The 288,358-nt window shown below is 33.1% G+C and overlaps 11 protein-coding genes across 15 annotated transcripts; 9 read left to right on the top strand and 2 right to left on the bottom strand.

Annotated features, from left to right (window-relative positions):
- The first annotated feature begins 3,178 nt into the window (after positions 1-3,178).
- Positions 3,179-7,308, top strand: LOC146529357 (ubiquinone biosynthesis O-methyltransferase, mitochondrial-like). Its single transcript, XM_085202089.1, has 6 exons — positions 3,179-3,928; positions 4,277-4,432; positions 5,116-5,230; positions 5,664-5,798; positions 6,066-6,336; positions 6,628-7,308. The coding sequence occupies exons 1-6, from the start codon at positions 3,876-3,878 to the stop codon at positions 6,741-6,743; spliced, it is 846 nt and encodes a 281-aa protein (XP_085058215.1). The 5' UTR covers positions 3,179-3,875; the 3' UTR covers positions 6,744-7,308.
- Positions 7,309-11,305: 3,997 nt separating this feature from the next.
- Positions 11,306-15,527, top strand: LOC146529356 (ubiquinone biosynthesis O-methyltransferase, mitochondrial-like). The gene is made up of 6 exons (XM_085202088.1): positions 11,306-12,022; positions 12,454-12,612; positions 13,700-13,814; positions 14,392-14,526; positions 14,803-15,073; positions 15,297-15,527. Exons 1-6 carry the CDS (start codon positions 11,970-11,972, stop codon positions 15,410-15,412), a joined length of 849 nt encoding a protein of 282 aa, XP_085058214.1. The 5' UTR covers positions 11,306-11,969; the 3' UTR covers positions 15,413-15,527.
- Positions 15,528-19,694: 4,167 nt separating this feature from the next.
- Positions 19,695-23,757, top strand: LOC146529355 (ubiquinone biosynthesis O-methyltransferase, mitochondrial-like). The gene is made up of 6 exons (XM_085201606.1): positions 19,695-20,197; positions 20,749-20,907; positions 22,015-22,129; positions 22,345-22,479; positions 22,839-23,109; positions 23,511-23,757. Exons 1-6 carry the CDS (start codon positions 20,145-20,147, stop codon positions 23,624-23,626), a joined length of 849 nt encoding a protein of 282 aa, XP_085057732.1. The 5' UTR covers positions 19,695-20,144; the 3' UTR covers positions 23,627-23,757.
- Positions 23,758-24,706: 949 nt separating this feature from the next.
- On the top strand, positions 24,707-27,981 carry LOC146529354 (ubiquinone biosynthesis O-methyltransferase, mitochondrial-like). Its single transcript, XM_085201605.1, has 6 exons — positions 24,707-25,017; positions 25,097-25,276; positions 25,792-25,906; positions 26,584-26,718; positions 27,171-27,441; positions 27,807-27,981. Exons 1-6 carry the CDS (start codon positions 24,968-24,970, stop codon positions 27,932-27,934), a joined length of 879 nt encoding a protein of 292 aa, XP_085057731.1. The 5' UTR covers positions 24,707-24,967; the 3' UTR covers positions 27,935-27,981.
- A 132-nt stretch (positions 27,982-28,113) lies between these two features.
- On the top strand, positions 28,114-30,617 carry LOC146529353 (uncharacterized). The gene is made up of 4 exons (XM_085201607.1): positions 28,114-28,708; positions 28,885-29,106; positions 29,515-29,655; positions 30,024-30,617. The coding sequence occupies exons 1-4, from the start codon at positions 28,618-28,620 to the stop codon at positions 30,269-30,271; spliced, it is 702 nt and encodes a 233-aa protein (XP_085057733.1). The 5' UTR covers positions 28,114-28,617; the 3' UTR covers positions 30,272-30,617.
- Adck1 (aarF domain containing kinase 1) lies at positions 30,299-34,953 on the bottom strand. Its single transcript, XM_085201604.1, has 6 exons — positions 34,355-34,953; positions 33,814-34,224; positions 33,182-33,355; positions 32,722-32,922; positions 32,187-32,393; positions 30,299-31,032 (listed from the first exon to the last, which is right to left on the bottom strand). Exons 1-6 carry the CDS (start codon positions 34,790-34,792, stop codon positions 30,913-30,915), a joined length of 1,551 nt encoding a protein of 516 aa, XP_085057730.1. The 5' UTR covers positions 34,793-34,953; the 3' UTR covers positions 30,299-30,912.
- A 1,041-nt stretch (positions 34,954-35,994) lies between these two features.
- RpL18A (ribosomal protein L18A) lies at positions 35,995-42,323 on the top strand. The gene is made up of 4 exons (XM_085202436.1): positions 35,995-36,151; positions 36,611-36,787; positions 41,672-41,851; positions 42,136-42,323. The coding sequence occupies exons 1-4, from the start codon at positions 36,134-36,136 to the stop codon at positions 42,292-42,294; spliced, it is 534 nt and encodes a 177-aa protein (XP_085058562.1). The 5' UTR covers positions 35,995-36,133; the 3' UTR covers positions 42,295-42,323.
- Positions 42,324-43,379: 1,056 nt separating this feature from the next.
- On the bottom strand, positions 43,380-101,022 carry Dcr-2 (Endoribonuclease Dcr-2). 4 transcript variants are annotated; one of them, XM_085202429.1, is made up of 35 exons: positions 100,852-101,021; positions 98,549-98,685; positions 97,115-97,264; positions 96,083-96,210; positions 94,229-94,342; positions 92,938-93,115; positions 91,977-92,100; positions 91,153-91,348; positions 90,252-90,430; positions 82,402-82,538; positions 81,481-81,721; positions 80,168-80,286; positions 79,655-79,767; positions 78,550-78,655; positions 77,973-78,154; positions 76,672-76,787; positions 75,797-75,923; positions 73,243-73,529; positions 72,656-72,833; positions 71,227-71,312; positions 70,338-70,476; positions 69,311-69,525; positions 68,772-68,854; positions 67,803-67,899; positions 67,590-67,701; positions 62,679-62,851; positions 62,036-62,269; positions 61,527-61,662; positions 50,397-50,588; positions 49,575-49,679; positions 49,178-49,333; positions 47,376-47,587; positions 46,794-46,947; positions 45,394-45,578; positions 43,380-44,747 (listed from the first exon to the last, which is right to left on the bottom strand). In XM_085202429.1, the coding sequence occupies exons 3-35, from the start codon at positions 97,206-97,208 to the stop codon at positions 44,591-44,593; spliced, it is 5,055 nt and encodes a 1,684-aa protein (XP_085058555.1). In that variant the 5' UTR covers positions 97,209-97,264; positions 98,549-98,685; positions 100,852-101,021; the 3' UTR covers positions 43,380-44,590. The 4 variants fall into 4 exon arrangements, with proteins under 4 accessions (XP_085058555.1, XP_085058554.1, XP_085058557.1 ...); XM_085202428.1 differs by lacking the exon at positions 98,549-98,685; XM_085202431.1 differs by lacking the exon at positions 98,549-98,685 and having other exon boundaries at positions 82,405-82,538.
- On the top strand, positions 53,141-60,975 carry LOC146529350 (juvenile hormone epoxide hydrolase-like). Its single transcript, XM_085202433.1, has 7 exons — positions 53,141-53,313; positions 54,680-54,862; positions 55,335-55,724; positions 56,664-56,821; positions 58,087-58,277; positions 59,099-59,327; positions 60,085-60,975. Exons 2-7 carry the CDS (start codon positions 54,680-54,682, stop codon positions 60,305-60,307), a joined length of 1,374 nt encoding a protein of 457 aa, XP_085058559.1. The 5' UTR covers positions 53,141-53,313; the 3' UTR covers positions 60,308-60,975.
- Positions 101,023-103,534: 2,512 nt separating the features above from the next.
- LOC146529348 (PRADC1-like protein) lies at positions 103,535-108,128 on the top strand. 2 transcript variants are annotated; one of them, XM_085202435.1, is made up of 6 exons: positions 103,535-103,730; positions 103,809-103,945; positions 104,148-104,263; positions 104,568-104,693; positions 105,025-105,192; positions 105,904-108,128. In XM_085202435.1, coding segments are annotated over exons 1-6 (639 nt in total). In that variant the 5' UTR covers positions 103,535-103,639; the 3' UTR covers positions 105,905-108,128. The 2 variants fall into 2 exon arrangements, with proteins under 2 accessions (XP_085058561.1, XP_085058560.1); XM_085202434.1 differs by having other exon boundaries at positions 105,025-108,128.
- Positions 108,129-140,574: 32,446 nt separating this feature from the next.
- On the top strand, positions 140,575-262,967 carry cpo (RNA-binding protein). The gene is made up of 9 exons (XM_085202437.1): positions 140,575-140,708; positions 254,055-254,132; positions 254,675-254,728; positions 254,899-254,961; positions 255,884-256,028; positions 256,642-256,769; positions 257,009-257,202; positions 258,070-258,274; positions 258,848-262,967. Exons 1-9 carry the CDS (start codon positions 140,649-140,651, stop codon positions 258,881-258,883), a joined length of 963 nt encoding a protein of 320 aa, XP_085058563.1. The 5' UTR covers positions 140,575-140,648; the 3' UTR covers positions 258,884-262,967.
- The last annotated feature ends 25,391 nt before the right edge of the window (positions 262,968-288,358 follow it).

Here is a 288,358-nt window from a genome sequence, read left to right as displayed (position 1 = left end):
ACAGAAATTCTTAATTTCTTAAATTTGGATCTTCATCTTCATCATCAGCCTGTCCTCGTCTACTGCTGGACATAGGCCTCTCCAATGGCACGCCACTGAGCTCGATCTTTAGCCGGGTTTAAGATAACGATTGTGAACTATAATAGTTTATACATAAATACCGATCTAATTAACATTAACATTTAACCTTGTACGCACTTGATAGTAGTTATTTATAAAACAATATGAGCATACTAACATAAACTCATGTCTTCGGTTCTATGTTATTTGAGGAAAATAAGTTATTATGTTTCTTTGCCTCGACGCCAAAGCGATTAAAATTATATACATTGCACTTTCTCGAGTGGTTCCTTTTTTAGTTTCTAGTTTTTCCTTAAATAGCACTTACTGGAAGAATTATCACATGATAGACTTTGAAATATTTAAATGCTACTTAAATTTATCCGAATTGCCATTAATTATGTATATTATGCTGTCGATGTTAACATTAACACTATTTTTGTTTTTGTGTATTTTTATTTAATCAAAGATACATTTTTTGACTATAGGCAAAAAAAATGTTTAGGTACATATTTTTTATTTTAATATTTTTTATTCCCAGTCGAATAGAGATGCAAAGTAATTTGATTTGTTTTAAAAAAAAATTACCGTCAAACATTGAGCCACTCTTCCATTTATGTATTTAATAAACATGTTTATAAAATAAATGCTTTACACGTGTCTGCGATGAATAAACTATTATTTGTGTTATATTATAGTTCTACTGTAAATGAAGCAGTTATCTATATATATAAAAGGACTTGTCCTCACTGACTGAGGTAAGACGCGCGCACAGCCGTAACCGCTGATGATAGAAACGTGAAATTTGGTCAGATGTTTACTTTCGTAATCTGGACATCCACTAAGAAGGGATTTTGAAAAATTTTAACCCTAAAGGGGAGAAATAGGGGTTGAAAGTTTGTATGGAAAAAAAATTAAATCAGCACCGATTTTTATAAAATTTGAAATTTAGATTTTTAAATGCATTTAATTGAATACGTGTTTCATCGTTTTCTAGAATTCTCTCCCTAAGGGTGCAAATAAGGGGTTGAAAGTTTGTATAGGTTTTTTTAAATCGTCACCAATTTTTATAAAATTTGAAATTCAGACTCTTAAACGTATATAATTAAACACATGTTTCATGGTTTTCTAAAATTCACCCCCTAAGGGTGCAAATAAGGGGTTGAAAGTTTGTATGCGAAAATTCTTAAATCGCCACCGATTTTTATAAAATTTGTAATTTAGACTCTTAAAAATATTTCATTGAACACATATTTCATGGGTTATTAGAATTCACCCTTAAATACGCAAGCGAAGCTGCGCGCGTCCGCTAGTCTATATATATAAAAGGACTTGTCCTCACTGACTGAGGTAAGACGCACGCACAGCCGTAACCGCTGATGGCAGAAACGTGGAATTTGGACAGATGTTTACTTTCGTAATCTGGACATCCACTAAGAAGGGATTTTGAAAAATTTTAACCCTAAAGGGGTGAAATAGGGGTTGATAGTTTGTATGGAAAAAAAATTAAATCTGCACCGATTTTTATAAAATTGTAAATTCAGACTCTTAAAAATATTTAATTGAATACGTGTTTCACGGTTTTTCAGAATTTACCCCCTAAGGGTGCCAATAAGGGGTTGAAAATTTGTATGGAAAAATGTTTAAATCGCCACCGATTTTTATAAAATTTGAAATTTAGACTCTTAAAAATATTTAATTGAACATGTGTTTCATGGTTTTCTAGAATTCACCCCCTAAGGTTGCAAATAAGGGGTTGAAAGTTTGTTTGGAAAAATCTTTAAAACGCCAGATTTTTATAAAATTTGAAATTTAGACTCTTAAAAATATTTCATTGAACACATGTTTCATAGTTTATTAGAATTCACCCCTAAATACGCAAGCGAAGCTGCGCGCGTCCGCTAGTTATCTATATATATAAAATCGAAAGGTCACTCACTCATCACGAAATCTCAGAAACTACAAGTGCGAGGAATCTCAAATTTTGCATAGGAGTTACTTATAGGACGTAGGTGCTCGCTAAGACGGAAATTTGCAATATTCGACTTCTAAGTGGTTGTTTTTGGGGTCGAAAGTTTGTATGAAACTTCGTTACTACAAATGCTAGGAGTCCCAAATTTTGCATAGGCGTCACTAGGACGTAGTCATGGAGACAGAAATTAATAATAACATAGTTCACGCGGGTGAAACCGCGAGCGGGCCCCTAGTTAGTAAATAAATACAAATGATAGTTATATTTTATGTTTGTTTTGTTTTCTTCATTATCATATCGTTTATTTAGTTATTCTATCTTGAAGTTGAGTGTGACAAATGTAGATTGCAAGGGTCCTTCAGTGGGGCGGAAGTAAAACAAACGTTGATAACTATGTTTATATTTCCAGGTTAACAAGTTTGCGAACGCCGTACGATCGATTTTATGCTATTTTGTAAATTGAATTACCCTTTTTACAATTTATATTTAACCACGTTCATTAATCGATCTTATACAATTATATTTCAAAATAAAAAGAATAGTGTAATCATATTATATTAAATATTTATTATTTATTTTATTATTGTGTGTGTGAAATATTAAATTATGTTTTACATAATCGCTGTTCGATTCAACGCATGTGAGCTCCATTTCAAGCTTTTGAATTTAAAAGCGAAAATAACAAATACATATCAATATAATATTTTTTTAGTTGAATCCACTTCAAAAGAGGTACATAAGTAACGAGTAATGATTAAAATTTTCGCTTTGTGTACACGGTACTAGGTGACCCGACCCGACCCGTGAAACAAAGAATGAAAAAAATCTATAACCAAATAACTAAATCACATAACCCCTGAAGAGTTCTACTTTTCAGTTCCTAGCGAAGTTTTCAGACCAACTTGATGATATCATATCATTATCATTAGTTACCACCTATGTTATGGGTAAATATGCAGAAATGTATATTTTTTTACAAATGTGAAAAATTTTGTATTTTAGATTTAATTACCTAAATTTATTACATAGTTACACCCTGTCTTGATAAAAACGTATTGACATTTGTACAATTTATCATTAATCTGTGATAAGAACATAAATAATATTATACCTAACTTTCCGATAAGAAGAATTTTCGTCCACTGTAGTGAAGTGTTGTCACGTTTCATTTGTCCCTTTCGCTTGCTTTTGTTCTTGCAATGTGCAGGATACATCCGCACAATTGGCATAGGGAGCGTGAGAATCAAGTGTTAAGCTACGTTCGTCGATCATTTCCGCCGATTTTTGGAGCGTTCCGTGTTGAGTGCCGAAACTCAACGCTGTCCTTTGCCAGAGCAAATGAAAACATTAAATATTTCATTCGACTGAGAGAGACAAAATTTCATATACCGTGAATAGTGCGTGAGTGCGGAGTACACCATGGACCTAATAAAACCGGTTAATTGCATTACGGAAGATTTCCGTATTAATTTCGGGATGGTAGGTTAACGGGATGTATACTGTATAACTTTTAAAAATTGATTTGCTGAAAACATTTGAACATCACATTTTTTTTTATATTTTATATTTTTAAACAGACAAACAGATTGTATGTGTATTTTTAATGTACTTCTCAAGTTTTTGATCATCTGTCTATTGCTATAGTTTTGTTGATAAAGTAGATTTTTTTATATCTAACCAAATATTTTGATATACATATGTGCGCACGTCACGTACCTACGCTACGTCGATATTAAGAGAAGGGGATATAGACCCTATTTATACGAAATCAAGCTTATGAATCAGTTTCTTAGGAATCTAATATTAGTGTAAGTGGACGTTTTGTAAAATAATCAAAATAATAATGGCCAGTAAATTATTAAGAAAATCGCACAATATCTTCGCTTATAAAAATGTGTAAGTAATTTTTTTTTTACATTAAAAACAATAATTTGTTGATAAAAAAAAATCATTTAATTTAAAGCATTATATTTCAACGCAGTCGCAGTTCTTAAAAATATATTATTTTACTATATTATTTTTCAATATTTATAAATTAATATTTTACAGTGTCACTCTGTATCCTTTGGTGCGTTAAGTGTGAGTAGTAAATTAAGACAATCGTTTGGCGACTTTCCGCCGAATTTTCAAAATAAAAATATTAATAAATAATAATTCATTGCTCAGAGTGGAAATGGAACCCACAGCCGTCACAACAACTGATCAACGTTTTCCTTGTGGTATTTACATCTCCTTATTTTACAGAATAAATAAAACCCAAATTGTGTCGTTTTCTATAACATGTAAGAAATACGCCAACTCTACTGTAGATGTCGAAGATGTGAAAAGATTTTCTGTCATGGATGGGTGGTGGGCGTTGGATGGCCCCGTCAAAGCTTTACATGCTTTAAATACTTTAAGGTAATAATTAAACTGATTTGAATATTCCCAAAAAGTTTAGTTACATTTCTTACAAATTTATATTTCATTTATGAAACTAAAAGAGGCAATGAAAGACAAAGAGACTATCTTTCTTTTAAATTGTAAATTCTATATTAAAATTAAATGTAGCAATATTTGTTTTCTATGTAGCGTTGTCTATTATTACTTTTCTTACCGGTTGCCGATAATCGGTAACGAGCGTTTGATAAAAACAAAGTTGAATGTCAACAATTTTTTCAAGGTTATATTGTTATAATTTTATATCAATTTATATCTTACCTATAAAAAATTCAAACGCTTAATGCGTATAGGTATATTATATAAATATAAATTTTTATATAACTTGTAATTCAATAACTTTCATTAATGTACCTAATATTGATAATATTTTATTGCACATAAAATAATATAAAGTTTACATAAAAAATAATAAATATAAATACGAGTATATCATGAAGGTACTTAAATTAAAATAATATAAAAATCCGGTTATATACCTACATACTTTATTTTTTAAGTTTTTTTTATTCAACCCTACCTTATTCTTTTAAGGTAGATAAATATAGAATATTAAAGCTTAAACTTTAAAATCATACGGGTCCAAATAAGCAGGCGAAGCTACCTGCGTCCGCTAGTATATTATATTTCTGAAACGATTACAGAATCCCGTTTATTGTAGACGGTTTAGTTAACAAGTCTTCACAAGGAAATATTTCTAAAGTTCTAAAAGGAAAAAAAATTCTAGACGTCGGTTGTGGAGGTGGAATACTATCTGAGGTATGTATACAAACTATAACAAAATAAACAAAAAAATAAATAACAAATATTATTTATTTTTCAGCGTTGCGCTGTATCCTGCACAGCAGGGTAGGCAGAGGAGACCTAGTGTTAAGTAGTGATGTTACGTTCCGGCAAAACTAAGGAACATCAGCTGTCCCATTCCGGCTTTGAAACATGTTCCAATTTTCATTCCGGTTTCGGCTATTTTTAAAGTTACCTCAAAAGGTACAAACGGAACCCTTATAGGATAACATTGATGACCATCTGTCAAGATGTACGGAGCTATTTTATTTTGGGGGCCATTTTATAATAATAATAACTGTTACGTACAATAAATGTCTTTTTTGTAATAATATCTATGGCAAGAGAGCTGTTCAGAAACAAAATACACTAACTCTTTGAATATTCATTAAGTTAATGCAATTTTTAGGCCTTGGCTAAACTAGGAGCTGAAGTAACAGGAGTCGATGCAAGCGAAGAGCTAATTAGTATTGCAAAATATCATTCTTCTAAAAACAAAGACTTACAAGAAAACATACCTGTTTATTACTCTACAACGATAGAGGTGAGTTAGCTCCTATATTAAGCCATTTATTTTGTGGCAATGCTATAAGGATTCGAAAGAAAGGTTTTTCTACAATTTCATTCATAAATACTTAAAGCGGGTTAGACAGAAATAACGTAATACACTTGTGTTTAAGCTAATGAAATATTTTGGTGGGGTTTTCATCTACAACCCGTGCGCTTAGTTGAAATAACCAGACAATAGAATTAAAGTAGATGTACATACAGATTATTTTATTAAAATTAGAAAATATTTATATAATTGCAGGAGCATGCTATTAGCAACAGCGAAAAATACGATGCTGTTGTTGCTTCGGAAATAATAGAGCATGTCAATGAACAAGAATTATTTGTCCAATCCTGTGTTCGTACTGTTAAACCAAATGGGAAATTATATTTCACAACACCAAGCAGAACAAGATTTGCGCAATTTAATATTATATTCTTATGTGAAGATATTTTTCGGGTGATACCAAAAGATACTCATCAATATGAGAAATTTGTATCACAAAAGGAACTCCAAAATATGCTACAACGTAGTAAGTAGACATTTGTCACTATAATTACTTATTACGTGAGTCCTAACATTTTGTTAATCCAGCTTCTATATTATATATCTTCAATAACCAAAAATATATTTATTCATCATTATTTCATCACGTCAGAACAATACATTATTTTATTAAATAATTAATAACTATGCTTGCTTATGTTTAAAACTTCTCCAAAATCCTCGTTACGTAATATTTGAATGTCCGTACATAAACTAAACGTTTTAATTGATAAAAAAATAAGTCAAGTTTATACAATTTTATTACGTATTTTTACAGGTGACTGTGCGGTGGAATTAATACGAGGTTTCAACTACCGTCCCTTAGCAAATAAATGGTACTGGACTAACCACAAACTATTCATGTACGCCACGCAAGCCGTTAAACTTAAGTAGATCACAGCTATATTGAATGTTAAATCATTGAAATAAAATATAAAATGTTGAACAGTATATTCAACACGTACTAATATAAGATATAAATGTATATACAGGATGGAAGCGTCAGCGCTCCTTTTACGGGAACACCATGTAGATGTTTCATTTATTAAGATGTTTATCCATACCTGTATTTCGTGTGACGCAGTAACGCATAGATAACAATAACGTAAACACATATAACTACAAAAATATTACTAAAGGTTAAATAACTTTGAACTTTGCCGCCAATACCTACGACTCGATTTCGGAATGAGGCGTGTGCGACGGTGTCCCTTTAATAGCTTTATATCTGCGCGTGTCGTGTCTTTAGCAAATGGCGTTTTATTTTTCAACCATAATTTTATCATTTATTTTGTTTGAAAAAAAATATTTTTCATTTTTGTGAAAAAATTTTTTTTTTTAATTGTATTAGGCTTTTATAGAATAGTTAAGACTGTGGTTTTATTTAAAATGGTGCTGACAAAAACACTCTGTATATCAAGTATGTATGTCATTGTGAATAAATATTTAATTGTTAATATTATTTTTTTTACTTGACCTATACAATGAAATTTTTTTCAATTTATAAATTTTTTTTTAATTAGTAAAATTATATAAAATCTTGAATATTGGGATATAATAAATAAATAATAATAAATATAATAAATAATATTCAAATTCAAATAATTTTATTCAAAATAAGAAGTTACATGCTTAATTTTTTGAACGTCAAATAATTCCACTTTCTAAAGTTAATAACCCAAGATCTCAGGGCCGCCAGACCTATGTCATTTTAGCAAAGCTGAAACTCACGTCGTCTTGTTACAATTTTTTAAAATCATGATATAGAAAATTCTCTGACGTTTTCTGGGATCCTATTGCAAAAGCGTACACACTGTCCCATAAAAGAAGTATTTCTGCATAGTAAATGCTGCCATTTATAAAATATATACATAGTAAATTTTGCTATTTTTCAATGCCAATGAGGAATGGTAATAGATCTGAAATAATGCTTCAAAGTTCGTTACAGTAAAGTTTTTACATATACAAATACACTAGTTTTTGTTTCATTAAAAATAACCAAGTAGTTTTATGATTTTACAGGCATTTGAAGTTTGCAAAAATTTCAAATGCCGCTAACAGTCCCGCGGCCGGCGGTGACGTCACAGGTCTGGCAGAACTCAATAGTCGCCAACGGTGATAGGAGACTCTCGCGCAGTACTTTGTTTGTTTGTTACTCGCTTGTGTTTAGTGTTAATACAATTAATTAAAATGGATGAAGGATTCGAAAAAGGTCAATCGGATAACCTACCTGTAATAGATGGATTTATGGTTGCCGATTATTTATCGGAAAATAGTGATTTCGTCGCCGCAGAAATGCGAGGAGTAAAAATGCGAAGGTAAGTTTTGTTGTATACCTAGTAATATTACGTCAATTTGGGGTATAGATAATAACTATCTTACGTTATTCTATTTGAAATTATTTATTTAAAACTGTAATGTAACCCAACCTAACTAGTTTCATATTGTAGGTAACGCTATTTGCGTTAAAAGTACCAAACTTTTTATTCAAATTCAAAGTAGTAAGATTGTTTTATAAGTGAAAATAATATAATAATAATATAACTAAATTCATGCAATAAGTTGAGCATGCACAATTTTTTTTAATGTAGATTTTTAATACATGTATTTTTATATATGTATATCTGAATAATATTTTTATTGTGATTATTGAAGATCGGCAAGAGAGAGTTATGGTCATGATGCGTACTATTGCGTACGTATAAGTTAAAAGAGTAGGTTATGTATGTATTGCCAAATTTAGATTACAGCAGAACACCGTGCACGTATTAAACAATATTATTGCAGCTTAGAATGCAATGAAAAGAAGCAATAATACGTAATCTGCAAAGATTGTGCCGCCAGCAGAGGTGATTGTAAACATACCATGCCATTTATAATGGGCTACATCGTCGAAACGACGAGCCTTCAACAACTGCAACCTAATCTTCTTTTTCTTGGCATTAATCCCGGCGTATGTTGCCAGGGTCTGCCTTCCTGCTTAACCTACTCCACTTTACACGATCTGTAACGTCCTGAGTGGTTCGACCATTGGCATGCATGTCCCGCATCACGACATCCAAACACCGCATTCTTGGGCGTACGGAGGTCTAGCTCCAGGGACAGGACAGACATAGCAAGGAACTTGCATCCGATATAGTTCGCCGGCGCGCAACGTTGCCATACCATGTTAGGCCACGCTCTTGGGAGCTTATCCGCTACGTCATGGATCCCAAGACTACCTCGAATGCGTCAGACCGCAGCATCTTCATTTCCGTAACGTGAAGCTCCTCAGCGTGCCGAGATAGTGCTGGCCAACATTCGCTGCCGTATAATAGAACCAGTCAGATGATGCTCTTATATATAAGCCCGTTGAGCTTGGGTGGTATTCTGCGGTCGCAGACCACACCAATAACCTCCCACCATTTGGCCCAGGCAACGCTTATCCAGCCATGGACATCGTGATCGATGCCTCCAGACTCATGCATAACGGATCCAAGGTACTTGAAACTTTTCCAACTTAACGGCTGGCTCAGGACCTATAAGGACAGTGCTCGAGTCAGAGCTCCCTCAGGCTATGTATTCGGTCTTCGACAAATTTTGTTTAAGACCGCCGTTCTCAAGCGCACCCTTCTAGAGGTTCACTTTACGCTCCAGCAGAGAAGCAACTAAGCTTCTCTTCAATGAGTGCAATGTCATCGGCATACATCATCAGCCATGGAGGCTGATCCTGGATGTGAGCCGTGACAGTCACTACAATAAATAAGAACGAACTAAAAGCCAAGCCTTGGTGAACCCCCTACTGTGAACCAGGTGGTGAACCCACCCTTGGTGAACCCAGTCCTAACCATCGCGAATCGCAATGCGGGATCGTGGTACATATCTCTGATAATGGATTTATTTGGATCGCAATGCCCTCCAAATCTGAGTAGTCTCTCCATTAAAGTACTGATTAAGTTTGTGGTAACGCCCAAGCCAAGCCAAGTGTTGTTGGAAAAAATTCACGCTTTCTAGTATCGATACTACAATAAAAATAATCAAAGCTTTAGTACAACACGCCATGAAACCGAGCAGAATAGAACTGTTTTTTTGACAAAGTACTATCAAAACTTCAATATCTTAAAATACAATGCTCGTTATACATTATGTATGTGAAAAAAAAAGATTTTAAAAATATACCTATATATTACTTATTAAACGAAACTAAATTTGTGGTGGAACGCCAGCTAAAGAAGAGCGCAAACTGCACGTGAACAAAGACGAACTGAGCGAGCGAGTTTTGCAAGACCTGTGACGTCACGCGGGTCGGTTACGGCCCGACGGAATCTCGCGTCGCGCGCTTTCTTTAAAGGACAATATCTCAAAAACTAATAGACGTATCAAAATAATTCTTTCACAAGTATTTTTTGTTTTTAAAAGACAATACGATGAGCTAGAATTTAAAATAAGTGATTATTCTCCATTATAATAACAGCCATCTCAAGGCAATTAAAATCAGAAGCTACTAACAAAAAATATAATAGAAACAAAACAATAGAGTAAAGAAAAAAATCAAATTATTAAAGAAAAACTCGTTTCGATTTTTTTACACAATATGATTTTTTACAAGGATTGTATTTTAATTGAAGCAAGTTACAAAAAAAAGCCTCTAACTGACTTATAATTATTTAATATCATTTGAAGAGGACAAAGTTGTTAAAATAAAAAAAATCGTTTCCTGCTAAATAAAAAAAAATGACTATCAATGTATTGCTATATATTTGCAGGCAAAGTCATGCCTTGTGTTCATTCAAATGCCGATATTTTTTTTAATAAACCGATTTTGATGTAACAAACTTTAGATGTTAAGTTGAGTTAAAACAAAGCAATTAGTGAAAGTTTCAACTAATTCGGTTCAGTACTTCCGAAGATAAGCGTGACCATACATACAGACTGACAAGATTGTTTCTATTGGTCTTATTAAGTATCCCTCTATCCATTTCAGTCAAAAATACGAAATGTACAGACAACATATTTTTACTGTTTTATCTATACTAATATAATAAAGCGGAAGAGTTTGTTTGTTTGTTTGTTTGTTTGTTTGAACGCTAAGATCTCTGGATCTACTGGTCCGATTTACATTGTTTTTGTTTTGTATGAAAGCTGCATTCTTCAGAAGTGCTATAGGCTATATAATATTACATTACACATATGTACTAATAAATTAAAATATTTTCTAATTTGACATGCAATTTATTCTGCCATGTTAATAACAACCGTCGTTGCTAAGTACCGGTTTGCAAAGTTTCTTTGTTGTTTTAAGAAAACGTCACCCAAAATGAACTTATATTTTGATATTCATCCTTATAAAAATAAATATATTATATAATATTTAATAAATATTCTTATAGTTCAAGCAGGCGTAGCCGCGTCCGGGTCTACTAGTTATATATATAGATAGAGATTATTAGGATTTTAAACTTTGTTATCCTATAAAAATAAACTGCTAAAAGTGATGTAGCTTTATATTACATAATTAAATGGTTAATATTGGATATTACATATCCACATACACTTACAGATAACACTCAGGTCATATCGGTATTTAATATAAATAATGGTGTGAAGCAGGGTGACCCGCTATCTTCGAAATTGTTCACCAGTGTCCTAGAAGAAGTATTCTGGAATCTAGCGGCCGGCTGGGAGGATAAGGGTATTGTTGTTTGTCAAAAAAGGCCAACAAACGATTCGATTCGCTGATGACATCGTCTTATTCTCGTCATCCGTGGTTTCTGGAGAGCTTCAGAAAAGGTTCCTTGAAGTTAACCGTGGGTGCGATCGCTTGATGCGAGTAAGGGTGCTGATTCTTGTATGTCTATACAACTCACCTAAGCTATGTACAAGTATAAATGCCAAGTTTCATGAAGATGCATATATGTATATTTTTCTTTATCTGTCTATTGCTAGTTATGTTGACAAGGTAGGTTTTTTTATATCTAACCAAATATTTTGATATATGTGCGCACGTCACGTACCTAAGCTACGTCAGGATTGCGTGTAAGGGATATAGACCCTATATATACGATATCAAGCTTATGAATCAGTTTCTTGGGAATCTAACATTAGTGCAAGTGGACGTTTTGTAAAATAATAAAAATAATAATGGCCAGTAAATTGTTAAAAAAATCGCACAAAATCTTCGCTTATAAAAATGTGTACGTGTGTTTTTACGTTTATGCAATAAAAAAAAAATAAACAATATATATCACAAATATATCACAAAATATTTATTTTACGTTATTAACAATATATTTTTGATAAAATAAAATAAGGTTTATATTTAAAGAATTATATTTTAACGGCGCAATATAATTTAAAAATATATTGTTTTACTAAATTTCAATATATATAAATTAATATTTTACAGTTTCACGCTGTATCTCACATATAGCAGGGCGGGCAGAGGGAACCTAACAACCTGTTAAGACATTCCATTCCCCACTTTCCGCCAAATTTTTGAAATTAGCGGACATATTCTTGTTATTGCAAACAAATAAAAATAATGATAATGATTCATTCCCGTGAGTGGAAATCAAACCCACAACAGCCGCGTTTTCCGCGTGATAATCTCCTTTATTTTTTACAGAATAAATAAAGCACAAATTGTATCGTTTTCTATAACATGTAAGAAATATGCCAGCTCTACTGTAGATGTCGAAGATGTGAAAAGGTTTTCTGCGGCCATGGACGGATGGTGGGCGGAGGATGGCCCCTTCAAAGCCTTATATCCTTTAAACGCCTTAAGGTAATTATTAGTTATTTATTAGTTAATTATTATAAGTAATTTGAATATTCAAAAGAATTTTACTAGTCGTAGTTAAACATTTTGTACAAATTTATATATTTCATTTATGAAACTAAACTAAAAGATTCAATGAAAGGCAAACAACAAAACTTTTCATTTTAGTTGTAGAATATCAATCACATATAAGAATTATAATAATAATGAAATTGGATATTAAAATTAAATGTAGTAATTTTTATAATAAAAATTATAATTTATTATCTTTACATATGTCGTAGTCTATTTTTACTTTTCTCATACCCAAGGTGTTGAAAATTTGTATAAAAAAAACTTTAAATTGGCGCCAATTCTTATAAAATTTAAATTCTTATGAAATTCTCTCTTAAAAATGTGTTATTGAACACGTGTTTCACGGTTTATTAGAATTCACCCCTAAGGGTAATAAGCGGGCGAAGCTGCGCGCGTCCACTAGTATTAAATATAATAACTGTATTCTATTAAATCATATATATAAATATTAAATGCTTGTTACCGATTATCGACAACAACTTTAAGCCGTATAAACAGGTGAGAAAAGTAAAAATAGACTACGACATGTGTAAAGAGAACAAATTATAGTTTTAATTATAAAAAATTTGGTTTTTATAATTTAATACTTTTTAAAATTTGTAATTCAATAACTTTTAAAAGATAAAAAAAAAATCTTATTAAAAACTTTTAAAAATAAGTACACTCATAGATACATAATAAATTATAGGTTACATACAATAAGGCATTTTGTGGCAAAAAATAATAGAAAATTGTAAGGTGTTTCATCGATTTTTATATCACATTTAAAACTTACGATCGAGACTTATTTCATTATCAAGGAAATTTTATGAAGATAATCTTCGGCTTTTATAGCATATAATTTGGACGTATATTTTTCGAGAAAATGTAAAATTAAAATAATTCAACACTGTTTACGGCGGCATGCCTAAGCTCGAGTCCCCCTTAACCGCCACTTAGTGTTCATGTCTGTATAGGTAGGATGCGGGCGAAGCCGCGAGTGGGCCGCCCGTATATTATATTTCTAAAACGATTACAGAATCCCGTTTATTGTAGACGGTTTGGTTAACAAGTCTTCACAAGAAAATATTTCTACAGTTCTAAAAGGAAAAAAAATCCTAGACGTCGGTTGCGGAGGTGGAATACTATCTGAGGTATTTATATAAACTATAACAAAATAAATATATAAATAAAACTAAATAATAAATATTATTAATTTTCTTTAGCGTTACGCTGTATACTGCACACAGCAGGGTCTGGGAACAATGGGGCCTTAGGTCTAGGTTCCCTTTGAATGAGGTAGTGCCTGGTAGAAGAACACTCCATTCTCCATTTTCCACCGAATTCTGAAGGCATTGGGTATTGAATGTCGGGACTCAACGCCGCGCTTGCCTGACACCAGAGCGAAGTAATGAATTGGAATCCAACCCACAACGCACCTGTGCCACGTCTGGCCTCAATGACAATAATTTTATCCATTTAATGATGTTAGGGAACGCGATTTAACGCGTACAATATACAAATATACGAGTAGATAAATATACCACTTTATACAAAAGAGTATATGGTCAAATATATGGCAGTGTATGTAACAATATTCTGCATATAGTTAAGAAAAATTTAGATTTTTGCTTTTTTAGAGCGTTTAAATAAAAGCTTTATCTAAAAAAGATTTTTTGCTTTTAGTTAATTGTTTTAAACTATCACACTCAAGGTAATGCTATGTTTTAGGCCTTAGCTAAACTAGGAGCTGAGGTAACCGGAGTCGATGCTAGCGAAGAGCTAATTAGTGTTGCAAAATATCATTCTTCTCAAAACAAAGACTTAAAAGAAAATGTACCCGCTTATTTCTCTACAACCATAGAGGTGAGTTAGTTCTTATATTACGCCGTTGATTTTGTGGCATTGCTGTAAGCATTTGAAAGAAAGGTGCATTTCTTTATAATAAAACTTATAATCATAAATACTTTAAGCGGGCAAGGCAGAAATGACGAAAGGTTAGGACCCTTGTTTTTAAGCCAACAAAATATTTTGGTGGGATTTTCATCTACAACCCGTGTGCTTAGTCGAAATTCCCAGACAATAGAATTAATATTATTCTATTAAAATTATGTAAATTAGAAAATATTTATATAATTGCAGGAGCACGCTATTAGCAACAGCGAAAAATACGATGCTGTTGTTGCTTCGGAAATAATAGAGCATGTCAATGAACAAGAATTATTTGTCCAATCATGTGTTCATGCTTTAAAACCAGATGGGAAATTGTTTATCACTACACCAAGTAAAACAAGATTTGCACAATTTAGTATTATATTCTTATGTGAAGATATTTTTCGGGTGATACCAAAAGATACTCATCAATATGAAAAATTTATATCACAAAAGGAACTCCAAAATATGCTACAACGTAGTAAGTAGATAACTATAGATATAAATAATATTGTGCTTTAATCAAACTTCGACAAAGTAACATCAACACTGAGAAGATCATATTAATTTTATTTATCATTATTTCGTCACGTAGGAACATCCACTACAAATGGGTTCTAATTTAAATGTACTGCTTATGTTTAAAATTTCTCAAAAATTCTCGTTACGTCATGCTTATTCAATTTTATTACGTATTTTTACAGATAACTGTGCTGTGGAATTAATACGAGGCTTCAACTACCGTCCATTAGCAAATAAATGGTACTGGACTAACCACAAACTATTCATGTACGCCACGCAAGCCGTTAAACTTAAGTAGATCACAGCTATATTGAATATTTAATCATTAAATTAAAACAATACAAATACATAAAATACAAGATACAAAATTATGTAGATTTCAACTATGTGTGTCACTGTGAATAAATCTTTAATTGTGTGAATTTATTAAAAGCTTTTATTTAAATCTAATATGACGGATCATCCCAGATGGCTTTTTAATGTAAAATAGTTATTTTTAATGTACTTCTACAATATGGGTATCAAATGAAAGGGCTTGCCGGGAATAATTAAGAAAAATAATGTGACATCACTCTAAATCCTATTATAGCACTATTGAAAATTTTGTGTTATTTTGTAAAGTAGGCAATATGCATTTTGCTCGTCCTCAGGCGCGGTCCAGTTAATATCTGGCCTAAAAGGCTTGCCTTTGCTATCATTACATTTCATTGATAACTAACTTTTACAACGTAAGAATTGAGTGAGACTAATAGGGGTCGTTGTGCATGTTATTAATACTATAAAATTTAAATTCGTCGGTCCAAAGTATGCTTTTCAGCAACGCGCCCATACAACCACCTATTTGTGTTGTTATCTAGCAAAAACTGACAGAATGTCACTCTTCTAAAGAGATCACTTTCTTCTAGTCCTTGAATGGTAGCGTGGTGGTAATGCTGCTGTCGGTCATTTCTAAATGCGCTGAAATACGTTCCAGTAGACGAATTTCATCTATTCCAGCTTAATATTTCATATATACGGCGCGTTCTTGACTATAGAGTGATTTATGATCATATAAATCAATTTTAATAAAAACTTGAATATTGGGAAATTGTCGCTTCGGAAAAAGCTTTTCGTATATTCACAATTCTAAACACAGAAAAATATAATAGAAAACATAATAGAAATAAAACAACCGTGTAAGTAAAAAGAATCGCAATTTATGTAAAAAAATTTTTCTCGTTTAAATTTTTTACAGACATATTTAAATTGAAGGCATTAAAAAATAATAATTAACTCGATGCCGTCGTGGTACAACAGCACAAGGGTGTGACTGTAACACGACGGTTGTGGGTTCCATCCCCACTCGAGGAAGTATTTATTTACGTTTATATTTCCATGTCTTCGCTCTGGGGTGGGGGAAAGCGCGGCGTTGTGTTCTGCCACTCAACACGCAAAGACGTGTTTTAACACTAGGTTCCCTACTCCTCAATCACACATCACATCTACAATTCTTCGATCAGTAAAATCTTTACCAGGGACCCGCATAATTTAAAGAGGTCCCAACTGTTAATCCTAATAAACTGTTGGTCTTGTTTATTTTCTTTTTAGATTTGTGCAGTCGGGGTATTTATTTTCTTAAATATTTTTTTTATTTACCTGACTTTACAAAAAAAATTAAAAAAATATACATATTAATTTATTGTCCTATTCTATATAATATACATGGGCGCAGGATGAAGGGTCAATACACCTTTGCCAAACTTCTACTGTTAAAATATTTATTAATAAAAACAACAAACGTAACAACGGAATCACGAAAATTCAATGAAAATAACTGAGAATCTGACGGATGACAAAATATTTTAATATAAAATGCTATTTCTATAATAAGAAAATATAATTTACTGTGTTATATCTTTCATTCATTTAGTATATTACTTCCATAAATACATAGATCAATATTTTTTAAAATTAATATAATATCTCCATCAACCCTATCATGTAAAAGAACCTTTTTTTGACATGTTTACCTTTTATCTCTTGCTTTCGTGAATCGAGTATAATGAATTATTTTTTATACTGGATAATAATTTTAAAATCAATCCATTAAAGACTCTTCACCATTGCTTAACGAAATGATAACAATGGATGAAGCTACAAAAATAAAAGAAAGAAGTAGGTATAGCCTCAACTGACAAGTTGACGTTTGAAGAAAAAAAATGCCGTGCATACAATGAGAACTATTGCACATAAAATAATATAAAATTTATATTAAAAAAGAACATATATCTATTATATCTCAATAACGTGCAACGTTGTATGTCTTCGACGGACTCTTAAACTACTGAACCGATTTTAATCAAATTTGCACACTGTGTGCAGTTTAATCCAACTAGAGCAGGGTTTCTTAAACTATGGGTCGCGACCCCTTTTGGGGTAGCAAATTTCTGGGGTCGCGAGAGATTTTAATGTCAAATATTTATATATATCTATACTAATATAATAAAGCGGAAGAGTTTGTTTGTTTGTTTGAACGCTAAGATCTCTGGATCTACTGGTCCGATTTACTTTGTTTTTGTTTTGTATGAAAGCTGCATTCTTCAGAAGTGCTATAGGCTATATAACATTACATTACACATATAAACTAATATATTTTAAAGTACTTTCTTATTTGACATGCAATTTATTCTGCCATGTTAATAACAACCGTCGCGTCGCTACGCAACCGTTACCGCGACATTTTGGTATTCATCCTTATGAAAATAAATATTAAAGTCACTTTTAGCATTTTATCTACATTGAAATTATAGTTTACTGTATAACATTTTAATAAATAATTAAGGAGATGTCAATGACGTAACCTTCGGTCGGCATAGTATGAGTATGACCGACGCGACAATATTCTTATAGTTCAAGCAGGCGTAGCCGCGTCCAGGTCCACTAGTCATTTTATAACATCACTAGTTAAATGTACTTCTGCCATTCAGCACCACATATTTATGTGAAGTTAGTTTCTCAGCTTTAACACATATTAAATCCCAATATCGTTCAGTGCTAAAAAATGTTGAAGAGGTCTTACGTCCAGCAGTTTCAAACATTCCACCAAGATTTAATTTGTTATGCAATAAAAAACAGGCGCATCCATCTCATTAAATTTCTTACTTATATTTTAATTTAATACTTATCACTCAACTACTTGAATATATTCGAGCGAATTAAGACGGTCAGAATCCACTTTTATTTTTGAAACTATAATAAATAAAATTTTATAATTTTTTGTACAATTTTTAATTTTAGATTTTTGTTTGTTTCAAAACGAATTCTAAAACTATATATTTTCATATGTATATGTATATTGTTACCTAATAAATAAATCATCAAAAATTATTGATTTATTTTTCTTTTATATTTGTATGGGGGGTCGTTAAGAAACTCGCAATCATAAATGGGGTCGTGAATGACAAAAGTTTAAGAAGCCCTGAACTATTGCTTATATTTCAATTTATAATTACAATATTATTATTTTCTTACAAATTATTTGTTTATTATTGACAGTTGACTGTCTCTCTATTAGCCAGTACATATCCCCAAGTTTACGATTTTCCTGTTCTCTTTAGCCATGATATGGTATTTCCATGTGAGCTTCCTTTCCAGATGCATTCCCAGATATTTTACTGTTTTTTGCTGAAGTAAAATCATATCTTTCAGTTTCACTGGTAGGCAGTCTCCTCTTTTGAGTGTTAATGTTACATGTATTTTTTTTGCTTTTTGCACCAAGTTGCAATTTTATCTAAATGTTCTTGAAGTTTTTCAGACGCTATGTTTGGATCTTTGTGACTTGAGAGTAGTGCCGTATCATCAGCGTAAGTCAGTCAGGTCACCAGTCTAGACTGCGTATAATACCGAACCCAGCACAAATCCCTGCGGGGCTCCAGCTTCTATGCGGAAGATAAATGATAGATTTTCCTCGACCCTGACTTGAAACAAACGGCCCTGAAGGTTGGATTTTAGAATCATGTACATATCCAAGTATAGATCTTTTCACTTCCGTAAGTGTTATTCGCTTTACGGATAGCGATACTTGTATAGCGGTTAATATGTGATACCGCTATTTAATATTATCTAATATTTATTTTACACTAAATGAGTAAAATTAAAGATCCAAATTTTGTGGAGAAATTGTCCAAATTTATTTACTGCACAGATACGTGAAGAGAAAATAATTGAACACTCACAGAAGGAAATAAAGAAATTTAGATAAATACCAAAAAGAAACACAAGCACATACAAGCTAAACTAGCACGTAATAGCAAGAAGTTAAGGTTGAAAATTGAATGCAAGCTAAGAGAGCAATGGATACACAAGTGAATGTCGCAAGCAATTCTAGCCGACTCTTTAAACGTGGCGATGCTGGCTAGCAGCCTACGACACGCATAGCAAAAAAACTCGGAACAGGTTTGAATTGTTCCAATGCGCTGCGTGCGGATGATTCTAGCAAATATAATAATTTTACATTGTAATATTAATTTTGAATAAGTAATGTTCCCTACACTTGTTTATCAGTGGGCATGATATCATCAATTTCTCTTTCTGCGTCTATGAGATCAGGATCATTAGGTGTGAACATCTTTTTAGAAAATTAGCAAATAACTCTGCCTTTTCGAAAGGCTGTCTTGACCAATCATCGTTTGGTTTTCTTAGTGCAAGAATGTGATCTTTAGGTCTTTTCAGAGATTTTGTCATCTTCCACAAAGTTATTTTAAAAAACGCACACCCTTGTCGTAATATACTGACGGTAAAGCTAACCTCAAAAACAATCGTCAAAACTACGGGCAGAGTTCAAGAACTAAAACACTAGTAACTTTCCTGTTTTCTGAGTGCGCCACTGCAACGGTCTCCCCGCCACCCCGCCGCAGCTGAGATGCAAGACAAGACATTCAGACGCGGTGTTAAAATTAAACAGCGATATTTCTATGCATTACATGCTTGACGAATCGACTGAAGTTAAGTAAATGCAAGTGAATGTGTTATAAAATACAAAAATTTAAACAATGGCCTTTAAATTGTTAGAAAAGTCGTACAAAATCATCGGCTACAAAAATCTGTAAGTAATTAATATTTTACTTATTTATTTATACAATATCAAAATAAATTCTAGCCGTTTTTAATACGCTTTTATTATGAGCTTCGGAGGTATACCTAAATGTTTGTAAAGGAAACTTTGAACGCGACTTTAACCTATTTTGAAACGTCGGATTAATTTTATTTTGCATATTTATCAAGGAATGATGACAGCGCAATAATATGAAAGAAAAAATTGTAGGTACTTAAAAAAAGTAAAAAGACAAAAGAGGGTCTTTTTACTTTTCAAAAATTAACTAACAAGTAAAAAATATTTTTTTTATAATTGAATTACGAATAATGAAAGAAAGCGGGGGTTGTTTTATAAGTGGTTTTCTCATTTTGTTGTTTTTTTTTTATTTATTTATTTATTTTACTAGAAATAATTTGTTGTTAAAATAGAATCATTTAATTCATAGATATTATGTATATATATTTACTTCAGAGTTCTTAAGAAACAAGTATTTAACTAAATTACTTATTTTTGAACAAATTCTTTTCGCGTGTAAATTTTATTTACCTTCTTTTTTACAGAATAAATAAAACACATATTGTGTCGTTTTCTATAACATGTAAGAAATATGCGAGCTCTACTGTAGATGTCGAAGATGTGAAAAGGTTTTCTGCAGTCAGGGATGGATGGTGGGCGGAGGATGGCCCCTTCAAACCCTTACATACTTTAAATTCCATACGGTAATTAAAGATTTAGAATTTATTTGGATATTCCAAAGTAGTTACTTTTCTCATTTATTTGTATTTACAAATCTATAGCTTAACTTCACACTTTATTCCTAGCGGGTTAGACAGAGAAAACGGAGCGCCAAACGCTACAGTCTCTACTTACTTATCTCTTTCGCCTCGTCCACTAAATATATAGGAATATTAAAACATTAGTAGTAAGTAGTAGTAAGTAGTTTTGCTCCAATTTCTATAATTTTGAGGCGAATTACATTATCTATACTAATATAATAAAGCGGAAGAGTTTGTTTGTTTGTTTGAACGCTAAGATCTCTGGATCTACTGGTCCGATTTACTTTGTTTTTGTTTTGTATGAAAGCTGCATTCTTCAGAAGTGCTATAGGCTATATAACATTACATTACACATATATACTAATAAATTTTAAAGTACTTTCTAATTTGACATGCAATTTATTCTGCCATGTTAATAACAACCGTCGTCGTCGCTACGCGACCGCGTTCGTTACCGCGTCATTTTGATATTCATCCTTATGAAAATAAATATAATAGTCACTTTTAGCATTTCATCTAGATTGAAATTATGTTACTATAGAAATTATATTCTTATATTTCAAGCAGGCGTAGCCGCGTCTGGGTCCGCTAGTAATATCATAAAAATGAACAGCCTAATGTTATTACATTAATGACATTAACTCGAAAGAAAAAATACAAAGTCAGAATGTTTTTAAAATTATATGACCAAAAATTTGCAGACCTATAAATTTTGACCTATAAATTGAGTTAGGCCTCTCCAATTATATAATATTAGTTAATAACCTATGTAAATCGATAGGCAGGTAAGGGCCAAATTCCAAGTTAGCTTCATGCTGTATACCGCACATGGCAGGATAGACAGAGGAAAACTGGGAATTAGGCTTAGGTTCGATTCCCACTCGACAAAATAAAATATTTAATATTTGCATTTCCTCGCTCTGGTAACAAAGCCCGACGTTGATTTCCGCCACCCAACACGCAACGACTCCAGAATCCGACGAAATGTGGGAACGGAGGTGTTTTAATGGTCATGGAGTCTCATAACTTTAGATTACTATTACATTACAGAATCCCGTTTATTGTAAACGGTTTAGTTACAAAATCTTTAGAAGAAAACAATTCTACTGTTCTAAAAGGAAAAAAGATTCTAGACGTCGGATGCGGAGGTGGAATACTTACTGAGGTAATCATAAATTTTAAAAAATACCACATTGATAATAAAACTAAATAAATAATTATTATTTAACACCTATTCTATTATTAAATATGTTTATAATTTCATGAATTTCTAGAACCATTTCGACCAAAATTGTATTAGCTATAACGTATAGCATTTTCAAATATAAAACACACTAACGCAATAGGTATTTAATATCTAAAGTAATGCTGTATTTTTAGGCGTTAGCAAAACTAGGAGCTGAGGTAACTGGAGTTGATGCAAGCGAGGAGCTAATTAGCGTTGCTGAATGTCATTCTTCTAGAAACAAAGAGTTAGAAAATAACCTACCCTCTTATTACTGTACAACGATAGAGGTGAGTTAGATATTAAGCCGTGGATGCAAAAATGTTTGAAAGAAATTTTTTCTACAATGTGCTATACTTACACACATCTCGTTAGGCATAAGGAACATTGTGTTAAGACGCCTGTTTACAGTTTTACGTACACTGTAAAAGTACTTTAGACCCAATGACGATAACCGAAGTCACGATTTATCTAAGCAAACCCAGAAAATATTTCCAGTATAAAATTTCCCTAACCGATCGGCTCGGTTTTGTCCAAAACTGGTTATCTAGGATTTCAAGACACAACCTGTGAGTTTAATAGGTATAGCCAAACACTGTAAAATTCAAGTTCTTATATTATTAATATTATTTTGTTTATATTATTGCAGGAGCATGCTATTACCAACAATGAAAAATATGATGCTCTTGTTGCTTCGGAAATAATAGAGCATGTTAGTGATCAAGAACTATTTGTCCAATCCTGTGTTCGTACTGTTAAACTAAATGGGAAATTGTTTTTCACAACACCAAGTAAAACAAGGATTGCACAATTTACTATTATATTCTTATACGAAAATATTTTTCGAGTGTTACCAAAAGATACTCATCAATATGATAAGTTTATATCACTAAAGGAACTCCGGAATATGCTAGAACTTAGTAAGTATACCTACGTTTATTAACAAACTTCGATTCCTAATGCAAACTAATTATTCTAACCTCTATATATCCTTTCATTATTGAAAATAGTATTCGGAAACTACGACAGAGTGATATCAATTAGTAAGTTTTTTAAGAACATCAGTTTCTTATCCACTCTGCTGTGAATCGACGTTTCTGTATCATTTAATTTGGGTATTCCCGCTCGGATTAGACGCATGTGATTAAAACTGCAATATATCTAGAAATAAAAGTGTTTTAATGGAAATGAATCGTCTTAACACTAGATTCCCATTAAAATTATAATTATTTTTATTGCTTTCACAACATAATGTTTTATTTTGATTGATTGATCAAAAAGTAAGACGAGCTTATAAAGTTTTTATTATATTTTTTTACAGATAACTGTGCTATGGAATTAGAACGAGGTTTCAAATACCGTCCCTTAGCAAACAAATATCATTGGACTAACCATAAACTATTCATGTCCGCCATGCAAGCCGTAAAACTTACCTAAGTAGATGATAATATTCTATAAAATATTTTTTAATTAAATGTTGAACACCATATTAAACATGTAGGGACATACTTAGGTTATAAAAATTGATACTTCAACTATATGTAGGTGCGAATAAATCTTGAATTGTATTATTTTTTTACCTAACCTTTACAATTAAAATTACCAATTTACATAATTTTATTTATTGTTCTATTCTATATGTTACAACATTCATACATACCTACTACATTCACATTATTTTACTATTTTAACTATGCGCATATCAGTGGCGTAGCTAGGGTATATGCTGCCCGGTGCGGCTTAGGAGATTTGATGCCCTTTAAAATGGTCTAAGGTCTAAAAAAAAACAAAGTGATCGTCGACTTTGATGAGTTCTAAAAAAAACGTGATCGTCGACGTTGATGCCCCTTCCCTTTTGATGCCCGGTGCGGCTTAGGGATCTTGATGGCCCTTAAAATGGTCTAAAGTCTAAAAAAAACAAAGAAAAACAAAGTAATCGTCGACTTTGATGCCCCTTTTCCTTTTGATGCCCGGTGCGACCGCACCGCTCGCACCCCCCTAGATACGCCACTGGCGCATATTGTTATGATGTTATAAAATTGAAATAAAATCAGCTTCACGCTGTATCCTGCACATAGCAGGGCAGACGGAACCTAGTGTTAAGACACTCCGTTCCCCACTTTCTGCCGAATTCTGGAGGCATTGCGTGTTGAGTGGCAGAACTCAACAGCGCGCTTTTCCTCGACTCGAATCGAATCGAGAGCGATTGAATTGAATAAACGTAAATAAATATTTCACTTTCTCGAGTAGGGATTGAACTCACAACCGTCGCGTTACCGCCGGACCAAGCTGGACCGGCTTGGTTTAACTTTTAATCCTGTACTGATTGAATTTTTTGATGCTTATATTATGTAAAGTAAAGCATCCGTTCACAACGATCTTATCGTACAATATAATATTTAAAATTTTACCATCACACCATTAGATGCATTATTTATATTTTATATGGCAATTTCTTGCTTTAGCATGGCAGCATCATAAGCTAAAGCGATTTCCTATTAGCAAAATCAATGTCAGGTGTCACATTAAATTGATCATGAAGTTGACACTTGACATTTCAGGACTTCAGGAGACGAAAAAGAATTCTATGGCGTTTGCGGCTAATTCTAAATAATAAAATAATTACAATAAATATCTGTATTTTAAATGGTCTATATGAAAATGCATGTCTTCTTAAAATTGTATAATTTTACATTTATTTAACTAGCAAGCAGAACAGTTCTATGTTACTATAACAAAATACAGTTGTAAATAATTATTGTTTGGACCGAACTCAACATGAATCCATCATTGTTTAGGAGTATGAGTGTAACTTATCCTGCTATGGTGTAAGTCTTAAGCATCTACTAATTATTTGTTTTTCTAAACTATATAGTGCACTTTACTATAAAACCCTATTTATTATAGCAAACCATATATAAATAAAATATTATGCAAACAAATAACATCTTCAACCATAGTAAACAACAAAACAGCTCCAAGAACAACTGTAGATACAACTCATGTGGAAAAACATTCACAATTAGTAAAACAATGGTGGGATCCAAATGGCCCCATGATAGCTCTGCACAGCTATAATTTAGTAAGGTAAAACATATATAAATATGACTTTTAAACTTTAGCTTCATATTATCAAGACATTGTGCATAGCAGAACTGTGTGCGTGCAATATTTTATCTCGTTACCAAAATATAAAATTTAAAAAATTCATTTCCCCGAACATAAATCAAAACCTCAACCATGATGTTTACAATCTGTTGCTATGCTGCTGAGCCACAACGGCCTTACTATCCTGCATACACCAGGGTGGGCAGAGAGAACCTAGTGTTAAGACTGTTCCCCATTTGCTGCCAATTAACAGAGGCATTGTGTATTGAGTGGGGAACAATGCCATGCTTTTCCTCGACAATAGAATGAAAAATTAAACAATGAAATATTTCATTTCCTCAAGTAGAGTTTGAACCTACAACCACACACATGTTTACAATCACACACTTGTGCCCCTGTGCCACAACTGGCCTCTACTAAGTTCTTACTACTAAATTGTACTTAAAAATAAATAATTTATTTTATTAATAACACTTTGTTTTACATGCTGTCAGGGTGCCTTTTATAAGAGATGGAATAGTTCCTCCTTCATTAGAAAGAAGAAGCATTTTACCTTTATCAAATAAAACAATTTTAGATGTTGGATGTGGAGGTGGAATTCTATCAGAGGTATTGTATATAATAATATCTTATATATTATAAAGAAAATAATGTTAAGGCATCAAATACAATAAACATATTCCCCAGTTACTGGTCCTTTTCATGGTAATAAAAATATTACATATTTTTCTCTTGAGTGAACATAGAACCCACAAAACATTTACTACATACTTGTGCCACTGAACTATGATAGCCTCAATGTATCTCTATCATGTTATTATCTTTAGCTATATACTGTATCCTGTATTGAGCAGATTGGGTAAATAGAAACTAGAGTTAACAGATTTTTCCACTACATTTTTTGAGTGTTGTGTGTTGAGTAGCATAACCTAATTCTGAATTTTGTCCACCACAACATAACAATGAAAACAAATTAAATATAATCTTTCTCCAAGGGGGAATCAAACCCACAACCATCATGTTTACATTCATATGTCTGCTCACTGTACCAAGACAGCTCCAAAATATAACACTAACTTTTAATATTTTGTACATTTTTAAAATGTTATTCTACACTTAGGAAATAAAAATACTTATTTAGATAACATATAAAACATTTATGTAGCGGGAACTCTCCAAGAGTTTCAAATCCCACTATGTTAATTTTTTTATGTTTTCTAAATAAATATTTTAATATCTCTGAAACATTTAAACTATAAATATGCTTTCTACTTAAATCATTTAAGGCCTTAGCAAGAGTGGGCGCGAATGTGACAGGAATAGATGCAAGTAAAGAACTAGTGGAATTGGCAACTGATCACAGTCAAATAGATCCAAAAATAAGCAATAATAAACCTGTATACAATTGTGAAACTATTGAGGTAGGTCAGCTTTAATTACCACCATTGAAAAAAAATTAAATTATCTTATATACTTAGTATTGGTTATTTTATTATTTCGATTGTTTGATTATTATTTATTTTTTAATTGTTAGTATTAATTGTTTAGCATAGTATTTTTTATCCTACCAGGTAAAAGCATTCTCAAAATCTTTCCAAAAGCAAAAAACATTATATTAAAATCTTAGGTTAATAAATATGAAATTCAATTATGTACCTGATTTTACCAAAGAAATATAAATATACTATATTAATTATTTTCATTATTTTGATAACATCAAATATGTAACTATATAATTAACTCAACGCCGCGCCTAATCGAACCCATAACCTGTTGCGTTTATAGTCACTCGTTTGTTGCCCTACACCGCGGATGGCCTCCGGGACTTGAGATTTTTTATATTAATATTTGGGACCTTTTCTGTAAATTCCAGGACCACGCAAAGCAATATACAAATCACTATGATGCAGTTGTTGCTTCGGAAATATTAGAACACGTGGCGGATAAAGAACTATTTATTAAATCTTGTGTACAAACTCTGAAACCTGGTGGCAAAATATTTATAACTACCCCCAATAAATCGAGACTCACACAGTTCTTGGGTATATGTGTCGCTGAATATGTATTAAAGTCTATTCCGAAAGGCACACACGAGTATGAGAAGTTCTCTACGCCTAATGAAGTCACATTTCTTTTGGAACGGAGTAAGATTTTTAGTTTTTTTTTTTATTATTATAGGATTTAAGTTCGTATTTGTATAATATGTAATGACTTCTTTATTATTATTTATGATGTTTTCTCTTTAAGTTCTTTACCAGAGGGTCCCTAATGTTAGGACACTCGGTTCTCCCCTTTTCCGCCGAAATCTCGAGGCATTACGTGTTGAGACTTGAGAAGCGGAACTCGACGACGTGATTGTCCTTGCTACTAGAGCGAAACGTGAAAATATTAAATAAATAATTCTTTTCTCCGAGCGGGAACCGAACCCACAACCATCGCATTTACTGTCACACGCTTGTGAACCTATACCTATTCTAGTACCATTCTATAACTACAATATTTTTTACAGATAACTGTCACGTACAAATTATTTACGGTTTGATGTATTATCCAATCATTAATAAGTGGGCATGGATCAGTTCCCCCATGTTGGCATTTGCTATACAAGCCGTCAAACTTGAAAATGAACAATTATAATTGTTATTAATATTACTAGTTAGTTGAAAAATATATGTTTGTCCTTATGTGTTTTATTTTATTTATTATTTTTAAATTGTACAGTACAGTCGACAAGTTGTGGCCTTCTTGAAGTTAGCTGTAGATAATTGTGGCGGTTTAAATTAAAGATTGCTCTTATTTTGAACGCATTTTCGAGTGAACAGTATGTATAAAAGTTCAGAAAGGCTACCTCCAGGTCACTATTCGTCAATTGTACTGTATATACTGGCTAAATGTTGACCAACTGAGTTTCCATGGGAACATAAAGACCGCATATATTAAAATAGGGCCTGATTGTGTATGTCACAATAATTGACTAGTCTTAAAAAAAGAAATTTGAAAATCACTAGTGAAAATAAAATATTATTCAATCATTCATAGAAAAGTAGGTTTCAAATTATATTTTTATCTTTAAGCATCTCCAGCATTTAATACAATTATGAATATTTAGATTTCAGAGATATAGATATAACTACGATAAACGTTATGCAAATTATTATGTAAAAAAACAGACAAAAGAAATTTAAAAAAAAAAAACATTAGATGACTAATTTTAAGCTTCTGGGGTGACAAATCTTGCCATCTGTCAGATTTACAAAATTAACTGTAAATGGCGTAATTGTTAATTAAAATTACAACACAAATAATCATATAAAAGTCCAATGTCTTTAATAAAGCTTTTAAAAATCCCCAGTATGTTGTTCAAAAAAGATGTTATAACGTTTCTGAAAATACGCCGCTATGATTTTGGCGGTAAGTTTTATGTTATACTAAAACTATGAATAAATTATGTGTATTCCAAAGATGTCACGGTGAAATTCATGAGTATTTTTGCAAATTACTATTGCTTAATTTATTTATATGCCTGAATATGAGATATTATTTTGTTATTATTGAGGTAAGTATATGAATAATCCTACAATTTTTAGTTTTTGATGATAAGCTTCACTACATAGCAATAAAACCAACTGCCACAATATCAAAACTTAGACAGAAAGTGTGGCACTTGCTTGATCTTCCTGATTATTGCGAAGAAATTATAATATTGAAAACTGAGGACGGTAAAGAATTGCCTTTAACTTTCTTGCGCAAGGGCAATGATCCACAGCATCCATATTACTTAGAAGTGTATCTTCCTGGGAAAGAAATGTGTTAGTTTGTTCATTTTTCATAAGGTAGATTCACTATTAAAATTAACTATGACAGTAGTAAAATAACTGCACCACGGTGGCCTTTTAATCATTAGCTAGTAAGAGAATAGATCCAATATTAGCGAAATTTTTGATGACGTTTTCTTTTCTGCTCCTAATGTAAGAGCAACAATGCACATATACCCCTTGAACTCCGTTTTCCCAAACCGGCATAATCCTTGTAACTACGATATCGTGAAACCAGTTTCACGATTTTTAACTGCTGAGTTTCAGTTTCACGATTTTTAGCCTCGGTTGTTAAAGAATGGTTAAGTAGTGTAAAAACGACGCATTAGGTATCTATGTAGATACACTCCAATATAGAGGTTAAATAACTAATGTCTTTTTTTATACTGCAATCCATTAAAGCCTCTTCGCCACTACTTAATAATATGATTACAATGGATGGAAATAAAAAAATTAAAGAAGAAAATTTAGCTTCAATCAACAATGCGTTTGAAGAAAAAATTAACCGTGAATACAATGGGAAAAACATAGATAGTGAACATTGTAAGTATAATCTATACTCTATACATTGTAAGTATAATCTATACTCAAAAGTGTAGAAGGGGTAAAAACATATAACAAATTAATAATTACAACAGTATTGTTGTAATTTCTTTATAGAAATAGGAATCAGGGAGGCATAGGGAAACTAGTGTTGAGACGCTCCGATCTTCACTATCCGCAAAATTTTTAAGACATTGTCAGATCGAAGAATCAAGGACTGAAAAGAATTAATTCCTCGAGTGGGAACCGAACCCACCCTATTAGCGTTCGTAGTAACGACATTGTACCGCTACAGCACGACGACCTCAGTTTTGACTATTTTAAAAATACTAATAAAATAATATTACTTACTATTTTTTTTGTAACAGCAACATATACTATAATGACAAATAACAAAATGATCCGCAATACTTTACCTTCGAAGCTAAATGAAAATTTGAACACTGATTATCGAAAATCCGAAATGTCGAGCAAAACATCGACCACATCCATTTTCTTCAAGATCCACGGAAGAAAAAGCAGAGATAATTTTGCAAACATTCTCCTTAAAATACAAAGTGACTTAGTGACACTAAGTAATAAATTATCAGACTTGGAAAATAGGATTCATGTTTGATAGAAATTAAAAAAATAAAACAATTACTTAGCAAAAAATTTATGTTTTATTCCCAATTTACAATAAATACTGTCCTGTACATTTATAATCGATAAAAGCACTTATTATAAAAAACTCTATATACAATGTACAAAATTAACTACCTATGTTATTATAATTTATATTTATACATTGCTTAGAATAGAATTGAAACTATTTTGAGGTAAAATTAGAAACGAGGTGACTAGTAAACCTGTTTTGCATCGTTTTGTTTAAGGTTGCCATATGCCAGTATATCAATATTAGTATAATTTTATTTTTATTTCCCATAAAATATTAATTTAAATATCTTTGTTTCAAAAATATACATAGAATATTCAATAATATTGTTGTAATAATTTTCGATTTATTTTATAACAATGATCAGCTACTAAAAATAAAAATTGTAATAATTGGACGAAGTACAACATGATATTATTTCATAATAAAATTAAGACTTAATATGTGCGTTTACGAAAAACTAAATATTTAATAAGAGTGAATATGGCAGCCCCATTTGTTTTATATAATATTATTTAATATAGACTTCAATATCTAAAGCATCATAAGCTCAATAAATATTTTTGGTTTCTACATAAAAAGATTAATTAGATATAGGAACTCTAGCTATATAGATTTAACTGGTTCCTTAGTGATAGATATATACCATAAAAATACAGCACAAATAAAGACCATATATACTTCGTGTTTAACAATTGCCTTCTAATCGACGACTGTGCTTTCTGAAACATGAAATTTATAATTTTTATTATGATGTTTTTATATGTTTTATACACCTCCACGCCTGCATCCTGCATTTAGCAGGGTAGGCAGAGGGAGCCTAGTGCTAGAGCTAGGGGAGACACTGCTCCCCCACTTTCCGCCGAACTTTGGAGGCTTTTGCGTGTTGAGTGGCGGAACTCAACAGCGCGCTTTGCCTGGACGTGTCCAGAGCGAAAAAACGAAAATATTTAATTTCTTCGAGTGGAAATCGAACTCATAAGCCGTCGCGTTTACAGTCACACGCTCGTGCCCCTGCGCCACGACTGGCCTTGGTTTTTAAGGAAATGCTTATAACTTTAATTACATTATTAAGAAAAACAATGTTTATATTATAATTTGAAGGTTAAAGCAAATATTATAATACTCTCCAGTATACCTCAATGTTTTTAACGGCAATACGATACGATACCTTTTTATTACAAATAAAAATAGTATAAACGCGGCATCACGACGAAACCGCACCCGGAAACTTATCAAGAAAGACGTGATTGAAATATATAATACGTATTGATAGTAATATCATATGCACAACATGTGTATACTACGAAATATGTTTTTAAATTGAGGCCATCGTGGCCCAGCGGCACAAAGGTGTGACTGTAACGCGATGGTTGTGGGTTCGAACCCACTCTCGAAGAAATTAAATATTTATTTAAATTTATATTTCCATTAACCTAGTGTTAAGACGCTCTGTTCTCCACTTCCCGCCGAATTTTGGAGGCTTTTGCGTGTTGAGTGGCGGAACTCAACGGCGCACTTTGCCTCGAACCTAGAGCGAAGAAATAAAAGATATAAATTTAAATAAATATTTAATTTCCTCGAAGTGTGGATCTAACCCATAACCAGTTGCTTTTATACTACTATGCTCTGATTATAAGGGATACAGAGTGAAGCTAAATTAATTTATACTACTATATATAAGTAGACTTTTTCTTCATTGACCTTTTACTGATAAATAATCGTCGCCTGCACCTTGTTTGCGTGGGTTTTAAGACAGAAAATGGAAAATTCCATTCTTAGAGAATTATGTGGTAAAACTTTTAAAAAAATGTGTTGTCAAAAATTGTTTTACAATTTTTTTTAATAGATGATTCAAAAAATATATAGGTATTACCTTGACTTCCAATTGGTATATGCTCTTAGTACAGCATTTCGTCATGACCATGAACCCGCACATCCTCTCTTGCATTCCCAAGGCATATTCTATGCTTCTTATTAAGTCATTAGTTTTTAATACTAATAAAGCTTGTCTGTCCACGTGTTCTAAGCATTGCGTGACGTGGTGTAAGAAATTTGGTAACTCATTTTGGAATGTCGATTTCTGTAAAATAAATATTAAAATTTGGAAATATATTTAAGTGAAGAGGCCAGTCGTGACGCAGTGGCACAAGCGTCAAGCGTGTGAATGAAAACGCGACAGTCATGGTTACGATTCCCACTCGGAGAATTAAGTATTTAATATTTTTATTGCCCTTGCCCTGTTAACAATGCAAAGCGCAGCGTTGAGTTTGGCCACTGAAATAACCACCACGCCACTAAATTTTCAGTTTATAATTAAGTTATATTTTGTTTATTTCTATATAAAATAGAAAAGTATACAATTATTTTCTCATATTTATTCATATATTCAAATTTATAAATAAACTAACCTCAGTTGAGGACGGTTTTGTTTTATCAATGCCTTTCAATATAACATCCCATGGACGTCCAGTTACCATACAAGCGAACAGTCCATACAACTCCTTTTGAATGCCCAAGGCTTCCGCATGTTCTCGAATTTGATCTCTATTCCTCGATATTATAGACAACCATAACTTTGAATAATGATACCTGAATTTGTCTGTAAGTTGCTATGGAAAAAAAAAAAACATACATTTTTAATATTATGATGAGTTATATCATTATTGTTTTTTAGCTTAGCCCCATATCCTGCTACATAAGAGGGTAGATAGAGGAACCTACTGTTAAGTAAAGCCCTTTGGGCTAAAAAAAATATTAAAATTTTTAAAAATTAAATTTTATATCTCAAAAATTTGAGGAATAAACTATGAGCAACAGAGTATCTTAACACTAGATCCCCGCTATCTATCCTGTTAAAAAAAAACTTACTGCATATAGACCATGGTCCAACAAAAATACAGTGACATCTTTATCTTCCGGATCTTTCTTCACTAATATATTCCCCGGATGCGGATCACTATGAACAAATCCTGTCACAAAAATCATGTGGGAGTACAGATCACCTAACTTTGTACATAAGTCAGGTCTGCTTATTTTATGTTCCTAAAAATAAGTAATATTTTTAGTTGAAGGATTAAATTGCATTTTTTAATGTTAACACAAAAATAAATTATTTCATATTGAAATACAAGACATATGAATACACATCATTAAGTCTGTTGTTGTTGATGCCATTGTGGAGCAGTGGGATAGTGTCTCACAGTAAGTGTAATAGTTGTGGGTTCAAAGTATTTTTAAATATTGTTTAATTATTTTCCTCTAATCTCGACTTGAAGGAAAAATAATTAAATCATATTTAAAAATACTCTTTTCCTAGAAACTGGAAAGACCAAATGCAGGATTCAGTTTCCTCACCAAAACCACAATGCTTAAGTCATTGTGGCTTTAGTTATAAAATCAAGGCAGAAAGTGCAGAATAGACTCTTGACATATCAATTCTTTTTTCCAATCTTACTAAACATATTTTAATAATAAAATATTTTACAAGCAATATTACTTACATCCAAATATTTGACATCATTGACTTGACCTCCACTAACATACTCCATTGTTAAAACCCTTTCTGAGCTGTAATCCCAAAATATTTTTGGGACTTTAAGCCATTTATAATTTTGAAACATCTCCGATACTTTCTCTGCATTTCTACCTTCTTGTAGAAAATCTAATTCTTTTGTAATATTTTTCTTAGTTTCATCAACTAGCCATTGCATTTCAAAATCAGGAAAAACCTTTGACATTGTCTTTATAATGAATTCCATCCATTTTAAATCAATATTTATATTTTTTCTCACAAAATGGTGTTGAACTTTAACAGCTACTTCAGAGCCATTTTTTAATTTAGCTCTATGAACTTGTGCCAATGATGCTGTCCCTAGTGGCTCTGAATCAAATTCATCAAATAGTTCATCTGGCTGTAACAGATAAGAAACAAAATCATATTTCTATCAAATATAACATGATGTAATAATTATGCAATAGAGATAAATAATCACAATAATAATAAATTCATTTTATTTTTTTTACTATATAAAGCATACTTACATCCTTTTTTAGATCTTGCCTGATCACATCATACAATTCTTCTATAGTATTTCTTGGTGCATCTTTATGCAAAATGCGCATTGTTTGAACATATTCATTTGGTAATAAATAGTCAAGTGCACCTACATGTTGTCCAACTTTTATATACACACCTTTGTTAGCTTTACATAATTTAAGTAATTTCTCTGCCCCAATTTGATGAGCTTGACTTTTGATCTGCATATATTCATCAGAACTTTTGTCCCATTCTTTGCTGTATAACATGGATTGATAAGTCCTACCGATATCTACAGCCGTATATGCGGTCCTCGTAAGTCTTACTATAGCAAACGAATTATAATCAGCATCGGAATACTTAAGAGCAACTACTCCGCTTCCAATCGTGACACCACCGAACAACGAATATTTTACAACCTTCCTTAAGTTTCTTGACAACATTTTCTATATTGTGACTTTGATTTTTATTATAAATATAACATATTATTTCATAAATTATTTTTTTATTACGGAAAACTTAACATTGTACCTAACTACCTTTACGTCAAGGAACTTGTCAACAATTAATAACTCTAACTACTCTAAGTGACAATTCGTGACTTCACTTACAAATCAACTTTGACTCATATGACACTTTCCCTTCAGTAAATCATTTTACGCAACATGCAGCCTACATCTACTCCAGCCAGCTACGATTTAAATCCATGAAAGTTAACTATCAAAACTATCGTGCTGCGTGTGGGATACAGCGTAAAGATACAGGAATAAATAAATAAATAATCTTTAAAATATAAATACTATCTAACAAATTTATTAGATAACTAGCCAACCTGGGCAGTTTCGTCCGCTTGAACTATACGAATATTTATGAAATTATTTTAATTATTTATTACTGGTTTCTTAAAAGAATCTTTTTAAAAAAAAGATGTTTATTTCTCGAAGGACTTTTAAATTCTACCGATATTACGCATTTTAGGCTTCTCGTAAGAAAAAATCCGGTCTGGATGACGGAACACTAAATCCTCAGGAATATCGTATAGTTTCACGTGACCACTATGAGAGTCTACCACCACAAAGCATTTTTCTATTAAGATCAGTAGTTGATTCTAAGCAAATAAAGCTTTTGTGTAGATTTTTTAGATAATTCTTTCTTTTACAAACTCTATTGATCACTTGTTGGTTGTTATGTTTCTCCACGCTCTTAGCTCAAATATAATGACAGATTGACTGATCAAAATAATTTCTAACAAATTATTTTGATCTGAGTTTTGTCTGAAGTTGTACTGAATTAGGGAGCGCCATTTTAAAGGTACTGAGTTATAAAGTTACACCACAAACACTTATGTTGCATTCCTAAGTTCATTGCGTGTAGTTTGTATTTATCGTTCTCGTCTCGCTAACTTAAAGATTTTGTTGATTATTATCTGAAAATTGTTCTAAATGCACCAAAAAGATATTAAATATTTAATAATAATAATAAATATTTTCGATATCACCTAAATGTACATAATATATAGCTTATCTTCGGAACATTAATGAAAATATTAAAGATTTCATTTCCTCAGGTGGAAATCAAACCTACAATCTATCGCGATTATAGTCACACGTTTGTGCCCCTGTGCCACGAGTGACTTCAAGTTCGTTTTAATATTATTTTATAAATTAGTTTTATTGTTATTTTATGTATTACCTATATTTAACATGGCAATACTAATGACGCCATATTTCTTTCTTTAGTGATCCGTTTCCGTTGACAGATCTTTTTAACTAAAATCTCTCAAAATGAAGGCTAAAGGAGAGGTAAGTTTTAAAAAAATAAAAATATTGCTGTGAAAATGCTGTATTTGAAAGTCAAAAAATTACTAAAATCATCAATAGTGGATAATGCTTGTTAAAGTGCTTAAAATTTGTGTTTATGAATGTGCTATTGTTGGATTGTGTTCGGTACACGTTGCCGCGGACTCCTACTTGTGATAAGTTTTTGTTTGAATTAAAGTTTGCTTAAACACTCCTATCAAAAGAACCATTTTAACTGCTAATGTATAATTTTAATAGAATTTATTATTTTATTACTATAAATTGTTAGATTATTGTTAACTATATTTTATAGGTTATGTCATGTTGGTGCTCAACATGTTCTAATATCGTTCACGTGAATGTCTATAATTTGAAGTCAATACTATTTGATTTTATATATAAAAGTCGTTTGCTAGTTCTTAATGTAGTACACAAATATTTACATATTTTTTTATATTTTAGTTGAAGGAATATGAAGTCATCGGCCGCAAGCTGCCGTCGGACAGTGAGCCGAAACCTCCTCTATATAAAATGAGGATCTTCTCTCCAGACCCAATTGTTGCTAAATCACGTTTCTGGTACTTCTTAAGGCAACTGAAGAAGTTCAAGAAGACTACTGGCGAAATTGTCTCAATTAAGGTAAGCAACGAAACGCGTTTTGCATTTATGTTTTTTTATCCAGGTAATTAATTTTATTAAAAATAAAATTACATTTATTTTAATTAATAAATTCAGCTTATTATTTGTTAGACGAGCCATTGCCTAGTTGACATTGCTTTTTGAAATATGATAAATAATAGGAATCTGTTACTAATCTTTTTGTCATTATTAATTAAATATATATTTGAATATCATATATTTATTATAGAAATTACTTAAGAAAATTTAGAAATTTGCCCTTAGTAGCAAATTTCTATGTGTTTAGTAGTAGTATATGTGAAACAGTCAAATATATTTTACACTGGCATTGGATTACTAATGGTCAATTGCTCAATTATAAGCAAAATGTTTTTATAATATTGTTTCTATTGAAGGTTTTAAAGTTATTGTACTGTTATTTCAAAAGGTGTATCTGATTAAGTATGGACATCATCCTCATTTTCGTGCATGTGTAAACTTATAAATGACTATGCAATGCAGAAACAATCTGTAGATATGTGTGAATTTAATTTCCAATTTCAGTTCATAAATGACTTCATCTGATCAAATATTAATAATTCTCTTGTAAATAACTAAACTTTTCATTGTTTTACAACACACTGTTTTTACTTTTTTGTTTCAAATATTTTTTTCAAATAATAAATAGGAATAATGAAACCATTAGTTATTGTTTTTATAATTTTTTTGTTGAATGTAGTGAAAGACTTGTATTGTCAGGTATCACTGCTAATGATTGTGGTGACAATAAAATTAATTATAACAAATGCATGTAAATCTTGCGTGGATAGGTTTTCATAGTTGAGTATTTATCTCCCAAAATTTGTTTAAATTTGATTTATTTGTAGTAACAAAAACAAAAGTTATTTGAGCTATTAATTTGAGGAAATTCCTTATATAATTTTATTAGATACGCTACACTATTTAAATTTAATTTATAAATATTTGAATGTAGGTGGACTCAAACCTGCACCAATGGGGAACAATTCAAAACAATTTCACCTTAGTGCTGTACAATTATCAAGGGTTCGAATCCTGCATTAAATTTTTATACAATTTTGAAAAATATATTTTGTATAATTTTATTTTTTATTCCACTCTTCTCCTATTCTAGTAGAAATAAATTGAATAGACAAATTAAATGAATTAACACTTATTTGGTGTCAATATGAAAGAGGACAATGAAGCAAGCAAGAATTAAGTCTCAAAAAAAACCTAAATTAAAGGTACAAAATATATGTTGAAAAAAAAAAACTTGTTGTTCATAAAAAACTATATGAAATTACCAAAAATTGTATATACTGAACATCATAAATTAGAAAAAATATGAAATACCTTTTTCTGTAAGCTTCTCTGTCATGGTCTTCCTGAGGTCCTGATTCCTCATCAGGATAATCCTTCATTAAAATTCAGTAGTAGTCTTAGATATCATAGTTTCTAATATGTAAAAAATTTGAAACATTTTAGTAACTAAATCTGAATAGTCTGGTTGGTACTTTATTATTCCCAAAAAACCTTTGATTACTAAAACAATTACTTTAGTTTCAATTTGTTTCATAAGGTTTGCTATTTGCAAAGTGTCTTTTATAAGAATATGGATTCATAGAACATTAAAGAGGACTGATTGCATTTAATTTTTCAATATTCATGACTGGAAACCACAAGTCTTCGTAACAGCATCCCTGCCAGGGTCGTCTCTCGCTCCCTTAATCAGGCTGAAGGAATTCTTGAATATCTCTTTTTAGAAGTAGAACTACACCATAAAAAATTCTTTTAGGCGTTTTATATTCCCCTAATGATAAAGTGAATTATTTTAGTGCTTTGGAAGATATTATGGAGAGTCTTTTTCATCATTATGACCATATAATTTGCATGGGCGACCTAAATACCTGTATGTTAAAAAATGATACTAGAAGCAACCAGCTCAAGGCACTGAATGAGTCATATAACTTGCATATTCTACCCATGTCTTCCCCCACCCATTTTTTTCCCAACTGTCGTCCTTCTCTGATTGATATTATCTCCGTCTCTAACCCTAATTTTATTATTTCTCATGGTCAAATGACTGCACCTTTCTCTTTTCACGATTTAATTTTTCTTTCTTATAAATTACGCCCTCCCAAGGTTAGAGGCAAAATTTTTCTTCAGCGCGATTTTAAGCATATTGATCTGGAACGCTTCAGGGATGATTTGAGGAACATCGACTGGTCAACCACATTGTCACTAACTAATATTGACATAGTGATATGGTACACTCGCTAACTTCTGAACTGATTAACATTTTTAATGTTCATGCCCCCGTAAGACCAGTTCGTATCAAGCATGCGCCTGCACCATGGTTAACGCCAATTATTAAACGATTTATGACTAAGCGCGATCGAGCGAAAACTAAAAACAAAAGATTTCCTTGTGAAGAAAATCTCACAGCATACAAGAAACTGCGGAACATTTGCAACAGGATGTGTAGGGATGCTAAGCGTCGCTACGTTCACAATACCATTCAGAACCTCTCTCAAGCGCAAGTTTGGAGATTCTTAGAGTCGCTTGGTATAGGTAAAGCCACTGCTGATTATCAGATCTCAGTGGATCTTAATGTCTTAAATTCTCATTTTACAAACCCAAATATAAAAATAAATGCCCACATAAAAACACATACACTTGCTTCTTTATCTCAAAATATCCTACCAGACTCAACTCCCTTTTCATTTAAAACTGTATCTGAAGAGGAAGTCAAGAAGTGTGTCCGCTCCATCTCCACTAAAGCCATTGGAAGTGACAATCTCAGTCTTGAGATGATTCTTCCCGTGTTGGATGTCATTGCACCAGTGGTCACCCACATTATCAATTTCTCGCTGACATGTAATGTCTTTCCATCACAGTGGAAGAATGCTTATGTCATTCCGTTACCCAAAACCTCGAACCCTTCCGCTATCACTGACTATCGTCCTATATCCATTTTACCTATCCTATCGAAAGTCCTTGAAACCATCGTTCATAATCAACTGTACTCTTTTCTCTCCTCAAACAATCTTCTATGTCCTTACCAATCCGGGTTCCGTCCCTTTCACAGCACAGTTAGCGCACTGCTGAATATCTCGGAGGACATTCGGTGTGCCTTGGATAACACCAAGATCACTGCAATGGTATTACTGGATTTCAGCAATGCTTTTAGCTCTGTTGACCTTGACATACTTCTTGCTACTCTTCGTGCAATTAACATTCCTTCCACAGTTTTAAACTGGTTTCACTCTTATCTCTTCGGTCGCCGACAATGTGTGAAAGCCAATGACAATACATCGTCTTGGCTTGACCTCACTGCTGGTGTTCCTCAAGGCGGCGTTCTTTCTCCTCTTCTATTTTCGGTTTTTATTAACAATATTTCAAAAGTAATTTCTTCTCCTTACCACCTGTATGCCGATGATTTGCAGTTGTATCGACATGGCTACTTACATGAATTGCCTGAGACCATCGCGCTCTTAAATGAAGATCTTGCTGCGATTCAAGACTGGGCTGAATCTTTTGGCCTATCAGTTAACCCCAAAAAATCGCAAGCAATTATAATAAGCAGTAGCAGACTTGGTAGTAAAATCAATTGGACCTCAGTGCCTAAGATACTCTACTCTGGATTTCCAATTCCATATTACGACAAAGTGAGAAATCTGGGTCTAACCTTCGACAGCAACTTGACTTGGGCATCACATATTAATGATCTTAGTAAACGTATGCACTTCTCTTATCATTCTCTGAAGCGTCTCCAATATTTCCTCCCTCATAAAACAAAAATTATGCTTGCGCAATCTCTTCTATTGCCAATTCTTGACTACGCTGACGTCTGCTATTTGGATGTGACTGAGGAGCTACTCAATAAGCTAGAGCGCCTTCAAAATCTCGCCATACGCTTCATTTACGGTCTTCGTAAGTATGATCACGTTTCCCAATTTCGAGCTCAGCTTAATTGGCTCCCAATTCGCCTTCGCCGAGATATGCACATCCTTTCACTCCTTTTTAAAATCCTTAATTATTCAAAATTCCCCTCTTATCTTCGCTCCCGGTTTCATTTACTTCCCACTCCCACACGCTCTAGGCGTTCTTGTGTCATACCGACACTTGACATACCAAAGAGTAACTCTAAATTCTTCCAAAAATCCTTTTCTGTTTATGCCGCATCCCTATGGAACCAACTTCCTAAATCTATTCAGAGAAGTCCATCTATAATGTCCTTTAAATCCCAACTTAAAAAATATCTGCTCGCATCCTTAAACTCGTAAACTTCATATTGTAATTACTTCCACATTTTCATCTCATATATCTATGTATTTCTTTTTTATTTTTTTATATATTTATTATATAACTATATGTATATATATGTGTATGTATGAAACAACTATATATTTTATATAGTATGTATATGTATATCGACATATATATTTGTTTTAATTATGTATTTATATATTGTAATATAATATGTGTATTTTGTTTTGTTTGTGCTAAATTAACTAAATGTTTAAAGTAATAACTTAATTGTACTATGATCTCACCCGCTACTTGTAACTCATCCACTTCCACTGGTTGGCTGGAAGAGATCTCTTATAGAGATAAGTCCACCTTTGCGAACTAAATGTATTTTATTGTTTTCTTATGTATATTTTGTGCAATAAAGAATATTAAGTCTTCTAAGGTCTCATGCAATATAGTGAGAAATAGTTGTCAGTGAGTGACATAGTCTATATATTAAACAGTTTTAGTATTTCTTTTTCTGCTTTAAACCTTGTTTCAGTTGGTCACCTTGTTTCAGTATGATGTGTAATTTCCCTGCCTTAATCATAATCCTCTATAAAATGTAATTTTTATATTTGTCAATTACAGGAAATTCCAGAAAAGAGTCCAGTCAAGATCAAGAACTTTGGCATCTGGCTGCGTTATGAGTCTAGGTCAGGTGTTCACAACATGTACCGCGAGTACCGTGACCTGAGCGTGGGCGGTGCTGTAACACAGTGCTACCGTGACATGGGAGCCCGTCATAGAGCTAGAGCTCATTCCATTCAGGTAAATATTTTTTTTTATTTTCATAGGGTAGACAGAGGGAACCTGGAAACCTAGTGTTAAGAGCCATTATGACGCTTTTGTTCCTCACTTTTCGTCAAATTCTCGAGGCATTGCCTGTTGAGGTGTAATACGAGTGGAAAATTAGGAATAGAGATGCAATATTACAAGCAAAATTCGACATGCTAAAAATAAATTAAATTCATAACTTTCCTGATTCCTTTTCACAACAAATTAGTTATACTAAATACTTGTTCTCTTTTGCTAAAAACATAATATTTCAACAGATCATCAAAGTAGAAGTAATCAAGGCGGCCGCCTGCCGCCGGCCACAAGTGAAGCAGTTCCACAACAGTTCCATCCGCTTCCCACTGCCCAAGCGCGTCCACCATTATAAGCGACTCAATACATTCGCTTACAAGAGACCCAGCACTTACTTCTTGTAATTTAATGATATAAACGTATAAGAATCGCCTGTGTTGTGTTTTATGTTTCTTTTTGTTAAATGTTGTTTGTTTGTTAGGTAGACAATTTTATATTTTTAATGTTCAGCTTCATGCTATATCTGGGTAGCAGCACACAGCAGAGTAGGCAGAGGGAACCTAGTGTTAGACACTCTACGTTTCCCCGATTTGTGGAGGCATTGCGTGTTGCCTGTGTGGCGAAACTCAACCAAATTTTAATATCTGGTAAATTTTTCAATTGATATTTCACCAACCATGTTGAATGTCAAGTGAATATGTAACAAATATTTAAGATATCAACAGATTCGAGAAGACATGGCCCCAGAGCCACATCAAACTCGTTAACTTATAAAACCTGAAAATTTCTGTGCACATACACCCATCACTGATTAATATTATTAGGGATGTGTAGTTTAGATGGTGGTTACTTTGGCAATTAAATAGGAAAATAAGGGTCACAAATTAGTACCTAACTTTACTTCATAAATTACAAAGTATATTAAGAACTATATTAGAAATTACGTTATACTGACATTTAGCTTGGTTTTAAACGCCTGCCAGACCCCTAAATTCTTATAAAACTACAAACTACACGCCTACAAACATTATGGAGCAAATAATATTTTTACATATTAGCTAATTATTAAGAAGATAATAGCGATACATCTGTTTAACCTTTAATAGTACTTTTGTAGTAGACATAACGTAAACACTTAGTTTACGTTATTGGTATCTATGTAACTGCGTCACACGAAATACAGGTATGGATAAACAAACGTGAAATAAAAAAAATCCTACGTCTAAACTGTTGAGGTATCTTGATTAATTTCTTTAGATATGGGTTTGAAATATTTTACCTATATGCTGTTCCCGTAAAAGGAGCACTGACGCATCCATTCTGTATATGAACACTCGCACATGCAAAGCTCAACTTTAACCTCACGGACTGTGTGTATCTATTGAATCCAAGTGAAGTACTATTGACATCTCAAGTACAGTTCTCAAATAGTAAAATCCATCAATATTATCTATCATTTATTTTAATACATTAAATAAAACACTAAAAATAATCGAAGATTTCGATTATAATTTTTAAGTAAAAAATATACATTTATTTATAACAACGTATATTAAGCCCGATACAAAGTACATTAAAATTAATTAATAAATCCTTATATATAACTAGCGGACGAGCGCAGCTTCGCCTGCTTATTTGCAGCCTTAGGGGTGAATTTTAATAAACCATGAAACACGTGTTCAATTAAATATTTTTAAGAGTCTGAATTTACAATTTTATAAAAATCAGTGCTGATTTAATTTTTTTCCATACAAACTTTCAACCCCTGTTTCACCCCTTTAGGGTTAAAATTTTTCAAAATCCCTTAGTGGATGTCCAGATTACGAAAGTAAACATCTGTCCAAATTTCATGTTTCTACCATCAGCATTACGGCTGTGCATGCGTCTTACCTCAGTCAGTGAGGACAAGTCCTTTTATATATATAGTTATTACATAAATTAATTGAAATCCCATAAAAAACTTGAAAACGTAGTAGATATTTTTTACTGTACGAGTTCAAATTATACTATTGTTGAACGATTCATTTCATTGTTTCTGTTTTAGTATCATGTAAATAACTATTCATAGTAAAACACAACAACAAACAAACAAACAATAGAAAATTAATATAAATGCACTTAATTAGTACATTAAGTATAGAGCACCTAGGGTTAAAACATTACATTCCACCCTTTACACACACATATCAATACATATCTGTTTGAATTTTTAAAATCCAAAAAAGAATTTATTTTTTTAACATTTAAAACTTATATTTTTTTACAGCCTTACGCTGCATCCCGCAAATAGCAGTGTAGGCAAAGGGAATGTGGGAACCTAATGTTAAGACACACCGTTTTCGATTAATACACTATCATTTGAATTTGGAGGCATTTAGAGCTCAGTGGAAGAACTCAACGCCGCGCTTTGCCTCGTCACCAAAGCGAGGACACACGTTAAAGATTTCATTCATTTCCTCGCATGGGAATCGAACGCACATTTGTGCCACTGCGCGAAGACTGGCAACAAAATATAGCTTTAACTTATAAAATTTAAAACTAACAATTAATATATATTTTTTAAATTTACAATATAGTTTTGACTTATAAAATTTAAAACTAACAATTAATATATATTTTTTAAATTTACAATATAGTTTTAACTTATAAAATATAAAACTAACAATTAATATATTTTTTTTAAAATTTAAAACTAAAAGTTTAAGCTGCTAATATTTTCAAGGCTAGTTTCGCCGCTGCCCGTTTCGCTTGTGACTTATTAGAGCCTACTCCGTACGCAGTGTGCTGCATACTATCCTTTGTGAAAGTGACTGGCACCATTATTTTGGGTACAGCCGAGTTGGTTGTTATGGCGTTACTGGAAATAAGAAGAAATTTTGAAATTCAAAACCGCTCTACAAATGGCGGATAGATCCCAACCGACGAATATAGAAAGAACCTCTTTTTTTAAAGACACAAATGAATTGAAAAAAATATTTATTATTATTTATTTAATTTTTAGGGAAAACAAACAGTGAATTTGTAAGTCATAAAACAAAAAATGTTACATAGAAGATGTGTTAATTAGAAAGTTTAAACAAGATTGTTTCATTTGTTTTTTAATACATTTTTTTACATATAAGATAGTATGAACTTTATGTCCCTAAATATGTATGTACATTAAATTTCCCGTTAAGAAATATTTATTCACACTAAACAAAAAAAAACTAATATCACCTTCCTTTATTTTAGATTCACATTGTATCCTGCACATAGCAGGTTAGACAGGAGGAACCTGGGAACCTAGTGCTAAGACACTCCATTCCCTATTTTCCGCCGAATTCTTCAGACAGTGCATGCTGAGTAGCGGCACTCAACATCACGCTTTACCTTGTTACCAGAGTGAGGAAACTGATATTTCATTCCGCCGAGCGGGTATTGCACCTACAACCGTCGTATCTACAGCCGCACACTTGCGCCCTGACGGCTTTAGAGTTATCAGTTTATATATAAAAAAAACTTACCCAAAACTAGGACAATGGTGTATCATCTCCATCAATACACGAACTGGTTGTTTCGGTATGCACATTGAGAATTTATCGATCTCCTTGTACATAATTTTATAGATGACCGTCCATACTCGCTGCAAGTCCCCGCCAGTGTCCAGGAAAATGGCTCCGATTAGAGCCTCGAATATGTCACTTAGACACTGAAAATACAAATTTATTATTTTGTATATATAGACCTGTTCAGTTGACCCGCGCGGTTTGAGGCGGATGGACGTACGGAGCTACAGGATGCTAAAATGGAGGATGAGACATCTATTGATTTACTAATTGACGAAATTGTACCTTAATGTTACTATCAGTTTTTCTTTTAGTGAAATGCAATATATTACGCAAGCATAAAAAAGTCAAAGTGTTGTCTTAGTGTGGAATATAAAGTCACAAGCAGGCTTAAGAAAGTCTGACTCAAAATAAGGTGAACCCAGTCTTTGCTTTCGATGACGACGTCCTAGTTAGCGGTATACAACTCATAAGCAAATAGCCTCCTCCATGTTCATTCTCGATGAATGTATACACTAGAATGCCGCGCGCAAGCCGTCGTCACGAGAACAGGTGACCCGCGCAGCAGGTGTACAGTCGCTGTTCACTGCGCCACGATGGGGTATATCATGATATCATACAACATGACGTAATGATTTAGCAATGATAATCATATTATTAAATGATTACTAAATGAAATGATATGAATGCAAGTATTTTGCAATCATTGAGTTTTTTGTTTGTTTTTGAAGGTGGCAAGGTGACCTGATGATAGATTTACACAGATACACTGATATGAAAAAGATAAAGTAAAAAACCGTCATGCAATTCTTAATACCTAAATGCTATTCATATTCATCGTATTCTAAATGTATTCTTAATACATAACTTATAAAAGCTAATAGCTATAGCTTTTATAGTATACGTATAATACAAATAAAGTGACTACTCCAATTATTCAAATTCATTTTAAATTAAAAGATTCATTGTAAATTGTTCGGTCAATATATAAATAGATACAAATAAAAGAAAGCGTCATTTAGTGTACGAATGAATCAATCATAAATAAACTTTAAAATAGAAATACCAATAATAAGTGATAGAAACGAAGCCGTCGTGGCGCAGCGTCTGACTATAAAGGCGATGGTTATGAGCTCAAATCCTATTGAAGGAAATAAATTAGATTCATTTTCTCTCTCGAAACAGACAAAGTTTAGCGTTGAGTTCAGCCACCTACAACGCAACTGTGCGCTGCATGGGGAACACGTGCGTGCGTCTTAAAAATTGTGAGGTGCGTGGGGAACAAAGTATCTTAACACCATGTTCCCACCGCCTATCCTGCTGTATGAAGAATACATTGTTAAACAGGAAAAACTAACCTTAGGAACATCTATATATTGGGCAATATGGCAATCCTCTTCATCTATAAGATAAAGTACATCTTCTACGATCTCATGTTCCCTTTCTTCTTGATGTTCAACGAAAGTCTTTATAGCGTTTTCTAGATTTGCATTTATTTGGGAACATAAGAATCTGAAATGATTACGTAAAAAATATATATGAAAGGTCGTGACGCCATGTACAGCATCTAACTGTATACTCAACTCGTGGGTTCAATCCCAACTGGATAATTGATTATATTTAAATTATTTTCGGGCACTTAAATCAAGTGCCAAGTGGAGCGATAATATATTAAGACATCTGCAATATCGTCGGTTAAGCAATTTTAGGAAGAGGCAAAACACCTTTTTAAAAACGTATGAGTTTTAGTATGAGGTTTTTACAATTTCGAATATTCTTATTATTCTTCTTTTTTGTTATCACACTATATATAATTTGAAAGAAGATTCATATTTTTTACCCCATAGAAGATTAGTTAGAAGAACTTAAAATCAAGACGGAGTGTTTTGACAATGTTCTCCATTTTTAATTAAATTATTAATAAAGGTCATCGGACTTACTTGTGTAACCCGAGTTTGACGACGTAAGAGGCGATCGTGACATTATTGACCAGAGCTGATCTCAAGTCGGTCAAGTCGCCTGGAGTCAATCTACGTCCATTTTCAAATATGTGTGATGTTATCAGGAAGTCCAAAACTGCGTCACCGAGAAACTCGAGACGCTCGTAGGAATTTGTGAAACGGTTTCGAATATACGATGAATGGGAAAATGCCTAAAAGATATTTACTTATGTAAATTTTAAAAATTATTTAATCAATTAGCAAAAAAAATGTATCATAAACAATAAACTTCACTTCACGCTATCTTATCCTGGTAGGGACAGGGTAGGGTACCTCGGAAAGCTGTGTTAAATTTCGGAGATCAACTTAAATTCCGGAAATATTAGGAAATAATTAAATTACTCAAAGAGCGACTTTGAGTATTTAATTATTTTCTGAGTGAAGATTAATCTACGGCCTTTGTGTATACACTCAGACATTAGAACACCATTGCAAAAAAAAAGATGTTAGGTATATGAAATATGTCATTGTGTTGTTTTTTGCTATACGAAGGTATAAATAAACATGTAAATGCAAATAAAATATGGATCATGAGTCATCCATCATGAAGTAAATGCTAATTATCTACGCTAATACTTTAATTTATTATTTTTTTTTGCTTTACGCTGTATCCCGCGCACAGCAGAGTACTCATTTTCCGCCTCACTCTGGTGGCATTGCGTGTAGAATGGCAGAACTCAACGCCGCGCTTTGCCTCAACAGGACGAAAATATTATTAAACAATATTTCATTTCCTCGACTGGGAATCGAACTCACAACCGGTCGCGTTCACAGTCACACGTGACTGGCCTCAAGTTTCAAGCCTTTAAAAAAATCTATCAAGTTTAAATTTATATTAAGTCCGTTTAAGTAAATAAAAAACAATTTGATAAACATACGCAAGGAACAATCTTGTTCGTTTATTAAAGTATGATGTGTAAGAAATGCCAGACACTCTTTAAATTGTTACTCATTGACTTCATTGAAATAAACTTGGCTATGACTTAAGAGTGAAAGCATGTAGGTATATTATGTTTCTTACATTATTATTGGTTATTAATTGGTCCTTAGTAGTAATTTTTCATTTTCAAATTCTCATTTTTTTTGTTCTACTAATAGGTATTATGAATGTGAAAGTTTGTGAGGATAGAGTTTGTTTCATTTTCACTATAATCTACTGAACAGATTTAGATAAACCTTTACAGTAATATTAGTAGGATTAGCCTATTTCACATAAGTTCCAGCATTAAAAGAAATTAAAGAATTTTAATATACTATCTTATAACTTTATCGAATTGAGTTAAAAAAGTGAATGAGTATTAGATAGAATGCAAATTTTCTTGATGAGTCTAAATTTTAAGTTTCAAGTTAACGTTCAATTTTATTTTCTTACAAAAATATTGCCATTCGTGGCACAAGCGTGCGACTTTAAACGCGACAAGTTGCGAGTCCCATTCCCACTAAGGGAATGAAATATTTAATATTTTCATTTCTTCGCTCTGGTAACAAGAGTATGCGCGGCGTTGAGTTCTGCTACTCAACACGCAATGCCTCAATCAGCGGCGAGCATGGGAAACGGCACGAGTCTTAGGCTCCCACTATCTACCCTGCTAAATGAGGAATACAGCAGTGTAAACTTAAAAAAAACCATATCCAAAGCTACATAATGTATGTAGCTTTGGATATTTTTTTTTAATCTATATAATTTTTTTATCTATATAATAATAATAATCTATTTTTTTCAGTTTATATTAATAACATACCTCTAACAAAAGTGACGGGTCCTTAAACTTGTAGTTAATGATCTTCTCAATATCGCTGCGACAGCTGTTTAGGAGCCAATCAATATCACTTTCAGTAGCTTTCTTTAAAGTTAAAACAGTATCAACTTTCTTACAAAGAAACTCTTTGAAATTGTCCTTAAAAAAACATAATTTTGTACAGTTTAAGCCAGAATTAACGTAAAAACAAAGTAAAAGAGTAAGTATGTACCACTAATTTTAGAAATGTGTTTTAGTTATGAAAAATTGTAACTAATTGCTTATGTTAATAATATTTAATAGAAATATAACTATTTAATAATTATTACTCAATGCCGCTTAATAGCAGATGAATAATATAATAATTAATAATAATAAAATTAATATAAAACAAAATTACCTTAGGCTGAATTATTTCCATATACTCTAAAATTCCAATGGCAGAAGTGATGCCACCACTCATCAGATAGGTTCCTAAGAGAGCTTCCACACAATCAGCTACTGACTGTAAAAATAATCTCAATATTAATAAATTACTACACGTAAAATCTATTTTAAAGTAATATTATCTATATATATAAAAGGACATGTTCCCACTGACTGAGGTAAGACGCACGGCACAGCCGTAACCGCTATGCGTAGAAACGTGAAATTTGGAAAGATATTTATTTTCGTAATCTGGATATCCACTAAGAAGGGGTTTTGAAAAATTTTAGCCCTAACGGGATGAAATAGGGGTGGATATTTTGTATGTCTAATTATTTTTCTATATTTACAGATAACAAATATTTTGAATGTTAAAAATTATATTATATCAAGAGAAATATTAACACCTATGTATCTTATTTTATCTATACGTCTTTTCCACGTTCCGAGGTGGACAACGTCACACTTTGCTTACTTAAACTAAAGAAAATAAATTTGAAATTTGTCGGACTGATATTCAATATCACAACCATAGCCCTTCGTTAGCCTCAGTATAAATCTACAATGAATACAAAACAACTGCCTCAGTGGTCGGGGAGCGCCACAGCCCCTGAATGTGAACGCTATAATTGTGGATTATCGCTCCAATTTGAGAGAATTAATTGTTTTCATTTCCTCGTTCTAGTAAGATAACAAAGCTCGAAAATTGGACAGAAAGTGGGGATCAGAGTGTCTGAACACTATGTTTCCTCTGTCTGCCTATGCTAAATGCAGGAAGCAGCTCAAAGACGATTACCTTATCTGAGACCGCCTGAGATCGCACATAGCACTGCATTGCGTTTTGCGCCTTGCCTTCCGGCTCCATTTCCGCTGTGCTGTCGATTTCTGCGCATTTTTCTTGTATTATAGTTTCGCTTTCAATAGATAAAGTGCCGCTCAACACGTCATGTAATGGGAACTGCATGCCGATCAAGAAAGTTGGCCGGATCTTCGGAAGAGGAAAGAATAATTAATATATATATAGTAAATGTTACTTAAATTTTTTAAAAACGTTTTGTATGTGTAAATGTATGTGTAAATGTTGCAGAACAACCTAAAAAATATAAAAACATTTTTAAAAAATTTTACATGTATAATATATAGATAATAGGTGTAATGTGTATGTATTAATGTCATATATTGTACTCTGATGAGTTGATTTAACATTTCATTATATTTTTTTCAATATATGTATTTCTAGTAAATATTAGGTTCAATTGTACATAATTTCGAAATATGATTATTTTTATATTGTAACAATAGATGCCGAGTATGTTCTCACATAAGCGAAATTTGATCGCTCTTAATAAAATGTAAAATATTTAATGTTTTTTTTAAATAAACAATTTTTTTACACGACACGTTTGGCTTCAGCATGTTTATTATTCATATTATCTATATATACAAAAAAAGACTTGTCCTCACTGACTGAGAGACGCACGCACAGCCGTAATCGCTAATGGTACAAACGTGAAATTTGAACAGATGTTTACTTTCGTAATCTGGACATCCACTGAGAAGGGATTTTGTAAAATTTTAACCCTAAAGGGGTGAAATAGGGGTTGAAAGTTTGTATGGAAAAAAATTTAAATCGGCACCGATTTTTATAAAATTTGAAATTTAGATTTTTGAAAGTGTTTAATTGAACACGTGTTTCATCGTTTTCTAGAATTCACCCCCTAAGAGTGCAAATAAGGGGTTGAAAGTTTGTATGGAAAAATCTTTAAATGGCCACCGATTTTTATAAAATTTGAAATTTATACTCTTAAAAATATTTCATTGAACACATGTTTCATGGTTTATTAGAATTCCCCCTAAAATAAGCAAGCGAAGCTGCGCGCGTCCGCTAGTGTTTAAATAAAATATTAGAAAACTATTAAAATAATTTATAAAACATTATAAGGTATTATTTTATGTTCACCTTCATTAAGAAATCAAATAGTTTAGTCGGTCAAAAACAAATGGGAACAATCAATCAGATGTGTCTCAATATATGATTTTAAGAACAATTTAAGACAACAGCACAATTGAAGTTCAATTCTGCTCTTTAATTATGATGTTTCGAATTTGCCAGTTGAGCACAAAATCTCGACGCCAATATCATGTTGTACAGAGATCACACGAAAGAGTTTGTACAGTAAAAAGAAAGATAAAGTTACAAGAAAGGAAAATACATGTTTAAGAGATCCACCAATGAATTGATTAGGGTAATAAAATCTTTTACTGGAAATTATCAGACACTATTCCTCTCCCTGCAAAGAAATAAACCCGGCACGCACACTGTCAATCCATGGAATGCTAAGAAGTTTCTTCTCATATAAGAACCGAATAAGCGCTTAGTAAATTATTACATCTGATAAAAAAATATATGTATGAACGTGTTACAATAATATAATAAAGATATTATTCAAGTAAGTATAAAGTGTTTGAATTGTTAAGTATATTCTACGTTTACTTTGTTCGCGAGTAACCATATATTTGAAGTTGTATATCTCGTTTGTAATACCGGCTTAAATAAATGCTAGGTAATTGTTTTCATGTTAAAGAACGACGAACGAACGACTACTGGTGTTTATTTAATTGTCTTTGTTTTGCCAATTGCCTATAAGTTTATTTTTTTGCCTCCCGCTGTATACCGCACATAACAGGGTTGGCAGAGGGCAACTAGTGTAAGGACACTCCGTTCTCATCAAGACACTTCCGTTGCCCACTTTCCGCCAAATTCTGAAGGCATTGTGTGTTGAGCGGGGGAACTCAACGCCACGTTTTGCCTCATTACCAGAGCGAGGAAATGAAAATACTAAATATTTCATATGCTGGAGTGAGAATGGAACCCACAACCTGTCGCGTCAATCATCAGTAATCCAGAACCACAACAATCAGTAATCAATTTGAAACTAAGGGTCGACCAGGTCAACCATTTGTCATACTAAAGCAAACATTCACCCCGAGCTGTAATAGAACCTCTGACCTCAGACAGATTACGCAATACAACTCACTATATCCATTTATAGTAATCTTTTAAAATTACGTGTATATTAATTCCACGTGTCCAAACCGCGAGCGATAGCCAGTATCTCTTGTGAGTTCAATACCAAATAAAAATTAGGATGACTTTAAAATTTACAATGCTCAGAAATGGCAATCATATTTTTTACAACTGCATTTTTATTACACTAGATCAGACCATTTCATAGTTTATAAACAGACTAACACGTGTGGATAAGTTATTATATTTTTTTATTCATCACAAAGACTAAAAACGATAATTAATTGCATAAGTGTCGTAATTAAAATGTAACAACACATATTGCATGTTAAAAATAAAATATAACAAATAAGTGCGATAAGTTACTTGAATTTGAAACATTATTCATCCATGGAGACTGTTATTTTAATTCAATAATTAATGTGGACACTCTAGCATTTCTGTTTTCTATGTCCAACACGAGCAAGGTCGAGGCCGAATTATAATGTTTGCGGATAGGCCGTAGACGTTACTCCTAGTACTCACGCCAATATACTCTTGAATCCGCAATTTCGGTTTGGAACGCCGGCGCTCGCGCACGTGTCTGTTATCGAGTGCGTTTTGTGTGAAAGAATGTCATAATTTTTATTCGAAAGTGAGAAAGTGATAATTATTTTTTACCGGCTCTCTTGTCTCAAATACTAAGGTATATAAAGTATATATTTTTTTATTTTACCCAAAAAACTCGTGTCTTTTTAATATGCAATGTTCATGTTATTGTACTTATTCAGCATATTGTACCTACAGATGAGTCTTAAGTGAAAGTTTAAGCGACATTTCGTTTTGACCTAATTCAAAATATTACGGTTCTTTTATTCTTTTATTGTAAGAAATCCGCTGCATACAAGTGTTTGAAAAAGTGCAAAATTTTCGAAGTACCTTCTTTTATAATTACCTGCACACCGGCACCGGCACGCTGTCTCAGGCACACAACAGGATAGGCAGAGGGAACCTAGTGTTAAGATACAACGTACTCCATTTTCCGCTGAATTCCGGAGGCAGAACTCAACGCCGCGCTTTCTCTCGACACCAGAGCAAAGAGATGAGAACATATGAATTTGAAGAAATATTTCATTCTCCTGAGTGGGGATCGAACCCACAACGTAGCTATGAAACAGTTTTTTTGACATACACAAAAGGTACAAATATGTAAATAAGGCACGGTTACCGACTCCTTGTTTAATAGACATTAGATTCAAGATAAATATTATTCGCGCCGTTTATGTGCGAAAGCCGGTGTAACTAGTCACTCAAGACGACCGTGTTAACTCACGCGTCGCATTCATATATTTTTGTACATTTCACTATTATAATTTAGTTATGAGAAAATAATTACTATATTTCATCAAAATATTTTGTCGTATATGTAATTTTACGACACCTTCTCTTATAGGTATAATGATGAAGACCGTAAGTTACATATTATTTCTTTTGTAAGGTATTATGATAATAATTGATTATTTAAAAAAAAGCAGACTACAATTATGAAAATAAAAAAAAATCTATAATTTCAATATTATGGCAGTAAACAATAAACTCGTAGACAGAAAAAGGTATTAGCATATTAAATTATCGTTTTAGTATAGTAGTGGAAGTATAAAAAGACTATAATCATTTGTTATGAATGATAAATAAATATAAGGTTATAATGATTTAAATTTATCAATATTCGTTACACGTGTATACTTATTAGATCCTATCATAAGTAGTGTACCTTCTTGTTGTAGCATTTTTGCAGAATAGGCAGGTAGGCAGAGGGAACTTGATACTTGAGACATTAGGTTTGTCACGCGTTAGACGGACTGTCCTCTAATAATAAATAAATACAAATCCATATGTAGGTACTTCCACAATGCAACAGAATAAACATTTTTGTATTATAATCTAAAATGATAATTCCACATCATGATAAATAAGTGTATTAATGATTTTTATTAGGACTTCTAATTTTTAAAATAAAGTTACATTATCCGTATTCGGTACACAAATGGCACAGTTGTCAAATGTTTTAGATGTTAAAACCACTCGCTTCGATCGTCGCAGTAGCGGCCATAGGAATTGGGTTTGGAAATTTCTACCTCAAAAGAGTACCCGATATGCCTCAGCTAGATTTGGAACGATGGTGGGCGGATAGCGTAAAGCCGGACCATGAAGACGAATCAATAAGGCCATTTAAAATAGAATTCAACGACACGGTAATTTTTACCACGTATTTTTAATTTATAACAATATTTTATTTAAGAAGTAAGCAGGTAGGTGTAATGTAACAGAAAAATTGTTCTTTTTACTTCATTGACAAAAATGATTTATGTTTAAAAAAATATATTGACTAAAATAATTAATAATAATCTATTGATATTGGAATTGAATTGAATTCTTATTGCATTTTTCAATATATCTCATATGATAAATATTGAAAAATGCAATAAGAACCTTATGCATGATTGAATTACATAACTATAGTGCTTATTGTACAAATTAGTGGAAGATTTAAAATTAAATTATCACCATTGCACTGTCGCAATGAACAATGACTTTCGTAGCAACTTCTAGTAACTATACAAAAAATTCTATTTCTATATGTCATTAACGTTATTATTACTTACATAAATTATAAATTTATCTTTTCTTTATATTATACTAAGCGGCCGAAACAACTGCTTACAGATGATCGAAGATCTGAAAATCCGATTAAGCAACAGGCGCCCTTACACCCCGCCTTTAGACGGCATGCAATCTAAATATGGAATGAATACAATATATCTGGAAAAGTTACTCAAGTACTGGTTGGAAAAGTATAATTTTAAAGAGAGATCTGACAGATTAAATCAGTTTCCCCACTTTAAAACGAAAGTTCAAGGTTTGGACATTCAATTTATAAGAGTAAAGCCTGATGTGAAAGATAAGAAAATACTCCCCCTACTCATGATGCACGGGTGGCCGAGTTCCTCCAAGGAATTTGACAAAGTAATACCTACGCTGACGACGCCGAGGGACGGATACGATTTCGTATTCGAAGTTGTCGCGGTTGATTTGCCGGGTTTTGGATTTTCAGAGGTAATAAAATGTTTACTACTGATACTTACCCTATTAATAGTTGGGGCGTATGGGAATGCAAATATTTTAATGCTTAAAATAGCCCTTACGAATGACTAAAGTGTAAAATATTTTGTTGTTTTAATTATTGCTTACAAATAAGAATTTAACAAGTGAAAATCTATTTTGTAATATTTTAAAACGATAAAACCGATTACGACTGACGTAAAATAATGCAATTATCTTTAATGATAAAGAGTTTTCGTAATTTACATTCATATAAGTATGTAATATGTATATTTATATGAAAATGATAGTGTAACTTAGCAAAATAAGCAACAGTACAAGACTTAAAGACGAAAGGACACAAGCTTTGAAATTAGGCTTCATATTGCTATCGCAATAATATGGAATACATATTATTAAGCAGCAACATAATGACGGAAAGCAATCAATAGTATTATCAAGTTATTCATTGTTAGACAAAATTATATAATTTGACAAGAAAGTGACTGTAACGCGACAGTTGTGGGTTCGATCCCTCTCGGGGGAATTAATTATTATTTATTAATATTTTTATTTCTTCGCTCTGGCACCAAGGCTGGAAACACGCAATGCTTAATAAATTCCTCGGAAGTGGGGCGTCGTATCTTAACACTACACTTCCTCTGCTTTCCCTGCTATATGCGGGATCAAGCGTGAAGGTATATATAACTAATTGTATGATGTTAGCATTTTCATAAAAAATATATCGTAATTTATTAATAATAAGTGCTGGTAAAGCTTCAGTTCTTGCTCTAATAAACAAGTGATAACTTGGAGAAATGACTTCGATATTGCAAACATTACTTATAATTTTATAACTTATAAATATCACAAAAAGTAATAAATATATTATTTATCATATTATATTATTTATAGCACGTTATATTATTCATTTAACATCATTTTGCATTACAGGGTACCAACAAACCTGGCTTGAATCCTGTACAGATCGGCATAATTATGAGAAATTTGATGAGAAGACTGGGCTTTAAGAAATTTTATATACAAGCAGGTGACTGGGGATCCCAAGTAGGGACTCATATGGCGACATTATTTCCAGACGAGATATCAGGGTAAGGTAAAATCATGTCGTATAAATATATAATAGTTTTAAGGTTAAAGCAATCGCTTACTAATCACATTGTGTGATAATAAAAACTAAGAAAAAGCAAAAAGTATGAACAATTAACTTTGCTTATTCTCTTTATTTAACTTTTCCGTATTTATTGAACAGTATAAATGACCTTTTATTTAATCAATCTGTGTCCGAAATCTTAGAAACGCGTCTTACTTTCACATGTGACGTCAGACTATGCCAAAGACTACAACAATATTAATATTGCGTTACCGGTTATCTAAATTGATTAGTATGAGAAATATTTTGAGAAAGAAGCAAAACTACCAACTAGTAGGTAGTTAAGAAACACGGTTAATGACTTTCTGCCCTATTTAGAAATATTGTGTGTTGGTTAGCAAAATTTAACGCATACTTATGTCTTATCAAACTAAACAGATGAAAAAAAAGAATCCCCCAATAAAGAACAAAACCATAATACCTAGAAGATCGCGTACAATCAGACATCTCTTAACTGCACCATTATATTAGTGTTTTACTCTATTAAGTATATCGAAAGACAATGTTATTTATCTATATATTTTATATATATAGATAAATAACATTGTCTTCGAAGGTCGAAAGGTCACTCACTCATCACGAAATCTCAGAAACTACATGTGCTAGGAATCTCAAATTTTGCATAGGAGTTATTTATAGGACGTAGGTGCTCGCTAAGACGGGAATTTGCAATATTCGACTTCTAAGGGGTTGTTTTTGGGGTCGAAAGTTTGTATGAAACTTCGTTACTACAAATGCTAGGAGTCTCAAATTTTGCATAGACGTCACTAGGACGTAGTCATGGAGACAGAAATTAATAATAACATAGTTCACGCGGGTGAAACCGCGAGCGGGCCCCTAGTTAGTTATATACATTATTATAGGACCATGAATTTTAAATTAAATTACACAATACATAGGTAAATGTCATTCAACATAAGAGATAGAATAAATAAAAAAGAAATTTAATTGTATGCAAATTCGGTAATTTGAAATAGTCATCTTAGTAGATATTTGTTATGTTAACGTGGTTTTTATAGAGAATGTGATGATAGTGGATTTCAATTTTCAATTCAACTTTTGGGAAAAATCATGTTTAGTACAAAAAAAATATACAAATTATGTAGTTTTGCGACTGGGCACGCAATATCTCGCAATATCTCTAGTAAGAGAAGAGCGAAGTAATTTATCTAATAAAATCGATTAATAGAAAAATAATTTCAGATTCCACACAAACATGCCAGTATCTTCGAGGCCAATAAGCATGGTTAAGTACTTCGTTGGATCACTGTTCCCCAGTCTTATAGTGGATAGCAAATTTAAACAAAGATTGTATCCAATAAAAGATTATCTTATGTATTTCGTGAGAGAGGGCGGCTACTTCCATCTACATGCTACAAAACCTGATACGATTGGTATGTGTTTATTTTTATAGCTTTCATTCCCTTTTCGCCGGAATTTAGGACAATGGGTTATTGAACTCAATGCCGCACTTCATCTACCTGAGCGGAGAAATAAAAAAATAATATGCACCTTCTTGAGTGGGGATCGAACCCGCAACCATCACGATTACTCAGACGCTAGATAAATTACAGAAATGTATAATTTATAAGATATATAGTATAATATATAAATTTGTATACTTATATCGACAACGGAACACTGTATATGAGCATGTTTTTAAGTTTCTATTTATAAATATTATTTTATATATTTATCAAAAGGATATTCTTAACCGATTGCCGATTAGCCTTGAATCGCGTTATCATCTAAATAAATGTAACTACAACTATTGTTATCTTATCTAGGTGCCTTGCTTAGACGCTGTAATGCAAAAGTACTTTGACCTACTATAGTTCCCTAATTAGCAACAAATGTTTTTCGTTAATCTTGTATTAAACTCATCGTCGAACTGTGATAAATGATTAGATACTTTCTTCCCTTTTTACGTTGCAATTCAGCATCCGATTGTAAAAGCAATGATTGTGGGTTTGATTTCCATTCTGAGAAATAAAGTATTATCATTTCTTCGTTCTGGTAAGAAGCAAAGCGGGTAACGGCAAAATTTTGCCATGCCTCAAAAATTGGGCGGAAAGCGGGGAATGAAGTATCTTTACTTTAAAGCGTGAAGTTAAAAAAATAAATATTATAGATTTATACGAGTACATTTATAGGTAACAAAGTTGAATTGATAAAATCGTTAAAAACACACAAAAAACACGTTAATATTTTTCAGGTGCCGCACTTACAGACACTCCCGCTGGTATCGCAGCGTATGCGCTCGAGAAGATTGGCGTTTGCTGCCATAGAAACCAATTAGACACTTTACATGGAGGTTTAGACAATTTGGATATTGACGATCTGTTGGATACTATGACGATACTGTGGGCGAATGAGAAAATAACTTATTCCATTAGAATATACGCTGAAGCGTTCGCGTGGCCTGAAGTGTTTGTTCTACACAAGTGAGACACTATCTTCATAATGTTGTATTACAAAATCTATTATCTATACTAATATAATAAAGCGGAAGAGTTTGTTTGTTTGTTTGTTTGTTTGTTTGTTTGAACGCTAAGATCTCTGGATCTACTGGATCGATTTACTTTGTTTTTGTTTTGTATGAAAGCTGCATTCTTTAGAAGTGCTATAGGCTATATAATATTACATTACACATATATAGTAATAAATTAAAATACTTTCTAATTTGACATGCAATTTATTCTGCCATGTTAATAACAACTGTCGTCGCTACGCGACCGCGTTCATTACCGCGTCATTTTGATATTCATCCCTATGAAAATAAATATAATAGTCACTTAGCATTTCATCTAGATTGAAATTATATTTCTATATAAATTATATTCTTATATTTCAAGCAGGCGTAGCCGCGTCCGGGTCCGCTAGTTCTCTAATAATTGCACATGAACTCCTAATCAATAAGAAGATTGTGTGTACCAATTAATTGTGCATTTAAAAAAAAATAATAATAATTTAAGTTTTCTCTATAACTTACGGTCGTAATGGTGGAGTTGGACATCGTCGGACTGTAAATGTTATGTCTATGGGTTCGATCCCCATTTAGATCAAGGAGAGTTTAATTTTTTCGATCTGATGAACACAGTACAGCGTTGAGTTCCACCACTCAATGTGCACCATCTTGTAGTAATTGTAAGGTATATTACTATAGTAACTAGAAACGCGTAAACTATTTTTTTTTTTCAGCATACCAACAAAAGTACCAACGGCTGCAATCAACTTTGCACACGAAGTGATATATCAACCTGATTGGATACTTAGAGACAAATTTACAAATTTAGTCCATTCGACTACTTTAGACTTCGGCGGACACTTCGCCGCTTTGCACACGCCCAAAGCGCTAGTTGACGACGTCTTTGAATCCGTCGCCGAATTCAACAAGTTCAATGCAAAGTACAAACGTACTTAATATTATTATAGTTAAATTTTCCATTTTCGACTGATATCTATAAGTTGAACTTAAATTTGGGTGATTTGTATGTTTTTTTTCTCAGCCATTCATCATTATTATTTTTACAGGCAGATACCGATATATATCGTTTATACGTCATATAATCAGGACTTATTTACTTTATTACTTGTACGCGATATATTACTTAAAAACTGTATAAATCGATATCGACCACGTTATAAACTATTATATAAAATGACATTTTGTTGTTTAATTTGTGATCTGATATAATTGATGGTTTTTCTGACCAATTTAAGTCCAAAGTATAGATTATAAGTCCATGTCACTCAATATTCGTGTGGTTGTGTGTTTAGATTTAATTATTCATTAATTATTATCAATTAATATTGAATTTATAAGGATCATTTTACTAAATCAGTATTGTTAAATATCTTGAACGTGTTTTTAAGATTTTAATGTGGCTCTCACAAATAATTTGGACTGATTTTATATAAGTATCCTTATTTTGCCTATTTTTTATTTGTATTTGACATTTTTGTGTACTTTAGGTTAAGTGCGTTATTGTAAGAGATTCAAGAAACGATGAACGAGAAGGAACAAGACTTTCAATTTAAGATTAATTTTTGTGGTAAACGGTTAGATAATAAATATCTTGTGTAGTGTGATTGTATTCTTTCCAATTTCCCCTAATAGTGTAATATAACAAAACACATTCTACAAAACAAATATAAAAAAGGATGTTTTTTAACAAGGGCACAATTTTTCAACTTTTAGAAATCTCTAACATTAAACTGCATCTTCAATCTCAAGTTTGAAATGAAATTTGAAATTGCAATCACTTTTAAAAAAAAACACTTTTGTGCTAGAAATACTGCGTTTCTTTATACATTGGATTATCCGGATTTTTTATTATCCGAATGATTTACGACAAAAATTAGTCCGGTTAATCGAGTTTCTACTATGCTACTAAACTGAAAAATATTTAAATACACGAATGTGACGGTTCCCATTAATTTCCTTCCCGGAAAATTAATTATTATCGTTTCCTCCCTCTCGTAACAAGACAAAGCGTTGCGTTGAGTTCCGTTATTCAACACACAATTTCTTAGAAATATGGTGATGGGTGGGGAACAGAGTCCTAACACTAGGTTCCCTCTACTTACCCTGCATTATACCTACTGTTTATACAGCGTTAAGATAAAAAAAAGTCACTTACTTGATGTATTTCAATGAAAGAGATCAATTCGTTCGGTGCAAAGAAACCTGGTACTAGAAAGTCTCGTCGTGGACTAAATTGTTCTACTTTCATCCTTCCGCCCAAATTTATACGTTCTCCTGCGTAGTATAAGTTTCTGTCAACAAAGAACATCTTATAGTTTTTTGCAAAATATTCCTGCGCGGGGTTGTTCCGCCCCACTGTTTTAGAAATTGGGGGGAAAGTGGAGAATGAACACTAGGTTCAAAATGTAACTTTACCTAGTAATAGTTTAAGTGGTACTGACTCACTGATTAACTGACATTCTTATATCTTGTTGTCGTAAATTATTTTTAAATTAATATATTTAATAGTATGTGTCATGAACTTTGAGAAAAGAGACGAATGAATGCGTAAATGAACTTCTAAAGCAGAAAATTTACATTAACAATTTTAATATTAGCTTGAAAATATACAGACAACAAATAAATTTTAAGTTTAAGGAGTTAACACTCTGCATATAAACTAACCTGTTTCCAATAAGTTTTCCTTTTATATTTGTAAGTTGACCTTCATCCAGTTTAGGAAATTTGTGGAACAGGTATAAACTCGCTGCAAACTTCAAAAACGCGTCTCCTAACGTCTCCACTCTCTCCAAATTAAATGTATCGTGAGAATTTATAGTAGTAAGAGCTGCTAAAACATCACGTAGCTCCGGGCCTTTTGAAGATTTCTTTGTTAAAATATCAATTTTATCTATGTACCTGCGCGCAAGGGAAATAAATAATTTTACGATTTTTCATGAAATTTTAGGCTTCTATTGTGATATTTATGCTGGAGCTAGAAAATTATGTTTGAATTCATTTTGATTGGAAATTGTATTGTCATCGTCAGCGTTGTGGCGCAAGGGCAAAGCGACTTGCTATAAAAGACGTAGTTGTAGGTTTGATTTTGACCCGGAGGAGTAACCAAACACGGCATTGAATTCTAACTGCTTCCTATCCATATGGGGTATTGTACTTTAATATAGGTGGAACACAGTGTGAAGTTAAAAATAAAACAATAAAAGGATCTCTTGGCTTTCGTTGTATTACATATGATCTAATTATTTAAACTTTGAAAACAAAAAAAGATTCTTTCATTATTTGTATTAATAAACAAAACAACACTAACTTTAACGGCGGCGGTAATAACGCAGTGGATATGTTAACCGTGTGTGGCGGTGTTCCAAGGGTCTCTTGCTCTATTGAGAACAATGGGGACTTCACGAATGTATCGTAACACTCTATGTCCATCAATGTTACTGTTGACAGATTGCGTTCAATGTCGATGGGCTCTTGGCTTTCCTAATGGAAAATAACAATTCATTAATTACAATTGTTTGTTATATTATACTATAAACGAAGGGAGGTCCAAAAGTTCGTGGAATGAAAGGATTCTAAATTAAATGAAACAATAAATCTCTTTTTCCTTTTCAATATAATCACTCTTAAGCTGAATACATTCATTGGATCTATGGATTAATTTTTCTAATCCGTCGAAATAATATTTTTTTCTTTCGCCTCAAAATGGGCCAAAACTGCCTCCTTCACCTCACTGTCGTCGGAAAATTTCCTTCCCTTTAAGTATTTTTTTTAAATTGGGGAACAAATGAAAATCACTAGGGGCCAGGTCTGCACTGTAAGGTGGGTGGACTAATGAATCGAAACCGTGCGTGTGCATTGTAACTCTGCTCTTGTAAACTGGTGCGTTGTCTTCCAAGAGCAACACACCCTTAGCCAACTTTCCTCGACGTTTTTCTTTGATGGTCTCCTTTAATTGTTTTAGTGTCAATGCGTAGTATTGTCCGGTTATATTTCTTCCCTTTTCTTTGTAATCAATCAGTATTATCCCCTCACAATCCCAAAAAACATTAGCCGTCAACTTTCCAGCCGTCCAATCCGTTCCAAAATCTGTGCCGGTTCATCTCCACACAACTCAAAATATTGCTTTGAAGCATCGACGAACTCCTGTTTCTAAAGCGGTGTGAGCATTCTTGGTACCCATCTTGCACTGACTTTTGTCATGCCCAGATGGTCATGTAGGATCGGCAGAATTATGGTATCTCAGATAGACTGGGATCCGGCCGTTGAATCCTGCATATACCAGTTTTCTTAATTAAACCTATATTAATGAATAATACATGATTAGTAGAACAGATTACACCTGGGTTGCCTGGAAGAATCCTGCCGCAATCACCTTTAATTACATTTTTTCGTAACTCGTTTTTGGAGAAAATTGCACCAATACGTTTTTTATATGAATCGCACATCATTTGAAAGATAATCCCATAAGGAATTGGAAAATTAAGGGTTGCCAGCTCTCAGTCTGCCGCAAGTCTAGGGTTGCCTGGTTTAAACATGTCACTAAATGTTAATAATTTGCACTCATGTGTTTTTTTAATGAATTATATATCAAATTAAAGCTTATTTTTTTCTGAACACTATAAAACAGGGTTGCCTGGAAAATTCCTGCCGCAAACAGGGGTTGCCAGCGTTTGAAATATTTTATTCCGGTTCCGTTTGACTATGAGAATAGACGATGAAATGCGCAGTCTGCCTTATGTTTTAAAGTAAAATATTATATAATAGATGGTCAATCTTAAAATCAATGTTTATTCTAATTGTTCAACTGTTAAATTATGATTTTAATCATATTAAGTACACGCAGAAAACTATTTAAAGATGAAATCATTCTTATTTTTCAAGTAAAATAATAATCCATAATATTGAGTCTTCGCAAAATTTATTTTATAAATAATAATATTTAGTTAAATAAAAGGGTTATTTAAAACAACTAAATTATCTAATTAAGTAAATGTTTACAAATATCGATCTACTATAAGGTATTAATTACAACATGTTTCCTTAATATAATGAGAGGTGACAATTATCGGGGATATTTTTTTTATTAATTAAGAAAATGTGGAAAATTACATTTCAATAAACAATCTCTCTCTCTCTCTTCGCCCTCTGCTTGTTTGATTTGACAACGCCGTCCGTATCCGTAGAAAGAACCATTGGGCCCATCTTTTTGGTACGAATATTTACGTTTTTGCAAAGTAAATGAAAACTATTCAACTAATAAAAACTATTAAAAAATATAGATAAAAAAATGTCGCTAGCAAGAACTTCTCCGTCTATGCTGATAGTTTTTAAGGCATTTATTTAGGTCTGAAAGAATTGTCCTTATAATTATAATAAAGTGTAATCACTCACTAATGTCCCTAACTTAGTATAATCAAAACTGAGGCAACTCCCACGGCCACAATTGTCTACATTTTATTAAACTATATAATATTAAATATTAAAGTATACTTACGTTTTGCATTAGAAAATAATTAAAAAATACTTCTTTATATTTTTGTTTTAAAACAATGAACTTTTTGTAATACTGTATATGATAACTGTGCATTGTGTCACTATTTAAAAAAATGTCACTGTATTTAAAATTCATTTTTTGGCGAAACAATAACATAATTTTACACTTTTGGAGAGATTCCTTGTTAAATTCTATCACATTTTCACTCCTGCCGCACAAAAAACACATCTTCATTTTTGTCAAGTAAAAACGTCTTTACTCCAAAACGAAAGGTAAGTAACTAAGTAATATGCTCAAAAACAACTCATTTGGCCATCTGCACTTTCATTGCATTTAGAAACAATACATCTTCGAAAATAATTTTATTGCATTTGGTTTGCTTTGTATGGCGCCGCAAAATGTTTATCTATAGTAAAAAATAGCCAACTAATTGATATTTGCCGACTCTTGGTCATAAACCGTAAATAGCGTTTATTAGTCGGCATTACTGTCAGATTTTCTTCGAATTTATTTTGCTAACTTAGTTTTGTTTATTATAATTCTATTATATATATTTCTTTCCTATGCAAATTATTAAAAACTGCGTGAGAAAAAAAAAATTGCGGCAAGCCTTGTCAAATCAAACAAGTAGAGGACGAAGAGAGACAGTTCATTGAAATGTATTTTTCAATATAATTAATAAAAAAAATATCCGCAATAATGGTCACCCTTCATTATATTAAGGGAACATGATGTATATGTATATATATTAATAGTTTATAGTAGATCAATATTTGTAAACATTTATTTAACTAGATAATTTAATTGTTTCAAAATGGTAATTTAAATTAATAAATAAATATTAGTATTTAGAAAATAGATTTTGCAAAGACTCAATATTATAGATTCATTATTTTACTTTAAAAATAAGGATGATTTCTTCTGCCCCATGATCTTTAAATAGTTTTCTGCGTGTACTTAATATGATTAAAATCATCATTTAACAGGTGAACAATTAGAATAAACATTGATTTTAAGATTGACCATCTATTATATAATATTTTACTTTAAAACATAAGGCAGACTGCGCATTTCATCGTCTATTCTCATAGTCAAACGGAACCGGAATAAAATATTTCAAATGCTGGCAACCCCTGTTTGCGGCAGGAATTTTCCAGGCAACCCTGTTTTATAGTGTTCAGAAAAAAATAAGCTTTAATTTGATATATAATTCATTAAAAAAACACATGAGTGCAAATTATTAACATTTAGTGACATGTTTAAACCAGGCAACCCTAGACTTGCGGCAGACTGAGAGCTGGCAACCCTTAATTTTCCAATTCCTTATGGGATTATCTTTCAAATGATGTGCGATTCATATAAAAAACGTATTGGTGCAATTTTCTCCAAAAACGAGTTACGAAAAAATGTAATTAAAGGTGATTGCGGCAGGATTCTTCCAGGCAACCCAGGTGTAATCTGTTCTACTAATCATGTATTATTCATTAATATAGGTTTAATTAAGAAAACTGGTATATGCAGGATTCAACGGCCGGATCCCAGGGTAAGACTCCAACTAATGCAGATAACTATTTATTCTTCAAACGAGCGTCCTCCAGTACAAGTTATTCAACTTTTTCGATGATGTCTGATGTGGTGGCCTCAACTGGCCGTCCAGAGCAGGGGTCGTCTTCAATCGACTCTCGACCATGTTTAAAAAGACCATGCCACTTATAAATCATGGATTAACCAGGGCAATCCTCCCAATAAAAGGCTTGCATTTCATTTAAAATGGTTTGGCCATTATTTCCTTGCTTGATAAGGAATTTTATCACGGCACGGCACATGTTCAATTTTCGCCACAGTTTCAGTTTTCTTCCGTATTGATTTGTTTAGCAGGCTAGTGTTGGTAAACGAATGACGCAACAGGGCTGAAACTCTATTTATATACTAAGTTTATTTGAATAAAGAATATTTTGAATTTGAATTTGAATGATGAGCCCCAAGTAGTATGACATTAAGCGAGCCCCCCTATCCCCACTCTATCCCCTCCATTCCACGAACTTTTGGACATCCCCTCGTGGCTAGTAAAAATTGCTATTATTTTTATATAACGTATTAACTAGTTATTTATTTATAACGAGTGTAATTTATTAATGCGCTATTTTACTCCTTTTTTATGCGAGGATCGTAATTGTTTAATATATTTCTTATACTAAAAACATTGAATGGGAATTTAAATAAGTTAATACTAATTTTCATAAGTTATACTAATAATTTAACGATCGAAGATTTTTCGATCTTCAATGAATGAGTATTAATAGTTTGATCTTGAATGACGTATTAATTTGAAAGACGCTTTGTTGCATTAATATTGAATGTTTTCTATATCTGTGTGTGTTGAATTGAGAAACTGTAAATAAACGTTACTTTTAGTTTAGAGTTAATAAGTTAAGATTAGATTTCTGTAAAAAGTTACTAATGTATTTTTATAAAAATGCCACTAGAAGAAGAGGTTTAATATAGAACTATTTCTCTTTAGGGTCCGTATTTTTTAAGGAAAAAAGGAACCCTTATGAGTTCCCTTTGCTTACCCTGTCTTATGCGGGAAATAGAGTGAAGTTAAGAAGTATCGTTTTATTTCAACATAAGTGTATGTTTTACTACATTAAAAGTTTTTGTCTATAAAGTATAAAGTTGAGATTTAGGCAAATATAATTTATAACATATATAATTTATACTTACATGCCAGGGGTACTCTTTGTTTATTTTCTTTTTCTGAAGCTGATACACACTTTCTTTAACGGACATAACATTTGGAGGTTTTTGTACGCTATCGTCGATTGGATTGTTGATTCTGTAAGTTGTAAGAAAGATAATATTATGTATTGTATGTAAAGTAAATATTTTATTTTCTAATAAAATATAAAGAAAAGAAAGACATAATAATGTATTTACCTGTCAATACTTGTCACAGGCACTGGTTCTTCAACATTGGAAAGCAAAGATTTTTGGGCAATTGATAAATCTACTTCAATTGGTAGCCATTCCTCTCCTGAAAACAATAAGTGAATTAAGATAATAATATTAATAATTATTTTAGCTTCGCACTTTTAAAGAGCCTTATTACAAACGCAATTTGGGTGGAGTCTTGTAAAATATTACGTTCTTGAGCTTGCTCACAGCGGTGAGAGATGGGTCTAAAAACGTATTTACATTACATTATTTTGTTTAAATATATGTAGTTAATAAATATTTTTCAAGTTGCTACCACTATCCTTATCTTCTTCCCTGTATTGTACGTCATTTCTCTTACCATGGAAATGAAAATCACTCATTCACCCGTGGTGTGGTTTGGAGCCATCACATTTACAGTCGTTTGTCCCAACTTATTACAACTTTTATGAAACATTTATTTTCAATATATTTAATTGATTGATTGATTACCATTATAATTTTTTTTAGGCGCCGTGACAATATCTTAAGTTTTGTCGCAAAATCGGAGAATTGTAAAGATTTTGTTTGGGAAAATATTACCGTTATTTCAAGATGCTCTAAGACTAGGACTAAGACATCTATACATTAATACATGAAGCAAAAAATTCTGTACACTTTTTTTCATAAAAATTGTGTGGAGAACTATATTTAGCATAGTTATAGGTTATATAGAGAAGTGTAGAATGCTAATATTTCTTTAAAATAATGCATTTAAATACATTCAATTAAAAATAATTATCATAACACAGGTTCCGTTTCCGTTTTACAACACACACAAACTTTCGTAATACACGTTGCTATGGCAACGCATATTACATAAGCAAATTAACGCTAGTAATATTTTTGTTGAAATTTTGTAAGTAAATAAGATATCCAATACAAAGGAAGTGTTATTTTTATTTTATTATTGCCAAGATTTGTTTAGCTTACCTTTTAATAATACTTTTTGTCTAGTCTTTATACTTTTTGCAATTTCCGACCGCAGTTCATCAGCGATGAGCAGCATGTTTATTCTAGAACAAGATATAATTACGAAATGTGTTAAACTATATACGAAATAAACAGTAGTAACATTTCTTTAAATGTTAACGTATTCACTTATGTTTTAATTCAGCTCAGAAATATACATGCAAATTTATGCTTTTTGTCACTAAGGTAAATAAAGAGAAGTTCTAAGCATCAACTTTGTGGTATAGTAGTTTCATGTTTTCTGTTGTCTTATATTTCCATTTCTTCGCTCTGGTATCGAGACAAAGCGCTTCGTTGAGTTCTGCCACTCAATACGCAATACTTTCACAATTCGGCAGAAAGTGGGAAATAGAGTGTTTTAACACTAGGTTCCCTCTGCCTAACCTGCTGTGTGCGGGATTCGACGTGAAACTGATTTATTTTTTTAAAACAAATTGACTGTAAAGTATTAAGTGTTTTCTTTATTGATTTTCATATGAAAAATTGAAATTCTTACTAACCTGTGCATAATACTAGGTAGCAAAACCGCTTTATACCACAACACGCCAGGATACTCATATTTAATGCAGAATTCTGGTATGAATACTTCGGAGAAACCTCTCGGTTTATCATCGCCTTGAGTCATAGATACTAATTTCCTTTGTTTATCGGTAAACGCCTTGATGGTGGCCGCGCGAGGAAGTAAGCAATTCATACGTGTGCTTATATTGCGAACCTGTGTGCAATATTTACTTATTTTATAAATGACTCTGTCTGCTAGACTCTAGCGGCTTCGCCCGCTTGAACTATACGAATATATATTAAATATATTTATGAAAATATTTTTGGTTTAGGGGTTGAATTCTAATAAAGCATGAATTACGTGTTCAATGAAATATTTTTAAGAGTCTAAATTTCAAATCGTATATAATCGGTTTTCCTACTTCATCCCTACAGGGTTATAATTTTTCAAAATCCCTTAGTGGGTGTTCACATTATGAAAGTAAACATCTGTCCAAATTTCACGTTTCTACCATCAGCGGTTACGGCTGTGCGTGCATCTATACCTCAGTCAGTGGAGACATCTCTTTTTATGTACATTTATAGATTTTTTAACTTCTCCCACAGCTGTTAGAGGAGGTTAACAGGCCGTCGTGGCGCACCCGCACAAGGGTGTGACTGTAAAGCGACGGTTGTGGGTTCGATCCCCATTCGAGGAAATGAAATATTTATTTACATTTATATTTACATTTCTTCGCTCTGGTGTAGAGGCAAAAAGCGGCGATTATTTCCGCCACGCAACACGCAATGCCTCCAGAATTCGCCAGAAAGTGGGGAACGGAGTGTCGTAACACTAGGTTCCCTTACTTTACTTTACTTCCCTCTGCCTACCCGGCTGTGTGCGGCATACAGCGTAAAGCTTCCAAGCTTAGCTTTCAAAGATATTGTGTGTTACTTGGAACACAATGACGCGCGTTGTCTCGTTGAAATTGTTGTTTGAAATTGGGCGGTGAAAACAAATTTTCATAAAATAAATATTATAAATACCTCAAGTAACGGTTGGTCTTTTTTACCAACAATCTGAAGGTTATATTTACTGGAATAGTAGTCCTCGTATGTCTCAAAATAATCCGCATCGAATATCGACTGTGGTGTCATATATTCAAGTACGTCAGATACTATATACCTGTAAATAAATATAAATAATTAGGGGGGATATACAAAAGGGGCCGTCGTGGCGCAGAAGCGGACGACTGTAATGGCGAGGGAAAATGAAATATTTAGTATTTACATTTCCTCCCTCTGGTAACGACCGTTGGCGTTGCGTTCCGCTACGTAACATGCAATGCCTGATGAATTCGTCGGAAATTGTTTACCTCCCGTATAGTAGTAATTTTTTTTTTCAGCTTCACGTGCGGGATACAGCACACAGCAGGGTAGGCAGAGGGAACCTAGTGTGTAGACACTCCGTTTCCCCCTTTTTGCCGAATTCTGGAGGCATTGCGTGTTGAGGGACAGAACTCAATGCCGCGCTTTTTGCGTCAACACCAGAGCGAAGAAATGGAAATATAAAAGTAAATAAATATTTCACTTCCTCGAGTGGGAATCGAACCCACAACCGTCGCATTACAGTCACACCCTTGTTCCCCTGCGCCACGACGGCTTCAATAGTAATAATTTCATAAATATATTCTGCATAGATCTCGAGAAAATAAACATTTACTTTCAGAGTTGTAGCTCTCGTAGCTCCTTTACTGTACAGTAAGGGTTAGAGCAAAATAATTTGGTGTGTCACTATGCATAAAAATCTGGTTGCCTGGTTATCCTGCTGCACCTTTTAGTATGCCTAAATATTCACTTTAAAGATTGTTTGTCTACTTTAAAAAATAGTTGTAAAGACAAGATTTAAGAAGAAACATCCAAAAATAATACGTACCTGTCAGGTAATATATTTCCTCTATACCAAGGTGTAACAACTGAGTCTTTGTAGGATTCTCTAGTGATATTAAGATTCGTTCTTTCCTGGAAAACAACATATAAAATATAAGTATTAAGGAAAATATTGATGTGACTCCACACGCACCCACATGTGATCAGAGATCGATATCGATCGAACAGATCCACACAAGTAATTACTTTATTATTTACATCCACACATATAACGTACACCTTCACTTCTCTCTTCTTCATATGGGTAATTTTTTTATATCATTAGATAATAATAATTAAATAACATTTTTATTTTATTTTAAAAAATATATATATAGTTCTCGGCATTGGTATACTATAGCTAAACAGGTCAGTATTGGTATACTATAGCTAAACAGGTATTTAGTTTGATTCTTGTGAGGGTGACTATGCCGAGAATCAATCCAAATACTGCCCGATGACGTTGGTGTGATACACCCGACAAAGATAGCGACGAAAAATGTCCTGTTTTTAATAGAAATATACTGTAATGACTTACAAACTGATTTATTTCTAGAATATTTTCATTGCCAAAGCCACATTTATTTTTAAAAAAATTTGATAACTCAAGATTTTATATTACTGTGTCCATCTCCGATTGACTGATATTTGATGAAAATTTATTTTATTTTAATCCAAGAGTGGTTCTCAAATAGATCGACCGATTTCAACAGGGTTTCAGTATCAGCTCTTTCCCAAAATAATATTTTATTCCATAAGATTGATCTATTGCGGTACCAGAACGAGAAAGGGATATCTGTCGTTCCATTTTATGCAAATACCTTTTTTCTATAATAAACCTAACCTAACGTTCAACTTCCCCGTCAATATTTATGACTCGATTTCATGAATGAAACGTGTGCGACGTTGTCGCTTTGATAGGTAAGTGTCTGTGTGCGTCATTCTTTACCAATGGCGTTTTATTTTACAATGATAAAATAATCAAACATTATTTTGTTTAAAAAATCACTTTCTATTTTTGACAAAATCTATTTCGTTTTAATTGTATTAGGCTTTTATAGAGTAGTTAAAACTGTGCTTTCATTTAAAGTAATGATGACAAAAATACTCTGTATAAAGTAATAATATTAGTTGTTTAGCACCAAGAGTTAATAAATACAATTATTGGTCGTATTTCAATAACATTTCATTTTTCTTCAAGAGTATTGACTCTTGTAGTGGTCGTTGTGGTGGCGCACAGCACGGCGGCATATTATTATTATTTTATTGGGAATATGGGAATATATGGGAAAAAAATATTTTTGTTTCTTCGTTCGGAATAAGACAAGGCGCGCCGTTCAATTCCACTACCATGCAACGGGATGTCTTAACTCAAGGTACCTTACCCTTGGTGTGTGTTATGTTATGAGAGATAAAGCGTGAAATATAGAAAATACCATTGAAGAAGGCTCGGCCACTGGACGGATCTCTTTATATGTTTGCATAACGTTCCAGTCTATATCGTAGCCATTATTGTCATTGACCGGAACTATATATAAACAGTTGACTTGTCCATCGAAAGTGATAAATTTCTTTGCTATTTCCAGCACTTGGTCAAATATGAAGAAATGATATCTGCAAAAAATCAATTTCAAATTGTAAATTTTACAAAAGTACTAAAAGAATCCTTATTAGGTTGTTAGATATTTTACATTAAGAAGACATCCATCGAGTCTACAATACAACCCTTTTATTGCGACCCAGTCTTTAATGAATTTACAATAGCTAACCCATATCACAATCACAAAATATTAACTAGGTTGTCGTTTGACAGTGTACACCGTCTGATTTTAAACGAGACTGTTGTGGATTCGATGCACACTCGAGGGAAATAAATAATTTTCACCGTCCGGTAACCTCGTTCTGGTAACAAGACAAAGCGCGGCGTTCAGATGCGAAAATCCGGTTGCTCTTAGGGAACACGGTGTCTTAGAACTAGGTCCCTCCATCTACACTGCGGGTTATAGCATGAAAAAGTACTCACTCTTTAACAAGTTCAAATAAAGCCAAATCTAATTGCACACTCGCATAATTCACTTCTAAAGAGGTTTCAACTTCGCCCACTGACAAAAACATGGGAAATTTGCAAAGGCGAGGCAAAGGGTGCAAAGTTAGAAAACCGTAACCCTCCTTTCTTTTAAGCAGATTAAATAACGCCTTTTCCCTTGAGTCTTTGGGTTCTTCAAATGCTGCATTTAATTTTATCACATGTAAATAAAAAACTTGATGTTCATAATTCCAATTTTTTGGTCCATCCAAGCATTTCGGGTACTGTAAATATGGAATAGAAATATTATGATAATATAGAATATAGTTTATTGCTCATAATTAAAAAAAATATATAAATAATATTAATAATATCTATATATTAATACGTGAAGCAAAAATGTTGGTATAATTTATATAGTAGAGTGCAGAATGCCAATATTTTTTTGAAAAAAGCTTAAGAGAAATATTAAAGTAATAAAATCAACATAATACACACTAAACCTATGTTGGTGTGAAATATACACTTTTGCATAAGTGACATACACGTTGCTATGGCAACGCGTATTATTGTACGCCTCAAATAGTTATCTAGTAAATAACCGTGTATGCAAAGGCAGTCTTAAAGATTCAAGCAATCTTACAAAATACAAACACCATTTATTATGAAAGTTAAAGGGCTTGCAGTAAAAAAATGAAAATGTAAATAATGCTACAGTGTACTTAAAATATAAATAATCATATTATCTTTTATCTCCCGTCCGGTGACGCTGTCAAGATAAACCCAGGTCAACAGCAATCGAAAAAAAATATCTTTTATTTGTCCAGTCGTGGCGCAGGGGCACAAGCTTGCGGCTGGAAATGAGACAGGTTGTGGGTTCGATTCCCACTCGAGGAAATGAAATATTTAATATTTTCATTTCCTTGTTAAGTTCGCCACTCAACACTCCTCAAACAATGCCTTCAAAATATGTTTTTTTTTATGGAAAAAGGACAAGGCAAACGAGGTTCGGGTCACCTGATGGTGATCACCGCCGCCCACGACCCCGTGCAACACCAGAGAAGGTGCCAGGTGCGTTGCCGGCCTTTGAGGTGGAGATAGACGCGCTTTTTGAAGGTACCCATATCGTACCAACCTGGAAACACTGCCGCGGGTAAGCCATTCCACAGTTCAGTGGCGCGTGGAAGGAAATTTCTACGAAACCGCACAGTAGTGGAGTGCCACATATCTAGGTGGTGTGGATGATATTTAAGTTTATGACGTGCTGTGCGGTTAGAAAATTCGGCGGCAGGTAACAGGTCAAACAGTTCTTCAGGACACTCACCATGATAAAGGCGATAGAGAACGCACTGCTAGAAGACGTCTCTACGCAGAGCCAAAGTGTCAAGCCTTTCACAGCTTATTGGGTCCTTAATGATTCGAGCAGCTGTACGTTGGATACGATCAAATGGGTCAAGCTGATACTGGGGTGCACCAGCCCAGAGATGAGAACAGTACTACATATATGCCCGAACCTGGGCCCTTTATAGGGCCAATCGGTGTTTTGGCGTGAAATGCCGTCTCACTCTATTGATGACCCCCAGTTTCTTCGAGGCCAACTAGGCTTTGCTTTCCAGATGATCGCGTTACTGGCAGTCACTCGAAACATTAAGACCCAATATACTGATACTGGGCGCGGCTGTAAGGGGAGTGTTCTGAAAGACTGGCGATATGATAAATGGTTTTTTATGTGGCAACGCTCAAATTTGTGTCTTCAGGGGGTTAAATTGAACCAAGTTCTTTTCACCCCATAAGGAGACATTCTCGAGGGATGCCTCAACAGAAGACACAAGTTTATTTCGGCACTGTTCAGCATTATCCCGAAAAAGACTTACGCGGCCTGAGTCAACAGCGTCCACCATGCTATCATCTGCATAGCAATGAATGCTAGAATTCTCCAGCATGTCATTGATATGCAGAAGAAACAGCGTGGGGGACAGCATGCAGCCTTGGGGAACGCCTGCGTTCACGGGCATATGCTTGGAGCAAAAACTGTCGACAGCGACCTTGATGCTGCGCCCAGTGAGAAAGCTGGCGATCCACCTACACAAATTCTCGGGAAGCCCATAGGATGGAAGTTTAGCAAGGAGTGCCACATGCCAGACTCGACCAAAGGCCTTCGCCATGTCCAAAGTAACTGCCAGGCCCTCTCCCTGGTTGAAATATGGAGACGAAAGTGTCTTAATAGGAATGGAGTGTCTTAACGCTAGGTCCTCGGGCTCCCTCTGCCTACTTAACCTGCTATGTGCGGGATACATCGTGAAGCTAAAAATAAAATATGTTCTGAACATTTTAGTTCATTTTATTTTTCTTAGTTATGTTTGTAAATAATAATTTAGATAGTAGAAAAATTGTGAAGTTTATTAGTAACTATACTTTTAAATGATATTTGTAGTATTTTTTTTTTGAAATAAATATCACATCGTTAATTTAATTTTCTTTTTTTCAAATAAAAAAAATATTCTACAAATGCAAAGCATAGCCTCGCGAATTGTTCTTATAGTAAGCTTACCTCTTTTGGATGTTTCCTAACTCTTTTTTTTGTTCCAGGCCTTGGATTATCATTTTCTTCGTCAAACTCTTCTTCGCGCCAGTTAGGAAACAATACTTTTATTTCTTTAGCATCAAAATCTACTTTTCTGTAATAAGTTAAGGAATGAACGTATGCATTGGTTTTACTTTGTGAAGACACAGCTATCCTAATATGATACTACACAAACACATGACACGATGTTTAGATTTCATATTTCATAATTCTAGGGCAACGGGATGACCCTGTTTTGATTAAACGGCGAATCATATCAGAGTTTCATACAATAAGGATTAAAGGTCGTATCTTTTGATTATTGCTTGATCTATTGATTGCGTTGACTTAAGAAGTTAAGAAGTTTTTATGTGCTCCAAAGGGCTATGTAGAAATGGATATTTGTTATTAATATCAGCTTGTATTAATATCCACTTGCACAATATCTTTAAAAAAAGGTTACTTACAAACGGACTTACATATAGACCAACATCAGACAGAGCGTATAGGGATTATTTTTTTTTTTTAAGGTATGGAACGTTAATAATATGTTTAGTGAAAATAACACTTTTTTTCAGCTTTATGCTGTATCTCGTATATTTAGGTAGACAGAGCATTGTTATACTCTCTCACTCCGTTCCCAACTTTCCGCCGAATTCTCGAGGCATTGCGTGATGAGTGCCGGAACTCAACGCTGGCTTCGCCTTGTGACCGGGCCTGGAAATGAAAATATTATATATTTCATTTCCTCGAGTGGAAATCGAACCAACAGCCTGTCGCGTTGACAATCACACACTTGTGGCTTTGCGCTACGACGGCCTCAAACATTTATTATCCAAATTTTTTGTATAATATATACATACGCATATTGTCGTGGCAGTAATGTTTCTTCTTCCAGTTCACCGACCTCGTGCAATCTAATGCAGACATTTAATGCAGCTGAACGTTTCGCCGATTTCAAATTCAAAAGCGGTAGTCCCTTAGTAGAAAATAAATTAATTTATATTAATATCTTTGATTTTCGCGACTTCATCACATTTTAAATTATGTACATTTAGCATTATTTTTAGAATCGCTTCGACTACTTGCAGTAGTAGTCCATGGTCACGGTAGTATTCAGTAGATACGGTTCGTACGGTTCAGTAGATTTAAACAAATATATTTTTTAATTTATATTGGGAGATCACTGCATGTGACTGTAAAAGCGACATTGTGGGTTCAATTGCCTCTTGGAGGCATGTCTTTTTTTTAATTTTCGCGCTTTGGTAAGAAGACAAATAGCTATGTTGACTTTCGCTACACAGAACGGTGCATAAAGCACGCAGTATCTTAATACTAGGTTCCCTCTGTCTACCCTGCTATATGAGGGATACAGTGTAAAGTTCACTTTAGTTTCGCTTAAGGGCTCATTTTCATTAATCGTTATAGAATGGAATCAAAGTATGAGAAACTTTCGTTCACGCATGCTGTAATCATTTTCCGGGTCCGCGTGCGGGCTACGGGAGATGTCCATCCGATAAATGCGGTCGCGTGCCGGGAACACCGGCATACCGTATATACTCGTAGATAGCATACTTTCAGTAGCAGTAGTCGGGAATGCTGTATATCGACTGAGTTAACTACCAATGAAAATGAGCCGTTAAGCATTTTATGGAAATAGAAGGTAGGCGGACGACTTGGTGTTAAAAATGACTGATCTCATATTTATGCCCTGATTAACTGATCACTATCTGAACATGGAAGATACTCGTATATAAGAAAATGTATCCTCCAATAATAGATACACATATTATATGAACGTAATAGAACCTAAAATAATGTTTTTTATTTTTTTTTTTGTTTGTCTGTGCGTTTGTCCACACTGATCTTAGAAACAGATATACTGATTAAAATGCAATTTTCATTATTGTATTTTGGCAAACTTACTCTAAACATTTGTAAGTGTTTGTATTATTTAAAGCGGCTGATAAATAAAAGTTATATCAATATAAAGTATTTTATTAAATTGGCTGAAACTTTATATGCTTATGGTCTTTAAAATAATAATGTCATTAGAACACGAAAGTAATTCAGATTAGTATATAAATAATTATGTAGTTCAAGCGGGCGAAGCTGCGAGCGGGTCGCTATTTGATAAAAAAACTATATTGAACAAAAAACTTACTACGATAGCGTCTTTTACTGGACACGAGATGGGCATTACAACAGTTATGAGCCTTAGCGTTCCATTTATTGTATTAATTTTCTCCTGTATCCACATCGGCATTATTTTTGTAAAAGCATCATGGGGTAATGTGTTACAGTATCTACTTAATAAACTTATTGCTGAAGTTGCTGGCAGGCGACCTTAAAACATAAAAATAAAATTAAATCAATCAACTGAAGCTACTATGAGGTCAGTCGAGGGCGCACAGGCACAAAGTGCGACTATAAACGCGACTGGTTGTGGGTTCGATCCCCACTCAAGGAAGCGAAATATTTATTTAAATTTATATTTTTATTACTTCGCGTCGTAATACCACGTACCTCCAGGGGGTGGCGACCTAAAATGCGGCATTGAGTTCGGCCATTCAACAAGTAATCCCTCAAGAATTCGGCGGAAAGTGGGAAACGGAAGTGCCAACTAGGTGCCTAGGTTCTCTCTGTCTATCCTACTATGTGCAGGATGCAGGGTGTTATATATTATTAAAAGTGAGTTTTACTACACAGCGTGAAGCTAAAAGAAAATAAATAATACATACACCCACTATCAGTGCAATATGGTGGAACTTCGTCGGTATCGTACAAATTTTCTTGAATTTCTTCTTCAGTTGGGGCATCTCTTTCTAGAACGTTTCCGTGTAAAAGCTGAAATTAATATTTCTGTTTCATTCTACTGTTAAATTCATATATACATACATATAAAAATCTTTCCAATTAAAATTTAAATGTTGAATTTACCATTTGGGACCATTTCACTTTTATAAAGAGACAAGCATGTGTGATGCTAAAAAAAATCCCAATTTGCTGTTCGTGTAAACCGGCATCTCTTTACGATTGACATTGTGGGTTCTATACCCGCTCGAAGAGATTAACATTAAATCAGCTTCACGCTGTATCCTGGTGCCGAGGAAAAGCGCGGCGTTGAGTTCTGCCACTCAACACGCAAAGCCTCCAGGATTTGGCGGAAAGTGGGGAACGGAGTGTCTTAACACTAGGTTCCCTCTACCTACCCTGCTGTGTGCGGGATACAGCGTGAAGCTGATTTTATTTTTATCTGCGGCATTGGTCACTTTGGAAATCTTAAATGGTTGGAATTTATCTTTTAAAAGCAAATGAAATAATGAAATTGAAAATAGTTTGAAGAAATTGAAAGTAGTTTTTGATATTTTTTACATGATTTTTATAAAAAAAAATCGCGGCTCTATGTTTTCCTCACCACAGCAATCGAAATCGAATAAAAACTAATGAAAATATAATTTCAATAACAAAACTAAAGTCTTAAATTATTTGGTCCGTCTTAAATAAGTCAGCACAGCTGCACGTTAAAGAGTAGGAGAATCCGCAGAGTGCAATGATGAACACAGAATGGCAGGTACTAGCGAGAATGTCACGGTGAGACTGAAGAAGAAAGTGCTTGTTTGGGCACGTCGAACAAAAGAATGGCAAAAACGATTTACGATGGAAAAGTGAGTCATAAGAGAGATAGAGGAAGACCTCGGTTGACCTTCGTAAACACAGTAACAAAGATTGATGACATTGAACGAGGTATAAAGCGTGAAGTTAAGTTATTTTTAGAGTTGAAGTTAAAATTGCCACAAATTGTTATATATAATATATTATACTAAATTATTGTTTTCGACTTACACTATGAACATATTGTTCAATCTTCTGAAATTCTAGGTTTTTTGCTTGAAAATTAGATTTTTTCTCTACATCTACTAAAGTAACAAAACTTGCATCCTTAGACCGCGCACGTCCTGAAAATTTTTAAAAGAGCATGAGCAAGAGCAAGACAAAACAGAATAGAGAAAACTGTAATAAATATAAATCGGTTAAATCGTTTCCGAGATTAGCGTAAAGAAATGCACAGACAAACAAGCAATATTTATAGAAGGCATTGCTTTTAGTTCTATTACGCTATTAAATGCCACCAACAACTTTTTTTTATATATCTTCCATGTACAGACACCATTCTGTTACGACAGTGTCAAGCGCACGCCTTTAAAGCAATTCGATCGCGTTTATTATTATTGTTATAGTACTCATGAAGAACGTGGCTTTCATACAAAAATAAGCAAATCGAACCAGCAGATCCAGACATTTTAGCGTTTAAACAAACAAACTCTTTATTATGTTAGTATAGATATGTATATTTACCTTTGCTTTGTATATACGATCTGTATTCTGAAGGTTCGTCATAACGCAATACGAGCGTACATTGAGGCACATCAATGCCTTCTTCCAATACACTAGTTGATATGACACAATTCACATCCCTGCAATAAGTAATTAAATAAGTATATACTAGTATAATATAATAGCAACTATAGTGTAATTATGTAAAAACTAGCATAGTCCACCACCAATAATACTTTTGTATGATAAGTATTAATTGTGTATATCAATAATTATTAGTAAAATAAAATAATATTAATTATAAAAAAATGAAATGATAATAAGATAAAAAATGTACAGACGAATTGTAAATATGTATTATTAAAGTATTAAAACGAAAAAAAACGCTGTGAAGTATCATTAGAGCGAACCGTAAATAAAGGCACACGGTAAGAGTATAATATGAAATAGTATGTAAACACGAAATTTCTAATACATAAACATAATAAATTTTCGAACTGCGACTTTAATTAAATAATTTATATGTGTAAACTTGCAAAATATTTGATGCTACACTAGGTAGGGGGACCGCCCATATTCAGATATGGTGTGCTCACAAATGTGACAAATAATTATGAAATTCATGTCTTAATTTATGTATGGCTTATTTCCATTAGCCAAATACTTTTAATGCATAAATTGTAAACCTAATTACTATATTTGTAAATATATTTTTGAATAATTTGTTTAAACTTTGGAGGCGAGAGAAATATTTCAAACAGAATATTAAAAATTCGTGAGAAAAGTTGACAAAATATTTAATTATAATTTGTTAATATCATTTTATCAATCTGTATTAAGACAAAGATAAAACATAACAAAAAGTAAGAAAAAATAAAACAATATTATAATGAAAAATAAAAAATATTTAAAAAAACAATAATCGAGACTGAATAAAATTAAAAAAACAAGCCGATTAGTTTATTAGGATTAACAGTCAGGACCTCTTTAAAATATTCCTGGTAAAGATTTAATTGATTGAAAAATTATGGGTCCCGACTGATAAAATAAAAATAGCATTTTTTTACTATAGTCCTGTAAGAATTTATTTAGTCCAATGGCCAGTCCAGTCCCACAGCCGCCATGATTAACGTTATAACGTCCTCTGTCTAAGAACACTTGGCCTGCTAAGACGAATCTAAGGATACCTTAATTATTAAACACCTTCAGCAGTTCTGGAGATATGAGGTAATAAAGATTATTACAGACATACAAGATACGCGCGAAAAATAATAAGACTTCCTTAGCAGTCGGGAAAAACAAAGTAATTTGTTGGTTGTACTTTGAATACATACCCGTTTTTAAATTTTAGCAACACCTGCATGCTTAATTTTTTTGTGTAAAATTCTTCTCTTATATGTTTAAAAGGATTTACGTTGAACCCAACGATGTAATCGTGTTTTAGAAAACCAAATTCAATAGGGTTAGCAGCTTTTACATCCTTCAAAACATTGTACAAAATTTTACATGTAACCCTCTTCTGGGTGAAAATAAGGCATGATAGGGCGGTTCGTTTATGATTAACTTTGAGTAAAGCTGCAAACAAGAAATAAGAATAGTTAATGTTTTGACACCTTCCCCAATGCTTTCGCAGCTGGTCTTTTTTGTCAAATACCTAGTGTGACATGACATATGTATTTCAAAATTTTATTACAACAATTTTTTTCAAAATTATTTGTTCATTATATTTCGCCAAATTTAGGATACTTCCCTCCCGATCCTCTATACCCCTAATTTGTGACGTAAATTCAAATTCAAATTTCAAAAGCCTTTAAATCTTTTGAAATTTTAAAATAGATTCAATTTTACTTATAGTCAATTAGTAACTGTATTCGGTAGATATGGTGATTAAGCTGTCGTATTTTAAACAAGTTTAGGGTACATCCAATTAAAATGAAAATTTTGTTAAAATTATATTCTATATAAAACAATGTAGGTACATTAGTATCAATGTTAGAATTTTTATTGAGCTTCGAACTGTATACAGCATGTTATAGCACAATAGGCGGCAAACAGAACCTAGTGTTAAGACACTCCATGCCCCATGCAAATGCCGATTTTCGCGACTCTATTAACTGGCGGAATTAAAAGGCGCGCTGTATCTTGCAATGAAGAAGACAGAAAAAATAAAAATAATTAATTCCCCTAATGGGAATTGAACCCACAACTGAAAAATACCAAAATTTGTTTACTTTAAATAACATTGTTATTATTACCACCATTTTCAGCGCAGTATGCTGGATTGTATTCTTTCAGTGTAAATAAAAGTTGATGTATTTTTTGTGATGAATGTTTCAAAATCTTGTTGTATCCTTTATCCTGTGCCATGGCCTGAAGCAGAACCATTCTCGCCCTGTATTAAAAAGATATTATAATAAAAATTTGTAAGATGTATAGAAAGCAATGCCTTTTCAGATTAATATTTTGAAACTAAATAAAACATGTTTAATTCCTCCAAACTCCCAAACGTCGTGTTTATAGTCACAAGCTTGTACATCGCCTCGCCCAAGAGGCGCCACGACGAACCATGGTGAAGAAATTCATTAACAAAAAACGCACAGCTCAAGTTTCGAAATATTCAAGACGTATTGAGTGGCGAAACATAACGTCGTCTTAACTTAGTCTTTGTCTTGTCACTAGTGTGAAGAAAAGGAAAATATATGTATCCTAAAATGAAAATATATAAAAAGGACATGCTTTTGTCATCACCACAGTTTTAACTACTTTATAAAAGCCTAATACAATAAAAACAAAAGAAATTTTGCTAAAAATGAAAAAGTTATTTTTATGTGAAAAAATGAAAAAGTGAGTAATAAAATTATCATTGTAAAATTTACGCCATTTGTTAAGAATGACGCCCACAGATACAAACTTATCAAAGCGACACCGCCACACACGCCTCATTCAAGAAATTGAGTCGTAGGTATTGGCGGTAAGGTTGTTTAGGTTTATTATAGAAAATAGGTAATTGCGTAAAATAGAACGAGAGACATCCCTTTTCGGTATGTCTTTCTGGTATGTTTATAGAGAATGAAAAGTGGTAGATCGACAATGCTTAGCAGTATTTTTGTAGTAGTAGGTGTTTACGTTTTTGGTATCTGTTCGTAACTGCGTTACACATAATACAGTATGGATACAATCGTAAAATAATAAAAAAATACTCCTGAACTATTGACATATCTTGATTATTTTTTTAGGGTTTCGTACTTTTTAAGGAAAAAAGGAACCCTTATAAGATCACTCTGTTGTCCCTGTCTGTCTGTCCGTCCTTTATCTCAGGAACGCTTGGAGTTATCGGGTTGAAATTCAAACCATATACTCATATCTACGACCCCATGATTTCCTAATATAAACATATTTCCATATTTACTTTAAAAAGATATGGCATAATAGTTATAAAATGCGTATTTCGACACGATAAAGAGAATCAAAATTCATAGGGTACTACCAGTTGGCCTAGAATTATGATTTTTGGCATCTAGACATCAGCATCAGATCATCTTACTCCTAAAAAATAATAGCCTTAAATAGCAAAAAAGGCGTATTTCGACACTACAAAGGTAATCAAAATTAATAGTACAAGTTTTACATAACAATAAAACTTGTATTATTGTGGAGAGACGATGCACAGCATCTGTGAGAGGGCGCTGTATACTTCCCTTTGATTATCGAATGATTTACACTTCCGGTTGCTGTTTTCGACCAATCAGCGATTCACCGGAAGTCACGTGGTCCCAGGTGGTAGGGCGCCGAGACGTTGTAAAGGCGACACTACGCTTCTTACCTCATAGCAGATTCTCACCAGGAGCCTTAAAATGATGCTGTGCATCGTCTCTCCACAATAATACAAGTTTTATTGTTATGTAAAACTTGTACTATTATTTGGGATGTGACGATGCACAGCATCTGTGAGAGACGTGTTTATAACTCCTGGTGACCACGCACGACGCTATGTGATCTAAATCAGAATGATTGTATAAATTGATTCTGATACATTCAGATAAATTGATCTGTAAAAACACAAAAAACACGAGTAACATTGTTTTATTTATAAGCAATTTGAGAAACAAAGAATTGTAAATTGCTTAATTTTTTTTTTTTTAATTCAATTAATAATCGCTCTGCCAGAAGCGGAGCCAAAATAATTAACTTCAATTATTAGACTTACTTATAATCTGCATACAAACAAATTTTGAAAGACATTTCGCAACTCGCTGATAAGCACGAGTAGGAAAGGAAGCTTCCATAACTGTCTAAATAATAAGCTAGATGTTCTCACTTTTGATATTGATATAATAACCTATTTATATAAGTATCGATTATTATTCATGAAGCCCTTGCTTAGCCTCACCTCTAAATAAGACAACAAAATTGTTACCTTTTGTAGCCCGTTTCCGGTGGTCTAGCTAGTTTCTTAATGTAGAACCTAGAAAAACATTTTTCTTAGGATGACACCACCGTCTCTAGAGCGTAATTTTCAATAGGTCTCACCTGTTTCACCGAAATATTTCTAATCGAAATATGATGTTAGAAGAACGAGCAAGATCAAAATGCCAATGAAAATGTCGTCCGGTCTATTGGAAACTATCTCCGGCTCAGACAGCAGGTCATAGATAGAACCGGCAACCGACTCCACGCTTCCTAACATCTATAATAAATTTATAGTAAGCAGAGACGCGTTCTAGAGTGGAGACCACGCCTCGCCAAGCGTAATAATGTAGGACGTCCTTCCGCCAGGTGGGGCGACGATATTCGTAAAGTGGCGGGCAACGACTGGATGCGAAGAGTTGAAGATCGAGCTCAGTGGCGTGCCATTGGACAGGCCCACGTCCAGCAGCGGACGAGGACCGGCTGATGATGATGATGAAGTAGTTACCAGAGTTAACTTTACCTTGTAATTGAAGATATTAGTACCATATATTAATAACACAAGAGCATTTAATAGAATGCTCTACAAAATACTATGTACTTAGCCCAATAATATGTTCCAATTCAGAATTAAACTGGTCAAACCTTTGAACGCCTTTGTAAAATTTAAGACTTGATACCATCATCACACACTTTGAGTATTAACTTCATAAAAGCATCAATGAATGCTCACAAAATTACAAATAAACAATGTACAAAAGGCGGGCTTAACGCTAAAAGCATTCTCTCCTAGCCAACCTTGTCATGTGGGATCATAAGTATGCAGGTACTTAGGTACAGTTTTGAAGAAAACTGGACTTGACATACGACGTGTTAGAAAATGTGAGTATATAAGCTCATTAGTTTTTCAACCAAAATTTAGGCCGACTAATGATTATATCATTCTTCAAAGTTTAATAAAGTTATAAGTAATTGATACTACTATACATTTACATATCAAATTATCAATTTTATAATATTTCAATTATCGCTTCTTAGCTGTATTTTAGAACTACAATAGTCCACTCTCTGAAATTCGCTTTTAGAAGCAACTTTACAGTTTCAAAATTTATACCATTTAAATACAGATGTACTCAATTTAAACGTCCGATTTTCCCCGGACTTAATGATGTCGTAGACATCCAACATGCTCTCCGCCATATTGGAGTTGCGACTACGTGTACACCTCGCTAGCCAGGTTCAGTTTAGGCAAAACTCATGGCAATATGCGGCGGAATACCTACGTTACGCACGTAGCAATCGCCAAAGTATATATGTAGACATTATATAACAAGACTGTTGACAGTAATAATTAGCACAATTACCTTACACAGCCCTCATGTTCCATAAAGACGATTATTTTCATTAGCTTTCCCCAGCTTTGGAACCAAAGTTACAAAAACGAATTACACTTCTTGATAGTCTTTTTGCAATATTATTGTGTATCATACTTTATGGTATCCAACAACTTAGTAATGTCTGTAATTCTCGCATTTCATATTTTATCCTATCTGACAACTTCAGTAATAAAAGGTCGTAATACAATACAATTCACTGCTTGATAGGCCCAACTGGCGACCTTAATTTGGTCTTGATTTGCCTTCTGAATTATTTAACTGCCTTCTTTTCCTCTTTCTCCTGCTTCTTATTAACGTTTCCTTCTATTTAAATGCAAATTTTACTACTTTTTCCAAATATGAAACTTTTATAATACTTATGTGGACTTGAACCGACTGTTTTAGTCAGTTTCTAATTTAGTTTTAGACGCATTGCTTCTTTTTATCCATTACTTAACAATTCATATATCAAACTTTTTTTTTTTTGATAAACCTTTCATTATCTATTAGAAAATTTCCTATTGGTTTGCTTTGTCGAACGCGAGTCGAACTGTTTTCTATCCTTGCTTTCTCGAACCGCTTGAAAATTCTTATTGGATAAAGCCAGAGATGATATGGAGAATGCTCATTATTAAATCGAAAAGAGTTTTCAGAGCCCCCAAACCATCTACACCCGTCTCCGATATACCCAGAGGCAGGCTCCGTATTTCTCAACACAATGTATACAGAAAGATACGGTTACATTTAAATAAAGTTATTAACAGTCATGCAATACCCTTGTACTAAGTTCTGGACTTGTGTTACCAGTCGGCGGATTCTCACTCCATACTACCGATATCCGGTATGCACCGATACTTGACAATTGCTAATGTATAATTAAATGTGTTAGAGTTTTATACTCAACTCATGCTTCTCAATTTCTTTGATGCATGTACGGTTGACGAAGGTCTAACTGCTTCAAATAATCTTGGAAAAGGATTATTGGTGGTATGGAGGTAAATGGCTAGATGCATTCCCGCGATTAAACCGGGAAGGGCCTACGGAGCCCAAACCATCAGCCACTGCCTCCGATACGCTCAGAGGCAGCCTCCTTATAACTACCCCCCTCCCGTACAATTGAGAGCATTTCTAATTAAAATAGTACCGAGCTTTTTTAAATTCTAATGGACAGATAAATGCACTTTAAATAATTGGACATACCTTATGTAATAGCCCGAGTCCACCTTAAGGCAACTAAGATAAGGTGACTGGCTAGATCTTTGCCGAAGATGCCATACAGAAGATCCCGTGATTGCTAAATACTATGACGCCCATTGCTAAATGTTATGACGTTCATAGCGATGGCAGTAACCACGAAAAAGCAGCAAATCCACAATTGCTTTATCCTCACTCCTCCAGGGTTGAGAAAATAAACCTCCGATATTCCGTGTTTGAAACACTTTTCCTGCCAGGCTTTGAAATTGTCTTCGAATCCTTGTGTCTAATTCTTTCGAGTATTCGCTTGCAATTGTCAAAAGAAGCCAAAAGAAACTCCCACGCAGATTTATCCATTGTTGTTCGTTAACTCGCTTAGGATACGCTCCCAGCGAATATAACATTTCAACAAAGTTAGTAATTAACTTATTACAAATAAATAAAAAAGATTATCTAAAAATAGACAGACTTTTTATATATGTCGGAGAATGAGGTGGTTGGGACCGGAGCTTGTTCCGATCCCACTTCTGATTGTCATCGATCGGTGTCACGTCAGAGTGACAGGCAACGCCATCTGGTTTTAACAACTGGCAACTATTAAATAATCCGCTTCCCTGATATATATGATGAGAAAAGATTTTTTTTTTTTTTTTCTTTATATATTTGATAACTCGCTCAGGATACGCTCCTAACGAATTTATCGCATTTAAACGAAGGTAGTATATTAATAGATAGTATACAACTAAGTAAACTCGGTGAAAATCGATTTATTTAGTAAACTCCGTTTACATCGCATGATACTATGCCGAGAACGTCTCCAAGAGCGTTAAACAAGCGATGAGTCCTCTTGCTTTGTGCAATGCCCGTTAGCTGAATAAAATTGGGCCACAACTGCTAAAAATCTGAGACATATACCTAACTTTATTGTAGGTGATAACACAGCCGTGTTCGGTAAAGCTCAGAATCCACTACTGTATTGGTATATATAATACCAAGCAATAGAACAGTATTACATGCATGTAGATACTTGTTAAACAAGAGGTTCAAATGACTCACCCGTTGTCCATTTTTGTACCTTTGAATTTCACAAAAGAAAATTCTCTGACGAGGATGTACATCTTTGCTGGAGGCCTTCCATGAGTAGGCCCGATATAGAAATCCGGGTCACGACGTGAAGAAATTCCACCTCCAACACTACACTTACCACAGCACTTTCACTTTTAAACGATGTTACTCTATTGGGAAATAACGACGCTATGAGGTAAGAAGCGTAGTGTCGCCTTTACAACGTCTCGGCGCCCTACCACCTGGGACCACGTGACTTCCGGTGAATCGCTGATTGGTCGAAAACAGCAACCGGAAGTGTAAATCATTCGATAATCAAAGGGAAGTATACAGCGCCCTCTCACAGATGCTGTGCATCGTCACATCCCAAATAATAGGGTGTTTTTTGTCTACCTAAAATTATGAAATATGAATTTTGAGCGAGCCCAACTCTCACGTTTTCGGTTTTATTTAGGTATAGATTCGAAAGTGAAATATTTTACCCTATATGCTGCTCCACTCTATGTATCCTAGCCCTCCAAAACTGCGTTACGTAATACTTGAACGAAATATAATATTTTCATTTCCTTCACTCTGGTGACAAGACAAAGCTTGTAGTTGAGTTTCGCCACTCAACTGGATAAATACAGGGTGAGTCATATTGAACTTTCCGATTTCAATAAGGTGTGTATTAAAAACAAAGCGACATGCAGTAAAAATTATTTTATTGTTTGAAAGCACATAACATGCAGTTTTAATTTAGTTGGTTTTAAAAATGATATCCTGTAAATGTCTACCTCCATTGACCACACACTGCTGAAGCCTTTCCCGGAAGTTGTCCATTACTCGTCGAGTCATATTCAGCGGAATAGCATTGATTTCTTCCGTGATTGCAGCCTTCAGTTCATCGATGGTTCGGGGACGATGCGTGTACACCTTTTCCTTCAGGTAACCCCAGAGAAAGAAATCGCAGGGGGTTAAATCAGGTGATCTCGGCGGCCACCCAACGTCACCTCGCAAAGAAATGAGATGACCGGGAAACATTTGTCGCAGGATTTCCATTGAACGCCTGGATGTATGGGCTGTAGCACCATCTTGTTGGAACCAGATGTTATCGTTGTCATGATTCTGCGTTAATTCCTCCAATTTCGGTTTCAGAAAAGTTTCAAGCATGTCGCAATACCGAGCAGAGGTAACTGTGACGACTTGACCATCTTCTTCAAAAAAATAGGGACCCCACACACCAAACTCTGCAATAGCGCACCACACTGTCACTCGAGGGCTGTGAAGTGGTCGTTCGTGTAGGTTTCGTGGGTTATTCTCAGCCCAGTATCGAAAATTCTGTTTGTTGAGAGTTCCGGCGAGGTGAAAATGTGCCTCATCACTGAAGATCAAAACAGCAGTGCGGGGGATCTGCTGAATGTCGCGGCATAAATTTGTTCGTGTGTCTAAGTCTCTAACTGTTAATTCTTGCACTACCTGAATCTTGTATGGGTGAAATTTAAGGTCTCTATGCAGTATTCTGCGGACACTACTGAAAGATAATCCTAGTGAAGCGGCATGTTTCCGAACAGAACGCCGAGGGGATTGTTGAATTGAAGCCCGCACTCTATCCACGTTTTCCGCTGACGTTGACGTCCTAATTCGGCCTTGTGGTCTTGTTTTTAATGCTGATGATGTTGCTCTAAAATTTGATACCCAATTTCTGATTGTTGGTCCAGTGGGAATGGGATCACGTCGACCAATAGCAAAATGTAAACGGAACGCACGCTGTGTTGTGATCACGGAGCCGCCATTTTTAATAAACTCTTCAACTACGAACGCACGATGTTGTCCCGACCAAGCCATTGCTCACACTAAAACTGCATGTCATGGCGCGTCTAATGACACCATCCCCACCCTTCTACTCCTTCCCTTCTTCGTGCAACGTCCTTCCAAAACCGGAAAGTTCAATATGACTCACCCTGTATCTTGAAAATTAGGCGGTGCGTAGGTCTTAGCACTACGGATCTACCCTGCTATATACGGGATACTATAACAAATTGAATTAAAAGTGAAGCTATAACAAATAAATCACTACTTACTCAGTAGTATGTGTAATTGCTACAACATATAACAATTCCTCCTCTTCTGAAGTCACTCTACGTTTGTTTCTTTCACACAAAACTACAAACGCTACCATTCCCAAAGCGCCTGCATATATTCCCATTTCGTTTATTATGATAATTGTAGAGTCTATAGCATTTTTTAATTCTTTTTTTATCTGGAAAATATGGTATTCAATAATTATATGTAAAATATATTCTATATTGCACTAAATAAACATAGACATAAATGCTGTGCATCCCAGATTCATTTGGTGCCCACCCCATGATTTTATCTAACAAAAACTAAGTAAAACTAAGACCATTACTTAAAAAGACCCCTATTCAAGGCTAAGGTCTAGGCCCATCCTAGAAAATATCTGTAGATACACCCATGTAAATACATATACAAAAGAAGAAACGTTCAAATATATTATGTAGAACAGTGTTAAGTCAACAATTCGCGCTTTATTAAGGTACATTTCTAAAAACTTAAAAACTGACAATACAAATGGGTTTTTCTTAGTGATTATTAACGAGGCATATGTCTACGGGGGTTTTTATTGAATCAGGTTTCTTTGATTCCATAAGGAAATATTCCCGAAGGATGCCTCAAGAGATAGCACAAATTTATTTCAGCACTGTCCGTTCACTGCGCTATCCTCTGCGTAGCAATGTATTTGCTTTCGATAGCCGCAGCCCAGCGGCATAGAGTACTAGATGGACCTTTTCTGGCTTCAGTGATGGCTGGGTGGGATGTCAGCCACTCAATACGAAAAACCTCCAGAATTCGGCGAAAAGTGAGGAACAGTTCCCTCTGTCTACGCTGCTGCGGAATACAACTGATGCTGAATGCTGAAGCTGATTTAATTTCCTTTAATTTTAACAAAATAAAATATACCCTTTTAGGATCCGTAGTAATATCTGTCTGCCACGGTTTTAAATTAACGTTTTGATTGACTGTAGGTTGTGGTAAATCAAATGACATTATAATTCCTTGTAGCTCTGTAAGTAGATTGATGGCTTCTTGCGCGGGATCACATAGTATATGTTCAACTCTATAGTATTGAGCTAACTCGAGCGGATTTGTTGAATGCCTATTATATAAAAAAAAAATGTATTATTATTAGATAAGGGCAAGAAAATGTGCACAATATTTTCTAGAGCATATTATTTTGATATTCATTAAGACACAAAATTGATCTCCCCATAGGGCCATGAAGAGGTTAAGAATAAGATGTTATGAGAATGATAAGTGTATGAATGTAGTAGCACAGCACGCGACAGTTGCGTGTTCGATTCTTACTCTGGGGAATAAAATATTTCCATTTTCTTGCTTTGGAAAGAAGTCAAAGCCCGGTGTTGTGTTCAGCCGCTCTGTCTGTGTGTTCTGTCTTGAAAATTTTCTTTGTCTACCCTATTATTTACAGGATAAAACGTGAAATTAAAAACAAACTAAAAATTACACACAATACATTTTTTTTTACTTTATAAATATAGTAATGTTAACGGATCCGAAACATTAAGATCAAAATAGGGAAATAATGCGATTAAAGATAAATAAATAGATTGACATATACATGACGGTAGGACAGCTTACTCCAGCTTAGTCCAGTATGTATATATGTCATATTTGGTAAGAAAGTACAGTTGACCGTCAAGCCTATATATAGGTTATAAATAAATTATCAATATAATTCCTAAAAAGAAAGTTAAAAAACTCACAGAGACACTTCGCCCATATCATTTGCTGTAGCAATGGTAGCGTGGAATGTTGTTTCCAAATTACGCAAAATCTCTTGCACTTTGTTTAATTTCACGTTACTATTTAAAAGTGTTGCTGTTAAGCCTAAAAAAAGATTAAGTAAATCAGCTTCACGCTTTTTCCTTTATAGCAGAATAGGTAGAGGAAACCTAGTAATGAGTTTCGTTTCATATTTATATTGAAAACTTACGATCGATAGTTATTTCATCCCCAAGGAAATTCAATGAAGATAATCATTCGAGGATATAATCTATCTATTTTCGAGTAAATGTAAAATTAAAATAATTCAACGCTCTATTTACGGCTGCAAGCCTAGACTCGAGTCTCGCAGGAGGCGCGCTTGCCGCCTATGATGGCCTATAATACAGCCACGTAGTGTTCATGATTGTATAGGTAGGATGCGGGCGAAACGGACGCGGTTAACAAAATAAAAATATATTTTTATCTTCACTTCACTTTTCTGGAGATATTGAGCGGCGTTGAGTTCCACGACGCAAAAAATATCACGTTGTAAATAATTACATACGTCACTAAAGCTGAAATTTTAAAATAATATTTGTAAAATGTAGGCTTGCTAGTATAACGTAGTTTGCTTCAATTTTAAATAACGTTTAGGATGTCTAGCGGGAGTAAAGGCCCACGTAAATGGTCTGGTAATAATAAATACATATTTTTTACATTATTCTTAAAAACATATTTAAATAAGCGTTTTAACTTTAACATAGATGAGCTTGGATTTAATGTACCCTTAGTTGGCTCTGAAAGAGCGAGGGCACAGGACGAGTACGTATACCGTCTTAAATACATATTAGACTAATAATCCTAAAAATTTTAGCTTTGCTAAAATGACGTAAGTCTAGGGGCCCTGGGATCTCTGTATATTAGTGTTTTTTAAGCTTGTTTAAATAAAATGCTTCTTACCAAGAATCCGTGGTTGTTTTTCGAATGGGCACTGTTCAAATTGTTTCATCACCAATCTCATTGGATGATCATCAACTGCATGATGGCATTCATCAAATATTATAAGACTTATATCTTCCACTCTTATGTAGCTGTGTGTTATCATATCGTTCAAAATTTGACTTGTCATCACGATTACCTGTAATTATAGAAAAATATTTTAGAAAATATAACAAAAAAATGAACGTACCAAAAAATAAAGTAAGTAAAAAATTTATGAACTCAAGCCTGCATCTCATGGACGGTACACCGATAAAATGGGTTTTAAAAAAAATAGTATAAAGCTTTTATAGAACGTTTTCAAGACAATTTAAAATTAAATATGTGCAGTATTCATATATGCCATTACATATAAGACTTGATAAGCGTCAGTGCGCTAGTTTTCTTTTTCATTCGAAAAAAAGTTTCCTTGCACTGCATTATAGCTATGTTTGGTGAAAATCAGTCTAGCAGTTTAAACAGTACGCGCTTTTTTCAAGATGATGTAAGGTTTTTTTTGTCATTAGATAGAATTACTGAGCTGTTTGTGTCAGGGAGGTTTTTATTTTTTTATTTATAGTTATAAATAGGTCGGACAAAAGTATTTTCGTATTGTTCATACAAAGGAAAATATTTTTTTAGGTATAATTATTTATTTAAATCAACAAGGTAAGGTGTAAATGCCGTTTGATTAATGAAATCAAAATGGCACTTACACCGTTTTGATCAATGACTAGTTTACATTTTATGGGCAGTACCATGATCCTATTCCTGTAGAAATTTTGGAGTTTTCGATTTTATGTGGCTTTCAATTCACTGAGAAAAACACCTATCAGATATTTTTCGAAAAAAAAAAATGCCTATGTATACAACTAATGTATATCTTAAAAAGCTTGAAATAAATTGCAGGCATGTTTTAATAAGTGTTTTAACTATTATTATAGCAAAAATCGAAAATATCGGAAATCCCGGATATTGTAAAAATCGAAACCGGGATTTTAAAGACCTATTTTTCCCGGTTTGCGACCCCTAATTAAAACCAGCCAGTTACATTCAGTACAGCCAAAGAGGTTTGATTACTAATAATACGAGTACATTCAAAATACGAAATACTTTTGCCCAGACCTATTATTTGTGTAAGTTCCAACGACGTCTCATCTCAGGCCTTATGCCGCTATAAATTGTCGATTGCGCATAGCAAATCACGTATTGCCTGTAGTTACTTCTTTCGTGGCGCGTAAGTATCACATCATATTTTAGTTTTTCAAAGTACCTGATTTTTTGATAGTTCACTATCCCACTGACATTTATCCCAGTAATCCACTTTATCTTCACTACTGTAACCACCTACTCCATTCACTGGACACAACTGTTGTATTACTTTTTTCTGTAAAATTATTATTATTAGTATTTTACTAAAAACTACTCAGTGAAAATGGCATAAACGAATCAACAAATGAAATCATTTTAACGTAGCGGGATTTCAACCCGTGCCTCTGGAAGCCGTCCAAGCACTCTGACCACTGAGCCAAACCTTCTCCTCAAGCTACGTCGAAATTCTTATTCGTTTGTTACAACTTACAGTAGAAACTCGATTAACCAGACTAATTGTTGTATTTAGTCATTCGGATAATCGAATGTAAAAAGAAAAGCTGATTTTGTGCATATTATAGCAAAAGCAAAACAAAATTGTTACCTATATGTCTAGTAAAAGCAACAAGTACATATAAACTAAAATGAACGTTTATTAAGAAATTATTAACATTTTTCAACATACGACTTACAAACACAGAAATCACGCACGCAGTTACATACATTCATACATATAAATTTTCTTAGGTTTCATTGTAGTCCGGATAATCGCGAATCCGTATAATTGAGGGCCGGATAATCGAGTTTCTACTGTAATTATGTTGTTCGCATCTTTCAAATCTCGCTACGTTCAAATTCTAATCCTTCTACGTTCTAATTTTTGTATGTTTTATAAATAAGTGTTTTTCTTTCCTAGTGTGGAATGAAATCTTTTTTTGTCATCTTCACGCTGTATCCCCCCTGAAATAATTTTATATAAAATCATTTTTTATAAAAAATATTTATAAATAACATTAAAAATATTATTATTCTATTTGTTTACTTTTAGTCCCATATCACAAAGTGATTGGTATTTTGTAAAGCAAATTGGTCACCACTCTGAAAGAAGGGTGTGAAAATAATGGTCTAAGCCTGAATGCGAGTGAGACGAAGGTTCTGATATTTTAAAGAAATGAAGAGAGGACAGAATGCAATATCAGTGTGAATGGTAAGATATTAGAACAAATGAATGAAGTATGTTCAGTAGAGATGGAAGATACGAGATGGATGTGGAAAGGCGCATTGCTGCCGGTAACACGGTTAACGGAGCCTTAGCTCCATTGACGAGACGGCGAAACATTAGCACAGCTGCGCGTTTGGCTGTACAGTGTTGGTACAGACGTTCTTGTACAGCATGGACTAGCGAGAATGTCACGGTGAGAATGAAGAAGAAAAAGATTTGTGATGTGAAAAGTGAGTGGTAAAGAAGTAGGGGGAGGAGACCTCGGTTGAAAACACAGTATCAAAGATACTGGAGGAAGGTCACGTAAAAAGCATCAGGACCGGATCAGGCATGTATGAAGAGGTTGAAAGAGGTATGTAAAGACCGTAGCGTTACGTAGTTACGTTAAGTTAAATTTACACTGGGATAGCTTCTGACTGCAAGAACAAAAGTTATGAGTTTGTTCCCCACTAGGGGCAATTATTTTAAATTTTTAACTTTACACTAAATTCTCTTACATGTTGCTAAGCCTGCGATTTTTTAATACAAAAAGAGCGGCTTCAAAAGTCTGCCCAATTATGTACACCAAAAGAGTGCCAGCTCTGTGACCGTGACAAAAACGTTTCTGTTGATAAGCTAAATCGAATCAATTTTTTTTAAGGTAACCAAGGAACTGGATGTTTATCACACGCTCGCACCTTAAACAGATGATGATTGATGTGGTAAAAATGTAAAGTTATAGAAAAAGACATATACTATATTTTAATATGAATGCAAAAAATACTGTGATTTTAATAGAATTATATATATTTTGTAAAGCAAATTATAACTTACTTGTTGATTCACTAATGGAACATTGTTGACAAGAAAAAAACACCGCTTCCCACCTTCTCCCCATGGTTTTTGAAATGTCCCTCTCAGCCTTTTGATAAGTTGAATCGCAATATATGTTTTGCCAGAACCTATAATGAAACAATTGAAAACAATATTTATTACATTTTTATTTTTGAATATGACGAGTGATCAAACACAAAAAGAAATTGAGACCAGAATCAGTAACTCTTGGAAAAGATATTGGGCACTAAAAGAAGTCATACAGCTTCACGCCATCCGTACATGGTAGAAATTCCTACCGCACGAACGAAACGCTTTGAGGCTACATTCTTCTCATTCACTCATTGCCGGCATCTGTATTTTCTAAGTCATACAATATGAGGGTCTTCAAAACCAAAGTGAATAGGTATCTGCTAAGCAAGCGTGCACCACCTTAGATCGCATCAACGCTCGCCAGACTTGATGCGGTCAAACGCAAGCCTACTCAATATAAAAAAAAAAGTCATGGAAAACCCCCAGATACCATTAAAGGACAAAAAAAGGTCTTTGACACTTGTGTTATTCCATGCATGACATATGGTTGTATGGCGAAACTTAACGACGCGCTTTTGCCTTTGCGCATGATAGAAAATGGGGAAATATATAATACACAATTTATTTATTTTAATTTAAGTTAGTGTTCTCCCTCTTCTGTAGTGATAAACACAAACAACTCAAAATGTTATTATGTATTGTGTCATTATGGTGCAATTTTAAAAACCATTATAAATTTCTAGATCACTGTGATGCAAAACTTCAGCAGCTCTCTCCATACTCAAAGGATGAGTTAGTTTCCTTTCCTTATTCTAGTAAATGAGAAAGTGTGCCATTGCAGTCTGCCACATAACATGCAATGTCTTGAAATTAGGTGCATGGAATGTCTTAACTCTATGTTCACTCTGTCTACCCTGCTAATAGCAGGATACAATAATACACTATAAGGTAAAACATATATAGTACAGGCTAAAAAACGCAAAATCTATAATATCAAACCTGTGGGTAGGTGTACTATTGTATTTCTTGCAATTGCAATGTCTTCAAGCTGTGTTTGATAAACTCTTGGTAGAAGCTCCGGAAAAGTAGCCATTTTAATTATTTACTTTCTTGTTTCTAATCTGGATTTATCGTTTATCTTTTGTTGTCCTAAAATTTTTATAACAAAAATCTGCTTATTTATTGCACAATACAAAAGAAACAATAATATATATTTATTTATATACTAGTGGGCCCGGACGCGGCTACGCCCGCGAAAATATAAGCCTAAATCATTAAAATAAGTTAAAAAATAATAATAAGTGGAGATTTATTATTAGAAAAAATATCTGAGTAACCGTAATGAACAAACCAAAGAAGTAAAAGTAACTAAAGGAAATTCTTAATATTAGAAAAAAAACCTAGAGTTTGCTGTGCGCGCGTACTAAACATTTTTCTATATTAAATAATTATTAATTTTTGCGAACAATATTAAATAAAATCTCAAATGATTAAAATTACGATATTTTAAGTGTATAACATCGGTATAAATAACCAAACTGAGATAAATTAATTATAAGCAGCAAATAATTACATAAAAAATAATAGTAATTCGAAAATCTATAAAAAATTACAAAATCATCAAAGTCATCCGCCCGTTCGCGTCGGTCATACTCATGTTATGCCGCCCGAAGGCTAGGTCATTTGGAATCAGTCACATCTTAATTATTTATTAAAATGTTATACAGTAAACTATAATTTCCATCTAGATGAAATGCTAAAAGTGACTATTATATTTATTTTCATAAGGATGAATATCAAATTATAGAAATCATCTAATTTTTGTTAATGATTTGTATAAAGAGATTTGTATAAATCTATATCGGCGCGCACCATGTATGCATTAAGCAAACTCACTGTGGGTGACGTTTTCTTAAAACAGCAAACTTTGCAAGCCGTTGCTTAGCAACGCGTAGCGACGATTGTTATTAACATGGCGGAATAAATTCCTTGTCAAATTAATTATTTTAATATATTGGTATATAACGAAAATATTACAAATATGAGAAAAAAAAAGTATCCTATGTTCATCCCGGGACCCTCAAGTATCTCTATATGAGTATTTTATCACAATTAAATTAGCGGTTTGGCCCTGATTGCGGAAAAGACAGACAGACAGACAGACAGACAGACAGACAGACAGAGTTACTTTCGAATTTATAATATAGGTATGGATTAAAAAATATAAATAAGATAATAAATAGTGAACTAGTTTAAATAATTCGCCTGACCGTTCCTCACAGTAGACGTGGTTTTCGTTGTCTCCTCAAATAGTGAAGAAACTGTTTGCAATTCTATTCTTTGAGTGAAATATACTTAGTATCATAATTGCGTAAAAATATAAACAGTATTAAATAACACCGAAGTGCATCTATAGTGAGAGGAGCCCCCTACCTCATGCCCGCAGAAGCGGAACGGTTGCTATTTTTTGACTCACTGACACACTGACCCTGCGTTTGGCACGTACGCTCAATGCAAGTCCTCCTCATTTGTCAATGCATTTGCAACTTGTTGCGACTCTCGGGTTGAGACTACTTAAACAAAATAATAAGCGTAAGAGGATCGCCCGCTACCGCCACTGGTGGTGGATCACAGCCTGATCTATCAAAGTACATGTTGACGATCAAAGCTCGCAGATAACATTGCGTAGCGCTAGAGGAGGTGGAGTGTCGGCTTGCGTACATAATAATCTATAATATAATCTAATTGAGTCGACCTACCGGGGTGGTAACAACTAGATAGTTGTTATGTTTACGCATTTACGCAATGCGCGGTGGATGTTGGTTTGGTCTACAAGACTGGTGATACAAACTTTGGACAATTTATTAGTGACTACGACATTCAACAACGAAAAAGATCGGTAGTATTTGGTGATTTTAATAAAAACCTATTAGAGAATAGAAAGCGTTTAACCAAATATAAGCAAATATTACAAGAACCAGGGTATAGATTGCTAAACAAAATCAATAAAACATTCTGCACAAGAGATTCAACTACGAAAAAATCGATTATAGATCACGTAAGCACAAATTTGAAAACAAATAATTTTAAGGTTGCTATTATTAATTCATCATTATCAGACCACAAAAACAAGTATATGCAAATGAATAAATTTAAAACTCCAAGAAAGCTACAATCTACTTATGAAGCAATAAATTACGCTAAGCTATAAAAATCCTTAGAAACATCACAACAATAAACTATACAGAACTAGAAAACATAATAAATTAACATATTATTAACTGCAAGGAAACAAAAACCAAAATTTTGAACAATTTATGAGACAACTGGATTAACAAGGATATTATCGATATATTAAGTAAAAGGAACTTTCTATGGTCACAATACAAAAATAATCCAAACAATAAAGATATAAAAAATAAATTCTATTCAAAGAAAACTGAAACACCTAAGTTCATACAAAATATGAAGAATATATACTATTACAAGCTATGTACAATTTAATATTTATAATTTCTGATACAAAAGTTATTTGTAATGTTTTTAGCAAATATTTCGCAACAATTGGTTCCCTCCTTGCAAAAAAATTCCAACACAATATCACAACATTCCACATTCAATTCATACAAACTTTGAACACACCAATCATGGACTTCTATCATTCACAGTGTAGTTCCGGAGAGGTAGAGGGAATCTAGATTCAAATGTAAGTAATGGTATAGACAAAATTACCACAAAAACATTAAAATGTTTGAGCAATATAATATCAAAAGGTCTGACACAGAGTTTTAACAATCTTGTGTCCCAAGGGATTTTCCCAGACGCACTAAAATTGCAAAAATAACACCTATACATAAATCGGGTTCTTTAGACCTTAAGAGAAGTAACACTACTACTGCAATTACAGGAATAAAAAACTTTCTTTTTTAATTGGTTCACTAATCAACATTTCAAAATGCATCCCTAAAGAAATCAAATATAATATTTAAATTCTCTAGTAAAATCACATTTATTGTACTTAATTGAAATTTGGGATAATACTGGTAAATTAAATTTACAAGCACTACAAAGTAAACAAAATAAAATAATTAAACCAACAACTAAACTTTACAAAGAAACAAACATAATGAGTCTGCAACAACTTTATGTATATAATTCTTGTATTTTTATAAAGAAAAATGTAAATAAATTGATATGTTCTAATTTGACATTTATAAAACATAACAGTAAACGTAGCAGCCGCAGACCAAGCTTACTAGTTCTTCCAAAGATTAGAACCAAACTAGCTAAGAAAAATATTAATTTTGATGGAGCACAACTTTATAACAAATTACCTACATCTATGAAAAATGTAGACTCAGTTAATGAATTTAAATCTCAACTCTCAAAATATATTTTAGAAAATACCAATTTTTACAGCGGTTAAATATTTTACATATATATATATATATAAAATATTTTATATATATATAAAATATTTAACTATATATAAAACTTATACTATTTATAAAATTTACACTATATATAAAACTATGTTAAATATTTTATTTTGTTAACAGGGTAAGTACTTTGAAAGGCCATAATGATTACATTTATTGTGTTGATCACATAAGAACAACACAATAAATTGTGTGTGAAATTGTATTTCTTTTTGAGAATAAATTATTTGAACATAGTTTAATACTACTTTAGTTAAAATATTATAAGTAACAATGTATTTCAAATATTATACTCACACAACTAATACAGAATACTGGAGATAAGACTCGAGAAGAAGAAAAGAAAATCAATTTTAAATTATAAACTTATTACTAATATACAATTTTTATTAACACTAAAAATCTAACCGGCCTGTATATTATTCGCCAAACAAAATACTCCCGGTACCTACTGAATGTAAATTGCAATTACTTCTTTGCTTTAGGGATGCCCAATGATCATCGATTTTCGATTGTTAAATATCGATGTTGCATTAAATACAACATCGTAACATCGATGTCAGTAGGAACACATCGAAATTTGGTCGCGTACACGTACAACGAGTGTTCACGTGTTTATTTTAATTTAAAAAGAATTATCGTAAGCCAAAAAAAACATTACTACTTTTAGTCTTATAAATTGTCGTTTTAATAACTTTCACTTCACATTAACGTTCACTTCTTAGTTTCTAAATCGTACTTCATTATTCGTTCTCGAGTTTGGACTCGCTAGTTCATAGTTGCTATTTGCTAATTCTTTATGAGTGAAATGTGTGTCGGTTCATCTTTTATCCAATGAAAATTGTGACACTTGAAATCCTTCAATTGACATATAAAAATTCTATAATTATTTGACGACATTGGCTACCAAATTATCGTATTCTATAGTTTGTATTGTCAAATAGTACAGAAAGATAAAAATATGACTTGGCTAAGCCCCCTTGTTTTACTTAAAAATATCTTATGATATTATAATTGTTTTATTTATTGATAACTATGAATGAAGGCTAGCCCTAGCGCAGGGGCACAAAAATGTGTTGCACAATTAAAAATTTATTTAAATATATAGCTGAAGCGGAATGGATACAGCGTGAAGTTGTGGGGAAAAAAAAAGAAAAAAAAAAACATTGATGTTAGCTAAAATCGATGTTGTTCTTTCGAATTTTACCGAGCGTCCATGTTGACATCGAACTTCATTGTTGTAGATGATTCATCTAATCTTGTATAGAACAGGGGAACCCCGCTCAAAATGAAAATATTTACATAAGCCAAAAATTTAAATAACTTGATTACTGATGTTGTAAAAATTATTCAGTTATATTTTTTCTCAGTTACAAATTTTATAGTATTTTTTTTTATATAAACTAACTATAAAACACAAAAACTTTTATTCCTTTAAAAATATAGAGCTTAAATTATGTGAAGTGATCAATAATATATGTCGTCTCTCATGGGATTATTTGTATTTTTGTTCACTTAGCCTGGTCGTACAATAATATTGTCAATAAAGTACGTATTGTCAATAATATTGTGTGTGTTTGGCCGTTTTGTCAATATTATTGTAGATTTGTAGAAATTCTGTTTTTGCCACGACAATATTGGGGAGAGGCAGTGTGCGGGCGCGCTACAATATTTTAATTAAAAAAAAGACTTCAAAGGAGACAGAAGCTGAAGCTCTTTTTTCATGATAGACGACCAAAACAGTGTAAATTGTGAAAATAATATTGATATTAGTAGTAATATGGAATGGAATAGATATATTCCATAGTTATTGATAAGTTCCCATGTTTTTATAAACCCTATAAAATATTGTTTTTCTGTGGAAGTATTAATATCAACACTATTTTCACTATTTTCTTCGTCCAGCCTTAACGATAAAAATAAGCGTCCACCTCCCTTGAATTCTTTTATTCAATTAAAATATTGTAGCGCGCCCGCACACTGCCTCTCCCCAATATTGTCGTGCCAAAATCAGAATTTCTAGAAATCTACAATAATATTGACAAACCGGCCGAACACACACAATATTATTAACAATACGTACTTTATTGACAATATTATTGTACGTGTGCGGCCAGGTTTAAGGTAATTCAATGGAAGATATGTTTTATGGAATGAGCATTTTTATTTAAGGATTCTTAGAAGAATGGCATTCACCATGTTGGCAACCAAGAAGATGACAAGAAGGATATCAAATATTCAGCTAAGCTTAAAACATTTTTTGCCCAAATAATTATATACGTATACGTAAATATATCTTAAGACGCCGATAACTAAGGAAAGTTTTTGTAAATTGCAATACTAAGTACTATATTAACGATAAAGCCCCTAAAGTAATTTCAGACTGTAGGACACGTGGACAAGTCTAAAAAGAACACGTAAGTAGTGGCGCTGGTAACCACAGAGCAATGTTATCAACCTCAGGAAAGCAAAACACAAACAGCTTATGCCGTTTGTGTTTCTTTAACAACTTCGCCGTAAATTAATTATTTCAATAAAAATTATAATATTTTGATTAGATATTTGCATTTTAACTTTGTAAATCTAAAAGTACTTGTATTAATTTTAATGAATTGCTATATTTTACTGCTTTCTACTGTTTTTTAGTTCCATATTATTATATTCTTTATTTATGGCATTCCGGGCGTGCCGGTCCATTATTGTGGATTCCATTATTATTCCATTATTATGTGCATTATTAGTGTTGACCGGCACGCCCGGAATGCCATAAATAAAGAACAACAATTCTTGACATTATTATCTGCCATAAATGAAGAACTGTTGAAGAATTAAGAACTGTTATCTCTTATCTGTATTCAATATAGAATCAGTAATTCAGTCGTACTAGTATAATGTTCCTGGTATAGAATTCAGTCCATTCAATGGACCTTTGGTTATATGTGTTCTGTGGTCTATCTATAAGATAAGTCTATAAGTATAACTATCCTTTTTCAAGTTTTTTATGTTATAAAACTTATAAACTTCAAAGTATATTTCAATGATAATTTACTTATAGATTTAGAACCTTATTTTTTTATTTAAAACCATGCTTCAATCGTTTGGTTGTCTTGTGAATTATTTACTTTTAAATACATGTCTTTTATTTTTTCTCCTAACCAAAACAGTTTCACCTGGAGGTAGCTTAAAGCAATTTAATATGATATTATTGTACATTAAATGTGATACAGTTTTTATAAAACAAGACATTTTTACAGCGAATGATTTACACTTCTATGATGGATCTTCTACGGCGGATATCATCGCTGGCGATGTGTTTTTTGAAATTTTAGACCCCCCAGAGCTACGTTATTCTTATAGGATTAGACCAGCAAAGGACTTCGGTACTCCTTTCGTAAGAATGTTTTTCATATAATTCTTTACAAAACTAATAACTAATATGTTACGATCTTAATTCAGGGTTTGTTTGCAGTTGCATACTTAACACAATTGGATTTTGTTTTCACGTAAAAATTGGCTGTAATTGATGATCTATCCATCATTATCAGATTAAAAGATATACCGATTTATCAATATATAATAAAACTTTTTTCCAGAATGGTAGTATTCACTTTGAGAAGATTCGTTTAGTCCCAACACTTCCATTGCATAGTTGTTCAGATATAATAAACGCAGATGACGTATTTGGCAATATTGCTTTATCTGAGAGAGGGTAAGATCATATTTTAACTATAGTAACAAACAACAAAATGACATATTTGCATGGTGGTTATTATATTTGTGTGGAGTTTCATATTACTATTAACCTGTTCATACCAGCGTGATGCACCGGTAGTTATACTCTGTTTCTCACGCATAGATAACTTGCATACATATGTAAAGTATGGTTGTCATGATGGATTGTAGAAGCAAAATTCAAATTAAACTATATAAAATTAATATTGTTACTACATAATATATATAGTTAAAAGCTACTTTTAATTCTATTAATGTGTATATAATTTGACCACTTTTAGGGAATGTTCTTTTGTATTCAAAACTCTTAAAGCACAAGAAGTAGGTGCTCAAGCTGTTATTATAACTGAATCTATGGATAAATGGGATGATGCATTGGATCATCTTATTGAGATGGTTGATGACAGGTGAGAATATTTCAATTTAGATAAATGAGGCCATTGTGGCGTAGCAACCCAGCAACTGTCCGCAATCACAATGGTGGGTTTGAGTTCCATTTGGTGGAAAAAAATATTTTCATTTTCTCCCACTGGTAAAAAGCAAAAGCACATGATTTAGTTTTGCCACCCAACACTCAGTGTAGGGCCATATGGGGAGCAGCGTCTTAATACTAGGTTCTTTCCGTCTTCCTTACTATGTGGCAACATATAGTAAGTTTGACTGAAAGAACCTAGTGCCAGGATGCAGCTAGATTTTTTTTTTATTTTTGTATGTCAATTCTATTTCACATAATTTCAGGATGGAGCTAGATGTTAATATTCCAGCTGGATTTTTGCTTGGTAGAAGTGGTGCAACAATAATAAGGACATTAAGAAGGTTACAACAGGATTATGCTGTTATAAATATGCCAATAAACATGACACATGTGCCAATTAGTAAAATTAATCAACCACCATGGATATCATGGTAAAATTCATGTGACAAATAATATGTAATCTATACTCTGGGTTTACTCTCCATATTGATAAGATCTAATTAAACACGACAAAATTTATATAATAATTACATGAAAATTAAATTAATTATTATATGTTGTATTATTGTATTTTGCATACTAATAATTGATGAAGGTACACATAGACGAAGGAAAAAACTGTTTCATAATTTCCATTTAGGGAACATTAAGTTCAAATTAAAAATATGTTTTCAGAAGGACTTTGAAATGTTAATTTACAACAATAATTACTGTTGTTATATTGTCAGACAAATAAAACTTACAAAAACATTTTCGGTAATTTATCATAAAAAACATAAATATATATTATTTTTGGAATGAAACTCAAATCAAAGATTAATTCAAAGATTTAATATAAAACTTTTTAAATTACCAAATAAAAAAGAATTTAAAAGTGGATTTTTTATAATTATTTATGAAATATATATTATATTATAGTATGATATAAATAATTATTGAGTGGCTGAACTCGACGCTGCGCTTTGCCTCGAAATCAGAGCAAAGAAATTAAATTATAAATGTAAATAAATATTTCATCTCCTCTAGTGGGGATCAAACTCACAACCAGCTGATTTTACAGTCACACTGGTCAGGAACAGCGTCACGACTGGCCTATTATGGCCTATTATGTAAATGAATTGTTCTTTTTAAATTTTTCCCAGAATCTCATTTGGACCCAGCACCCAGTACACTTCGGTACACACAAATAAAAACAACCAAATTAGAAAATATATTTTATAAAACATAAGGATTAAAAATATATTTAGCGGGACTGAAATTTGTACTTCTGACACACATCATACAACTTCAATAAATTGTAACATGCATATAATAATTTTGAGGTGTGGGTTAGTTAGCCCTACTCGTAAGTTCAACTTTTTATAGGTTTTCAAAAAATATTTCTCCATCCTTATTGTGGAATGATTATAAAAATGTTTAAATAAAAATATATTCTGTAGAAATTTTGTTAACTTAATGTTAATAAGCGTAGACATAAAAGAATTGTGAGATTTTATCCATACATACATATATTAATGCTATATACAAAATTGAAAAATGAAATGGATATTGTATTTATAAGCAACTTAAAAATCGTGTTATTGTTTACCAAATTTATGCTAATTTCCAAACTATGATTTTTTATCATTTGGTCTATACATTTATGTATCAATGGTTAATTATTATTTATTATGATTTCTTACTTATAAACAAAACTATATGATCAAAATATATGCTCTATATTTATTAAATAATGAATAAGTATACACTTTTGAATTAGAAATGCAATATTACATATAATTTATTTTATTTGTGCTTGTTCGTTGACAAAAAAATATTTTATGAAGATGGAGAAAATAGCGTTTGTGATAATAAAAAACTATTGATTGTGTTAAAATATGAAAATTATTTTAACTGACTAACTTCATTAAGGCTTATTTAGTATTGGAAGAATTATAAGACTTTTTTGTATTTATTGTAGTGTATAAATGTTTGTTAATTTTGTGTAAAGAGAGTACAAAAATAATGATTATAATATGTTTCATAATATAACATAAACATGCTGTACCATGTACCAAAATTGGACATTTAGCAAGATTTTATTTTCTTGCCCAATGTGTTTTGCAAGAAAGCAATATCTTTGTACAAAAACTTCCAGATTTATAAAAATATACATGCAACTTAAGTTCATATTATTTGTAATGTACGTAGATCACCTGCATTTTTTTTTATTTTTAAATATTAAAAATAAACTCAAACAAATGTTTTCAAAAATTAAAACTAAGACTATTAATAATATTTATATCATTGAAAAAATGTCGACCATTTCCATTTTTGTTTGGATGTTCCTGGAATTCGGCAAAAGAGATTTTAAAATGTCGCATTTTTTATAATAAGGACAATATTCCGCACCGCTGTATCCCGCAAACAGCAGGATAGGCGGAGGGAATCTAGTGTTAAGACACTCCATTCCCCACTTTCCGAAGAATTCTGGAGGCATTGCGTGTTGAGTGGCGGAAATCAACGCCGCTCTTTGCCTCGACATCGGAGCGAAGAAATCACTTCGCCAATGTCACGTTGTAAAAATCCCCTTTCTTCAAAATCCCTTCTCCAGATTACAAAAATAAAAATCTGTCCAAATTTCACGTTTCTATCATCAGCGGTTACGGCTGTGCATCTTACTTCAGTCAGTGGGAACATGTCCTTTTATATATATAGATATATAGATTATGTTTTCTTCGATAGTACCTACTTACCTAGATATTATTCTTAACATTTACGTTGTTACTAACTCAAATAGCATTCCTCTCATTTATATCCACAGTTAGCGTATGAATGAATGTTATAAATACAACTTTGAATACTATAAAGAAATTTGCTTACTAGTCAGTCAGTTATACAACGTAGATTATGTTAGAAATAATGTTAGCACTAACAAGGAAATCGTCCATAGTCGAGTTATGATCCTAACTTTTAACGCAAGTAGCCACTTGTACTGCTCAATATTTCATATTTTTAAATAAATAATAAAATTTAAAGTGATGCTAAAATTATATAGGTATATAAAACATCGCTATCGACTATAGTTTGGTATTTTAAAAAGCTTTAGCTTACTTATGGTAGCTTAGCTTTGATGCAATTGATGAGTATATACCGACCTAATATTATGATCTCCCGTTTATTATAATATGTTATATAGGTATTGTATTGTGTTCATGAGAGTATTTTGTAATGCAAAGTATTTTGTTCAAATGAAAAATTTCAATATGTGTTCAAAATGACACGAAAAGGCAGCGTGTAAGCGATTATATTATAATAATTATAACTGTTATTTATTGTACTTAGTTAAATGGATTTTTTGCCAATAAATAATTTTCAATAAAAAAAATGTTTTATTTTTAGAACTTTTGGCGTCCTTTTAATTATAATTAGGTACGGTACGGTCAACGAGTCGTTGCCACCCCGAAGTTAGCCGTAAACGGCTGTGCAGCAATCGGCAAAAGATCGGTAAACCTAGCTTCAGAGCACCCACGACTCTTTGACCGTACTGTACATTACCTACCACTTATATTGTACAGGTTTTATTCTAAGATATACTACAATAGCAGATATTTAATGACAAGTATCTAAATCTCCGATCCCTCCGAGAGGCCGTCGTAGCGCAGGGGCACAACAACGTGTGACTAACGTGACGATTTGATTCTCACTTCGGGGAAAGAATTATTATAACAAGCGTTTATTCACATTTTATTAATATTTTTATTTCTTAGCTCTGATACCAAGGTATAAGTGCGGCGTAGAGTTCCGTCACTCAACATGCAATACCTCGAAAATTTAGCGGAAAATGGAGAACGGAATGTCTTAACACTAGGCTCCCTCTGCCTACCCCAGGGGCGTAGAAAGCTTAACTCGCGCCCGGGGTAAAATAAATCCCTTATCGGAAAATAAAAATAATAATCCTAGAGGAAAACAATCTCATGTAAAAAAAAATTGCGTGGAAAAAAGTGCAGCAGGTGCAGGTGCAGCGGGTACCTACGTAAGAAGGTAACAATTTATAGGTATACTAGTGGGCCCGGACGCGGCTACGCCCGCGAAAATATAAGCCTAAATAATTAAAATAAGTTAAAAAAAAATAATAAGTGGAGATTTATTATTGAAAAAATATCTGAGTAACCGAAATGAACAAACAAAAGAAGTAAAAGTAACTAAAGGAAATTCTTAATATTAGAAAAAGTACCTAAAGTTTGCCGTGCGCGCGTAGTAAACATTTTTCTATATTAAATAATTATTCATTTTTGCGAACAATATTAAATAAAATCTCAAATGATTAAAATTACGATATTTTAAGTGTATAACATCGGTATGGATAACCGAACTGAGATAAATTAATTATAAGCAGCAAATAATTACATAAAAAATAATAGTAATTCGAAAATATATAAAAATTTACAAAATCATCAAAGTCTGCCCGTTCGCGTCGGTCATACTATACCACTCGTAGGCTAGGTCATTTGGAATCAGTGACATCTTAATTATTTATTAGAATGTTATACAGTAAACTATAATTTCCATCAAGATGAAATGTTAAAAGTGACTATTATATTTATTTTCATAAGGATGAATATCAAATTATAGAAATCATCTAATTTTTGTTAATGTATACAAATCTATATCGGCGCGCGTCATATATGCATTAAGCAAACTCACTTTGGGTGACGTTTTCTTAAAATAGCAAACTTTGCAAGCCGTTGCTTAGCAACGCGTAGCGACGATTGTTATTAACATGGCGGAATAAATTGCTTGTCAAATTAATTATTTTAATATTTTGGTATATATCGAAAATATTACAAATATGAGAAAAAAAAAGTATCCTATGTTCATCCCGGGACCCTCAAGTATCTCTATATGAGTATTTTATCACAATTAAATTAGCGGTTTGGCCCTGATTGCGTAAAGGACAGACAGACAGACAGACAGACAGACAGAGTTACTTTCGAATTTATAATATAGGTATGGATATACAATGTTTCGACCGTACTGAATATTATTGTCTTCTGTATTAAATGATGTGAAGAAAACTGCAGTTCGTATAATGTATTTTAACTTTCAACAATTATAAAATATACTAATACTGTTGACGTTGAGCTTCAACTTGCGACCACATGAGTAGGCTTCAGGGGCCCCTTTATAGTTAACTAATACTAACCTTCACTGGTCCAGCCCAATGAAGCAAATTACTTCAAATCTAAAAATACCGCCATTTATAGACTAATTTACAATCATGGCTGCCTATCAGGGAACAATGTTGCTATAGCACATTTGATATGGCTTATTACAGATAAGTAAAATACAGCACATTATCATCGGTAAGTATAGCAAGTTAACAATACTATACCCGTAAATTTAAGTTATAAATAAGTACCTAAGAAAAGTTGTTTTAAACCTGAAAAATAAAAAGTTTTGTTCAGTTGTTTGTTACATGTAGAGAAACTAACGCAGGACCTATTTAGAAAGTGGGGCAAAGTAATAAAATATTGAAGTTGACCGTATCGCAACCATGGGAATTGTAACACATGACATATGTTTGTACCTACAGTACTTTTAATCTATTATAAAGAAAAATATATACTCTCGCTGCATATTAAAGTTAGCATATGGCGTTTAGCTCATACTTAAGAAATATAAAATGTTACGTATGTTAATTATTTAAAAAAAACAGGTAAATACTATATTTATTTTTCTTCTTATCATTGGATAGACAAAGGATAAAAATAAATAGGATTTATCATTATTGATTATTTCCTGTTAATGTGTTGGTACTTACCTATTTATACTAATAATAAGTTTGGTACGATGGTATGAAGATGATTTATTAATTTATTATTAGAAATCAAAAAAAAAAACCAACATAAAAAATATATCAATTCTTCTAGACTGGATGTACTGGGACTGACTCGTCTGAATTTTCTTTTAGTTTCAGTTAATAATGAACTTTTCCGTTATATCATCAAGAACAGCGTCGAGGGGTTCCTGGTAAAAAGTGTCTTAACACTAGGTGCCCTCTGCTTACCCTGCTAAGGGCAGCGTGAAGCTAAAAAAAACTTTGTTCAAATGACTAGTCATAATATTTTCTTACGTGTATTACATTTCTTATAATATAATATCTAACTATAACAACCACAACCACAAATATTAACGGCTTCCTTCGTAGAAGTTTACAAAATGTGGGTTCATTGCGTATGCGCATAGATATGTATAAATTTAATAGATACGCATGAACAAGCTCGAACAAGGGATATTTAAAAATTGTAATGAACTGGAAACAACGAACGAGTTTACAGTTGCAGATAACAGTTAGTGCTTAAATGAAACTACAATAATATCTAGTTAGGCAAAGTCTGGTAAATGAGTCATGGCCCCATGGGTGAAACATATTCTATGAAAATGAGACGATTTTTAATGTTGCTCTATTTAATGTTTGTTTCATCGTAGAATTCCTTTAATTTAAATAGATCTTTATAGTTCAAAAAATGATGTCTCCGTTTGATACAATATTTTTTTAACTGATAAAACTTAATATTTTCTTTTTTCAAATAAGTGTTATATAGCCTGAAGTCATCTCTGAGACACATTTTCTACGAGAAAGACATTTTCAATGCAACTGACTTGAAGATAATTATTAGAGATACTTATATTAAGTTCCTTATTTTTAATATTTTGTGTGAATTATATAAATAATATATTACTTAATATACAGAGATAAGTAAATAAAATATAAAATAAATTATAATTTTTAACAAAAAGAAAACCGACGTCAACCGGATCTCATAATCAGAACCCAACCAAACTTTCATCAAACCTTTGAAATATAGGTATCCTTTCCAAAAAAAGAATCATCGAAATCGGTTAGCGTGATAATTGAGTTATTCGTCCATTTGTCGCGGACATACTTATAGCAAATTTAAGATTTATGTGATTCTCAAATGGATAACATTGTCAGAAATAGATCAAATTAAAATTAGACTACACGGGAAGCACCAGTTTTCAAATAAAAAAAAAGTCATGAAAATCGGATCACCAAGTCAAAAGTTCTGAGGTAGGTAACAATCACAAAAAAATACAGTCGAATTTATAACCTTCTCTTATGGAAGTCCGTAAAAAAGAAGAGCGATATCATAAGTGGTGTTGTCGCTTCTTCATGATATGTAAAATATTCGATACAGTTTAGAACATTATGAACAAATGAGAAATTATGAGTTATATTTTAATAAATTATTTCAGTTTTTCTCTCTGTCTCTCCTTTCATATTTCAGTTCATCTTAGAGACAAGATGTATTAAACCGCGGAATCCAACGCCATATAATAAAACTAATAAAACCAACAACGACACGATTTCGAATGATAATTCTTTGTGTTACCAAAATTATGAAAAAATATTTAGGTGTGTAGTTATATATAGGTATATAAGTGTAATTTGAACCTTAATACAAACCAAGGATCTTGTGTGGTTAATATCATAATATCTATACAAATATTTAGGAACGGTGTCATTTTAAATAATATAATATTAAAGTTAGTGAAAACAGAGAGTTTTTAGAGTTTATTTTGTATAATTTACTGTAACTTCTAAATTATTTGACTGTATCACGCTCTAATATCCCCGGTTTAAAAGCGTACAACAATAGCCACAGTTACGCCCGTCGATTTCTCTACTGCGAACAATGTTTATGTAGAAAAAAACGGTTTTCGCTTGAGCGATCAAGCGCGACGGACACGGCGTGTGCGCTGTGCTCTATGCACGCCATCTTGGATGCGCGGATTGAGTTGCGCACGCGCACCGAGATCACATTTTATTTACTTTTATTTACTGGTTATGTAGGCAATGTTTTATTGTAAATATGTAAATACTATTGTTGAATTCGTACCCCTATTTAATCATGTATTAGATAATTTTTATAGGATTATTCTAGGACAAAACCTTACAAAACTATATTCCAAAATTTTATCAAAAAATCTGCTTCACGCTATATCCCGCACACAGCTGAGTAGGCAGAAGGAAGCTAGTGTTAAGACATTTCTTTTCCCTCATTACGCCGAAATCTAGAGGCATTACCTGTTAAGTGGCGGCACTCAACGCCACATTTTGAAAGAATAATTGAAATATTAGCCCACCCATAATATTAAGTAGGTATTTAATTTTTTTTTCTGACACGTTTTCCCTTATTACATTTTCGTTCCTTTGCACTCACCTATGACCCTCCAACGAATTTATAATTTACATAGAGAGATCCGCTGGCCTTTTTTATTCCTTATTTTTTCAGTGTTAATTCATTTCTATCTTTGACGATGGGCGTATTTGTTTATTGTGAATTGCAAATATTTCATTATTTATTATTTATGAATATGGTCGACGAGCCGGAGGTTTTCATGTAGCTTGACGATTCAAAAGGTCTTGTGATGGCCTAGTAGAATAAAGAGTACCTATTTAGATTTTGATTTGGTTTATGACTATATATATTATTATAATAATGAATAAATAATAAAATATTCAACTAAAATCATAAAAAAAATGTTACTGTAGTAATCACTGTTTGAAATCTCAATCTCTTTTTCCTAGGTACGAAGGTAGTAAATAGGTACTAGCAGAGTTTTGGTTAATACATGAATGTTAATCTGAGTTAGTATGTCCTGGCCTCATTGTCTAGATCTTGAAGCACTAATTGTTTTCGGTATCACATTCGTACCTATGTATGTGCATACGTAACCGCATTTGAGAAGGATTTGTAATTGTTTTATTTAACACCTGTATACTCAAGGACTTGGGTCAGTTTACGTAATACTAAATACCTAATAAATATTAGAAAATTTATTTGAATTCATCATTTTTTAAATCTACATAAAACTAAAACTATAAATGGGAAATCAATAATACCTACTTCGCACAAATTCCTTCGGCCGACTTGGATAGCTAATTTTGAAGAGCCTCTTTTTATGTATAAGTATAACATACATATAGGTATGACCTATTGTACAATAATTATATTCAGCCAAATCATAAGTATATGACTAGCAGATTTGGGCCATCCATAATATTCACTAAAATCTCACCATGTCACGCCACTGGACGGGTTCTTGGAAGCCAAGGGATTAGTCCGTGAACCCAAGAGGCGGAAGCCAACTAGGCATGTCACTGAGTCAAGTTATTTTCTACTGATTGGCTTGCTTAGAATATCTCACTGGAGTGTCCTACGTGGGCTTACGCAAGCCAGGAGAATAAATGATCAGAATCTTTCAAGATCAGATCTAAAATAAACTTTGATATATTAGTTCTCTTTAAATGCATAAGGAACGAAGAAGCGAAGAAGAACCAAAAAATTGCTTAGAATATGCTAAAAAAGGTATTCGATGCCAAAGGACAACATGTTTTGATATTTTATCGTCAACAATTCCTAAGTAATATAAAAAAAATAGATAGGACAAAACTGTAGATTATTATATAATCTAAAAAAATGTGTGAATGTGAATATATATTTTTTAATAATCCGTCGTCCGTCCGTTTTTAAAACGATTCTAAAAATTAAAAGAGTCACATCACTAGTAGCTCTACATGATATAGAAGACAAAATCGCTTCCCATAGTTGTTGTTGTTAGCGTCGTTCGTTACAATGTGTTTGCATTCTCACAAACTACGCAACGGATTTCAATGATATTTTTGATATTAGACAGAATGATTCGAGGACTATAAGACTTTTCATTCTCAAAAAACATACCCGAAGGATAGGAAATAAAAGGATATCTCGAGAGATATCCCTTTATTTATAGAATTTTGTCGCTTTGATACGAGTAGGTCTGTGTGCGCCATTCTTAAATGGCGTTTTATTTTACAACAATAATTCTATTATTTATTTTGTTTACAGTTTTTTATTTTTGTGGCAAAATCTCTTTTGCTTTGATTGTATTAAGGCTTTTATAGAGTAGTTAAAACTGTATATGTAGGTTTTATCAATAATTCGTGATAGAAACACTTCGTTTGTTAATATTGTTTTTGACGTGAGCTGTAGTGATTACTTTGAGACCTAGTTCGGGAGCTCGAGTTATTACGAATGTTGCAACAAAGGCGGTCGTTCCGCGTCACTGGTGGATTACAAAGAACAATAAACTACTAAGTACTTTGAAGACAGTTTATTACGTGCATCAAAACAATGCGTAACTATATGCTTTAGATGGAAATCATAACACAACTTATATACATACCTATCTAAATAAATCATTATTGTTATATATAATTCTAATTGAGCCCAGGCGTGGCGCAGTGAGTGATTGTGGGTTCGATTTCCAATCAAGGAGTTGAAATATTATATGATATAATATTTTCATTTCTTCGCTATGGTGTCATAGTAAACGCGGTGTTGAGTTCCGCCACTGGACACGCAATGCACCCACAATGCTGACCACCCAGCTACGTAACAGGATACAGCTCAAATATAATAATATAATTCTAAAAAATGTTTACGTAGAAAAGTTTAAAATATTGTTTACTAGATATGTATTAACGTTGTACTGCAAGGTTTATTAACATTATTCAACGTGACCAAAACTACGATTTCAATGAAAAAGAAAAGTGTAATTACTTATGTAAAACATTGCAGTTATACGATGTAGGGTTACTGTTTTATCGACCTTTCATTTTCGCAACGTGTCAAAACAGACGCAGTGCGCATGCGCGCGAAATTTGACATCTCTGACACTAAAACATGGATTTATACTGTCTAAACCTACATTGAAATTATAAAGCAATCATTTTCTTTGAGCGCAACAAAACCTTTACTTACTGCACGCGGTATTCATTTAGAAAGCATTCTATTTACACAACCAAAGAGAATTTGAATTTGATATCTGGTTAACATCTAAAGCCGCCATAATTTAGAAAGAATACTCGTGACTTTAAGTGATTTCGCTATTAAATGGACCTATTTTGTGAATTATGAAGCAATGAAAAGACTGAATTGTAATGTAGTCTGAGGACTAAGTACTTTAAACTGTGTTATGACTCCGTGTGAAAGTGTCTCATATGAACTGACCTAAAATGTAGAACGTTAAGACATTTGCAACATGAACTAGCCTTTAATTAGTATTAACAAAATACATATCATTATTGTGCCTGTAGATATTAATCCTTTTACATTAAATTTACTTAAAAATTTAGAAATATTCTATGGTCGTTTTATAAATATTTTCATAAAAACAATCGTGGACTTTATACACTTATACAATTATAAACACAACTGGGAAAATAAAAATTTGGTAAGTACATAATTATAATTTTAATTTAGCTTAAATTGTTTGTGCTATAGTTAGACTCCGCATATTATTATGAGTTGTAAATATCAAACACTCATTTACATATATTTCCATTTATTAAATATTCTAAAAAGGTATATGTATTTAATAAGCGGAAGGTATCGTACTTATGTGTATTTATTTTACAAATGTGTCAAAGGTATAATTTTTTTCACAATTTTGCGGGGCTATATTTTAGCTTAGAATTAAATAGTATACATAGTAAATAATGACTATTTTTTATTTATGAGTTCTGGTGGTAACCTGATTTTTTAAAGTTCTAAGCTCTACATAGAACCTAAAGTTTGTCAAGATACGTAGAGATCATAGTTTAAGTGAAATTTTCGACAGATGGCGCTCTAAAATAAACTTTCAAGCTACCAGATGCATCCTTATTAATTTAAAGTAAATAAATATAATTATATAGGTACTTATTTTGAATCGAGTTAATGTCCTACGAAAATATTTTTTAATGATACGCAGAATCGCGAAATCAACGTTGCCCTGTAATATATTGTGTAGCTGATAGGACGTGATTAAGTACGGAAAGGTCGTAAAAAGAAAGATACATTACTCTTCCCCTTTGTAAAGGTAAAATAACATTTTTGTGAATAGAAAACCAATAAGAAACACATTAACATATATTTGCTTACACATTTCCTTAACAAAGTGATAACTTGAACGAACTGACAGGAAGTCAAATAAAGGCGTGCTAGGTCAACAGAATATAACTTTTTTCTTTACTTTATATATTTTTTATACAACAATAAAAGGAATAGCGTTTTGCAGATGATTATAGGTTCAATCCCGATGTTGATTGTAACGCAATAACTATAAAAATTGGTTAAATGTGGAGAATGATGTCTTTTAACACTAGTCCTTTCTCTGCCTAACATACTAAAAAAGAAAGAATCATGAATTGAGCAATTTTATACATTGTTATATTGTTTTGTACGTCAATAATTTATTTCAATGTAATATTTTAATTGCAAAAAGTGCATTAGTTGTAAATCAATAAATTCGCTGAACACGCGCGTTTACCGTATTTCAATTGTACAAGAGTAATAAGTATTAAAATCTTTAAGAAAGTAAATAAAAACATTAATAAAAAATAAGGCTTTACAACAACTAAATTTTTTTTTTTTATATTTATTAAAAAAAAATCAGAAAGTAAATTAAAAGTTTCAATTATTAACTACCATTTGTAAATTTGTAAAGACATATTATGTCTTATGATACATATTATTACAAAAAAATATTTAAAGACTCGATCAATTACTTAAGCGCTGTTTAAAATCACTACTGGATATATATTTTGTCAATACAGATGCTCGTTCCGGTCTAGTTAAGACAAGCGTGTTTTTGGGGGCCCCTCACAACGGTATTATAAGTTATGTACTCGAAAATAGGTTTACTAGAATAATTAAAGAGTTGAATTACAACGAAATTGTTATCGTATATTAATATTATCTTGCAATACGTCATCACACTTTCCGTTAGACTACAACTGTATTTTTTTTCATTTATATGAGCCATGTTAACTTAACTATTTCTAACTTAAATATAATATTGAAATATTTGCCAGAAGAGACCTTCTGGTTTCATTAACTCATTTCAAAACTTTAATATAGAGATAATATATAGTCAAAATAAAATAGAGTCACAATCTTATCTTTTAATATATCAAAACTTTAGTAATAGATAAGGTTGACTCTATTTTTAAAAGATAGAAGTCTATTTTTAAACGTAGAGGCCGACGTAGCGCAGAAGCACAAGGATGTCACTGTAACACGGCTGTTGTGGGTTCGATACCCACTTGGGAATTAATTATTATTTATTAATATTTTTATTTTTTCGCTCTAGTACAAAGGCAAAAGCCCTACTTTGAGTTTCAACATCATTACGCAATGTCTCGTTCTCGGAAAGTGAGGAACGAAGTGTTTTAATTTAGGTTCCTTCTGCCTATCCTGCTACATGCGGGACACAGCGTGAAGCTGATTTAGAAGTAATATAAAAAATGTCGTCGTTAATAAATAAAATATGAAATAGTGAGATTATCTTGGCGCAGTGGAACTACGTCTGATTGTACACGCGAAGGTCGTGATTTCGATTTTTGAGGCAATTAATTAAGTTTCATTTCTGCTTTCGTAAGGCAAAGTGTGGTGTGCACTCAACACGCAGGATCTCGAATTTTGCTGGATGGCGAAGAACTGAGGCACATGACATTAAATTTTCTTTGCTCAACGCTACTATACGCAGGATACCGGCTAAAGCTAAAAAAAAAATATATCTTTAATAATATTAATATTATTTAAGATAAAAATTTACATTCTATTAATGTTATGACTTCATATACTTACTTATCACTTAATTTATATTTAATATACATAAATGATTTCGTCTATTGTAGCCTACATCTCAGAGACGTATCACTTATGCTACTTCCTATATAAATCAACGTTTTCGCTATCTAGATTCTAGAATTCATATTGCTTGCCAGAAATGTACTCGCATCTCTTTCATAAAATTCGACATTGCGAATATCATTTCTTGTACCAAAGAATTTTCAAGATTTTATGCTAAGCGATATTATGCATAATATATTTATTAGGCATGTACATATATATATATATATATATATATATATATATATATATATATATATATATATATATATATAGCTATATATTTAGTCTTGCCATAAATATCGTTACAAAATTTTTTTTTATTGTAAGTAACATTTATTATACTACTATTACGTCATGTTAGTTTCATACGTGCTCTTTATTTGTCTGGAAAATTCTTCGTAATCGTATGGATTTTTTCAGAAACTCTAAATTATTATGGCTTTTAGAGCAAGCCTTACTCTCTAAAACTGACCATAAATCATAATCCAATGGATTAAGATCAGGACAGGATGATGATCAGTCAGTCTTCAGCTCTGATGAAGACTGGAACGTCTTCGTCTTTATGACCCGGCACCGGGTCGTGTTTAAAGGACCATTCTTGGTTGTTGAACATGGTGTTGTTAACGGGTTTAACTACCTTCTCAATAATTATATTTTAATACACTTATGGCGATATTTCGATACCTTTCCTACAAAAATATATTGCTTCATAGCTAACACCCCATCAAACCATTACTGAAGTCGGATGATGCCCACGTTGCTCTGTGTTGACTAACTGGGAAGCTACTTTAGAGCTCTCAGCATAAATACAGTAATTTTGTTTGTTAAAATATTGCTCAATTGTAAAAATTTTCTCATCCGTAAATATATTTTTTCTGTTATCTCCCTTTGCGTACCGCTTAACTAGGTGTTTTGATTTTACCAACGTATACTTTTTTAAATTATCAGTTATTAAATTACAAAAAGAATTTCTTATAGGCTGTAAATTTGAAATGTCATCTTTAAAAATACAAGATATGGTTCTAGATGGTCCTAGATGCTGTGCCAGAGGCTGGCCTTTGGACCAGGACGACTGGTCGTGCTCTATAAATCTTATAACGTACACATATATGACTTTTTATAAAGAATGTTAATTGAGAGAGTACTTTGCTTTATGTTTATTGGTATTGTTTTCACCCATAATAAAGCAGGCGAAATATGTGTTAAGAGCGGACGCGCGGGTGCGGGCGGCCGACCGGAACGTACAGTGCCCTGGCCCAATGTGCCAGTTACGATTTGCAATTTTGCTAAATACAATATCGTAATTATCTATTATTGGCTAAGCGGATTTCTGTTACACCTGAATTGTATAAAATAATACAAATTTTATACTGTTGAAACAGTTTACTCCGGCCAATTACTGCAGTTTCTAATGTAATAGATGGAAATTTATATTTTACTATATTTAGATATATTATTTTTTACTAGCTATAGATATGGCTATATATATGTTGTATATCAAAATGGTATGAACATGGAATTTTTCAATAAATTACCACTGCCGGGACACAATGAAATGACTATAGGAACTAAATCTATTACATAACTAGCTGGATATTATCTATTTTTATTTATATTAATATACGAAGTAAATGGCGACAATAGAGCGGGACCGTAGCAAATTACAAATAAGCACTAAGCTTTGTATCTCGGATGCTCACAAAGCATTGTGGATTGTGTAAAATTATTTTCACCGTAAAATTTACTTGTCTTTTGACCAAAATTATGTAAGCGGTACTTAAAATTTCAACTTGCTGTTACATAAAATTATGAACAAGTTGAAAATTTATTGAGAGTGGAATACTTGAATATTTTATAGCTTTTTTAATATTAAAAGTTAAAATAATTGAATACAATACATAAATACAGTAAAATAGTTGCACTACCCACTAAAACATTTCGTCGATCAACATAATTTGACGCGTCCGCGCATCGCACAATAGATGAATGTGTGTCGGACGCGATTTCATTTCCTGCGGGCGCGCGTGTTGCTCCGTGCACCAATTCCCGTTGAAAATACTTTAATCATATTGATTATTGGAGATATAAAAAACGTTTGGTTACTTTGATTTATTTATATTTATTCATAAGCTTTATTTTGATTGTGATCTTTTTCCTAAATTAAATTATATAAATAATTTAGTATCTTGCCTTGCCTTGCCTAGCAAATACAACCCTGCACATGTTATATGTACATACTGTACGTCAAACGCTGCAATCATTCAAGTGACTACGCCATGTTCTGGAATGACAATATAGGTTAAGTAGGTTGCTATTGACATGTAACTAAATACATGGGAAGTAACGTCTGCGACTCTGCGTGTTATCAAGCTTTCTATCAATGCTAATTATTTTTTTTTAAGCCATGCGGTTGTCGCTAATGGTTTTCAATATTTTCGCAGAGTCTAGTGCCAGTTTATTTTATTATCGACATCCACATTTATTTTGTTTAAGTAGATTATATTGCAAAAAAAAAGGGCGTAAGTTAGCGCACATATACTACTGTGTAATTATAGTAAAGAAAAACTCACGATTTTAGGTGAAAAACTAGAACTTATTTACATATTACAAGTCATATTGTAATTTATAATCTTATCCGATTAACACCCTCGCCTCGCAATGTTAAATTTCAAGGCGTGAGCCATTTTTTATTTGTTTCTATATTTAATAGTAATAATTTTATAAACAGCAAGTAAATAACAAACTTAATACAGTCACGTAAAGCTTATAAATATAAATATATTGTACATGTTTCTTTTGAAAAGGAAAATCTTCATAAATAAGTCCGTTATTATTTGTGTAGCGTGGGCGATGTGACTGGCTGAAACGTTTTAATGCTAGAACATTCGTGTTGCACGCAGATACACTCATTTCATGTTTAAAATGATGACGGAAAAATCGCACTCCGATATATTAGTAGGTATATTTGACAAAGTTTTCACTCGTAACGTCACGTCATTATCCAAAGTGCGTCTAGGTACGAGTGCGAGTATATGTACTCTTACATCGTTTAATCACTGTGATTTGTTTCGATTGCACCGCAGTTGCGTTTTATACTCTAGAATTCATAAAAATGTTGAAAGTTTTGCAGGTTAGGATTTTTGTAAAAGTTGCGATAAAATAGATGACATTTAATAGCTAAGAATATATGTTGTATGTCATGAACGTATACCAGACATAATATAAACTCTACAAATATTTACTGTTTCAGTTTCTGATTTTATAATTTATTCAGATTTACCATGGCCATGGTAAATTTGAATTATGAAATTGTACTGAAGAATGATTTTTAATATCTTTATTTCCATAAGTATTCCAATATTGAACATTTTATATCTTAAAGTTATGACACTTTCAACTTGTGTATCTTATCATGAAAAGTCACTTGAAGAAATGAAAATATTAAAAATTTAGTTTTCCTGAATCGAACTCACAACCAGTCGCAGTTATAGTCACACACTTGTGCTCCAGCGCCACGACCGGCCTCAATGACAATAATGATTTTTAAAATTAAAATAGTATGATATCACTTACGCTTCTCAGATACACAGCTATACCGTCATATCACCGCACATAATGCAGCATCAGAACTTTTATGTGTGGAGTTGGTAAGCATTACTTGAAACGGGACCATTAATTATATCGCGATACAAAACTAACAGTGCCGCAAGAACGCGTGTAGCGGGTTTGTTCAGATGAACCTCTCAGATTAGCACATTATGTGTCTTGAACACTGTCCTTATTAAATAAAACATTGTTTTAATCTCGTTATAAAATATATGAATTATTTAAGAAAATAAAAAGAAATGTTTTTAAAAATATATATTCTTGCTTCGATGCCCTAACTTATGGTGAACGATGTCGTTTTATGGGAGTAAGCTTATGTTCAATTTATTTAATATTAATTTAAGTATACCTAATTCAAATATACACTTATTTTTCGTAATATATTCTCTTAAATAGTTAATAGCTTTTTACATGTTCATCATAAAAAATAGGCAAAGACTACCATCAGTGATCATTAAAAGTTTTAAAAGTCCTTTTCTTCAGTTTTTACGAAGAAAATTCCAAAGTGCTTAGCTTAACTGGTAATAACGGTATGCGTGCGGCAGACGGTAACCCACACAAAATTTGTTGTAACAATGGCCGCCCTGAGTAAACTACCTTTTATGATAGCAATTACTACATTATGTCCTTGTAATTTCCCCAAAACGCACTATTCTCAGAGTGTTAGTGTTTTCTTGAGCAATAAGGAATAATTGAATATGGTTCTCTCTAGCAATGTTTACTTATCGAGAAGCAATTAGAAATAGATGTAGTTACGTTATATTACTATAAGATTGCTTCAGGGGACCGCTATCGAATTTAATAATTAATACGGAGTTTGATTTGTGATGTTACAACGTAACTCCCATACGATTCTCTTTATTATATTAATTTATTTCCATAAATGATGATAATATAATAGAATATTAATGTTTTTGTGTGTTTTTGTATAATTGATTAAAAAAAAAACAATCTTTTTGCATTTACAAAAGTATAATATTTCGATTCGATTAATTAAGAAAGTAATAAGATACATCTGTTAAATAAAAAATAAATTACATGCATTACTTTAATAGATACCTGATAATATTCCGAAACGTTGATCAGATTTTTATCAAATATAGGTAAAAGCCAGCAATATTGCACGTGCTTTCGAAAAAACGATTCAAGTTGGCCTATTTATTTGAAAGCTCAGATGCTACAAAAAACACTGAGATAGAATTCAAAGTTATTATATGTTTTTTTTTGCATAAAGATAAAGTTTTCCATTACTTACAGTTTTACCTGAGGTTAAAGTATGAAGTTAGAACAAGACTCTATACTTATGTGTATACAGACGTTTGTATCTACACAGTATACGTTTTTAAATATTAAAGGATGTGTACTATTTTCCGTGCGCGAGTGTTTATCCACACCTATGTTGCAGTCGTTTTACCAACAAACTCATAAAGCATACATATATAATAAGTACGCCTGTATAGAATGGTCGGCGCCACGGCGGCGTGTTGTGGGGCGCGGTTGCCATGGCAACACCCCCACCCACACGCCCCCAGGGGTGCCACCAGCTGACCTGTCGACCTACGACGAGTAACTGTCAATGCTGTAGGGCTTGGCCAGGTCTAAACTCTTTCTTTTTGTAACCTAAATTTTAAGATATAAAGCTTCCTAAATAGGACATGTGGAATTATGTGAAGGTTACTTTTTGAACTGCATAGAAGTAAGCAGTAAGGTATATTTAATGTTTTGGACAAACATTTGTTTTGTCTAAAACTTTATTATGAAAATCTAAAAACCAACAGATCGAAGGAAAATTAGGCGGATTTTTGCTAATAGTAATTGCCTTTGTTAAAATTGTTTACAAAGGCTTAGGGTAAATAAGTTTTAATTAATTTTATTTGGACGCGGTGTAGGCCTCAAGCCCGCATTTAACTAGCGTAATGCGCTACGTTTCAAATTCCCCTGCTAATAGGGGTAAGGGCTGACGTTCAATTGATAACACACTCTAATTCTATATTATTATGTGACTTTTTGGCAGGATTTAGCAGGATAAGTAGAGGGAACCTAATGTTAAGACACGCCGTTCCCACTTTCCGCCGAATTTTCGAGGCATTTAGTGTTTAGTGGTCGAGCTGAACGTCGCGCTTTGCCTCGAGAAGAAATGAAAATATTAATAAATAATAATTTATTTCTAAGTAGGAGTCGAATCGTCAATCGTCGCATCTACAGCTACACGCTATATTATAATAAATATAGTTTTTTATTTAAATAAATTAATAATATATTCCGGTTTGAAATGTTTTCCCGTAAATTAGCATACGTGCGTACAATTATAGAATAAATAAAATTACAAAGAATATATATTGACTAATTAAAACTAACAACGAATAAAAAAGAAAAATGGTGGCTGGTGCTTTTAATATTTCAATACAATAGTATTTTTCGACTTTTCGAGCAATCGTACCACACAAATTGTAATAACAAGGCCACAAATTAATTGTTTGAACGAAAGGCTGGATACAAATCTAATCTAAAATGTAAATTACACTTAATTATATTCGAAGCCGGCGGACTGATGTGTAATTAGTCTGTGATAGCTGTAATTATTGAATATTTGTAACACTCGCGATATTTTGTTACCATACTAGAAAATTATTTAATCAATATAATGTTATTTAAAAATGTTACAGGTTGCTCCGTTAGAAACTTCTTAGTAGAGACTTCTTCTTAGTATAGACTCTCTTATGAATTCCGAGTTATAGTAAAAAAAAATTACATTAGATGACAAATAATGGTTCGTGGTATTTGAAAGTGATAGAATGTATGAATGATCCAGTAATTCTTAATCGGTAACAACAACTTAGAGAATTGGGAGAAATAACATTGTTATTTATTGAGTTCTTTGCAGCTAATATTATTTCCGTATACTGTATATACGTATACATAATATGACAATTTAATCACGTTGGAAGTATAGTAGTAATATTATTTCTAGAAATGTAACTAAAAAACCTTGCTCTATATACGAGTATATTGACACAGTAGTGGAAATCAACACATAAATTGACTTCTTTACAAATAAAAAGTGATAAATATTGATTCCATTAATAGTTAAATAAGGTGTTTTTATGATTTTCTTTACTTTGTAAGTAATCTTGGTTACAAATTATAAGATTCGTTTGAAACTATAACTTATCGACTGTTTGCTATAGTATTTGTTTAGTGTACTTTTCGGATTTTCACGAAAATTTGCATCTAAACATAATAATATTTTTGGCATTTTTCACATGAAACACATCCCTAAGTTTAAAAGTCTAGTCTAGTTCTCCATGTCCTCACAGTTATGAATACTTCAGCTTTAGATCCTTGTACCATTCACGAAGGCCGGCAAATATGTGGAAATGTTTCACGTCCGCAAGCAGGTATGTTAATAAGAGAAATTACTTAAATTATAATTAGTGAGGCACTTGTCTAATGTTCCAAAGTGTATTCAGATACTTTTTTAAGTATAAACTCGAATTTGTATGTAATAATTATAATTGCAATTACATGAGAATGTACGAAGTCTTTTAATTACGATTTAATGTATTATGTTATTAAAAGTTATGATTTGCAATTTGTTCTGGTTTTGCTCCTATTTAAAATGTTTATCTTCTTATAGCTTCTTACATTACATATATTTCAAAGGTTGTGAGTGAGTGAGTTACGCAGTAGGTTATACGTATTTTTTTTATGTAAAACGTTCTATTAGGAAAACTCTACGTCATTTTAATATAGCAAAATTTTATTTGAAACTGTCTGAAAAGAAGAATGTTTAATACACACAAATGTTTTAAGAATAATTTTAAACTTATTCAACAAAAATAAAAGTCATTGAAAAATATCTAGATTCAGTTATTAAAAGATCCTTTAAAGACTCTTTGCAATTTGTGCACAGAATAAGTATAGTATATGTTTTGGAAAATTATACTGTGACCTATATAACAGAAAATACGAGAAATTAAAATGTATGATTGTTTCTTCTGAACAAATACTCCCTACAAATACAACGTGTGGGCAGTGGATGTGTATATTTTTCATTTTATGGTTAGGAACTAAGATAGAGCAAATATATGACTTCAAAGAATTCATTTTTAGTTATACACTGTGTTTACTTTAGATTTCATTTTATTTTCTATACTAAAATAAATAAAAAAATAACTTCACACTGTATCGTACTACGCACATCACGGTAGGCAGAGGGAACCTAGTGTTAATACAATCATTCTCCGCCAAATTCTGGAGGCTTTCCGTGTTGAGAGGCGGAACTCAAGTAAAAGAAATATATTTTAATATTTTCTATATCAGAGAACTAATTTCACAAAAATATTTAAATACGTAGAATTCGTAATTATGTAGAATTCGTGTAGGTAAATGGTTGTTAAATTTTATATATTCATTCATAATGTTATTATTTATGTTCATAGTATTACACCGATCATTGTTTTTTATGATATCGTTTATAACATTATTTTTATGAAATGATGCTAATATTTTATTTTATTTAGAAATATATAGTATATAAGTGTTAACTAATATATTGGTAAGGAAAAATAAAAACTCATTAATGATGTAATTATTTTTTATAGCTATGCACTCATCGGTTCATCTGTTTATACCGATATTTATCATTTTCTATTTTCTATCTGAGTCCAAGACATTGGGTATAGAGTGATTTCAACGATGCGATTTAGTGTTTCAGAAATAAAAATAATTCATTTCGTATTCATAACCATCATCGCACTGCACTCAGGCGCTATACAACTGTGCTAATATGGTCTCGAAATAATAATACAATGATTTTATAATAACGTTGTAATGATATCACGCAATATTATTTTAATGATAGATTATTTACCTATACTTAAATTTTTAGGCTATGCTATATTATTATTTATTCATATTGACTTAATATGTATTTCTCTCTGTGCCAACATCAGTATTGTAAAAATCGATTAATGTTTTGAACATTCGTCTCCTAAATTGGTCAATTCCTTAATAACGTATTTTACATATATTAGATACCTACATATTTATGGGTTTCATAAATATAATTTAGCAATTTAAAATGAGCTTACTACAAATTGTATCCTCTTATCCTGCATTGCGGCTTGTTTTTTGACATTTATCATACGAGGTCTGGGCGGGCGTAACCCTAATAAGCTTTTTGGAACATTACCAGGTTACCTATACTCGAACTCGTACAAGCGAACAACACTACTTGTTAAAAGAAAATTTATAGGAAACTCAAATAAATTTATTATAGTATAACGTATTTATATATGATACTTTTACAACGTTCTTAATTATTTAATCAATTACAAACTAACTAACTAAACGGTAACTATTTATATCTAAATTTATAAATCTATATGAGCTTTCTAGAAATAGGTATTGTAAGAAAATATTTTAGCATTAATAAAATTCTTCAGATGAAAGTGCGAAGTTTCGTTTTTCTCGCAGCTTTCTTGTTAAAACGGGGCATTTTTCCCTCTTTTAGATAATGCAAGAAGAATTTAATAAAAGCATTGTTTTTGTAAACATTTTTTTGTATTTTTTATAACATCAAGCATAGCAAGCATTTCATTAAATTAAAATAGCAGCTATGTCTTTAAAATACTTTTTAATCCTTAAGATAACTTTAGATTTAGTATAAACATATTTGCTATTTATACATTAAATTTATGTTGAGGCCAGTCGTGGTGCAGGGGCACAAGCGTGTACCTGTAAGCACGACAGGTTGTGGGTGCGATTCAAACTCGAGGATATGAAGTATTTAATATTTTCATTTTTTCGCTCTGGAGTTCCGCCACTCAACACGCATTGCCTCATGAATTTGGCGGAAAGTGTGGGACAGAGTGTCTTAACACTAAGCTCGCTCTGCCTACAGCTGCCTACGCTAAATAACTAACACAAGCTAAATAAAAGTTTGCATTGTGAAATATGGATATACACCTGAGAAGGTGCTCTTTTTATTTGTCAAAGGTGTCGGGCCGGACACTATAAATCTCTTTGCAGTAAGTTTAAAAGCCGTAGAGCCCAATTCGCAACGAATGAAATCACGGCCTGCTAAAGTATATTTCACCCTTTTGACGACACATTATGTACATTTGCAGCGCGTAACGACACGGGCACGGCTCACAATTTCCATTAAGGCGCGCCGGAACAGGAACGACCCAAATTTCTGCCACCCTGTCCAGATTTCAACTTTAAAGGCTCACGAACTAAGAACGACAGTCGCCTGGGTATTGGGTTCATTTGTGTTAAAAATCATAGCCGTGGTGCCGCGGCCCGTGTAACACATATCGTATTAGCAAAGGACGGTATCTTACTGCAATTAGCCTCAGCTTTTTGGGAGCGCCGGTTGTGTGGGCGTCGTTTATTTTAATGCGATGGGAAACAAAACGATGCTATGAATGGGAGAACTCTTATAAAACATTTTTACAAATTTTAAGTCCAAATGAAAACTCTTAACACGTCGGAATTCTCGACTCCTTTTCATACTTGCACAGCTAACCCTTTTTAACTTTTGTACCGTCATTCACTATTTTCTTTTATTTCTTCAGTAATTAGTAGGTAGGTAGGTAGGTATATGAGGAAATTTTATAATAAAAATAATTTAAATAAAATTTTGCAACTTCATATTACAAGCTTTTAAATAAATTATTCACAAGCGTATAATATCGTGACATTTAATGCTTATAATGTATTTTGTAAAATATAATATTTTTTTTTGCTTTAATTTTTATTCCACACAGCAGGGATAGGCAGAGGGAACCTAGGAACCTAATGTTAAGATACGTCGTTCCTATTAAGACATATAATTAAAATGAATATAAATATATGATATCTAAAGCTTCTTCTACGATAGTAGGTACAAGCAAGTAAAACGAACAGATTGTACTTGAGAACACGTGGGGAAGGAATTAAGCCTGCTTATCGCAAGGCAGCGTAGGATAATTATTTATTAAAATTGTTGCCATACCAGCCCCGAGCCGCGACCATTTCAACATGTTATTAGCTACAGTGAAATTCTCGGCATAGTGTAGAGTGGCCATTGCAGTGTGCACAGATTGTGGAAATTGATTTTTTTATTAAGTATGTTAACTGTTTACATCAGTAAATGTTTTTTTTGACTGGAGGCACATCCTCCTATTTGCTTTGAATAAGTGTAATCTAAAATATTTCGGTAGTTATGTACAATCGTATGTATATACAATAAAAATTGCATTATACAAGTAAAATGTCATTTTAAAAATCATTCTAGCTTTTGTTTATTTAGTGAGACTTTGTGATAGAATATTGTAACCTTATCATGGTATCTGCACAAAACTGTAAGATCATGGTTACCGCATGGAGGGGTGCACTTCGTCACTTCGTCTGGCTCGTTGCCTCGTTGCCTCGTTGACGAATTACCTTAAATTTATTCACGCCATTATTTGCAACTTTATTCTATTTTTAGTGGCATATGTAGCTATTTCTTAGTTTTGATTTTACGTGGCTTATCGTCTTATCGTGGTATATTTAGGGTAGATGATGAGAGAAGTGAATATCAAAACACTTTCTTCTTTAGAGACAGTGTATTTTGTAATAATAAATTAGGTAATAAGGTTGATATTAGTCCCTTAAATAACATAAGTATTAGCGCTAACACACATATACTATTTAAAGAGCAAAGGGCGTCTTAAATTTAATCTCTCAGTAAAAGCGATATAAACGAGAAGAAAAGTAAAAGTCTTAAATAAAGGAATGAAAAACGAGCACGTAACTCAAACTCACACGATAAGCTAGCATTTTAATTTCTTTAAGTGTAGCAAGGAATCGAGTATTTGCTTTACTTTTACTTATATATTAAAAGGCACATAGAAATTATGTTTCCCTAGTGCTAACAGGCTTCATACACTTTACTTTATGCTATATATTTTCTCAATATAACCTTATAGGACCAAAAAAGAATATTTGAATATATTTAAATATTTGTTATAAACTAATGTTTCACACATAATCTATAATGACGCAATATTTTGTCATATTCATTGTTACTCTTGCAATATCCAGGCTAGCCAAATAACAACAATACCTAGGTGTTAGGAACACGTTAAGATTATATTTTTATTTACTACTTATAGAATGTTGTTGTTAGTATGATAACAACATTAAATGTAATAAAATCTAATATAATTATATTGTAACAAGCAATCTGTTAGGACATATAATTTTTTACATTATGTTATTGTTTCTTTTTTCTAATTGTCCTGTAGGTTTTGATTACGCGGTGGATTTTATACAAAATGCATCAACATCTTCATGGATTCTTGGATTTTATACAAAATGCATCATCGACTTAGAAGCTTAATCTTTTTTGTGTTTTAAGGGGACCATAGACCTGAATTTAAATAATTTCAGATTGATACCTCCACGCGATCTCGAGATAAATGGTCTTGAAGGACGCACAGGCCGACAAAGTAAAATGCAAAGGCATCTGTTGGATGGATATTTAATTCGCATTAGCAACAAAACTTGCAAATGTCAACAGACGTGGTAACACAAAGAAATTAATGACGGCGTGCACTTTGCTAACATTATGCGAGTTTTATAAAATTTTACTCAAACAATGGCAAAATTTATAGAACTGATGCGATTCTCACTCGACGGGGCGCGCCACGTGACGTCACGATGAATCATTGTTTACAAAAAGCTCTTAGATAATAGAAGTTTAGTTCATTCCTATTTACTTGGTTGCTTCAGTTATAGTAATAACTAATAACACTAATGTGTTTAATTTTAAAATAAAATTTCTACTAATATTAAAGTTCATATATCGAGTAATCAATAAGGTATTTACAATTATATAAATTCATGGAGTATACTTTTAAAAGAAGAAAATGAAAAACTATAAAGATAATATTTTCTATAATTGTTTATTTGTCTCTTCTTTAATAATTATATATTTTAAACATAATTAAACCTACAGAAATAAAACAATTTATAATAGAATATATAATTTAAAAGAAATTAAGTTAATTTCAATGTAATGCAATTCAATGCAAATGAGGTGTCACATGTTTGTATGTAGTACCTACCTACGGTGTGACGGTGCAAACAGTATCGCAAAAAAATTCCGAATTGACATTTTAAAGCGCATTCTTCGCACGGATTGTGACGTGCGAGCGTGCGACTGTAATTGAGTTTATTCTACCCCATTGTTTATAGACATGATATGACGCCAGGTCGTGCGCGATCAAAAATTCAATTACAAAATTCGCCATTTCCTCGTCCAAAATTTACTGAACGCCAACAATTTGGCCACGTAACCTGGGTGCATTACATTAATTTCTAGTTGAGAGCTCGGGCATTAATTTGTGTCTAGCTCCGGAGGGAAACCGCAAAATACTAGTTCCGTTGCTATTCATAATAAAACCGGTGCAAGCCGCTAAGTGCTTCAACATCTGGGCACCCGGCACAACGAAATACTATTACTATGACAAAGAGCCGTGAAATAGTGCCGTCGTTCAACTTTACTTTGGCTTGTGCTCTCCTCATAAGATTAAATATTTTGTATCTAATTCAACTTTTGAAGGGGGATATTTTGCGATACTGGAAACTCACTGTACATATTATGTTATATATTGCATTTTTTCATTCCAGTCCTAACAAACTTGTATAATAACATTTCCTATGTAATGGGGGAACATCTATTTTTTTGTGTCAATAATTTTAAAGTTCAGATTATATTTTGCCAGTGTTTGGCCACAGCCCTAATCAGATTATCATTAGAGCAGGTGGAAAATCAGTTGGGATATATGAGCCTCATGATTATGTAGATTTAGAAGAAAGAACTGTGCTCTTCATATCCACCTCTCGGAAAATATTTCTTCAATTAGGGTAAACTGAACATTTAAAATGAATATCTAGAAATAGTAAAGTGCGCACTTTACTTTCAGGATTTAATTTAATTTATATTAATAATGTAATAGAGACTCGAGTACTTTTCAGAAACAGCCGTAGAGTTCGTCAGATGTTATTTGATATTTAACGTTCAAAGTGTTAAATATATTTCAATCTGTAGAAAGCTTGTAAAAGCTGCTCTATTTTAAACAAGTTAATTTGGTGTAATTTTTATGCGGGGCAATGTTGACATTTTTATTCTGGTGCAAGTTGGATGACAGAAGTTTTTATGAAAGTCGTAGTTTAGTTAAAGCGATCTCGATAGCGTCTGTAAGTGTGGCCCAAGTTATGTGCGCGCCATAAACTAGGGTCAAACTTGTCGGCACGGATCGATACGCAGGTTCATTTCAACTATCCGAGTTGGGAGTCCGGAGTGCGGACGCATGGCCGCCGCCGGACACGTCGCGTGCCAACTTTAATACAAAAATATCGATTCTTCCACAAAGCCGTGTTACCGCAATCAATATGCCTTTCCGCCCCATGCCTAATTACGCCCACCTACGTCACTCAAACATCCGTAAAAAGCCCAGCGATCAGTCAGTCAGCGCGACCCGCGAGTGCCCTCCCTGAAAAATAACGCGAGCTGAATCATTCAAAGCGCACAGGGAAACGCTTCATTGTAAACGTTTTATTTAATTTTCCCTCCATTTACTTTTTATAATTTCTGCCGGGCATAAAAAACGATCCGCAGGAAGCGCGCACACATGTACGGCTACTCCGACGCACACAGCCGCGGGAACACCTGTCTCGGGAACGAAAGGTGTGCTCGCGCGTGCCGGACAGAGATGACTATACGCGCACGGGGCGCGCGCGAGCGAGAGGCGAGGTGCGCGCGCAGGCCGCCGGCACGCCCGCCGCGCGTCCCGCTCGCGCGACCGCCCGCCCGAGAGCCGTCGCCGTCAGTCTATCGCGCGCAGAGGTAGCGCTCGTACGTGCCGCCCCTTGTCCCGACGCGACCGACACGGTGTCCGTAACTGGTGTTCGGAAAATTGTGCATGTGCGTTTTCCGACGAAGGCAGTGTGTGTGCTAGTGAGATGTGCTGTTGTTTTCTAGGTAACGGAGATCACTAGCGGTTAGAGGCAACCCGACGTGTTCTACGCCGTTAGGGGAACTTATTGGCGCGCTTTAATTTCACTTTTATTAATTTTCCCACGAAGGCTTTGCCGGCTCTCCTAATTTCGTGGATAATATATTTTTTCCATGAAACTTCATCAGCGTAAATGTAAAAATATCAGCATGTAGAGTTTCGAGAGCTCGCAACTCTTTTACTGGAAACAAATTTATGATCCGTTAATTGCTCGCGCCGCTTAGATAAGCATAACAAACTAAACGATATACTGTTGTTAGTAGATACTGTGAAATATTTCGCATTGGAATCTACATTTTGCATCAAAAATAAAAACTGTTAAGTTAAACTTGAGAATAACATTACATTAATATAGAATAAAAATTCTTGTAAACATTACACAACAAATGACGCATCTTGATATCAAAAATATTTTATTCCAATAGACAAATTCAAAATAACCATAATAAATATGATTTATATTTTACAACACTTAAAATAAAAAAATCAGAGTCTTGGCAACTTTACAAAAAAAAAGAAAACATTTTATTATAATCTAGAATAAATATTTAAAGAATCCATTCTTTTGATACTTAAGAAAATATTAGAACAAACATAAATATATATTTTAATAAGCTCTACATCGCAAGAAAAAAATAATAAACTTTTAATTTTAAAATTATCAACACGCGATTTATTGAAAATGTTTAGAATAGGCAATACAACTAACAAATTATAAAAAAAAAACTGAATTATAACAGTCACTGTCGAACAAAGCGTCTATAATTGATTACAAAAGACTTTTGAACCTTCCTAATATACACCCTTACCACATTAGGTAATTGATGTCAATGAATAAAAGAGAACCGAGCACTGGCGTCATCATTAAATTTAAGTACTTAAGAACATTATGAGAGGTTAATCGAATTAGATAGACTCTACCATCTCAGACTGGGGAATGAGCGCATAGAATCATAGGAGATCTTAAATTGGATGTAATAATGTAGAGAAATTTAACAGATACGATTTTAAGTATTTTTACAGCTTAAAAGCAACAAAAGGATATATATTATTAAGCGATAATAAATACATAAATATTTGTACATGGTATCATATAAGAATCATATAAGATTAATTATTACAATTATAAACTAAACTGATGCAATTAAAGAAAAAGAAAATGACAAGGAAAAAGTAACATTAGATACAATTTAGTAACTATAATACTTCTAAGAAGGAAATACATTCGTGGTACGCCTTACGACATGCTATGTTGTTATTACGCTGGTACAAAAAATTGTGTACCATTCTCCATTATTAGATATAATGGACGTAGAGTCGCCAATGTTCTAAGATACTTCTTGTATATATTAGATTTATGACATAAAATAGAACCTTTTGGAACATAATGAAAATTTTTAAATAAGTTTTTCTAATACATTTCTACTAGAGTTGTAAGGAATTGTTTATATTACAATATATAATTTAGAATAATATTATTAAATACTACACTATTCAAACAGTATCAAAGTCGATATTTTCTTCGATCTATACTGAGAAAACATCCTTTTAAAATTAGAATTTATAAAATGTATTTTTTTATGAATACCAAATAATGCCTTCTAATGTAACCATATAAATTGTTACTATTTATAAATAAATAGCAATTTGGGCGAATGTCGTAAGATATTTGACTGTTTCGGTAATAAAACTAGCAAAAACGGATAAATGAATATTACATTGCTAAATAACGACGGGATGGGAATAGGGCGCGCTTAGATACTCTTAACGGATTCTAATAAATTTATATTTGTCGAATATAGAACCTCCTATTTAAAGATGAGGTTGTATATTTTGAATTATCTTCCATTTTTTTTTCTTTTTACCTTCATACTTAAATATGAAATTAACAGGTAGGCTGTTTGCTAGAAATAAATTTAAAAAAAAAATCTATAATATAAAATGCTCAAGTTTCAGCAAGTTATTGTCAATAAAATCAATTTACCTATTTTAATATAAGTAAATTTTATAACGTTATATTCTTTTATGCTTCAATATGCATATCAAAATTTATGCAGTTGTAAACAAAGCTGGTGAACGTACGAACGAACGGTGTTCTTCAGTGGCTGCTGATAATCGAAAGTATTTAAATTTCATTATTACGCTTTCACATTGCACCATCCATTACTTGTAACAATACTTAAACTATTGAAACTAGAAGAAGTTCCAAATGGAAAGTGAAAACATGCTTGAAAATGTTATTCTGCAAACAGACTGATTCTAGCGGGCTTAAATTTGTTTAATGCATTTTAATTTCACTAAGTAAATAGTAGGAGAAAAGTAAAAGCAAATAATTAAGGCGTATTCTCCCCCAACATGACGCATTGCAGTATCAAAATGACCCGCGGAGTTTCATTTATTATAATTTAGGCTTTTTTTATTTTACGTCTGTAGTCCTCAACCAAGTCCACATCACGACTACATTTTTTTATTGTTTTTCTATGGTCGTAAACTTTGTCGCCATAATTACAGACGAGCGAGTCCATTCGGACTAGTCACTTGTATGAAGGCCCGTCATTGTGCCTTGTTGCGTCACGACATGACAAGACCGCAGCCGAATGTCCATGAGACCGGCTAATAGTTTGCTGGTTAAATTAATTGTGTATTTTTGTACGCGGTCTAAATATTTACAATACTATTTAAAAATAAACTTCACGCTGTATCCCGCAAACAGCAGGGTAGGCAGCACTACAAAATAATGCAGCTATTTCGAAGTTTTAAAATTCTTATAATACACGCACATCTTAGATAAGGACCTAACTAATTTTGTTAGTAAATTATGTTAATATAGACTTAGCTATTGATGTATTAAACCAAAAAGCATTAATATTTATTTATACAAGTACAATTTTAATGCGATAGTTTTTGAACCAGCAAGCATTTAGTTTGTATTGGTGTTCCAAAGGTGTAAGCGATCGAATAACATTGATTGGCAATAAAAGTATTGCTCAGTCACGCTTTCTGTCTTTCGACCTTCTTAAGTTCTTACAATATAGATAATAAAGATATGAACAATTTGTTAAACGGTACAATATTTTATTTTATTGCCAATCAATATAGGTATTTTAATATCTTTAATTGTCTGGTTTTGGTTCGGTAGTTATTGACAGCCTATTAAGCCAAAAATCGCCAGCTCTACTTTAATGAGAAGGCAGGACAAATCGACAGAGTTTTAGTAATTATCAGGTGGTATGTTATTCTCGTCGTAAGTGAGTAAATAGGTACAATTTAGGCCACTGAAGCTTCACCGCTCAGTCTGATTCAACACTTCGTTGTGGCAATTAGATTCAATTTGAGACGTGAACGCTATGGATATGAGAGTGAAGCTAACAATGGTTTATTTCTCTCGATATTAGTCCAAATATGCAGAATAACGAAAGCCCCCAAAAGTGCTAATGATTGCCAACACCTTCTGGTGTTTTCATAATTAGCCAGTAAAGACAGTAATTTTCTCTTTTCACTTTAGCATGTATCCATTAATTCAATTTAAAAATGTATTAATTTTTACTGACAATAAAAACAAGTTTCATTTAATATCGAAATTTATATGGGATGGGAGGACCGCATTATATAGATTGTATCATCAAATATCTGTAATGTGTTCGAATATTTTGCGTATAGCTTTGAGGTTATTTCAGTCGAAATTTCATTAGGTGAATGGTTCAATTGGTCGACAGAACGTTGCAGTTAATTGAATGGGCTAGTTTGCGAGCCATATGTAACAGTAGATATCACAATATCTCTTAATCAAGATGGATTTTAGGTCATTTGCCTAATTTCATTTTGAAATATGTTAATATTATATTTTAGATAATATAAATAGAATATATATTAAATTTTAACGACGAATCAGACGTTATTACACTCTCACAAAGAAATTTTAAGGGAAGTTCAGTCTTCAGAAACCCTTTGCTTATTCATCTCCAAAATAACTCGTAACAACCAACCGAAACTATTTCTTTGTGCCCAACCTCATAGTTTCCGAATTAAACTAGTCGAGGGTTTGTGTGTGCTGTAGACCGAGATATCAGTTGAAGCAGGCTTGTATTTGGATATTATTGAAAGTACATTCTATAAGAAAATACATATATAAAGAAACATATAAAAATAGAATAACATAAAGAAAACAATAAAAGATTGAAAAAAACTGTTCCTTTTATTTTGTTTGAAGTGGACTAGGTAACTTAGTGACAGATCACTTTGCTCTCTGTCATATATATATTTAATAAAGTACATACTATGATTCAACTTGGTCGTGCTCAAATAATTTGAATAGATTCTTCAATACATAATCCAATCAATATTTAGTGGCAGGCTGACGGCTCGCTAATCGACTTATTTGTAAACCTTTCTACGTATGGCTTCTATTTCTACGGTCATATAATATATGGTGAATGTTTAATTATGTTGTAAAAATATAAATATACTATAAAACACTATATCATTTAATTTTTTATTAACTATTTATAACTATGAAATAATTCTCAATTGCGCATTTTATAAACAAAACGTTTTGAATAATAATCTTAATAATTTCTACTATTATAAAGCCAGACATAATATATTTTTATTTTATTTAGTAAAATCAAATAGATTTTGTTTACAGCCCTATAAGTTATAACATATCAAAGCGTCGACGAAGTTAAGGATCTCCCGAGACTTATAATAGATGGGAACTGGAAAAGTTGTCCGGACTTATTTACCGACTTCACCGCAGCATAAATACTTCTGGATTAAAGTGTTCAGCGGTTAAGAAAATATAAACCGGGCGTATAATATTTTTTTAATCATGATGTACTTCTGTACTTGGTTGTACTTGTAACTGTAAGAAAATTCGATTCTTTAAAAATATCAGATATCGGGCAAATATGAATTAGTAGTTTCAAATAATCATTTCTCACCGTGTTATTTGCATTTGTAAGTGTATGGATATACTTGGAACTAGGGTAGGTCATAGTGTTTCTAAATAATTTAGAGGATAATTATGTTAATGACATTGTGCAGACGATTGAATCGTTTAATCGTTAATTGCGTTTAACGCAATATAACAAATTTAATTCAATACTATGATTTGATCTAGTGTAAAATTATGCAGATTAGGCCTTCGACATTCTTGTGGTTGCAAATTATGCTATGCTTATGTATGCTGTCGTTAATAAATACAATAAGCTTTAAAATTATTAATTATTAAACAATTGTACGCTATATAAATAAATTTCATTTTTGTTTTATGTACTTATTATATGAATACAAAAAAATCGTTTTGCTTGTAGATTTTACGCGAAAATCAATTTCTCAGTTTTTGATTTTATTAACTCAAGTTAAATTATATGATTGCAGAGATAGTTCAGTTAGTTTTAGACAGTAATTGCAGTTATGCTGAGCGAGTTAGATATTTGCCTGCCTAATCAGGAGGTTGGCACACTGTTCTAAAGTGCCGATCTGGGAGTTTTGGAACTAACCAATCAAGCATAATTTTATCTATTGAATATTGAAAAAATAAAGTAAATGTTAGTTAAAAGTAAAGTAAATATAATCTATATTTATTAAGAATGAATGACATTATTAAATTAAATAAGGATACATTTAAAAAGTGTTATACAGTCGAAATGTGTTAAAAGAGCTTCATTTAAATTTAAAAAAGGTGTATTTTATTTCCTCCTTATTTATAACATAGAAGTTCAAGTTCAAATCTTTAGTTTTTTGTTCACAACTTACTCACGTTTGGAACAAAAAGGTGACCTTCGTATGTCTAGTTAAGCTCACGTGACCGTGTGCGCGGGGTACTTAAATATTATGTAACTATAATAATTTTTACTATTACATTTTTCTAATGTTATTTCCTCTACATTGGTCTGCTCTTGTAGAAAAAATGTTCTAATATAATTGAATACTAGGCTGTAACACAAAACTTTACTTTTTAAACAGACACATGTGTTTTGTCATTTTTACTTCAACAAACATATTGAATGCATATACGAATTAAAACATATCGCCTGGAAATTGTAATAAATCATTCTTATATTGCGGGAAAAAAATATAATAACTTAACTAAAACTAAGAAAGTGACGAATGTTAGATAATGATATAGAATTGTAAAATATGCGATCTACAATGTGACCACTCAATTAAAGAACGAAATTAATTTGATGTGTCGTCATTGTTTAATTTATATGTTTCTAGGTGTTTATCGCGATGACTAACAAACTAAATGACCGGCAACACCCACGTACATGTGGAATCGTCTGTGTGTGAGATATAAAAGACCTTTGTTCAGTGAAAAAACATCTCAAAGTAGTTTACCCCAGAATTTATTCTAATATTCAACATGCATTCCGTGTATTTTATATTAGTCTAGTATTTATGTATTCCTACTGTATGCAAAGGGTTACTTGGTTCAGTTAATATGAATTCAGATTTTTGTAAAATTTCAATGTAGTTCATCATCATACTAAAATCGTCTTGTTTGTACGTGATATTTAAAAAAAAAATCAAAAGACAAAGATCCGTTATCATAGTTACTAAAACAACCACCCACTACTCCTAGAATCTACATCAACATATGATTTCATGGTATAGCTTTCTACTTTTCAAAGCGCGGGTGAAATACACCAGAGAGTGCTTTCCGATTTATCGATAGAGGGTGGTAAGAGGCTTCTCTTACTAATTGGACTCTGACAGAATGTGAGGTATTTTGAATTATCATTTGAGTCGATAGGTATATCGGTATATGTATTCACATCGGGTTGCCTTTACGTGCTTAGTCGTCGTCTATATCTTGCTTTAGTAATGGAATTTTCATGTATTTTTTCTTTTTTTTTCAGGATCAGTTTACATGCAGAACATCGATCAGCACGAATGAGAACAAAGTGCTTAAGCGCTAAAATAATAAAGAACAATCACTTATCGGTGTTTGGAAACCTTTAAGTTTTAACGAGCGTAGCCGATAAGTCAATTAATTCATAACACAACGTGCGTAGTGCTGCGCCGTTGTCAACATCATATATCGATATCGTCGCGTAGCGCGCGCTCATTTCTCCTGTCTGACAGTTGGTCAGTGCTCGCCGGAGTCGCGCGACTCGGCCAGCACGCCCCGACACAGCCGTGGATAACCTCGGCCAGAGCCCCCTCCCGGTGAAGAGGCTGCACGAAGCGCTTCAGAGTGCGCAAGTGAAGCGGCAGCGGCTCTCCCCCCCGTACCCCGCGACCGGCGCACCCCTGCACCCCATCCACCAGCTGGCCGTGCACCAACACATCAAGGTGCAGCAGAGTATAGTGCAGCAGAGCATCGTGCAGCAGCACCAGCTGAACCTGGCCCACCAGTCGCTGCAGAACCTGCAGGCACAGAGCTTGCAAGCGGTGCAGACGGTGCAGACGACGGGCGCGAGCGTGCAGCAGCCGCCCGGACCCGCGCAGACGCAGGGCGCGCCCTCGCCGCGACCTGCCTCGCCGCAGCATAAGAACATGGAGCTCGCGCTCTGCCAGAGCATGGACTCAGTCAACACCGCCACAACTGAGGAAGAGGTAATTTATACTTTCTTTTTTTTTAATAATAAGAGATTGCTAGTTGATCATCATCATCAATATTCTTTTAAATAGTTACAGTAATAATAACTGATTTTTTTAACATATTCTTATATTTGAAAATTAGAAAGTATTGCGAATCTGAAAACGTCTTCGTTCGTCAATAATCAGAATATATGAATAAGAATCATTATATACGATTCTGGATATATTGAAATTTATCTATTTACTTTTTAAATTACGTTTCTTACTATATATTCAGTAGTTTACCTTCAAATATATAACGAAATAAATATTAACTAATTAGAATGAACACTTTGAATTTGTTCTGTAAAACTTTGTATAAACAAAGACATAGATTTCCGTTTATAATTAATTTAACAATGGCCACTAATGCTATTTGATTTGCTGTGTCGGATGAGACTTTATGTATCATTTAAGTGATTTGTCATCGAACAATCGCAAAGTAATATCAAAGAGGTACGGCGGGAGCTATCACAATGGAGAAAACGCTCGGGTATACAATAAGCATTTACTAACACAATAAAAGGAAATTTTCCTCGCCACTATTGCAGCAGAAATGAAACATTATATATATTGCATTGTAGTTTTTGTCTTCGCTTAGTTATTATAAATAAATTTATAAAACATTAGTAAAAACAGAATATATTTATATCCACTGTGTGACCCATCGTGGTGCGGCATCTATCTGTAAACTCTATACTTGTGACTATGGGATAGATCTCTATAGACTCGCAATGGCCTATTCTGATATCATGACCAGCTAACAAGACAAAATGCGACGTTGTATTACGCCATTAAACATACAATGTTTTAAATTCGAGTGGAAAGTGGGTAACGTAGTGTCTTGCCAAACAGAGTGAAGCTTGTAAAAATATAATGAAATGTAGTTTTCTCAATCTGATGATATACATATAACTTAATTTAGTTACCCCTTAGAAGTACTGGAAAAATATATAGAGTCCCGCGCTCACACTACATTGACTTTACAATAAAATATCTTTATCGATATGTCAAAAACAGCTCTAGTCTAGTGTTGCAATTGCGTTTTATTTCTGTACAATGGCTAACGTTGTGCTAAGATGATAAGTCTTGTAATATTGAATCTATTTATGAACTAGTTTTTATAATGAAACGTCATACTATACTGCATATTTTTAAAGTATGCATATAAAATATGCAATAATATACTGCATATTTTAAATAATTATTATTTTATTAAAAGTGAATTATTTTTTTTTCAATATATTTTTTTATGGTTTCTATGTTTTTTTTGTAATTAATTTGAAAATACAGCGTAGATATTTCTTTCTAAGGTATATTACGACTACCATGTATTTAGCGAATATATGAAATAGTCTAGCTGTCGTCTGCCAAATAATAACCGTAAAAGCTCGTAAAAGACACCGTGTCTATTGAATTACATTTTTTATATTTTGGTTTAGTTCACTAATTAGATTTCGTCATATACGTTTTCACATATTTGTGATCGATATCAATCATTCTCTACCTCTAGGTATACCTACTAATACAAAAAAGGCAAATACGACATGTTTTAAATAACATCATCCGTTTCACTGCCCTTTTGAAGTAACCAACAACACAATTACTTTAAATCACATTCCGAAGAAATAAAATTCTTCTAGAAGTTAACAGTAAAAGCGAACGTAGCCTTAAAGGAATAGCGATAAATTCTTCAACATGAACCGCCAGCAGGCGAGAAGTGGGCAGCGGTTGTGTTAGCGAGACAAATAGAGTGGATGTCGCCCGCCTCGTCCCGTGCGGGGGCAGCTTTATAAATTGATTCCTATCCACTAGCGTTGTTTCTCCCTTTGTTATGAAAAACTGTAAATACATCTAAGTAGAGGGTGCTTAGTTGTGATTTCAGCATGAAAATTGTGAATGGAATGCTTTGAAAAGTGTATTTTGTGTTTTGATTTGCATTGGCTCACTTTTCATTTGACTTTTATTGCGCATTATGCTATTATGCGGAAACTAGTGCGTGAATTTTCATATAAATTAACAAGATTGTTATCTAAAATCGTGTTTATTAGAGGTCGCTTATTAATAATTAAACAAAAGAAATGAACAAAAAAAATAGTTATTTTTGATATCCTATATTTTAGGAAAAGTAAACAGTTAAAAATTTAATGAGGACATACAATATTACTTTTAGCTTTTTACAAAATTAATAAAAATTTAATCATAGCGGGATTAGAACCTGCGCCTCTTGAAAAGTCTCCCATACACACTTAAATATATCATAAATATTCTTTCCATCGATAATTCAAAGTAATTATGGGTAGCGGAAATTTGTAAAAATTACAGAGATGCCAACAAGATAAATAAGTTGTAACATGCGTATCTGAAGTTCGAGGTAGCTTTATACGGCGAAGTTATATTTAAGGGCTATATGCAAAGTAGATTCCAGCCCACAGTCATAACATAAACTGCGAAATAATAATTAATTTGAAAGTTCTCGTTACGCGAAGCGAGTTTGTCCAGCGCGTTTAGAAGTTGTCTGCGTCGCTTTGATGTGAACTCATGCACTAAGGAAAGGGGAAGGATTACAGGCGAAACCCTTTGCAAGTAGTGTGGGCGCAATCACTCAAGCGATTGATACAGCCGCACCAAGGCATGTCATACTTGCGCGTTATGGGCACCAGGTGGAACATTCTGTGGGCTAACTATCTTTAACATATATTTATGGATTTATAATACATGTATGTATTAATAATATATGTAGGTATATAAGAAAAAAAATAAGTAATTCTGTTAAGCACAATATTTTAAAAATATATTGGATATATTCAATACTTTTAGAAATATACTAGGAAAAAAAAGTATTTGCGTACGTGAATCTTGTAAATTATATAATATCCATTTATAATGTAGTATAGTTTTAATGTACGGATTATAAATAAAATATAACTGTTTTTAGACTCTACACGATTAGCAGACTCTATTGTAGTATGTACTTGTATGTAGTACCAACCTGTATCTAAAATAGCCCCTAATCATACAAGTTCATAGCAAGAATATTTTAAATTTTCCCCATAGCAAAGTTTCTGAAAATATGCAATAAAGTATCTTATATAAATATATCTATTGGAAGTTTGTACACGAAAATCTGTTTCAACGTTTCTCAAAAGTCCTTAACGAGAACTTACGTTTCTGTCGTAATCGTAGTGCAGTCGAATGGAGTGGACTCACAGATTGATGTCATTTTTGATGATCACTAGGCAACTTTCCAAATGCGTGAACGTTGAAATTATGTTGAAAATGACCGCAGTCAGACACCACGGGAAATAGGATTTTATCGTCAGTATCTTATAGAACACATCTTGCAATCAACCGCGGGTCACTTGTTTTCAATTTATTGGAATTTATAAATCAATGTCTTTATTTGCCTTGTATCAATATAAAGTAGGTCAAACACACTAAAGAGTAACGTATGGATGGATATAATATTATATACCTTTTAAAAATTTTAACTCGATAACTTTAAAATAATACACGAACAGAAAATTTTCGGTATTCTTTATAAGAATAGGTTTTTCATCACATGAAAATTTAAGCGTGTTTCAACAATTGTGGAAGCTAACAAACTCAAACCTCCAGGCATAAATTATTATTTGGTCTAGACCAAACAATATGTGAATTCAGATTGAATAGCTAAGTAGCTGCATGGTTTGTATTATATTAATATTTTATTTCCATGAAACCCAATGTTTAATTGTTATACTCGTATAGTATATATAAATAAAGTGTATATAACGTATATCCCAAAACTTGTTGACGTATTAATGTTGGAATTCTTTGAAAAAAAGTAAAGGAAATTCTTATACAATAATTTTATAAATAAAAAATTAAATAAACCAACTTCACGCTGTATCCCGCACACTAGGGTAGGCAGAGGGAACCTAGGGTTAAGACACTCCGTTTTCAAATTACCGCCGATTTTTTTATATAATAGATTAAAGTTTATATTGCTCAGTCTCCTTCTATTATTATTTTCATTCACGTATCCATTCTACCCACTTTGTAATAGTAGTGTATTATAGTGTTCCGCAAAACATGGTAGATGTAAAGATAATAACTGGTTGACGTGAGGCAGTGAGGCAGCGAGGCAGGGGTGCTGACGGGCGCGGTCGGCGCCGGCGGGTCTGCCTTCACTGGCGCCAGCACTGTCTAGCGTCACTTTAAATGTTTGCTAGGGTTTTATATTTACATTTGAGGAGCTCCTTGTGTCTAAATATAGCAACATTGTAGGAAATAGGTTATATGGTTTTTTATAAAGTAATTAATACTAATCTTAAAATATAATAAAATATTTTTTGCAATTCATATACAATAAACAAACGAGAACTTGAACTGTTTTTATGCAATGGTTGCAGAACAAAAATAGAAAGAATTAACAATAAATAAATAGTAAAGATAAGAGTAGAACAATATATTATATTATTCAATTTATTAAACGTACCTGAAAATATTATCTTCATATTTATGTAAATACCACTAAGCTATTTCAATTTAATGATATTCTTAAGTACCTGTTATAAAGACGTCTGATGATAACCCCTTTCCAGGATCGGATCGCCGATCGATTGACCAACTAGTCGCGGGAATCGGGTAACGGCCGCGCAGACAGTAGGTACCTGTAAGGTTTCCTGAAACCTGTAACTACTTTTGTTTTAGTTTGTTCACATGTTGCAACACTTTGTGATTGTTACTGTAATTATAACTTTAGTAGAGTTTTATGTACAATTTTTTTATTTATTTTTACATTTAAAAAGTCAAACCTGTATAAAATGTAACAGCTCTACACGTATTAATTAGTACTAGAAATGACTTTTTATATCTCTATCTATAAAGAAATATTTTTTATTCTAATTTACAAATGTAAATAAAAAATAATAAATAGGTATACAGTAAACTAAAAAAATCCAAATGCTTAAGAACTCTAAAATACCGCTCGCGCGATATCTCCATTGCCACTGAAGAGAAAATTATTAAATCACTCGAACTCGATCGCGGGGACATTCTTCGAACGAATTGAACAGAAGAACTCTCGTAGAGCGGAATATAGACACCTCAACCGCTCCAACAGTTTGTCCATCTAATTTGTTCGGCGGCGCTCGACTGTAAAAACAAATAGCCTTCTCACATTCCCCCTTCTCAACAATAAAGACAGATATATTCTGATAAAGAGAGGAAAAAGAAGTTCAGTTTCTTTAGAGTTGGTTTTGCGATTTGTCAATGTACTATCGCAAGTTAACTTACTTTAGTTTTGCTGATCACCTAGTCTTATTTGTTCTATATTAGGTGGTCCCTTTGTAATTATTAATCATGCTTCATCTAATGCTCTCGGTTTGGGGTTAGTCGTGGCAAAGTTTTAATTGAATTTGTTTGTCGATTTTGACTTTTTGACGGGAGCGTGTTGCGGCTTCAGAACAATTTTTAGGTAACGCTTTACAGAATTTCGCTTATGAATTCACCTGTCCCCCAACTTTATTATACGTTGATGTTTTCGAAGGAATATATCAACTTTAATTTAATTATAAATAAAGAAAATTGTTTTATAATTAAAGTTTATATTTTAAATTGTATTTAATTAACCGAATTAAATTCATACATTTCGATATCATTTCAATTCCAGTCCTCCAATTTTGAGACCAGTCGTGACACAGGGCACACAGTGTGACTGTAAATGCATTGATTCCAATTTTTTTTCCATTCATTTCTTCTGGTGTCACCAAAGTGCAGCGTTGTGTCCTGCCACTTACCACGCAATACTTCCAGAATTCGGCAGAAAATGTGGAACGGAGTGTCTTAACACTTTTCTTTTTTCCTCTGTCATGCTGTGTGCGGGATACATGGTGAAACTGAAAAAATAATTCAAAACTTCCTAAGAATCCCATACTTGAGTAATTATCTGCCTGACATTCTCAGGACTTAAAGCAATGTATAAACTATTCTTTTATTCTTCACATTCTTACTCTTTGTAAGATATTAAATTGTTTCAATTTATGTTAGCGTTTTATTAAGTATACCGCGTTCGTAGAATGTCTGCTACATATTGTTGGGAAGTTACTTTCATTGTGTTTTTGCGTGTAACTTGAGGTTGTTTCACAGAATTATATGTGTTGTTGACTATTATTTTTAGGCAAGTTATATATAACATCTTGAATGCTTTTCCAAAAAGTGATTTTGTTTTATGAACTTGCTTTACTTCTCCGAATTTAGACATGGATAACTTAAAACAAAGAAAGTATATTATTTTATTTCCTCAACTATGAACAAACGTTTGAACAACTATCACTAAGAGAAATGATCTCAATTAATATGTCATGTCTATAAAGCTGAGGGAAACAGCAATATCGGCTTAAAGCGTGAACAATGGAATGGGCGCAGAGGCTCAGCCAATAACTGTTGCTTGATTCCTCTAACGTTTTGCACCTCGGATTACCAACGCCACGTGTAAACAGAAACTTCACTTCGTCCTGTTCGTTTCGCTACAAGCTGTAGAGGGTGGGATTTATATTTCTTGTTAATGAAATATTTTCAAGTAACTATTCTATCCACAACTATTCGGTATATTAATTTTGCATATTCGAATAATAATGTTTAAGCTTTTGCATAGCTTTTAGTTTTAAAGATTTCTTAAGTTATTGCTTATTTTTTTATATTTAAAATTATGATATAATATAAATTTAGCGTATATAAAAGTGAACAGTCAAGGTATAAAGCAAAAGATCTATAGAGTAAATGGAAAGTGGAGCATATAGTGGTAAGCGTTTCCATTGCTGCTCCACTGCCCTGTAAAGGATGTAGCTCGATTATGTTTCTACGTTTAATTATAGATCAGACTGAAGTTAATAATTTTAACCGACTTTGTTTTAGAACCAAATACAGTTAACGAAATAGTTCTGTTCTTTTTCTCAGCCTGTATATTTATATTAGGCTAATTTTAAGGCTTTCTTTTATTTATATACGTTGTTTAGAAACGCTTACATTGCGTATAATTGAAAAAAATTGACATATTTTTTATGGTAGTAATTGAATCTGACCGATTATAGAATTAGCAGTTTTTATTGTGTATAGCAATTCGTAGAACGCTAGTGAAGTAATTAAGAGTACTCAGTGTAGTAGGTATTTATTGTGTACTGTGCAAGTACCTTGGCTACCAGCCAAGCAGACTTAGAGCTTCGTGAATCGTACTAATGTGCTTAAGTCGCTAGTATTTGAATGTGACGAATTAACTGAAATAAATAAACAAAAAATATTTAAAATCTGAAATATCCACTTTACAGGCTTGTAGTATTTACCATAAATGAAAAAGAGCGAACAATGTCGACAGGGACCGAACGAACTGTACTATTATACCAAATGCAAGACGAAAAACGGGGCCCGCATTGTGAGCAGAAAATCGAACTTGAATGTCGCGAGACGAAAGGCTCTTTGTGCACAATCAATGGCCCCTCGATTGCTGATAACTTTCTTTGCAGTCTAGAAGTTTGAGTTGGAAACTGCTGGCGGGTATCCGTTCTAGAGTTCTTGTGAGCAGTTTCTAATAATGAAACTGAATCAGATATAGCAATAAATGTATTTATCTTGTGTCTTGTAGGGATAAGTTCTAAGAGGGAAGACAATTAGCGACTAGATTGTCTTTTTGTGACGTGGAAACGGAAAAATCTTGTATTTCTCTTTTTATAGATTCTCATATGAAAGCGAAATTAGGGCTATTGTTAAGTTTTGTTAGAGATACAGAGGTACCTTTTAGTATCTATTGAAATGTCATTTCTAATGTAAGTCACGTTTAATCTTTCTTTTAGGACTTATTCGTATATTAGGTAAGTATACTGTTGGAAATTAATTTATTATCATATTATAACATTAAAATATTTTTCTTAAAAATCAAAACATATTTAATAATCCAATTTATGAAATTCTTATATGAATGAACGATGATTTGACGTCGCTAGTCTACATATTATGTGTAGGTACTTATACTTAGAGTTTAGCTTACATAGCATTATGCTTTAAAACTTTAATAGGGATATTAACAACGATTATAATTCAAAATCTGGGGGCATTACTGCAGAAATTAAGATGTAGCTTCGTAGCGGTCACGTACAGGGTCGCCTTGGTGGTAACACGAAGGAGCTCATCGGTCTGGCTCGTTAAGCGTCGGAGCGTGCTTTTATTACAGCAAAGCGTGCGCCGCGCGCAGGCGACACTTGAATATTAAAACATCAACTCTAGGTCATACATATTGCCCCGAAGCCGATTGTAATCGAGCGTACAGATGAGAGTCACGCACGGTTCGACTCTCCTCTCCGACTCGCCACGTCAGACGACGACCGCAATTTGTCGAGGTGAATAATTTCATCTCTGATGATGTGCCCGAGTGAGAGGCGACGTGCCGTTTGCTATACATCAAACCGGCGATAGGCAAAGGAAACATTCACTATGAATGTTATTTGGAAGGTAGATTGTAGGCAGTTTCCTGATTCTCGTCTCTTTGTATAAAATATGTTGAAACCAATGATATTTCACGCATTTCCAAATTATGAAAAGTTACATGTAAGCATCAAACTTCAAAAAGATTTTGTAATATACAAAGGTAATATTTCTTATTAAACAAAATAAATATTCTATAGTTAGTGACTTTATATTTATTTTGATTTACAGATCATCGTACTATTATCTATTTTAATTGTGCTTAAATAATAATTATGTATTAACATCCCAATAAGATTCTAATTAGATATGAATCACATTTTTAATGTAAAAGAAATCAGTTATGATAAAGGTTACTTGTAAATAGTTCTGAAAATAGTTATAAATACCACCTGCATTTACTACTGAATTCGTTAGTTTGTTATAGCTACTAAGAAGACGATAAACCAAAGTAATTACGCTCCAGATAAAATGTATCACAATGGAAATGTATTATAGTGATGCGATGTTGCAGACATTATTGATGGGCAAGAATCCACTACAGCTGTTCTAATGTGTTCCGTTGAGTGTTCGTCCGAGTCGATAATTACTTACAATGTAATTACGAAGTGTGCCAACGGGCACTGGGCGCTGGGCAGTGCCCGACTGCTTGCCCCGGCACTATTGGATACATATTTGATCGGTTTATGCGGTCAATTTAGTCGATGCTATGCGAGACCTACATACGCACTCAGGGTCGTGAATGTATGCGTTATTGATTATGATTCTATAATGCTGCTTGGATATTAATGAGGAACCCATTGCTTATTTAGGAAAAGGAGACCTGTGAAAGTTAATATTTAATAAAATATATTATTTCTTTACTACTACACTTTATAAGAGCCCTTATTAGAAATACAAATCATACCTACACGTAAATTCGGCATCGTAGTTATATAATTGAATTTATGACCATTTCACACATTAGAATTTCACGAGTGTACTTCAATGTATTGAAGCTGACTAACTTAAATATTTTTCATATAATAATTAACTTTGCAATTACTTAGTAATATAAAAAAACGCTATGTTTATCCATATTTTCTGGCAAAGCCCTAAATCCTACCTACGATTGTAATATCACGTACGTTTTAAAATATCCTTGAAGAATTTTGTAAAAGAATACAGGGGCACTCCCCTTGGGTTTGCTTTAAATGTTTTGTGGATGTAATGCAACATAAAATCGACCCTTATCCTGACATATGATTTTTTTGATGCTCACTATAGAATCAGAACTACTAAGACTTGATATTATAGGTAATACTCGACATACGTATGAGCTGTAATTTAAATTATTAAATACAATTCAACTTATGTCTAGAGTAGAAAGTGTCATTGAATTGAACTCACAACCTATCTCGATTACAGTAATGCCCTTGTCCACAGCGCCACGACTGGTCTCTAATACGTGTTTAATTAGCAAGCATACTATCTGTCACTCATCTCTACTGTCACAATACCATTCCATTGTTCTTTTATAAAAACGCAATAAAGAGCACGGAAGTGGAATAACAAATACATTAACAATATTACATTTAATCCCCCTGATGCGTTTCGAGATCATCCGGTAGTGCGGACGTCGACGGCGCGCCACAAAAGGTGCTATGATTTACAACGCATACAATATGAGAGGGCTCGCCACATTGACTGAGTGCGACTCTTCATATTATATTCTGGATTTTTTTTTTGTTATGTTTTGTAAGTTGTAGAAAAAGGTAGAGTTAGCTTGTTTGAGTTATTCTCTTATCATGATTAACATGTAACTTGAGGTTAGTCGCGGTGCAGGGGCACAAACGTGCAACTGTAAAATGATAGGTTATAGATTCGATTTCCACTCGAGAAAATGGAATATTTAATATTTTATTTCCTCTCTCTGACAGCTAGGCATAGCGCAGCTTCAAGTTCCGCCACTCAACAGGCAATGCCATCAGAATTCGGCGGAAATGGGGAACGGAAGTATCTTAAAGAGAATGGATTGTCATAATACTAGGTTCCCAGGTTAACTCTGCCTACCTTTCTACTTGCGGAGTAAAGCGTAAAGCTAAAAACATGTTACATTTAACATTGTAACCCAGTATTACGGGACCAGTTGTGTCTACATTATTGATAATCTTGTTATTTTACTACTAGTAACCCATCAACTATGAATCTAACAATAGGGTAAAAAGTAAAAACATAAATAAATGCAAAAAAACTATTTATTCCATTATAGATTATAAACTTAATTGTTTGCAATCGACTTGCAAATATCTTTTGTTCTCTTACATTAATTCAAAGAAAAATACACGTTTATTATAATTATGTACCTAAGTAAAGAATTACTTTTTTATGTTAAACTATATTTTATATTTCTTGTTAACTCTTGACAGCTATAAAAATAACAGTCGTATGCGAAAACACCCCATACCAAAACAGTCTGTATCGTAGTTATTCACTGTGGGCGCGATATTAACATTCGGAGCACATATTGCGGAGTGCGTCTTACTGCCACGAGTCTTATTATATGATTATTACTAGTTTCTACTTGCGACTTCGCGCGGCTTATGTTTGCATTTATTTATTTTATGTAGGTAGGTACAGTATTGATTTGTAATATGATCAAATTAAATAATGTTACTGCTTTTCATGATTTCGTTAATATTAGACGCATACCTTAAAGCTTCTTTTTGGCAATAATTATACCTCATTCGATCGAGGTATATTTATAATTGAAATTTGGGCACATCACTAGATGATTTAACAAAAATAAAATTGGGTGCCTCTATCCAAGACATAGTAGGCTCATAATATGTTTCTAAGCAAATATTTAATTACACAGATAATATACAGAAAAATTATAAACGTATAATTGTTACATGCCACATAATATAAAAGTCATACATACATAGATACATAGTACGACAGAATGAAAAGCTGTAGGTAATATTTTATAATTTCCTAAAGGAAGCTAGTTTAATGACAATATATTGCAAGTATATGCTTTCGCCTCGATCTGCGTCATAGGAAAGAAATGGCTGTGAGGTATATGGAACGATAACTATCTAAACTAAGATTAAGTAAGATTGCATGCTTCTGTTGTGGAATTAACAAAAAAATAATATTAACATATTTTTACATAAGTTTTTAATAGCTATATACTTCATACTATTAGCGCCTACATGTTTCAATATAGTAATTGTAGTTTACGGAAATTTGTTAAGATATATATTATATATACTTATATTAATCATCTCTGTGAAATTAATATTCAGAATATAAGCGATGTTTCAAACTATCTTATGTAATACAATTTTATATGGATACGTATTTTTACATTGTTGCTTGTAACTAAATTGATTCTTAATTGGATATTTGAAATTCAGATTACGCTAATTTTGTACGCTTGCACATTGTTGTATGTTCATGATGACCACATAAGTAATGTCAAGGAAACGTACTTATGGTGTTTCGTTGTAATATAGCAGATGGCTACAAATTTAGCTCTATTACTAAGTAAGTAGCAATTGCGCTTTCGCAATTTTACAATTTATTTTGAGTCTCTAATTACATGTGTGCTATTTTAGCGCAGCATAGGAAATACCAATTAGCAGTAATTGTTGGTGGTGGCGTTGGAAAAATATATATACCGGCCGGTTCGATTAATTAAGTCCTACGTGCGCAGCGATGTCGTGTCGTAGGCGCTGTTATCATCAAAATTTATGTTACTAGCGGATTAACGTCATATACAAAACCCACAAAACTCCATATCGACTAAGACTTAAAATTATTCAAGCGCCTAATATCTCGTAGGTATACGATTTCTCTACATGTTTCAACAATATGAATATCAGGTTTGTCACTATCATTCTGATATAAAGTAAAGATTTCCCACAAATGATATAGAAAGCCACGAAAGCGCTGTGCGGGTGGTGCATCTAATCAGCTTATTTGCCGACACGAGCTCAAAGAACGTGATTCAATAATGTGCAATGTGTGCAGTGCTTTAACGATGCGTGGATATCGGGTGGCATCCACGTACTATGATCGATTCTATTTCAACGGCGTAAAGACTGAAACTTCAGGTTTCATTTAACTTTTCGTCCACAGTGAGGCGTTCCGTACGTATATCGATGTCTCGCGACAGTTGGCGCGCGACCAACGCGTTGTCGTTAGATGCCGATTGACCATTTCGTTTTATTTTATGCTCTCATCAGGACCTTTACAGATAAATTACTGCTAAACTCAAGAAATAGAACGAATAACTGCCTCCTAGAGGGTATTTTCATTATTTGTGATTTATGCATATTACCTACATGTATGTTCCCTTTTTATGATGTTCACCGAAATGGATTGATCATTTATATTTATTTTATAAATAAAAACAGATAGTAGATTTTTGATATCTTTAAATTAGTTATTTTTTATTTATTGGGTATATTTTCTGTAATTAAATAATAATTTATTATATTTTCCTTTATGTCAAACAAAAACACCGCCATCACTTTAATGTTTTTACTTATAATTTATCTTTAATATATTTACTTTAATAATAATCATTAATAACGCTTAAATAAAAATAAACTTACTATCAATATATATTAATTTAGTCTTGGGACATAATTCTGCAAAAGATTGGATAAGATAAAATAATATGGAAAATCCGAATATATCGTCGCTTTTCTGCGGGTTGTGCTTATTATGTAAATGCGACCCCGATGTGTTTTGTTGGTAAATTGTGGCGCAACACACGAACCCCGAAATAAATTCTATAAAATAGTTGTAGAGTTTATAGTGAAAATATTGCTTATAAACGCTCAAGGCAACCCAAAGTGAGATTTACTTTCAACTTCCAAACCCTAATTATAATAAAATAATATTGTATTTCACTTCGCAATATTGTTATAAAATTGTTAGTATATAGAGACGCTATTTACGCTTAAATGGAGAATTCGTATGTTACGTTTGTAGATAAATTCCAGATGAGAATCGAACTCAAAGCCATCATGTGCAATCAGCTACGACAAATTGACCGTACATGCATGTATGTCACATATAGTATATGTATGGTGTCTGTATTATATGTATTGTGTTGTTATTTTGAGTGAAGTACGTGATCAGCTTTACGCTGTATCAAAGCAAAGCAGGATAGGCAAAGGGAATCTGGTGTTAAGCGACTCGGATTCCCACTTTCCGCCGAATTCTGGAAGCCTTGCGTGTAGAGTGGCGGAACTCACCGCCGCGCTTTGCCTCGACACCAGAGCAAAGGCATGAAAATATAAATTTAAATAAATATTTCGTTTCGTTGAGTGGGAATGGAACCCATAACCAGTCACTTATTTAAACCGTCAGTTAAGTACGTTTAGTATGTGATATTGTGCAAACAGAATGCAACAAACATTCGACAGCAAGTTTTATAATGTACTCGTAGATTGATCTGATATTATAGAACAGTCTAGGCAGCTTACCATAATATTATTTGTTGTGCAAGTACCTAATACACGGTGTACGTATAAAGAATGACAATTGGTATTACACCCACGTCGTTATCAAGGTCGTGTGTTAGTGCGTTGTTGATATTATCGTTAGAACATGTTTTTAGTTTGCATTCGTAAGGGCCTAACGCTAATGAAATGAAAACGTTTATACTTGATGCTCATTTGATAATTTAATATTAAAATTATATACTAAATATTTAAAAATATTATATCTAAGTCGCGGTTGCAGTATAGTTTAGTATTAACTATTATTTTTAGTTTTATAACTAGGTACTCTAAATAATCTTAGGAAATTATTTTCATCTCTAGTGGATTATATATTTAAATTGGTAATACTAACTGGATATTAAACTATTATAGTTTGAGATAACATAAATTGTCGCAAAACTTTGCAGAAGATTTATTTTATGTCTGGCTAGGCAAATCGTGAAGTTGGATTTCAACAACTAGCAATATCTCTATAATCGCAGCAGATAGTAATAAGCCTTAGGTGATGGACTCAATATCCACACAGGATATAAACTGTTTATTAAACTATTAAATTACAATGAATAAAATGATTCATGCATCCCTAGCGGGCTAGTCAGAAAGAAAGGAATGCCAAACATCCAGTATACTTTGATCCTCCCGCAGGGGGCGCCCTTACAGTCGTCGACTTCCTCACAGGCAGCCACTTAGTGCTTGCATTTCTTCAGGGACAGAGTACCCTCTTCCCTACCCAACCGGTGTCGCTGTAAAAGCCAATAGGGCTAACAGCATTATCCACATGTTCGAAAAAAAAAAATACTTTGATACTGTGTTTTCGAAGGCAACCGAGGTTTCTCCTACCTCTCTTTCCGCTCACTTTTTCTTCATAATTCTTTTTGCCATTCTTTCATCACAAATTGTATCTTTAAACTAAATTATTAACATAAACTATGTTCTATATCCTAAGACTTGGCAATCTATGTAGAGCTAGCTATTCTGCCTCGCTTACTTAGCCACATGGATATGTCGCGGCCACTCCAGCGAGCGACGTGTCCAACTCCAGTGCGTCTGAAACCTCCCAGTGCAGCGTGTAATCGAGCCAAATATGAGCGCGTAATTGCTTATTTGCCTCATTTCGGATCCACTCGCGATCGTGTCCGCGCCCAGCGAAATGTGATCCGCCCGTGCGCTTTTGTTTGATTGACGGGCTGGTGGTTGAGTTGTAGTTCATTTTGTAAACACCACTTTTTGAATAATTAATATATGTATATTGAAATATTCTCAGATGCTTTTCTTCAGTGGTGGAATTTAAGACGACTATAAAATTTTTATAATTAGACTCTGTATCGACAGCAAAAAAAAAATTACTTCTCACATTGTAATTTTATCAACTTGTATGAGATATTAACCACGATAGTTGTATTGTAGCTGAATTATTAAAAATAATACACATGCAAAATACACACTTATGTGTTATTCTGATATTTCTGTGAAGTTTTCTATAAATCCGTTCCGTGGGTATTGCGTGAACTAGGAACTAACAGCCATCCTCGCGAAATTTCACATTTATAAAATTGATGGGAGTATAGTTAAGAATTTAGTGATTTTAATTTTTAATGCATACTTTGTTCTTTCCAGGTAAGGCACATGCTTCTCTTATACTAACGCGACTAGCGCTCTTTAAGGTAAGATTAAAGTGTTATACTGAACTAAGTTGGTAACTAATGCAACTAAATATTTTAGTAGCTCTTAGTATTTGAGTTTTAGTAAAAAAATAGTATTATACAATTATAACCATAATTTAAATTTTCTATATCATCGCCTGTTGAGTTAACGTCGGTATTTTGTACGTGGTGAATTCACAACATAGTGCTGATTTTGCGGTTGTGTACCAACATTCACGTCGCCATCCGTGCGTGCTTTAGTTCTGCCTGTATGGTACCTACTTGTGACGCTCAAAGGTAACTCATGCGAATGTTCCATAATATTATGAATGCACTGAGTGTTTGAGTATTAAATATAATAACATATGTAGAAAATAATATAGTGTAGGTATAGCTTAAAAACAATCGTATAATTTTCTGTTTTGGCGTATCATTTTTGGTAAAGTTTGTTTTAAATATTAATAGCAAGTAAAAAAAACAGCTCCACAATGTATCCTGCATACAGCGGGATATGCAGAAAGAACATAATGTTAAGACACTCCGTTCCCCACTTTCCGCTGAATATTTCGAGACATTGTGCGTTGAGTGGCGGAATTCAACGCCGGGCCTTGGATAGATATACATGGTGTGATATGTAGTTAGATGACACAAAATATCTTTTTATCTCTTAATCCTTCTGCTAATATAAGATTTGTCATTATTTTACAGCGTTGAGAAAATTACACTTTAGATAGTGAGTAATTATATAAATAAAACTAGATAAAGGTACAGAATTTTTACATAATAACATTTTTACACTAAATGTGTCAAAATCAAACCCGTAAATATGTGAAATAAATATCTTTGATGGATGAATATCAAGAAGAATATACAAATATAATTATGTAAAACCATAGCGTAGTTGATATTGTTAATTAAAAACCGAATGCACAAGTAGGAATGTTTTCGATTAAATATTTTGTACGTTTCTCCGAAACAATATAATATAATAAATGACAATGCAAAAAGACAGGTAGACGGACGTAGTGCCAGGGTAGTGTATGGTGCATACGGTGCAAGTATTTCGCAAGCGGTTCCAGTGATATTGCCCAAGACTACAACAATGTATAACGAGTTGCAACAATACTCCGTGGCTCGCTGACGCGTGAATTAAGTACTTGTGCTGTACGCGTACAGTGGTTCGAGGTGATAACTTATCTCTGTTATTGTTTAAGTATGAATTTAATCAGATTTACGCTGTATCCCGCATACAGCAGGGTAGGCAGAGGGAACATAGTGTTTGGAGGCATAGGAACTCAACGCCGCGCTTTGTTTCGACACCAGAGCGAAGAAAATACAAATATTATATATTTAATTTCCGCGAGTGGGAATCGAACCCACAATTTGTTTACAGCCACACTTTATGCCCCTGCACAACGATTATTAAATATAATATTTCAATATAAAGATATTGAACACTTATTGTTGTTTGTGCCTGTGGTTTTGCATGCGAGTGCTATTCTATTTAACCCGCCAATCAATTCGTGACTATCGCTTTATATTTTACCACATACGGAAAGATCACGTTGCGGATTGAATTTTTGCTCTGTCAATGGAATTATATATATTTTTTTTATTTTCGTTCCTCACATTTCAGGCTTCCTGTTTTTGAAATGGCCGTGATATAAAATATTTTAGATAGGAGGAACAATTTTCAGTTTTCAAATATGTTTTTTTAACGATTTTTCGTTATATTTGTCAACAATTGAAACAAGATATTCGTTAGATATGTATATTTATTTATTTATTTATGTTGGTATTGATTGAAGATATTCTTATTGTTAGGGCACCGTACCTACTTTAAAATGAAAAAATGAGTTCATATATGATCACTTTCATTGACGATCTATACATACCTATGTGCAAAAACATTTCAATACCTAAATCAATTAATATAGTATTCCTCATGCATGAGAGATGTAATAATTTTTCCCAATGAAGTAATCATCCATTCACAATGGTAGTCGTTTTGTATGTGCTAGTTCTTAGTTATACGTATGAATTGACAATAGTGGGAAACGGTTACTGAGTTTTAGATTTCTATCACTGTGACCTTAAGCATTTTGAGCTATTAACGCCATTTCTATAACAATGCTAAACAAAACGGTTGCATATTTTTGTTTTTTTTTTTCTACTCATGCATCTTCCGTTGCGTAACTCGTTTCAAAGCATAAAAGAAAATCCCGAAATTTATAATTCTATTACCCATTTTTCAATTGTATTGCGTTTGAAAATAAATTTTCCTATAAAACTTGATGCTTAGTTTAAAACTAAAACAACGAAACAACTGACAACACTAAATAAAGATAATGTTCCGAAGAAAAGGTTAATGAGCGCCACTGAGAGTAATAAAAATATCTTATTTCCGATAATATAACAGGACACAATTATAATCTGTAAGAATTTATAAATAGAAAAGTAGGTATAGATATTCTGTGTATAATATTTATCTACAGAAGTCAAGGCCAGCGACAAACATATCATGCTTGTTTACAAACTATACGTTTCATAATACATTATTAAGGATGCGATAATAGTTGCCTTCCGTTTCGCGTCTCGCTGACATTTACACAAGTTCAACAGATCGATGACTAAGCATTCGCCGTTAAAGGCAAAACCTGTAAAGAAATTTTGTGCTCCGCCATATAGGAAATTTTAGATTATAGATATATTAGATATAAATTATTTTTATTAGTTATTTTATATTAAAATAGAGTAAAATATTGAAAGTTAAGAAAGCGAAATATGATCATTATAAAGTTTTAGCGTTACGCTAGAACAAATGTAAAGAATGATTATTATAATGCATTCGCTGTGAAACTGTATTTGAATAGAACCATCATCCTATTTCATCATTTTCGAAATTTCAGACTGGAGTTAACATTCTCAATGGAAAAGTTATATACACGATGCATGCTTATAGCATTTAGTTTCTATTGTTCCTATTCCACTGCAGATAGTAGTTTTATGTACTCCTGCATGGGAGCCGCGCAATTTTATTAAAAGTATTTGTTTGCATGAGTATATATGCAATTGGAGTAATTTTGAGTTTATATTCTATTGTTTTTATCTGGTAGGTTCTGATAATAATTAAAATTATTACTTGCCGACCAAAATTACATTTGAAATATTTCATTGGAATTGTTGATAGAGCATTGTCTTTTTTGTTGTTTTATAATAACATATTTGTTTTTATACATATTTATAATTTTCAAATGTGTACTGTAACATTAAGCATATAAAAAATATATGCAAAAACTGAATGATATAAAAAACTTTTTATATACGATGCTTTGTATAGCTATACTATTTTTTCAAGGTTATATCAACAACTGAATACTTACAGTGAGCGAAGATGTAATTACGTTAGAAACTTTATCCCACGCCTCAGAGGTTAATATGTTACGCTAATAGACATTGATACCTTTACCTTGTGGATAAATTACCGAGATTAATTTATTTCTCGATGCCAGTTTAGATATTGTTATCGCGTTAAAGTAAGGTCTCGATAGGAACAGAACGATTTACATAGAAATGAAAAGTACGTAGCTGGTTTTTTTTCATCCGGTTTTCACATTTTCGTAGTTTTGAATTTTTTTTTGATTTTAAGTCTATTGTTTTTCTTTTTTTTTATCTTTATAAATATGAAAAGAATACTGTTATCTCATCATCACCTCGACAAAGCATCATATATAAGATGTAGGGCAGTCATCAATCAAATGGCATTGTAACAGTACCTTAGGCCACTTAACTAATGTGATGCGTTGTACAATAGTCAGTATTAGCTTGGTAATGTATAAAGGTGTGGTCCCGCGGAGGTAAGGGCGTGCCTACACGCGAACACCCCATTAGCACCGGCTATATTTCATACACTCATATAAAATGCAAGTGACGCAGTGTCCACATTTATAACAGTGTTGGGTGACATAGGAAAAAATATAATATTCGTGGGGGCATTATTTAGTAGGTAACAGACGGCCAGGAAGGTAAAAAGTTTTGGGTAAACATACATACATAACTGTCTAACTTTTTATTATGAACGTGGTTATGATGGTTTGCGGCCGCGTATTTACTTGTGTAAGGGGTTTTATTTAATTTGGCTAATGTTCTTGTTTGTTTTTCATAAATATTTATATAATAGCATGTAGTAGTCTGAATTATATTATTTTGTTACAATTATGAGCATTACATTTTTTTATTTAATTTTGAAAAATATAAAACACATAACATTTATAGCCCAACTAAGTTAGCAATATTCAAATAGCTAATGGAATTAAAACTAAATCATAAACATCTTAGACTAAAATATTATTTCAGTAACTTAATCCTCCGTTTAGCGTCTAAAGTTACCAAATCCGACTAATATTAGATACGCCAAAATTACTCCTACCCACGCATATATTGCTAGGGCCTATGAAGCGCACAAATACAAGAGGATTTATTGATCCGTTGATAAGGTATCGCCTACGGTCTTATCTATGGTGGCATATTGTTTTTGCTTTATAAAACTTCGTTAATATTAAATCGTCTGCTTTCCCCCTTAATATATTTACCAACTATTTTTTATAGGTCAAAACTAAGGTATTCATATTTGTTCTGCAATTACATTGTAGTAAAAATATACCTTTACGATGAATATGATACCTCTTTGATGCATATTTGAGGGTAGGTAATTCCGTATAATTTATAAAATAGTTTGTAGATTATTTTTATAACAATGATAAACCTGAAGAAAACTTTAGACGCTAATTCTATTGAAATACAAATATGTATACTAAATTTGACTAATGGTTTTTACTTACACTATTTTAATAGGGCATTTTAATATATACTACACATAATATGCTCGTATGTTATACGTTACTTTCAGCTGAAAAGAAGTTGCAATTTAGATTAGTCAGTGTAGTACTCTAAGTCCTGTATGTAATCGGAATGTGTTGAGCGTAATTAGAAAAGTTGGCACTACTGTAGCTTTTAATTAACATAAAGTATCTGAACTTTACTTCTCTGATTGTCACATGAATATACTCGAAACGCGCGAAGTAAAACTGGAAAGGGGCAAAACGACAATAGCACCAACTAACTAAAAAGCCAATTTTTTGAAATGTATGACGGGAACGGATAAAACGTCAAATAACACCAGTGTATATCAACTAGATGTGTATCTACCCCGACAAAAAGTAATATCACAGGAAAAATAATAATAAAACAGCAACAGTATGAGATAGGAATTAGGAGATATGTTGAAGAGTGAGGGAGAGGAAACATATTGTCAAGCACCTGCCACCCTTCACCTGGCGCGAGGTTCGTTCATATTTGATTAGGTTTCGCTGGGACGTCAGTTGTGACTAGGAATGCGAGTTGGAGCAAACTGCTAATGATACTGTCCGTTGCACAAATTACACGACATATTAAGTGCCTTATCAAATCTTATTGCCGTCTCTATTATTCATTTGTTAGTAGCTCGTGTATTGGCAATTGCTTAAGATTCTAATGGGACTAATCAACCGTAAATGTCTTTGGGTGACCTAAGTAACATCCGTTGTTTACTTTTCATTTCATACATACATTTAATAATTGAAATAAGAAAAAAATAATTGATAATTGTTTTAATATTGTAAACTTTAAATTTGTAAATAAAAGGCTAATACTAGTTTCTTTTTACTAATACCTATCTACAAATTTGCGGGACGAGGTGGGAATACTAAACAATAATATAAATAAACAATAAACTAAACAATTTCCCGCAGATGATCGACCCAAATAAATTGTAGAAAATATGATTATTTTTAATATATTTAAGGTTAATTGTGGAAATTGGAAAGGTATGGCTTTTTGATTTGAACACTGTACTTAAGAGTTGTATAAAGCGCTTAAATAAAATGGTTTTGTATAAAGAGCTTAAATAAAATGGTTGTAAAAATTTGTTAGTAGGTTTGAAGTGGTTGCTCTAAGTCATCAAATGCCCGTTAATTCTTACCTCAGGTCAGCTGAGTGGCCGACAATTGTGACCGCAAGCGTGGACGCTCTCACGATGTCCGACCGCACGTCAACTTCAGATCTAGAGTTTTAATATAGCATCATTGAATAAAACTGATTAAATATATTTTTAATTATATATTATTACTGATTAATTTATTACTCAAATCCGTGCAATTAAAAATTCAAAGAACTTATAGTTTTCAATTAAGAATATAATTATATAGACAAATCCTACGAGTATCTGAAACACTATGTTCCATATCAGTAAGATATGGAAACAACACTGAAAATGGTAAAGGTAATAATACCTAGGCAAAGGAATATTAAAAATAAATTTTCTGGTACCAGCAAAATTTATATAGCATAGCATACAAAGCATAAATTTAGCACATTTAACATGTGTAGTGTGTGCATACATATGTACGACTACATATTCATACATATGGATTGGGTTTTCAACATTTTGGGTATATTTATTAATCTTTTTTTCCTTTGCTCATATTTTTTTGTTATTTGGTAATGGGAAACTACAATGTTTAAACAATGTTATTACTTACGTACCATATAAAAACAACTAGAGTGACTCATAGATTTTTAATATGCTAGAATGTAAATTATATTCTAGTTCACCTTGATACACTTTTTTAGTACCTATGCATTAAGCGTGTGAACTAACCTATTTATTTTGTTGGAAACATTAATAATACTACCTTACCGGAAATTTAAATAACTAAAATATATAAGACTTGGCGCTAAAGGTTACTAAAATAGAAATAGGGCACTTCTTTAAATAGTTTTTTTTTCTGAATATTTTAGATGTCTACGAACACTTTGTGCAATTTTTATATTGGAAATTAATTGTAATGTATGTTCAAAATTTTTGGGCTTGCATGTAAACAAAATATATCACGTTTTGAGGTATTAAATTGTAACGAGCACAAATCGCGGCCTAATTCGTATGGAAACTGAGTTTCGGTGGCCGGATGTGCCTGCGGGCGCGGGATTCGACCGGAACTTCCTACCCCGTGTGTTGAGCCTTAGTGGCGGCTTAACTAAGTTATTAATTAATGTCCGCTGTCATCCGGTATTATATGTTTATATTTGCGTAGGCATATGATTTGGACGTGAGATTATCTTTGTTTCATTTAGATAATTACTATACTTACAATACTTATGTTTAAATAGTTTGTTGCTATCCAAATTCTATAAATTAAATTATTGGTAAAATGAAAGTCATAAATAAAAGATTTTTATGTAATTTTCCAGTTAAGTAATTAATTCGTACAAACAAGCAACTTGCGCTAGTGAAAGTGCCCCATAAATCACTTACGTAAGTGATCTGGAGATACGACAGATCGTTTCAAGTATGAACTGTGGCAATCATGGCAACGTTATTTATGACATTAGCAAATATATTAATTATATATAATTATATTATTATTATTTTCATTTCGTTGTGGTGTCGTGGAAAATTCGGCGTTGAACTCCGCCACTCAACACGCAATGCCTCCAGAATTGGGCGGAGAATGAGACCATGCCCATTCTCCGCCCAATGCCTTAACACTAGGTTCCCTTTGATTATACTCCTGCGTGCGGGATAAAGCGTGAAGCTAAATAACACTATGTACCTTATATATATACATAGGTACGAAGTAAGTAATATATAACCACAGGCAAAATGCATGTTTGGTTTTCATCAGTTAACTGCAAATTAACACTCGCTAAGTTTTGTCACAAACAAACAAACAAGTTATGTTTATATTTGCTCGTAGATTGTCATAACGGAAATTGACTAATTACCTACTTGGTGTTTGAAAATATCACTTTATATATTAAGACATATATCGTTCACTAACGTTGGTTCACTTTGACATAATAATTTCATATTTACTTACTTAGAATATAAAATAACTTATTATTATTTAAGACATACCTTTGCTTAATTTGTTTATTATGTGTTTTTTATATTTTTTTTATTTATTATATTTTCTATGTACATCAACATTTTGGTCTTATTGTGTCTAACCTAAGCTTTTTTTAAATATTTAAAGTAGAATGATGTGCAAAAAGCATTTTCTGTTGTTATATCTTCCATTATAGGGCTATTTGAAATATTCCCCTTTAAAACATGACTGTTGTCTGACCTTTCCAAACACGACATTTGGCAACTGGAACGGGGGTTAAATATCAGGTTAATGATCGTCAGTTTATTTCAATTAGCTAATTGAAATTTCTATCCCCTCGCATTTTAGTTTGTCCCTAAAAATCAGCCTGCTATGGCAATTGTTTGCTAAAAACTTAATTTGTTAAAATTGAAATAATATTTAGTTTGTAATTTTTTTTAAATGAAACGATGTTTCATTTATTTTTTGATAATGGCCATTTCTTTGTTGTCCAAAAACTATCAAATCTTTATTTTTTAAAGATATAGGTGTTCTTATTGTGAATATTCGTATTCGTAATAAACTAGACGACCTAGTAACTTTGTGATCTGAACTAAACTATGTTTGTATAGTAGCAGTAATACTAGATCTATGTGTTGATATAATATCTATAAAGTATATTTTACGTCCCTGCGTAGGGGTCGTTGGCATTTAAAGAGGACATATGCCGAGTCACCTGCCGATCCCCCTTTACACGATAACCTCCCCAACACGTGGAAATATTAAATGTTACTTGTTTTGTACTCGGTTGTCATGAGGGTGGTTATTTAAGCCGCACCATAGCACTAATGAATTTCACAAAAGACAATGTTACATTATGGGTTTTTGTTCTTCAAAATTATCTACATGTTATTTTTATAAACATAGATTTTTTTTGTGTTAGTCATTTTCTTAATAGGTCCTCATAATGCACTATCTAATCAATCCAATGAGAAATTAGTGTAACTGCTAGATTTATATTGTTTTCAGATCTAAGTCTGTAAAAGGAAAACAGTAATATTAGGTCTACTACTTCTATTATTGTTGACGCAATTCATGTAACATAAGAAGCCTAGTCATTTGTGTAGGCACAAAGTGTTCTCTCCACACTTGAGATGATTCATAAGACGTGAAGAGTAAAGATTATATTGCAATAAAAGTTCTTTCAACTCATCTTACCTCGTCTGCTAGCAGAGTGTGGGTGATCCCAAGGTCTACAAGTATTAAGAGGTATTGATGCATGCTTACAGTGGGATTATTACTTTAAGTGCCGCCGAGAGCCACCTGATACTGGTTTTGTAAGTGACGTGTTGAAGAAAGTAGAAATTGTATCGATTTTTATATCTTCAATGAAACGAAAGGGAAATGTTATTTTAATATCATTTTGGAGCAGATGAATGTGTTAATATTGATATTGCGGAATTTTAATATTTTTAGGTCTAGTTTATGAGGTCGGCTAGCGAAGTGACCAGCAAAAACAAAGACAAACCTTTTAAATTCAGTTCTGACAAAGCCGCGGGCTAGACGCTACTAAATAATACTTTTTAATAATAGTCTTTTCAGGCTCAGTTTGACATATTTTTGCATTCATTCTGTACCCTAGTATTCTTTTGTTACACGAATCATTATGCCGGGGACCGATCGCGATGGTAGACCTATTTTTTTTGGTAGCAATGATGCTGATTTCACTTTCTTATTTGCCTTCATGGATTTTTATATTTTTACCCTGTTTAAAAACAGTCATTTTATGTAGGGCAAGAAACGAAACGAAAGAAAATTAAATAAATTTGACCTGTGTTTCAAATGTGTTCAAGAAGTCAATAGATATTTTAGTTATATTTAATAAATATAAATACGAAGTTTATTATTTGATATATTTTATTTTTCATTATACAGACGTACTTACATGAAAATATATAGGTATTACAGTTCTAGTGACATGTTCAAACATCTAAATTAAGCAGCTATTTCTAGAATAAATTTCAGTCAATCTTAATAATGTTTCATTAGAACAAGATACATGGATGTTTGTGTGCTTGCCACGTCTGTTTGCTTTACTAAAAATTTATAGCGCGTTGAGATGACTCGCTCCAGAGCATTTCTGTCTTTGAACTGCCCCACGTGTCCTCTTTCTTGGTATTTTAGTGGTCTGTACATTATAGATAATTTACCAATAAATTTATGTCGTGTTTTCTTGAAACGATATTTATATATAAAACAATTTTGTTTACATTCCTGTAGTATATTATTTTAGATATGTTTATTGCGTGGTTATTATTATTTGTTTTTACTTAATAAAGAATGTACAAAAATACTTGTCAACTCACTCCGAACAAAATGATAAATGAATACATAAAAAGTTTATTTGATTTCCGTTAAAAATTACAGTTCGATGATTTTAAAGCCAACAAAGTAATGAAATCCGATTGAAAGCTTCGGCCGCCTCGTAACGCTGACTGACAATCATTAACAGTGTGAAAACAATCAAACTGACTTCAATAATCAAACATTTCCACTGTGCGCGTTGCGTTATACAATTTATTTTACAAATTCGCGTAGTTGAGACCGTCGTGGCGCAGTGGCACAAATGTGTGACGGTTGTGGGTTCAATTCCCATTCGGGAAAAAAATTAATATTTATTAATATTTTCATTTATTCGCTCTGGTTACAAGGCAAGCGCGGCGTTAAGTTCCACCACTCAACACGAATGCCTGGAAAATTGGGCAGAATGTGGGGAACTGATTAGGCTCGGTCTATCTCTACCCAGGTGTATAAGGGAAACAGCGTGACGCTGAAAATACAATTCACCTAGTTACAGTATTTGGATTGTGGCCCCTAGCACTATAAGGGCATCATGAATTATCGTATTAACAGTTACGATCACTTTTACGAGAGCCTGCGTGATCGCTCTTCGTACACTTAGATTGGAGCTCTTCTTCGTTTATGATATTTTAATAGGTATTCAAATGATGTTCTCATAAAGTGGATTTTTTATGATTTTTAAAGTGGAAGTAAAAAATGTACGTATAAGATCGCCATAGAGGTGAAACGTTAAATAGTGAATAAAATAAAAATGAATACTAGAATAGAATAGTAAATAAAGTGAATTCTACAGTTGTAATTATTAACATGATTCACATCCTCGCTCTGGACGGAGAATTATGCAACGGAGTGTCTTAATACCTACTCCTCTCTGCTTGCCTTGCAGCGTCAAGCCAAATATTCATAATTATATTATGTGGAATTCGCGTACAGTGAATAATACATATAATAATCCTTTTAAAAACACTACTTATTCGTACATATTACTGATTAAGTGTATGTTTAATGATAACATTGAAATAATAATAGTTAATTTAAATAACAATACAAGGTTCCTCTTAGAATAATTCGTTTGAGAATGGTATTAACGAGAGCTCGGGAGAAAAACTTCAATTAAGCTGTAATCCCGGAAATACAGGCACATAAAATTAAAGCACATATTAAAAAGAGCAGCTTCTGCTAAATGGACTTATAAAAAAGACGGTCTATGACCCCCGACCAGTGTAATATTTCTAAAAACAATTATGTTTGTTTCTTTTTGTACTACATTTATTTAAAGATTTACCTGGAGATTTTGTATAGTATATTATTAATATGCTATCGAAATGCATTATTCGAATGACAATTATGATTAAAACAAAACACAAATAAGTAAGTTGTAAAAATGTAAAAGTTTAAAGTGGCATTGCGACTTATCATGTAACGTACCTACGACAATATTGTCAATTTGCCAACAGACAATATCCTGTGTCGATAAGTAAATAATTATTTGGCTTCGTCTTACTTAGATAAACGTCAACGTTATATTTTGTGACGAAGAAAACTGCTTCTTCGTTCTAATTAACGTATCTTTCTAACATTTTTTATGCTAATTCACGTGTTGGGTTACTCTTAGTAATATATTTAAATAACTAAAATTTATATTATTTAACTTTATCATCTAGTTCAACCTTTCATGTTGACATTCCAGCTAGCAAAGAATCCCTCATCAAGTAATGAATGCTCCCACTCCCCCGCTCCCCCACTTCTCATCAATTGTTTCGCGTGTCTATTTGTGTTTATTCCCGGTTGCTTGTTTTCATAACACAGTGTCTGTCTTTGATGGCGGTGTGTTTGCGTTGCGGGTCGCTCTGGATACGAGTGCCTAAACTTCCTTCACGTCTCATGTCAGTTCAGAGGTGTAAGTCTGTAAGACTCATTGAAGGATATATGTTCCGATGTCAATAATTGTCATATTGTAGAGTAATGTTCATATTATTTTATTAAAACTATATTCAGTAGTCGAACCATTTGCCTTATTAACTAATTAAAAACTATTTGTCACAAAGGCTTTCGCTAACAACCTGCACCGAAATGCTAATCGGGGTGGGCTCGTTTCATATTACACGCTCCGCCAACTCTTGGCCCTCGTCCACCACATGCATCTTCCGCGAACATGGTCCCGGCATTGTTAATCCATTGTTATTTATGGTCTGCAAAATGCATAATTATTGTCGGCGCCGCTGTTATAATTTTAGCGACACTTGCGGCTCGTTTGAGTGATCTCGTAGCGAGGCGTCCGCGTTCAATATCGACAGTAATAAATTGCGCAGCGTCTCTTAGAATTAATTGCAAAACACAACATACAACCGCCGTCTAATCGCACAGACCCCGACGTCGGATCCCGGTGTGGGAATCCAATTTTACTGTAGCGACGTAAAAACGGAATCGAACAGTTCGTGTGATAACCAAAACGACAAAAACGTGCGACGTGGAAAAAAGGAGCAGCTCGGCGGCGATTTGTTTCGGTTGACGAGTAGTAGAGCAGATCGCTCATGTCGCAATTGGCCCGCCGCCGGCCCGCGCGCTGGGTCGACGACTCGGAGACTCGCAGGGAAAAGCGACAATTGGCTCATTGCGACATTGAATAGAACGCACGCGCCGCACCGCCGTATGTACTTGTATATTTTATATAAATTCATTATTATCTAAATATTTTACATATTATATTAAATTTTATGTTAACGCGTAATATTTGTTATACGATCCGTATAATAACTTATATGTAAAGTAAGGATAAAAGATTTTAATGGCAATATACCCTTCAGGGTAAACATAGAGAATTAGGAGAGACGTTTTTTGTTATTCCTTCCCATGGAGTGCACTTTTCCGGTATTTGCCGTCTCGAGGTAGAATCCATCAAAGGATTAGAGGGTGTCTCGGGGACGCGACGGGTTTATCGGAATTTTCTCGATGTGGAATAAATTATCCGCCACTTAAACGACATCGCGCAGGTTTTAAACGCTCTTCATGTTTCTACACGACGCTGAAAGGAAACCCGATTGTTATCAGCGGTTAAAGTGCTTCAATAAGTTGTTCAGGGTGAATGATTTTTCAGAACGTTTATGGATGTATGTGTTTAGAAAATAATGATTGACATGTTATAGAGATACAGGAGCTATAAAACATTTTTAAATTCAAGAAACTGCACTTTTATAAGTGTACTTATAATAAAATATACATAGTAATGTGTATAGAAACTTGGCATTTTATAAGAATCAAGCGGTTGAATAATTTTTGTGCTAAATCTCCACAAACAGCTAAAGCGAGAGGCCAGCTCAAATTTACGTTTCAATCAGCGTTTAGGACTGACGAAGATTCAACCGCAGAATTGCGAACTGAAATTATCGTCTACTATCCACACTTACATGACATACTAATCTACTTATATTACAATTGAGTATTATAGAATAATTGTATTTGCAATATTATGATAATTAGTTGATTCAATAAAATTTGAAAGTTTCATTCAATTAAGTGTAGAGTTGTTCCACCTTTTAATGTATTTCCTTTCCTCTTGGTAATATTGGTGTGTTTTGAAATACTAAGTTCCTCCGTAGCATTTTCACTGCATTCTCTACTCTGTGATGCAATCACTGCACACAGTCGTAGTCGGGAGATTATAGAATGCATGACGCAGCAACATTAAGCGGTACGTCATTTCATTTCATATACATGGAAATTGGATGTGGCTTTAATAGAGCGAGCTCTCTAAAAGACCTCTATTGAAGTCAATGAAAATGTAGCACACTTTTTCATTACAAAATTTCACAGTGAAATTACACACAGTCATAAAAAGTCAGATTACTTAATTTGTTTTTAATTATGGCCCTCCCAGTATTCTTTATTGACAGTAATAACAGGAATAAATGTTGATGTGGTGTAAGCTGGTTGCAATATGTAGGTACATGATGGCAGATTGTAGTTATTATTGTTGAGATAACATGAAAGGATTACAGCATTTTGTTTTAAGGAAGAATTTGAGCTTGAGTGTACGACTATAAAGAGTTGGTTGAAAGTCTATAATAAAATGTCACCGTGTCATTTGATAGACGTTAACGTTGCAAGCGCCCTCTAATTACCCGTCCCGTTTCCAATTGTATCCAGATCAAAGTGTTTCTGATCACAAAGGCTTTAAAAATGTCTACGTCACCGTCGGAGGCATTTCATTAATTGTTACGTTTTTGCATTGGTACGCCAATGAGGTTTTTTAATTTTGATTTTGCGCGATTAATCAAATATTAATATCTAGTTATTAATCATTATAAGAATGGATATATGATATATAGGATTGGATTTCTCATTAAAAATGAAGATAATCATAATTAATCAATATATATATATATAATATATATCATAATTAGTCTTTTATGTAGGCCACAAGCCCCGGTGTTACTTAAATCGACAGGCCATGTTACTTGTATGTAGGTAATTAAGTATATACAGTGCAGTGCGCTAGCGCAGGAAAGTAAGTGGCCAGTTTGAATATGGAAGTAAGAACGCAACGCATGGCGCTACTATTATAGGGTTATCATCAAAGATGAATATAGAACTACAAGAAATACTTCAAATACAATATACCTACTACTAATAAAATTCATAAATTTTCCGATGACATTAATATTTATAATCATAAATTGATACTTTAATTACCTATTTGAAATGTATGTAATCAATACTAGAAATATCTATGTGTACTATCGAATAAATATTTTGAGGAGTTATTCCACACCAAAGTTATAAAAATGGTACGTTAGATGTTAGTGTATAATATATAAGTTATTTAAATGATGCAGTTGTTTGCGCACACCCTAAAAACTAATGCAGGCTAAACACGTCGCACGCGCGTTCTCTCTTTGTATGTCCACAGTCGCTGCGCTAAGAATGCGTATTGAATGGTTACTCAATACTATATATAGTTTAATAAGTCGAGTATTCAACCAGGTGGATGATATTGGCACGCCCCGTTGGCTTGAGTAAAGTTAATTGATACCCTTTTACGCGCCACTAAATTTAACAGCTGACCTGTTGTTACGAAACATCCACTTTATGAGTATAAAGGAGAGTTCCTTCGTACAGCGTTAAAAGAGAGAACTTGGTGATAACTTCGCCTTTCCGTCTTACATGCCTTACCATACTTTCCTTCTTTAAATCTTTAGTAATTATTTTTCTATATAAATTTTCCATTTTAATATTTAAAAAATGAGTAAATAATGTAATTATTAAAATAAAAATATATTAGACACTTATAGATTATTCATTTATACCTTTCTTTTTCTTCCATATTTAGCAGTACTGACTTGTAGAAAATAATGTTAAGAAATTTCCGCCGTACTTACCTTTACCTACCTATTACAGTTATAATTGTTCGCCCAATTCTGTTAATAGTAGTGTATTGTGTTTTAAAGTGACTGTTTTAAAATTACATAAACACCGATATAAGATTCTGTCGACTACACGACTTCATATATGAAGTCCTAAGGGAAGTTAGCTCACGCTTGGAAAACTTATAGCTTGCATTACGCATATGCTGCTCGAGAAGTTTCTCTACTACGAAGTCATGTACATACATACATAGTTTGTATATATGCATATGTAAATGTTATCTAGGTATATTGTGTAAATATTTGTATTAGTTAAAAATATAAAAACGATTTAGATACCCAACTACATACTTGCTTGAATAAGATTATAGAAACAAAATCACGCTATCACAATAATAAAAATAGTGAAGAATTTTAAACACAGTCCAAAATATTTTATTAAGTTTGTTATCAACAAAGCTGTAGGTATACAAGGAAACTATGCTTAGGAAAGTTTTAATATGTACTAAATAGTTAACAGACATTACGGCCATCAATTCGCCGCCTCGTGGGTTATTGATTGGTATCAAGGAGGCAACTTGGCGAAACAATTCTGCGTATCGAAAATGTGCCGGCAAGTGAAACTAGTACAAGTGTCGTTAACGAAACATATTAGAAATTGGTTTCCTTACTTACCCTAATCGACCTGAACGGTAACTTTAACTATCAGTTTGATGACACTAAATACAAGTTAGTTTAGTTAGTACCTACTGTTTTCACGCTGTTTGTGTTGAGCGGTATTGTTTGTACATGAATTTAATTTTTGGTACGCAGATAATGCTTTTTGTTTTTGTAACTTCCTCTTGTATAGGAGGGAACATAGTGTTTAAACACTCCGTTCCCCACTTTCTGTCGAATTCAGGAGGTATTGTATGTTGAGTTAAATTTTAGTAGTTTAGAGGGAACAGAACACCTCACTTAACGTAAGAGAGAGCTCCTGAAAAAAAATACACCTCACAAACGTTCTGACTGCTATACAATGGCCGTTATAATATTTTTAGCAACTTAGACAATATATAAAATGATAACATATTTTAGTACTAAAATTATAATATATTTTTCAATGTACCTACTTCACTACTATAGGAAGTACTTACTCGGAAAATGGTAAATATATTTACTAATATCCGGCTACATCACATACACACAATGTAAGCGGCTTCGCCTTGTTTGTTGCGGATGCTCCATTTGCTTTTATTCGATAACTTGTTATTTAAGCATATTTTCTCTAGGAAATGATGAAGAAAAATCTTTCTATTATATTTAAAGACAAATTTTTCTTTACTTTTAAAAGGTTAAAAGCACAGTCGCTGTACACCACGTATAGCATGTGGTGTAATTTATATTAGGAACAATCGCAAACTCGCGTGTGTCTCTTATACGGTACTTGGCTATCCAAGCTATCCAATAGAAGATAAAAGTAAAAATAAAAGGAGTGGTTAATGGAATTAAATATCAAGAAAGGACCGTTGTTGCGTATCGTCGTTTGTTCGCTAGGATTGTTTTATTAATTTAAGAATGTATATAGATTTAGTTAAACTCCTTTCTATCTTAATATCATAAAACTGAAGTGTTAGCTTTGGTTGAATGCGTTATTCTCCTCCTGAGAATCTCCCACTGGTCCAAATTGAAAAAAATATTTTTATGTTGGATAGTCCATTTATCGAGGAAGGAAATCGAGGAAATCATATACATTTAACCACGAGGGCGAAGTTACAGGTAAAAGTTAGTTACAGGTTAGTTATGGGTTTCTATTTATTGCGGCAATTCGATAAGTATGAATTGAATAGTGCTTCTTGTGATTTATTATTTCAAAAGCTTATTTATAGATTTTTTATGATTCGTAACATTATCATCAAGTATTTATAGAACCCTGCATATAATTAATAATTTCTATTTTCTTCCTCTCTAATATTTATTTTAATCAATGCTTGACTGTTATTTAAATGAAAGGCAATGTCGAGTTTGTAGGTCGATTTGTACGCGTTAACTATCGTCCCTGCTGCCAATAGGTCAATCATTTTATTAGGGTTCTCACCTTGCCGACTCATTTGTTTCAAATAATGTTGTTATTAATGGTAATGGACCTCGAATGGGCTATGGGTCAAAAGCGATTAAATTGTAAATAATTGCTATTTCATTGCTATTACAACAATAATACTACATTCTATTCTACTTTTTTAGAAAACGTATAAAAATTTGAACGTAGCGGGATTTGAATTCGTGCCTCTTGGAACCGTCCGTTTTTCTTTTATAAGTGTAGATAACACTTTAAAAATGTCAAAAACAATATTTTTCTGTTAGACCTTTACATAAGATGGTAATTTTTTATTTACTTACTTTTAATTTCATATAAAATCAGGTTTTACATATTGTATATAATCGTGTATAATTAGACACCTCTCATAATTTCTATTAATGACTTTTAATACTTTTAATATTACCTACTAATAAATGATATTTCGAATAAACAAATAAGAGTTTTGTTATGTAAGAATTATTTTAATGACAACACATTAAATTCATTTATAAGACAACGTCAAATAAAGAAGTGCATTAAATAAATTTATGGTTTGCTGTACCTATAACAAAAAAAAAACATTTGGATTAAAAAGTAAATGCGAGGTGGCCCTAATGTCGTAATGCACCTGTCGCGATCGCTCAGCGCCACTGCGCCAACATCTGTTGGGGGTATGCACTTTTTTATCTTTTCACCTTATTTTGTTAACCCCTCAACGTAGGATGGTCCAGTTAGGTAATGTATTTAACAACATTTTATTCTTGTTTTGCAATGAATTTTAAAATTTGCATTTACACGAGCTTAACGACTGATGCTCTAGTTTTACATTTTTAAGCTTACGTACCCATAAAAATGTCTTTCAATTACTAATTACTGATAAGATATGATAATAACGTATAGTAAAACTGTATAGAAATAATTTCCAACATCAAAATCAGCTCTTATCCAGAGAAATTATTTTAATAAATGTCATGGCGATATTATTGTGACGTGTCTATGGCATCCTCTGACAATTGAAATGGAATATTTCTGACAAAAACACAATATTGTGAGACGGGTTGAAGGATAGTATTTTATTAATATATACATACATTATTATTTTTTATTTACTTTTCAACAAGAATAACTTGATTAATTATGCGTATAAATTAGTTAATTATTTTTATTTACCCATAACAGATTAAATATTTAACGTTTCTTATCAGTTATTTTATATATATTTTTTAATGAAAACATAGATCAGTATTTACAGGAAATCAAGGTACAAGGTAAAAGACAAATCGAATTTTCTACCATAATAGAGCGAACATCGGAAATTGAATAAAGAACAAAGTGGTAGTCGGAAATTAGCTCGAAGAGTTTTGAATTTGGAACACAAGTCGAGATCATGACCGGAATTGCGTCAGACGAGAGTTTGATGCAAGTTCGCGTAAACCGAACGCAAGGTTGCTCCTGTTTAGGTTCAACTCCTTACGGCGAGCCTTGATATGTGAATAATTTACACAAATGTGTATTTGCGTTGCAAGTTTGTTTGTGCACGTGTTCGATATCATTTACAAAGTTACATACCTACCAAACTATAGTTGTGCCTAGATCTATTCTAATCTTGCCCTCGTTATGCTTAGTGTAAAATTGATGATATCATGTCTAAAATAATTAGAAGTATGAAGTTATTTATCATGTTATATAAAATTGTTAAAAGTTATTCATTTAATTTTAGTATTTCTTCAGTGACACTATTTTAGATGAGTAAGCAAAGAAAATTTATGAATTGCTAACGTGTTTTCCATTGAAACTGAGTGCACTATACGTAATACATAGTATATAACATATAAACACGTAGTATATAACAATATGGAAATTAAACCAACGAAATAGCACTATGGTCATAAATACCCTCTCTAATATAATCGTTTCAATGAAAATATATAAATAAGCATTTTAAACAATTTGATTTGTATCGAGACGACAAAGCGCTGTCATTTCTTCCGTCTGACAAATCGCTTTGTTTGAAAAATTAGATTGGATGTTTTACAAAATGGAAACACGAACATTCATCTTTGGTAAATTATCTCTTGTTAGAATTGATTTTTATATCCAGTAGATTACATGAGCAAATATAAAAAAAATAATAATAAAAAAATTGCATTAGATTAAAAAAGTAATAAGAAATATTATTTTTTTAACACTTCCTTTAATTACAGTTCTCGGTTCCCTAAGGTACCTTGTAGTGTGCGTGTTGAAATATTTTATATTTTTACTTCTTCGCTCACATGCAATGCCTCCAGAATTCGGCGATAAATGTTTTAATGCGAACAGATTGTCATAACACTAGGTTTCCAGGGTTCCTCTGCCTACCATGGCATATGCGGGATACAGCGTGAATTAAAAAATATATTACATTTTGTGTTTAATTCTAGTTGTTTGGGCATTCATTTTACTCAAAGTAACGATCAAAATCAATCAAATAGTTTGACAATTATGCTTTTAGCTAAAGTCTGGTCAAAGTCGAAAGCTACATTAACATTAAACGCGACAGTTTTATTACATTCGTGTAATCTATGAGAGCATTCAAAAGAACGAATATTTTTAATGTCACGTGTAGAAAATTCTGAAATATTTTCTCGTCTATACAATATTAGGGTTGGGTCGTACGCACCGATATCGATATCGGTGTCGATACAAATACATTCTATCGTTTCTCGTGAACCGTGCGAGGCGGATTAGCGTCCGTAACGTCTTGATGTCGGGCATCTGCCGCGCTCCCGAACGACTCGGGGCAGATGTTTTCATATTTTTTGATGTAATATAGAAACGTATGATATTATACAAATTGCGGATTACGCTCGAGTTATTTTTAAGTATGCGCGCACTGAATTATATATGATGCGTTTGATTTTTACGTGGCTGTGTTGATTTTTAATATTTGATTAAAGAAATTTTCTAAATCTAAAGTATATTAAACACTCCTGTTGTATGAAATCCTAGTTATCATCCTATGGTTACTATTTAGAGTAAAGTGAGGAGTGAGTCGTTGCTTCCCAGGTTCCTTCTGCTGCTGTGCTGCCCTGCTATATGCGGGATTCAGCGTGAAGCTAAAAAAATAAACAAAATTTATAATTACCGCTTATAAAGCTTAAAACGTAAATTAAATTAAAATTTTGATTAAAAATTTCCGATAAAACATTCAATGATTAAATTAATTACATATACAAGTAAGTGATATTTTCTGCGATGTCACAACATTCAGCCAAAATATTTCGCGTGAGCGCTGTAACCATAACACAAATTATCCCGAGAACCGTGCGAGCTCGCGAGTTCAACGCATTCGTTTATTAAACATTTTATTTTTTTTAATCACGTATATACGTGTACTAATGAGCATAATTGAGATACGAAACTAAGCTTATATTTCAAACCACAGTTGTATATTTAGTTTTATTATACAACTATGAATCAGATTCTAATCTCGCGTGCGACATTATATAGCGCGTTACGAGAGGTTAATGGAAAGATGTGAAAATAGACCACTTTTGTTGTAAATCATGTGCATAAATACGTAGAACTATTAATTTGTGATCTTCATTTTCTTTTTTTTTTTTTCAGCTTCATATAGCAAGGAAGGCAGAGGGAACCTAGTGTTAAGAAACTCTGTTTGCCGAGTAGCGGAACTCATTAGCGCGCTTTTGACATGGTACTAAAGCGAAAAAATAAATAATAATTTATTCCTCTGAGTGGGAATCGAACCCACCGTAGCGTGACAGCAAGCACGGCTTGCGCCGTTCCTGCGCCACGACGGCTTGCCATCGCCATTTTTCAGCCAATTTGATTTGGGCGATTATATTTAACTAGATACAGAGATAAACTCGTGAGAGCTTCTGTTGGTCACCTAATAAATAATACTGTTATTTAATTTTAACGCGAGGTGTCTCTTTCCACACTGTGTGCGACCTTTAGATACTGAGCAGCGGAGCACTCATTTCAATCCAGCATATTCCGTTGGCGTGATCGCGAGTTTTATGATAAAACTCATAAAATAACGTCGTGCTGCAACTATATTTTAAATATATTGCTACCATTATAAAATTTGGCTTAGTAAAATGCTACCATATGATATAATTATATGTATTTTAAAAGCAGGCCAGTCGCGGCGCAGGGGCACCGTCGTTCGACTGTAAACTGTACAGGTGTAGGTTGAATTCCCACTCGAATATTTTCATTTCTTCATTTTCGTGACAAGAGAAAGCACGCGGCGTTAAGGTCTTCCATTAACACACAATGTCTTCAGGGTTCGGCACGAAAGTGGGGACGGGAGTGTCTTATCGGAACAGAGAGTCTTAAAATTAGATTTCCCTCTGCCTACCCTGAACCAATGCGTGCAATGCAAATAAAAAATATTCAAATAAATACGTCTTATTTCTCTGCCTACCGTACCTACCTAAAATTTACAAATACCAGTCCTTTTGTTTTATATAAAACAAACATGTGCGATTCATATAAACACTTTTAAGTTTTTATGAGGGTATATCAAAATATGTTAACGATTAATTTATAAAACAATGCCAAATATTAATAGTCGCTATTGTTTCAACGATGTCAGAAGTAATAAATATATTTAAATATTTTTCGTTGGACAGTTGGAAAATCTCCAAGTAGGTTCAGGTGTAAAAAAGTTGATTTAAATTTATTGTCGCTTTATAATGAAATTACTACAAAATATGAAATATAATATACAATAGTAAAAGAAAGTTTGTATTTTTTCATAATATTTTATTTTCAGATTGTGATATATATATAGTCCATGAGCTTTGTGAGTTATGGATAATTTTATTTTCATTATTTTGAAATATCTGAACGTTTAGTTTGTGCAGTTTTTATTGAATTTATTGTTAACTAAGCATTTGATATACGAGTATTAAATAATTGTTATGGATCTGGTTAAAACATTATAGAAAAAAATAATTGACATTAAATGAAGGAACTACAACACTAACATATATATTTTAATGTTCGCGGGCGTCGATGTTTCTATTCGCTGGTACCATTTCTCCATCACGCTTTGTTCTGAGGTCCTCGCGTATGTTGAAACTAAGAGTATTCATAAGTGTACGTATGTATTCACTCGTTCGCGGGCGTTGTTGTTTGTAAACGCTGCACTGCAATCCGGTAGTGATGCTCATGCGGATATTTGTGACAAAATATCGATATAGCTAGCTACATATTTTGTCTAATAAAGTTGACTGATTTACTAGACAGTACGAACTTACTTTAAGCAAAATTAATAATATGACTATCATTATTTAAAAACTGAAATATGATAATTATTTAAAACATATTGCTTAATTAATATCTTGGTTTTTATGGTGATATTTACTGAAGAATGTCTTGAACGAAGTTATTTGTTTCTATATATGTATCCTATCATTATATTATGTTACATGGGTTTTTCATCAACTTGGTATATATTCTACGTCTTTATCGTATGCTTTATACATACTATTGCGTCCCTAGATGGCTACTTTTTCCCACAGCCTGTTCCTAATGAGCTATGTTATGTTGCGTAACAGAGGAACAATGGAACGGGACTTTGAAAAGATAACTTTTTCTAAAACTACTATAGGTACATATATGGCTCATCCTTATATTGAAGACAAAGCTAGATAGTAAGAATAAGAATAATCCTAGTAGTGTATTTATATTTATGTCAAGGAATCTTATTATTTTAATATGCTTTTTATTATAAACCTTAAATCTTGAAATTTTGGCAGGGTTTGTTCTTGTCAATTAAATTATTAATATTTGTATAAAAGGTATATAATACAACATCCAGTGGCCCTTCAGTCTAAGGCGTGATTTTGATACGTAGAAAATTGTAAGAGTGGCATTCTTGGCTAACGCCTGTATAGATTCTAAGCGAGCAGTGACTTAGAAAGTGCTTCAATGAATGATGTGTCAGTCGTTTTTTGAAGCACGACTTCGAAACTAGTTGTTTTGTTTTGTTCGTGATCGAGATCAGCGTCTTCCATTGTATAGTATGATGCTCTACTGAAAATAAAAATTACTGACAATCTTACACGAACAAATATATTTCAAATGATATGTAATTAATTTTATCAACGCAAGAAAAAATGGATCTGCATATGTAGAGTTTTGTCTTGCATGTAAATTATAACGTTCACACGCTTTGTGTGAACTCTGTAAGGAAGTTGACATTGGTTTAAAGTCGGTTCGCTTATATTTGTGTCTCTTTATTACGGAAAATAAAACGTTAAGTTATACTAAATTTATTACAAAGTGTCGTAGAAATGTGAAACTACCACGAAATTGTAATTTTTTGTGGCTTTGCTAGAAATGGTAGCTTGAACACAAGCCGAGCAATTACTTGAAGCGACGATCTCGTCACGAAAATCTCTTAGAATATAACGGTCCACACGGGCCTCGGCCAGTGTCAGCATCACTCGTAGTAAAGTCATTTGCTCTAATGGTCTCTTCGCCGCAACCACTCTCTTTATGCATTATCGTCCAGTGAAAAGTAGGCCTTATACCCTGAGTAACAGAGCTTATCATTACTTGCAATTATTAGTCCTTTTACTGGAATGATATTGGGCCACGTCAAAGCTACTAAGTAACGAAGATACAAAAATAATTTGAAGATATAAAAGTAACTTGCATAAAATTTTGGCAGATCATCGCAATAATTTAATAGATATGATATAAAGGTCGATGTAAAAGATAAGTCTCCTTGGGGAGAAGAAAGGAGGAAATAAAACAGAATTAACCTCGCTCAATAAATTGTGTTACTTACGCCTGACATACATTTTGTATGTACCTATCACATGAAAGAAGCTACGATGATAGTATCAGTGGACGATAAATCCACATACCACCAACCCCTACCACTTATTGTTTAGCTCTAAGCTGCTTATATAATTTTGACAAAGCATTTTTAAGATAAGAAAAAAAAATAAATTTTATTATATATTTAGTTAAATTTAAGTAACGATAGTGACTTGCTATTTTATTGTTCTTTGGGCTGTTAATGAGTGATGACTTTCTCGCGATGTCTTTGTCTGAGGGCTGACAGTGACGAGAAAATGTAATCATGGCCTGTAGCTGTTTGTGAACGCTCCACGAAATAAATAATGAAACGCCTATTGACAAAAGTGGCGCTTAAAATAATGATAGCAACGCTCGGCTGATAGGAATCTAATAGCAATATTGTTATTATTTATTCACAGTAAAAGATTCTAAAGAGTAATAAAATACATATACGATTCTATAATATGCTAACAACGTTTTTCTTGATAAAATGACAAAGCATCGGTTCCGTTTGCACTAGGCTGCTTGGGTGTCGGGTAAGTGTACAGATTTAGTGCCCCGCAGGCCTGCCCGAGTAATGTTGGTAACGGATTAGGTTACCCGCCACGAGGCCGCCCCGCTACAATGTTGGACCAACGGCTTACAAAACGAAAAACTAAGGCTCTGAAATAACTCTAAAAGACTAACTTGCGAACAGGCTTCGACTTTTATGTGCAGTTAGTGTTAACGACGTGACATATTTTATTGACTTTCAGTAAGATTGTTAGTGTCGATAACTCTCCATTAGTTTGCTAGCCTAGGAGTCTAGTTATGATAGAGTTTAGCTTCGTAATCAGAAATAAAATGGTTATGTATAAATAAAATTTTTAAATTTTATAATAGTAGCAGTATAATAACGTAATCAAAAAGTTATAATATTTGCAGAGCATAGCGGCATTAGCGTTCAAGCGCACGTCGTCGACGCGTCGTGCGCGCTCCACGCTTGCCTATGCGCAACCGTCACGGTGCACGTCACTTTGTTTATGCTCTACGGTCCGCTCGGCACATGTATACGTACATACATACATACATACGTACATAATATATATATATATATATCTACTCGAGCCAAGAAATAATATAGAAAAATAAATAATCCATATATGATATCGTTCGTTATTCGCATTCTTATTTGAAAAATTAAAACGGTATCTTGTTTATAGCGTATATTCATAAACTATAAGAAAAATTGCATTTCTTAACCGATGTTGCTCTGCAATATTTTACGTTTATGAGTTATTTACACGGCTCTTTAATAACAGTGTTAAGTGAACACTTTGAAGATCCCTTTGATATCTATGGAGCCGGCTGCTCCATTTATTTGCTATTATTATTTATTATATATGCTTTTGATTTATTATTCAGCGACGAAGCTTTCAATTTCTATTCTCTGACGCATTGTTTTTGTCATTGAAATGGTTTAATATTTTTTAACATAACTATCTTTATAATATCATTTTTAAAAAATGTTATTTAAAAACTTCATAAATAGTTTTATATTCCGTGAAAGATTTTAAAAAAAATTGCAAAAATACATAATTCTAGTTAACAATTGAAACGTAACGGGATAGCGCATTGGTAAAAAGATATCAATTAACTTTTTTAGATCCCAGTTCACGAGTATCCAATCGCTCGGAGCGGCGGAGCATTCGGTCTAGAGAACGTCTTTAGTCGTGCGATTTGCTCCCGTTAAAAGAGATCGATTTGTTTTGCTCGTTTTGTACCGATTTAAATTGTATCGGCGCTGCTGGCGATAAAGGCTTCCGCGCCCGGAGCTGGGCCAGTGAAAGAAGGGGACAAATCAACAATTAATCTTGTAGCAGTTTGTTAGATGTTGCTTATTAAAGTTTCTACTATTATTTAGTTACTGCAACTATCGAAATCTCTAACGTCTGTTAGAAAGGAAGAAACAATTAACAGTAACTCATGTTTTTTTAAAATTGATTTAATTATTTTTTATTTAATTATATTTTTTATTTAATTATTATTACTTTTATCTTTAAATGTTGACATTAGAAATATTAATTATGTATTTTATGCACATAGAGGTAACCAGCACTTCTGTAGCAATTTGATGATTACGGCAACGCGGTATATATATTCAAACTTAGGTATATTTTTAAAATTACTTTATTTTTTTTGTATTACAAAACATATTATAATACGTAAAAATAAATTACTCCCTTAGTTTTTTTTACATATCAATTATCACCTACTTCGCTTTTAGTGTACTCATACGGACATTAGTTAGTGAAGTCAGGAAAAGAGCATTAAAATGTCACATGTCATAAAGTATTTTTTATCATTTAAAGTATTTTTTTAATACAAACATAGAGCATTTTATAGGTACTATAATTTACTTTTATTTACCTACGCAGTTGTATTTTAGGCCCCATAACGTTATCATTTATTTAGGAATATATTAGTAATTTAAACCCTTTTTTCTGTAATATATTTTTAATATAAAAAAATATAACTTACTTTCTCTATATAATAAGTATTTCTTAGAAAGTTAAAGTGATATCTTAGTGCTCAACCGCGAACAATGTAGTTTACAGTTTGTAACGCAGATGTTTAAAAAGAATCAACTGTTAACAAGATCGTAAAAAGGTCGGACGTAAACAGCTACCGTTGAAATTTTACAGTCACTCGTTTCCTTCTTTTTGTTTTGAGATACAATAAGATTAGAATGTACCGACACCGTCGCTATTAACTTGGAACTTATTAAGGAAGAATAATTGACTGCTCTATAAGTAAAAGAAAATATATAAGAAACGTTTTATTTTTTATTTTTACTTATTAAATAAAACGTGTTAGATTACTAAGTATCGATTAAAGTAGAGGTATATTTAACATAGATATTTTTTTTTTCATTAAAATTCATCATTAATATTTTACATTTGAGGCTCAGGGGCACAAGTAATGCAACTGTAAACGCAACGGGTTGTGGGATCGATTCCCACTCCAGGAATTTTAATAAAGAATATTTTTATTTCCTCGCTCTGGTAACGAGGCACAGTGTGGTGTTGAGTTCCGCCACTCAACACGCAATACCTTCGTCAGACCGCATTCATTTGCCAGAATTAAAATGAAGTTAAAAAATATATTTTATTAAAAACAATGCTCATTATAATATGCTATCTAAATTAATCGTAATCACAAAATATTTTAATTATGAAACTAATATTTCTGTGAATTGTGTGTGAATGTGACTGTTCCATTTATTTTAATCTTTATTATACCTCGAACTATTTAGTTTTAATATATTCTCTATGTTAACCTTGCTTTGAGTACTAATGTAACCAAAATATTACTCTTTGTTACTCATAAGATATTTATACTGAGGTAGAGTGCGTCAGAAACTACAACTAAGAAAAGCAAATACGACAATAGATTCTAATATTTGTTTTCACACCAACATTTGCCGTGGTCCCTAGGAGTTCATATGTCACTTAACGCAAGTAATCGTGTCTATTTCGTGAAAGGACCCATCCAGCTGACTGATTTACATTAAAGCCAGTAGGCCTGCCCACTCGATGAATAAATCTATCAACAATACTAACTACAAGTGTTCGCGTACTTGGTGATTTGTTGGTACGATCGGGAATGCAGCCAATTGGTTCTCATCAGAAGGTGTTATATCAACACACATTAGCGTCGTATTTTATAAATCCTTAACTATTAAATTAGTAACACATTTGAGCACTGCATCCAAGACAAATAAGCACCAAGGTTGGATGTACAAGGTGATCGGTGAAACATTTTGATCTGTTTTGAGGCCAGTCGTGGCGCAGCAACACAAAGTCTGACTCCACTCGAGGTAATGAAATATTTATTTAAATTTATATTTCCATTTCTTTGCTCTGGTATCGAGGCAAACGCGGCGTTGAGTTCCGCCACTGAGCACGCAATGCCCCTAGAATTTGACGTAAAGTGGGCAACAGAGTGTCTGCCTACTCTGCTGTTTGTGGGATACAGCGTGAAGCTGATTTGATTCTTAAGCAATCTAGTTGTTGTCTACTTCTCGGACTCTCTGCTCTTCAGTCTCTTCAATCGTTTGAATTTTATAATGTTTATTAATTATTGTTTTCTTTTTGCAGGTAAGACCAGTTGACCAAGACCAATTGACCTATCAGCTCGGTAAGCACTATTACACTCTACAGCAGGTTGCTTCTTGCATTTGCGAGAATTCTAGTCTGTTTAGTTTACAAGTAAATATTAGTAAGAGATATACAAAACTACACATGTACGCATAACATAATATACTCAACCTCACTAATCCAACAAATCTGGATAACATAAATTTCAAGGATATGAGGAGCATCGTAAAATAATCAATATAAAGGTGAAGGGAGTTTGACCAAAGTTAATCTAATCTTTTCTATAGAGTTGACATTTTCTTCTATCGATTTTTCTTTCACGACACCGCTGCAAGCGTTGTATCATTTTTATATTGTTCCCTTGAGACTTTGTAACAGCGAACGTCCCTCTATTCGTTTGCCGGCAGCGCTCAGTTATGTATTTTTTATTAGGCTTTCGTAACTCCCTTATAACTTATCTAGGGCGGTATAATCCCAGTTTTTTTTCCTTCTCAATTAGAGAGCTTATTAAAATCGGAATAGTAAATTTTATGAAGTCATTGTTGCGATAATTACAAGATGACTATTTATTTAAGCGAGTATTCTATTGAAACAATTGTTATAATGGCGGCGGTAATTAATTCGGCGTCGTGTTAAGTACGATAGGATGTGAACACATAGGTGTAGCAGTAAACTAGATGGACGTGTGCAACCGCAACGACCGGGGCGGGGGGCCGTGCCTTACCGGGCGGTCATCGGATATCTAACATATTGTGGACGGAAGTTGCATAGTATACGGTTTCACTTACAGCAACTATCGGACGCGGTCTCGATTTCAACCAGGATTGGATTGCACCGTGTCGGTTTTGTAAGCCGACTGATTGAGTTTCTGATTGAAATCCTCAATGATATGTTGCGACTGACTCTGATCAAACACTCCTATTCATTAATTTGCACAAAATATTCATTTATATATTATTTTTGTGTTTTTTGTGTAAACTAACCCAGCCTAAAGAACTATGACAACGCAAAAATGGAACCTTAAGTAATATCAAAACATTGCACGGTTTATGGATAACTAGCGTTAATAATAGATGTTTCAAAGATTAACTGCGAACTAGACCAGAGTCTTATTCAATATAATTCTCACGGCATTGAATTAAATTGCTCTTATTTAAGATTTCTGCGTGCAGAGTGACTATCACGTGGATAGGATTATTATTTACCGATAATTGTTTTTATTATCTACAACAGCTAATGTATAAGTTTATATACAGTGGGTAAAAAAAGTATTTGCACACCCTAATTTTTTGATGTTACATCTACAAAAAAACAGAATGCTTTTAGTTAATTATTGTATTTAATAGCTTAATCTATATACATTTCGAATTGGTTAATAAAATTTCTCAGAAAATAGAAATGAAAAAATGAGAAGGTATAAACACATATTTTAAAGTCAAATAAGTATTTGCACACCAACCAGCTTGTACGTATTTTGTAAAAAAAATCAATAATAAATGAAAGAAAAGACACTTAATATTTTGTGTGCATTCCATTAGTATCAATGATGGCTTGCAATCTCCCTGGCATCGATTCCAATAATTTGGACGTTGTTTAAATCGATATTTGAGCCCATTTCTGAACCAAAGCACCCTTCAAATAATTTTATTTTAAAAAATCATTTTCTTCAAATTTTAATCCAGCAGATGCCATGAATTTTCAATTGGGTGGATGTCTGGCGTTTATGGTGGAGTTTTCAACATTCTACGGACATTGTACATCACCCATTCCATAGGTTTTCATAGCTGTATGCTTAGGATCATTGTCCTGCTGAAAGTAGTATGTCTCACATACGCCTAATTTCAATGCGCTGCAAGATAAAATATCGCGCAACACTTAACCGTAATCTACTGATTTCATTATTCCTTCGATAAAAGCCAAGTTTCCCACACCATTTGCCGTCATGCAGCTTCAAACCATCACAAGACCACCGCCGGGGTTAACTGTACCTAACACATGTTTCGCCTGAAGTTCAGTATTTGGCTTGCGCCACACAAATGTTTGTCTTTCTTTTCCAAAAAGATAAAATTTGCTTTCGTCAGAAAAAAATAACATTGTACCAAAATTCTAAAGGGGTATTTAAGTATTCTTTCGCGAAAATTAGTCTTTTTGCTATATTGGCCTCACTTATGAAAGAATTTTTCCTCGCTGTTCTGCTACGAAGACCACCATTACCCAGTACGTTTCTTACAGTTTGGGCACAGACAACCTTACCTGAACTTGACGCGATATCATTTGCTAAGCTTTGAGCGCTTGTAAATGGTTTATTTTGTACCGATTTTAAAATTTGTCGCCTTTCTCTCGTACTGAGCTTCTTCGGAAGAACGGACCTTGCCTTATTTTCAACACTACCCATTTCTTCTCGGTTTTTTATAATTTACTACACAGTCGAGTAATTTAATTTTAAATTTGACCCGATTTGGCGATAACTTCAATCTTCATTACGGAGTAAAATAATTTCTTCACGCGTCGATAACGACAGTTCAAATTCTTTCGGCATGTTGGATTCAAGATTTTTTCTGAACACTAAACAAATGTCTCGTTATTAGAATACGTTTCCCGATGTTCACATGTATACGTACAATGTTCACATTTTACCTAAAGTGACAAAATGTCGCGGGAATAACATTGTATCTAGGGAATGGTTGGTGTGCAAATACTTATTTGACTTTAAAAAAGGTGTTTTTACCATCTAATTTTTTTATTTCTGTTTTCTAAGAATTTTTAATAATCAATTCTAAATATATATAGATTAAGCTATTAAATACAATAATTAACTGAAATCATTCTGTGTTTTTCTAGGTGTAATTTCAAAAAAATTAGGTGTGCAAATACTTTTTTTACCCACTGTATATTGCTGTTTTCCTCAACTAGGAAATAGAGACCGATCAGTTGTAAATGTTTCTTAAAATATGTCGTAAAAACATTCTTTTAACCGTCAATAGCAGAGATTATTAGATTAAGTAGCCAGTGAAAGTTGTTGTATAAAGGAATTAAATTACAAATTTTTCGCTTACACAAAAGACGCTCTACATATTTCTGGAGCACAATCAAATCGACTTTTAATTTGAGAAGTAATAAAAGAAAAATAATTCCACTCTTCGAGAAGCCAAAACGAATCTGTCCCTCCGCGGAGTGAGGCTACCGAATTGTTTTCCTACAATTTCATTCTGCCGGGCGACCACGGCACGGTGCCATTGTTACCAAGAAACACTGATTACTGCGCTTCGCCCAAGGCCATCCATTGTTCTATGTTGGATTTTTGCACATAATACTATGTAGCTGTAATTTTTTTTATCAAGATTATCTTGCTTGTAATTTGTCTTCAAATTAGTTACATTTAAAAACTTTAATTCGTTCATAACATAAAATTTGTATATTTTAATAATGTTTGATTTGATCAAGCTATTTTACTTTAGCGTTTAAATAAAATCTAGTGCATTGTGTAAGTTATTGTTGCCGTCATAAGCTTAGTTTATTAAGTCGTTGTTTGTGTACATGTGAAATCGTTAGAGGATAAGCATGCGTGAAACGGTGCATCGGAGTGAAAGAAATGTGTGAGCTGTGGTTGTGAGAAATATAAAATATAAGAAAATGGTGGCATGGCGTGCGTTGCAAATATTTTCTTTCACGTAAAGCCCAAAAATATCTCAGTAAGAGACAACCTAGCGACATAATTATTCTATTTAAGCAAATCTTAAATTATAAAATGGTTATCTAACAGTTAGCAACTTCAAATTAACACAACGTAAGCTACTTTCGATACTTTTTAGATAAAAATGTGTGGCTTAAAAAAATTGTTTATAGCTAAATATGCAGCGTAATCAAAATGAAATATTTTGTATAATAAAACTTTCCATCTATACTAATATAATAAAGCGGAAGAGTTTGTTTGTTTGTTTGTTTGTTTGAACGCTAAGATCTCTGGATCTACTGGATCGATTTACTTTGTTTTTGTTTTGTATGAAAGCTGCATTCTTCAGAAGTGCTATAGGCTATATAATATTACATTACACATATATACTAATAAATTAAAATACTTTCTAATTTGACATGCAATTTATTCTGCCATGTTAATAACAACCGTCGTCGCTACGCGACCGCGTTCGTTACCGCGTCATTTTGATATGACCGTATGAAAATAAATATAATAGTCACTTTTAGCATTTCATCTAGATTGAAATTATATTTCTATAGAAATTATATTCTTATATTTCAAGCAGGCGTAGCCGCGTCCGGGTCCGCCAGTAATCTATATATATAAAAGGACTTGTCCTCACTGACTGAGGTAAGACGCACGCACAGCCGTAACCGCTATGCGTAGAAACGTGAAATTTCGACAGATGTTTACTTTCGTAATCTGGACATCCACTAAGAAGGGATTTTGAAAAATTTTAACCCTAAAGGGGTAAAATAGGGGTTCAAAGTTTGTATGGAAAAAAAATAAAATCGGCACCGATTTTTATAAAATTTGAAATTTAGATTTTTAAAAGTATATAATTGAACACATGTTTCATCGTTTCTAGAATTCTCCCTCTAAGGGTGCAAATAAGGGGTTGAAAGTTTGTATGGAAAAATCTTTAAATCGCAACCGATTTTTATAAAATTTGAAATTTAGACTCTTAAAAATATTTCATCGAACACATGTTTCATGGATTATTAGAATTCACCCCTAAATACGCAAGCGAAGCTGCGCGCGTCTGCTAGTTTAATATAATGTTATATACGTAAAATTAATTTCTTGTTTTTCAATTTTATGATTGCAAGAAGTTTATATGACGTGTAAGTAGGTAATCATCCAGTGGCAGTGAAATTATAGAATCGTGTTAGTATTTCTAGGCACCAGTAATGATCCTAACGGGATATATGTATCTAATAAGTATTTCTACTTATAAAATCCAGTATAAATCACCAATATATGCGCGTGCACACGTTCCGGTGCCTAACCGCGTATGTAACTAAGTAGACCGGAAAAAAACGAACATAGCAATAATGGGATATAAAAAATTCACACTGGTAATACATTATGATGTACCTACCACAGCCATTCACAGCGCGGATGTGTGTACGTGACTATAGGAGGCAGTTCAACAAACTTTAGTAAAATTCGTATATTTTAGGGCAATTTTAATAATCTGATTATATATTGTTGGGTTAATGCAGTTTGTTGTATTTATAACTAATAATGATGATTTTGACTTTGACTTTGACGTTTATATAATGCACGAGGCATACTTTAACATAAAAACAGTATAAACCAGTTATAAACAACATTGAACATCACATGTTTAAATAACATAATTGTTTTTTATTTAATCTTTTTAATATTAAAGCTAATAGGTATTGATTATGTCGATTTCGTCACATGCCTGCGCACGCGCCGGTCAGCCGGTTATTTGCATGCAGCGACGCGCGACTGCAGGAAGCCGGGCCTAGCCCAAACTGCTCACTTCCGCCGCGTCCTGCCCTGTTATGGAGGTGTAACACACCTTTAAACTTTAATATATAGGCTTTTTGTGAACGAATTTACTTTTAATTCTAAATAATTCTATCATTTTCTTTGAGTACAAGATAATGTTATTAAAATGATGGTAAAAATCCTCTATTTTTAATGGTACATATAACATATGTATAACATATGTACATATAAATTATCTAAAATTAAACATAAGAAATACGAAATATAACTACCTACCTAATATACGTGAAATGCATTTAACTTTCTTATCTGTAAGGATTTATATTTCTTTTAATTTTTTTAAAATTTCTTTTAAAGCTAAGAAAACATATTATAAATTAACATATTACAAAGTATATTATAAATGCGCAAACTATCTAAATATTGTTTTATTATGTAGTTGTATATCTTTTATTATGTAGTAAATTAATAAATTTAATTATTTTAGTCAGTACGCCTTACATCTTTCACGAAGTGACATAAATTTAAATAACTTCTCTTTCTGATTTATTTTACATGCAAAATAAACATACCCTGACGATGGGTTAAAGTGAAAAACAAATAGTTTTAATTTGTTTTTCATGTTTTTAAAATAATTTTAACGACTTGTTTATATTTGCTACCCACTACATAACGCAGGCTGACGTATAAATTTAACCCGAGAGAACTATTTGATTCACTAGGATGAAAAATAGTCACGTTTTAATACGAACCTGGAAATATGTCGGGTGAAAATTAAATTTTCATTTATACCCGGTGATTCGTTTAAGCTAAAAAAACAATTATAGAGATTTTGATCATTGTTAAAATTAAATTGCATAGGTAAAGTTATAGATATTTCATAGAAAAAAAAAATGATTACAAACTCATATTTGTAGGCCATTTCATATAAAATGGGTACATTGGCCCACAAACTTAAGTTTGTCAACTTAAGTAAGTTATACTTCCTTTTCTTAGTCGACCTACAATCGTGAAATTGGTACGGAAGCCTACGTGCGCAAGTCCAACTCGCACTTAACCGGTTATTTAATCTATTATAACCCTTAATAATTATTTAAATCACTCTAACGACTTAGATCACACACCGTGCAAATGAATTGTTATCTCGTAATCAATCAAATACAGTCATGGTGGTGTAATTCCTTCCTTAACCAAATAGGAAAGCAATCAACGAAAATCTATTGCATTAACATATTTAAATATAATTCCGCTCACGTACACGTACGTATAAGGATCGCATTGGTTAAAACTCGAAGTGGGGCACCAACTAGTGCGGAGTTAAGCCGCGTACTCGTCTCGTATACACTCGCTGCGGTCGCCTGTTGCGTAAGATGACATCCGAGCCGCAGATTAGCATAACGCTAGTGAAGTGCATCATGCTCACTGAGTGCTTATCGATGTTAATAATTGTCGTCATGTTATAATTATATATTGTTATAACAGTTGAACGGGCTTGCACGAAATTAACATATACTTGGAATATAAATTAACGAGTATAATATTTTGCATAGTAAATTTTATAATATTGAAAAACGCATAAGAGGTTATCTTTTTATTTTTTTTCTATAATAATCAAATGAAAGATAGAAAGAAATAATATTTAAAAAACAGATTTATATTCACTTTTATTACTCTATCGACATCTAAACCCTTCTGAGGTTCGTTGTCATCAATTTCGAAATTCAACTTATTTCGTCTTATTAATCTCATTTGTATACGATGACTCATATGTTATCGAGAATATGAGTACTATTAAAGTTAACAGGTAATGTGAAAAGTTTTAGGAAATGAAAAATATGACCTATATTCCACCGATCTGTGGTGAACTATCTACCGTATGACAATATTTTAATGTATATTCGCGAGTTTTCCAAAAAACAGGAAAAAAATGCATACCTATTATTTTTTATTTAAATATTTTTATCGATATTATACCATCCTAAAAATGTAGGTACATGCCTAGCTGTAATATTCGAGGTCGTAACGTGACATGATGGAGCGAATGATTCACCGACGCGTCCACGTTTATATGTAGTTAGACTTTATTATACCTATGCGACTTTAACAGCACGCGATTATAGCTTTGTTAGTGAAATTATACAAAATTATATTCTGTCACAGATAAATATCTCATGTCTATTTCAAGTCAACGAAGGTAATAAGCGACGTTGGCTTTAATTTCTAAAATATCAAAATTGCACAACATAACGTTATCAAAAATAACGGGATATTTGATCTAAACAAGCAAGTTAAAAATTACGATGTAACCCCAAGTCCATTTGTATAGATTGCCTTATGATTCCCATATTTTGTATTCAAATTATTTTATATAAAAGAATAGAAATTAAAACAAACTAGAAGGATAGAAATAACGACAAATATCTATGTCGTCCTTATAAATAAAATTTAGGCATTTCTTCATTGTGCATCACAGATTCGGTTATTAATTTAAATTGAATTGAATTGAATTTTTGAAATATATAGTTTCGAGCGTGCCAGTTGAGCACAATTCATTTCGCCAATGTCACGTTGTATGGAAAAGACACGAAGGAAATTGACCGGTAATAAAAAAGATAAATATACACAATTATAGAATACATGTAAAAAAAAGAGATCCAGTGGTTATTGATTTGTATTTTATACTGTATTTGAGCAACGGCTCAATCATATTAACAGCTTTTATGTGACTTTTCTCGATATTTAGTTGATTAAAAGTTCAAAGATATTCTGGCATTATGTTTCCACTACTATCGCTAAAAAACATTTGTAATTTTAGAATATTTTCAGTTAAGAAATTTAATAGATTTTGGTACATTTTCATCACCACTAACGCCGACGACACAGGAAGTCATAAATACTTCGGTATGCGCTAAATAACTATAGAATGTTCGCGCTACATACACTACGTTAACGATATCTTAGAACTGAAGATATTCTTACGACTTAAAATCGATTTCTAAAGGTATCTACTATTAAAGCAAAGAACTGCATATAGCAGGGTAAGCAGATACACCTACTGTTAAGTCATTCCGTTTCTCACTTTCCGCCGAATTTCTGAGGCATTGCGTGTTGAGTGCCATGCAACGCCACGCTTTTGGTACCAGAGATATTGGCAACAAAAGGACGTAATAAAAATATTAATACATTAAATTCATTCCTCCTAATGAGAATCGAATTAGAAAATTATAGTTGTTTTCTATGTGTGTGTGTAACATCCTTAATTTAAAAGTTTAGTTTATATTGACAGAATTTTTTTAATTATGTTATTCGGAAAGAATTCTGTTTTCTCTGCCTAAAGTGTGTTAACGATGGTAAATAAATATCTTTATCTTCTACAGTATACGCCTATAATGAAAGCGCTTTAATTAAATTATAAATTGGGCCTTGTTTTGTGTGACGGAAATTTCTGGAGTGTGACGGCGTCTATTTATTCGTGGTCCCGCATCCCGATGACAGAATTATGTCGATGATGATTATATGCCCGCGCAATTTTTATCCGGCGTCGTTTATTTTAGTTCTTTTACGTAATTTTATTGATATTCCGTCGGATAGCCTTGTATCAGACGAATCTATCTTATTAAATAGAAATATCTTCATAATAAATTCAAATTATTCATTATTAATTTAGAAATAATCGCTACTAACGTATTTTTTATGACTTTAAGAATGTATAATTCTATTATTAAGCCATTCGTCTGTAAAATATATTTGTAATTTGACATACACACTTACAATACAACCAAATAGGGCATAAAGCATTTATATTAGAAGAAAATCTTCACCGCACCCCTCTTTCCCATAAATTGTAATTTCCATTCGACGGAGTACCCGAGATATCCACCAAATCGATTTTGGACCGCGCGCTCATTATTTTAACCTATTTGAATTCGATTACGAAGTAGATCAAATTTACCTTAGCTATACTTACTCGAGCAATTTTATTAAGTTGTCCCATTTGCTAATATAATCGGCAATATACAAATTAACAACGTAAATCGATAGTTATGTAATATGGATAAATTAATATAGGCTAGTCTAGTCTAGTCTAGTCTTTAAACAGACTATTGTAACCATTCGATTCTTCTTTACGATTCAAATACCGAGGTGTCAGACACCGATGCGCCCAAGATAAATTGTCATCTTTAGAATGACAAACAATGAGTTAATGGTGTTGAAAATTTAATTGATTGGCTCTCAATATAAGATTTATAGGGTTGCGTAAATTTGATTTCTCTTTAATTTATAAGCCTATTTTTTGTTCTTCGACTCTACGAGAGATTCTAAAGATATATATACATATATCCCTCTGATCTTAGGCTTTTAATCTGTATATGTGACATTGTGTAAAATAATATTTATAAGTATTTTAATAAAAACGTTTAATTTTGTAAAAGAAAAATTATAAGAATCAAATTGAAAAAAAATCTAAGGTTGGACCTATCTTAGATTTTTCTAGTATTCAAAGTCCAGTACTAACTACTCTAGAAAATATGTACACCTACATCTTCAAGTTTTAAATAATTATAAATATAATTAATATGTTTTTTAAATATGGCATCGTACTATAAATATTTTGAAGCTGACTATTAAAAATGTGTAGAAATCAAAGCTAGTGCAATGAACTCTTGGCACGCGTTGCTCGCATTTGCGCGACTTGCTAATACGTTCTCATGTAATTGAAGCGCTTGTGTTGCATGTAGAGTTATGTTATATCTTGCGTCTATACTTAAAATAAAATTGTACACTATTATATAGGTATATGTTTATAATTTATCTATATTTATAGTAGAAACAGAAAATAAGTTTAAATAATAGTTTTTTTTTACATTATTTATGACATTCTACGATAGTTATGTATATTTGCGTTATAATCATAATAATTTGTATGATTCCCATTTATTATGAGCATATTATAAGAAAGCTGATGTGAAATGTCTGCGATTATAGAACAGAACATACATTTGTATATGTACATACGTAAAGCCTTAGGCATTAGCTATATTATAAAAATGTAATGTAATCACCTTATGTAACTATGCGCTATCAAGTTATGTAATTGGTATACGATCGACTTTCATAATAAATTTACTATGTACTCTATATTTTCGTCCAAAATCGATTTTTTAACAATTGTAAGAATAATACGGAAGGAAAAATTTTTTTTTAAATTGTTTACCATATGCAAGATTAGCAATAAAGATAATGTTTCCAATATAGATATGCCGGTTTAAGTTCTCCTGTTTTATTGCTTATTTGTAAGTACCGACATTTGTTTTGTTTTATTTTCGTATTGTCAGGCAAAAATGATAACTTATATCTTAATTTTACATCAATTTATCTATTAAAACAGACTGAATTTATATTGTTTCAATTGTATAAAACTAAAACCTAAAACGCAGCAGCATTTTGCTATCCGTTCGTCGCCTTCGACGTTCGTTTGTCACGGGCTCACGGCCGCTATCACATATCGGAAGCTATAACGGCGTGCGTCGACAGTCGACAGTCGACATGCAGTTGACGTGCGCCGGATGATTCCGCGCGCGCCGCACTTTTGTGCATTGCACCCTGATTTATTTGCGCCCGCTGCGCCCGCCGTGCCCGCATCTCCTAGTCAGCGCTGTTCGAATGCTGCGGTTATGGCGTCGCGTTATTTTTAAGCAAACTGTCAATTTGTTGACTTTTCGCTTTCATTTATTTAAACAATATTTTTGCATTTTCTTTATAGAATTGCGTGTTATTGCTTTTTTTTAGCTTCACGCTGCATCCCGCGTGTGTCTTAACTACACTCCGCTGCCCACTTTCCGCCGAATTCTTACGTGTTGAGTGGCGGAACTCAACGTCACGCTTTGCCGTGAAACCAGCACACATTTCATTACCTCGAGTGGGAATCGAAACCACAACGTGCCGCATTTACAGTCATACGCTTTTTTGCCTCTGCACCACGTCTGGCCTCTTTATAGATTAATAATAAAGGTTGTGATGAAATATATAGATCAGATCAGAATTTATATAATAAATAGTTAAGTGCAATGTTATAGTTACAAACATTTATTTATTTACGCACAATAAAAACACGCTCCCCACTACATACATTGTAAGAGTTCAACTATAATCCAAGGAGTAGATATTTATTTATTCCACAAAACAGTCAAGTTAGAATTTGTTCAGTAAAGTAAACTTAAAGTTATTATTTGTGTTAGTGTCGTGATAAACTGGTGGACGCAAACTAAACTAAAATGTAACAATTATGCTTTGTGAGATTTGCCTAATGATAATATTATATGCATATTTGTCTGAGCCATTATGACAATGAACTTTCATAGTTAACGCTGTTTGTGTACTTATTTATACGTATGCATGCTATGTTTTTATTTGCATAAAAAATCGGTAATTTTAGACATGGCTCTTTTTAAATATATTTTTTAATTAAATAAATATATTCATATAATAAAGAGACACATGAGACTATTTTTAATGATTATAAAAGGTAATAATTTTGATATATGTACATATTTTACTAAAACAGAATCCGCAAAACATTCAGGTAAACGCTGCAATTCCGTCGTTCATGTCGTATACGGTACACATAATGACGCGAGTCAGACGACAATACTTCAATAGGCATCCGAGTGAACGAGGACAACCCAAGGCTGATTAATATATCATCCGCTACCCCGGTCCCTTTTAACCCGTTTTTGCGTATCACCGTCGGAGTAAAAAGGGCTCCCATTTCAATAGGCAAGCGGTGGGGCACATTTATCATGGGGGTAATGAATTATTGGAAAAAATTCCAATAAGCCTACAGGATATCACCTATCCGTCTACTTCGAATGCAGGGCACGTAGAAAGTGACTAGTGCAAAATAGATAATGCCGACCAAATGAAATATAAAATTGAATAAATCGTTTTTTTATAAAAAATATTACGTATTAAAATAGTTTTCCGAACGACTAATAGAAATAGATTGACTCTAATGGAAATTACTAGCTTCCAATTTAACATGAGGCAAAAATATTTACTTTCAATAATACTACACCAAAATTGTTTTATTGCTTTTAAAATATTTGTGCGTTTTTATTGAAAACTCTATAGTTGCTCTGATACTAGAGTACATAAAATGGACGTAAATTAAAAGTTTCTATAAATATTTACGTTGTTTGCTATCGAAGCCCGCCGCTGGCTGTCGACACACGATTCTTTACCTGCACACATTTACCCCTATTTTTTAATATGAAACGAAATATATTTTATTACAATTAATATATTAATCCAAACGACTTCTGTATATTGCGTTCTTGTAAGAGTCTACTTCAACTGGATCTTACATTTCTAACAAATAACGAGTATTAAAGTTGTTATTCAATCTTGTACCATAACGCAAGATAATACATTAGTGGAGGCCGCTACGTCAAAACATGATTCTCTAAGTAAAATTACTTTTTCGAAGTCCCGAAGCTTAACAAGGAAAACATGAAACTTTTGACCTTTTCCCTAGATTATTAAGCCGACTTTATACTTGAGAGTTGTTAAGTGATGTTCAAAACATTACGAAATTTTCGTAATTAAATTTGTTATATTAAAAATTATAGACATTATAGCTTGTTAATTAAATATTAAAAATATGTTATGTAAAAACATTGAGAAAGTTTCTTTAACAAATTATATAGGTACCTACCTAATATAAATTTTATAAAAATAAATAACAATATGATAATATAAAATATTCTTATACTATTATTTAGTACTGGATATTTGTTTTGTTTCTGTTGGACATCTGCTTTAATATTCATAGGATAAATCTATAAATATTTAATATCAATGTAATTTATTAGTTGTTACTACAATTTGCTACGTAGCCTTTACCTTTACAAAGGCATAACCCTTAGAAAATCGGGGAATTTCTCTTTGTTATAATCATGTAGAATAGAATTTTCCAATCTGTAATGGATATATAAGTGGTTACTTAAGGATATTTTGTATATTTTTATACTTCCCTCTTATTATATAAACACAAATATTTACTTATATGCGTCTGGAGCTCACGATTTCTGTCATCGCCACTAGAAATAACTTGACTCGACGCGCTGCAGTACAGCTAAATCTTACTTACTATAAGATAATTAACAATATACCACATGCACACCCCGAAACAAAGAGTGCGCGAGCAAAGAGTTACGTAAAGCGACCCCTCCAGTAAACACGTGTGAGCAGGAAACACTGAGCACATCACTACACACAGATCTCTAGCCGTATACATCACTTGACTTATGTTTCACTTTTGTGATCGTAGAATGTCTACGATGTACTAAAGTTATTTATTTTTTATTTTTTTATAACTGTACCTTGCATGATACAGGGTAGACAGAGGAAAGGAAAACCTAGTGTTAAGTCACTCTTTTTCCATTAAGACACTTCTGTTTCCCATTTTCTGCTAAATTCTGGAAGCAGAACTCAATACCGCTCTTTGCCTCGTTACTCAGAAGTTACTTAGTCAGATTGAATTATAGTAGGAAAATAGTATATTTATTGTATGTAAATAGATGCGGAGTTTGTGATTTTTGTAAATGGACGTTAATATTCTAGTTTGCGTATCAAAAAATATCATTTTTATTAATTAAATATCAATTAAAGTAATAATAACGAAAAGGCAGATGTGGCTCATGGTTTGAAACAGATGTCAAATAAAATATAAAAACTTTGTCGTCACGTACCAATACCACTGTCCCTACATCGAAGTATTCTTTGCACGGAGATATATGATGTGTGCTTATACTGTGATGTCATCTCATCTGCCCTCACGACAAAGCGTCGAGCAGGTCAAAGGGTGAGGGGCGGGCACATTGTTAGCACGCGACCCAGGCTCAAGTGCTTTTCATGACGAGTCTCGCTACCTCCACGTCACTAAAGATTTTTTTCTCAACAGGTGAAGGAAGTTTTTAAGAGCTGCCTTAGACTCAAAGGAACACATGTTATATATAATTCTTTACTCCAAAATTTGTTAGACGAGATAAGAAAAGCGTCAGTGAAACGTAAGAAATAAATTGTAATACCGTTATAGGTATTCGTGCAAATATTTGTTGTATTTACCAATGAAGATCCAAAAAATATCAAAGATACGGACTTGGTAGGATAAGCGTGTTACGTTTACTGATGATGCTATTTTTCTCGTTATTAAAGGAAGGCACCCTTCCTTCCTGTTCCGAGCGAAAGTTGAGAGGAAACACGCCATAAAACACTTTTCCATAAGAATCAATAAAGGGTTCAACCCAACTCTATAGAAACTTCAATGATCTTTTTTTTTTTTTTTTTTTTTTTCGGACTTGACTTTAATGCTGTTAGCCTTACTGGCCTTTACAGCGACACCGGGTGGGTAGGGAAGAGGGTACTCTGTCCCTGAAAATATGCAGGCACTGTGTGGCTGCCTGTGGGGAGTGCCGACGACGCAAGGGCGCCCCCTGCGGGGCTCGAACCTCGGCTTGCGGTCGTCGAGCGGGCTGGGAGTTTCCCTATTCTAAGCAAAGCCGGCCGCGACACAGAAGCCGCGACCGGGGGATAAAATTAGACTAATCTAAGGGAGCTAACGGTCCCTAACCGCTGGACCCGACGGCGCCGAGGCGCCGCCGGGCCGTGAGATAAGCTAGACTACGTCGTCGATTCCGGCGACGACGATGTGTGTGTCGTGCGTGTGTAGTGTGTTTCCTACCTACGTACGGGCCGTTTGCTACGGTAATGGCGTCATCGGGGTCTAAGAGGACGCTACGCGGGCGTCTACGAATCGCGTGAGGCGTGTAATTACACGCCTCAGCGACGAGGGGGTTCGCGTGCGAGCCTGCGCGCTCAAAGTAGCGCTTCGCTAAGCGTTTGCAGTGCTCGTGAATCGATTCCAGTTCAAAATCTCTATGTAGGTCGACATTACGCACGTACCAGGGGGAACCTGATGCGATGCGCAGGAATTTATTTTGCACTTTTTGCAAGGGAGCAAGCTTGGTGTGCGCGAACGCAACGCAAGCGTAAGTAAGGACAGGTCTAATACAAGCTTTGTATAGTGTCAGCTTATTTCTAAGTGACATTTTACTATTCTTGTTTATGAGATAATATAATCTATTGAGAATGTACTTTGCTTTATTGCAGACTTTTGTAATGTGGGGTTTGAAAGTTAATCTAGAGTCTAGAGTGACACCTAGATATTTGACCTGTTTTTCCCAGGGAATGGGTTTGTCTAAGAGATGGATGGTAGAGACTCTTATATTTTTATTGAGAGGGAAAAGTATTGCTTTACTCTTCTCGGGATTGACTTCGATTCTCCATTGGCGGAACCACTCACCGAGTGCGCGGGCCGCTTTCTGGAGTCGATCTTTTAATAGGATAGTACAACGCGAGGTTGTGAAGAGGGCTGTATCGTCGGCGTACATAGCCAGGTGAACACCCGGAGTGAGCGGGATATCACTGGAGTACAACGAGTACAGGATAGGACTTAGCGTAGAGCCTTGTGGCACGCCTGCGCGGAGGAGGCGGGGGGAAGAGAGAGTGCCTTCGACTTTATAGCGAAAGTATCTATTCGAGAGAAAGTCCCGCAGGATGTGTACGAGACAGTCTGGCAAGCCGTAAACGGCGCGCAGCTTGTAAATCAAGCCGTTATGCCAGACTTTATCGAAAGCTTTCGCTATATCGAGAAAAATAGCAGCTGTATTGCTGTGAGAAGGATCCCTAAGGTTGTATCGAGCTATATGCTCTACAACACGGTGGACTTGATGTATGGCGGAATGTTTCTTTCTGAAACCGAATTGCTCATTGCAGAGCAGAGAGTCGGCCTCTACCACCTCTGAGAGTCTAACGAGAATGATTCTCTCGTAAATTTTACCTAAACAGCTGAGAAGGCTGATAGGTCGATAACTGGACGGGATATTACGCGGCTTATTAGGCTTGGGAATGCCTATGACTATGGCCTCCTTCCATTCGTCGGGGAATGAGCACGACTTAAGAAGGGAATTGAAAATAATGACCAATAGAGATATGAACTGAGCCGGTAGGGACTTGAACATTCTATTAGACAATTTATCGGGCCCCGGGGCCTTCCTATCTTTGAGGTTTTTGATGATGACTTTGACCTCGTCTTCAGAGGTCGGGCGGAGCGGTTCCCCTTGCGGGGGCGTCAGCGCCCATTCTGCGACCGCGGAATCCACACGCGCAATGTGGCTCGGATCGCAGGGCTGACTACTCGGGGTACATTGAGCCTCTAAACTGTCAGCGAGACATTCCGCTTTTTTGGTGTCATCGGCGGCAATTGAACAATCTGACCTAACTAGAGGAGGCATAGTCGAGAGACAATCGACTCTAAAAGCTCGCGACAGCGCCCAGAATGACTGGTGCGATGGAGCGAGCCCCTCGAGCTTCTTATCCCACGACTCACCGCGCAGAAGTTCGAATTCGAATCGAACTCTCCTCTTTAATCTGTAAAATTTCCTACGATTGTTGTCAGTCGGGTAGGTATCGTGTCGTCGCATAGCTACGTTCCTGCGTCTAATCAATCGCCTGAGCTTTTCTGAGATATCAAACCTACCGTCGGGCAAGTTTGTTACCTCTTTCGAACAACTCTGGATTGTATTTAAAATATAATCGGTAAATTTATTCGCCGCGTCTATCGCTAGCGCCGCGGAGTCGGCGATGCCAGGTATTAATTCCTTAAGAGGGGATTCATTCGAGCGGAGGAGCTTTGCAAATCTCCTCCAGTCGACCACAGTTTTGGTGGGAGGGCCAGAGGGGCGCTCGTCACCTAACTTGAGAATGACAGGACGATGGTCCGAATCTAGGTCGAGAATGGTATCTATTGAACGTTGCGACAGTGCAACGTTCGAAAGTATGGCAATATCGAGTACATCGCCTGTGCCGAGGACACTAAAGCGAGTGGGAGAAGGCGGGCCTATAACACAAGCGTTATATTTCTCTGTGAAGGCTAGAAGCCTCTTGCCGCTGACATTAGTCACCGACGAATTCCAAAGTCTATGTTTGCAATTGAAATCCCCGATACTAAGTAGCGCCAAAATGTCGCTTTCTAATAATTGCCTAGACGGCGAACGATAAACTGAAGCTATAATTAAAGGCTGATGGCCTGTGAGGAATACCTGACACACCGACGCCTCGGCTGCTTCAAGAGACGGAGGGTCGAGTGGTATACAGTGTAAATTCTTCTTGTAATAAATCATAGTGCCTCCACCGTGGGTGGCTCTATCATTTCTTACAATCCTGTAGTTCGCAATGCCAGGACTACGAACAGCAGGTTTAAGAAAAGTCTCCTGTATACATAAGATATCTAATTGATGGGCGTGCGCGAAGGCGCTCACAGCCTCTTTTTGGCGTTTGACACCGTTTGCGTTAAAGGTCGCTATTGACAGGGCTCTAGGTTTAATACGCGCGAGTTGCGAGTCAGCGGGCCGTGGGGTAAATCTATTTATGACCGCCATTGGAAAAATTTAAACCGCGACGAAGCCTTGAATGGCTTCGATGAGATCTATATGATCTATAATAACTTGAGCGCGATCGTCGGAACCGTTCGTGTTCCTAAGTTTCGCCGCGAGGACTTTGATTTCTTTGAAATCAAAACATCTAGCGAATCTTAGCACAAGTGCTAAGTCGCTAGCGTTAGAAGAGGGGGCGGGCGCGGCGCGGGAATGCGCGGGTGCGGGCGCGGGCGCGGCGCGGGAAGGCGCCGGGCGCAAGGGCGCGGTCGCGGTCGCGCCGGAAGGCGCGAGCGCGGGGCGGGGAGCCGCTACCTGAGGGGTAGGCGGCTGTATCGGTGCCGCGGCGAGGGCGACGACCGGTGTAGGTGCGGGTTTAAACCACGCATTCTCTTTAGGGAGAGGGGCGGGCTCATATTGAGTAGGAGCCGGCTCCTTTTTATTGGAGGTGCGCTTTTTGCCTCCGCGCCTAGTGCGTCTGCGCGGCGCGCGGGAACATCCGCGATAGTTCGCGGGATGGCCCTGCGTCTCGCATAGCACGCAGCTTGGGGGCACAGCGGGATCGGGGACTTTGCGGGGACAATCCGCAGTCGCGTGATCGTCTAGGCACTTAACGCACCTAGGCCGCGCGAAACAATTGCGGGCAGAGTGCCCGTATAATTGGCAGCGATGACACTGCCCTATGAGACCCCTCGTATGTGGGGGTTCGACTCTGATGCCGGTGAGAGAACACACCGACCTCAGGTTGAAAATTTCCTTTCCCTCCTTAGTGAGGTCCAGGATAACAAGAACAATGTCGAATTTCGCTTTAGTGCGAGAATTGTATAGACGGTGCGCCTGGCGCACGGGGAAGCCCTTGCTTTTGAGATCGTCAAGGACGAGATCGACTTCGATCTCTTTTGGAATGCCCTTAAGGACGACGCGCAGTTGGCGCTCGTCCTCCAGGGCGTAAGAGTGGTACCCTATCTGGTACTCACGAAGGAAAGAGGTGAGTTGTCGGTGTTCCGACGAAGACCTGACTTGGATTTTAATACCTACCTGCGTTAAACGCGCGGTAGTGTATTGAATATTGTGGCTATTAAGCCACTGGGATACTTTTCCCCATTTGTGCTTCTCTTGCACATAAATGGGTGGCGGCGGTTTAATACGGGGGGCGCGGGGCGCGCGGGGGGAGTCGTCCTCTTCCCGCTCAACCGCGGAGGCGGGGGCAGGGGAGGGGGAAACCGTTAAGTCGTTCGCGCGGGAACGGCGGCCGTCGGGCTTGTTCGCCTTTTTGGGCGGGGGGGGGGGGCCTTAGGGGCCCTGGCCTTACGCTTGGCCGAGCGGGATCCGACGGTCTCGAAACCGTCATCATTTTCCGTATCAGAGGAAGGGCAATTGCCCACCTCCATCTCTTCACCAGACTGGATCGGTGAGGGGTCGCGGGAGTGCTCCCTCGGCGGGGCGACTCCGAGGTCGCAAAGCCCACCGGAGAGCATCTGCTCATCAACGGCGCTCGGGCCGGCAGCTGAAGGCTGCATATCGGCATCTGGGCCGAAATCGGGCGCGCTAGGCGAGCTAGGTGCGTCATGGCGCGTTTGCGCGAACTTGACCGTTCGCGTCGCCGTGTCGCCGTGGAAGGTCTCTAAGTACCTCAGCAGCTCGGAGCGACTGAGGCCGGCCATACTTTGTCTCTCCCCTCACCTTGCGGCGAGGGACGGGGTGTGTATTTTAAAACTACACTATATTTGGCAAGCAAAATCTACCGTCGGTGAACGGTAGGTGAGTACCTAACTAAAAACAACTGTGTATCCACTTACTGAACAAACAATCCGGACGCTGGAAACGAGCGATGCGGGACTCGGCAACCACAGGGCAACGCAGCGCAGCAGGACGCCACGCAGCTCAGCAGTCGCAGGAATCCGCAGCACAACACTAATATAAATACAGTATCACTTCGACAAGGGATCGAAATAAATATAATAGCCCAATTGTGCGACCTCACCGAAGCAAGGCCGAATCGGATCTGCTTCAATGATCTGTATACTCTTCTATTTATACCTTTTTTTTACCAAACTCCATTTTAGTAGGTAGATATGAAACAACCTTTCGTTATAATATGTATTTAACAGTTATATAACAAACAGCGACAAAATACCACCAGGTCCTCTCATTTCACTTTGCAATATCCTGGAAATGAACACAGTTTATTAACAATTAAAATATTTCCCTAAATTCGTTTAGCTGCTGTTAATTATATCAACTGAACATAACTCATCCACCGACGACGCCTCATCAAAGTGTCTGTGCTTGTATCCCTTCTCAAGGCAAGTTTCAATTGAAACTTAGTCTTAAACTGAAGCAAAGTAGTGTTCTTGCAATACGATGGCTCAAATTCTGAAAGCGACTGCCAAAGACGGATCTTGACTCGCTGAAATTAATCCATCTTCGCTCTCAATAGGAACGAAAATGTATTAACGTCGTCCTCGAAACGCTATATTTCCTCGCTAAGATACAGCTACAATTTAGTATCGTCACTTACTTAAATGGATATAAAATGTTATTTCCTATTTTAAACACTATTACTGTGTGCTATTACTTATTCGTTTGGACTTTTTTGTTTTTTTTTTAGATAAAAAATGACATTTTAGTTTTTTTTATTTAATTATAATACATTTTAACAAATAAAATGTATCCATTTAAAACTAGTAAATAACTTAGCGTTTCTTATCTTGCGTGTTAATTTATTAAACTCCATCTAGAAAAATAGAACGTGAAGTTATTACCAAATACAAACATTTGAAAATATGTGAAGTTGTTATAGAATAAAAAAAATCTCAGAAACTACATGTGCTAGGAATCTCAAATTTTGCATAGGAGCTACTTATAGGACGTAGGTGCTCGCTAAGACGGGAATTTGCGATATTCGACTTTTAAGGCGTTGTTTTTGGGGTCGAAAGTTTGTATGAAACTTCGTTACTACAAATGACTCCTAGTGATATATATAGGTATGTATGAGTGAAAGGCACTCATCGAGCAATTTTACAAAAAGCTTTTAAGTACATATCATGTTCTTCAAAATGAAGTCTCTCCGAGCAAACTCAATCATTCTTTCTGCATTTTTTTAACGGCATTAAGTTGTCCTATCCGGAGCTATAAATGATATAAGAAATGTAGTTATTATACAATTTTATTCAGTGTTTTCTCTTTTACCTAATCGCATTAAACTTGTAAGTTTTCCTCGAACAATGCGGAAATATTTTCAGAGGAACAAACGAGGAAAATTATTGTAAACAATTTGGTGAGTATGAAAATCTGTTTTTACATAATAATGACAGGAAAGTTTTTAAATCACATTTTTTGTAAAGAATGCTTGGCTTACGGACATAAGTGTACGTCAATACGCGATATTGCTATATTTTTTCCACAGGCGTCGTATTACTTTGGTTAACTATTTTCGTTTAAGATGCAATATCTAGCACAAAACAGTTTGTAATTTGTATGAATGAGTATAAAATGCTTTTAGAGTAACGTGTTTACACTTAGGTCGTTAATTCAAACTTTGTATAGCAACAAACTTTGTTTTATGGCGTAGTAAAGTAAATATTTATAGAGTTCGCTGCAAAGGAAACAGTGTCATTAAGTATTTCAGTAATTTTCCGCATTTCTCAGCATGTAATCAACCAGTGCTGGGAACGGGTGCCTTCCCTAATTTTGGTGACATCCTATTAACCAGGCACGAGTTATTGCTCACTCCCAAGAGATCAGCCCGGTAACCATGGCAACGCGACGATGTGTGCGTAAACACTTTGTTGGTTTTCGCATTGCCGAAGTTGTAGTGTGCGATTATTGGAACTTTCTTGCGGATTCTTTTACTGCCAACTTACTCGGTGTAGTAAGGACAGGAATTTTGGTATTGAAGGCTATATATTATATTGTTATACAAGCACAGAGACATTATTAGATTTTGTAGCTTTGCCTTGTGGAGGAGCGTCTTACGCTTATGGTAGCTTGTTCTAGTCCTAGACAACGTTTGGTCGCTTGGTCAACTTGTAAGTCTACAAGACTTAAAAATACTTGTGTAAATATTGATAGATGTATAAATAGTAATTATCTATAATTATATTGTCAATTGTATCGTAAAAATATTTATGTCTCTTATATCTCGTTCACGATATTCAAGTTTTGAATATTTTTGCTATTTCGATTGTTGAAGAAAACTTCTGATCTTGATGCTTATAATACATATTATATTCTAGGTAATTATGTAATATTTTAGGCTTTATCGGCTTACTTTATTAGTAAGAATGAATAGTGACTTTTATTTTCCTATTATAATATAACTATTTATAGTATCAAGACCAGCTGAGACAATGAGATCGAGTGGGTGCTCTTGGGAATAAGGGTGTATCGTAAATGTTGAGTCGAGCAGTTTGTCTCCGACGTGTTCGGCTTATATTCGCCGCGGATTTGGTGTCTCTTATTATGTTAGTTGAGCTTGTTTGTTTGATCTTTTGAGATAACATTGTTAATTTTATTAGTTTAGAATTATGATTTAAAAGATATCTTGTTATAAGTAAATTTGAATTTGAGATGTTGCTGATAAAAGAAAGAAAATATAATATTTTCTCTATTAATTTAAAATAATTTTTCAAGTGTATGAAATTATGTAATATTTGGAATGCGCTGTCTTAATTGAAACTGTTAAAAATATGTACGAAAGTTAATTAAAAACGACAACATTATAATAAAGTACTTTGGTCGTATGCGGTGTGGCGACGAGACATTTACTGCTTCAGTAACTTTCGCTATTAGTACGTGCTTAATGAAGTATCGAAATCTATCAAGATGCTTGATAGGTTTTAGTAGACGTATTGGAACCAGGGACTGGATAGGAAATTTATTACCTTGTGAAACATCTATCTATCTATCTATATGTGCATATATTGAAATGTTCAAATTTTATTAATATTTTTTGGGACAGAATTTTCGATATTGATGTAGTATATATATACTTTTGTGTATTCAGTGTTTGTCTAAATATTAGGTATCCATGTGTTAGATGGATAAACGAACATGTTGGTTTAGTTAATGGCAAAGAAAAATGTAACGACAACATTTGCGATTACATTTTTTATTTTTAGCAGAGACATGAGAGGAAACCTAATGTGAAAACACACTCTTTCCCTCTTTTCGTCTAATTTTCAGGACATTGTATGTAGAGTATTGAAACCCAACGCCGCAGTTTTTTTACTAGTCTTTTCACTCGAATGGAGTCGAACACATAGACGAGTACAGTCAGATTTCCGTTCTTACATTTTTTATCCTCCTAATAAATAGGTTAAACTAAAACGAATAACATGTCTCTCGTAGAAGGTATCTCTTCGTTTACCACATTTTTAAAAATATATTGAAATACATTTATATATATGACTTGATATTGAGTATTGTTGTGAAGCAGCTCAAAATTTTACCGCATCAATATATGTACCACGAATATTTACAATGATAACAAGAGTGAAAAAGCAACCGACAAATATCGGTACCATTTTTACTAACCAATAAAAGCAGAGCTTGCATATCGTGATTGCCAATTTAGAAGAGAATTTCGCAACACATTCTCGCCTCCATTAAGACAACAACCCTAAGTAAACACAACGAGCGTGTGGTCACTCTGATAAGTGTTGCTAGGACCACCATATTTTCTAATTAGGAAGTCAAGAGAAACGTACAAAATAAATACTGTAGCTCCGAGAATAAATATGTATGGGGGGGTGGCTTTCTACATAATTGCGCAACCTTTCGATATTCAATTACTATTTCCATCACAAATAGAACACCTAACATAGGGATTAAGATGCAAAGACCTACCGTACACGTCACGGTAGGCATTTCAATTACGAACAATCCAAAAGAGCACAACGTGACGGAAATGGCAACGTTTCCAATAAAATTCAATGAAATCGTTTATAATGTAAGCGTCATTACATCCGGGGTGTATGGGGAAGCCTATTTTTGAATATTCTCGGCGAGGTGCGACGCGTCGATGAGAGCCTTCATGCGCCTCAAAGGTGCCGTATGCCTCTGAGCTGAACTTCTGCTGACTGAAACTCACTAATAATGAGGCTTTCATTATGTATGTTACGAACTTATAAAATGTTTTCCAACTACCTACGTACAGTCAAATGACATTTCATTTAATATACTAATGGTTCCCGCTTGAACTATACAAATATTTATTTAATATTATTTAAGTGTATTTAGGGAAAATTGATTGATTACTTTAGTATGGTTATCTATACTGTAGTTCACTTAGTAAATCGTAATTTAGGGATTTTTGGGATTTTATTGGATTTTGTTCGCAGAAGTTATCGCATTTAATAGAAAAATATTCAGTTTAGGTTTAGGTGTGAACCGCAAACGTGGGTTTTCTCTATCCCACGGGAACACTCCACAGCGCCGTCTAACTATATGCACTCGAAATAACACGACTACTTGAAATTAAAGAGAGACACATAATTTTTTATTAAACTTATAGATAATATCGAACACTTATTATACAAAAATAAGAGAATCTAGTGGCAATACACTCTGTTGAATAGTGGAACTAAGTCGTGTTTCATTTTGTCAGAGTGAGAAAGCTAAATAATACATTTTCTCATGTGGAGCCACAAACACTGTGTTTACAATCTCACGCCGTCGCTAGAGTATGAGTATAAATCTAAAGTTCATTAAGTACCTATTATACACAAAATCGGTATCAAGCATGATTATAACGGTAATTTATTATATTACGATCAGCCGTTATTAATAAAATGGATGGTGCACTGCCTCTGTTCGCTGGCTTACAGCCATTGACTAACAGGCTTTAAATTGTTTTACTGAAAGTTTGTAAAATTTTTTGCCAACTTGATGCAGTGTATGTTGTGATATATTAAACCATCCATGCATTAAAAAAATAACCTGTCAACGATTTTAACCTGTCAACGATGTTTAAGAAATATGAAATGAAAATCATGAAAATATTTAACTTTACATGAGAATCTACTTGTATGAGTGATAGTAAGTTAAGCTTTATTCTACAATATTTAATTTATTTATACTGTTTACACAACTACCAACATACCCATTAAGTAAATTAACATATTACGGGAAATAAAAGCTCAATGTTTTGTCCTATACAAAAAATATTACAAAAGATTACTAAGGACTAATAAGGACCTTTTTATAATAATAATAATATAGATTATTTCTTGTATTATATATATAATGTGTATATTTTTAAACAAGATAGTTATTTACATATTTCTATACTTATCTAATCTAATTATGATCAGGCGGGCCATCTCTATCGGTCTATAATAACATTATAATATAGGACAGTGATCCAGCAATAGGTCAATCTATTTTAATCCATCGCTTGATAGAGCTCAAATTGTGTTAGGGGAATTACAACACCCATGTCACTAACATAATAAATAATCTGGAAGAATCCTCCGGTCACCCCGCGTCAGAGCGGCCGTCAGGGAACATTTACCAAATGCCCCCTTAAAACTTGACTTGCCAAATATTTTCTCATACGTCTACGCAGGAAACGCGAACGAGTGAAATATGGATGCCCCTGTATTGCCATTCTGTAAAATGATTGGTGATTTACGGTTCGCTTTTGTTGCGCAAAACGATTGGTGTCACAGGTGACGTATGAATGCGCTATTTTTGAACTAACTTTAAATCTAAATATTATGTTATCTTTACAGCAACGGTACAAAGGCTTAAATCTATCTTAAAATACTAAGAAAATGATAGAATAATAAAATTAAAATATTTACTAAATATAAACTGAGGCCGTTGTGCTGCTCTGGCACGAAGGTACAACCACTGTGTTGAGTTTCGCCACTCAATACGCAATGCCTCGAAAAATTCGGCGGAAAGTGGGGAACGTATTGGTAACACTAGGATTCCTCTGCCTATCCTGCTGTATCTGGGTACAGCGTGAAGCAGTTTTTTTTTTTCTAAAATAAATGAATAGAAATGGAAAATAAAAGTATATCTTCTAAAGGAGAGGGATTCTGCCAAGCAGAGTTTATTTAAAATAATTCATACAGCACAAGGCGTATTAACAGTGGTACAACGAGAAAGCAACCGCAAGGAATAGTTATTCCAGTTACTCCGGTAATCACATTTGTTGTGGAATTCGCAGAGATGAGATAGGGGGTAGAGGGTAGAGGGTAGGGGGTTGGAATCAATCCACTCTCGCCGAGCCCGTTGTCACATGTCCAATCAACTGACACACTGTTCACTAGGGATAGGGATCATGATACTGGAAATACGAAACTATTGAGTGTTTGTATCTTTTTTCACAACACTTTTGATTATGTTGTTGGATGCTGACATCATTATTGTATAGTAAATACTTAAAGTAAAGTTTCTTTCATTAACTATATTTGGTAACTGCTGTGGTTAGTCTAATATCTTTTACATATTATGAATGTTACACCAGGTTTGAATGGTGAATTAGGAAGAGTTGATTTTGATTCATGAATTTGTTTAGTTATGATATAAAAATATTCGTAACGTTGTGATTGAATTCTGTAAAAATCATTTCTTATAACATCTCCTACATTCAAGGGTTTCTGGTAGAGATCTCTATTAGAGATAAGTTATCCTTTGTACACTTTTTACCTGTTGTTATAAGTTTTCTGTACTTTCTATCTTGTGTGGTACATAAATAAACGAAAAAAAAAAAAAAAAAATTAATTATAATTTTTTTTGGTTTCAGGTAAGCATCATAGCGGTGACGTAAATAAACCCTCATACGACATTTAAATCACAAAGTTAGTAAATAAATGGTTAAGAACTATTCAAAACTGCTCATAAGTTTATAACTTTACTATAGTAAATACCCATGTATCAGTGACGTGTCAAAATATTTATACAAATACTAGCGGACCCGGACGCGGCTACGCCTGCTTGAAATATAAGAATATAATTTCTATAGAAATATAATTTCAATCTAATTGAAATGCTAAAAGTGACTTTTATATTTATTTTCATAAGGATGAATATCAAAATGACGCGGTAACGAACGCGGTCGCGTAGCGACGACGGTTGTTATTAACATGGCAGAATAAATAGCATGTCAAATTAGAAAGTATTTTAATTTATTAGTATATATGTGTAATGTAATGTTATATAGCCTATAGCACTTCTGAAGAATGCAGCTTTCATACAAAACAAAAACAATGTAAATCGGACCAGTAGATCCAGAGATCTTAGCGTTCAAACAAACAAACAAACAAACTCTTCCGCTTTATTATATTACTAGTGGACCCGGACGCGGCTACGCCTGCTTGAACTATAAGAATATTTTCACGTCGGACATACTCATACTATGCCGCCCGAAGGCTAGGTCATTTCGAATCAGTGACATCTCCTTAATTATTTATCAAACTTCATAAGGATGAATATCAAAACGTCGCGGTAGCGGTCGCGTAGCAACGACGGTTGTTATTAACATGGCAGAATAAATTGCATGTCAAATTAGAATGTACTTTAAAATATATTAGTATATATGTGTAATGTAATGTTATATAGCCTATAGCACTTCTGAAGAATGCAGCTTTCATACAAAACAAAAACAATGAAAATCGGACCAGTAGATCCAGAGATCTTAGCGTTCAAACAAACAAACAAACAAACAAACAAACAAACAAACAAACAAACTCTTCCGCTTTATTATATTAGTATAGATTGTACAAATAGAAAATATAATGAATTAAAAGAAAATTAATTTTAATTAATTAACCAAAAAAGTATTTTGGAGAATTATAAAAATTCGCTAAATGTAACAACTTGTCAATTACCTTGCTCTGATGAACAAAGGTTTATGAACTGTATTTATAGGAGTTAACTCGCGTAGTGATGTTAGTTGTCCTTCCCTCTACGGCCGACCCGCAAACAATTAACTGCCCCAACTGGCAGTGCAGATACAGAATTGTTCCGATCGCTTTTTCTTTGTCATTTAGTTTTTCAACTTTTAGTATTTTTATTTTTAAATAAACAAACTTATTTGTAATTTATTAATATTTTTAACTTTTCGCTCTAAAAATGGCTCTAAATAATATTTTCAATTCTTCGCTCTAAAAATCGATAAAAAAGCGGTATTAATGCCGTGCGCTTAGCTTGGTACTAGGGCAAAAACAACACGCATTGCCTTGAAAATCCGGCGGAAAATGGGGAAAGGAGTGTCTTAACACTAGGATTCCTCTATTTTTCCTGCCGTATGCGGGATACAGCGTGAAGTTGTAAAAAAGTGGTATTTGCAAGAATCATTCAAATATTTTATTGTAAAAGTGGAAAATAACGTTTAATAACATTTACGAACCGAAATAGAAATGAAAAAATACAAGAGGATTACGCCCGTAACCTACCTGTCTATACCGTTAGGTAAAAAAAGGAAAACCAATCAATCGGATACCCTCATGCTCCGCTCGTTTTTGTTTAATTTCAACACGCCCGTATCTATCTATATAGTACAAACTACATACATTTAAACAATTCTAAACTAACATAATCTAACTTGTTGTTACGAATCTCTTTTGACAGACCAATTAGATCTGTATTACCTTTATTTTGGAACATCTGCTTTTTTAGCTTTCCTTTTTTCAATTATTCTTTATTATACAACATTAACAATCAAATCCAAGGATACTTTTTCTGTACTGTTTTCATCTGCACGTATATCTAGATTTTATAAATAAAATACAATTTTTCATATATTTTCTCATATATATAGCGTAAAGAAGATAGTTGTAATATAATAACAAGTTAGAAGATACGTAAAAGTACGAGTGAGTTTTAAATTTGAGGTAGGTATTCGTAAACTAATCCTTAAAAACAATTTTAAAAGTGATCTCCACGAACAATATTATTCTACGGAAACTTCAACGTTGACATTTCTGGCTTCATTACTCAAGTGAAATTGGTTTTCTTTATTTTACTTAGTGAGGTGACGTCAATGTAGTTTTAGTTCGCCAACTTTCGAAGTTTGTAAAATTTCAATTTTGAAAACCAAACTACAAGTTACATAATATGCAATTAAATGTTATAATCATTTTATTAGATTAAGTAAAGAAATCCCGTTAACCCTTATCGTAGCGTATCGGCCAGGGGGATGACAGGTTAAAGCCGGAGCTAGGCGGTCAACCGCTTTCATCAATTCTATTACACTGTTCCCGACAGATTGAGGTGGACTTACGGCGCGCTGAGTGACAGTCATTTATGTAATATCGTTTAAAGACAGGCACACCTCGTTCGTCCACGTTGGATAAGCTATTTATCTGATGTAAATTCCATCTATTTTAATTTAGACTTCCATTACTTTCGATACGTATTGGTATTAGGAATTTATAGGTGATCAATTTAATGTTTTCAGCTACTGCTACTTCAAACTATGGGATTAATATTTTATTTGATGTCAATTTATGATGTCACTAAACTATATATATACCTTAAATATTACAATTAAAAAATGTCTTATTACACCTTTAAATATATAATAAATGTTAAACAATTTTTATGTTATCTGTACCAACCTATATATAAAAATATTAATATGTTACTAATCAATAAAATGATTTAAATAAAAATTATCATAAGGAAAAGGAAATATGAAATTATTTATAATGTAGGTATATGTATAAAGCCGTCTTTTATAAACGATGAGGCCGTGGCTAGAATTCCTCATTATATATTGTAAAGCTACACGTGATAATATCTGTAACAAGCTGTAATACATTTACAAGTTAACAAGACGCTAACGATTTTCACCTTTCCCTTTCCTCGGTTACGAGGTAACCTGGCCGGGAAAATACAAACAAGTAAAGAAAATTCAATTTTTATTTATCTCAGAGTATTTATTATATGATGTGGTATTCGTTATTTTTCCATTAATTCCTGAAATCATTCGATATTAACTTCTGCTTCGTTCGAAACAAAAAAAAACATGAAACTAATAGCGAACATATCTTCATTTTAAAATTTATGAATTCTCTTTTGCCTTGTGCGCGAATGGAAAAATATGAATATTTTTATTCTCTTCGGAACAGTAACTCCCATTGTGTGCACCAAGGACGAAAGCACCAAATTATTCACGTAAAGCGCGTTTCTCTGAAGTTATTTCTTTATTACATCCATTCTGCTCGGTTCCTAACCTTATTTCACATGTTTTTATTGTTCTCTCAGCTTTACAGAATATAAACAGAAATTCCCTTAACAGCTCGCCTCGTTATATCTTAGTATTTATCTTCCAGAATAATTAACCATTAATAATTCAAATGAATTTGCCTACTCTTGAAGGTTCCCATTTATCCAAATAACAATTTGACTCTAAAACAAAATATAATGTAACGCCATTTTGTTGCAATTATCTATATTTAGCTCTATCTATTTTGACGAAATTTCTGCAAAATGTAAAGGACTCATACGGTTTATTTTATTAAACTAACACTAACGTGGGAGCCAGAAAATATTTTTTGGTATTATTTAAAAGTAATACATACAATGACGGTATGCTGATAAATGCTACTAATATGAAGTCTACATACCCAACGCAATGTAACACTGAATTAATTAATATAAATAACTGATTTCTCAAATCCGAAATGAAAATATCGTCAGACATTCCACGCTTCCAGATGAATACAAGGGCTTAGCAATGAATAATAGCTGTCGCTTAATAACGGCACTGTAATTGCGTTATCTAGGCTCCTAGAGGGCGGCACACCCCTGCTATCCATAACCGCTGCCTCATAATTGTCTAAGATTTGAAGAGGAATCGTTACGACTGGGTACCTTTTACTCTTGTTGTTGTTATTATAGTGGATATAGTATGTTATTGTAATGTAAGAGACCAGTGGTGGCTCAGGGGCACGGGCGTGTGACTGTAAATACGATAACGATACGACGAAAATGGGCTACGAAGTGTTGTAACACTATATATACCATATTATGTGTTTTGTGTAGTGTATTTTGTCTATTCTATATATGTATATATAAGTATATATTTATTATAATTATAATGTGGGATGGCCACAGGTTCCTTTTGCCTAATCTGCTGTGTGTGGGATACAGCGTGAAGATAAAAAAAGCAGAAATAGATTATTATGATACACGTAGATATATGGCAATAGTATCAAATATATTTTAATTATGACCATATTTTATGCATTCGGTATGTTTTTACTTATATAGATTTTTCGACTTACTTAGCCAGTTCAAAGCAATTAATAGCAATATATTATGTACATAAGGTATGATGATACGATCCTCACTTATTCTATTTAAAGATATAGGCATCTGTTTGATGTTTCATCTACAAATCGGTCACAAAATGAGACAACGTCTCAAAAACTAAGCCTTAAATTGAGGTGTGAAAGAGACACGAAGCTCTCAAACGATTGATCTCGGTAATTCTTTAAGCTTCAAAGAAAAAATGTTGCGAATTTATCATTTCATAACTAGGAGAGAATTATTAGGGAGTCATTAAGTGTAGACAATAATTTCATGATAAATTTACGTTAAGAACATTAAAGTATTATTAGTTATTATGCTCTTATTTTTTGATTGCGTTCACTTAGAAGCTTGAATTTTTCTGTGCTCCAAGGGAATATATATCTTAATATTTGATGTAAATTTTAGCTTAATATCTAAACGCGATCTCGATATATGTAAATGGTCTTGACAGACGGATTATAATGTGATCCTATACGATTCCGTTTTTCTTTATTTTACCGTGTAGGTATATATAAACATTCAGGCAAATTAAATATTTGCACAGTAACCACAAGTACCACAGAATTTAAACATTTTTCTGCTACGTTATTACATCGCTATATGGTAGTGTCATTTAACAAATACATACATCCAATTTAAAGGCTTATCTGCATTTTAGCAACATTCCCCTCTTCCTGTTAATCGATTTACTCTATATTATCAGATTCACTATCCTCTGCTATACCGAATTTCCTAAAAGCAAAATTGCCGGGCTCATAGCGTAGTACTTAGTTAACTGCACCTACATTTTAGGGTAGACAGTGATTCAGAGCGCCGAGTTCATATGTGTATTGCAGTTAACGATATAAGTGTTTTCCTGGGAAGGAAAATGTTATTTAAGGCACGTAATACTTATTTTATTTCTTCCCGCAGCTTTAACAATTAACTTTAGGTTCCTACTGATATAACTTAATACAATAGTGATAGTAAAATTATATTTATCAACTTAATAATATTCGCTTTATTATTTCTAAACAAGAAGGCTAAAGTTACAGTTACCGATAACAGTTTTTTAATACCTTGCTCAACTTATTACAAAGTAGGTACTATAAAGAAATAAAAGCAAGCCAGTAGCAAAAGGTAAACGAAACACTAAACCCATCGAGTCCCAAAAAATCTCGTAGTGAAAGTGCTTGTCTAGCGTTATACAGAAAATATTGTTCGTATTTTGATTTATGGGCCTTAAAAGCGGCCCTTGTTCCACGCCTCCAGTTATTGTTTTTCCTCTTATGAAAATAGCGTAGTTTCCTCGTTGCGGTCCACTGTTTCAAACGAAGTTTCCCCGTGATTTATTCGCAAGTTAAGTTTACGTTTCGGTAAGCTAAAAGATTTTTTGCTCCCGTTGATTTTGGTCGACCTGTGGAGCAATTAGGGTTGTCCGAGTCTATTAGCCAACGTTCTGGGGTGGTGATTGTGACCACGCTAATAAATGGGAATTCTGTTGTAATAAGTAAGATTTCAGAGCAAATGGACAGGTTTGCATGTCCCTTGTCAACCGAGCTTAGTGCGACCTAATCTTGTGTACTCTAGCAAGACACGCATTACGTTGACGCGCACAATCTCCCTGATAAGCAATGTAGGATTTGTGTTCTCTACAATATCTACATATAATTTAGCAACTGCGTATTTAACCTAGCTTATACGATTTCTTTCTTAATTAACTCTTGAGATTATTGTCGTGAATTAGAAACTACTTACAATCAAATTTATTACATCTTTAAATAGATTTCTCTCTTTTTAAAATATTTTATTCATGGTTTTTTTCTATTTAGAGAAGATTTTAAATCATGGGAAATATAAAAAATACCATTGTTTTTCTAATATTTTTGATAATTACTCTCAATCGCAATAAATCTAAGACCACAAAGGTTACCTCAAAGACCATAAATATGCTGAGAGAAGACTAAGCTTTATTTCCGATTTCTCTTGAAATTTGATTCTATACTATGATACTATATCTGTCTCTTCAATATTATCCTAGTCTACGGTAGGTATGTGAACGAGTAAACTTTGCCCACCTAATGTGTCCCTTATAATTGTGCGTAGTTTGCGGTGTGACGCTGTGATACGACAAGCGTAATTGTGTAAGATTCAGCAAATAAACTTTAACAGCTACCCCTTACTGTGCGTGTTTTGTGATACTGACCTAAGCATTATATGTCCCACTTTATAGATACAGTAAGACTAATTGATTTGGGTGTTTTTTTTGTTTAACTTTTAGAGAGATTAAATATTTTATATTAGAGATTATATATATATATATATATATATATATATATATATATATATATATATATATATATGAGAGATTATATTTCATATATCTAAAGAAATTATCTCTAATGTTATTATTTATAACTATACCATATTCGTATTATAATTATCATTTTTTTTTAATTTATTATTTAACATCAAAATTTCGGTCTACAAGAAATAATTATATTTTAAACAATTTTGATAATAACAAGGATCTTTATAATATATCTTTAATATTTTAAATATGTTAAAATTACATCATACCTAATTATCTCTATAAAAATACATAAAATAAGTACTAAAAAAGTAATTTTCAAATGCTTTTAATATATTTTTCTGAATCATGTTTCTTGGTAACAACATAAAAGTTAATACGTCAAACATAATATTAACAAAGTCTTTTAACGGTGTATAATTTAAAAGTAATATTAAAATTACTTTTAATGTTCCTTAGCATTGCGTGCCGTGTGGAACAATTTGGGCGTGTTTCACCAATGTTTGTACTCGGTCGCTAGGTGACACGTCAGGTGTTCAATCCCATGGCGTATCGATTTTGTTTGATTACATCATACTTTACTCTATTCTGAGGCAAATTACTAGTGCCAGCTAATGTACTACTATATAGACATTATTTATATACGCTTTTTTTGTAATGAAATATATCGAATGGTATATTTTTATTGTAATTAAAGTAGTTACAATTAAGTTTTATATAAAGCCTGCTGATGTATTGAAAAGTAGATAGTGAAAGTAAAATGAAAGGGCTTAAAAACTTTTTAATATAATCTTTTTTTGTTTTGTTATAGTCTAAAAAATGTTTTTTATACTTTTACAATAAAGTTAAAAATATACACTCTAAGATAATTAAAAAAGGAAAATGCAAATTATGTAAAAAGAAGCATGAAATATGGGCTACAATACCCACCGTATTACTTATCGATGATACGGGAAAATCCCATAAGTCCAAACAGTATTTATTTTTGTCGTTCGATTCTACAGTCATCGCTCATGTAATACGGGATTAAGGGCCTTTATTCATCGGCGAGGACACGAATACCACTCATGTAACAAAGGAAATACCTACGCAAAGGATGGAATTTGGTGCCATTTCTTTTCAACGTCTTATTTATAACAAAAATATAATCTTTTAATGCTTTACTTTCTGATAGTGATTTTCTTTATTTGGTATATTTAGTTACATTTATTAAGTAAACAGATTATATTTATTATTATATTTATACTGTGCATTGTTTTTTAAAGTAAATGATGGTAAATAGTAGTAAAAGGTTTCGCTTCGGTTTTGGCACATTTTGACTAAAATCTAGTTTGGCCATGCTTTCGGTTTTCACAAAAATAATTTACTCAATCTACAACCAAAATAAACTATACGTCAATACTTTTTTATTACGTGCTCCAATGAATAAGAAATCCATATACTTTACTTGATATCAAAGGAGTTTCACTTTTAACCGAAACAAACCAGACCCTTTTTCGGTCGAATATAAATAATAAGTAATTAACGTCTCATGGTACAACGTTCAATTAGGATTTTTTTTTTAAAACTAGTCTAGTAGTATGGTACTCCTACCATAATATTAGTTAACTAGTTCTCTGATACAATTTTTTTGTGCATATTAAACTAATTTTGTTGATACATTATATAAGTTACTTTTTAGTTGATTGTTAAATAGTACCAATAACCAAGCCTCTTAGTCTTAAACGAGTATAACTGTTTTAAAAATGAATCCTCATTCATTTCAATGCAAAAAACACAAGGATTATCTTTATTTGGCTTCCTTGGTAATTCGCAAAGTATATCAAAGAGCCTTTGTTTAGTGCGGCATTGTTGTTCGCCCTTCGATCTGCTAAAGTTGAACGCAAGTCGGACGAGGGATTTAGACGAGTTTCGACGAAATCAGACAAGTTATATCGTATTCCTAGTGGCTTTTCACTTCCAACTTCGCTCGCGTGATGTTGATTCGACCTCAAGTTTGTTGTTTATCAGTCAGAAACATTCATTATGAGTCCAAAATCAAAATGCCTCCCACAAGTCAATCGGAAAAGTTTGCAAAGGAAAACCTTTATTTATTCTATTATTATAAAACAACCTGGCCGCAGATGGTTGACTTGCTTTAAAATATTGGGGTTGCGCTGCAAATAAAACTTACTTTTAAATTGTTTGTTTTGCCTAACAAGAGAAAATTTTGTAATATTATCTTATAATAATACGTGCTTGTGTTAGAAAGTAAAATTGGATTAAAATTGTGATTTTGGTATAGAAGAATATTAAGCCCCTATATTGCTTGCTTGACTGTTAGCTTTGTAATTTTAATGTTATTACTTAGACAAATTGCTGTGCTATTCCATTATAGCATGATGTTTCTGTTAATTAGGCAGAAAACAACTAAATACCTAACCGCACCTGCCGTGTCCACTATAATACCTACAACCAATGCGAAACATGTCTTAAATCTTATTTATATTATAAAATCAAAATTAATTAGCGTAATTACAATATAAATAAGATGTATATTGAAATATGGTGATGTCACTTCCCTAGAATGTTGCCATCTAATAGATTAACGATGAGGTATTTTCTAAAGCTCAACACGCTACAAAGCCTGATAATAAATAAAGCAGCGTCGCCCACTAAATTATTTTAGCCCATTACCGCGACAGGCCCGACACAAATTAATCACTGGAATGACACTAAAGGCGTTTAACACTTTCCTGTGGAGTAAACTGCCGCAAAACTCCTCGCCAGGACGCTAAAGTCGTTATTTCTATACAACAAGATGGGGCGTGTTTAGTCATTCTTTTAAAATCAATTGTTATTATGACAAGGTTATTAGGAAATGGGAAATTGTTAGTATAGATTAATGTTATGTAAAAATTTGGAATTGGAACCTGGAAATCACCTTAATGGAATTTGTTCTGGCGCTTATTCAAACGTGACAGCTGTATCTTGTACTATACACATATAAACATGTCTTTTAGAATTGATCTGTCTTCAAATAATTAAAATATACACAGCTATACATACTCGTGTCAAAAATTGTTATATAGTATAGAGTTAAACTATTTCAATAATAAAGAAAAGTAGTTTTGGTTAGCACTTTTATCGGTAAGTCTTTCAGTCGAAGACAAATTACCGGCGCGTTATGGTATGAGGCGTCATCTGTCACCATCGTAACTGTCAAACTGGCCGGGTTGAATCTATCACGCGCGAACTAATATCGAAGTTGAGACAAGTCGTTTGAGTTCCTCGATCGATAGGTCAACACGAGTCGAAGTTTGAGGTGCAACTCTGGAATAGCATGCTTCTTTTATTTGATGTTTCCGTAAAGTTGCCTTTGTCCTGTCCTCTAAGTAATAGCAACGATCGTCAACTACATTGTGCAGGTTTGAGCTTATAAACAAAGTAGGTAGATGCTTTTAGGAAAATATCTTTTCTAAGTATATTATTATACTTTTGGTAACGGGACAAAGTCACAATAGGCGTCTAGCTAGAAGCTAGGAGTCTAGAATATTTTCAATACAAATATCGTAATTTTAATTTTAAAAGATATATTTGTTTTCTTTGTATATGTCGATATTTGGTCCATATGTACATAATTAGAGCCTGAAGTAGGGCGTTTAAAGTGCAAATATTTAGAGTAAATTAATTAAAAAACATTTGATTTTCTCTTATTTTTTTATATAGTAATATACAAATAAGCTAATAGGAAGCGTGAAAAAGAATCAAGAATTCATTATTTCACAAAAAACTGACACAACATGAAGCAATAACAAAGCTACGATGAAAAACAAGACGAGTATAAGCGGGGGAGGAATAATATATTTATTTATATTTTCATACCCTGCGGCGACTCAACAAAGCTCTTGAGTAAAGGCCTAGTGAATCTCGGGTTGCGTTGATGTTTGCCGAAGGATATCCCGGGACAAACGAGTCCGGGGTTGACGATCCCGGGATCCCGGGATCACGACTGCGTTTAGGGACAACAATGGCGCCGTAGATACCCCGATATCGCGATATATATTATCTTTGTTGACACCACATCATGTAGGTCGTTTTTGTTACCAATTTTCTCATTGTGCCAGTGAAATAACTTTAGGCGCAATTTTTTACCGCCTTTGTACCAGTAATTGAATAAAGTAAAACAACAATAAAGGTAACTTCTTTTTACTGTGTATTATTAATGATATATATTAAAAATGTTTTATATTTCTTATCTTTGTTTCTATTTAGTAAAATTGTCTTTATTCAAATATCTGTGTGACAGTTAGAACGTACACAGGTATATAATTAACACAGAGCACGCGGTGATATTGTGTTCAAATGTTGCCTAGGTATCTATTATTAAGAGCAAAGTTATCCTTATACGAAATGTTTATAATATAGACAACAGTTCCCCTATTTTGTTTTATTGTCTGTTATATAAGAAAAACGTATTTTCATATGATTAAATTTTATTTTAATAACGAATATTCTCATGTTTGTAACTTCATCCAATATGTAACAACTTTGTTCAAATTTCCTTGTTCCGATATAGACGTTCGTTACATTATGGTTGGCTGCTTAAACAGTCTCGACTCGGCTTGGATAACTGTTTGGGTAATGGTGTGTGACATGACTAAATATTTTTTTTTATCATTGACGTCTAAGGGAAACAATGTCGTCCCTAATAAGATAAATGATTCATTGTTGTGTTCAATTTAGTCGCTATGGTAGAAAATATATCGTAAGGAATTAATACAATTTCTTAAAAAAGTATTCTTGGAGATTTCTAATTTACTTTATATATTATGGAAAAGATGAAGATGATTCATAATATTTAGTAGTAGCTAATTAACATAAAACCTTAGTTTAAGTTAAGATGATTAAAAAATTTAATATATGCATGTGTGTATTTTATCAATATAAATATTTGTTTTAATGATCGAAGTTAAAATATTTTTTTTATTTGAAAGCTGTTACTAATTTCATTAATTAATTTTTATGTTTAATTGGACATTTCTCTGTTCAGTTCATTATCCTCACTCATATTAAGTAAAGTATCACTTAATGTTAATGCACTGAAAGTAATTCATTCGCATTAGTGACATAGTATAATTTAAATTAAAAAAATCATACGCTATAGCTATGGGAACTTGTATATTATCCACTTTGTAGCGAGCACCTCCGCTCCTTGACACATCCTAGTGCCGTAGACAATTAAGACACTTGACCCCGATTGGCAAAGACCTAATATGCGGTGGGTCAATAGAGTGCGGTGTGGGTTAAAAGGCTTGATGAACTGGTTGTTTACGAGGTGCCAGTATCACCTTTGTGGTGACAATGTACGAGTATCTACTGGTATTTACGAAATTTAGTTTATAGGATAAATATTTGTTTTCATACAAATATTTATTTTGGATATTATAAAAGAGATAAGGATATAATATTACATCTAAAATATATTTTTTTATATATTCAAGGTAATACAATCGAATACAATGAAATAAATCTTGAAATCCTGTAATAAATCTTGAAGTATCTAAACGTTCCATTTAAAGGAAGCTTCGTTCTCAACACGAAGATGTTAAAGGCTTTCTACAGAGCAAATGAAAAGCTATATTGTGTATAAAGTGGGAAATATATTTTTATTTACTTTTTGTATATTATATTATATTAATATAAATATTTTTATCCTTTTCATACATGTTCATTTTTATATGAATATGACACGATGAATGTGTTTTAAATAGAGCATTAGTTGATTGAAAATATACTATATGTATAAGTATACTATATGTATATATGGGCCTAAAGTAAATATTTTGTGGTATTTTATGGAATGGTCATCATTTACAAGAAACATATCAATTCAAGTTACTGCTGCTTCAATTGCAATGCTACTTCATTAATATAACGTATATAGATAGTTTAAAATCATACTTCTTTATATTATCTATCTGTTATGTCAATAAAAATACATTTATTTAGAGAGTTATATCTGTGACAACATAATATTAAACAATTGAAAGAGTCCTAACTCAACAGTCCGTTGCCCTCGCCTATACCAGCTATCTACGTAAAATCACATTCATAAAAGATATGTATATTATCATCAGATGGATTCACAAAGTTTCACCCCGATACATAAAGAATATGAAGAAATATATTCAATATTTATGGAGAAAAAACTGTGTTTTACGAATCGTAGATCAAAACAGCGGTCTACTCCCTGGAGTAGAGAAAAAATATTAAAATATCCGACTTTTGGAAACGAAAATACACGATGTAAGAAAAGATGAGTCGGGCACAATTTTGTCGATTCGATGTCCCCAATTCGTTTGCTGAATTCTTAATGGCGCCGCAGGGTCGGCTCCGTTTCGTAATCGCGGCGTTTTCGTATTTAATGCGCGTCGGGTCGTCTGCCCGATCACACACCACAGCGCGTTCCTAACAAGAAATTAATTGATACACTGGGACTGCTGTTAATCAATTTACAATATTTTTATAATTATATTATGTTGTTATTCAATCGAGCTTAATATATTGTTTTTTTTTTATTAGGGTGGACGCAAGTTAGCTATTTTACGTACTTCGGTCTATATGTAAAAAAATATATTAGTATATTTGAGTATAATTAATTATATTAATTACGAGTAGGTACTACTGGCATACGTCAAAGTTACAAAAAAATCTCAAACGAGTGTTTTATGAACATGCTACGCTAATGCTACGTCAACACTTACTGTCTCTATACTAGTACATACAGTACCTAAGGGGTTAGGACGGATGGACGGGATCAGCTGCGTAGTATGTTCAGTGGGTCATGTCCACCTGCACACACGACGCTTGTATATGTTATCCCTACTTGGATTAATATTTATATTTAAATAAGTTTTTTTTATTAAAGATCGTCATTATTGTCTTCGAAATTTCGTTGCATGAGCATAAATTTTAACATTGTAAAATTGAAATTTATAAACTTCCATTTTTTTTAATAATGTTAAATATACCTTGGCATGGTGTTAGATTCTGCAATATTTCTTAAACAATCAGAAAGCCGGAGATATGACATTAATTAACATAATGCCAATAATTACGATTCTGTGTCATGAAAATATTGGAAAAGATAAATTGATATTAAAAATGAGATATCTTATACGGAAATGAATCAATATATTAAGTCAGATTAGATTGTTGCCCCGGGCGCGCGAGTTGATTAAGATGAGAAAAATGCCTATACATACATATATCGTGTAATATATTTTTCTTATATCCTTTTGCATTTTTTGGTCGAAAACCTAAAAATTATACAATTAATATGTATGTAAACATATACAATTAGTAACTATATAAATAAATCCTTTAAAAACTCAGATACCAAGACATTCCTTTTTCTGTTTTTCTCCTCAACGACACTTAGTGTTATATGGCGGAATTCAACGCTGCACTTTGTCTTACCAGAATGGAAAAAATAAAAGTCATCGAACTCACAACCATCACGTTTATAATCTGAATTGAACATGTAGCTTGTTTTCTCATATAGTACCTACTGTATACAGTTACAATTAAAAATATTCCCTATAATAATATACGTAGACAAAAACACAATATTACAGCGCACACAGCATGTATTGATGCATTATTATTAAAGTAACAAATAATTGTAGCGCATGCAATTTAAAAATGCAAGCACCATTGAAACAGTACAAACAAACAAACGTAACAACTGTTCGTCCATTGTTACCATTCCGGTAAAAAGTGCTCGCCTAAACAAATACCTAGCATCAACAATTAAAACGTACCTCTCTCGAATTTACTCTCGTAAATCTTCACCAATTTGATGGTTTACCAGCAGCCCTAATTCCACGCTCCCCAAATTGATCTACGTTTCCACCAGATTATTTCGTTCTAACTCGGTCTCAGCCGTGTCTTTGTTTTATTGTCTAGCTCGTCGCGATCACCTATTTTATTGTCACTCTTGTAAATATAACATTCGGTATTGTTATCTTTATTTGATTTAATATTTGTATCTTTCTTATTTTTTATTAAAAATGTATAAATGTCATAAAGAACAGTCGTGGCGTAGGGGCACTAAGTGTAACTGTTAATGCGACAGGTTCAATTCCAATCAAGGAAATAAAATATTTAATATTATCTTTTCTTCGCTCTGGTGTCGACGCAAAGCGCGGCGTTGAGTTTCGTCTGAACACTAGGTTCCCTCAAATATTACTGAACAAATATTACGAATTACGATAGTTTAGTTTAATTTCCCTTGTGATTATTCTATTAATTTATACGACAGTACGGCATCAAGTGTTCCGTCGACATTTGTAATTTCCGTTAATTTTCTCTATATACGTATTGTGTGTTCGCTATTACAACGGAATTTGGATCGCTATAGTTACACTACAGCCCTAATGAATTGTTGTCGTTGTTTATACCAGTTACTATACGTCTTACTATAGTAGGTACTAGTATATAGTAGTTCTCGTAGAGCTTAAAACAAAATATATTCAAATAAATGAAAACAGAAACGAATGACAAACTAGAGGTAGTATTTATGGAAAAACGATTCCAACAAATAAAAAGCTCCTTAAGTAAAAGTGTTCCATCCTTTTCCCGCGTGGTCGCCAGTGTAATTGATCATGGCTGCCGTAGCGAGATAATTCTGCCGTGACGTGATCCGCATTGTGCCGCTTTTATTATCGACTCCTTGTCGAGGTGCACGGGAAATGCAAAACAAACTCTCGCTAATTGGAACGGATACGACTTAATTTCCCCCAGCAGAAGTGTTAAAGCGGAGTGCTGACGTAGATACGTTTTTTACAATAACCTGTGAAATCTAATGTGAATCTTTAATTTCTTGAAATGTGAGGAGATTAGAGATTATATTATATATCAATTAATAGTTACAAATATAAATATAGTGTTACATTAACAATAACACAGAATTAACATTTTTTACAAATTTTTTATTCGTCCACTTTGCATAATAAAAATCTACATATACATATTCCTACCTATGTATTATTTTCCATATATTGATCTATACAAGTTTTATACAAAATTATAATATAAGCTAATCGTGCTAAATAATATTCTACGACCACGTACAAATTGTATATTATTCACGATTAAAATACAAAAACGGCAAAGTTCGCTTTATTTCACTGTTCATACATTTCAAGTGTTATCAGTCAAATGCTTTAATCCAGCCATTAGTATTGCGAGTAACACTTTAGTGTAGCATAAGTTTAATGCGATGCCCCGATGGTCCATAGCTATAGCTTAAGCACTTAAGCCTTGGTGTTTGGAGAGGTTTCGAGTTTGAATTCCAGGTTGAGCGGTTTGTGTTTAACTAAGTTAAATGTTTGCTGGTGCTAGGTTTTGGCCAGCGGCAAATGGATTTTATAGGGAAACTATTGAAAATTATATTATTTTAACATTTACATGTTTTATTAATAAGAATTGTAGCTTGTCTGTTTGCTGCAGAGAATTCTATACTGGAGGAGATATAAGTTGTAGATTATTGGTTAAACAAAGTATATAATAGCGAATATTTTTATCTACTTCATCGGTTCAGAAAAATGTGTGTCAACTTTCTGTTAATTTCAACAACAAAAATTTAAAGAATCCCTTTTATTAAAAGCTTATCCAGATGATCTCGAGACAGATAAAAACCTTTTAAAAGGGAAACTTAAAAAGATAAAAAGCCTCTGTAACAATTTTGTTATGCCTGTAGTCTTTACTCAATTGTCGTAAGTAACATATATATACGTTTCTGCTTTAGTGCCCATGTGAAATTAGAGATAATTACAACAAGATTGATAATACACAAGCCGCAAAGTTAAAAGAGGTCACAACTGTAATCAGGCTTATCCATTAATTACGTTATGGATTGTTGTAACCCTTCGAGGTTTCCCCGATTCGGTGCCGTGAATAGAAACAATCGTCTCTGAGGCTGAATGCAAACTCGTGCGATTGAATTAATTCTATTGCTGTGTTTAGTCTCTCCCTTAGTAAATGTAAACTTTAAGATTCCATCCGCGAACTCTGTTTCGGAAGATTTGTTACTTTTGTTTTTGATGACTCTCGTCTAAATGCTCACTTTAATTATATTATGAAAGATATTTAAAAAAACATTGTAAATATTTGGACGATGATTCTTTGGATATACCCTATGTATTAAAAAGTAATTATAAAATATATATCGTCAACATTATTTAGTTTAAAACTAAGAATAGATTCAGGTATGTTTTATGAAAACCATAGCTTTACATATCATACAAAAATAGATTGAAATATTTGGTGTACTGAATTCAATAGACTCCTTAAGACGAGAAAGAGAAGAGAGATTTCTGGCACATGACTCTGCGTTGTTTTATGTATAATTCTTATATGTAGAAAGCTGCAAGTGGATATTACATTTTGATTTGTCAAAAGTTCCTTTGTCAAAGCTACAAAGGAGATCTTGAACCACAAAGAATAGTAAAATCTTGCTTCGAAGCAACTTCTGGATAATATGCCCCAAATCCTTTTCTGCGTCTGTTTATATCAAGTTTCACTTATCCAAAAGGTATCGAAAAATTTCTATTGTTATAATCTACTAACTTTTACTTCTTAGTTTGCACTTGAGGTGAAACGCTTATCATTACGAGTGTATGAGAAATGACATATTCTAAGTGCCAAAAGTTAACTTTTACCATAGGGTAATATATATGGACCATCCAGCATAATTTCCTCAGATTAGAAGTCTAACCAAAATAATACTTCAGGATTGTAAATTTTATAATGAGTATCGAAGAAAATTATACAGTATTCTTTTATTTGTCCACACAATATATATATTCAATATGATACAATTTTAAATAATAAATATAATAGTAACCAATAATAATCATAACATGTATTCCCAATGCTCCCAATAAATTATAGCGGCTGGTTTATCCGAGATAAAATTAAACCGCCGCGCCGGCCGCCTCCGAATTACTCGCTAAATTACCGGTTGTTGTGGAAGCTCTCTATTGTTGTGCCGATTATTCCTCAATGCCTCTGACGCCCTATATGCTTATTAATTTGAGTCATTTTTCACGTCATCTCTTACTATATTCTGCTAATGATTTTAATTGTGGTAAATCAAACTAATACCGAATATATGTTCGGTATAAATATCCGGTATAAATATCCGGATATCCCAAAACATTGGTCAAAACCTATTAGTAGCATTTTACTTAATAGCCATTCACTTGCAACACAATCAAGTCGTATACACGTAGTTCTTCTCTACAGTACGAGTAGATACACATTTAAAACTAAAAGTACATTACAAAGTTAGCTTAGGTGAAGCATTTTACAAAGCATCGGTGCGGTGTCGGGGCGGTCGGGGCCAGTTAAGTTTCGAACTGAAACAATTATAATAATGGCTTACACATAAAGCAAATTGGCCGGAAGCTCATTTGATTGCCAGCATTCATGTTGTGTTCACTTATTTGTGACCTGCTTATTAATTTGATTGTAACAACTTGTTTCTGTTTCGTAACCTACTTGGAAGGTTTCACGATCATTTTGTATATATTCTACATTTTCAGTTTGGAAGTACTTGTTAGTTTTTACCTGTATAATTTGGATACAATAGTTATATATTTTTTAGTACCTAGCTACAATAATGATATTAAATTATTAAAATTAATGTTTCATAATTCATATTAATTTATTAAAACTTTATCAATCAGAACTCTACAACAATCCTCCATAGCACATATACATTGCAAGGGAAAACTTTAAAATTGTAAATTCCATTCTAAAGAAGTTTTGTTGAGAACACCTGCGTACTTGACAGTACGTGGAGTTTTCTCATGGGTAACGACGCCCGGGGTAATGGGGGGAAATAAGTCGACGTTCCTCGCGCCTAATTTGGCAACCCGACGCCCGGAATTTATAGAGGCGGGTACGGCTTGAAATATTCGAAGGCTCCACTCGGCCGTGAGTTATGAATGAAACCCGTTAAAGAAACCGGAAAATTTTTAACGTCATGCCCCCGATAGCGCGCTGTGCGAATGAAATTGATACTGTCATTTGGACGACCTCTTTTTATGCTCGTTGTTGATGTAGAAATGTCCCCGGTATACAATTTATAAATATGGAATAGCAAATTATAGATAGAAATAAGTGGATAAATAAAACTTAATATTTATATTACGTTTAATGAGTGTGAAAAATGTACAACAATACCTTGCTATTTTTCAACTACTGTATAAGCAATATAGGATGGAATACGAGTTGACTGTTGCGGTATGATTTGGTCGGGCCTTAAGAATAATCTTTATAAAAGTCTTACGGGTTTCGTGAAAATTTTTATTAAATTCTTTATAAATAAATATACCTATAGTTATTTGTGTATCAAATGTTTAAAATAATTTCTCATAAAGACATACAATGATAAGTTACACAATTATCGTTTAAGCACCAAAACGTTCGACGTTCGATGATATTTTAATTTGTATGTCAACTGCTTTATGATAGACAAGACACAAAAATCTGATTTTTAAAGTAATATTTTAATGTTATGGATACTTTTAGAGGTTGAAAGTACAAATTGAATTTTCAGTGACGTGAATATTTTATACGTTCAGTTGTTGACTTTAGCGAGCTTTGCTAAAGCCAGTGCTCACCTGTGTTGCAACATGATGTTATAACACAAGGTTAATTTGAGTATAGAGTAAAATGTAAGAAAATAACGCAGTTGTAGCCTGTACGATGAATATTGATTCAAATTTTATTTAAAACTATAAGTAAAGAGTTAAATAAAAAAAATATACAGATATCACTGTGAAGGGTTTTTAGGTATATATATTATTTTACAAAGTAGGAAAATATCGTACTATGGTAATTTTAAGGGAAAAAATTACCATAGATATTCTATTATAGCTTATTTGAACGGAGAAGTTTTGAGTATATAGTATTCCATTTGTATCTAATATAATATGCACTTAAACCTCCTGGCGCATCAGCAGTCAGGTCACGTGTCGGGCTCGATAACGCGGGATACTTTTCGATCGGCTACAGATCTTTACGAGATACGCGTGTGATGAGAAAAATTGAAACCGTTTTACTCGTCACAAAGAAAATGCTTTTGATATTACTTTGTTGTTATCATATAAAATAATATTAAGAAAATATTGTGAAATGTTAGTTAAAGAATTGGCAAGATTATTCTTAAAACCGATATAGACAGCTTCAAGCTGCTACCTCCCTACAGCAGTTTAGGCATAGGTAACCTAGTGCTAAGACGACGCCGAGCCTCGGTGCCAGAGGGAAGAAATGAAAATGTTAATAAATAATAATTTATTCCCCCGAATGGGGATCAAAACCATCCTTGTGCCCCTGCGCCACAACTCGTTAAAAAATATTTTTATTAAAAAACATCAAACAACGTAAACCACCAATACGTATTCACAACCACTGGGTCATCAATAAAACACACGCGATGTCACAAGGCCATCGCTCGCCAGCTAATTTTCATACTAAACGAGCGACTGCATTATTAAAATGTTCCGTCACGTGACAGCTCTCGTCTCTCTCCAGCATTTAAACTTCCCAGCTTTACATACCCTCCCTTTAATATAACATTGGCTCGTAAAATATTTTCCACCCTTGTAGAGCTTATCAATACATTAATGTAATTTTCTTTAATTTAATGGAGCCAAGTGGAAAATGTTCTCTCGCGTCTGTAATATTAAAGGTTTCAAACTGTTCGCTTGTATTTTAAAATTTATAATGTAAAATGCTATCATAGCAACGGCGATTATTTTAATTAGCTTTCATTGTTAAGAAGTTAAGTAATTGATGGGGTTTTGCTAAAGATTTTGATTAATATTCAGTTTATTAAAATATTATGTCTCTTATTTTTTTGTACTATAAAATTAAGTTGCAATATATTTTAGCTGTTGATTTATACCAACATATATTACCAAGTACAATTTGAAAAATTGTTTAGAAATAAACTGAAGCGAATAAATAATTCTTGAAGCTACGCTATTGCAACAATCGCGTTATTCACGACAAGTTTGCGCCATATATCTTAGCGCTCGTTGAGAGCGAGTGTCAAAACTAAAGCACTATTTCTTATATTTTATACTCACTTGGACACAAAATTGTATCAAAAAGTTTTTCAGTTAGCGAAAATTTGTCAAATATTTTTCGTGAAATATCCGATTTATTTATAAAGCTCTACAATATTTTCGTCTGGTTTTCAGTATAAAGTAAATAATGAAAAAAAGAAACAAATGCTGAAAAATTGAATATTTTCTTTTGCTTTTGTTGGTTTTTGTGTTTCATAGCTTTCATTTGATCGTATTCTATCTACCTACATATATCTACCTTCAATTTTCACATGAAATAGAATAGAATAGTAGATATGTATTTCAGAATATTTCCAGTGAAGGTAGAGGATGTTAGTGCGTGTGCAATCAGCGCTGATGCAATAAACACTTGCTGACGTAACATCAGATCTTATAATGGACTGTTGTTTCGCAGGGTATTTCAAACAAACGTATTATATAGCGCAATTAAAAATTTTACTATATAATTAACTTGTTTACAATTAAAAGTGTGAAATAAAATTTGTATCAAGTAAAGAAATTCCATAAACTTAATGAATACTATGGTATTCACTAGCTAGAAAAAATCAGAGTTAAAAAAAGCAACTGTATAATTTTCTTTTTTCATTCTTAGAAATATTCACGACTTTTTCACATAACATTTTATTGAAACAAAACTATATGTATATAATATATTCAAGTAGGTAAAAATGATTAACCTAAAAGCTTTCGTATATAAAAATGATTACAATACTTATTTCAGCATCAGTCAAATTCTTATTCCTTGTATGTTTGCGCCATCCATCTCGCAGCATTTTCATATGCTGAGAGCAGGTGTCAAAACTAAGAGACGTTAGGCTAATGTATGCAGATCGCATCTCACGAGCCACGCTCGTTGCGTCGAGTTCATCCCCCCATTACCTCTGCTTCGTTTTAGCTTGTCAGACCAAAGTGACCTAACCTGAACAAAGCCAAAAATGTTTCTTATCTGTATTTCAGAATAAGTGTTAAATATATCATATGTATCCATTGAATCATATCGATTATATCGTATTTTCTTTTTTTTAAACAAACTTATTGCAAAATTTTTAAGGTTTACGTTAAATTAGGGCTAGGCCATTTGCACTTGTAGCCTTATTTTGCATGCAGGTGCCAGTTTTTATGCTAATAAGTTTTAATTAACTTATGAACTTAGCGTCTCCATGCTCGGAGGTGGTTGTAATTTTATTACAAAATAGTTTTACTTAGGTTGCGAGGCGTGAATAATACGTCGTTATATTATTTCTTGACAACTACTGTTACAACTAATGTGTTATCGGAACTACTGAACAGAATTGTTTATTTTTTTTTTATATAGCTAATAGGCCTGAGCTGAGGCACTAGGCTTTTATGGCTAAATTAGGTGGCTAAATTACTATTAGAACCAATAACAAATATTATAACGTATGAAAATAGCATTCCTATTCAGTTTAAACTAAAAACAACAACTTTTAGATCAAGTATTTTGATGTGAAATGTAATTTATATGTCGTGCTTATATATTGATATTACTACCTCAAAACACAATTAAACCTTTGACACGTTTAGTAACAACAAACTTTCACCCCTGGGAGGTAAAATTTAATTAACGAGATTTCGTATCAGAGTTATAGTCAAAATTAATATTGCTTTATTTTATTATTGTCGTTGTAAATATTTGCTGAAATTTGGAGAATTATATTTTTAATCATTACTATTTTATTTTTGAGTCTATATTTAGTACCTAGATAGTTTATTTTGTATATGTTTATGTTGTTAGCTCGAACCTTGTCTATGTTTTCCCCTGTTGTCTTTTTTCCGCCTGACTAAAAACATTATTGAGTCGGATCGGGAGCGTGTTTTTCGAGGCATAAATATTTTTAAATAAAAAACATGTCCTAAAGGAGGATGCAGTAAGTCATGCTCCAACTTTTCCATTATAGTATCAAAAGAAATGTAACTAATAATAATAAAAAAACAGTCACAATGTACATAGAATTTCATATATAATATAACCGCTTTGTTGAAATAAATTGAACATACCCAGCTAACACAGAAGCGGTGGAATCGTTAAATATCGAATTATTTAACGTTATCAAAATAATTACACTGCGAGCGATTCAGTGTTTTTATTGACCAAGCATTCAAATGCAAACAAAATTTAAATTGATGATGTCAGCCATAATTATTCCAGTCGATTTTAATTAACATATTATCGTAATACGTTTCGCTTGTTCTACATATTTGGATGTAATTATAGTTTTTGAGGTCGGTTACGTACATATATTAGATGCAAAATAATACATTTAGGTATATATAAAATAGTTGTTATTATCGAATGCACGCAATGCACGAATTTAAAATAATTTAAATGAAAATGACGCCACTTTGATAACAATAACCTAAAATTACATATGTACAAGAGTATTTACTTAAAGTAATATTTATAACACGTTTACAAAATCGAAAAATACACACATTTCTTATATTAGTATCAACAATTATATACATATTTTTAAAGATAACTTTAGCTTGAAGCTAAATTCAATAAATTTTATATGAAATTAAATGAATATTTCTCTTAGGTATGTTTTTTTATGAAATTCAATATTCAGTTTACAATACATATAATAAGCTACTGCAATGATTAGTGCATTCGATCATCAACAAATAATATTTCTGCAGACGCCACTTCATATTATTTTCTTATACCTACCTACCTACGCCTAATGAACCGAAGAGACTGTGACGGTAAAAGTCTATATAAACGTTCTAATGGAAACATTGTTTACACGAACGAAATAGTCGATTGGAGGTGGTTTTTAAATATTCAACAAGTGCCAAGACTCTTTCGAGACAGTTTCAAGTTGCTTGGCGCAATGCATATTTAAAACAAAGAGAGGAAGCCCTAGTATATTTAAAGGAGGCAAGTGGCAAGAGATATTTACGAGAATACTTTGAATTTCAATTTGTAAATTGATTTTGGGTATTAAGAAATTGGTTTACCTCGGTTTGCGTAATGGCGGTTGTTTATGTTTGAGTTTGTCTATTTAAAAATTGAAAATGTATTTATTGGTTTGATGAGAACTTTTCCTTAAAGAGATACTTGAGTAACTTATTTTGGATTTAGTTACTGTTTTGATATTATTTCTTTATACTGATTATATATAATTGCCAGGCATCACTCGCATTTGTTGGGTTTTCTACTTACCGCGTACATATGTAAGTACTTAGTGACGTCGTAGGAGAAACTGAACGCATTGATGGATTAGTTGCTTACAGTTACACATTTTTATTTATAACTTACTAACGGCCTAAACATGGCTTGGCTGTAGCTTAAAGCTACAATTTTTTTACATAAATTGTTAAATATATGTATTCTGATGCATAAGCTATATTTCTGTATAGTTTTATCTAAAAAATTCCATTAGTTTTTACGTGAAAGAGGAACAAATATCCATCCTCACAAGCTGTCACATTTATAATATTAGTAAGAAGTAAGATATACCCTTTATTGCACAATATTTAACAATGTCACGATAATACCGTCACACTAACTAGTTTTAGTGAACAAATAGACATTATCAACGTTAATATTTCGAGACATTAAAACGGTCTCAATTAATCCGAGGGCAAGTTCAACGGAGCGCGGCACCTGTCAAACGAGCATCTTGTCTTGTCTCATCCCCTACCAGCCCACCACCCCGAGCGATCTATTAGAATACTCGTATACCAACCTACCTAAGTAAATGAAGATAATTAACGTTCAAACAAACCTCACCGAAAAGGCGATTAGACAATTTGTCCAAACTCCCAAACTGTCACATAAACAGAGTAAGATTTCAATATGGCCAGAACTTTAACTTCCAAGTCGCCATTCGCAAGTTTCATAATGTTGTCGTAAAGCTTATTCCTGTTATATAAATAATTGACTAACTTTGTAATCCTAGTCTGAGAAGTTTTAATTTTGTTCTAAGATATCATAATTTGTGCTATTAAATTTTACTTTATAATTTATTATTTGTCTGTGTTTTTGGAAGTTCTGCTTTAGATGAGAACGTTTATTTTCTTTAATATTTTAAAAGGGATGTTTGAAATTACCCAAATATTCACATTATTTTGCAATCAATATGAGATAATGCTATAATGACAAAACCAACGTAAAATATCCAATTAAAATCACATTATTTTGGTAGAATTCGTTTACGGTTATTTATTTGGGTAGATAATTTAGTCCCCTAACGTAACTTGCAAATGATATCAAATATAGCATTATACACTATTGTTTTAGAGACGACGACTGTATAGCAAGGAGCATGTTTGTATTGTCTTTTCGAAGTATTGTCTTTGTACACGATGGCGTGGCGACAATGTGAGTGCTGTAATTTGCCTCGAGATAAATCCAGCCGCGGACAGATGCTTCCTGCAATATAGTGAACTTACGCCTCGCTAAGTTATCCTGTGTTATATATATTATGTTTTATCGACGTCAATATACACTACACTAGTTCATGGAATATCGGCGCTACTTTAGATATATTGTTTAATATGCTTCAACCATTTAAAACCTCTAACATTTTAATTAAAACTTGTTTCAAGAACTATGAACAATAATTCATAAGAACGTTTGTTTCATTTCAGGTAAACAACTTTCATTTGATTGACATCGGTATGCGGTATGTTATTGAAACATTAATCTCGTCTGAAACCACGAAGTGAACTCGTCTCTTTGGCTTTGGAAATAGCTTTACGATTATTTTGTAACACATCAAAGGAGGTGATTAAATGTAGGGACGATGTACGTAGATTTTCCGACGGCGCGCGAACGCCACCTGCCAACTGTCGACACGTACTGCCAATTTAAACTGAGAACCCTCTAATTGATTCACAGCTCGTCTTGGTAACAAATATTTAACGTATATTTTAAGATAGTGTCAGATAATATCATCGGTATTGGTTGATTGATTTGGTTTTTTTTAGGGTTACCGGTACCCATAAGGTAAAATGTGATCCTATTACTAAGACTTTGTTGTCTGCCTGTCCGTCTCCAGGCTGTAGGTCATGTGATGATGATGTAGAATTATGGTGTATTTCTTGCAGTTACAAAAATAATAAAAACAGACAGAGCATATTATAAAAACAAAATAAGATAAGGGCCTAAGGACTACTAAGACCTATAAAAACGGACTTTTTTTTTCCGTTTTTATAGATCTTAGTAGTTTAGTTTAGTCCATAATCCTAGCATCCAGTTCTCGACTCGACTTAATTAATAATTAGAAAGATAAAATATTTTTAACGTATTGATATTTTTTAGAATGTTTCGAATTTAGTTTCTTATACCACTAGTCTTAAGTAAATTGTAGCCGAAAGTGACATTTTAATTAATATTTCAGTACTCCACTTAACATAGTAATATACGTATATCGGTTGTCTTTAATCTTGAATGTTTTGTGAAATCTAGAAAAATTCTAAATTATGTAGCATATGGTTGTGTAATATATAAGTTGGGGGTCCGAATAACGTTTTCGATTCAATACGGCGGCCGCTCGTAAACCGGAGAGGTAGACTGCCTCATGAATACCTTAGTTTCTTAGTTCACTTTAATAGTTAAATAGTGGAGACAGGCTAAAGGGATAACTTAACTTTGTTATCCCAGAGGAGATCCGTTACAAGATGGAACTAATGGAAACAGATCTGTTTAAGGTTAAGAAAATTATTATCAAACAATTATTAATGAAAATTTGAACTCTACACCGTATGGCAAAATGTTACATAATATGTCGAACAAAAGTTTCAAATTACAATAATTAAATACAAGGTAATTGGTATATAGTCTACTTTTTAGTTTGGATAATAATAATTTAATCGTTAGATTTAATTATGCATGTTATATTATTATTACCTTACAGAATTATCTAATTAATTATACTATAAAAATCTCTCGATACCTCCGCCATTGAATTAATTATAGTAAATTTGCCCCGATCTTACTATAAATACAGACGGAACTGCACTGTAAATTGATAGCGGTATTATCCGATCCTAGTATATCATTAAAGGCGGCTCATCTAATGCGTACAGGTAACGCAGACACGCCCTCTCAGCATTGAGTATCGGTATTCTATTTGTGCAGGCAGCCAGCTAAGCCAGCTCTCTGTATGGAGATATCCTTTAGTTCTGGTATTATTTATGTTAAAGTAGCTATTTGAATGCGTTCGTGTAGTGCTGGAGCGGAGCTGGAGTTGCTGGAGTTCTATTGATGCTATAGTAGTTAGTTAAACGGTTTTATTTAATTTCCTATGTTTAGAATTATTATAATTTGTTTATATAATTAAATATAATAAGTATGAACGTCTTCATTTATTGGCTTTGGATTCTTTCTAGGTCATCAAATGGTCTTAAAATAATAATTTTCTTAAAATAATAATAATTTAGGTTTTAGCCTCAGCACGTTAAATAATCAAAACAAGTAAATGTTTTTCGTTATTTATTTTGTTTATAAATGAAACACAAATATGAATTTTGCAACAACCTTCTTTTATTGTTATTTTTATTTTTATTACACACTACATAGATATGTCAATTCGTAAAACACCGGAAGGTTTTATTGATATTTTAAATGTTCCACGTGTTACAGCAACATGGCTGACATTTTCATTTAAAATTGAAATAGATTTTAAAAATTTAAGAAGACCCCTGTCCAAAAAACGACCTAGTTTCGATTTCGATCGTACACATGTTGAATATTTTAAGCCTCCTGACTACGTATACGTATCCCACAATAAATATTTTGTAATATATAGTAAACATTCCGAATTCATTACATTAAGGCTAATCAAATTTATTTATTAACCTTAATTTAATTAATATATTTCTTGAGGTCAGTCACACACATTCGCACAATCGTGCTACTGTAAACGTGATAGGGGGTGGGTTTAATTTTCACTCGGGAGAGTGAAATGCTTAACATTTACATTTTCTCGCTCTGGTAACGGGGCAAAACGCGGTGTTGAGTTCTGCCACTCAGTACGCAATGCCTCCGGAATTCGGTGGAAAGTGGAGAATGGAGCATCTTAACACCAGAATGAAGAAATGAAAATATTAGATATTTCATCATCGGCATGTACATGTATGTAAGTAATTCGCCAAGTCCGTAAGTATAGGATGGTTAGACTAAAGAGTCAGGCCGAGTCGAGTGCATGCAAAGAAGGCTCCAGTAGCACACGCCTTGTCAACTTTAATTCATGGCTACTAGTTAGTGATATTTTTAAAACGCGTTAATGATACGCCCAGTATACGTACCTTCGTATACGCTGCTAGCTCTAATTGCTATGTATTTTTATATTATGTAAGTGTCACATCGCCTTTCCTTCTCTGTGTATATATAAATATTATTCTAATGGAAGTTAGTTTATTGTTCATGTATGTGTACCTGCCTATCTTTTACGAATATTATAAAGGATACTAAAAATATTTATGAACAATAGTAAATTAATATAATATTATTTAAAATAAATTAAGTAAAAAGATACATTATGATTGTGAAAACAATGTTTTTATATCTCGTAAAGATTTTCTACAGCAAACAAATTGAGTGGTCCGTTAATGTTGTTGAACAGTTAAGTAAATATTTTTATATAAATGCTTTCACTCGATAGTTTTATCAGAATATATTATCATAGAGCAATAATATTCATATTTGTTTTAAGACATGCAACAACAAAATAAGGTTTTTTATTAATGTAATATATATTTCATAAAAATATCTTTGAGACACCGTTAGCTAATATAACATTTAATAATATTTCAACTAATATCTAGACGCCGGTTAAGCCCAAAGTAAAGATGACAGTATTACCTTATATCATTCTACCTCATCTATGAATGAAGATTGGATACGGAAAACAATATTTAATGACTTTAATTATCAATTTAATTGTTTAATATGTTAATACAAAAGAAAAAAAAACAATTCATACCATTTTGTAAATTCAAAAACATCTTTTAAAATCTCTTTTAATACAGCATCAACTGACATTCCCTTATGCAAAGTTGAAAAAAAAAAAAAACACGAGAACGAATTCGTAGCAGCCTCACGTATTGCGTTTGCTGTTTATATTAGAGTCGGAATACTCTTTTCTACTTATAAAGGGTTTTGCTTATTATGAACGCGCCAACTGCGGTTTTCATTTAGTTTTATTATGTAGCTTTGACTGCGTACACGAGGATGTTTAATAACTTCTTTCGTTTGCTTGTTCTCTTGAAAAAATATTTTAGTTTTAAAATCACCATTTCTTTTTTGTATTCTATGTTAATGTGTACCTACTATAGTACCTATTTTTTAGATATAACTTTAATCAAGAAATAAAAACTATTACTGATTTGTAGTGACAATTAAAAGGAACAAAGGCATAATATTTAATTTAATATTTAATTTTTAATTGGACATAATAGGTACAATGACTACATAAAAAATGTTTAATTAAAATAAACTTGTATCCGTATATAATATCAAATAGTATGTATATGAAATTTCATTCATTATCACATTCAGAGTATTTAGTAGAAAATATAAACCGACAATGTTATGATACAAATAACTTCATTAATATAATGATATTTATAATTTATAAAAGGAACAAAAACGAGACCCAATCCCGTGAAAGCTGCTTTGACGTCCTCCAGAGGATATAAAGCCCTAGAAATTACGTTAAGATGGTGCAATTTTAACGGCTTTATAATATTTATATACTAAGTGCTTTAAGACTTCAATTTGTTACTTGATTTATTAAAATATTAATATATATTTAGTTTTACTTAAGAAAATAACTTATTGATTGATATTTTAAAGATTTACTATCATATCAATTTTGTTTATACTTCTTGCTTTTTCCTGCATTTATCTAAGCCGGGTGAACCTACTGTTAAGAAACTTCATTCACCATTTCCGCTTGAGACATTGCGTGTTAAGTGGCACAACTCAGCGCCGTGGTTCATGTCTCGAGTGGATCTTATGGCAATAATTTCTAAAATTCAGTTATACAATATCCTAGGATTGTTATTTTCGTTTCATGCACACCTAGGTGTTATATCGTAAGTACATTTAAATTTTAAGAGAAAAATTAACGAAAAAACTGCAGATGCGCTGTAAATTCAAATACCAAAACAATATATTTCTCATCTGCAATACTAAGAATTATCTACCTCCAGTCAATTAGCATTAGTACGTCGGTCGGTATCGCACAGGCACAAGCGCGAGTACAGTCCCGCGAGGAGGCATCTCGTGTGAATGATGCCGAGTGTTCCGAGCGCAGCGTTGTTAAAACTCAAGCCGCGTTGAGTCGCGTGCGCTAATTGTGCTCCACGTAGAGTAGAGTGTAAGCCACACCCCCCACTCCCCCTGCTCCCCCCCCACTTCCCATCACTACCCCCCTAGACTACCTTACTGCTCCACATTCCTTGTTTCGGTCTGCCATTGTATGTGGAAAAAAATTTATGACTGTTGACATTGAGCTCGTACACACTATGCAGATGTACTCTGTATTTATGTACCTATGTATGTAACGTTGTGTGTCTTTGTGAATTTACTTCCTTCTTTGCTTGTTTCTTTCTTGTTTCATCGTTAGTGTTGAGCTTATTTAGACTTACATACAAACATACATACAAACATAGCTAGCTTTATCCCTAGCGGGGTAGTCAGAGAGACTTGCTCCATGTAAAAATTGTATTGGGCTTAATTTGAATAAGGTTGACTTGACAAGTTAATGTTAAGTAACCTAGTTACGTATATTTTCTTTTAGTTATGACATTAATTATTTTTTTGATTACTTATATCACGAAACACAGTTGTATTTTATATTTTACTAATGTAAATATATACCAATAGTATATATGTATACTAGTATGTTTAGAATAAACCTAAACGTGGATACAATTAAAGGCTGCGGTTGTAGACGCGTTCAAACGCCACACACAAAAAGGTCGATAGCAAAACTAATAAACGACGAACAAGTATTGGTAGTTTAATCGCAGCTGCACAAAACGCGAGCGACAAAACCAACCTCGAATCTGAGCCACAACAACCCTGCTGAACTTTAATTCAATCGGTGCGCTTCGGCCGTGGGGGGAGTGGGGGGGAGTGGGGGGAGGTCGGCGAAGGGAAACATGTGCGGAGACTGCGAGCCGATGTTAATTACTATTCGTGTGGCAGCCCGCACGTTGCGAATTTTGCCTCTCGATCTATGTATTTGGACATTTTGTACTAACCTACCTTCTTATCATATATAAAAATCTTGTCATGAAATATGAAATATAAGTACGTAAAAATTATATTTTAACTCATCATAATAAATAAAATTTAATTCAGTAGTAAAGCTTCGAGCTTGCGGGATGAGATTGCAGATAGAGGTGAACACAAGTAGAGTCTACGAGGCGATGTTAATTACTATCGCGCGGCCACACATCGCGAACTTTGGCGCCCGACGTGGGCACGTGGGCACTGGGTAGGCCTCGAGCCGCAAGTTTATCTTTTATAACACCGCGGCAGTCCGACAATCTTGTTAATTAACCCTTTGACGTAATGTTTGTTTTAGTCATATTATGATGGATGCTTCACTTTTCAAATTATATAGTTTTTATCTTTAATATACCTATACGAATTTAAATAAATTATTATTTAACAGCGTCCACCAGTGAGGCTCGTACTGGCCAAGGAGCACTAGAGGAAATGAAATATTTAATATTTTAATCTCTTCGCTCTGGTAACGAGGCAAATCACAGCGTTGAGTTCCGCCACTCAACACGTAATGTCTCCAGAATTCTGTGCAAAGTGGGGAGCGTGAAGTTAAAAAAAATATTTACACAATCTTGTACTACAAACAGCATGTCAACGTCCCCTTTTATTTAAAAAACATTTGTACATTAATTCCATATAACCTAAGCGTGTTCACGATTTCAATTTGAATTTTCTCGTCGTATTTCACGTGCTTGCGTCAGATACCTCAAACATTCCCATCCCTTGTTAGAAGACACCAAGCGAACGGAGGACGTACCTCGGTGCCTTTATCATGTAAATTTCTAAGATTTCCTCTTTAAACTCAATATATTTAAGTTAAACAGGAAATATATTTGGTCAAACTTCTTTGCAGTTTTAAATTGAAATCTACAAATTCTTGTTTTTATATTGGCCTGTTTAAAGATATTTCAATTTCGTCTAAATAAAATGAAGGTACTAAACAAATTTGAAATTATTTATAATGTCGTTAAACACTTTTAGCTTTTTAAAATTGGAGTCACTTTGTGTAATAAGTGCTGTTATAGGATCGATGTGGACCGGGCCGTAAGTCCATCGACATAAATTCGTATTAGTGCCAGCTCTGGTCGACTTTACGACGTCTCCGGCGTACTTATTGCTCGCTCGCGAATCTAAATATTTGCAGAGAATGGTAAATTTTGCAAGAAAACAATGTACCAAACCCGGACGATAAATTATATTAAATAATATAAACTTCACGAATTTTGTTACATTTTTAAAACATCATTTTTACTATACTTTTTGTGTAATTTAGAAGTAATTTTATTGTATTTTGTAGTGAAATCGAGTGAACGTTAAGAAGTACTTTTGCGACACAAAGAAGTGAGACTTAAGTTAATTTTGTCCAAAAGATGAACACTTAAGCGGGGACGAGATCTTCAAAGGTGTCAAGGAGTTCGGAAATTGAGAATGGAGACTTGAAAACATTCTTACAACTAATATAAATTTAACAATCTCCTCTACAGGGATTTGTGAAATTTATAGAGCTTAATCAGTTCAGTTCAGTTCTTTAATAATGGCATTTCGAGCGTATCAAAAGAACTTAATCTTTGTAGCAGTGAAGCTAATATATTTTATTTTTAATATAAATAGTACCTATGAACCAGTCGTGGGGCAGGGTCACAACACGTGTAACTGTAAACTCGACGGGTTGTGGATTCGATTCCCACTTGAGGAAATGAGATATTTCAAGTTTTAATTTCACAATTCTGGTATCGAAGTAGAATGCGACGTTGAGTTCCGTCACTGTCATCTCATCTTTGAAGAAAACGAAGAAATATAATATATATACTTGACTTGTTAATAATATAGTTTATATCAGATTTATTCTGATTTGCTATAGCTAGTTGCAATAAATATGACAAGATGTCTGTCAGTACGAAATTAAGTGAGTTTGTTGAGTGTAAACAGGGATAATCCTTAGCTTGACTATGATTAGCATATCGCGGGAGTCGGCGTTCGTACCCCAGAGGCATCTGCAATTTAAATCAGGGACTTGGTCGGGACCGACCGACTCCTTAGCTCGACTCGGAATTCGAGATTTACTACGATTGGATGGTTTCGGGTTCGATTTTCTGCATATTCGAGTAGATTGTATCCTTTGTGTTTGACGAAATTTCGATTTAAATACTTTAGGATTTAGTAACAGCATTTGCCTAAGATCCGAGTTATGTATCGTAAATAAAAGATATATTATTGCAATCCAAATGAAAAACATGATATTATGTGTATGTTGAAGACGCTTACGTACAAATTTAAAGTAAAATACATATTTTTTACTTTCAATACCGAAGGATAGTTTTTGTTTGTTAATTTTCATTGCTTTATTCCGTAGTATAGAAGGATTATTTCGCCCGAGAGCTATTTTGAACTCTTCTATTAATAAATCGATCAGCCATTGTATCGATCTCTATTCGTCTACGTCAGTTTAAAAATTGGGTGAGAATTTTCTACTAGAATTTACACTGAACTGGAACGCTGTGGAAAATAACCACAGATGTACAAGTCTTCCTCTGGATTTTCTTTGCTTTTCCTTATTCTGGTACGAAGAATTTAATTGCTCTTATGGGAACGTTATTTATTGCTATTATTCTTTATGCTCGCTCAATTATTTTCACAAGCTCATTTTGAATGTACTTTTATAAAACTATTCCGTTAAAGTAGAAAATATTGAATTAACCATAGCATTGTTTTACAATCTCGGGCCTCCGTAAATCATCATTCGTAGGTTTCATTCAGGTTTCATTCATATGAACAAACGTTTCATTATTATAAAAAGTGAGTTTGTACTTAAACAATATACGATTTTTTTTTAATTAATACGAATAATAAAAACCTTCTACTACGAGATATATTCCATTTTAACCTTACACTATCTTTAAGAAGCCTTTGAGTATCATAAGCCACTTTGCCAACCACGTAGTTACAGTAAGTTCTGCTGCTAAATTCAATTGAGGTTGCAAAATCTAAGCTGTGCAGCAAGTTGGGACCGATCGTATTTTCACTCGCGACAAATTTGAATTTCAACAGATAAACCTAACAGACCAATGTGTAGTATCAACAGCTCTTGCGATATTTCTACGAACGGCAATTTCGGCAAAGGGTAAGAGAGACAGTAAAGGGGAATTTTGAAGAACCCGCGCCTTATTATCTAAGGCCTCACAGTATGACCAATTAGCGGTAATTGTTTAGGTTGTCCTTTAAATTTTACTTCAGCCCTACATAAGCCCTTGTTATTTACGTCTACAAATCTTGTTTTAATCGGTTACATTGAGCATCAATTCTACCCTGTTATACATACACATTACGGATTTAACGCAATTTTTTTATTTAAAAATCTAAAATGATTTTAAGACATTTAGCTTAAATTTTCAAAAAAAGTAATACATATAGAATATAGCTAGACATATCGCGTACCTTCCCATTTTTTCATTCTCCTTCCTTTGCTAGATTCTGATTTCGATAATTATTAATAGATTATCAATAATATTACAAGATTGTTATTGTGCGTCTTATTATTAGACGCATTCATATTTTTTTAGCGATATTCATATATCAATCCACTTATTCGGTATTGAAACACCACCACCAATAATATATACGACATATCTGAATTATGATGCAAAGAGATGACAGCGATTATTGGCCATTGTTATTGAAGTGAGCAGGAGCGATTAATAATTAATTATCCATTGGACATAATTTGGGCGGATCACTGTGCGAGTGCTGTAATGGATTGGTCCGACCGACTTCAATTGATATACTATACGTGAATTATGCTCTGTTTAATGAGAGGTTAATTAAGATATGATGAAAACTTGCTACGTTACTTCTTTAGTTATATTTCTTATTTTTCTTCTATATTTAATCTTCTTTTAAAAAAAACACCATCAATAAGTAAATATAGATGGGAGAAATTGCGACCTTGAAAAGCCACGTAGTCTTGAAATATAACTCTAAATTCTTCATTAAGTGGTAAATAGTAATAATAATTGGCTTACTAGAAAATTGTATTTCTCATTTTTAATTAAATATAATATTTATTATAAACCTGGATAAGTTGTAAAACTTAGATATTTCGTTAGTTCATCGGTTCTATAAGTTAGTTGAGCGAAGCTAATTAAACATTAAGCTAATTATAAATGTAAAGTCAAATTGATATTGTTCAATCTAACAGGTTCCCAAGTTCTTAAGATCTGCTTTCGTCCCGTTTCGCTCCGATAAAGATGCAAAAATATCTTATCTCTAAACTTTTTCTTCCATGCAACAGACTCCAGCTACCCCTTTTAATAGAAATTAAACTGGCTCTCTGCTTTTAAGATAACTACCTCCTTACCGTTTAATTAAAGTTGGCTCGTTCATTTCATTTCGTAAAAAAATCGGCAATAAATAAAAGCAACCATGTATTGATTAAATAATTTAAGATGTAGTAGTGAACTCTTTTCTTCATTTATATTATCCCAACAAAGATGGTGGACGGTGGTACGTGACTGACTGAGTTTAAACAATGTCTCGGCTTATGAATATATAATTTTAAGATCTAACTTATCTAACAAGTTTCCATTATTCTATAATAGACAAAAAAATCGACCCGGGTATTGGGTCGATTAATTCGTATTTCAATTTTTAATAAATATTTATTCATATTATTCGTATTTCAATTTATTTCTTATAAAGTAGAAAAATAAATTGTTTTCCAAGTCTCATCCTTGTTTTCCAAGATATTTATTTACAGACAGTTTCGCAGTCGGCGACGAAATATCCCTTTAATGGGCGTCGGGGTGTCGAGTCCTCTGCAATTTAGATTAGTCCTTTAATTAAATTAACATTATGATCCCTATCTCAGCGGAGCAGGTGGTCGCCGATATTGCCCCGTTAGAATTCTTTCCGCTCTTTCGCTTACGTCTTTAAAATTGCAAAATGTCAAAATATTTACGATCTAACTTTGGGATTAGATATTTGTATTTAAAATATGGTTATTTAAAATGATTTGTTTTGGTTTTTTTTGTGGATATTGATTTTGTTAGCGTTATATCTGTTTACATTAGTGGATATTTCTGATTTATATTACGTTTTATATATATAACTAGCGGCCCGCTCGCGGTTACACCCGCGTGAACTATGTTATTATTAATTTCTGTCTCCATGGCTACGTCCTAGTGACGTCTATGCAAAATTTGAGACTCCTAGCATTCGTAGTAACGTAGTTTCATACAAACTTTCGACCCCAAAAACAACCCCTTAGAAGTCAAATATTGCAAATTCCCGTCTTAGCGAGCACCTACGTCCTATAAGTAACTCCTACGCAAAATTTGAGATTCCTAGCATATGTAGTTTCTGAGATTTCGTGATGAGTGAGTGACCTTTCGAGTTTATATATATAGATAAAATAACCATACAGGTAGGTATCTTTATTAAATTCCTTTGACGTATAATAAAAATAATTAGATACACATTCAATACATAAATAAAATGTTCACTCGCTGTAGCTACGTTTTCTCGTTAAACACAGTGATTTAAATCGTCACAAACAGTGCTAGTTTTCGCGATTTAACCCTCGTTTCTTTTCCAGTCTGTTTGCGTTTATTTTATCTATTTCTGAAGCAGCGGTGCTGCGGTGCCGGTCGACCGAAAAATTAGAAATATCTCTATCCCATCGCCCGCCTGAGATCGGACGGCTACGTGATTACTGAAATTGCAACATCTATTGTCTTGGATTTTGTATATTTGTTTTATTTTTGCGCTGAATTTTATTTTATACTTGTGCCTTTTGATATTATATTATATCTTATTGTAAATGGTGCTTTAATTACCTATGTTTATGCGAAGGTAGGTACTTATGTTGAATAAAAATGTGATTATTTTTATCGCTTCACGCTGTATCCCGCAAATAGTAGTTAGTAATAGTGTTAAGTGGCCGAACTCAACGCCGCGGGGAATCGAACCCACAATCTGTCGCGTTTACAAACGCACACTGGCGCCCCTGCGCCAAGACTGGTCTCACACATCGACCACCACCACCACCAATGATCAGAATATTAATTATGGAAAACTAAATGTAATGAAAAAAAATGTAACGTTATTAATTTTTACAACTGACTCCATAATACTAAAAGACACGGACGCTTACCTGCCCTCGAAGGTATGCAGTTACAGCCAATTATTTTTACTTTACGACGGACAAAAGTAAAGTTTTACCCCATCAGTGTTAGGTACCCGCAATAAGTTAGGGGTAATGGAGGATAAGGGTGAAAAGATTGTAATATTTTACAATAACGTAAGGCCGGATAAACGAAGGCGAAGCGATCGTTATAATTTTTGAATAAAAAATCTACTTTTGATTATGCCCTTCTAGAGTTTGTCTTATTTATATTTATTTCACTTTATTTGACCAAACCTGACAATATCTATTAGGCAGTTGTGAAAGTTTAAATTATTGCCGCTGACATTCATGCCCGAAGAAAAATTGCCTTCCCCAAAGAGAGAAGTTTGAGCGCTTCATACCGAAGTTTGTTTTGTCAATATTTTATTATCGCCGAGGACGCGCTCTTCGATCAAATTCGAAATCTTTTTAAATATTCCGTATTCCTAGGATTTTTTATTTTCTTTGTAATAATTATAATAAAATCTTCTTTAACCAAATGCTTACTAATCGTATACGATTTGAATTTCAAAACAGTTTGATGGAAATTATGGTTTACAAACATCGGGCCCTGTATTTATTAAAGCTCATTTGTAAATCTGAATCGTACTGAATATCAAATCCAACTCGTAATTTTGACTAGTACAAATTATTGAAAGTTTAACGGCATGACTTCAACAGTGACGTTAACAGTGTATAATTTTGTATGCAGATTTGAAGTGTAGAACGAAAAAATCTTTAGTATAAGTAATGGTCACATACAGTTGCTAATACTTAGGTACTTATTATTTCGAAATCTTGGAAAATAATAAATGAAGATAAAATAATAAAATTGAAACATAAAAAATATTTCCTGAAGTTTCTTGGTAAGTAATTTGGAACATATAAATATCTATAAGGGGAAAAAATAGCATAAATATTAACTCTAGCTATAATAAAAATAAACAAAATGATGTTGTGGCGTCGAGCATTGAAGTGAAATGATTCTTTGCTTATCATTTTTCAATGGCCCTATTCTACTGACACTTTATTTCGATTCCTTCTTGTTTTCAAATAATGAAATTCTTTGTTTTTCTTTTCGTGAACAATAGCCACTGCCAGCGAGGTGGCAACATTGTCATGTTCTTTTTTACTTCATATTGCTCACTTTTTAGTGTTATTTCTAATAAATATATTTTCAAATATTAATTTCGTCCATAGACTATCTAACTAATAACAAGCTAGGTGTGGGTGGTGTATATCTGTCACGTGCAATATACAGATAATATTTACACTTTGAAAGCTATATACACATAAGCGTATGATAAATTCGCTGTGCAGCGCCCCAGGCGTTTCCGCTTCACTCGCCTCGGATGCACGCCGGTGCGATCGATCGTGTGAATACACCTTTATCCGTTTTTTTATTTTTTATTTTCACTTATTTATAGCGAGCTATTGAATCCCGTCCTCGTACGAACACATTTTTTTTAAAGATCGATTCGTTAGCACAGCCCACAAAGTCAACTACAGTGAGGATAAATCTAGATAAAAAAATATGATATCTGAAGTTATTTATTTGCAAACCGAAAAATAACCGTTTGGATCCATACCATTCGTTATTAAATAAATACATACCAAAAATTGTAACACGGTTAAATTTTCCGCTCATAATAATTAAGTGGCGACGGTAAATCATATATGACCCTTTGGTTTGATATATTTCATGGAGCCATTTGATTAATTTCACGCCAAAAGATAACATACTACTTTGTTAATATAATGAATATATATTTTTATCAAATACTCGGTCGACTCATATATAAGTATACATTTTATTAATAATATCTATTTACTTAAGAAAGATTTTCATAATTTATTATCCCATTATTAATGATTATAATCATAAAAATTTCTAAGCGCCTATTATATTAGAAATATGACTTTATATTTATAACGGTTGCAACACTTACATTAACAACTATGGGGTATCCGCAATACTCGTAGTAGTGCAGTACTGTATGCAGCAAAACACAGTGTATTAACAGAGCGCTGCAGTACTGTGGCGTCCAGTGCACTAAATTGGTGCCGTCCGAGTGGGCTTATCGATGGTTATGCTCTGAGACGTTTGTTACATCACTTTGACTGCTCATTCACGAACGAATGATCAGTGTCACAGAGTTAGCAACGTACGGATTAACTATGGTTTTGTCCGTTGCAATCGATACTACTATTATCAGCCTTATGAAATTAAATTTGCTAATAAATTTATCGTTTCTACAGAATTATCTTAAATGAAATTTAGTAACGCGAATGTCTATAAACAGCTAATTTTTAGAAAAAAAAAATTGTAAAGTGAATTAGTGGCTTCGATCAGCACTTTAAGCTCGTTTAAATACATTTTGGTTTAGAACGTGTAAACTAACGAGATACTTTTTTGAACTAATGGAAGAAGCATTTTAAGTAGCAAAATTCCACTGTAAAAGTGCAAGGTTATTACGTACACCAGATAACTACAATTAAAAACATTTTTTTAATAATTTAGTTTACTTTAAAATTAGCTATATTATATCTCGTTTAATAATCCTTTAGTTTGCCCCCACTGTGCACACGGCGAACTGAAAAGCTTCACTGTAATCGTTATTCTCTAGACGACACCAAATAATTCATAAAGCGACGAACAAATTAGTGCTTTCTATTCCACCGAAAGAAATATTTAATATTCTTTTTCGTCGCAATAATGTCGAGCGTAGACGTTATCTGCCCCCGTAGACAGATCAAATATTCGCACGCTTTTGAAGTCGAGAAGGCGTAAAATTAAGATAAGCTTGTAATGCAAATATGTTTAATCGTGTTAATATTGTAGAAGTATTTAGCTATTAAATTAATTTTCAACATTAATTATCTCTCGAATGTTATTTATAATATTAACAATAAACTTGATATTTTGTAGAATTTATCAGAATTTTCCTCCAGAGTACTAGTATGAAACATAACTCAATGGTAGTGTAGGGATTCAAGCGCAACCGAGTGTGTAATAGGGCGACGTGAAGGGGCATTTTCAGAGTGACCGGACAACGTCGTCGCTGAAATATCTAAATGCTAGTAGCTTTGACGTATAACATAATGTTACTCGTGTAGTCGTTGTAGGTTAATGCTGTGTTACTTTCTTATAAGAAATAAATGTATGTGAGTAATGTTAATTATAATACTATTTATTGGCATTTTTTAAACGTCTACGTTGTATTTAGGTTTAGAATCTACAAATCTTTCCATATCTTATTTTATATTTGACTTAAATTCGTCGGAAGGTGGGGAATTTAAGTGTACCTATTAATATTTTAACACTAGGTTCCCTGGGTTCCTCTGCCTACCATGTTATGTGTGGAATACAGCGTGGAGCTAAAATAATATCACGTCTAACTGCACAAAATAAGCCATACCAAAACCTCCATTATTCAGCATGTCTAAGTGAGCTGATATAAACAAGCTTTTGAACCCAAAAACTGCAGAAGATGCGTAAATATCTTCAAACCTTATACCTAATTATAAATTACTAATTACTTGTACGAAATTATTTATTTGTATTTAATAAATTTAAACATGTAGAAAAAAAACATACTTACGACGTTTTATACTACTTTATTTTTGAATGACTTTGATTATGCGTTGTGCATAAAAGACATTTTTTTTATAAATTTTCCGCTACAAAAATGATTCTATAATATTAACCTGTACAAAAATAACCATTTCTTTATACGTACACAATGTAATAAAAAACATGTGTGTATATATTATATAAAGAAAAGATGCCACTTAAGTATTCTTGAGATATAATATTAAAGATTGTCCAGGAAAAATATCACGTATCGACGATACGGGGAATTCTCGTTCGTCCAACCGGAAAATAGCCGACATAAAGGTCCGACATTCTGGTGCTGGCTGAGGACGGAAGCGATAAAATATATGTGAGGGTCACCGACACCCTCGGTCGCGAAACTCATGAAAATCATAAAAAGTTTAAATTAAATTTTCTTGGTAAAATATGGCGGAACTCTCAATGTTTAAGGTAACCGCTATAAAAGCAAAGAATATTGAATAACTTAAAACTTTTCCATTAACGATAATATATTCATTTAATCCCGTTGTATATGTATGTGCATGCGATACTTAATTAAATACTGGTAGGTACAGAAATTTAATACTAAGATGACTTTACATATATCTTTGAATAGTTTAAATGTCAAAAGGAATAATGAATAGTTTTTTTCTCGTGCAATTATTGAGAATTTAACGTAAAAGACTCTGGCGCATAAATAAAATGCACAACAAGATGGCCGCGACAGTAGTCCGTGTTACCAGCGATTAATCTCCATTACCCGCACGCGGCCAATCTGCTACCAGTTCTGTTTTATTTCATTAAATGGACCCCGAATTAATACGCTCAAACGTTTACAAAGGCAAAAGAATCGACAAAGACCGCTAAAAGAAAATATGCCCCTTTTGTGTCGGTTTCTGATAAATGTCTTGCCTTTGTTTAAAAATAAACGACACAAACTTGTAGCTAATTTCAAATGGAATATTTTCATAGAAAACGGAACGTAATATTCTTTTTTTACAGAATCTTGTATAATGTATAAATAGCTATTTTATTATTGCTAGATAATATTTTTTTTGTGTTACGCTTTATCCTGCACAAAGATGAATTCATAGCATAGGAAACTGGGAACCTACAGATAGGACACTCTGTTCCCATTAAGACACTTCCATTTTCCACTTTCCGCCGATTCCAGGAGGCATTGAGTGTTGAATGGCGGAACTCTGCGCCGCGCTTAGCCTCGCTACGAGAGGAACGCTCGCTCGAATAGGAACCGATCCCACAACCTTTTACGTTTGCAGTCGCGGGCTAGTCAATCCGCACCACGACTGGGCTCAAAAATTAACTAAAGTGTGAATTCATTTTTAAATAGAAAACAAATTTAAACTTATCTTGTTTTGAATTGTTGCAGGTGCGGACATTGTTCGTCAGTGGATTGCCGATGGATGCAAAGCCACGTGAACTTTATTTGCTATTCCGAGCATATGAAGTAAGTATACGTTTAAAATAATACTGTAATATACTTATAGAATAACTTAAATTAGAAAAATGCCAGTCGCTATGTTATATAGGTATCGCTCGTCACTCCCTCAGTCACGCAACGCTAAATATTTGATATGAAAGTCGTATCAGCATGTATTATGTAAAATATTGGATAGCTGTATAAAATTGATACAATCTACCATAGGACATAGGTGGTTTTGTTAGTTTGTCGACTGGTACGGATGGTACAAGCGTGTTCGTGTTCTCAATGGTACCTGGTGCAGTGCGCCACCATTGTACGACTACGATAGGCAAATTAAATTTCGTCGAACCCAATTTATGATGTCACGATCGTAGGGATTTAGGGAAATTAGATGTGCTCGATTTTTGAGCTAATATACTATTAGATATTAGTTTACTACTTTTAAGAAGCTGTTCTTTTGTTTTGGTTTAGTTTCCATTTATTCAAAGAAATTAGAGTTGCAGAAATAAGAGTTGATATGCATTGTGTATATAAAGAGTGATTGATATTTATTTTTATTTTTATAGGGATACGAGGGTTCACTTTTAAAGGTTACCAGCAAAAATGGCAAAACAGCATCGGTAAGTATATTTCAATGTCATTTTATTTGTAATATTATGCAGTATTTGTAATTTGTTATCGACGCACTAGTAATATTTGTTAAGTACATAATATTTTTGAATTTTTTATTATGAAATAAAAATTAATTTCAATCATGCACACTAACGAAGCTAAGAATTTTTAATTGCAGCCGGTCGGTTTCGTCACATTTCACACTCGAGCTGGAGCTGAGGCGGCTAAACAAGACCTTCAGGTTAGTACTAACGCAAATCATCATAACTTAGGTTAACCAAGTAATTTAATTATATCAAATTATTCGTTAATAGTTTTAATTTAAATGTGTTAAGAGTTTATTAAAATGTTATTTTTAGGATAAAACCACTACTAACACTTAATTTTTGTATCTATACTAAAACTAATTTATAAGACAAGTTCTGCTGCAAACGCTGAAATACTGTCCCATGAACTTGAAACGCTTTCAAAAACAAAAAAGACAATCACAATATATTTGCAATAGGCCGAGATAGTTGAACACGAAAGTAAGAACGCTACTTGTAAATAATAAAAAAGAAGTACAAAGCACGGTGTTACTAAATCTTCTCATCACATGCCTCAACACAGCCAACAAGCACTATAGTTAATACTCTCATTGTAGACTTGGAATAACATTTTCCTGACTCGAGTAACCGCATCGTAAGTTATGCTAAACCCATGCACATATCGGGTCATCAAGTCGGAGCCACTAAGCTCTCAATCCCGGATATTGGAGTGAAATCGATTTGGCTACGGTGTATATAAACAACTGCATGTCACTGTTTGACATATTTCGATGTCACACCACAAGCACAGTGTTCCGGCACTTTGGCAGGCGCAGGCGGGGTTCCCATTGTGTCTAAATAAATAAAACCCGATCCGTGAAAAATTTTAAAGTTATTCATGTCAGTATTGAATCGTTCAACCAAGTCATATACAATAACTTTCGCGGTTTATAGCCAGATAGCAAAATCGAAACAAATATTATTTCAATTAGTTATTTTAATTTAGTAGTTTTAAAATAAACAAAGAGTTAGGCTTCGTCAACGTCGCCTCCACGAAGGACCGCGTGTGTCCCGTGGCGGCGCGGCCAGGCCGGTGTCATTATATCGGAGCGCCGCACCGCTCGCGGCTGTTCACAGCAGGGTGTCCGGTTCGACCCCGATATGCCGCAAACAATTCGGCTGGAGTTCGCTAAAAGCAACACGAAGGTCAGCAAGCCGAAGCCGGCCGTTGCCACAGCCGCGCCAGCTGCACACCCCGCATTGATGCACCCACTCACTGGACGTAAGTACCGCCGACGCACACACCACCCGGCGCTCGCTCGATCGTCTTCTCCAAACTTTATATTATTTAAAAACTATATCTCATCTAAGATATGTATATTTCCCCCCCTATTTACTGAATGTGGATTAACTTTTACTCCATTTTGCCAATATTAATATAGTAGGTGAGGTATCGTTGCCATGTAGTTATCTAATCGTTACACTATCCAACAAAAGAATTATCACAACACACAGATTTCATATACTTATTATATTTTGCTTGTTAGTTTATCTAAAAGTGAGTGATGGCGTGTCGAGCAAACGCAAGTTGGGCAAGTATCTGTAATCGCTTACACGTACCACGCAAGGCCTAGCGCCGCGAAGCTATTACCTATGAACTGAACTGTCGTGTTCTCAAACACTTCCTCGACACATGTTTTCATGACACTGCATCATTATCATAATAATATGATAACCGTATGTGAGACAAATTGACGATGTCGACGCGTGAAAACATTGTCTTGTACATTGTAAATATGTTAGCTCCCTGTTTGGCAGATTAATATTTTTTGTACACAATATTATTTTATTTCTCTTAGGGTGGTATTTGTCTGACTCTTGCGTTGATTATCCAGACTTAGCCAGCCCCTTCTTCCCTGGAGGAGGCGCCGAGCTGTGGCATCACCCATTAGCCTACGGAGGGGAACTGCCAGCTTTGTCGCACGGGCTCGTTCACCCCGCCATCCATCCACAGATGGCGCCCGTGCGTTCTTACCTTTGACTAGCTGCCGCCGATAGGCCACACCACGTAAGTTGTAATCTTTGAATATGACATAGTTTATAGAGGTTAGTATAAGCAATCTTAAAACGTAACTATATAAAGATAATGATATGCTTCAAACATGACGTGACCTCCAGGTTTTGTCTTCCTCTTTCTATTTTCACATAAAATATGTAATACCTAATACACGTACTAATTAGTGGTATGTTTCGTCTCCGTAGACCCCGTTGACGCTAGGCGCGTGCGTGCTGCCGGCGCCGGCGCTGGGCTCTCCGGGTGCAGCTGTGCCTGCGCACGCGCCCGCGCCCACGCACCCCGCACACGCCGCGCACCCTCACCCGCCATGCTCCACGCTCTTCGTGGCAAATCTCGGACAATTTGTATCGGAACATGAACTTAAAGAGATATTCAGCAGGTACGTTATATTTGCTTTTTGTGGATTCGACTGGAAAATTTTTTGGATCATGTTTGTATTTTTTTTTTGTTTCGTTAATATTAAACCGAAAGAAAAGTAGATTTTATCAATTTTCAGGTTTAAAATTTCTTATTTGATAATTATTAAAATAACTTCTGAACCTCATTATAAAACTTTTGTGTAATATGATGCTCTTTACAGAGTTAACTTTTTAGCTAAAAATATTATAAAATATCTAAACTGAATATTTCCAGTCGAACCAAATCGTCATTAAGTGTCTGCATGGTCGCAATGAATACTAAAGTATTCAGTTCAATAGTACTGAAACTTGTATCTTAATAATATTAACTAGAATAATAAATGTGTATTATCTACAGTGCATGTCGCACCAAATATCACAAACTCCATTGTTGGGTATTACTTGTTCTAATACATCTCACACCAATTGAAATATGAATATTTCAGTTTGTATGAGACTCGAGCCTGCACCCGTACCACTTCAAGCATGACGGTCGAACTATGTACACTTAACACACTAGTCGTATGCTATTAGCACAAACACCACATAAATGTATGAACTGTCTGTTGCACTTCAAGTTTATTTACGGTATTCATAAGGCAGAGAACTACAGAATATATAATCTATCACACACGCCAAACAAATTAGAAAACAAAAATTTACACTAAATTTTATTTATCGCTTCTATTCGAGATCAGTTGACGCATTTATATGTAAACGTTTAGACGAGACAGCTTAATAGAGAGTTGAATCGCAAACATCACTATTAGTTAGAGTCCGAGTCATGTGAGACACGAGGCATGGGTGTGGGGTACGAGTGCGGGCATATCTGAGTGTAATGGTAACAGCTGCCCGGGGTTCTCGCGGCTGCGCCTGCTGACGGGCGGCGGCGGCGCGGGCCCGGTCGCCTTCGTGGACTTCGTGTCCTCGGGAGACGCCGCCGCGGCCCTGGCCCGCCTGCAGGGCGCCCTGCTCCTCAGCTCGGAGGGCGCCATCCACCTCGAGTACGCCAGGCATAAGTTGGCACACAACGGCTGGATACTCGCACATGAAGTATGCACGCGCACTTCTCTAACACGATACCACACGGCTTCTTTTTCCTATTCAATTTTGATCTATTATCACAAAGTTAACATTAAAATCAAAGTTTAGTGACTATTTAAACCCAGTTTTAATACTTACAAACAGATATATATTTTACGATGGCCAATGATCATCAAACCGCTCTTTGTTGGAACCGTGTAGTATCTTTCAGTCAATTTAGAAGCCATACGTCATGTTTTATGGTCGAAACAATGATTTTAGTGAGCCATAAATTTTCAACCGTATGGGCTCTAACATAATTGCGTTATCATCTTGCACCTCGCACTATACTAGTAGTTCTAATAGTTAATGAACAATTGATATTGAATAGGGATGACAAACTTTCAAATATAATTCTATTAAATTATTTGAAATGTATATTATAAAAAACAGCCCCACATGCCCTAAAATATTGCTTATTCACTTGTTTAAATATTCATACGCCATTAGTACAAGGCAGTGGCGACGGTGCGTCATCCCTATAATACTTGTAGAGTAAGTGAAACACACCCTACACGACTAATTTATGCGCGCGGTTAACAGGGAGCCAAAGGCGGAGAAGAGGGCGAACAGCATTAGTTCGTTCGTGGCACTCGGCACTTGACAACCAGCTAACTGAGGGACGCGCAATCTTGATCCTCGACGACGCATCGGCACCGCCACACCAGCGAGGGAGGGGGCTGTTTGCTACGACGCGTACTCTCTACACGGCTAACGGATCAAGACTAACCAATTTACGTCAATTTAGTAAGAGCTCCCATCTCCTGCATATTTATGTTCTCCCAATATCCTAGCGTCTGGGGTGTGGTGTATTTTTTGTTGATACCAAATTTAGAGTTAAAATATATTTGTATGTAATTATTCTTATTATTAACATTCCACTTATTGTTTATCGTTCTCGATGGATTATTATTACTTTTATTGTATATGGCGTTTATTTAATTGATTTTTAATTGTAATATAAGATTTATTTACAAGTAACTTATTGTATGAACAGTTCGTACATTGTTTCTACGGGGCCGATGTGAACAACTGGGGACTTGTTATCGATATAGTGTAATGACAGAAATTAAAACACTTTAGGATATATCTCATTCGAATAAGCTAAAAACCAAAGGTGCCCTTCATAGAAAGATTACGTTTTGTTGATAAATATTTCAAGTTGAATGATTTTAAATGAAGTTGTATGTAATAATCGAATCGATTTTGTTTTAGTCTCGATAATGTTAGTATATTTAAATGAATTTTCACGACTATCTCAAATTATATTTACCTAATGCTTTTTTAGTAATTTTTATAATGTTCAATCACTCGTTAAAGCGCTGGCACACTAGCGTCGGTCTTGCGATCCTTTCTATCTGTATGTATATGGATATTTGCAATAATTGTATAAATAATATTATATAGGGGCCGCCCTCGGTTCCGCAATACAGCGAGTGCAATACGCCGCCGGCTCCGGCTCGCTCGCATCGTGTGCCGCATACTCGCTCGCGCCACGGGTCTGTCCGCACCCTAATGTCTCTCGTGCCTTGCGGAAATCTTTTCCTAGATCCGCGTGTATTCTTTATCACATCACTTTTTACGTTTTTCTTTGTTTTAAATAAATTTTTAGGACCTTGTGGACTGTACGGCACGCGTGTATACGATGCGACAGAATCGAGCACGGTTCTGTCTTGTTGCGAGAATTTAGCCTTGGCCTTATGAGAGTTATTATTAACTAAATATTATTATATGTAATCATTATATTAATAATTATTAGTAATTAAATGGCGGAGGACGCCATGCTGGATAGTGACAATTATTCTATACGCATGCTTCGACGAGCTTTTTGGTAAAGTACTAATTTAAAATTTAGTAGTTACTTTAATTGTGTAATCTTTAGGGGAATATTACATATATGTAAAATCTAGATAAGGGTATTTATTGTAGAGGATCAGCATTAAGATTAATATATTTTTTATTTTTAGCTAGTTGTCTGTCGCAAACAGGACGACGCTTAGTTACCCATGCGCGAGGGCGCGGTGACCTAAGTGACACCTCGCTGCGATATAGCAATAAACCAAAAATGATTCTTAATGTTTATATTATAAGTATCTAGAGTTGTATTCTGCTGATGTAAACATGTAAAAATTATAGAAAAAAACTAAAAAAAAAATAATCCCTGCTTAGGCTATTATATTAAGGTTTCGGATATTTGTTGGGTTGAAATCTTGACGCGATATCTAGGGAGTTTTCATACGATTGTTGTTGTAAAATACCGGAATATCCGCATGTGAATTCTTATGAAAGTCTCTTAGTCAATATTTAATAGAAGTATGTCAATTTTTGACTTAGCAAAATTTTATACGTTATTTATAGTAAACTCTACTTTGAACATGATATACCGAGCGTCGCTTATAGACCAAAGAATAAAACATATACATAACTTTTAATACTAACCTCAGACCGTACCAAACATTGTTTCCTGGCCCACATACTGGTGAAAACATTTTTAAATGTCGACTCGTTTGCAACTTGCTCCTGTACAAACCTATGTATGTCAAAGTGCATGACTTTAACTAAAAAATGTCAGTTTTATCCTTCACAATTTCCAGAATATTTTGCAATATTTGTTTCATATTATTAACATTTGCAATAAAATCATCACCAATACGTGGCGCCAGAATTAGATAAATCTTTTAGCTAATAACTATTAAAAAATGTACTGCAAATACGTTGAAATCAATTATTATTAATTTATCAGTAATATCAGTCCTAAAATATGAACTCGGTTTCTCTTATTATTATAGTATCGTATTTCACTGGTTTTAATATTAAGCTAAGTCAATGTTTACTTATTTAATTCGATATAATGCTAATTCGTTTGTAAGTAATCGTATAATAGTGTAGCAGTGATCTCCCAACCCTCGGCGCCTGACGTCCCCGGCCGCAGATAATACAACGAAAACTTTACAATTTACCTGTATTTGTTACTTTTTGAGACTTTGTGGTGCCTTTAGTGATTATCTTTTATAAACAATCTACAAATCAAAATTGTATAATGATTTTATTTGGATTAGAAATGTGAAATAATTTGATTATATAATAGTTATGTATTTAATTAAAGTCACCACAAAGCTTGTGTTTCTATAGTTTCACATAGTCGATTGTATATTTTACAATTTCATAATAATAATAATAGTGTCGGTAAGGCAAGGGTATCGCGCGAGGGCCGCGGGCGCCGCCTCGATTCCGTCCAACAGTAGCTAGCGGGTAAGAGACGTCCAGTGGCTACGAACACGGCTACGTCATTTGCGGGACTACTCGATACATATCATCGTAATATTAATGTGTAATTAGACTAATGCGGTTTCATAGAGACTTTATTCAATATCCTCTTCTACTTGTGTAACGGCCGCGTGTCACGCTATACGAGCATCTGTCGAGTTTTCGTTGTCGAAACTTCCGCTTGGTGAATATTCGCTTGGGTGTTACTAACATGGGCGACGGAGCGGCCGCGTGACATGGCCCGTGATAGGGTAGAGTGGGGGTGTAGCGTCGCCTTGCAACTTAGGTTAAGTGAAGCGGTAACACACAAACACCGTGCATCGGAAACATATCAATTCTGTGCCCCTTAATAAATAATTAAATACTAATCTAAGAGATACATATAATCAATCGTTCGGAGTATCAAATACATACTAAGTGTTGTTTTCGTACCCGAGTAATGTCGCGCAATTTATTTTAACTTACCGCAATAGATTACATTTATTTTTTATTGTTATTATATTACTTAGGCTAACGTTTAATATGGCTTAACTACCAAAATATTTTTAGCGATTCGCTTCTTATTCAGTATTAAATGAACTTGTTTTTTAACGGTGACGAGGGCTAGCGCGTCGCTAGATCTTATTTGTATATCGAGCAAATTAAACCATACAAAGTATATAGTTAGTAATTAATTGTTAGATTTGTGTGACTTGGATTATTTAAAGCTTTTAGAGCAAAGGTAAAGTGTTATTGTGGTTTAAGAAATAAAAAAAAAAACATAATGACATTGTAAAAATAGTGATAAATTTAGCTTAATTATCATTATTACAACTTTTATAGATGTTCATTAATTTCTTTTCTTACTTCATGGACTATTGTGGCATTGGAGACGTCATTGTTAATTCAAATAAATTTGAGCTCATCCTCAATCGAAGTTTTCATTCCGACATCCCTTCGAACTTACCATCTAACGGGTCTCCAAACAGAAATTCTTTGAGTCGTAGTTAGTGCTGTAAAAAGTACACCAACCGTTTTATTTGAACGTCGGCAACCAACTATTTCAACTTTGTTGTTTGTTTTGTCAATTCCTTGTTATTGAGACATTAGTGAAAATATATAGATGTATAGATTAGGATAAATTGAATTAGATATAATTATCTACAGTTGAGCTTTTAAAACTGCTTTGTAGATTTATTGCTTTATACGTACGTCGTCTTGTAAAACGAGTTTTTTCATATAGTAATATTGAACGAAAGAATTTGTTTTTCAAGGAAGGCGGTCAAACGGGCGTGAGCGCTATCAAATCTTTCTTATTTCTACTAATAATTCGTTTGTGGCAGTGTTGTATTTATGTTATAATTAGTTTTAAAGCATTATAGGGTCCAAAGATTGGGAATAAAACATATGTGACAAATCCTGTTTGTTTCTTTATCATTTTATAAGTTTAAACTTTTTCTTTGTTTTCATTTAATCCTTCTCTACTTCACCTAATATCCTAAAACATATAAAAAAATTACAAAATTAGATTTTTTATGTATGATATTTTTGTTACTTTATAATAATACCAGCTCTTAGCTTCAGCTCTCGATTCAGTATCCGAGAGTAATATTATTGTTAAATTTGTAAGAGTTAGTGCTTTAGGGCATAGAATATTATGCAAAATACAGTAAAAGCACCGTATACGGTGTTGTGCTGGAATCCAGTTTAAGTTAGGATAAATATATACGGATATGCGAAACAAAATATTTGCTGAATTTAATACTTGAATTGAAAATTTTTTCATCTCTCGTTTTTACTTAGAAGCTTTTATACTTTCATAACAATGTTACTACGCTCGTGACTTTTACTTCATTTTGTACAGGTGTGTTAAGCTTAAGCTAATAATTTATTATGTACAATTTTAAATTTCATTTTTTATTTATTAGTCTTTTATATTAATTACGATTTAAAATATTAAAAGGATAAATTATTTGGGATAAAGATAATGACAGATAATTAATTTATAAATTGTTAAAAAAATACTTAGTTTGTCTGTTGGTACCTCTTAATCCATAGAATTCTATACTGAATATAAAATAAACATAGGCATATTTGATTTGAGTATTCTGTATTTAGATTCAAATCAATGTTTATTCAATCGCTAGACAATCCTATCTGTCATATATCATTCCGAATTGTGCAAACATAAATAAAGCAACTAACCTAAATATTCATCGAAGAAAATATATTTTATATATATTTCAAGATTATATTCGTGCATTGTGATACTACGTAGAGAGAATAATAGTCACAAATGAAAAAAAGGATAAAAGGATAATTTATATAAAATAAAACTAAAAATTCAATAATAAATATGGCAGCTAAACTAAAAGAAAACAAATAAAAAAAAATGATTATCAATTTGTAAGTATTAGCTGGCGGATACTGTAGCTGACATGTCGAGATGCTGCGACGAGAGCTACAACTACAAAAGGACGAGGGAATATTGACATCTAAACTGTATATTATACTTTATTGGAAATGAACATTTAAATATTAAAAAGTTTTAAACATAATCTATGGAATTTAGAAAATAATAATTTGCTTAAATATTGTAATTTATCTGAGGACGATGCAAGTTGCACTCCTAACACCGAACTGACCTACTGAACGATGTATTATTCATATTCAAAGTTGTTATTAGCAGTTCTGCACAATATTAAGTCTGTAGTTCCCATAAACATAAATTCTTAAATTCAATCTGCTCCAGCGTAGAGGCAATCCACGCCAACCAGTGTAAAGTAAAGCGTCACTACGGTCTCTGTAATTATTTAGACAATTTGAAGCTAGTGTGACCCCATTCTAAGGCCCCGAGCAAATTAGTGAAGTAACATTAATATCACATTAGCTCCAAACTTGTGCTGTTCGCGGCTAGAGCGACATTATACAGCGTAGTTTCAAACCATCTACTAATTAAATATTCACTGAATTTCTTTTATGTCTGAGATTTTAGGATTTCGTGCTGTGTTGAGTTGAAAAAGGGTTTTGTCTAGTTTATATTTTTATTAATATGAATTACAGGCTTTAAAATAAAATATTAGATTATGTTTTTTTAAAAAGGATATGGTACCATATATTAAATTTTTTGATTTTAAGTCTTTTAATATTTGAACAATGTTAAATACTTTTCGGTAAATAATTTCAAGGAGACCACAATTTTTAAAGGTTAAAAGCTTGTAATATAATCTGAAATAATATCAAGGATTCATAAGTATGAAACTTTTCAAAGAAAAAGTATGTCAAGGGTTTTTACTTCACTCGAGTACCTGAAATTCTAACGAGAGTGCCGCAACAGATCAAATGTTTGCAGCTCACGTATAACTTATAACAATATACGACTGTCTAGAGCTCAATTTACTAAATTACACAAAAACACCAAGCTTTTAAATATTGTGTGTAGATATATCTACAAAAAATATTTTTTCGTCTTAAGTAATGAGTTCTGTTCGTACTCTTTATATGTATATAGAAGTGAATGGGAGAGCTTAAAGAGTAACAATGAAAGGCGTGCCACGACACGCTAGGAACTGTTATGCCTCCCCCGAGAGCAAACTTTAAAGGACTTTGTCTACTCCGCAAATTGCCTAGACTCTATTCGGCCACTCGTTAAAACTGGCTCAGTGCGTACATTCTACTTTAATTAAAGTTTATCCAGAACGGCCTAATTAGTAAATCTGGAATACTTAATTTTTCATTTCATTTTTGTTAAAGTTTTATACCATATCTATATTTATATATGTACTCGTATGTGTAAAAACACTACTAATGATGCTGTCTTTTTGATGACCTTAAACGAAGATGAATAAAAAGTATTCAAAGAAATTTCAATATAAAAGAACAATCGTCTTTGGAATATAATGAGAAAACCTGAAGACAAATTGGTTCGTTCTTCACTTTCCGCCCGTTGCGTGTCTTAAATAACGCCGCACTTTGTCAATTTGGAAATACAATATATACCTATATAGGGTATGCGTTAGATTTGAAACCAAAACCATTTCATGTCTGTTCTAGTATTTATTCCTCTAAAAATATTTACTATAGTTAAAAAAATATTGATGAATGAGCAACCTAACTTCTGTCAATGTTTTATAAATTTTATTAGAAAGCCAAGTTCCGCTTTTAAGGGAAATGTCTGAAATCTTTTGCTCTCAAAATTCTATGCATTCAAAAACTCCACCATGAATAGCCTTTGCTAAAAAACAGAACCCAAACCAACTTCTCGTTGTGGTTTTCTTATCTTTCAAATCAAAGCCCGGTTCAACTCGCTTGTTTAGTTTTAAACAACTTGTTTGGATAACGATTTTCTAGAGATTATGAACAATTTTACTACGTTTATATTAAATTACTCTACATTATATTAGGTATATATAAAAAGCAAACTAAAAAAAACAAGGATCACACTGAAATTGGATTGAAATTGTATTTTAAACACTAACCTTGTTAATTATAAAATATTAGTAAAAAATAAAAGTCAACAAGAAACCACAAGAGTAAATAAAATGAGAAAAACAACACGAAAAACACATACACTTTTACTAAAAATAGAATACATACGAAAGAATACTTTATATCATGACCTGGATTATTTACACTGCTAAAATATAATACGTAGACCGCAAATAGAACGTCGATCCAACTAAATCGTATATGACTTTGGACGCTTCGACATGTGACAGACGTATTCCAGATGTTCCACAAATTGAGCCCACATCAAAGACGATGTACTTACCGCGATATATTATTCTAGGAAAAATTGTATCTGAAAACTCTGTTAGGAAAATATTTTCAGATTTATAAAGCGAATGATAGTAGCAGCAAAGGCCGAGTGATGTCGAAATACATATATGTTTGTATTTCATATGAAAATGAAATGAAAACGAGTGTTTCTTTAATCTTTTTGTTATAAGCTGTTGTGTATTAAATATTATATAGGATATGATTATTGGGTACAATTTCCACTTTGTGAATTTTTTTTCGCTTCACGCTTTATCCCGGACTCAGCCGGATAAACAGAGGGAACCTAGTCTTAAGATACTTCATTCCCCATTTCCCGGATAATTCTAGAGGACTTGAGTATTGAGTGGCGGAATTCAATACCGCGCATTGCCTCGGCACCAGAGTAAAGGAATTAATGGTGGTCTACTACAACCCTGAAATTAGTACGGAACCCACAGCGGGCGAGTCCGACTCGCACTTGACTTTGAAAATATATTTGCTAAAATAAGCTAACATAAATCACTATTAAAAATATGTAACCATATCCGGTAACCTTAATTAATAATATCACAACCATCAAGCAACATTTACGTCTCATTCAAAATTTAATGTTCATATTGTCTAACCGCAATTCACTTCGATCGCAGTGATGGCGGGTTACACCTGTAATAGTAGTACAATGATTTTCAATCGTTGAAAATGTTGGTTAAGATAATAATTTGCGCTCATTGTTCGCAAATGTACGCTACAATAATGATTACCACGCACGCACTTATAAAGTTTGTACGATTGTAGGTAATAACGCAATATATGTATATATAAATAATTAATAATTGTAAAAATAAAATCGTGGGGCACGTCCAATATCTACAATCGAAAGACATGGCATGAGACTTCACCCACCTAGTGGTAAGTAGCAAGTGTCCCCACGATTTTATTTTAGTAATCATAATTTCCATGAAATTATTTTTTAGCTTTTAGTACATTTATCTTTAATATAAAACCGTTTAACTTAAAATTTTTTTTTTACTTTTTTTTTATTTGTTAAGTAATACTTTTTGCGCCTTACTATAATTTCTTGCATAAGTCCTGCACTTTTAATGGTTGCCTGTAAGAGATCACTTGCAGTGATAAGGCCGCCATTGCACATGTTAATTTAAGTACCTATGTATCCTTCTTTTTCTTTTTCTTTTCTATTTTTTTTTCTGTGTAAATTTTATATAAATATATATATATTTTTTTTCATGTGCAATAAAGTATTATTATTATTATTATTATTAAAGAAATTGATTTATTTCAAAACTTCTAGTATCAATACAAAAGATTCACAAATTTATATTTAAAACTTAGGAACATTATGGTATCGTTTAAAAAAGTCGCAATACTTAAAGATACATGACATACAAGTAACAGCCAGCTTTTAGAAGCAAGCGCGGATGAGGTAGAAGCTCTGATGGAACGCCATGTTTTTAATTAAAATGAAAAATAGAATGAGATCAACAAACGAGTACACGAGTGCCGTAGATAAAATATGAGGAGAGGATACATCAAATGCGACCGCAGTGCTGTCGGACATCATTCACGAAGTTTAGACGTAAAAGTTTGAAAGCAAACATATTTAACACGGAGTTTCCTGTCCCGAAATCAAATTAAACTTGTATGCGTCGCAATGGACTATATTAATAACGGGCTTGTGGAAAACTGGCGCCGACATTGTACATGCGTATCGTAAAAATGGAGATCATATTGAATATTTCATATCGCCTTTTTATCTCGTGAGGGCGTTAAACATTAATAAATCTTATATTCAAATTGTAAATAGACGCACAAAAACTTTAAATTAGAGATGTTAAACGTTTCAACTTTGAATGTTAAGAATTTTTGTATAAACAATCCAACAGCGTTGAACTACTGACACCATTTCTGTATTCACTACGCCTAGAGTCGTTTCTTTAAAATTTTCTAGAGTAATTAGTTACTAGTTGACATTTTTTCCCTTTTTTCATAGTGTTATTCATGAAGTTATAATAAAAAAATAAATATTTTTCATGTCTTTTATGAAAATAATTTGTATAGCTAGTGCAATTATTTTTAGCGTATTCAAAATTATTAAGGATACGAAATAGGTATATGTTTTTTTTTCTTCTGTATTAATATAAATAATAAATGAATCAAAACGATATATTTATATAAATCTATTTATTAATATATTTAAAAATATTCAACAAGTAATAGCACATTGTATACCGTAATTCCTCGTTAGCCCAAATAGCATACATTGACGCATTAAATGGGGTATTAATGTGCTATTCTGTAATGAGTGACATATCATGTGTGTCATAATAAAATATCAAACACATATTTTTTGTAAGAGTTGTACCTATACATTTTATTTTAAAGAACATAAACTATAACGTTTTTAGGGTTCCGTATTTTGTAAAGTTAAAACGGAACCCTTATAGGATTAGTTTGTTGTCTGTCTGAGGCACAGATAAAGTCAAACTTCCAAGTCAACGCAAACAAAAGATTAGAGTACTAATCAAAACCCGCAGATCTACATTTACGAAATGTGGCACTCAGTGAGCTGTGGCTTCGATTGCAATTCGAAGAACTGAAATATTTTCATTTCCTCGTTGTGGTAACGAGAGAAAGCTAGAAAAGCTAGAAAGAGTTGGGTACCGCTCTCATCATGGAATGCCTCCAAAATTCGGCGGTAAGTAGGAAACGGTAGTGTCTTAATGGAAACGGATTAACAGTATGGTTCTAGATTCCCTCTGCTTACTTTATGTGCGAGATATATTGTGAAGCTAAAAAAAATCCTAGCATTTCTGAGATAAAGGCTCTTGACAGCTAGACGGACAGACAGATGAACAACAAAGTGATTTTATAAGAATTCCTTTTTTCCTTAAGAGGTGCGGAATCCTAAAAAGAGAAACAAAATATCAAATATACACGTTCACACATTACACACCTACCTATATGAAGAACATGTAATCACCAGTACTAAGCCGTCTCCTAATAGATTAACGCGTAGTTCTAAAACCGTCCGCAACGTCTACGCAACACCTACTTACTCGACGCACTCGTAAAGCTTTCCGAATGTCGGCCGACTCAATTACGTCACTAATTGCATACTAATCCTCGCACTGAGCTCTCGACTACACTCGCACCTTTTGTGATTTGCGACTTGAGAATGGCAATCAACTGTAACTTTTCTAACGTGGCTACTTTTACCAAATTATTTTCACTTAGCTGTAGAATGTAAAATCTGAAACGAAATTGTGTATCACCTAAACATTATACGGAGTTGCCCATCCAAGCTTCTGTACCAATGTGAGGATTATAGGTCAACGGGAAATGTATCGGTAAGTTAACAAACTTAATTTTGCGGGCTTATGGTCTCATTTTGTATTCAATTAATTACAAATATAAGCTTGTAATATTTTTTTCTATAAAACACCTATACATTTTCACTTTTCGAATGTTTTCATTACTGTGCTCCTGTCCACGGGAAGTACCCCATGGGTTTGTTTCTTTTCTGTGGTTCATGGGACTATAGACCTGAATGTGTGGTATTAATTTCAACTTGTTACCTCCACGCGATCTTGAGATATGAATGGTCTTGATAGACGGACAGACGGACAACATAGAGATCCTATAAGTATCCCTTTTTTACTTTTGAGGTATGGAACCCTAAAAATGAGATGAAACAAATATAATCTTGCACCTAAAACATATACCTACTAATTGAAAATTGTAATATTACCTTATATTTATCAATTATACTTACTATAAGATACAGAAATCTTTCCAAATATCTATCTATATAAGGCAAACTACTCGACCTGGCCGTCATAAAACTTAGCGAACGGCCCGACCCAATTACGCTACTAATTACATGCTAACCTCCACAAGTCCACACTAAACACTCAGCTACATCCGTACCTTTTTGTGATTGCTTCTCGAGAACATTGTACTACGGACATTTTTTGGTTGACTTCTGACACTATCATAGAAGTAACAAATAATATATATATATATATATATATATATATATATATATATATATATATATATATATATATGTCTAAGCTATATATAATATCAATATTATTTTTATGTGACAGACATCTATAACGCTAAACAACCTTTGATAAGGCGATATTTTATTATTTCCTATAGTTTACCTGAACTATTATGGTTCTTAATCTAATGTTTAATCATACTAAAAAAAATCAGCTTCATGCTGTATCCCGCATACAGCAGGGTAGGCAGAGGGAACCTAGTGTTAACACTAGGTATACTCCGTTCCCCACTTTCGTTTAATCATACTATAAAATACAAACATAAAATTTATATAAAAGGTTCCCTCAGAGAACGTTATAATTTAAATATATAGGTGCCGCCCTCAACACAGTAAGATGCAACTATAAATAACAATATCTCACCAAGATGCGAAGTAAATTGGTATTCGTTATAAAGTTTGCGGAGCATTTCATTACAGTGATTAATAGGTATACTTAGACAATACGGCGTCTGGCGGCGGACAAATCAAGTGAGGGCAAAAAATAAAAGTGGAAAAAGGAAGGAAGCGGTCGAAAAGTAAAGTTAACTGAAAAGTAAACTGAGTTTTGTTTACATGTTTGGACGGTCCTCAAATTGTGAAGCAAGCCGCCGAGCCGGGATGTTTTAATTGAATTTGTATTGAAAAACACTTAACTCGACTTTTTGAATGAATTCAATTGATAAATTCTGTATGCACGCGAATGGGACATTGCTAACTCTACTTTTAATTGTATAAATATAGACAAATTATTAGAATTGTAGCTTTTTCGTAATTTATCTATATAGGTAGGTACATGTTTATAATAACAAATTGTGTTTTTTACTATTATTAATCGATTTATGCGTGAATATGATAGGTACAGTTACTTTAAGAAGTATCCGTATTCACTATTACCATTTAATTACATCAATGCAAATCAAAATCTACAATACACCTCATACATATATAAATATATTATGTGGAAGTTGTTGCGTCTTAAAAAAAGTGTAATGACGTCCAGACTATCTATCAGTGGTCAATAATTAGTTACAATATAAATTTTATATTTTTCTAAATATGATTTTACATCGACATTTTTATCGTATATGATGGTCGGTACGGTACGTACGGATGGTATAAAACCAAGCCATATTTTACTATAATATGGCCGTTTTTGTATAAATAAAAATCTATGAAATTGACTAATTTAAAATATTAAGTATATTAATATCAAATTAATAGGATGGCACATATTTTACTTCTCATTACTATTTTTAAGATGCTGCTGCATAAACGAGTGGAGTTGCTTGTGTCATATGAAATTATATTATTTTAATGTTTATATAATTTTTTAAGGACGTATATATAGAAACTGTTCAATATAAATATCAATAGGTGTCTCCAAGGCACTCCTTGGAGATAGATAGAGATATGGGAGTGGAAGTAGGAGATCTGAAGGTAAGTAATTTGCCTCTTGCAACCATGAGTCTGAAGTGTGAGAAATAGTAATAATCGTAAAAAGAAAAATAAGAATATACTAAAAGATATTAATCAAACTCTTCAAGCAACATTTACTATTTAATATTTTTATAGAACAAATAAAACTAGTCTAGTCACGTCAAAACTAGTGGATTTTAGAAGTTGAATTTATAATACATAAAAAATTAAATCATGTTAATCATGTCATATGAAGAAAAGGCACTAGTTTTGAGCAAATTTCCCATGGGAGCTCTTTTCTGGGACGTTAGGACGTAAGGTATTCTAAATATTAAGTGGAGTATCTACTAAATAAATATTTAACTAGTTTAGTTCACTGACTGATACTGGGGCGTTATTTTGTTTAAGCTAGTGGACCTATATGTATTGAATAGATAATTCTTGAAATATTTCGATTAAATTAAATTAAAATTTAATTACAATTTTCCAAAGTATTCTTTTTTACACATATGTACAAAAAAAATGTTTTAGAGAGTGCTCAAAATGTACATAACTACCAAAAATAACATATATATACATATAACATTACGTACTTATATAAAATTGCAGCTGATGCTGAAACATAAACAACAGAAAAGCAGTAACTACAGTACAAAAGGCATTAAATGAACAATGTTTAGAGGTGGCTTACGCCGATAATCCTCTTACAGCTAAAGGTTACAAATGGCTCGTACTTCTGATTATATGGCACTGACTAAAATATCTATCATACGATATTTATGTTTGTTTGTTGACTAGTTTACTAATACACTAGAAGATTAAATATGACATATTTTATGTCATACTGTTTTTCTTTTGGTATCTCATGCTGTATTGTTTTAGTTATACGCTGCACGGTAGGCAGAAGGACCCTAGTGTTAAGAGTAAAGACAATCCGCTCCCCACTTTCCGCTGAATTCTGGAAGCATTGCGTGTTGAGTGATGGAACTCAACGCCGCGTTTTGCCTCGACTCCAGAGAGAATAAAAAAAATATTAAATATTTTATTTACGAGAGTGGGAATTGAACCCACTACCTGACGCTGTTACAGTCACAAGTACATATGTGCTCCTGCGCCATGACTTGCCTCAAAGTCTGTAGTAATTAATAATTTATGGATATAATGCACTGCTAAATGTCTACTGTGAATGGTAATCTTCATCTCACATAGATGGATACTTTAATTTTACTTTGACTTTGACTTTTATAATGAAATAGAGCATAAATTGTTTGTGCTTATTATTTTCACATATTCTTAAATTTTGTGTAAGATTAGCCTGGTAGGTGCCAGGTAATAAATAAACACTATATTGTACATTACTATTTCCGTATAAGTTAATTTACGACAAAAAGGTTCTCATACAAATAAATATGTAGGTTACGTAGTACTTTTAAAGTCAGTTATATTTAAACTATGAACAAAGAATTTATGAGTAATTAACTAAAGCCTGATGTACTAAAAAGGTCGACTAATTACTAAAAGTAAAAAGTAATTACGAACTAGCGAGTGCCGCTCCTCTGCCAACTACCCATTGTCCAGTTCTATACTACAATACGTTCACACAGATCACAGGATTTTATATGTACATACATAACTAATAAATATATACTTAAGTTGATATTTTATTTTTTATTTAATTTATTTCATAAAAATAGGTATATTCCATTTAATTTATTGCTCTAATACCGATATATTTCGAGATGTCGTTTCGTCGTGTATGACGTTTGTGACATGTCTGAATAAACACGATTTATAAAGTTCAAATTACATTTATAGGAATATTTATTTACTTATACGACTTTGAGGTCAAATTACTTATAATATAAGGTTCTTAAGTTTCTTTACATCATAAGTAAGGTCTAAGATTTCTTTACGTAGAGGGAAACAGAAGAAACAGATTTAGCAACGAATATTGCTAAATCTGTTCTTGACTTGACTTCCCAGTAAAATGAGATTTATTAATTTATTAATGTTTTTTGAAATTTATCAAAAAGTAAAAAACTTATTAATTTTATATTTTAAAATCGTAGCACCTGGAGCTACGCGGTTGCTACAGGCACGGAGTAAACCGTGAAGATTGTCAAACTTATAAAATTTAACTATTATGTCAAAGATTTTATTGTGATACGTCACAGTATTGTTAATTTTTTACCTAAATAAAGACGGATTGAGTAAATAAAAAAACACTTTTTAGGCAAACCAAAGAAAGTACAGAAATTATGTGATTAATTATAAACATACAATGAATTTACGTTTAAAATTACAATCAATGAAAAAGAATTAATTAAAGTATTGTTTTTTTTTATTACTTTTATTTTTCTTAATACACCAGTGTAAAAGTTACGTGATAGAGAACAACATTTAAAACAAGCATTTCTCTTTAAGGATTTTCATTTGAAGAATAGAATTTATACTTTAAAAGTAACTTAAAATATATAAAATATATAACAAATATGGTATATATTAAGAGCTGCAAACTAATAAAATATAAACTAGTGTTGTTTGCTAGCACTAACTAGCAATAACAGGCTAAAGTGATGAAAAATATATGAAAATATCTTGTAAGTTTTCATAGAGCATAAATAATATAAACGCTACCCAGTTACCTACCCGCTGCCGACTAAACATTAATTTTGCCAGTTTAATTTCCTGCTAAGAGTGTCGCTAAAAGTTCATTTTACTTTTAAATAAATTAATGTAAGTAACACTACCTTCGGTTTTTACCCTTCTTAAAAAGCGGCATTCAGATGAGAGAAATGGTGTAGGATTTTTTTTATCAGTTTCACACTGTATTCCGCTTACAGTACTAGTATTTGGACACTCCGTTCCCCACTTTCCATCGATTTTTTTGAGGATTGTGTGGTGAGTGGAGGAACTCAACACCGAGCTTTTGCTTTTTGCAAGAGTGAAGAAATGAAAATATTAATAAATAATAATTCATTGTCTCGAGTGGAGATCGAATCCACAACCGACGCGGTACAGTCACAACCTTGCCTTCAGAATTTCATTTTGCCTTGGACTTCAGAATGAATTAAACATTTAATTTGTTTGCTATTTCTCATATATATTCTAATTTCATATTATTATAACATAAGAATATACTGAAACCAGACAAACGTTTATATGTAAATAGTGTTACGAGATCTAAGTAGTAAGCATTGCAAGGACGTGCTTTCAGGATTGTAGCTCGGCTCGGTCCTTGGATTCACTTCTAGTGGTACATACTCTACAATTTTGATGTAACCAAGATACATTACTACTGTATACGAGTACGTTTGGCTGACACTGCCTTTGTCATGATCTAGAATGTAATATAAGGATAGATGGTTGGTTTGTTAATAAATTAACGTCATATAGATATTTTTCAGAACATAACTGTTAAATACGACAACCGTTTAATCGATATTATTAGAATTAAGATTCTTTTTCTTTTTAAATTCTATAAATACCATTAGTTACAGCGAAAATACAATATATAGAAACGCGACAAAGGGAAGAAGGTAGGTTATACAATTAAGTTTGTCATTAAATGTAAAATTATTGCTCTATATTCTCCAAATAAAAGTTTCGAATAAATTAGTAATTAGTTGAAAAATCTCTAATTACCTTTAGTCAGAAAACAATAGAACTAAAGCTTTGATTCCTTTTGGTTTCTTCTCCTATTAAAAATTTAGAGTAAATAAATAAATACTTAGTTGAAAAATCTTTAAGTATCCTTAGCTAGAAAATTGAAACTTTGTTTTTTTTTCGTTTTATTAAATTGTATAAATACCAAAAATACAATACATGAAATCCTAAAAGGAAATAAGCGATTACAGAAAGCTGTTTTAAAGCAAAGCCAACTGAGGAGTGAACTATTTTGTTTACTTGTTTAGACAGTCCATGCATTGTGAGGCGCAGCGCCGAATTGGGATGTTTTCATACATTAAACACTTACAGTAAGCGGTGCATTTACGTAGTTTCCACATCAGATAACACGACAGAAACTCTCAACGAAAATATGAAACTGAACTTGTGAAGGAAATTCAGAAATATAGTTGTATTCTAAACGTATTATTACGTGAATTGAGAAAGGAAAAGATACAGCAAACTTGAAGATTCTTAAAGCAGCCGGCGTCGGGGTGAAATGTGGTGGAATACACATACGAATAGCAAGTAGCGCGCGGCGCGCGGCGTGCGGCGTACAACACGGGCCCGCGTGTAATGGGGGGCGTGACGTCACGTACGGACACAGTTCACCGCCGTGCTGTCGTATGCTGAATCGCAGAACACGCTATACTAAATGATTCTTCTCAATTTTGAGAAATACATTTTGAAGAATAAAAAAATAATTTTATGTAAATTAATTTCGTAGTGCTTTTATTTTTGATTTATGTAGTAATGGTTTTTTTAATATATCTTTAATGTTCATATTTTTATTTCGTGGTAGTCTGAATAAAACTCTGTTATTTGTCTAGAACCACTCAATAAGGAATGTCTCGAAAATTAATTCATAAAGTGGGAAATTCAATATCATAACATTAGTTCCTTTCTGTTCTGTTCCTTCTGTCTACGAGTATATACTGCTATAACCAGAATAATGCGTGGAGCTGTTTGGTTTCTTGTTTACTTAAATAAAGTGATTATATAAACAACCATTTTTAAAATGTATTTAAATGTTAATTTATTTATATAAAAAAGCTGAAAACAATGAAAATAACACAGTATGTAGTCGAAATGTTGAGTTTATCATTGAATTGAAATTTGAGCTCTCAATTCATATGAGTACATATTCATTTGATCAATTGTTACTTTATTATACAAATAAATATCTTTTACAATAAAAGTTATGCGATCGGGATCGACACAGTGAATACAACTAAATATTTCAAAATGTTTACACAAAAGAGTAGAATTGTATACACTTTAATACAAGAGTATATAAAATTTCGTTTAGAATATATAATAGAGTACTTTGTAAAAAATTATGTATTTTTTTTAAGTTTGCGTGCGAATGAACGTCTATTTACTGCCTATAAAAGCTAATTGCGAGGCCTTGGAGAATGCTTGAATTTTAGTTTGAAAGGTAGAATTTTTCATTAAAGAATTTCTGTTATTGCTTATTTTAATAAAATATTCGCTATAACACAAGCTAGTAAATATAGTTTATTTAATCTCACCTGTAGCAGAGCAGGCTAAAAGAGCCTAGTGTGAACTCTCCGCTCTCTATTTTCCGCCTATTTCTTAAGGAATTGCATGTTGAGTGGCAGAACGCAGTGCCGCGCTTTGCCTCGACAGCAGAACGAAAAAATAAAAATATTAATTATTTCGTTTTCTCGAGTAGGAATCGAACCCATACCCTGTCGTGTACACTCACACACTTGTGTGCACCACGACAGGCTTTAATTTATTTAATTGATTTTCAAATTAATCTGTTCCTTTCATTTCAGTTACGTTAAGCTAGAGGGCAATAACTAGTTAGTTAATAACAGAATAACAATGGAATTTCAAGCAGCTAACTATTCGTAGCCATTGTTTTCGTTCTCTACAGTGCCTCGTAGCAGCTGCTAGTACGTGGCTCCAGGTTCACTGTAGTACTTTCATCATATACACAAAAGAATGTACTTATAAAGTGTAACAATAGAAAACGGTACAGACCAAATAAAGTTTTTTAAGGAGGCCAATCTTGGCGTAGCGTAGGGGCATAAGCGTGTGCCTGTAAACACGACAGGATGTGGGTTCAATCTCCACTCGTGAAAAATGAAATATTTACTATCTTCATTTCTTCTCTCTGATACCAGCAAAAGTAGCAAAGTGAATGAAGTAAAGTGCGGCTGTAACAACGTATCTAAACGAATGTGAAGACACTCTCGTCGTCATTGTAAACCCTAATTGGAGATATTGCCTGCTAGTGGCGGAAAATAATTTAATAAATAAGCGTGTGCGTTGCACCACGAATGCAAGAATTAAAAATGAATGATATTATTTAGAAATATTATAATATATTTGTAAGAACATTTCACCTGTCGCAAAAAATCAAAGGTTTACATGGAGAGTCACCCAATTTGCATCACAGTGTTTAATTCTATACGGACACATACTAACTCAATGTTGACGGTGACGCGAGTGAACACTGGCTACAATGACCGTGCATTATTCATGAGACCACGTGTGACCCGCCTAGTTGGTGTCCCTCGGAAGCAATAAGGGAAATAATATATTATTTTAAAAATATTTAACGTCTCTCTCTCTCTCTCTCTCTCGTTTAAATTCACAATGTGTAAAAATATTATTTGGCTGCCTAAAATCTTATTATCTTGCTAATGCAACATATTGACATGGTCGTAACAGCCTCTAAAGTTAATAAATACATAAATCATCGTTTCATTAAAAAATATCTATTCATTAAACAATAATGTTTCATAAAAAAAATTAACTAAAATGTAATAAATATTTTTATGAAGTCACCTCAGGGAAGAACGGTTAATAATTTTTCATTATTTTTATTTACCCGTGTTTGATTGAATAAAGTACGCTCCGACACGCAATGTTTAAATAAATGGAAAAATGTATAGAAAATGGAACAAAATGCAAATATATTTATTTACCAGTAAACTCTGTCTTTTAAAACTAAATAAAATTGAAAACAAAATCAACATTATCATTGTATTATAATACATATATTGTATCAGAAGTTTAGAAATTCAACTCATACAAAACATGTTAGGATGATTAATGAATATAATTAAAAATAAAGTTAATTTGTATTTTATATTCATTAACTTTAATTACTCAAATAGTAATTACAGCTGTATATTTAAAGTAAATAAATACTTCTGAAATCTCTTAGCATCCAGAAAACACAAGAACTAGTACTTTTAATCGGTACCATATTTCGGTAACATATTTACTATGAAAAATAATATAACAATATTAATATTAAAAAGCTTAACCGATATTATTTACACGAAAAAGTTCATTCGATTGATTAAAATGCAGTTGAACACACGAAAAGAACATTGGGCTTGATACAGTAGGAAAACTAAAAAGAAAAGCCGAAGCATCGATAAGAGGAAGTGGTCTGAAAACAAAGTTAACTGAAAAGTAAACAATTTAGTTTACATGTTTTACCACACTTGTACATGTAAGGAAGGTAATAATGCTAATGGGAAAATCGAAATTATACTTAATGTTTATATTGTTATAAAATTAGAGGCCGTCATGGCGCAGCGGAACAAGGGTGCGACTGTAACGCTAAGGTTGTGGGTTCAATCCCCACTCGAGAAAAGTGAAATATTTAGTTACGTTTATATTTCCATTTCTTCGCTCTGGAGTAGAGGCAAAGCACGGCGTTGAGTTCTGCCGTTCAACATGCAACACTTCAAGAATTCGACGGAAAGTGAGGAACAGAAGTGACTTAACGATAACGGAGTGCTTTAACATTAAGTTCCCAGGTTCTCCTCCGCCTACAGCGTGAAGTTATAAAATTCAATAAAACTATTCACAAAATAATAAATATCGATATTAAAAACATCCCCTAAACGTTAAATACGTACAATTCCAATAACTACATCGGCTTTATAAAATCGATAGGCAAAATGTGGCTTTCGGTCCTAGCAGTTACATTTTACGACGGTAATTAGACGGCTGATTGCGGACTACGTTTTAGTATAACTTTAAAAAGGTTAGTATAACTGATTTTCAATACCTATTCAGTATATAAATTAAATATACCAATATATACATATTTCCATTTAAATTAAATTTTATAGAGTCACGCGCCAGCAGCGTAGCGTTTGACTGTGAGCGAGATGGTCGTTGGCTTAATTCCTGCTTGTGGGGAATACAGTGTGAAGCCGAAAAAAGAAGCGAAGAAATGCAAAAACTTGTTTGTCTTTGCCTTATACTGATGCATGAAGCTGCATGTAGCTTTAAGCCATATAAATGTATAATATTAACACAATTCAAGAACATAAAGTCTATTAAAGAACCACTTGTAGCTTGACCGCAGGTGGTCTAGTTGACCCTCCTTGATTATGTAACGGTATAGTACATAAATTGTGGTTAGATCGACCGCAAACGCATGTACTTAGCGCATGCATACACGACAGACATACGTGTAGTGTGTGTTCATATATATTCTATAGATAGAAGATTGGTTTGTTTGAAATGCTACACTTTTTAATACAAATTTGTGAATTTTAGGCATTTTAATATACAGTTTAAATCCTCGTATGGCTATTATGTCTTCAAATATGAATATTTTATTGATATTTAAAGAAACTTCTAAACAATGGTAGAATGAATGATAAGTGAAGTATTGTTTTCACTTTAGACTGGTCGTAGCAGCTGCTACGCGGCCACAGTTCTGCTACGTAGCGTTTACGAGAAACCCGATGTTTACAGTTGAGCGTACAAAAATAGCTCCCTTTCAAACCTTTGCTTTTGATACTAACATTTCTAAGAAAATAAAAGATTTTTCTACGGTTTTTATACTGGAAAAAGAAAATATATTTAACCTTAAATTATTCTATTTATATTACTGAATATAAATAACGACAATATTAAATATTTTCATAAGTTTTTGTTTCAAGCTGTATTCCGCACACAGCAGGGTAGACAGAGGGAACAATGTGTTAAAAAGTCCATAGCCAACTTTCCGCCGAATTCTGGACACCAGATCGAAGCGAAGAAATGGAAATATAAATTTTAAACAAATTGTTTTCCTCATTTCTTCGAGTGGGGATCGAACCCACAGTAGTCACACTTTGTGCCCCTGCCCCACGTCTGGCCTTATTAAATATTTTAATACTAAGTAGTTTAATATTAATCTTCGTACTACTTTCTTTTCTGTTATTCTTTATTTATTGTAATTAACAATATACAACAAACCTTTTTTATTACGACTAATTGAAATGTTTGTTTTCTTAATGAAGCTAGTAATAAGATGCACTTTAAAAAGGAAGTAAAAAATATATTATGAGTAAAAAGTATTTATTTTGTACCGTCGCAATTATCGTTTTAGCAAGCATAAGTAGAGAAATAAGTACTGTTATTAATATTATTATATACGTATTTTATCATATCATATCAATATTTAAAAATATATTAATCTTTCTTTAAGTGGTATTCAAACCTATTATCACTCCTTAGTCAGACATTGCTATCTGCGCCAGGCTGTCACCCATCAATTGACGCCAGTGTTATAAAATAAAAAACATAATATTGGAATAATAAATGAAAAACTGGAATAAGCCATCGCGGAGTCCAGTATTATGTCGCTATTAAAGCAGTTTAATTTGATACAATCACGGATTAACTTAATGTTGTGGACAACTCGATTGCTGGCAACACTGACATACATAATTCATGAGCATGTAACCTGCGTGGAGGCTGACCGGCCGAGCGGGCTGCTTCCAGCTGATAAAATATGGCCCGGCTACGTCATAACACCGGTGACAGTCACGAGCTGACAAGAGGTGGTTCACTAATTTTGATTAAATGTGCGATGTCGATAATATGTACGCAATTTTGCAAATAACTAATAAAATGCATATGAAAAAAAATATGTTTAAAATAGAAGCAATCGAGAAATACCGTTACCGTCATTTCTACTTTGAGATAAATTCATATTAAATATGTATTTATAATTTTTTATATAAAAAGTGTTCACAAATATGTGAACTATATTTAATTCCTAATACAATATAGTGCACGAATATTAAAGTACAATAAACAAATATGTTTGCACAAAGAAATAAAAACAAAGGTTCTACTCTAATTAATAGTGACAAAAATATTCGTATATACGAACGATGCACCAGTCATAACAATACAAATGCAGATACGAGGGCCTCGTAAAACAAAATGAATGGCGCCTTTATAACATATTGTCCTAACGTGAATCCGGACATGGGCTCGACTCAGAATAACGGCTGGCCCAGGCCTGTAGCTACTAATCAAATTACTACTATAATGGTAATAATTTGTTGAATGTGCACGTTTTTTTTAATAAATTGCATTCTCTATGGAACGTTTATGCATTTTTTTATTAGTTTCACGCATTATCCTGCTAATATATAGCAAGGTAGATAAAGGTAACCAAAAGCTAAGTGAGAAGCACTCCATTTTCAAATTTCCGAAATATTGCATTGTTATTCATATTCTTACCAAAACGAAGAGAATGAAAGAAGACCATTTCCCGGAGTGGTAATCGAACTCCTTCACCGTATCGTTAACCTTCGCGTTGACAGCGGAGTCAATTTTATTAGTTTACATTTAATAAAATAAAATAAAATCAGTATAGTTAACTAAAAAAACAACCTGAACTAAAACTATTTTAAAGAAAAACAATACTTGGCTATCCTTCTGATGGTTTTATAATAACGAGAAAAGACCTAAGACCTGGGGCACAAAACGATCGTATGAACAGGATGTCTCCCCCTAGCTTAAGAAAAAAAATAAAAACAATGTAACAACAGCATCAATAACTCTAAGCCAATTATAATGTCATAGATTAAACAGAAATAATTTCACTGAAACTGAACGACTAGTACTATTATGTACTGCTTAAATTAAGCTTAAGCTCTTCAACCTACATTGTTCCATTGTTATGTGCTCGAACTATGTTTCACATTCAAAAACTTTTGATCCAACTTTCATTACTGATATCGATAGTTGGATGATTTTAAAATATTTATATTGTGCAATTTGATCTTAAAAATTGTTTTCATTAAGTCTTAGCTGTTGTATTAAAAAAATATATTTACTGTGAGAGTGTAAACACGTCATTGTGGATTCGATTTCCACTCGAGGAAATGAAATATTTAATACTTTAATTTCCACTCAGGTGTCCAGAGATACTGCATAAATTCGAAAAAAGATCTTAACTGCAGTAATAACATAGACTAGAAGCAAAATATTAACGTTATCGATAAAACTATTACTGTATGACTAAAAATTAGGGCGGCAAGAGCAGTTATTGAGAAATTCTATTCTACAGGAAAAAATATGAAAAATGTGCCATTTTAAAAGCCATCACAACTTTGAAAGTCACCTCTGGATCAACCAGTTTCCATTAAATTATAATATTATGAGGTTTATAAATGAAATTTCATTTATAAAGTAAAAAATATTATTAAATTTTTAGCATTAAATATTTTTTAATTTAAAATCACGCAGTATCGAAGCGAAAGCTTACGTTTGAGAGGTATTAACTTTTAATTGAATATATTCAAATTTTACTCCACTTTAGAAAAAATAAAATTTATTTTTTTGCAATACTAACAAGATTATGTATTTCACGAATATAATATCACAAGAATCATATTATATGTACATTCAATTTTAATAAAGCTAGGAACGGTTCTAGAAACGTTCAATTCTCAATATTGCTTATAAATAGTCAAAGCCGTGTACGGTTTGTGCATTATTCGAAGAATTAAAATTTATTATAGAATAGTAATATTATAGAAATAGAAATTTCAGTATTCTTTTTTAATAGATTGTTATTTCTATATTTATAATAAAATTATAATGAAATAATTATTTTTATTTCATTGGAAAACTGAATAACTGAGTCTTGTTACAAGATACTCTCTCCTATAGCAGAGGTACAGGATAAGCAGGATGCAGGTTGCGTTTATGGTGCTGGAAAAAGGAATTGTGATGAGTATTAAGAAAATCGACGTAGTAAAATTACTAAGGTGGGCCACGACAGTTGCAATTGCAATTGCAATTTCTTTAGTACTTAGAAACTAGTGACATACAGACAGACATGAAGTCTTGAATCTGCATTTACTTACATTATAATTTTTGAACCACAAGAAATTCTTGAACTTAAATTATACTATATATTAATACCGAAATTAAAATAATGAAAGAGGTTATTTTTATAAAATACAACATGAAAGTTGTCTAAATCCCTCCGAGCGAGCCTACTTTATTTCCGTCTAACCTGTCCTGACTCTGTGACATTGCAGGAACACGCGACGACATCAAACAAGTTCAATTCAGCAAAAGCAGAGACTGACATTTCGTCGACTCTTTGCTATTGCGGTGACATCTCTTTGAAGTTAGCACAGTTTTGATCGCACTTGCATACTTTTAATATAACTACTATTATATAATGGTATGGTATATATATGATATTGACATTGCCTCCCTGTTATTTAGTAAGGTAAAAACACTTACTCAGAATCATCACCAATATTTTGAACAAATAAATTATTCTTATATAATATTATTAACTGAAAATACTGAATAGCTGCTCTAAAATAAACACTAGAATGGAGTTTCTTATGTATTTATTTGTAAACAAATAAAAAAAACTATAAACTAACAAATCATAAGTGGCTTATAAAATTTACTTTGGTTGATATTTTGGACAATACCAAATTTTTTAACAACAGAAACAACATTTTGTATTCATTGTTACTTGTTTCATGTCATACATTTCTAAGGCCCGAGGTACGTGATACGAGCCAGCGAGTCACCCCACTCTTTTCATGAAATATTTTCTACTTGACATTGTACTCTTTCTATTCAATATCCGGCAACTTCTACTCAGCTGACATACTTTATGTTAGGCTAAGACTGTTCAAAAGTACATTATAAGTTTGAGCTAATATTCTATTATTTTGAATTATAATTATAGTGTCTACGAAATAACAAGGAAACTTCTACTGCACGCGAGTATGTAATATATGCATATAATAATGATATAAATAAAGAATGTGTAAATTCAAAACTCTACCATAATATTCGAGTTTTCTCCAGAGACAAACGTAAATTAAAAATAAAAGATGGATGGACCAAAATTTTACGTTTGGGACAAAACAGCATAAAATATATTTATATGAAGGTTTACTATATTACGAATTGATGACATTTAAATATATTTTTTTAAGAAGTATTTATTTGAACTAACAGAAAATAATTTATGTCTGGTAAATTAAAAGCTTTACAAAACTTATTTAATATGTAAAATGAAAGTTAAACAAGATAATCAGATACAAATATACGACCTAAACGTAATAAATACGTTAACCACAGGGCTATTACAAAGCATTCTTTTTCCAAATCGATTGGGAATTCCGTCCCGTCTCCCAACAGGAAAATTCCATTTTCAAACAAAACTGAGAACGGAAAACTCAGAACAAAACACCTTACGCGTAAACAAAGCGCTTCAACTAAATAATATTTTATATGCAGAGAACAAATAAGGAGTATTCTATATATGTAACTTTCTCTTAAAAGTGATTGACACATTCGTTTCGAATTGTTGCCACAAAAACAATGACTTTTTGTAGTATTTTCTGCGTAACCGACATGTTGGTTCTAACTTAGAGAAGCAAACATGAAAGAGATGGATAGTATTGGACGGAACTTTGCATATTTTTTGTATTTTCTTGTAAAGATTATACACATAGTAAATGTAATAAAATCAGATAAATACATACTATAAATATAATATAATACAACATAACATCAAGAAAAAGAATAACAGTATAAAAATGTTTCCTTTAAACACACGGAGTCCTTAATCCGCTGCAGTAGAGAACGTTTCGACACTTTGATTACATTGTTAGCAGCAGTTAATAGCTTCAACTATGTCGCAAGTTACTTCCAATTGATATAATTACGAAATAAATGACGATCATCGTTTAGTCGTCTATTACTTAAACATAAACCAATATTTTACCAATTTCACAAAATATGTTTTTATTTATATTTTTTTTATAAGGAGCTGAATAGTAGATTTTTGTAAATTTTAAGTTTTAATTATTTATATAGACATTACATAGATTTATAAACAATTTCTTCAAAAGTTTAATGGCAAGTACACTGAATTAGAAGCCTCAGGGTTTTTGATAAAAAATATATATATTCCAAATTTTTAAAAACATTTTTAAAAAACAAATACTATAGTTAGGCTACATTTGTTGCTATTCGTAGTATAATACACCACGAAGCGACGCAGTTGCTAAATTTTACACAGCAAATATTGCCAGAACGTGACTCCTGCTGATCCAGACATGCACTGCCCGTATACTCACGTTTAGTGGCCGTGCACTTATTTAACAACAAATTTCAAAACAGTGTCATTTTATAGTTTTACTCCGTACCCAAAGGGTAAAACGGGATCCTATTACTAAGTTTAAGTACTGTACTGTCTATCTGTCTGCCTGTCTGCTACCAGGTTGTATCTCATGAACCGTCATAGTTCGGCAGTTGAAATTTTTATTCTACTAATATTAGAAATGTGATAGTTTGTCAGTATACTGAACGAATATAGATTACATATACAGGGTGTCCCAGGAGTCAACGATAAAACGAAACCAGGTGATAGACCAAGTCATGACAGTTATGAGAAAAATATAAAAAAAAATCTTTGTCATGTATTTTTCATATTATATTGATTTTAAAAAATATCGGAAAAACCGACACCCTGTGATGGTTTTTCAAGTCCCAGGAGTACAAATATTACTCTTTCTTCATTTTTTTTTCTGTAATGTAATCATGAGTAACCCTTCTATGAATTACAGTTTAAGATTGAAACATACCTGCATCAGTTTTCAATAAAATATCGTGTTTTTGCCAAACATTAAATTCAAAATATTTAGTACACCCAACTTTAACCGACTGTACTGTAAAAAAAATTTACTACACTGTTTTTGCAAGTAACTTTAAAAGTTGGCGCATTTAATCTGGATTCCGAAATGGTACAATCCTTGCTGGATTACTTCTTTATTGAAGAGAGAAAAATCGAAATACACGATAATCGGGATGACGTTCAGCGTTTTGGTATCTTTTCCGATACATTCTAGCTACAGTATTTGCGTTACATTCATGGAGAATGGTTATTCTCCATGAATGAAATGCATATTGGCAATGTGTCAAAGACTGAGTATATGGCCTGCGAGAGCCCGGACTCGAGCACTATCCTTATAAGTCCTGGGCCAGCCCCTAAGTCGGATAAGCGTTGCCTGGGCTAAGTGGCGGGAGGTTACTGGTGTAGTCTGTGATCACAGGATACCGTCCAAACTCAACCAAGGAGATCGTGATCGATGCCTCCAGACTCGTGCATGACGGATCCAAGGTACCTAAACTTTTCCAACTTAGGGGCTGGTCCAGGACTTATAAGGATAGTGCTCGATTCGGGCTCTCGCAGGCCATATACTCGGCCTTTGACACATTGCCAGTATGCATTTCATTCATGGAGAGTGGTTATGTAACGCAAATGCTGCAGCTAGAATGTATCGGAAAAGATATCAAAACGCTGAACGTCATCCCGATTATTGTGTATTTGGATTTTTCTCTCTTCAACAAAGAAGTAATCCAGCAAGTGTCGTATCATTTCGGAATCCAGATTAAATGCGCCAACTTTTAAAGTTACTTGCAAAAACAGTGTAGTACATTTTTTTTACAGTACAGTCGGTTAAAGTTGAGTGTAGTAAATATTTTGAATTTAATGTTTGGCAAAAACACGATATTTTATTGAAAACTGATGCAGGTATGTTTCAATCTTAAACTGTAATTCACAGAAGGGTTACTCATGATTACATTACAGAAAAAAAAATGAAGAAAGAGTAATATTTGTACTCCTGGGACTTGAAAAACCATCACAGGGTGTCGGTTTTTCCGATATTTTTTAAAATCAATATAATATGAAAAATACATGACAAAGATTTTTTTTTATATTTTTCTCATAACTGTCACGACTTGGTCTATTACCTGGTTTCGTTTTATCGTTGACTCCTGGGACACCCTGTATATATAAAATATACAAATATTTCAACAATATAAAATTTGTTCTTTTATTGACATTTTTAATAAATGTCTAAATACTGATTTAACCAGTCCCATTGCAAAGCCTCATTAAATGAATAGAAAGTACTTCCTACGGTACCAAAATGTACATAGACACAGATGTAAGCTTTGTTCAGCTCTCACATTCAAATATCTCCGCAGTCCGTTTAGATATAAGTAAGGCACCGCATACCGCCCGGTTACGACTCTAATATACCAATATAGGTAAACCGTCTAAGAGTAACGATTGCTATCGATAGTGAAAGCTCAGGGTTTTATTTATTTATTTCATAAAATATACAACAAAGAGTAAGTTGATATCTTCCTTTTTATTAAAAAGAATAACATGCTTCTATAAAAAAGTTGTCATCATAATTGAATAATTGATCAAACCTCTGAAAAATTAAACGTGAAAAATACAGAAAATTGTGTATTCAACTTCTCTATCGGGACTATGACGTGACGGCGTGGTAAGAAAACAATCTGGTGAAAAAACACACACTTCGTGCCCATTAAGACACTTCGGTGCTGCATTTTTCGTTAAATTCTATAGGCACTGAGTGTTGAGTAGCGGAAGTAAACGCCACGCATTGCCTCGACACCAAAAAGTCCTCAAGTGGAAATCAAACCCACAACGTCGCATAGTCACCTGCCCTTTCTCACCATTTTACATTCGAAAAGCACTGTAAATAATTTTTTCTTCAAATTCTGAACTACAACATGCCATTCAAATAGACATA

This window comes from Heliconius melpomene, chromosome 18, assembly GCF_056956725.1.
Source record: "Heliconius melpomene rosina isolate 202511_hmr_F chromosome 18, ASM5695672v1, whole genome shotgun sequence".
NCBI lineage: Eukaryota > Metazoa > Arthropoda > Insecta > Lepidoptera > Nymphalidae > Heliconius > Heliconius melpomene.
This window is presented reverse-complemented; position numbering and strand designations above follow the sequence as displayed.

Excerpts from the sequence above, each read along its gene's own strand:
- LOC146529357 (XM_085202089.1), top strand. The coding sequence starts at position 3,876 with ATGGCCAGTAAATTATTAAGAAAATCGCACAATATCTTCGCTTATAAA. Across the intron at positions 3,929-4,276 it reads ATCTTCGCTTATAAAAATGT|AATAAATAAAACCCAAATTG; the intron begins GTAAGTAATTTT and ends CTTATTTTACAG. Across the intron at positions 4,433-5,115 it reads CATGCTTTAAATACTTTAAG|AATCCCGTTTATTGTAGACG; the intron begins GTAATAATTAAA and ends AAACGATTACAG.
- LOC146529356 (XM_085202088.1), top strand. The coding sequence starts at position 11,970 with ATGGCCAGTAAATTGTTAAAAAAATCGCACAAAATCTTCGCTTATAAA. Across the intron at positions 12,023-12,453 it reads ATCTTCGCTTATAAAAATGT|AATAAATAAAGCACAAATTG; the intron begins GTACGTGTGTTT and ends TATTTTTTACAG. Across the intron at positions 13,815-14,391 it reads GAGGTGGAATACTATCTGAG|GCCTTAGCTAAACTAGGAGC; the intron begins GTATTTATATAA and ends GCTATGTTTTAG.
- LOC146529355 (XM_085201606.1), top strand. The coding sequence starts at position 20,145 with ATGGCCTTTAAATTGTTAGAAAAGTCGTACAAAATCATCGGCTACAAA. Across the intron at positions 22,130-22,344 it reads GAGGTGGAATACTTACTGAG|GCGTTAGCAAAACTAGGAGC; the intron begins GTAATCATAAAT and ends CTGTATTTTTAG. Across the intron at positions 23,110-23,510 it reads CCGGAATATGCTAGAACTTA|ATAACTGTGCTATGGAATTA; the intron begins GTAAGTATACCT and ends ATTTTTTTACAG.
- LOC146529354 (XM_085201605.1), top strand. The coding sequence starts at position 24,968 with ATGAATCCATCATTGTTTAGGAGTATGAGTGTAACTTATCCTGCTATG. Across the intron at positions 25,907-26,583 it reads GAGGTGGAATTCTATCAGAG|GCCTTAGCAAGAGTGGGCGC; the intron begins GTATTGTATATA and ends AAATCATTTAAG. Across the intron at positions 27,442-27,806 it reads CACATTTCTTTTGGAACGGA|ATAACTGTCACGTACAAATT; the intron begins GTAAGATTTTTA and ends TATTTTTTACAG.
- LOC146529353 (XM_085201607.1), top strand. The coding sequence starts at position 28,618 with ATGTCTTTAATAAAGCTTTTAAAAATCCCCAGTATGTTGTTCAAAAAA. Across the intron at positions 28,709-28,884 it reads ACGCCGCTATGATTTTGGCG|TTTTTGATGATAAGCTTCAC; the intron begins GTAAGTTTTATG and ends TACAATTTTTAG. Across the intron at positions 29,656-30,023 it reads AAACATAGATAGTGAACATT|CAACATATACTATAATGACA; the intron begins GTAAGTATAATC and ends TTTTTGTAACAG.
- Adck1 (XM_085201604.1), bottom strand. The coding sequence starts at position 34,792 with ATGTTGTCAAGAAACTTAAGGAAGGTTGTAAAATATTCGTTGTTCGGT. Across the intron at positions 32,394-32,721 it reads CAAAACCGTCCTCAACTGAG|AAATCGACATTCCAAAATGA; the intron begins GTTAGTTTATTT and ends TTTATTTTACAG. Across the intron at positions 31,033-32,186 it reads TATACCAATTGGAAGTCAAG|AAAGCACAGTCGTCGATTAG; the intron begins GTAATACCTATA and ends TTCATGTTTCAG.
- RpL18A (XM_085202436.1), top strand. Across the intron at positions 36,788-41,671 it reads GCGAAATTGTCTCAATTAAG|GAAATTCCAGAAAAGAGTCC; the intron begins GTAAGCAACGAA and ends TGTCAATTACAG. Across the intron at positions 41,852-42,135 it reads CTAGAGCTCATTCCATTCAG|ATCATCAAAGTAGAAGTAAT; the intron begins GTAAATATTTTT and ends ATATTTCAACAG.
- LOC146529350 (XM_085202433.1), top strand. The coding sequence starts at position 54,680 with ATGTTAAAACCACTCGCTTCGATCGTCGCAGTAGCGGCCATAGGAATT. Across the intron at positions 54,863-55,334 it reads AAATAGAATTCAACGACACG|ATGATCGAAGATCTGAAAAT; the intron begins GTAATTTTTACC and ends AACTGCTTACAG. Across the intron at positions 58,278-59,098 it reads TACAAAACCTGATACGATTG|GTGCCGCACTTACAGACACT; the intron begins GTATGTGTTTAT and ends AATATTTTTCAG.
- Dcr-2 (XM_085202429.1), bottom strand. The coding sequence starts at position 97,208 with ATGGCTACTTTTCCGGAGCTTCTACCAAGAGTTTATCAAACACAGCTT. Across the intron at positions 82,539-90,251 it reads GCAATTACACATACTACTGA|GGCGAGAATGGTTCTGCTTC; the intron begins GTAAGTAGTGAT and ends TTTTTAATACAG. Across the intron at positions 45,579-46,793 it reads AATATATAGATGTTCCTAAG|TGTCTAAGTGACATATTCGA; the intron begins GTTAGTTTTTCC and ends TTGTATTTTCAG.
- LOC146529348 (XM_085202434.1), top strand. The coding sequence starts at position 103,640 with ATGCTTCAATCGTTTGGTTGTCTTGTGAATTATTTACTTTTAAATACA. Across the intron at positions 103,731-103,808 it reads CAAAACAGTTTCACCTGGAG|CGAATGATTTACACTTCTAT; the intron begins GTAGCTTAAAGC and ends ACATTTTTACAG. Across the intron at positions 103,946-104,147 it reads AGGACTTCGGTACTCCTTTC|AATGGTAGTATTCACTTTGA; the intron begins GTAAGAATGTTT and ends ACTTTTTTCCAG.
- cpo (XM_085202437.1), top strand. The coding sequence starts at position 140,649 with ATGGAGCTCGCGCTCTGCCAGAGCATGGACTCAGTCAACACCGCCACA. Across the intron at positions 140,709-254,054 it reads CCGCCACAACTGAGGAAGAG|GTGCGGACATTGTTCGTCAG; the intron begins GTAATTTATACT and ends GAATTGTTGCAG. Across the intron at positions 254,133-254,674 it reads TGCTATTCCGAGCATATGAA|GGATACGAGGGTTCACTTTT; the intron begins GTAAGTATACGT and ends TTATTTTTATAG.